At 44.2% G+C, this 275,277-nt stretch overlaps 28 protein-coding genes and 1 long non-coding RNA gene across 49 annotated transcripts in view; 13 read left to right on the forward strand and 16 right to left on the reverse strand.

Annotated features, from left to right (window-relative positions):
* Nucleotides 1–2,473, reverse strand: part of hspb7 (heat shock protein family, member 7 (cardiovascular)) — a 2,658-nt gene extending 185 nt beyond the window's left edge. The window contains exons 1-3 of one of the 2 annotated variants that reach the window (XM_067240198.1): nt 1,890–2,473; nt 636–769; nt 1–438 (exon numbers count right to left, since the gene is read on the reverse strand). The exon at nt 1–438 is cut by the window's left edge and continues 185 nt beyond it. In XM_067240198.1, coding sequence (XP_067096299.1) covers nt 259–438; nt 636–769; nt 1,890–2,079 — 504 coding nt within the window. In that variant the 5' untranslated portion in view covers nt 2,080–2,473 and the 3' untranslated portion in view covers nt 1–258. The remainder of the gene's footprint in view (nt 439–635; nt 770–1,889) is intronic. The other variant, XM_067240199.1, reaches the window with a different exon arrangement.
* A 3,832-nt stretch (nt 2,474–6,305) lies between these two features.
* On the forward strand, nt 6,306–13,254 carry clcnk (chloride channel K). Its single transcript, XM_067240538.1, has 19 exons — nt 6,306–6,459; nt 6,800–6,931; nt 7,095–7,223; nt 7,399–7,538; nt 7,697–7,774; nt 7,919–7,994; nt 8,414–8,539; nt 8,857–8,941; nt 9,400–9,501; nt 9,867–9,951; nt 10,053–10,217; nt 10,532–10,601; nt 10,771–10,866; nt 10,992–11,319; nt 11,775–11,908; nt 12,332–12,402; nt 12,504–12,581; nt 12,716–12,802; nt 13,216–13,254. Exons 1-19 carry the CDS (start codon nt 6,306–6,308, stop codon nt 13,252–13,254), a joined length of 2,175 nt encoding a protein of 724 aa, XP_067096639.1.
* Nucleotides 13,255–14,898: 1,644 nt separating this feature from the next.
* fam131c (family with sequence similarity 131 member C) lies at nt 14,899–26,487 on the reverse strand. The gene is made up of 6 exons (XM_067240613.1): nt 26,451–26,487; nt 17,708–17,772; nt 17,219–17,309; nt 16,219–16,446; nt 15,831–15,929; nt 14,899–15,672 (listed from the first exon to the last, which is right to left on the reverse strand). The coding sequence occupies exons 1-6, from the start codon at nt 26,464–26,466 to the stop codon at nt 15,407–15,409; spliced, it is 765 nt and encodes a 254-aa protein (XP_067096714.1). The 5' UTR covers nt 26,467–26,487; the 3' UTR covers nt 14,899–15,406.
* A 1,520-nt stretch (nt 26,488–28,007) lies between these two features.
* On the reverse strand, nt 28,008–49,065 carry epha2b (eph receptor A2 b). The gene is made up of 17 exons (XM_067239243.1): nt 48,936–49,065; nt 48,183–48,262; nt 45,935–46,583; nt 36,699–36,854; nt 36,112–36,474; nt 35,852–35,979; nt 35,543–35,708; nt 35,191–35,290; nt 34,416–34,471; nt 34,195–34,320; nt 33,311–33,496; nt 33,055–33,116; nt 32,715–32,924; nt 32,394–32,543; nt 31,994–32,187; nt 31,403–31,558; nt 28,008–29,957 (listed from the first exon to the last, which is right to left on the reverse strand). Exons 1-17 carry the CDS (start codon nt 49,015–49,017, stop codon nt 29,849–29,851), a joined length of 2,973 nt encoding a protein of 990 aa, XP_067095344.1. The 5' UTR covers nt 49,018–49,065; the 3' UTR covers nt 28,008–29,848.
* Nucleotides 49,066–59,674: 10,609 nt separating this feature from the next.
* On the reverse strand, nt 59,675–82,614 carry spen (spen family transcriptional repressor). The gene is made up of 15 exons (XM_067239710.1): nt 82,532–82,614; nt 79,729–80,049; nt 74,886–75,500; nt 72,742–72,899; nt 72,372–72,572; nt 72,111–72,262; nt 71,692–71,817; nt 71,400–71,513; nt 71,178–71,291; nt 70,911–71,011; nt 62,979–70,800; nt 62,512–62,850; nt 62,131–62,325; nt 61,850–62,008; nt 59,675–61,674 (listed from the first exon to the last, which is right to left on the reverse strand). The coding sequence occupies exons 1-15, from the start codon at nt 82,612–82,614 to the stop codon at nt 61,543–61,545; spliced, it is 10,632 nt and encodes a 3,543-aa protein (XP_067095811.1). The 3' UTR covers nt 59,675–61,542.
* A 2,446-nt stretch (nt 82,615–85,060) lies between these two features.
* On the reverse strand, nt 85,061–86,591 carry LOC136945720 (transmembrane protein 82-like). The gene is made up of 4 exons (XM_067239711.1): nt 86,471–86,591; nt 86,040–86,082; nt 85,615–85,799; nt 85,061–85,281 (listed from the first exon to the last, which is right to left on the reverse strand). The coding sequence occupies exons 1-4, from the start codon at nt 86,486–86,488 to the stop codon at nt 85,210–85,212; spliced, it is 318 nt and encodes a 105-aa protein (XP_067095812.1). The 5' UTR covers nt 86,489–86,591; the 3' UTR covers nt 85,061–85,209.
* A 1,194-nt stretch (nt 86,592–87,785) lies between these two features.
* Nucleotides 87,786–90,462, forward strand: LOC136945365 (C-type lectin domain family 4 member E-like). The gene is made up of 6 exons (XM_067239135.1): nt 87,786–87,930; nt 88,469–88,561; nt 88,724–88,771; nt 89,018–89,160; nt 89,554–89,657; nt 90,151–90,462. The coding sequence occupies exons 1-6, from the start codon at nt 87,786–87,788 to the stop codon at nt 90,305–90,307; spliced, it is 690 nt and encodes a 229-aa protein (XP_067095236.1). The 3' UTR covers nt 90,308–90,462.
* Nucleotides 90,463–91,947: 1,485 nt separating this feature from the next.
* LOC136946257 (transmembrane protein 82-like) lies at nt 91,948–94,717 on the reverse strand. The gene is made up of 6 exons (XM_067240544.1): nt 94,400–94,717; nt 94,209–94,281; nt 93,731–93,926; nt 93,231–93,645; nt 92,799–92,983; nt 91,948–92,221 (listed from the first exon to the last, which is right to left on the reverse strand). Exons 1-6 carry the CDS (start codon nt 94,482–94,484, stop codon nt 92,150–92,152), a joined length of 1,026 nt encoding a protein of 341 aa, XP_067096645.1. The 5' UTR covers nt 94,485–94,717; the 3' UTR covers nt 91,948–92,149.
* A 199-nt stretch (nt 94,718–94,916) lies between these two features.
* Nucleotides 94,917–97,535, reverse strand: sult1st5 (sulfotransferase family 1, cytosolic sulfotransferase 5). 2 transcript variants are annotated; one of them, XM_067240068.1, is made up of 8 exons: nt 97,228–97,535; nt 96,784–96,922; nt 96,572–96,700; nt 96,327–96,424; nt 96,092–96,218; nt 95,892–95,986; nt 95,580–95,760; nt 94,917–95,486 (listed from the first exon to the last, which is right to left on the reverse strand). In XM_067240068.1, exons 1-8 carry the CDS (start codon nt 97,249–97,251, stop codon nt 95,374–95,376), a joined length of 906 nt encoding a protein of 301 aa, XP_067096169.1. In that variant the 5' UTR covers nt 97,252–97,535; the 3' UTR covers nt 94,917–95,373. The 2 variants fall into 2 exon arrangements, with proteins under 2 accessions (XP_067096169.1, XP_067096171.1); XM_067240070.1 differs by having other exon boundaries at nt 94,953–95,486; nt 95,892–95,983.
* A 198-nt stretch (nt 97,536–97,733) lies between these two features.
* On the forward strand, nt 97,734–102,463 carry szrd1 (SUZ RNA binding domain containing 1). Its single transcript, XM_067240071.1, has 4 exons — nt 97,734–97,891; nt 99,247–99,296; nt 99,443–99,712; nt 100,118–102,463. The coding sequence occupies exons 1-4, from the start codon at nt 97,844–97,846 to the stop codon at nt 100,233–100,235; spliced, it is 486 nt and encodes a 161-aa protein (XP_067096172.1). The 5' UTR covers nt 97,734–97,843; the 3' UTR covers nt 100,236–102,463.
* A 152-nt stretch (nt 102,464–102,615) lies between these two features.
* Nucleotides 102,616–117,519, reverse strand: atp13a2 (ATPase cation transporting 13A2). 3 transcript variants are annotated; one of them, XM_067239502.1, is made up of 29 exons: nt 117,395–117,519; nt 113,802–113,878; nt 113,355–113,522; nt 113,162–113,220; nt 112,898–112,967; nt 112,716–112,795; nt 112,169–112,246; nt 112,008–112,077; nt 111,507–111,641; nt 111,264–111,330; nt 110,769–110,903; nt 109,557–109,718; nt 109,247–109,357; nt 109,016–109,062; nt 108,295–108,483; nt 107,983–108,189; nt 107,717–107,824; nt 107,327–107,483; nt 107,119–107,230; nt 106,892–107,016; nt 106,599–106,777; nt 105,924–106,016; nt 105,604–105,683; nt 104,936–105,088; nt 104,397–104,493; nt 104,052–104,275; nt 103,705–103,856; nt 103,227–103,399; nt 102,616–102,979 (listed from the first exon to the last, which is right to left on the reverse strand). In XM_067239502.1, exons 1-29 carry the CDS (start codon nt 117,405–117,407, stop codon nt 102,812–102,814), a joined length of 3,489 nt encoding a protein of 1,162 aa, XP_067095603.1. In that variant the 5' UTR covers nt 117,408–117,519; the 3' UTR covers nt 102,616–102,811. The 3 variants fall into 3 exon arrangements, with proteins under 3 accessions (XP_067095603.1, XP_067095604.1, XP_067095605.1); XM_067239503.1 differs by lacking the exon at nt 117,395–117,519 and adding an exon at nt 114,485–114,615; XM_067239504.1 differs by lacking the exon at nt 102,616–102,979 and having other exon boundaries at nt 103,339–103,462.
* A 399-nt stretch (nt 117,520–117,918) lies between these two features.
* LOC136945641 (succinate dehydrogenase [ubiquinone] iron-sulfur subunit, mitochondrial-like) lies at nt 117,919–122,162 on the reverse strand. Its single transcript, XM_067239591.1, has 8 exons — nt 122,019–122,162; nt 121,077–121,210; nt 120,870–120,955; nt 120,550–120,686; nt 120,093–120,209; nt 119,871–119,972; nt 119,197–119,319; nt 117,919–118,553 (listed from the first exon to the last, which is right to left on the reverse strand). Exons 1-8 carry the CDS (start codon nt 122,082–122,084, stop codon nt 118,473–118,475), a joined length of 846 nt encoding a protein of 281 aa, XP_067095692.1. The 5' UTR covers nt 122,085–122,162; the 3' UTR covers nt 117,919–118,472.
* Nucleotides 122,163–122,897: 735 nt separating this feature from the next.
* LOC136945642 (uncharacterized) lies at nt 122,898–130,413 on the forward strand. The gene is made up of 16 exons (XM_067239593.1): nt 122,898–123,207; nt 123,919–123,995; nt 124,211–124,312; nt 124,481–124,540; nt 124,689–124,758; nt 124,929–125,094; nt 125,520–125,589; nt 125,760–125,915; nt 126,074–126,130; nt 126,303–126,428; nt 126,630–126,754; nt 127,044–127,095; nt 127,254–127,324; nt 127,437–127,604; nt 127,890–127,998; nt 128,129–130,413. The coding sequence occupies exons 1-16, from the start codon at nt 123,021–123,023 to the stop codon at nt 130,301–130,303; spliced, it is 3,771 nt and encodes a 1,256-aa protein (XP_067095694.1). The 5' UTR covers nt 122,898–123,020; the 3' UTR covers nt 130,304–130,413.
* Nucleotides 130,414–131,246: 833 nt separating this feature from the next.
* On the reverse strand, nt 131,247–138,447 carry tmem240a (transmembrane protein 240a). Its single transcript, XM_067240567.1, has 4 exons — nt 138,391–138,447; nt 137,940–138,046; nt 135,118–135,326; nt 131,247–131,960 (listed from the first exon to the last, which is right to left on the reverse strand). The coding sequence occupies exons 1-4, from the start codon at nt 138,445–138,447 to the stop codon at nt 131,806–131,808; spliced, it is 528 nt and encodes a 175-aa protein (XP_067096668.1). The 3' UTR covers nt 131,247–131,805.
* A 2,845-nt stretch (nt 138,448–141,292) lies between these two features.
* otud3 (OTU deubiquitinase 3) lies at nt 141,293–145,364 on the forward strand. Its single transcript, XM_067239647.1, has 8 exons — nt 141,293–141,412; nt 141,975–142,293; nt 142,392–142,540; nt 142,804–142,916; nt 143,160–143,282; nt 143,701–143,833; nt 144,145–144,335; nt 144,697–145,364. The coding sequence occupies exons 2-8, from the start codon at nt 142,085–142,087 to the stop codon at nt 144,859–144,861; spliced, it is 1,083 nt and encodes a 360-aa protein (XP_067095748.1). The 5' UTR covers nt 141,293–141,412; nt 141,975–142,084; the 3' UTR covers nt 144,862–145,364.
* Nucleotides 145,365–146,138: 774 nt separating this feature from the next.
* Nucleotides 146,139–153,498, reverse strand: vwa1 (von Willebrand factor A domain containing 1). Of its 4 annotated transcripts, XR_010876853.1 has the most exons (7): nt 153,209–153,498; nt 150,284–150,841; nt 148,922–149,254; nt 148,213–148,488; nt 147,625–147,909; nt 146,849–147,497; nt 146,139–146,597 (listed from the first exon to the last, which is right to left on the reverse strand). XR_010876853.1 is itself a non-coding variant. In XM_067239644.1 (6 exons), exons 1-6 carry the CDS (start codon nt 153,291–153,293, stop codon nt 147,469–147,471), a joined length of 1,566 nt encoding a protein of 521 aa, XP_067095745.1. In that variant the 5' UTR covers nt 153,294–153,498; the 3' UTR covers nt 146,139–147,468. The 4 variants fall into 4 exon arrangements, 3 of the variants coding, with proteins under 3 accessions (XP_067095745.1, XP_067095746.1, XP_067095747.1); XM_067239644.1 differs by having other exon boundaries at nt 146,139–147,497; XM_067239645.1 differs by having other exon boundaries at nt 146,139–147,497; nt 153,347–153,491.
* Nucleotides 153,499–164,575: 11,077 nt separating this feature from the next.
* On the forward strand, nt 164,576–171,873 carry tmco4 (transmembrane and coiled-coil domains 4). Its single transcript, XM_067239935.1, has 14 exons — nt 164,576–164,688; nt 165,384–165,534; nt 165,810–165,984; nt 166,310–166,337; nt 166,715–166,844; nt 167,124–167,221; nt 167,575–167,718; nt 167,844–167,963; nt 168,167–168,331; nt 168,529–168,665; nt 169,039–169,123; nt 169,502–169,619; nt 169,943–170,060; nt 170,814–171,873. Exons 1-14 carry the CDS (start codon nt 164,646–164,648, stop codon nt 171,567–171,569), a joined length of 2,268 nt encoding a protein of 755 aa, XP_067096036.1. The 5' UTR covers nt 164,576–164,645; the 3' UTR covers nt 171,570–171,873.
* A 493-nt stretch (nt 171,874–172,366) lies between these two features.
* htr6 (5-hydroxytryptamine (serotonin) receptor 6) lies at nt 172,367–175,856 on the reverse strand. Its single transcript, XM_067239136.1, has 3 exons — nt 174,927–175,856; nt 173,853–173,987; nt 172,367–172,723 (listed from the first exon to the last, which is right to left on the reverse strand). The coding sequence occupies exons 1-3, from the start codon at nt 175,854–175,856 to the stop codon at nt 172,367–172,369; spliced, it is 1,422 nt and encodes a 473-aa protein (XP_067095237.1).
* A 1,796-nt stretch (nt 175,857–177,652) lies between these two features.
* On the reverse strand, nt 177,653–178,179 carry LOC136946243 (uncharacterized). The gene is made up of 3 exons (XR_010876876.1): nt 178,061–178,179; nt 177,831–177,878; nt 177,653–177,668 (listed from the first exon to the last, which is right to left on the reverse strand). It is a non-coding gene; the product is annotated as an uncharacterized lncRNA (long non-coding RNA).
* Nucleotides 178,180–178,612: 433 nt separating this feature from the next.
* sike1 (suppressor of IKBKE 1) lies at nt 178,613–181,587 on the reverse strand. Of its 2 annotated transcripts, XM_067239914.1 has the most exons (6): nt 181,138–181,587; nt 180,683–180,788; nt 180,395–180,537; nt 179,980–180,093; nt 179,801–179,881; nt 178,613–179,632 (listed from the first exon to the last, which is right to left on the reverse strand). In XM_067239914.1, the coding sequence occupies exons 1-6, from the start codon at nt 181,294–181,296 to the stop codon at nt 179,312–179,314; spliced, it is 924 nt and encodes a 307-aa protein (XP_067096015.1). In that variant the 5' UTR covers nt 181,297–181,587; the 3' UTR covers nt 178,613–179,311. The 2 variants fall into 2 exon arrangements, with proteins under 2 accessions (XP_067096015.1, XP_067096014.1); XM_067239913.1 differs by having other exon boundaries at nt 178,613–179,881.
* A 650-nt stretch (nt 181,588–182,237) lies between these two features.
* Nucleotides 182,238–196,892, forward strand: csde1 (cold shock domain containing E1, RNA-binding). 8 transcript variants are annotated; one of them, XM_067239208.1, is made up of 23 exons: nt 182,238–182,297; nt 184,586–185,291; nt 186,207–186,458; nt 187,357–187,539; nt 188,264–188,462; nt 188,705–188,814; nt 189,532–189,618; nt 189,713–189,810; nt 189,934–190,033; nt 190,140–190,268; nt 190,456–190,581; nt 190,752–190,967; nt 191,174–191,314; nt 191,581–191,748; nt 192,352–192,369; nt 192,912–193,019; nt 193,234–193,409; nt 193,526–193,638; nt 193,961–194,080; nt 194,186–194,364; nt 194,498–194,661; nt 194,970–195,102; nt 195,292–196,892. In XM_067239208.1, exons 3-23 carry the CDS (start codon nt 186,333–186,335, stop codon nt 195,337–195,339), a joined length of 2,742 nt encoding a protein of 913 aa, XP_067095309.1. In that variant the 5' UTR covers nt 182,238–182,297; nt 184,586–185,291; nt 186,207–186,332; the 3' UTR covers nt 195,340–196,892. The 8 variants fall into 8 exon arrangements, with proteins under 8 accessions (XP_067095309.1, XP_067095313.1, XP_067095312.1 ...); XM_067239212.1 differs by lacking the exon at nt 187,357–187,539 and having other exon boundaries at nt 188,705–188,871; nt 189,692–189,810; XM_067239211.1 differs by lacking the exon at nt 186,207–186,458 and having other exon boundaries at nt 188,705–188,871; nt 189,692–189,810.
* rassf11 (Ras association domain family member 11) lies at nt 196,773–199,446 on the reverse strand. Its single transcript, XM_067239214.1, has 3 exons — nt 199,401–199,446; nt 198,580–198,701; nt 196,773–198,490 (listed from the first exon to the last, which is right to left on the reverse strand). The coding sequence occupies exons 2-3, from the start codon at nt 198,680–198,682 to the stop codon at nt 197,082–197,084; spliced, it is 1,512 nt and encodes a 503-aa protein (XP_067095315.1). The 5' UTR covers nt 198,683–198,701; nt 199,401–199,446; the 3' UTR covers nt 196,773–197,081.
* Nucleotides 199,447–202,371: 2,925 nt separating this feature from the next.
* ampd1 (adenosine monophosphate deaminase 1 (isoform M)) lies at nt 202,372–212,786 on the forward strand. Of its 2 annotated transcripts, XM_067240618.1 has the most exons (16): nt 202,372–202,479; nt 205,947–205,958; nt 206,797–206,962; nt 207,316–207,469; nt 208,122–208,287; nt 208,724–208,943; nt 209,267–209,396; nt 209,571–209,765; nt 209,879–210,010; nt 210,142–210,305; nt 210,406–210,532; nt 210,740–210,903; nt 211,097–211,217; nt 211,309–211,482; nt 211,728–211,838; nt 212,190–212,786. In XM_067240618.1, exons 1-16 carry the CDS (start codon nt 202,458–202,460, stop codon nt 212,343–212,345), a joined length of 2,214 nt encoding a protein of 737 aa, XP_067096719.1. In that variant the 5' UTR covers nt 202,372–202,457; the 3' UTR covers nt 212,346–212,786. The 2 variants fall into 2 exon arrangements, with proteins under 2 accessions (XP_067096719.1, XP_067096720.1); XM_067240619.1 differs by lacking the exon at nt 205,947–205,958 and having other exon boundaries at nt 202,382–202,491.
* Nucleotides 212,787–212,843: 57 nt separating this feature from the next.
* Nucleotides 212,844–227,334, forward strand: dennd2c (DENN/MADD domain containing 2C). 3 transcript variants are annotated; one of them, XM_067240615.1, is made up of 19 exons: nt 212,844–213,524; nt 215,802–216,995; nt 218,113–218,237; nt 218,519–218,619; nt 218,950–219,108; nt 219,789–219,867; nt 220,141–220,185; nt 220,603–220,790; nt 220,977–221,086; nt 221,505–221,574; nt 221,932–222,009; nt 222,154–222,294; nt 222,639–222,787; nt 223,370–223,547; nt 223,819–223,869; nt 224,238–224,346; nt 224,525–224,776; nt 225,509–225,595; nt 226,125–227,334. In XM_067240615.1, exons 2-19 carry the CDS (start codon nt 216,007–216,009, stop codon nt 226,154–226,156), a joined length of 2,943 nt encoding a protein of 980 aa, XP_067096716.1. In that variant the 5' UTR covers nt 212,844–213,524; nt 215,802–216,006; the 3' UTR covers nt 226,157–227,334. The 3 variants fall into 3 exon arrangements, with proteins under 3 accessions (XP_067096716.1, XP_067096717.1, XP_067096718.1); XM_067240616.1 differs by lacking the exon at nt 212,844–213,524 and having other exon boundaries at nt 215,709–216,995; nt 220,606–220,790; XM_067240617.1 differs by lacking the exon at nt 212,844–213,524 and having other exon boundaries at nt 215,711–216,995; nt 223,828–223,869.
* Nucleotides 227,335–228,959: 1,625 nt separating this feature from the next.
* bcas2 (BCAS2 pre-mRNA processing factor) lies at nt 228,960–231,484 on the forward strand. Its single transcript, XM_067240359.1, has 7 exons — nt 228,960–229,136; nt 229,400–229,492; nt 229,665–229,735; nt 229,891–230,052; nt 230,532–230,582; nt 230,720–230,800; nt 230,884–231,484. The coding sequence occupies exons 1-7, from the start codon at nt 229,044–229,046 to the stop codon at nt 231,008–231,010; spliced, it is 678 nt and encodes a 225-aa protein (XP_067096460.1). The 5' UTR covers nt 228,960–229,043; the 3' UTR covers nt 231,011–231,484.
* A 518-nt stretch (nt 231,485–232,002) lies between these two features.
* Nucleotides 232,003–249,769, forward strand: trim33 (tripartite motif containing 33). Of its 2 annotated transcripts, XM_067240196.1 has the most exons (20): nt 232,003–232,549; nt 235,213–235,331; nt 235,494–235,641; nt 236,312–236,444; nt 236,797–236,913; nt 237,069–237,183; nt 238,544–238,690; nt 238,971–239,088; nt 239,415–239,737; nt 240,395–240,598; nt 241,250–241,450; nt 242,935–243,070; nt 244,037–244,100; nt 244,408–244,561; nt 244,885–245,282; nt 245,738–245,861; nt 247,125–247,199; nt 247,471–247,623; nt 248,839–248,889; nt 249,115–249,769. In XM_067240196.1, exons 1-20 carry the CDS (start codon nt 232,003–232,005, stop codon nt 249,328–249,330), a joined length of 3,543 nt encoding a protein of 1,180 aa, XP_067096297.1. In that variant the 3' UTR covers nt 249,331–249,769. The 2 variants fall into 2 exon arrangements, with proteins under 2 accessions (XP_067096297.1, XP_067096298.1); XM_067240197.1 differs by lacking the exon at nt 248,839–248,889.
* Nucleotides 249,770–251,230: 1,461 nt separating this feature from the next.
* Nucleotides 251,231–256,533, forward strand: slc66a1 (solute carrier family 66 member 1). 2 transcript variants are annotated; one of them, XM_067240039.1, is made up of 9 exons: nt 251,231–251,742; nt 252,161–252,222; nt 252,566–252,761; nt 253,070–253,199; nt 253,382–253,469; nt 254,189–254,349; nt 254,431–254,523; nt 254,739–254,924; nt 255,348–256,533. In XM_067240039.1, exons 3-9 carry the CDS (start codon nt 252,571–252,573, stop codon nt 255,432–255,434), a joined length of 936 nt encoding a protein of 311 aa, XP_067096140.1. In that variant the 5' UTR covers nt 251,231–251,742; nt 252,161–252,222; nt 252,566–252,570; the 3' UTR covers nt 255,435–256,533. The 2 variants fall into 2 exon arrangements, with proteins under 2 accessions (XP_067096140.1, XP_067096139.1); XM_067240038.1 differs by having other exon boundaries at nt 251,231–251,376.
* Nucleotides 256,534–261,238: 4,705 nt separating this feature from the next.
* Nucleotides 261,239–266,034, forward strand: nr1h5 (nuclear receptor subfamily 1, group H, member 5). The gene is made up of 10 exons (XM_067239688.1): nt 261,239–261,335; nt 263,309–263,683; nt 263,863–264,003; nt 264,206–264,333; nt 264,632–264,730; nt 264,844–264,943; nt 265,032–265,148; nt 265,280–265,369; nt 265,474–265,587; nt 265,706–266,034. Exons 1-10 carry the CDS (start codon nt 261,239–261,241, stop codon nt 265,942–265,944), a joined length of 1,500 nt encoding a protein of 499 aa, XP_067095789.1. The 3' UTR covers nt 265,945–266,034.
* A 137-nt stretch (nt 266,035–266,171) lies between these two features.
* Nucleotides 266,172–275,277, reverse strand: part of brpf3b (bromodomain and PHD finger containing, 3b) — an 11,780-nt gene continuing 2,674 nt past the window's right edge. The window contains exons 2-13 of the mRNA XM_067239687.1: nt 274,738–275,277; nt 274,333–274,489; nt 273,823–273,954; nt 273,497–273,625; nt 272,523–272,835; nt 271,829–272,101; nt 270,415–271,008; nt 270,178–270,259; nt 269,707–269,804; nt 268,670–268,764; nt 268,373–268,527; nt 266,172–267,627 (exon numbers count right to left, since the gene is read on the reverse strand). The exon at nt 274,738–275,277 is cut by the window's right edge and continues 1,018 nt beyond it. Of these exons, the coding sequence (XP_067095788.1) occupies nt 267,444–267,627; nt 268,373–268,527; nt 268,670–268,764; nt 269,707–269,804; nt 270,178–270,259; nt 270,415–271,008; nt 271,829–272,101; nt 272,523–272,835; nt 273,497–273,625; nt 273,823–273,954; nt 274,333–274,489; nt 274,738–275,277 (2,752 nt within the window). The 3' untranslated portion in view covers nt 266,172–267,443. The remainder of the gene's footprint in view (nt 267,628–268,372; nt 268,528–268,669; nt 268,765–269,706; nt 269,805–270,177; nt 270,260–270,414; nt 271,009–271,828; nt 272,102–272,522; nt 272,836–273,496; nt 273,626–273,822; nt 273,955–274,332; nt 274,490–274,737) is intronic.

The following is a 275,277-nucleotide window of genomic DNA, read 5'->3' on the forward strand; positions in this document are numbered from 1 at the left end:
ACTCTCTTAATATCGCAAACTAATTATTCAAACAGGAGGTGTGAGTGCATGTGTGGTGATATTGATGTGAAGTTGCACTAATGACAAATTCATTGTGAATATTAATTTAATTAATAGTAAGTGGTAGCCTATAATGCGAGGCTAGTCTTCGAACTGCAAGAAAGCCACATAATGTGTCGAAAGTTGGCATTATTTGTGAAGGAATCCAGGAAGTAGCTAACAACATACAGGGACAAAGGGAGTTAAACGAGAGCTGGGCTATATCTTGATCTCAGTGCGGAAGGTCTGAGCGAGCTCATGTTTGGAAGGGTTCCTGCGAGCCCTAACTGTCAGTGCTCCCTCTGCCTCCAGGGATGATGTCACTGAGGTGGGGTCAACATCCTCTGGCAGTTGACACTTGTGGGTGAACGTGTTCATCACTGTACCATCAGCTGCCAACTGTAAAAAAAAGAAAGCAAAATCAAATAAAGATGAAAAAGTCAGAAGAAATATTTCAAAATCACAGTGAATTTAACTTTGAGTCACAAACCGAAACTCTCAACCAGATGAGACTGGATCGAACTTTAAGCAATGTCAAAAGGTGTTATCAAGCCAGGTTTGATCAATAAAGTTTTGGGTGAATTCAACTTTTTCACCTTCTCTGCCCGGACTTCAATCTGGTTGTTGGAGGTGGTGACGATGACATCTTCGGGGGAGAAGTCTTGGACGTCCACTGTGAACTGGTATGTGTCACCAAGGGTCTTGATGTTCCCTGGTGCCCCTGGTCGACCTGGAAACAAAACAGGATACAAGTTTATTCACCATTGAATGAACTCTCCAGTTCTGCAGAGACACAAACACAGTATATCTACAAATAGGCTCTGACCCATATCCTTTCCCCTTGTAATAAAAGCCAATATTAAAATTAAAAAGACCTACGTCTTGTGAAAGCCATTCTGATCCATTCTCAGAGCTACACATAATACATAAATTCTATATGGACTGTATGAGCACATGGATGACTTCACACTGGAATGGAACAACCTGGGCTTCAGCTCAACACACTTTGGCTAAATGACGCCACAGATGTACCAGTATGTGTGTGTCTGCGTGTGTGTATCCTGTTGCCCGGCAACCGTCTGGCCCACCCTCTCCAAGGCGTCATCCCAGTCATTCTCTGTGCGTGAGCTCACAACACTGGCAGTGGCTGGAGCATTCCTCGGCGTGTGTGTACACCCTCCCCTCCTCCCTCCCAGTCTGTCCCCCAACCCAGCACCTTCTACACAACCCCCACCCCCATGCCATGGGCACACACAAGCATACCAGTAGCAGTACCAGAATACCCTGCTCTGCCTTAATGCTATCCACCCCTACCCTCTCTCTCCCTCTCTCTCACACACACACAGACACACTGCCCTACCCAGACCCTGCTGAGAAGTCACAGGGTCAGACACATGGGAGTAAATGTATTCAGTAGCTTGAAGGGAGTTCATAAGGCAAACTTATAGTCATGCACAACACGTAGACATGTAAACAGATAGGGCAGTGCACCCATGTATTCACACAGCATTCTCAACATACTGTATACTCTATTTATGCATCGACTGTATTGTCCTTTTTAGACCGGTTAGACCAGGGGTGTCAAATCCTGGTCCTCAGGGGCCGCTTTCCTGTATGTTTTAAATGTTTCCCTGCTCCATTACACCTGATTCAAATTAATGGGTTGTTATTAAGCTCTGTGGAAGCCTGATAACGACCATTCATTTGAATCAGGTGTTTTGGAGCAGGGAAACATCCAAAACATACAGTACAGCGGCCCTCGAGGACCAGGATTCGACACCCCTGGGTTAGACCATGAACATCACCATCATCACAAACAGTGGGATCTATACAGGTGGTCCATAATATACCAGTGTCTGTGAGAATCAACTCACTGGGAAATCCCAAGGCATCATTTCCAGGTCGCATGAAAGATCCAAAGTCCTCCGCAAAAAGTCCCCTGCTCTTCTCCATGTAGGGGTTGGTGGAGGAGGAAGAGGAGGAAGACGTTTGGTGGAAACTGCGCTCCGATCGGTAAGCAGAGCTGTTGGTCCCACTCATGGATGTCTTGGTGTGCCGTAGAGAGAGAGAGACAGAGAGGGAGAGAGAGAGACAGAGAGAGAGAAAGAGAGACAAAGAGAGAATGAGCGAGGGAGAGAGAGACAGAGAGAGAGAGCGAGGGAGAGAGAGAGACAGAGAGAGAGAGCGAGGGAGAGAGACAGAGACAGAGAGGGAGAGGGAGAAGAGGAACTCTTGTTTTGTCTTTCTCACCGGCCCAGTCCCACTCTGGTTGGTTGTAAACGGGAGACAGATCTGACGATGTGTTTCCCCCTTCTCTTCTTTTACTTCACCACACTGAGTTAAATGTGTGCCGCGTTATCCAGTAAGATGTTTTGTCTGTCTTGCATCTGTTTGTCTGTTTTCCCTCAGTGTGTGTGTGTCTGACAAATGAAAACCAGTGTCCAGAAGCAAAGCCACTGTCACAGAGCTCTTATAGTGTGTGTTTAAAGGCTGGGGGGAAGGAGGGGGGGGGGGGGGGGGGGGTCACCACTCAAAAGCATAACAGTGGGCTATATTTATAATTGTGTGTGGGGGGGGTTGTGGTTGGAAAAGTTTTGCGTGATGAGGGCTCAAAGTTAAGCGAGGAAGAGAGGAAAGAGAGAGAGCGAGACAGAGAGAGAGAGTTGTTAGCATTCCAGACTTCCCCTCTGAAAAAGATTTTCACCTTTTTTTCTTTCCTCGCTGTCTGTTTTTATCCTCCCTGTTTGCTATACAATATTTATAATTATTTTGTAAAAGTACAAATGGAAAATAATGATTTGTTGCCTTGAATAAATCAACATTACAACAGGATCTGTTTAATCTCTAAAAACACATCTTCAATAAGATCTTCAACATGGAAAGAATCTGACTTGAAACTAGGCTGTTGGTTAGACGACTATGGTTTGACCTGGCCGTCAATGACATTGGTTGTGAGGATCTCGTGTCTAATAATACCAATAGGCAGGACAGAGCATCCATGTAGAATGTTCTCCTGTCAGTCTTCCTGAGCTCATAGTCAAAGATAGTCATCTGGTGATGATGCCACACAATGAACCAACAATGTACCATGACACCACAATTTTTATTGTACGATTCACAGATAAACAGCTTTCTTTTTCACTTTTAAGGACAGAATAAGGGGTTTCCAATTACCCAGCACAGGGTGACACATCCTATCCCACCCTATCTGTACAATCAGAAAAGTCCTCTGCTAATCGTCTAAATCCAGCCCAGCAACTCACCAGCTTCCTGACAGACAGCAGAGCAGTCTCTGGGCTGTCAGCAGCCCAGAGAGCTGTCTGAGTAAACTTCTATTCTAGAAAGATAGAGTAAGAGAGAGAGGGGGGAGAGAGACATAAAGATAGAGTAAGAGAGAGAGGGGGGGAGTAAGAGAGAGAGGGGGGGGGGGAGAGAGACATAAAGATAGAGTAAGAGAGAGAGGGGGGGGAGACAGAGTGAGACATGAAAATAAAGAGCAGCGTGGGCCGATTTGGGAAAAGAAATGGGCAGATAAAGGTCAGCAGTGAGAAGAACTAAAGACTAAAGAAGTGTGTGTGTGTGTGTGTGTGTGTGTGTGTGTGTGTGTGTGTGTGAACTTGCTGTGTTCCATGCAAGTTCCCAACAGGGACTGTTCTGGGACACTGAGAGAGTACACATTAAAAATGAATCCGATACACAGTGTACCAGTAATCCCTGTCTCTATCAGTGACATTGAGTCACCTCTGCAAGGGTTACAGGCGCCATTTGCTCTGACCAGCACAAGTGCATGTAGCTTGGCTTAATATGGACAGTGGCACATTCCAGACAACAGGGGTTTAAGATAGTGGGATTGAACCATGATGCACACAGTACACACTATCATATGCACAAGGGCTCAAGCACACTTGCCGCTCACACAAACACACAGAACACACACACACTAATACCCCTCCTATTACTGGCCATGTGGCAATGTTTGCTACATCTGCCATGTTACATGATGTGCTCCATCTGTCTGTTCCACCGGGATGGGTTTCTGGGTGGAGGAAAGCAGGAAGACAACATCAAATCCTCACGAATATCATGTTGTCTCACGTATTCTGCAATGTTCTCTGAGCTCTGTACCTAATGATAATGGTTAGGGTTACCCCTGGGTTAACTGATAAAAGATTACATGAACAACATTTTCTACTGTAAGGTCAGAGTCAACTCTTATGTCACATTAATTGTGCATATTCTGTTTTTAACAAAGTAGAATTCGAAGATGTTTTCATCAAACCCTCCCTCCCTGTTTTCCTAACTAAGACTTATTGATAAAGGTCGGACCGTGATTCGCATCAGACGAAATCGATTGTTCATGATAGAACCCGATTTGTATTTACATTCACATCAGTGTGCTGTTTCCATGGAAACAAGTTTAAAGTTGAAACAGATTGGGTCTGTGTGAGATTCACAGCACAGAGTATTCATAGATATAAAATAACACAAACATACGTGTTAATTGAAACCAGAAGAGATTGTTAACCAAGGGAGAAAACAAAAGGATAAACATTAACTGTGTGTGTGTGTGTGTGAGATAGTGTTTGTGTGTGTGTGTGTGTGTGTGTGTGTGTGTGTGTGTGTGTGTGTGTGTGTGTATGAGATAGTGTTTGTGTGTGCACACCTGTGATTAGTTTCACCTTCAACAAAAAATGACAAGGAATTATAATTAGTATCCCATCACAATTTCAAAGCCGTCGACGGGAAACCAAACCTTTTTACAAAGGCTTTCGAGGTATTTATTGTGCATACTTTCATGTTGAAAGTGACTTTCGAGATCTAAGGGGCTTTTAAGCAACAGCTTTTAATGTCCACAGACAACCTTATTGAAGGTCATAGTTGTGGGATTCCATTTATATCTGTATTAAAAACACACAAACCTCATTGTATTCTACTGACCAATTTCACTATATCCTAACTAGCCGACAAGCCAAAATAATAAAAAAGCTGACAGTTGGGATATGAACATGACCACAGAATAACATAATAAACAAAAACATTGTTATTCTTCAATTTCCATGTTTATCATTATCGACAATACTGGAGCTTGCTACACCATCAGATACAATTTAAAATGAAAACATGAATACATAAAATGCATAAATTAATAAGAAACTAAAATGAATTTCAGCCCTGAATACAGATTTAAGAAGAAAGAAATAATATAAACATTTTCTAAAATGCGTTACCCATGATCAATTCTTAGCTAAAGACTGAAAGTGAGGTTGACTGTCATGTTGTCAAATGTATAGGTTTAAATGGTGGGGAGTCAGGTGGCTGAGCGGTAAGGGAGTCGGGCTAGTAATCTGAAGGTTACCGGTTAGATTCCCGGCTGTGCAGTATGACGTTGTGTCCTTGGGCAAGGCACTTCACCCTACTTGCCTCGGGGGGAATGTCCCTGTACTTACTGTAAATCGCTCTGGATAAGAGCGTCTGCTAAATGACTAAATGTAAAATGTAAATGTATAGGTTTAAATGGTAATTAATTCCACTGCCTTCAGATCCTGTGGGAGGTTTTCAAAGCCTGAGGCTGAAATCTGGTCCTGGTTCTAGGAACTACTAAATGAGTCACAGTCATCAAGACTCACCTACGTAAGAGTATATGATATTAGTTTGGATCTCAGGGTCAACCCATTTTAAAAGTCACAGGTTTTCAAAAATGAGGTGATACTGTTGGCTCTTTCTATCTGAAAACGCATTGCATTATATGTATTTGGTTGAGGCACAATTGTACTGTTATAAAATCTATCAAACTCACAGTGTACAAACGTAATACTTTTGGCTTTGTAGAAATGATATTTCAAACATATTGAATAGTACTTGACAGTTTACATTTAGTCATTTAGCAGACGCTCCTATCCAGAGAATAGTTCCAATTAAAAATGATAGTGACACCTCCAAATTGAAATGACCAATAAATGAAAACATCAAAAGCCTTCAGAGTTACAGGAAAAATGAACTAAATGAATCACCCTTGCAGCAAGAACAGATGAAGGGCATTCTCTTGAACAACTCTGTGATTTTCCAACTGTGACCACTGCACAACAGTTATGCAAAATCACCTTCGGTCTGCTTGGTGAGGAAAACACTTGGAGGCCAAACAGGCCAGTGAGGAAAGGTAAGCTTTTACAGCAGGTTAACTCAATCTTTGAATTGGCCATCTGAGTGGCTTATTATGAAAACTTTTGATTGGATCCTGTCTACATTTACTTTGTTGGAGTTCTAAAATGGCAAACCAACATCTAGACTTTACAAGCAAAGTCGAGGAGGGCTGCCTAAAGGACAAAGAGACAGAAAATCAAAGGGGAGAACAACACAATGAGGCTCTTCTCCTTGCAAATCCATGGAAACCATGGCAACGATCCCGCTCCTTGGTCAAAGGTCAGATAAAAGTCAAATGTCTTTACCGATGGTCGATGCTAACACATTGGTTATATCGGACAAGCTTTCAAAGAAATCTTTCCATCTTTTGTGTGGCATAAATGTACAGTCTGTAATATGTGCCTGGCCCATTGTGGCTTCGACAAAAGCAGGATTTGTCAGACACCTTTATGTATTCTCTCCGGACCGCGTGCCCAGCACATTCTGTCCTGCCATATTACATGTCTTTCCTCCGTCAAGTCTTTTCGCATGAATCGTATAAACAGAGACTGTCCTTACCAGCTCCAGGTTACAGGATTTAGGCAGGAGTGCCCATGTTGTTGTGTTGTGGGGTGTCCAGAGAGCCTGGTGTGGGTGAGGCGTGGGCTGGGCCTGCTGGGGGGAATGGAGTGGTACTGCTTCGCTGCTCTGGGAGTCCTGGCATCTTTCCTCAGTTTCCTCATGGATCTTAGTGTGACCAAGCTGTTGCGAGGTTAGACTGGCTCACACACACACACATATATACACACATACACACACAGAAGTGCCCCACACACATGCATACACGCACGTATATACATTCATATATAAGTTTACCTGATGAAATAAGGATGATTTTTTTACTTTTTTCACTGTTTCATTTTCCATCCCTCTAGCTCACCAGTGGCTGTATGTGAAACTAGAGGGGCACATGCTGCTTCAGTTTCTTTGCTGGACCCTGTATCCCGTCTCCCTGTGTGCTCTCTCCTCCTCATTCACGCACAACATCTGCCCATTTTCAGCAGGTAAGACGAAGCAGGACCTCTCTGACCACGTTTCACAGCGGGGACACACACACACACACATCTTCACAAACAACACGCAGTCCTCACAAGTCGAAAAAGCTTCTTGAAAAGCCACGTTGTCATTTTAGGGGAGTTATTTTCTTATTTTGTGTTTTTCTACCTATGTTTGTTACAGGTTCTGGGGTTCCTGAGGTGCGAACAATGCTGTCAGGTGTGGAGATGCCTCATTACTTGTCTGTGACCAACCTGTTTGTCAAGGTTGTGGGTCTCGTCTGCACCTTGGCAGCCGGTACTTCAGTGTTCCTGGGGAAAGTGGTAGGCTAATTGCCCTTCTCTAACACTTCTGAATCACTCTCTGTCTCACTGTTAATTTCTCTTTGTGCATCTCTCTCCTTATGTTTCAGTTTCTATGGTTTGAGATGAGTTCTTAGCATCATGAACAATAGAAGAATATTGGTCTGGTTTAATTTCAGGGCCCGTTTGTTCATATAGCCACCATGTTGGGAGCTTATCTGAACCGTCTAGCCACTCTCCTCAGTGGAAAAAAAGAGGTACGTAATACCACATTTCTTTCTCCCTTTATAATCCCTTTGTCCATTGTAAACAAAAGATCAGTTGGAATGGTGAGTTTTCCTGTTAAATACATAACTTATGAGCCCCCAAATTCAACCTTCGTCCTCTCCTCGTTGTTGTAGGAGAGACCAGAGAGGGCCATGCTGGCAGTAGCTTCAGCAGTTGGGGTAGCTAGCTGCTTTGGGACTCCCATTAGTGGTGTGTAAGCCTATACCTTCCTCTGACGCACATGCCCTGTCAATCAAAGAGCCCCATCATTTCAGTGTACCCCATTTCAATGCATATTGTCATTTTATCTGTCCGTCTCTCACTCGTGAAATTGATTTAGCACTTTCCCTCGCTTGCGTCTTCTCTCCTCGCTATGCCTTTCTTTCCCTTTCCCTCTCTCTATTCCTCACTACCCATCCAATACCCCCCCCCCCCCCCCCCCCGCTCTATTCTATTTTTTTATCTTTAAATACTCCACCCTATCTCATCTCTAACCCCTTGGCTTCCCGCAATCCCATCTTCGATTTCTTTTTCTCTTTTTCCCCTCCTCCCCGCCACTCCTCCATATCATCTTGCCCACATGTCGTCTCTCCCGTGCTCCTCTTCCCCCTCGCGTTCTTGTCTCCAAGGTGTGCTGTTCAGTGTGGAGGTGATGTCTTCTCACTTTCCCCTGAGGGACTACTGCCCGGGCTTCTTCGCCGCGGCGTGCGGAGCCGTGACCTTCCGTCTCCTCGCTGTGTGGAGCGGGGAAGGAGGTAACAGCTCTCTGTCGCCCCCCTTTGGGTGATCAGGGGAGGCCCTGTTTGCGGAACAGCTACTGGACAGGGGTTAACTACCCTTGAAACATGTTTATTCTAATAGAACAAGTGTTTCTAAAGATCTGTTTGTGCTGTTCCCAATGAAGACTTCCTGGACCACCGGGCTAGGACTAAGAGGGTCGAAGGATGATTGCATTTTCTCGGCATTCAATCTAGATGTAGAAAGGAAAATGCAGATTTGATTATGTAAGGCCAGCAGAGATACATGGTAAAGTGATTTGGGATCTGATTGTGTTTCATTCTTTTGCCTCCAGATACTGTTCAGCCCTTGTTTAAAACCAGCTTCTCCGATGACAAGCCGTTCTATCCACTTGAGATCCTGGCCTTTTCTACAGTGGGGTAAGACAGCTTATCTCAACATTGCAGAACCTTGGATGTGTTGGACAGGGTTCAAAATCATTTTGCCAAATAAATATACCATCCACCATCCCATAATCCAAATATCTGTGTTGTTTGTATGTGTGATTTTGGAGCGTGTAATATCTAAGTGTGTTGCTGCAGCAGCGTGTAGATATTGTGTTTTCTGCTTCTGTATGTGTTCTATTTTGATATTCTCTCAAATTGATCTCAAAGCTCCCATAGATCTACCAACCAAACTAATCCACCCCCCCACCCCCCCACCCCGTTCGTTTTCCCATTTTCACCCTGTTGCCACGTTGCTTTTTAAAAAGGCTTTTGTTTCCATTGTGACACTGTATGCTCTTCCAATAATGACTTCCGATGGCCCATGGCTGCCAGGTCTATAAATACGCTGCTTCTCAGTGTGTATCTTTGTGTCTGCTCTGTCCTGATCTAAGACTGCTGTGCGGAGCTGCCAGCTGTGTCTACCTCTTCTGCCACCGCTCCATCCTGCGCCTCGTCAAAACCAACAGAGTCCTCGCAAAGATGTTGACGACAGAGTGAGACCTGTTTCCCGACCAAGCATTGTTTTGTGACTGAGTGATTCAAGCCTGCCTCGTATTGTTTGATGCTAATAACTTGGATTGCTTACTGCTCTAGGTACATTGCAGACGGTTTGTCCTGTTAGACGTGCTTGTGATGACAAGCAGTACAGTCTGCAAGGGCACGCTAGAATTGGACTTGGCAAACTGTAATGCCTTCTGAGAGGCAATATGGGGCACAGCACAGAACATAAGACAATAGACACACATTAAAACAAACAAAAAACAAAACAAAACGACAGTCCCAGGTCTCTACGAAGAGGAGATGCCGTCATGTCATTGTGTGTTTGTGTCTCCTTCTACACGCACGACTCTGTCACCAGGAAAGCCCTCTACTCAACCATGACGGTGTTCCTCCTGGCCTCCATCACATTCCCTCACTCTGCAGGTCAATACATGGCTTCCAAGGTGACACGCTTTGAACACTTTTCCATTGAATATTTTGAAGGATTGCCTCTGTATCTTCTGAGCTGGGCCTTGAAGACGCGTTCTCTGTCTCTCTGTAACAGTACACCATGAAGGAGCTCCTCTCCTCTTTACTGGACAGCAGGCGATGGGACTCCAAATCCCACAATGCATCACTGGAGCTGGGGTCAGAGTTGAGTCCTTGGTCAGAGTGGAGCCCTACAGGGATTCCAGTCCACGCTACTCTGGTGTGCTTTCTGGTGATGAAGGTATTGAATGTTCATGCACCTAATTCTGTCCTACTAATTGGGTGATGAGAACACATAGCATTATCCGGGTTTGAACATGTGCTTCAGCAAAGTGGCAAATGCAATAGAAAGATCACAACATCACATATCACAATATTCCAGATCTAGGCACACAAATGCAAAATGTAAATTTATATGATTTTTATTGTTTCCTCTGTGGGAGGGGAATTGATTCCCAGAAATATCTTAATGCGAACAGCTTCACAATGATTACTCGCCACTCAAGTAACAATGCCGACCGCTGCTCTGGCAACATCTGTTTCATTCATATTCAGCTGTGGATGCTTGTCTTGGCTTGCACCTTACCCATCCCCGCTGGCTACTTCATGCCTGTATTTGTCTACGGTGAGTGGGAACACACCTAAAACATTACACATTTTTCACTTGTTTCGACCACTTCAAAATCACTTCCTATGCGAATAGTTTTTGCAATTATCATCAACCTCAATCGACTCTTCCACTGTGAACGGCACATGACCTGACACGCCTCCCTGCACCTGCCGCTGTGCCTCAGGTGCTGCGCTGGGCCGTCTGGTTGGAGAAACGCTAGCTCATGTCGTCCCAGAGCAGGGTGGGAGTCCCATCAACCCCGGCGGCTACGCACTCGCTGGTAAACCAACCGACTGTTGTGACATAACAGGCTTTCAAAATGCATCAAAAAGCAACAGTAATGGGGATGCCTAAGTTATAAGTATAAGTATAAGGTGTTTCTTGTCGTGATGCATGTGGATGCAGTAAAGTGCCTCTTTTGGCCTGTCATGGGGGAAGCAATGCATAAAAGATGCCTCATTTTCTGTGCTGTGAGGGACTCAACACACTCTAAAGTGCCTTTTTTCCCTGCCGCAGGTGCAGCAGCCATGTCAGGAGCGGTCACACACACTCTGTCGCCCGCTCTCGTGGCTCTGGAGATGACGGGCCAGTCCTCCCATGCCGCCCCCGTCATCCTTGCCACCCTCATATCCAACGCTCTGTCTCGCTCCGGGAAGAGGCCGTCTTTTTACGACGCCATTTCCCTCTCCAAGAAGCTCCCGCACCTCCCCTCCTTACTTAGAGCCTGCCCCAAGTGAGCCTGATTAAAACCGACACCCAATTAACCCTTGTGTTATCTTCGAGTGATTTGTGACCCACCGTCGTATTGCGACAACTTTACCGCATACAAAGACAAAGTGAAGCATTTTCTTTTAATCGTCGGGCTGTCTCAGACCCCCCATATTGCGAAGGTTAAAATAAAATAATTTGTATTTGTTTTTGTATTGGGTAAAATTGGGTAAACACAACGATGGTTCGTTATGAACCTTTGGGTCATGTGACCCGAAGGCAGCACAAGGGTTAAAATAAGCAAGGCAACTGTTCGCAAACACTTCACTGCTCGCTTTCGCCTTGGTTTCGAGAAAGGTGTTTTCTTTAGTGTGCCACCAGAAGGTCAGACTTGATGTCTGGGAGACTATGTCTGGCTTGCATCAGTTGTTTTCATGTTACGTGATGTGTTATGGCTGTACTCTGCTTCTTCCCCCTCAGGATTTCTTCTGTCTGCCTGGGACAGGTTCTAGGCCCTTTATGGGCCTTGCTTCAGAGGGGCGTTGGGCCCAGGGAGGTTCAGCAGGTCCTCGACACTTACACAGACCCGGAGATTGCCGTGGTGGAATCACTGGGTGAGAGCACTGCAAAGTTCTGCTGGATTGGACTCACCTTGTGAAGGGGCTCTTGCTGCCTTGCTAGTATTGTTCGCTCCTACCTCAGCAATAAACGACAAGCACTTCCTTAACCTCACAGCAAGCCCTGTCAAAGAAAAACAAAAAAGAAAACCTTGTAAGGTCTCAAAGCATTCAACATCCACAATGACCCTGTACTATTGAGAGACAAAATGTTCCCTGGAGTGAAAGAATCGGGTGAAGACTTGTCACAGCAGTATTACTGAATTGAATTAATTAGCATATCTTTTATTTGACAAAGTGGCATGTTTCCTATGGCAACATAATTCACTTGAGAGTTGATGACACGCTCGGCTTGTAGGTCTGCTTCAGTCAGTGAAATGAGGCTGTCGCTGTCTCACCTGTTCCTTGCTGTCTTTTCAGACTCGCCGATTCTCCTGGGTTCAGTGAAACGGTCAGACCTGCAGATGTTTCTCTCCCACACCAAAGATAATGTAAGACGAGACACTTCTTCTAAGGGAAGAACATTTAACGTGCTATCCTTTCTCACCCACATCCATCATCCTACCTGTGCCTCCGATTTACAATTCTCCAGGTTTTGAAATCACTGGAGGACGTCTGTTCCATCAAATCACCTTCTCTCCAGATCTCCAATGACACCACAATTGTGGAGGTAAACGAAATGGAGTGTGGCTTTCCTCACCTGACAGTTTATTTGACAAATGACTCCAGACATCCCAACCTGCAGACTCATTTCCGGGAGGTGGCTTCCGGTGTTGTGTGTTGTCTCCTTCTCCCCTGTGTCAGGCTCACGGCGTGATGAGTGTGATGTGTGCAGAGATCTTGTACGTGACTGAGAGAGGGAGGCTGGTTGGAGTCATCACATGGCTGGAGGTGTGGTAACATGTGACATGGGGAACACACAGCACATGAAACATCACATGCTCTAACTTCAACCCTGGCCGAAGAAGTAGTAATGTGTCATTTTGGATCGTCACCTGAATTTTGGTTTTTAAATACTCTGAGGACCTTTATGGATTTTGTGTGTGCGATTTGAGGTAACGACCTTGCTTCAGTATGTTAATCAGGGGTTTCTTGTAATGGAAAGGTGGTGAACCTCAAAATGATTTGAAAGGGTAATACAAAAGTATTCCCAGGAGACAGTACTGTCAATTCAAGAGTCAGAAGGGTATGCTTTTTTAATTAAGCTTAAAAAAGATTGCATGTTACAGTCTATTTGTTGTAATGTTGTTGTTTGAATGCATCGCTCTCTCTATCTTTTGATCTCTCTCCTCCTATTTTCACAGATGAAAAGAATAATGGAAAACTTGGCTAAAGACATCTAACGCATCTGTGAGCCCAGGAGCCCGCCTAATATCAACTGTAATAATGACACGTTGTTTCACTTCATCCTCATTCTGAGATAAGATTGTTTCCTCCAGGCAGCAGTCATTTGGCTTCGGGGCCATGTGATAAACATCTATTAGAGCTTCTTGATGAAGCACTTCTTGTAATTACGTAAACCTTTAGCCAGCCATGGGTGTTGGATTGGCTCATTAAACAGACATCTCTCACATCTATGCATTTCCTGAAGGGAAGATATCGTTTTATGAAATGTTTAATATTCATCACAGAAAGTCCTGATGTCATAAAAATATGTTAGATTAAAGGTCAGTGTTCTGAAAGCAGATCTAATACAAAGAAGATGTGTTATGCTGGGCCGTTGACCTTTCTCGGTTGTCTTTGGCGAGGCATGTGAGAGTGAAATAATTCACAGGGTTAGGGTTGATGCTCCTAGGAACACATACACATTACCTACGGTACATTGTCAACTTGCAAAATAAATTTCAATTGCAATTATACATCTACAATTGCTTGTGGTTTTCAACCATCAGGACCAATGCCCTGACCGTTTTTCCCAACCTTAGAAAGAACATGGCTATTGTTTGAAGCCACTGTCTAGCTTTCTTCCCTGCGTTAGTCTCGCTTCCATTGTGTGTGATTTTCCACAGTGAGCAGGACAGCTACCCCTATTTGTTGCTGTCGATCTCCTATTAAAATTCCAATCAGGAGATTGTTCTGTAGAACGCGTTTGTTTTCTGAATGAGATCATATTATCCCTGTCACTTCCTTTGTCCTCGTTATCTTATATCCTCCACTTTGTCTCCATTCAGTGCTGTAATATGGTAACAATAACAGGGGGCCATCATGTGAGACACAACAAATGGTTCACAATGTGTAAACTTCTATTAAAAGAACGTGGGGCAAGATAGCACTAATATTCGCCACCCTTCTCCTTTTATCTCACTCTCTCAGGACACCCTTTCTTTCTCTCTTTTCATCTCTCTCCCTCAAACACACAAGGCTACACATGCACAGACACATACACAGACACATACGCACACAATATCACTATTTTCTTCACTCTCACGTACAAAAAATCTGCACACACGTACCTACATCTCTCACTTTCCTGCATCTATACCCCTCTCCCTCTTCCCCCCTCTCCCTCTTCCCCCCTCTCCCTCTTCCCCCCTCTCCCTCTTCCCCCCTCTCCCTCTTCCCCCTCTCCCTCTGCCCCCCTCTCCCTCTGCCCCCCTCTCCCTCTGCCCCCCTCTCCCTCTGCCCCATCTCCTTCTGCCCCCCTCTCCCTCTGCCCCCCTCTCCCTCTTCCCCCCTCTCCCTCTGCCCCCTCTCCCTCTGCCCCCTCTCCCTCTGCCCCCCTCTCCCTCTGCCTCCCTCTCCCTCTGCCCCCCCTCTCCCTCTGCCCCCCCTCTCCCTCTACCCCTTCTCCCCCCCTCTCCCTCTGCCCCCCTCTCCCTCCCTGGCAGAGAAGTGTGAATAATGGCTAATCATAGCTGAGACTCAGAGAGATAATTGGGTGCGCACTTTCTCTCCTCTCCTCCGCTCCTCTTCCTCTCTTAACTATCTCAGTCAGGAAAAGGAGACTCCAAATAGAGACCCATTTAAAATATATATATTTTGGACATTTCAATGTAATTTTTTTGCTCTTTGAGCATGTATATTTTTAAGACTGTAATCCGATATGAAACGAAATAAAAAGAAAACCTAGAGTAGCATACAAATACAATCTGTATCACAACATACTCAATGCACAAAATGGAATGGTGACTTTCCATGTACTGTTCAGTCCTTCACACAGCTTAATGAGATGTCTGCGGCCGTACATTCAATACATTTTGTTCAAAGGCTACAGGTGGATCTAGATATAGTTTTGGCGATTTATAAAAACATAGATTTTAACAGTTAGTCATAAGGGTTCCATAGCTGTCAACCAATGACATTGTGGAACCTCCCTAGGAAACTCACTTTCAAAAATACTCTTCTGAGTGTTCATGTTTGGTACAACATGGCTTTTTGAACATCAGTCACTGGTCCAAAAGTAAAGGCCTCCCATTGTGTGTGCTTTCAAAGACTATGACATCATCAAGTTAGAATCTGCTCTACAAATACCTCCTCTTCTCAACTGACCAGAATCTAGTTGTAAAACACCTCGTCCTCAGATAAGGAGCTGCTGTCCACATGCCGAACTGTGGCCTCTGCCGCAGCAGTCCCCCCAGCCACCAGGGGGCGCTCACTGTCTTGCTGGGAGGCGGACATGGGGGAGATGGAGGAGGCTGGCTGAGGGGGCCCCAGAGTGCCATGGTAGTTGTTGGCCTGGGCATGGATGCTGTATAGATGCTGAGGGACTCCGACACTGCCACCGTCCAACAGGAAGTGAGACAGGAAGTGTCTGTTTGGGTCTGCGGACAACGAGTGGACAGCCAATTAACGGTGAGAGGAGGAAAGATAAAACAAGAAATTAGGCAAACATTTCTAAAAAAAGAAAAAATCCCTCGATGAATTGGATCACAACTTGATACATTCAGAGCGGTTCCGAATGCTTTGCATGCTAGCGTACCATGTAAAGGGTCCAAGCTCGTGGAGGGATGGTCTGAACCATCGTGGTTGGACCACATATTCATGGAAGCCTCCGCCAGAGCGAACTGCTGAGCCACTCCTGTGAATTTAGAGTAAACACTCATTTATTCTGGAGCTTCTTTATGTAGACAACCACCACCTGCCATCCTCTCAATTGCACCACCTCTGAGACAACAGGAAATAACTATCTAGGACACTGGGTTCTGTTTTCAGGACCAAGACCGCCCATTGCTTTCTTTGTATCACTCTGCAGAAAGCTTTTAAACACAGAGGACAAAACAACAGTCGAGTCATCATCAGAAAGTCCATTGAAGTCTAGAGGCAACCTCCCGCGATTCTTTCCTCGAGTCATCCCTCCCCTTCCTCACCTGCGGCGAAGCGGGCTTCCTTGATCTCGTCGGCCATTTCGGAGTAGAGCTGCTCATCCTCCTGCAGCCCCTGGCCCGCCCTCCCCCAGCCCCCCCCTCCTGTCCCCCACCCTCCGCCCCCTCCCTCCCCCCCTCCCCCCCAGCCCTTCCACTCGATGAGGTGAGCCACACGACCCTGGGCCATGGCTGTGGGCTTGGTGATGTGCTCCTTTATTGTGGCAACCAGACCTGAGTGAGAAGGAGGGATGTAGAAAGAGAGAAAGGCGATTTTGAGAATAAGGATAAATAAAGAGAGAAATAACATTTACAGGTCAGATTCAGCTCAATAAAATAAGAAAACTGCAGGGAACAAACACATGCTTGAAGGAAATGTCAATACTTATCTTTTACATTTCTGCATCACCACAACAAAAAGAGAGCAAATTTAAGTTGTTTTTGAAAGAGAATTACAAATATCAGAATGTCTTCACCAGTGAGGAAATCGGTCAACCTTTTCCTAGTTCTCCTGCACACACACTGTCACTAATATATTCATTGTTTTTTGATCAACTTTATAATTACTCTGTCGGGATTAAAGCTTCTTTCCTTGGACACTTTCATTCACACATTAGTCTAATAATTAATTTACATAAGAGAGGTTTGCTTGAGAATTAAAGGTTGAAGACCAAAGTTGGAAGTTCAGAACTAATCAGGCAGGAAAGGATAGATAAAGAAAATTGTGTGTGTGTGTTTAAAATATTAAAATGCAAGTTTTCTGATTGAGTACTGTGTGTGTCTGTAAACACGTGTGGGACAGATAGAGAGAGAGAGGGGGAGAGAGAGAGAGACAGACACAGAGAGAAAGGGAAAGAGAGAGAGAGATGATGACGACGACGATAAGATGCAGCACAACAAGGGAAATTACATTAGCCATCTCCTGTGGAGACAGCTTGTTTTATTCCCCCTCACATGAATGATTCATAAACAAAACAGAGCACAGATACAACAACATAGGCCTCACCCAGCAGTGATGAGGTGGCCAGTTCCCCGATGTCATAGCCACTGTTGCTCTTCTTCTCCGCCATGCTGCCATTGGACGGGTGGGGGTTATCCTAGAAGAACACAACCAATCAACGGGTCAGAGAGCTACTGTAAGATGATGAGTAAAAAAAAAAAAAGAAGTATGGTTGAGTTTTGCATCGCAAACACGAAAAGCACACGGATGCAAAAACACACACATTAGCACACATGAGTACAGTCATTACGCTCCGAGCCCAAAACCCACTAATTTACCCCAGCTCTTGCAGGTGTCCACTCACACAAGCTGAAGTGAATCTAACAACGAGCATGGAAGTGAATTTATAGACATTGTAATAATAATGAATCACTCGCACACACACACAAGCCAAAACAATCAGATACAGAATCTCAGTGGCTTTCTGAAGTATCTACCAACAGGACTTTAGATTTCTGCAAACGAAACATTGCGTTTTTCTGGCTGATAACAGACCTTGCCTGTTGGCTGCCCCTCAGACTGCAGTACCACCATGGGGTGCTGGGGGGCACTATGGAGCTCTGTAGAGAACCAAACACACACAGCGGTATTATTTACATTTACATTTAGTCATTTAGCAGACGCTCTTATCCAGAGAGACTTACAGTAAGTACAGGGACATTCCCCCGAGGCAAGTAGGGTGAAGTGCCTTGCCCAAGGACACAACGTCAACAAGGCCGGGAATCAAACCAGCGACCTTCTGATTACAAGCCCGAATCCCTCACTGCTCAGCCACCTGACTCCCCTTTATTATGTTTGGAAGCGTAGCTGGATTTTAGGAGGTTTGTGCATGTGTGTGTGTGTGTGTACTTATTGGCAGGGGCCAGGGCCTCTGAAGTCCAACATAGCTACTTTGAAAGGCCAGGGTCAAGGCTCATACATAATGGATGAAAAAGAGAATAAGAGGGAGGAATAGAGAGAAAGAGAGAGAATTAATGAAGATTAGAAGGAACAAAAGGCGTGTTTACAGCAATGAATTCAAATTCATTCATCTACAAGCTGTTCTGTACAACACAGCGTTCTCAGGGCCCTGTTCACTGGTTAATTGACTAAATCAACGATGACATAAAATATATTAATTAATGTGGTCCAAGACCTTTCTCTGAGGTGCTGGTGGAATCAGTTAAGCTAATGAAGAAACTGGACACACACACACACACACATACACTTTGGGTAACCCCTGGGAGATATTGTTAAGACTGTCGGCTGTCGCTATGGAAACATGAGAGAAACAGACAGGGAGTGATCCCCTTCCATTTACCTCAGTCACACTGACACACACACACTCAATTACACAAAAACACACACACACACACTCAATTACACAAGATAACACAGACAGACAGACACTCACACACAGAGACACACATTAATAAACAGCCCACGCCCCACACACACACACACACGCACACACAGACAGACACACGATAAGACAGCCCCCTCTGGATCAAGGATTTACAAATCGATATTACTGGACCAAGGGGCGATATCTCCGCCAGCATCAGCAGGCTTCATTATGAGGGAGTCACATTCTCCATCCAATCCTCCGTCCTTATGAGTTCCGAACAGAATCCCCACCTTGAGCAATAGGGAATAACACCCTGGAAGGTGGGGCATGTGATGGATAAAACTGCCCCCCCCCCTCCATTACACACATCCACACAGTAAGTAAGTAAGTAAGTAAGTAAGTAAGTAAGTAAGTAAGTAAGACTTTATTTATATAGCATATAAATTTCATACAAGAATTGCAGCTCAAAGTGCTTTCACACAGGCATGCACGCAAGCACGTACACATGCATGCGGGCATGTACACGTGCACACACACGTGTAGACATGTATACACACACATACAGTACCCTCATCCCCTCAGAAATGAGGAGCACCTGAGGCCAGGGGGACATGGATGGATGGAGACATGTATTGATGTCCCTTTGCTGTCACTGGACAGCCCTCCTCTGTCCCCATCTCCACACACACACACACACACACTCAAGCACAAATTAAAACAAAAAGATTACAAAAAATCTGTCTTTTTCTCTCTCTTGCTCCTGTCTGGAACAACTGAAGGTTCTGCTGTGTTTCTGGTTCTTCATACAACTCAATTTCCACACAGACGTCAACACTCATTCAGAGCAAATATAATATTTCACAAACTGGGAAAAGCAAGTAAAAAAAAAACTGAATTTTATTAAATGCACATTACTTATTTTTTCTGTCTGGTTGTGTTGAACTGGTGTAAACCTGACAATCACTGTGCTTGTCATCCAGTTTTGACAGCTATTCACACATACAGGTATCTGATGATCACTCCGATATGTAAAAAAAACTCCTTTAAACAACATCCTGATGAGAGGAATAAAATGTACACCTCGGTAGTAAGATCCCCCAAAATGATCCATGTTTTGAAAGGACAAACAGACAACTGGATGGTGGAATGAACAGAGAGACAGACAGAGCGATGAAGGGACAGACGGACAGAGACAACAGTGGTACAGACAGAAGGACGGACAGTACGACTGACCTTTGTGACCTCTGCAGAGGCATGCGCCCATGGTAACGAGACAGCCAGTCAGTTATCTGTTGACCATCGTGGTACAGGGAAAGAGAGATGGATTCAGGGATAAAAAATAAGTAAAAAGAGAAGCAAAGAGAGAAAGAGAGTTGAAAGTGAAGCACTGTAAGAAGGAATGTAAGAACTATGTCTCTTTCCCTTTGCTGAATTCTCTACCACTGCCTTCCATCTCCGGAACTGGAGGTGAGAAAGAGGGAGAGAGATAGAGTTTGAGAGAGGGAGGGAAAGACAGAAAGGGCGAGAGAGAGAGAGACTTTGAAGAAGAGAGGAGGCAAAGGAGAGTGAAGGAGAAAGAGAGAGATGGTGGGAAAAGGGGAAATGTAAGTGTGCCCGTTTGCTGACGCTTCAGTCTCCACCCCTCTGCAACTCTCCTCTCTGCTTTACTCTCTCTCTCTCTTCCCTACACTCTCCCTCTCTCTCTCTTCCCTACACTCTCCCTCTCTCTCTTCCCTACACTCTCCCTCTCTCTCTCTCTCTTCCCTACACTCTCCCTCTCTCTCTCTTCCCTATACTCTCCCTTTCTCTCTCTCTCTCCCTCCCTCGTTACTCTCTTTCTCGTTTTAGCTGTCTCTCTTTTTCTCTTTCTCGCTGGACAGGGACACCCAACTGTTGCTGAGGGGCATGGTGCTCAGAGCGTCCAGATATAATTATTGTGTCAACAAACTACCCCTGGAGGTTCTGAAGGAGAGTCAAATCAAATCAAATTTATTTGTATAGCCCTTTTTACACGCAAGCATGTCACAGAGGGCTTCACATACGCCCATAGAACTGCCCCTCAACCAACCTAAACCCTCAAGGAGATAGAGAGGAGATAGAACACGGTTCCTCCTCTCTGTTCTCCCACCACTGAGAGGATGTTAAACATCGTGGATCGTCCCAGTTACAGTCTGGGTTATGAGTTGGTTCACTCCTTCTGTAGACTGAAGAGTTTAGGACATCACTTCACACTGCACATCCATCCAGTAACAGACATTGGCCTGGAACATTGGTTCTTCACGACAGAGCGAGGGGTGCTGTGAGGAAGATTGTACCATGTCATCTTTAACGATGTAAAAATTAAAGTGTGGGCTGTCATTAATTGTTTGTCGGAAAATAAATGTACCAAAAGCCTATTAGGTATGAATTGTTTTAAGCAAAGGACTACCTAGCCTGATTTGAGTTCCAGGTGAATTTGGTCTTTGTGATTACATCTTTGCCATTTTAATCATGTGCTCCACTGATTTCCATTAACGGTTTGGTAAAGCTTAATACTGTACATATAGCTAATAAGGTGACATATATATATACACACACACGATGACTATAAAATATCCATCATTTGTTGTTTTTTTGCCTCTCTGTCTCAGTCCTCTCAAGACTAACACAATCTTAACAGTGATCCAGTGACATCATCCCCTGCAACGACCAAATCTTTGTCACCGGGAAAATACTGTTCCCATGGCAACCCCCTGTTCCACACTTTCAAGCTTTTCCTGTGCTAGGGAAGCTAATGTGATAACATGTATTTGAAAACTGAAGGGTGGGGGGGATTAGTTTAGATCATTTGAACAATTGCTGCAAAATATCCTTCTGTTGATGTATGTGCTTTCAACTAAGAAAAATCCTACTTAGTGGTGCTGTGATGAGAGAACTGAAGCTCTGGTGAAGAGTGTTGAGAGGTCGATCATAACAGGACAATCCATGCAGTTGGGTGCAGCCTGACCTCTTGTGGTATCACAGTTAAAGCACAACATTTGGACATCTCAGCAACTTAATTACTCAATAACTCAATTGTTGAAGGCCAAAAACACGAATGTTTATGGCTAACATGAAAGTTATGATGGACTGGAGTAAATTATGTACATTCAATGTTTCCCAGATCTAATGAAAAATAACAAATAACACATCTGCTGAAACAGATCCTTAAGTGATCAAAGCTGAGATTATAGAATGAAAACATGTAGTTAATTTCTCATGAAGAATAAGATAAAATAAGAAAGAAAAACCAGATACTGGAGTAGAATACAGACTCTCCTTTAATTCTGAGGGGACGTTAAGTGACATCCCTAGAGAGCGTTCCGCTTCTCTAGTCCTCAACGCTGCTCACGCTGCCTCCCTAAAATCCCATAACCTGCCTTGACCTCATTTCTTCACTAAACCCACTCCCAGGGAGTATAGATAAATAGCGATTCTCAATTCTGGTTCCTACATTCTATTGGAGCTTGTTATCGCTGAGGGACTTCCCTAGTTCCTCTCTTCTGTTTGTATTTACCTGGTTCTGTAGCCAAGGATGACACAAACAGATCTGTATTGTGCTTTAATTAATCCAAGATCTTATTTAACGGGAGTTTGTGTGTTTTGCTAGACGGACAGCTGTGAACACAGTGATGTGTTAAAGTAAAACATTTAATCTGTTTTCCTCATCGAGTCATCAAATGTACCAGTTTCTATTGCCACAAGGGGCACAATTTCCCTTCATAAACTATTTCTTTTGCAGATATACAAATTATTAAACAGCAGGACATTTAAGTTTCTAGTTTGAAAACAGTGGATGTGTGTAAAACACACAAACAAATGTATCTTGTCTATGTATCGATTGCTTGGTCAATTATTGAAAGTGCAACATTTGTACGTTTAATGCACTGAATAAACTGCAGGAGTTCAATCTGAGCAAACTAAAACTCAGATTCATAATGTTGTCCATTAAGGACCTGTGGAGCTTGTCCTAGGCATAGTTCACACACACAAGTGCCAAATACAACAACATGAGAACACCGGGAAAAGGTCCATAAAACAAAGACGGGTACAGAAAGTGATCCAGTCCAGCTAACCAGATGAGAACTTCCACAGAAGTGTGAGGGACACTCAGGGGTTTTGTGGACTGTTACTCAACTATTTCTTCCCGTTTGTTTCAGTGGCTCAGGATCAATGTTGCCTGCGCACACCATGTCTTAAAGCCCCATGAACTCCCATGCCTGGAGCAGTGAAACGATAATATTAACTCAAGAGTCGCATGACGGACCGAACGTTTCAAACCACCGTCGACAGAATGACCGCTCTCCTTTCCCCCCCTTCTCGCCACACTCTTCCCATCCCTCCGTCTCCTGAAGTCTGGCCTTCTGGGCTCCACACGACACATTTGGATGACACAAAGCTAAATGGCAGCCTTGTCCTGTGGGAGTTTAGGGGGGTGGGGAGAGGGTGGGGGAGAAGCGGAGGGAGTGCTCCTTCGCCTGCAGCTAAGTTGGCAAGGTCCATCCGAGGCGGCTCTGACAGGAAATTGCATTAATCCAAAACTGGGCTGAAGTAATTTCTGCCTCTGGTGGGTTAAAAGTGATGCCAGAGAGGAGCTTGAGGACCACCTTGACAGCGCCGGCCGTCCCGATCCTGGCTGAGGGGACTGGGAGGCCTCAGGGCCAGACCAGCCCTCCCCTCCATGCGCTCCCTAATTGGTTTAATGACTGTAATTATCTGCTGGGGTTCACGTTGAGCCGGGAACGATTAATGGCCTCCAAAACACATGTAGACAGGGGGGGGAATAAGGAGGGGGGCGATGGTGGGGGGTGGGCAAGAGACAAAGAATAGCAGGGTTAAAAAAAGAGAAAAAAAAGCCTATAAAGTTTGAAAAAGACAACATGCTGGGTGAAACTGTGGGGCCAGGAGAAATACAACAATGAGTTTGAGAAGTTTCTGTGTTTTAGTGTTTGGTGTTTTGCCCGTAACACTTTTTGTTGAGGTTTCATATTCCCAAAGGAGGTATAACTCAAGAGTCTATAGTAGGCTGTAGCAGCTTAATATTTATTTAAATTGAAAGGTAAAAAGAACGTATGGCACATACAGTATGAACATGCATTTAAGAATCCATCCCACCCACGCTGTATAGTTAAAAGCGAAAATTGGAAGCTAGAAGTTTTTATGGAACTAAATCCCCCTCTTAAGAGAAGTACATGTCAAACAAAACAACTGCCTACCCCATGATTACATTACATTCAACAAAATAGGCTAAATAAAATCTTGAGGCCAGATTTATTCTGTGAAATACAGACCCCCACAGAGAGCCCTGACACAGTGACTCGAGGGGAAATGTCAGTACACAGCCTGTCTCCATGGAAACACAGGGTAATATATTCTTTGTGTATCTGATCAGCCTGCACAAGTTTGACTTTCTTTAGTGACATATTACCCCGGTAATCCAGTGTAGTACAATCCACAGAGATTAGGAGAATATACATTTAAAAAATGTATGGCCTGAATTCGAAGTGAGTTCACAAAGATCAAAAACCTAGCCAGAAGGACTGTGTTACAGTTTTTAAAAGGAAACTGGAATTTTATCAATCTGATTTGAACTGTGTAAAAAATGTGTAATTTATCACTGAGATGTATCTTTCAAGAAGTTATGTTGTTAATGTTTCCCCCACATTTTCATCTTGAAAAAACTGTTTTTATTTACACCATAATGTTTGTTTATACATTTTGAACCCGGGAGCAAGAGCAATATCAACAACATCAACAAGATCTCCTTCAAAGGAGAAATATCTGGAGTGAGACTGCAATAAAACCTGGAAAATTCAATTAGGCGAGAGAATGATTTTAAAAGTGGGAGGCTGAGATAGATGGAGGTTGAGAGAAAGAGAATGAAACAGAGAAAAGGAGAGGGAAAGAATGAGAGAGAGAGAGAGAGAGAGAGAGAGAGAGAGAGAGGGAAGAGAAAGAAAGAAAGAATGAGAGAATGAGACAGAGAAAAAAGAGAGAATGAGACAGAGAAAAAAAGAGAGAATGAGAGAGAGAGGGAGAGAGAGAGAGACGGACGACCAATTTAGACAGAAATTGGAGGATGTGTTTTTGGTCAGGAACCCATCTCTAAAATTAGCAGGGATGTAAATTCCACAGAGATTCTGGTTTCAAATCCGCACATGAAAATGTGAGCTACCCAGAACAAAAAGAAGAGAAAAAGAGAAGTACACAACAGTGCATGAACTGCAGCATGGTCTTAGAAGCACGGTTAGTTACTCTTTCTACATGGACATTATCTTAAAGACCAGAGACATCTTAAAAGCCACTGCAAGGATGAAAGCTCAAAAAACGGAATCCGCAGCCCCCACACAGAATACTACACAGGGGAGGGCTCAAGTACCAGGCATCGACTCACAGCCTTCAACACAATCACCAAACATGCTATTGCGGCCTACAACTAAGCCCTGGATGGCGCAGATACACATATGCTTTGGGGCTCTCGCGCTCTCTAAGTATCTCTCTCTCCATGTCTTTCTCTGTCTCTCTCTTTATCTCGGTCTCTCTCCAGTCTGTCTTTTTTCCACTCTCTGTCTGTCTCTTCAACACAAGCTGAACGATAGTGCTTTCTGCATGACTTCGTTTACAATTGCTTACATCCTGATATGACTTCACTTGCATACAAACATGGATGCACACATTTAGCAATGCAATTGTTTTATGTGGTTCATTCTTGTTTTTCCTTCGGGGAAAGAAATGTTCCACCACATATGAGACACAGGCGGAAAAGGATGGAAAAAGTGCAGAACACTTTCTTGGTTTGTGCTTCACACAAAGCCATAACTATTTCTAGGCATCCTACTCACCTCAAAGACACATAAAACACACACATTTCAAAAGTCAAGGACAAAAAACTAACAACAAAAAAACATGTCTCCCAAGTTCCCATATTTCGTCCACCTGTACTGTAGGGAAGTAGCAAATTACAAATACTTTGTTACTGTGCTTAAGTAGACTTCTCTGGAATCTGTATATTACTTCACAAATTATTTTTCTGACAACTTTTGAATTTCACTCCTTAAATTTGTACAAAAATATCTATACTTTCTACTTCATACATTTTAAAAACAGGCTCGTAACTGTAGTTTTAATCTGTATAGTGGCATGATCAATATTATTTCTTGTCATTGCGCGCCTTTTTTCATTTCCATTTCCATCACGCACAACAACCAGTCCACAAGGCTATGGAGCAATGCAGAAAACAAGAAGAAGAATGTTATGGAGCAAGGCAGAAGACAAGAAGAAGAATGTTATGGATGAGACAGAAGGAGTTAACAATGTCGACATGACTCAGAATAGAGACATTCCTGATCAACCATGGCCATATGAGGGAGATGTTCGAAATTGTCGGCGTCAAAAATAATTCCTGGCGAGTGTCTATAGTGTCTTTTTGTATTAATGTACTAATATGATGTGAGGTCCAGTTACCAGTGTGACGAGCTAACTGTCTCGTATTTAGCCGGGACATATTGGGCCTAACAGGGTATGTAAACCCATAGATATTGCTCACTTAAACCTACACTCAGATTGTGCAGCTTCTCACTTTTTCATGGAAGGGAACAGCTCGATCTCACGGAGATCTCTCCCATTTCTAGATTTTTGTTAGACACTTAAAAATCCATATTACATCATCCACAGAGAACAAATACTGACCAATTATTTATAAGTTAACGTTAACGACTAGCAAGCAAGCTGACAATCATATAATTGAGTAAATTATATTGTAGCAAAAAATGTGTAGCTCTAACTAGCCTAGCTAACCCTAACTAGCCTAGCTAATGTTGCTGCTCAAATCCCTAGATAGGTAGCTAGTGATAGAGCTAGCTACTTTTACTGTGTGAGTTCGATAAACCTTACCTTCATAATTGTCCATGCAGCTCAAAACATACAATTTGAACCCCTTTTCCCTCTGAGGGGCAGCAACATATAATCCTATGCACATGTTAATTGTCATTTTGGGAAGATCATCCAAACTCCTTATAAAACGGCATGTTGTGTGAGACTGAGAACAAACGTAACTGCTAGCCACCAGAAGTTGTTGACCTGGCTGATGCAATATGCAGAAGTAATTTCCGCTTTTGAAAATTGGATTTTCTAGGCTTTCAGGGCTACCAACTTGAGATTTTGGAGAGAAATTATTTTGCTGCATGCAAACCAACCCTTCTCAGCGTGAGAACTACGTGAGAGCGTGTGAACTGATGTCTCACGGTCAATGTGTGAGAGTTGGCTGCCCTTCGGGAAATCATGTTTCAAAGATACACATCTTGCCTGCGCATGTGAAAATATGGTCGAAGATACAAATATATATACAAATTCAGTTTTACACTTGCAAATCTTTTTGACCCATAACGTAGGTCAACAACTTCCGGTAGCAAGCAGTTACGTAGATGGATAATGTAAAATAGTGCTTGTGCAAATAGCCAGACCCTATCATTATGACAAATGACTTGCAATACACTGTATATTCACACAAAACCATACCATGACACTAAAACAGTTGTTTTAATGGCTACTTTTTACTTAAATATATGTCAGAGCCAATACTTCTTTACTGTAACTTGAGAGAAAAAGTGTAGTCATTACTTAAACTTTTACCAGTCTTTTAAAAAAATCAGTATCTGTCCTTCTACTTGAATGGATGCGTGTACTTTTTCCCTCTTTGACTGTTTGTTCATTGTAGGTCAACCTTGCCTGACAGATTAATTCACTATCCAAATATTGACATTCCTATTCTTATACACTCCTATCAGTGGAATGCATTAAAGGCTTTGTTACAGGCATCAGTCAAACATGGCTGATAAATTCAAAATGGAGGGCGTCAGATTTATGGCTCTCCCAACACTAGGTAATCTAGTAAGAGATTAGAACAGGGTTTGGTCGACACTGAGTGCAAAATAATGGGCCTGGCAGGTCTGGACTTGCTGATGCATTGTAGCAGGCATTTCATAGACTCCCATCATGTTGACTTTGACCTTATTGCCTGACAGTGTATCTGTATGTCTCAAATATCCATTGATTTGACTTTGTTTCCAAACAGATTTATGAATTATAAAGTAGCGGGGTATCAGTAACGTGAAATGCAATGATGTGAAATTCTAAATCCCTCTTTCCTAAATCTAAGCAATATTTATTGTTGAATATATTTTAAAGTTGGTCGTTGTATCCCCTAGTAGTAGCTTAGCAACACTTTCTCAGAATATGAATGCCCATCCGTGACTCAGTGGGAGGAAACAAACAGAAACATCAAAAAGATATCAAGTCTTGATGTCATACTTGTTTCAAACCAAATTAAATTCTGCCTGCAGTTTTATCTCCTTAAATATAAAAGGGAGGATGCCAAAATAAATCAAATGTCAGGCTTTATTGGAAGACACAGACATGAAGATCAGACATAAATATAAACAAGATACAAACTGATGGATAAAAGAGATTTTTTTTATTGTGACTGAAAAACAACCTTCAATTATGCATAAATCCCAACTTAATGTTATGAAAATAAATACAAGTAAAAAATAAATAGGCTATTAAATAAAGTAAAAACAAAACAGTGGAGAAAAGAGAAAGAATGAAGCAACTGCTATTTGTCAGAAAGACAGATCTAGTAAGAATTGTAGGGGTCATGGGGTCAGATTCTCAAGTCAAAAACAATATAAGGTAAAAAGAAAGAAAATAATCCCTTTTTAACAATGAGGACTAGATATCTACCACACTAAATTAAAATGCTGTCAAACTTTTTACGGATGCATATATGAGGGAAATAAAACACAAAATTCAAGTAATGGGGAGGGATTCAGTAACAAAATGAGTTGCAGTCATTATTTAAGAGCATTGTGGTAAAATAAGCATGGGCAGGTGGAATATTTGAGGCATCCAAGGTATTTCCATAAACAGAGAATCTATCCACTCAGTGGAATGCATGAAGTGGATTCAGGATATGCAATGCAATTTCTTTTACTAAACTTCAAAATCAATGAAAATAGAATATCCAGTTTCCATGTAAAATGTAAAAATCTGGTCACATTGAAATTGGAAACCAAGCTAATATATACATTATATGAAGTCATCAGAGACATAACAAAAGTTATCTGTAGAAAGCATATGTTTTGTTTACTGATTGAAAAAAGATCTTGCACACAATGTATTCCTAACTTGCTGAAGTTCGACACAATGCATTTGAAAGGTAATCCAGATATATTTATTCAATTCAAGCATAGTATTTCATTTGTCTGTTTCCTCATTAACTTAAAACATGAATACAAATAATTACAAATTAATCAAATGTTATCAAACCCAACCAAGAACAATGGATTCTAACTGATATAAGTGCTACATAAGTGATGTTTTTGAACAAGCAGTGAGAGCAAAAACAAAACCTAAAAACTAAACATGAGTACCTCATTTCTTTTCTGTTTTTAACTCGTTATTAGATCATAGCTTAAAATCTAAAGTAAGCCAGTAGTTGGCATGGCAACAGCCAACAATATCCAACATTATGGAGATCTCAAATCAAACCTATGCAACTTGTTAACTTCTATGGCCAGCACGTGCATGTTTCAGTCTGTCCTCTGTATGGAGTGCATCGTTTAGCAGGAGACGATGTGGACTATGGTGTTATTACTCTACTCTCGTGAGACAATACCACCAACTGGCTTTCTTTCCCAGAATGCTACAGCAGACCACTTTTCCCCCACAGAGTCTCATCGATTGAGCAGATCAATGTCATTGTGTGTCCTTTTTGTCTTCGGCAATCATGGGGCCTGCAGCCACGAGAGACAACCGAAACGTTTTTTTTTTTTTTAACACACCAGCCTTAACAGGAAAGGTTTCGCTTGGTTGACTCGATTGCTTTCAAACACTTGATATTACGTGTGGGTTAAAGTTGGAATGCAAAGAAGAAAATATACAAAGCTTGAGAAATGGCTTGTATGTGTTCACAAGACATGGATAATAAAATATATATAACTCTCATCTACAAAGGCTAACTGGCCCATCTGTTACTGTGTATTTTTACCCAGTCTTTTTTTTTTGTATGGATAAATTGAACTGTTACAAATCTGTTATCTGATACAGAATCTGTAATCTGGTACAAATCTCCAAGTACAGCAAGTCAGTCTCTTTTGGCTGGTCATGATCGTCGGGCTTTGCCAGTCCAAAGCCGTCCCCGCAGCTTCATCCAGCTCAGCTTAGTTTAAAGTTCAGTCTGAGGGCTGCCCATTTCAGTGTCCGATTCAAATTCCTGTGACAGTAGGATCAGGTCACACTGCAAAAACACTCAGGGTGCTGGTTTGGTCTTTCAGTCCCAAGATGCTGTAGGCGATCCTTTTCAAATGGCCGGGCAGTCTCACGCCAATGTTCTTGATATCCCTGTGAAATAGAAGAGACAAGTGTGTCAGATCCAGGACTGGCAACCTTGGCTTTGTTCTAACGTTTCAAATATATTCTTTGATTTAACGGTTTTATTGTTTGTGAGTGGTTAAATCCCCATTCTAGTGTACTATATCACAAAATCATCTCTTAAATTTGATAAAAATATATCTTTCAGGAAATCCTTCAATCTCCTCTATGAGACTATGAGATAACAGAGTAACATCATTACAGTACGGCTTCAATTCACAAGGAGTAGAGCGGGGAGCCTCTCCCCCCCCCCCCTCCCCCCCATAACAGAAAACCTGCAGCAGAAGTACGACATCCCAGCCCCTCATTACAGCTTTAATTAAAGCCTTGATTACTTAACTAGGATTCTCCCTGCCAGCCATGAATCACATGTCTGGTGAGCAGAGAGAGTGTTGTAAATAGCTGATGGTTTTGTTAGAGTGCTACCAGATGACAGAAGCTGGAACATAGGGGATGTAAAAATCTCACCAAAGAATACAGCACTTCAAAGACATGTTTCAGCACAGCCCGCACTAAATCATGTCTAGGATTATGGCCTCAAATTAATTAAAATCTCCATGCACCTTTTTCTTCCCCTACACATAGTTTTTTCATCCTGACAAAAACTTCAAAAAAGTCCTGCACGCTAATTGAGAAATCTTTCCCTCTGAATTTCCACCATGTTACATGCACCTCTTCCATCTTTCAAGACAGAAGTGCAGAGGGCTTAGGGGGCAACTCCAACTACTCCATCCCCCTAATCGCCACATCACCCTTTCTGCTCTACTGGAGTTCTGCTCTCCTCCTCCACATCTCACTCCTCCCTTTTAATGCTGCAGAAACCACAAAGGCCTTTGCCCTGCACAGACAGAGGCAGTGGGATTTAGCTCAAGCAAAAGTGCTGCCCAGGGAAGCAAGTGTGGGGGAGGAGAGGGGGCAGAGGAAAAAAGAAAAAGGGAGGGAGGGAGGGAGGGAGGGAGGGAGGGAGGGAGGGAGGGAGGGAGGGAGGGAGGGAGGGAGGGAGGGAGGGAGGGAGGGAGGGAGGGAGGGAGGGAGGGAGGGAGGGAGGGAGGGAGGGAGGGAGGGAGGGAACCAAAAGCCGCCACCACCAGGCAACCACAAATGAGCCTAGTCTTTCTCTTTATCCAGCATATTTTCCATCTCACTCGTTTCTCATGTTGTAGTTGAGGCTGGAGTTTATATCGTGCATAAACTATTCTACTGGCTGTTAAAAGCAGTTATTTTTTAAACAAAAACAAGACAATAACGCTACTCCTGACCTCCTCCAAAACACTTCCAGAATATTTCCAGTATAACACAGCTCAGGAAACAGAAGCAACGAATGTGTTTTGTCACTTAAACTCTGTCAGGGTTAATCAAGATCTCCTTTTTAAAACATGCGTCATGCTTTTAATGTCAAATTAATCTCCACTTACTCATTTTTCATCTGCAGCACCTGATCCATGGTGACTACACCAGCACAGGAGAAGTTCTCGCTGTACTGGCTCATCTTAATTGACTCCAGCCATTCTGACACCAACCTGAAGGGGGAGCCGTCCGAACCACTGGTGCTAGGCAGGCGAATGGACACCCTAGAAGAAGCCAAACAGATCCCAGCGATAATCACCAACAGATCCTCCCACATCAGTCACAGCACAGCAAAGCAAAGCATGTAATTATAGTTTTCCGAGACGAGAGAGAGATAAAGAACCAGTTGGGGCAGTAGGGTAAACAGATAAGAGAGGTGATCGTGACAACTCTATTCTCTCCTCAGTTGTGACTCTCATTCAGGCGAATATGCATTGACACACACACAAATACAACCACACGCAATCACTAACGCTTTCCCATGTACTGTACTCTACTGTACTGACCCAGACCCGACAAGACTTAAAAACGACTTTTTCCACGTAGAATTTTGAATAAACAAAGCAATTCAATTCACTTTATCAGTCCCAAAAGGAAATTCGACATCATAAGTAAGCAGTAAAGCAGAGAGTAAACACGTCCAGTAATGCAAACGCTACCGTGGGTCAAAGTCAGCGATGGCTTTCAGGGAGTCGGGGCTCCGAAGCAGCTTGTCCAGCAGGCTGACGATGTCTGGGAAGCGCGGTCTCTTGGAACGGTCCTGTAGCCAACACTGGAGCATCAGCTGATACACTGTCGATGGACAGTCCATGGGTGCCGGCAGTCTGAACGCCTCGTTGATGGCCTTCATCACCTGCCACAAGAGGTCAAAGGTCACACGAAGATCTCAGACACCCCTAACACTGGTGACTGTTACTTCCTGGACATTGGCGCTGGTGTGAGTCTGATTTACAAATGAATACTGTTCAAATGTTGTATATGTTGGCATTTTCTACAGCAAATAACAAGGAAAAGAATGATAAGACTAGAACACCCTGAGCAGCAGGGTTTGCAGCCTACCTCGTGGTTACTCATGTCCCAGTAGGGCCTCTCCCCGAAGGCCATCACCTCCCACATAACGATGCCAAAACTCCACACATCACTGGCAGAGGTGAACTTCCTGTATGCGATGGCCTCTGGAGCTGTCCAGCGAATGGGGATCTTACCGCCCTGTTTGGAATGAGGAAACAACTCCTTCAGAACTGGAAGCATTTGGATTTGGCGACAGAACCATTCCGGTATTCTCAATAAAATCTATACCTAGCTAGAAAACCTCGTAATTAACTGATTAAGAGCTACTTTTGTATATCCAAGCTGACGAGTTGAGCAGCATCAACTCACACTGGTGGTGTAGGTGCCCTCGGGGTCATCCTCAAGCACTCGGGACAGCCCAAAGTCGGACACCTTGCACTCGAGGTTGTTGTTCACCAGGATGTTGCGAGCAGCCAGGTCTCTGTGGACATAGCTCATGTCTGACAGGTACTTCATGCCAGCCGCGATGCCACGCAGCATGCCCACCAGCTGGAAGGACGAAATCTCACCGTCGTGGTCCTGAGGGGCAAACACAGACAGACACAGACAGACAGATGTGAATGTTCAGCCACTTCCCATCAACACACTGTTTGGCTCTTATTCAACCACTGTTTTGGACTGCTGTGATGTACACGTTTAATGAACTCACCTTCAGGTACTTATCCAGAGCTCCATTCTCCATATACTCGGTGATGATCATGGCATGCTTGACTGTGGAAAACAAGAAAAGCAAGGTAATGTCAGTCAAATGGATGAGATGTACAATTTTTGTTTTGTTTTACTGGCCAAGTAGAGCATGTCATATTTGAATAATCATTGGTGAAACTGTTAGGATTTGAATAACAGTTTGTTGTTGAGGGTGTGGTCAAACACGGGTGGGGAACGTTAACCAAGTCCGTTCTTACATTTGGTGACAACCCCCTCCAGGTGGATGATGTTCTGGTGAGAGAACTGTCCCATGATGCTGGCCTCACTCAGGAAGTCCTGTCTTTGCTTCTCTGAGTAGCCGGGCTTCAGGGTCTTAATGGCCACCGCCACCTCCTTCCTGCTCGGAGCCTTCAGAATACCACGGTACACCTCTCCAAACTCCCCTGTAGAAACAAACATCATATATATACGTAAATGTATGTAAATAAATAAATAGCCCAAACAATTTAGCCAGAGTTGTCTTTTTTGGGGGATCGTTTTCTATGCTTTTGTCTGGGTTTTCTTAGTAATTGGATAAGCAAAGTGTAAACAAGGCTGCATCCAGAGTTGTTTTGCTTTGGGCGTGTGCTGAAGGATTGTGTCAAAGGCGGTGAGATCTGATTGTCGGAGGGCCGGCAGTGTGGGAGCATGAGAATCAGCTGTTATATGGGGGAGGGGGGGGGTTGAGAAGAAGGGGGGGGGGGTCAAGCAACATTGTCGTGGGAAATGAAGGGGTGGGTTCAAAGGTTAAAGGTGGTCACACCAAAATAAACTGATGTAGTATCGAGCTGAGGACTTCTCTCCTCTTTCAATACTTGCGTTCAGGTCCAACAACTTTTCTATACAGTGATTATTTGCTATGATTACAGGGTATTTAGAGTCTAAAACTGCGGTCCCTCCTGAGCCTTAAGGAGTTGCCACACATTGATATGTCCAAACTTGTAGAGTGGGAACGCAAAACACAATGTAACCACCGTTTCTCAAAAGGCTAGTCTGTAAAACTAACAAAGCTGACTTTACAGTGACTGGAGATGGAAAAACCCTTCAACACTTTCGTCTCAAACCCCCGATTCAGATTGTTTTTACAGCATTTCTCACTCACCAGCTCCAATGACTTTCTGCTTGGTTATATGGTTTGGATGAATCTCACTGGCAAACTTGAGCACGGCCGTGTTGGGGTCTTCGTAAGTGTGTGGGTCCACATAGGTCTTCAACGGCTTCAGTTGCTCTAGAAAGATTTTTTTTAAAAAGGTAATATATGTTAATATTTTGCCGAATATAACGAGGAAAAAGAGAGAATGGAGCTACTATTCTCTTGTGTACCTGAACTGGAAAAATATGTGTCTTCTGGTCCTTGTCTTGCATGAGAGTTCCTTCTCCTGAACAAGACAAATAAGCAACTGTCATCTCAATCCAAACACATTTTTCACTTTTCTCTTTCCATACTTGTTTTATTTGATTGCCTGGTTGATAAACCAGGCAACTCTACTCAGCAACAATCGTCTCTCTTTTCAAGGAGAGCTCAGGGACTAGCTTGTCTCAAAAGAAGCCTAGTCATTGGCACACCGCGTCTATTCACTCAAACAGTGCTTTGATAAAAGCCAAAGACAATCTGTGTTTGCCATTCCATTTACCAGACAGACAGGCAGGCAGCAGGCAGAAGCATTACTCTTGTACGGGAGCAGGGGGGTCACCTTTACAAAATGGCTACAGTCTGGCACAGAAAGAGGCAAGCAGCCCTTATCAGTCACAATGTCCCTCTCGGGCTCATTTCCTTTCAAAGCCCAACACTCACTAGAGTATACTCATTGAGCAATGACAAGCCGCATTCAACACCAATTCTTCCCCAGTGAGTGCAAGGACACAGATACAGATAAAAGAAAGTGAGAGTAGCAAAAAGGGAAAGGAGGAGGGAAGGTGGAGAGAGAGAGGTGGAGAGAGACTGAACGAAGGGGCAGTTGGAGCGCTAACAAAAGAAAAAAGGGAAGCATGAGAGAGGAAACCGCTAAAGGAGTGTGTATTATGACTGTTTAACAGAAGTGCGAGAAGGTGAGGAGAGAGAAGTGGCAGGGGGGGGTCGTTATGGCTTGGTGCTGACCGTTTCCGTACGAGCAGGACCACCACCACGACGAACAACACGGCTGCTACGATTGCAGCTGCGCCGAAGATCACCGCTGTGTTGTTCTGGGCTGAAGAGGCTGCGACACACAGACACACGTTAGACACAGACCGCTCTGCTCTGGAGAAGCAACACATCACAGCTAATAAACACGTAGGAGATGCAAGCAGTCTTCCAATAATTTTTCCGTTCCTCCCTTCCTTCCTATGATAAAAATGTATTAATTAGCAGAGGTTTTTATACAAAGCGATGGTGGGGGGGGGGGGGGGCTTGATCTGGGGTCAAATTGCTCCACTACTGAGTTCCACCCATCCCTGTTTTCCTGTCTTACGTTCAGACATCGTCTCAAACTCGTCCTCCATGCTGGAGACCCCGGGAACGCCCTCATTAGGGAAGGGCTGCACCTTGAAGAGGTAGGCCGTGCCTGGGGTAAGGTCAATGATCTGGGCTGAGCTCTTGTCCAGTACCAACACTGTGTACATGTTCACGTTGTCATCCTGGGAACAAAGGACAGGAGACAAAAAGGTGGGAGGAAAGAGGGGGGGAAAGGATTGGTCAACTAGGAGCTGGTGAGATCTGCTCGTCGAAGGCCTTGGTGTGGTATTTTTGGAGAGCTTTGGTGCTGGGCAGAGGGAGGTACCTTCTTGCGGTAGATGAGTTCGTATTGGATGGGCCGTGGCTGAGCCCTGCGGGGGGCCACCATCCAGGAGAGAGACAGGCTGGTGGAGGTCCGCTCGTCCAGACGCATGGAGGTCACCTTGGGGGGCTCTGAGGAGAAGAAGGGCGCAGGGAGGGAGTTAAGAAAACACAGATAGACCGGCACATATATAAAGGAGCATGTGTAGGTGCACCCCACAAGTTGTCTTGAAGTCGTTGCCGTTGAACTCTCTCGTCACCCACCTGTGTAGTCCAGGGCGGTGGTAAGGGTGCTGGTGTAAGGCGACCGGTTGCCCATGCGTGGCGTCGCCTGGCTGGCCATCTGAGACACGCCGCTGTAGGCCTCCACGGTGAAGGTGTAGTTGAGGTGGGGCTCCAGGTCGCTCAACGACACCTGGGTGTCCGTTAGGCCTCCGCTGGCCGGATCGAAGCGGACCTTCTCCCCGCAAGGCTGGCAGGCGGCGCCGTCGCACCGGCGACACTCCACGCTGTAGGTGATGTCACTGCGCCCGCCCGTGTCCAGAGGCGCGGTCCAGGTGAGAAGCAGCCGGCCCGCCGCTAGCTGAGTGGTCGTGGCAACCAGGTCACGAGGCTCCGAAGGCGGGCCTGAGGTAAGGTCAGAGGTCAGGTAGAAGGGTTAGGTCAGTCTCAATGTTTCTGGTCTTTCACTTTAACTTCTTTTTACTACAATTCTAATTGTCCATCCTTTTATTAAGTAACCACTTTTAGCCTGTCACAAAACTTGTGTAATAAACTTCAGTTGTTTTTTTGGGACGTCCCATAAAAAAAAAAAAAAAAAAGCAAATGACCCAGATTGGCCTCCTCCTCACCTGAGCAGGGACCTATAGGGGGGTCGTCCGGGGCTCGGTAGAAGCCCTCCATGCAGGCGCAGAGCAGTGCTCCGGAGCTAAGCAGCTGGGTGTTGGCAGGACACACCTCGCACTCCTTGCTGGACGCTAAGGCTTTGAAGAACCCTGGCCGACACTCTGAGAACACAAACAGAACAGAAACTGCATCAGGCGCCGATGATCCAAGGGGGGAAATATCACAGACTCTGGTCCCCGTCCAGAGGATAACCCTTCTGAGCCTTTCATCACAGACACGCGTGTAGATCTAAGAGGGTTGAGGTGAAAGGGGAATATTCCTGTTGCCTGTTCATGGTTAGGCTGAACGGCCTTCATGTTGCTGAGGGTGAGAGGTTGTGTCTGGTCAGGGCCATTGGGTTGAGATATTGGAAAGAAAACATGGCAGATCTTCTGTAAAGTGTTTACATTGGTGATTAATACGCCGCGCTCAGATCTGAGTTTCGGGTTCAGAAACACAGCCAGACTCCCTGCTCGCTCTGCACTGCAAGTCCTCTTTTTTTCTTCTTCTTCTTTCAAACCATCCCCCTCTGTCTCTCTCGGTCTCTCTGTCTTTCAACAAACATAACCAGTCATCCCACATTCCAGGACTGAAAGTCAGCCATCAATGCTTCAGTACCGGAGAAACTGAAGGGAAGGCTGAGGTGAAGAATCTGCAACATCCCAGAGTCTAATCTGCCATTTTGCGCATTCTTCAACTGCCTTTTTCAGACACCCTGCGCAGAAATGAAACAGTATCACTTAGCTAAGATGACTGCTAATTTCACACACGAGTTTTGAGAGAAATGCAGGTATAGGATCCAGCTGTGCGCCACAGTAGTGAAATCTGAACTTAATACGGTGTGAAATTTCTCTGTGAGTGCCATAAAGGAGAGTGAAAATGAGAAGGCGCCCCCCTTCTGCCCTACGAAAACATTCCAACGACTGCTGGTCATGTCCTTGGCTCTATCCCCTTTCAAGTGCACACACACAAACGCATGCAAACACCCACTGGCCCCTCAGAAAGCACATCTGACATCAGAGAAAGGATTATCGGCCTCTCCTTGACACCTGTTCTTACCATGAAACAAACACGCATGCATACACTCACTCACGCACACACAATCTAATCAGTATCCCCTGGAAATCTCATTAATCTTGAGTATTGTCTATTTCATAATGTAAATAGTATGAAAAAAATTGTATAAAAAATATATGTTCATGCTGCAAAACGTACTACAAGTATTACAAGTTTGTATGAGTGTTGGACAGAGTGTCATGACTGAAAGACTACCCACAAGAATAAGGAAAAAAAAAAAAAGATCTCAAGTAAAGGGCCAATTATAGTGACCTGCGAGGGAGGCAAAGTCATGTTTTAAGTGAGTCACTGATTGATAGTTTTAGTGTCTCTGAGCCAAATCTAGGACAAGATGAAAGAGAAACTGAGAGGAAAAAGACATATCATATTTCAAGTCCATGCAGCATTATCTGTGATCCAGTGGACTGCTTTGTGGTCAAGTTGACTTAAGTTCACTTGGAACCCACATGTGACCACACACACTACAGACAGAAACCACACCCGTCTCATTGACAGGATATCAAGGCCATTCGCTCAATTGAATATGAGAGTTTTCTCTGAAATCCATTCAGTCTTTGTCTCATTGTGGTTCCAAAGTTGTGGTTAGGGCAGTTGTTTCAAGGGAGACTTAAATATAGCTATACACATCACTCTGAATGAATGACAGCACACACATTCTTTGATATTGAGAGAAAATTCTTAGCATGAAAAGAATTTGGCGTTTCACACGCCATCCCAGAGCCTGGCATGTTGCTCATTCCTCCTTTCAACACAAACCCTCCTCTCTTTCTCTCTTTCTCTCTACCAGCTGTTTCAAAAAACATTCACGACTACTCATTAACACGACCTGTGCAGACGAGGGGTAGTCTGAAAAAAGAGAGGGATGAACAGAAGCAGAAGGGCTGAAAAAGAACAGAGATATTAAAAGAGGGATACTGAATCCTACTGGGGAGTTAGGAGGAAGAAAAGCAGAGAGTAAGGGAGGGTGGGAGGGAGGGAGGGAGGGAGGGAGGGAGGGAGGGAGGGAGGGAGGGAGGGAGGGAGGGAGGGAGGGAGGGAGGGAGGGTGGGAGGGAGGGAGGGAGGGAGGGAGGGAGGGAGGGAGGGAGCAAAATATATGAAGAGAATTAATCTATTGAGTGAGCCCAACAGCTGCCGCCCCGAACCCCAATTGCCATCTACCTCTCCTCTCCTAATCCTCAGATTCCTCCATCCCCACCCGACCCTCCCCACACTCCGAGCTACCCCATTAACATTACCATTCAGCCCTGACCAGCAGCCCGGCAGAATGCCACCCCATTCAGCTCAGAAGAAAAAACACTTGTTGCAAATGGGGAATAGCCCAGATGCCACATGGCAACTGAATAGAAGGGACTAGCCTCTTCTTTTTTTTGTTGTGCGTTCCGGGGGCCGCCCGAAGACCGACTGCAATGCATTGTGGTTAGTGCAGTGGGGAAGATGGCTTAACACTGGGAGCTTGACTCTATAATCAACATGCATTCCTGTACACACCACCCAACAGGAGGCACGGCCATGGCCATATTTGCAGGCCATTTCCTGAACAGCCATTCCCCATAAAGGTCAGCACGAGTGAGCATGTGCAGGCCGCGTGACTCGCACGGACAGTAAATGAAACCTACGAATGTGTTGATAGGTTGATGGGGTATTCACCAATGGATTCCTCGACAACAAAGTGAAGCACGGTTAAGGAATGTTCCTGGGCAGGAGAGAGGAGGCGGAGGGCTTTGTCTTTGCCTTGTTGCTGGACACAACAGGAAGCAGGAAGAGCCGGGCTGACGCGACACTTCCTTCCTCGAGCAGCCAATCAAAGTACAGGTAGGGAAAATGAGCAAGAGTCAAAGAGCCACAGATGGAACACGACTCTCTGAGATGTAGTCTAGTGGAAACGAATACCAGGGGATAACTCAACTGATTACCAAGGGGCGAGGAATCGGAGACTCACGGAGAGTAAAAACTCCTGTCATTTCTCACGTAAATAAAAACCTGTCAACCTCTTGAAAGTCTGTCTCGGCCGAGAAACTTAAGATCAGATGTCTCTGTTTTCCCTCCGCCGTCCCTGGAGTTGGAGGTTCTGTTTGTCATCTGAGAGGCCCCCGTCGCTAAGTACCTCTGCGTTTGTTTATTGTGAGCGAGCAGCGGGGACAGTTTCTCTCTGGAAGCTGAGTGGGGCCAGTCTGTCAGCAGGAGTCAAGATGGATGAGATGGAGACAGTGATGAATGTATGGTCGGATGGATGGATGAATGGGTAACATGGTGGCTGGACGACAGAAATCTCCCCCAGGACTTCATTTAAGTGGATGGTGTGGGGGAGGGACAGAGAGAGAGGGCGACAGAGAGAGAGAGCGACAGAGAGAGAGAAAGAGCGTTGATGGACCTGTGGAACAAAAAAACTAGTCTACCCTGGCTCTTAGGGTTTAAAAGCTAAAGGGTCATGTCTGCCCCAGGCTAGCAGTGAGTTAAACTGTCCTCGACAACAGTGAGTCGATGGCCAACTAAAACAAACACAGGGTGGAGGAATGAGGGAGCTAAGAAGAAGGGAAGAGGGGGAGGAGGAGAAGGGAGGAGGGGGAGGAAAGAACAGCCAGCACCTTATTTCACAGAGGGAGAGGTTCATTTCAGAAGGATGGCAGACTTTAAAAGACAAACCTTTAAAAGAAACTCTAGGGGGAAAAAACACGATGTCTAGATTCTTATCAAGACAAAGCCCTTCAAAGGGTAGATTTGCAGGGAAACGTCAGCATTTCAAGTCAACATATCTCACCAAGCCCGTAGGCCTATCCTCAATTTGAACCCCCCCCCCCCACCCTCCACCCCATTACATAGGTCGCCCAACCCACCCCTGCTTCCCCACCTTTACTATGTCATGTCACTATGTTTATAGGTGCATGACAACTTGTCATTTGTCAGATGGGTGGGGGCTGGGGGCTGAGTAGTTGAGGGTAAACAATGGAGGTCTCTGATGGGGGAGGTGTAATGGTAACATGAGTCAGGGGTCACCGAGACAGAGAGGTAGGGTTAAGGTGTGGGGGTGTTGATGATAGGAGGGGGGGGGATGCATTAGTCAAAAGGATTAAGGGAGCGATGGGGGAGCTGTAAGGGAATTACATCTGTTTTACAATTCCACTCTGGCTTTCATCTTGGGTTGTTAACAAACACAATAAAATCTCTAATCTCCTTTCTTTTCACCCTCTTCTGTCCCTCGTGCTCACAGGAGAAACAGAAGGGAATGGAAAGACTAGGAGTGACAGAGGGGACAGAAATGGGTTCAAAAGAGTGAAAACAGATGAGACTAGTAATGGCTGAAGTCAAGTGTAAAGAGTGAAGATCTGATTCGAACCTTTCTAAATCTAAGGCCCATGCCAAGTCTCACTGACCACAGACTGACCACAGTCCCAGTCATCTAGGACATATTTCCCCTACACCCCCCCCCCCCTTCCTAAAAGTCAAAGCCAGACATCCAGGTGGCAGCAACACATGTTGCATTCCAAACAAGTGTCTGCTTCCGGTACAAAACAAGAGGCCAAACTCACCAATAAACAAAATTAGTTATCAGGGAGGACAAAAAAATGCAGCAGTTTGACTGAAGCGAGCGACTGAGGGGCAACAATGGAAAGCCCTGAGCCAACGGGTAGGGGAGTCACAGAGGGGATTAGGGTGGCCTCCGGTTTCCGCTTTAGCTTGTCCTGTCCGACCTAGGGGGGAGGGGGGCTGGGGGGGGCTGGGGACGCCAGACTGACGTGAGGAAGGAAAATGCTGACCTCACAAACCAGCAGCACAATACAGTCCACATTGCTACATCTGCCCCACGGCCCCCAGCAAAGGAATGTCACAGAAAGGAAATATGTCCCTCCGCAAAAGCATACTGAGTAAAATGGCCCGGAAAATACTTACAAAATTGCCACGGCAAGCAGAATCCAGAGTAGAGTTCATGTCAGCTGGTCTCAACATAAAGACGCTTTTAACGTGACTTAAATATTTATTTTATCAGGTTGCTATACGGTCAAATCTAAACATCTACATCTTTAACCCTCCCTATGACAGAAGGAGAGAGAGACTCAACTTGCATCCTGAAGGTGATATCTATTTCCTTGATATGCATTTCATCTATCCGAAGTTCAGGCCGACACGAAACGAACGTCAGACCAACAGACCACATGAGTAGCGCACATTTTTTAAATCAATCTTTACGATATTGGAAGCCAACTCTCTCCCAACCACACTTCCTGTCATCCTCTCAAGAGTTCACAAAATAACCACGTTTTCTTAAATTCATTCCAAATGGAGCTAAACAAGACGGTGCACGACAGTGCTCAGAGGCACATCTCCAGAGCCCCCATCTCCCATTATCCAACCGTCTCCTCAGAAGCACAGTTAAAAGGTTGACATTCACTTGGCAGGAGATCAAAGATCCTTGCTCAAAGTAATCATGACCACTCCAGAAAACCTCCAATTCTACCAAGAGCCAACAAGAAAGAGACATTTACACAGTATTGGCATCTTTACAAAGTGTTACCAAGTCTGATAAGACGATGACTCAGACTTTTTTTTTCTCTCTGTGCTACGGAAAAATAAGTAATCATGGGCGCAAGAATAATCTACTAGGATGAGGATAATTCCATCATCTTAAATCCACTGACTCAGAGGTAAGACGAGTTAAAGTCAATACACACACCCAATCAGATAAGGAGACATAGGAGTGAATCCTCACTAGAGCACTATGGTCTTAGAGAGGTATCAGAATGACTGGGATCGCCAAGTTGACTCAAGTACCAGATACTTGTGACACTGGAAAAGAACAGTTGTTCTCAACTTCTTCATGTTAAACAACAGATAGACCTCTTATACTATAACACACTCTTTATCAGTTCTGGGTTTTTAGCTCCCAGATGTCTTCCAGCTCCCTAAAGACACATAACAAATACAACTATCTTGACTAAATGTTTGTGTTTCTTGGCTTACATGCAAACGCTGACAACTGTTTCCCCTGCGAGAACGTATCTGCACCAAAAATGTTTCACAGATTGGGAATACTGGTCAAATGTGTACTCTATTTATCTTTTGGAGACAGTTGTCCAGTTTGCAAGCTTGTTTATTTACTGGGGAACACAGAACAGTATGAAGCCTAAACAGTCTCATCTGGGCCGTGTGAAACGGGATGTTTAAATATGACTTGTGTCACATTCAGTACCTGCGGAGGCCAAAAATAACACAATCTTCATAATCCGCTAAACAGAACAACATTTTGCAGTTTGTTACACACAGGAAAACTTGTGATTCACGTCTGTCAGGAAACTCACAGGAAAACCGGAAGTAAGAAAGGGTAAAGGGACAAACTGAGAACATGAGATATGAAATAAATGTTAACAAAGGGCAAGAGAAACAGAAACTGATAATGTGTGCACACGTGAAGGGGATAAGGAGGACAGAGACAGAGAAGGAGCAAAAGAAATCAGACGACAGGAAGACAAAAACGCAAGCCGAACCAGTAGTTACTTAAAACACACACACACACACCCAAGTCAATTAGTACCCATACAAGTCATTCACCACACGGCACAGTCAATACAGCTTCAACTTAGTCACCAGCAGTTGTTATATCAGTTCAGGGGAAAAGGGGGGGGGTGACTAGATTACTGGAACCTTTCCTAAATGTAATGAGAAAAACAACTTTACCAGAATCTATTTTCTAGTTCCATGAAGACTCCCATTCTTCCCACAGAAACTATTGTAAAGAACCCCAAAATTCAACATTCAGACTTAATCTGTAAACAAGAACATTTGGAAACTCTATATTTGCCCTGCTTTGGGAAGTGTGTGTACAGAGCTTTACTATGGTACTCAAGGTGTGGGCAAGGACAGCTGCTCACAATTCAAGGAGCAGCCAAAAAAGCAAATGGGTCTTTGTGTGGTCACATAAGGTATGTGTTTCCATTGTGCCAGCTAAGATTATGTGTAAGGAAGGGCGTTTTAAGAGAAGGAAAACTGTGTCAATGTCAACAATGAGTCAACTGGAACATACATAGGAAAGGAGGAAGAGTGTGTGTACCCGCGCGTGTGCACGCGCACACTCACTTCATGTGAGCATATACGTAGAAATAACTTCATAGAGTGTGTGTGAGATGATGGCTAACCGCGACCTCCTTGTTCATTCATCTTGACCTTCCATTGTACTAAAGAGAACCATTTCCAACCGATTCATTTTCTCAAAACCATTGCCTCTATCCATTTCCCGGTAAGGGCTGGCCTGGGTCTCTCCCTTGGGAAAATCATCAGGTCTGGAGTAATCCGTGAGGCAGCTCAGTAAAGGGAACAAAAATGTACCAACCGCGAGCACTGGTAGGGGAGGAGAGCACCCTCCAGCAACGAACACAGCACTTCATTGTTCCTCTACCTTTGCATTCCATTCCTCACCTTTTTATCACACCACTCTCTCAAACACAAACACACACAAGCTCTCTTTAGCTCTGCTGTCTTCTCTCTTATCTGCTCCCTCTCCCTCTCCCTCTCCCTCTCCCTCTCCCTCTCCCTCTCCCTCTCCCTCTCCCTCTCCCTCTCCCTCTCCCTCTCCCTCTCCCTCTCCCCCCCCCCCCCCATCTATCTCTTTCGATGTGTTTCTCTTACACCAGAACCAGAACAACAGACTGACAGAAAGTTCCGTCCTGTGATAAGACAGTGTTGGGTAACAGGGAAGGGAAATTAAGTGTGAAAATCCATAAATCATATAAACGCATGCCTATTCAGGGTGTGTGTGTCTGTGTGTACTAAGCAATTCAGGTGATGGGAGTCTTGCGGTGCTCTGTCACGGAATACTTCCAAACAGGCCCTAGCACGCCGGCCCTCTCAAACATGCCACTGTAGTCAAACAATACACTCAAATGATGGAACCTCTGTCTTAGAAAGAATCTTGAAATATGTGGGGTGGGTAAGAGACAGAGAGAGACAGAGACAGAAAGAGAGAGTTGGGAAACACAGAGAGAGGCGGAGATGCAGAGACTGAGTCCGGTAGGGAACAAGCCCAGTCACAAGTATGGAGCCAGTAATGAACAAAGTAACAGGGAGCCAGGCAGGTCCTTCCTCCCCTCATACGCCTTGAAGAAGAACATCCATCACTGGCGCATTTGCTCAGTGACTCCTCAACCTCCTGTCTTTGATCAAGTCCTGTCATCTAGGCTACACCCCAGGACAGGGAGGTGACTGATGAGAACGTGATGAATGCATAATGGTTGCAGCATGACAACAAAGTTAAATTGTTGAATTACGGTGAGACTGTAGGACAGGCGTTTTTTTTCCTTCTTAAATGAGTGATCGAGTGATAATAAATGACCTGGAAACTACCTTACAACATTGCCAACAGCCCTGATCAATATTACTAGAGTACCATACAACAGTACCATTAACAGTAGGTGACTACAGAGATACCAGGGAGTAGAACAGATTTTAAAAGGATTTACTAGAGGCTGTGGTTCCTTGGATAAGTACGTGGTACCACATGTGTTGAGGTCTTACCGCAGCGGCCTGGGGTCCAATCCAGCCCAAGCCCTTTGCTGTGTGTATATCCCCTCTCTCTTCCCTGCCTTGTTCTGTATATACCTTCAAAAGGATATACTAAGTGAATGATGAAAGGATGTACCCTTTAGGGTTTAGGTTGGTTATAGGTGTCGATCTATGGGCATCTGTGAAACCCTCTGTGGTATGAAATTGGCTTTGATTTGCTACTGTCTGAAGAAATCGTGTGGTTCATCAATAACGCATGTTTCAGTCCTGTGCTGAAAATTCCAGGCAGTTTTTGGATAGGGTAATTTAAATAACCAAACCACTTTGTTGCGATTTCAATTATTTTGTTTAAGGTCAGAGATGATGCCTCTACATGTAGAACGTAGTCCGGGCATTCTTTCCGTCTCAGGAGAGTCAGCTTGCCCAGGGGAGAATTCCAACACAATAATGAGCATACCATAATAACTAACTGCCTTGCATATTTGTATGTTTTGCAACCAGCACAAACGGAAAAAAAGTCAAAACAGAAAGAAAATTTACCCGATAGACATCTTAAGAGGGTAAACATACTCTGACAATTCCCAATGTCATGGGGTTCAAGACAACATGATCAAGACAAAAACCTTCCTTACCTTGACATTCGCTGCCAACAGGTTCATAGCCTGGCTTGCACTGACAATGCCCCACAGGCACCACCCACTTCCCATCCAGAGTGCAATAGATGACGGGCGACTCCTCGCTCACGGCGTTCTCCACGCACACCCCCGCCACCTCCCTCACCGCCTGGTTGTCCACCCCGGCCACCGTCTCGGGGAACTTGGCCAGGCTCTCCACCGTTGCCGGGCAGGTTTTGTAGTAGACTCGAACGGAGAGGAGAGCAACGCAGGCCCCGATGTCCTGGAACGCCAAGTAAAAGCCCTTCCTGGACAGGTTCTCTACCACCCGGGTCTCCATGTTGATGCGAAGCTCGTTATTGCCGGTGATTTCGTCGGGCGCGATGGTGGTCACCTTCTTGAACTGGCTCTTGCGGAAGCTGGTGCCCACGTCAGCGTCCGCTTCGGAGGCGAAGAGGTTGAAGGTCTCCTTGCAGGTGAGCGAGGGACCGCCGAAGGAGTTGCAGTCGCGCACGATGAACTCCAGGTCCACGAAGACGCGCGAGGCAGACGGACGGCGCTGGATGAAGGTGGTGCGGAGCCAGTTGTCCTCCTCACGCTCCCCTACGTTACACACAGAGTAGGTGTACAACTGAGAACCGTTGATGGTCCTCTGGACGACCTCCCACTGAAACACGGCAAGGTAAACCAGCAAAGTTAGAAAAACACATTGCTCCAGAGGAACTTCTAAAAATATTGGTCTAAGTTACAGGGGCCCCCATGTTGATATTTTGCATGCTAATTGAGAAATATGATATCTATAGACTTTAAGCAGCAACCTGGAAATTTGAACCCTGAAACCACAGAGCGTATGTGTGTGCAGGAGGGGGGGCAGGCCTCAGGACTCTAGATTGTGTTTCCAGTACTTAATGCTTTCTGCTTTAATGTTTTCTCTCATGAACAATTAAAGATTATACTAAATTTTTTCCCCCAATACAGGTTTCCTTTCAAGAAATCTCAGGATACTTACAGTCAGATGAAATCTGATATCTGTAGAAACACTTGACGTTTATCAAGATGTAACACTTGAGAGATTAAAGACGAGCACTTGTATGGGCTCTATCTAAAAGATCAGGGTAACCGATACCTAAAAATACCATCCAAACGCCAATCTTTGATATACAAAACACTATCTAGTGGTTCTCAGTCTATCCAAAACAACTCTTTGTTGCTACAGACATCTGTGTGAAAAGCCTAACAGCGTCCTTTAACCTATGGTAGGGGTGGTTGAAATATATTTGGCCCCTACAGGGTGAGAGGCTGTGGTTTGCTCTCTGCATGTTGCCACCATGCTATTAATTAAAGGAATGTGCTTTGTTGGCTGACTCAGGGGCACTGCATATAAACTTGATGTGCAACTACTGCACCAACGCCTCCATAAAGCTACTACTGAATGTTTTAAAGGAGTATTTAACCGCAATAAAACTGATTTAAAAGATGATCATCATAAATGATGACTATAATGACGGTGAGTATTCCAGTAATCAAGTCTTAAAAGTTGAGTATTTCAGGACTACAAATGTAATATTGTAAGAAAAAATAAGAACAGCTGCCAGGACAATTGTCGAATAAAAAAAGATTGTGGCAGACCTTGAATATTGTGCTTGAAGGTGCAACACGTCCAAACATGTTATTGAGTCATCAGCACATCCAATAACTCCATGTGCAATGAATTTACATGAACCTGAAAGGTCACTTCATATGGCAATGTGACATTGGTCCCAAGTACGCATACACACACACACACAGACACACACACACACACAGAGAACAACACACCAGCTGAGAGAGTCACAGATATAGACCACTACTGTAATAAAAATGTCAAGCCTACATCATCTTGTAGGAGGATAACTCAACATAATAGCTGGATTTACATTTCCCCCCCAAAAAGGCACCATATGTTACAAACTTAAAAAGTTAATTGTAGCCTAACATCCCATTCTGGAGCTACTGCCCTTAAGCCACGAGAAACCACAACTATTCTGTACAAAACTACCAGCTCTTCTCTCTCCGGTCTTTGCAGCCGAGACACGCTCAAACCCAGTCTGCAACCCCTTCCCTTGCTCAACCATCCATTAGGCTTTCACTACTGACGACTGAAAAGCATCAACACTGATGAGAACCAATGGACACTAACCACAAAAGTCAGATGCATTCTGCATACACACACACACACACACACACACACACGCTAAACAATATAGTCTGTATCAGCAACACTTACCCCTTGCTTGTCCCCTTGTTCTGAATGCCATGTCAACCAGCCCAGTTCACTTCCAGATGCCTTCATGTCCAAAAGCACTTCTGAATAGATGGGAAAACACATTGAGCGCATATTTTGAAATTGTTCAGCGAAATGTGAGTCATGAGTTTTTAGATTCCAATTACCATCTGCATCAATGGAGTTTTTAAGTTATATGACAGAGGGCAAGGTGGGGCAAGAATGTGTCAATAGGTAAAGTGATAAGGACGAAAAGTTTGCCTTAATCAGATAGAATATCGGTATGCATCTAACTTGTTTAATAAGCTCCAGTAAGTTAAGTTAAATGTATGAATTGCAGCCTGGCACATGAGGGGTCCCATATCTCCCTGTCCGACTGAAAGTATACAATAATTATCGGATAATAATTCATTTTGATATATTAACTATCAAGACTAATGTTAAAGTCAACGTTGCTTAAACTCTTAAACTTAAATCGCTGAACCGTCTTTGGATCTAAAGTCGCAATGTTGTCCGTAACAGGTTACGCACTGAAAATTACGACAAATATAAATTATTGTCGAGAAAATTGTTAAAGCCTATCCAAGGGCCGATAAAAAAAAAAACTTCCAACACTGCTCTATTTAAACATATATGTCCTTGAGTCCTATATCTCTTACAAGACACGTGTGGAAGTTTAAAAACCTGTGCGGACAAGCAGAGCATTTACTTTCTTAAAGTTGCTAAATAAAATAAAATTAGTAAAATATCACTTACCTTCTTTACTTTGTAACGTAATAAATATGCCGTTTATAAATACATAGGAAAACAATACGCGTTTAATTCCCGGATAATCCATTTGGCAAACTGTTCCTTTTACTTCTTGGCTAAACTGGGACCCTTCTACTCAAACTTTAGTTGTTCTACTGAACGGTGTGGATATTTCGGAAGCCTCATTCACAAACGGGAACGTCACCGGCTCCGCCTGTTGGAATGTGCTGCACATTGGAAGGGGGTGTGGCACACGGGAAGTGGCTGTGGTTATACAACTCTACCTGTGCAACAGTCCCATGGAAAGCGTTTCAACGTACTTCCAAAACAAGTTTAGGTTGCAGTGGATTTTCAATGGTTTATTGTATGGCATTAACAAAGGGAGAAGAAGTGCGTTTTTTTGTTCATATACTTCACATAATCCAGTCACACATCTTTGGACATTGAGTGAATGTGACAAGCGCAGACAAATGTATTCACAAAGTAGAATACCAGGATTCAATAGCCTCAGACTACATTATTCTTCTTCAGCATTAAAAAGGAAATATCCCCCCAAAAATGTATCCAGCCCACCGCTTTATGAATATTAGCAAAGTTGGAGTTAGGGGGGCTGGTGGCTGAATCTAAGCTATTATCCGGGGAATGTAGTGGAGAGGGAGAAGGGAGTAGAAGAGCAAGCTGGTATGATTATCTGTAATGAAAGAATCCTTCACCTAGCAACTACCATGCAATGGAATCTGTCAAAGTCTGTCTAGTTTTATTATTTGTTGCACACCACCCTGTAACTATGGTAAAATATTAAGTAATGTGTTTGAGAATCGCCTTGAACAGTTCTTGTCCGCGGCTTGTTCTTTTTCAAACAATAACCTCACTGTAAAAATGCATGAAGGCAGTATCTCATCCACTCTTAAAAGCCTTGGTAAATGTTTACCTTTGAATGCTAGGCCTCAGAGTAGATCACTATTATACAGTGTGTCATTGATTGGGCATGGGTCACACCTGTGACACTAACTGCGAGAAAAGAGCTGGAGGCATCTTTCTTTTTCTCGTCACAAGCCCGAGCCATGTCCAGACTCCCAAACCCATCAACTACCCCCCCACAGCACCCCACTACCTCCTGATCCCCGCCCCTCTCTCCCTCCCCTCCCCTCTCTCTCCCCTCCCCTGCCCTCTCCCTCCCTCCCCTCTCTCTCCCTCCCCTCTCTCTCCCCTCCCCTCCCCTCTCCCTCCCCTCTCCCTCCCCTCTCCCCTCCCCTCCCCTCCCCTCCCCTCCCCTCCCCTCCCTCTCCCCTCTCCCCTCTCCCCTCTCCCCTCTCCCCTCTCCCCTCTCCCCTCCCCTCTCCCTCCCCTCTCTCTCCCCTCCCCTCCCCTCTCTCTCCTCTCCCCTCCCCTCTCCCTCCCCTCTCTCTCTCTCCCTCCCCTCTCTCTCCCCTCCCCTCCCCTCTCTCTCTCCCCTCCCCTCTCCCTCCCCACTCTCTACCCTCCCCTCTCCCTCCCCTCTCTCTCCCCTCCCCTCTCCCTCCCCTCCCCTCACCTCCCCTCCCCTCCCCTCTATCTACCCTCCCCTCCCCTCTATCTACCCTCCCCTCTCTCTTCCCTCCCTCCTTCCCTATGTTTCACATACCCCCAAGGCTCCAGTTTCACAAAGCCCCTCTCACACCGGGGTAAATGCCTTGGGTCTCAACAGGCTTTTGAACCACTCAAATCCCCTCATCTCTCTCCTCTCACTTCACACAAGTCTCCGCTCATTCTCTCACCTTGTCCTCTGTTCCAGATGTATAGAACAGGGAAGAAGGAATAATGAAGACAGACAGAAAGACAGAGAAAGACAGAAGGAGGCAACCTAGAGAACAAAGGGTAGAGAGGGTGTGTGTGTGTGTGTGTGTGTGTGTGTGTGTGTGTGTGTGTGTGTGTGTGTGTGTGTGTGTGTGTGTGTGTGCGTGTGTGTGTGTGAGTGAGTGTGCGATTGAAAGAGAGAGAGAGAGAGAGAGAGAGAGAGAGAGAGAGAGAGAGAGAGAGAGAGAGAGAGAGAAAGAAAGAAAGAAAGAAAAAGAGAAAGAGAGAGAGATGAGGGTAGATGCAAATCTGTACTCCCCTCTCATTGTATTTCCTTGTTATTTGGTTTGGAATTTGTATGAAACAAGCATGTTATTAAATTATGTTGAAACACTTTAAGGAAACACTTATTACGGCTGTGACATACTCCTTTAAATATGCATTGTTCTTTGTAGTGTACCACCAAAAGCAAATGCAGGATGTAAAATGAGAAGTAAAGTGGACGGGAGCACAGACTTGGGGTGGAGGGTTTAAGGCACAGGTGTAAGGCAACTACAGCAGTAGCAGACGGGCGAACAGCAGGCCCATTGTGACCGCCCCGTCGACACACACACACACTCACAAGCACACACACACACTCTCACAAGCACACACACACAAGCACATACACACCCAAATGCACGAAATAGCACACAGACACACATAACTGCATGCATGATTGTACATGCACTCACAGTGGAGAATGTGAGAAAGCAGGATGTTGCCTCATTTCTTAGTCTTACCACCATAGATGAGAGCCTCCATACCTTAAATAATTATGCTCCAAACTTGATACTGTTGAATTGTGGCTACTCTATGCCTTTAGTTTGGCATTGCTTGAATAAGACATTGTTCTGTGTTTCCTGTAAGATTTATCTATTCAATCCTGGGAAGGGTTTGATGTTTGACCAAACTACACGTGAGGTAGTAAGATTATAAGGTGTAACATTAACAGGGATTTTCTGAGAAACCTCACCGAGCTTGAAAGAGGATTGAATGTTTATAGGACATCTGAACCCAGGTGCTACACAGTACTCACTGTAAGTCTCTCTGGATAAGAGCATTTGATAAAATGACTAAATGTAAATTGCTTTGTCAACCAGATTATCATAAAATGACAACCGTTGGACAAATCAACATATAGTATAGTGTGGTTAGTTTGTATGTTTAAGATTCAGGGAGTCAGGTGGCTGAGCGGTGAGGGAGTCGGACTAGTAATCCGAAGGTTGCCAGTTCGATTCCCGGTCATGCCAACTGACGTTGTGTCCTTGGGCAAGGCACTTCACCCTACTTGCCTCGGGGGAATGTCCCTGTACTTACTGTAAGTCGCTCTGGATAAGAGCGTCTGCTAAATGACTAAATGTAATGTAAATGTAAGATGTGTACATGTATGCATAAGCAAATGTTGGTGGTCATGGGGCCCAGTGACAGTGTTGGTGGCTGGGGGGTTGGGGGTATGGGGGTGGGGGTATGGGGGTGGTGGGGGGGGGGCAGGCTTTTGGGGGCAGCTGTGACCTATGTGTTGACATGTAATGTAAACCTGCCATGTGTGGCTGGATTGAATGCAGCTATGCGGCCCCTATACAGAGGAATGAGTGAGTGAAGTAAAACAGCCTAAAACTGCTTTTCCTAGGCTGTACGGTGTGTCTTCCTAGCGGTAGACCGAGCTAAAGGACATCGCTCTCAGAACCTGCAACAAGGGCTTCCTCTTATCGAAAAACTTAAGGATCCTTGAACAAGGAACATGAAACGGCCTCGGAATTCCATGTCGAAACCTCATTCTTAATTCCGAACTTATCTTGGAAAATTACAAATCATCACCACCCGACCTGAATACCGATGGGAGATGCCTTGTATTCATATGGTCGTTATCACAACATTATCTCAACATTCCGATGCCATGAGCTGGAACACACTCACCCTCTTCTGCCTGCCTCCTTCTTTATTGGAGATACAGGTCACGCCACAGCGAACCAGTGAGAGCAGATGTTCAGTTTGCTCGCCCAAGCAGAATGCCCCGATCTTTGGGCCGTCTCCTTCCTTAAATATCAGATGACTACCAGCCCAAAGGGCATTGTGGACTGTGGGCGGAAGCGCGGAGCAGAGAGAGCTTTCAGAATGTGTGAGATGGATGTCCACAGGGCTTAGTGCTGCCTTGAGTCCCGAGGTCGTGAGAGTGTCCATTGATAGCCACCTGTTGATTCTGTTCCAAGTGACCTGAGAAGGTCAACCTATCGGATGTAATAGCGCAGGGCAAGATTGAGCTGTGTGCGTGTGTGGGTGTGTGTGTGTGTATCTTCCTATCTATGACAGATCAGCATGCCATTCCTTAACGTTCGCAGACCTTTCTGGACATTTCCAAGCAGTAAGCTGCTTCTCATGCAGTCTGTAGCTGTGCGAACCGTGATGTCACCAAAGAAGCACCTGTCCTGGAAGCTGTCCACTGCGGGCCTCTAGGTGTTTGTGGTCTGCTGAGGTACAGTAGGCATGCAAAGCATGTCGGATTCCACCCCATATGCCACCAGTCGCTGCTTCCTGGTAATCGAAAGTGTTGGAACAGCTGAGCAAAGTGGTCGTGTGTGTGTGTGTGTGTGTGTGTAAGGCTACCATGTTCCAAACTCATATCGAATGATATACCACATAAATACCAGGTAGGTGTGTGGGTAGGCCTGGCGTACCTGTGTGAGCTTGCATGTGGTTAGAACAGAAATAGCTGCATATGAGGTGATATCATTTCACTTCCTTGTTTATAGAACTTCACACAGGTGGTGCCATCCAGCTGTCATCCTTGCAAGAGAAGACCCATTTTCCCGAGTCTTAACCCTTTAGAATCCCCCAATTACTGTCCAGATGACAAAGCACTTTCTTACCCCCCCACGTCACCCCGACAAACACACACACACACACACAGGCAAACCACAATGATTGACTTACACATCGTCTTTGGGGAAAGTAGTGCATGAATTACAACGTTTAGACAACCAATTGCAGCTGTGACATCCATAGGGAACAAGTGTGGGAGAAAGGGGGGGGGGGGGGGGGGGGGCAAACAGGTGTTCCCATAGCAGTCTTAGACAGCCATGTGTCAGTGGTACCAAGGTAGTTAATTGCCCTCTTGCAACAAAGCAACACATGACAGCTGCTAGTGGAATGGCAATGCATATCAAGGCCTGTCTTTCACTCCCCTGGCCTGTTACTGAAGGCTTGCCCCTGCTTGTTTGTTCTCATTCAAAAGATCTACAGTAAAAAAAAAAGAAGGAAAGTAAAAAACATAAGAAAACCGGTCAAACAATTCTTCAAGATGGTGCAGAATGCACAGAAAGTCTGTGAGCGTGTTTGCGTGCAAGCGTGTCTGTGGGTGTGAGGCTTGAGTGAGAACACACACACACAAAACTTTTTTTTAAATGTAATGTACATTTCAAGATGGATATTTATGTGTGATTTTCTCAAGACCACACATGTTGCTGCCATGGAAACATGTCCAGTGCTGTGACAAGGATGTTTGACTGTAATCTAACATCGAGTTCAAATGTAATAACTCATTCAATGTGTCCCCATGTGACTCCACAAGCTGAAATACTTTTTACAAAGCATAAATCAATGTTTTATGTAAAACCAGACTTCGTTGATTGGTTGAAACCAGATTGGAACCGCAATGCCATGTAAATCATAATAAAAGGTTAAGAGATTTGGTTTGTGATATAACTGTAAACAAGTTAAGGTTTGGATGTGGACTGTCTCTATAGTGGCACTAGTCAACCAACACGCACACACGTTTCAAAACATTCCACACAAAGAAATTTTATTTTTTCTGGCTTTTTTCTGGACTTTAGTTTCCCTGCTTAACAATGACACATTCTTGTTCTTGTTCTTTAATGAATTTGGTGCCTCTGGCATCAGTTTCACCCTGCGAATGTTTGTTTTGAAATGTACTTGTAGAGAACATTGGTCCAATCATCTGTACGGGTTTAAATGTCTTAATTGTCTTCTTATTTACCCACTAAAGTTCTGCCTTCTCCTTCTGCTGTCGTATTACTCACTACTCATTGTGGTTCCCAACCCTGGTACTCAGGGCACCCTGTCCTGCATGTTTTAGATGTTTCCCTGCTCTAACACACCTGATTCAAATGAATGGGTTGTTATCCAGCTCTGCAGAAGCCTGCTTATGACCAGGTGTGAATCAGGTGTGTTGGAGCAGGGAAACATCTACAACAGGCAGGGCAGGGTGCCCTGAGGACCAGGGCTGGGAACCACTGCGTAGAACATACAGGTGATACACAACCTGAGGTGACCTCAATCAAGCTTCACCAACCAAAGTATCCAACACTCCTTTCACACTCCTCCTTTTGGGGGATAAGGTTTCAACGCTGAAAGTGGTTAGAACCAAAATGGGAGGTGCCCATGGACCAAACTGAAAACCCACAGAAGCCCTCTTATATATCTACTGGAAAAGTGAAGCGGCATCAATCTACACCACAACCCGTCAGAGCCTCATCCCACTCAAACCCTCTCTAACGACAGGGGAAAGTAAGACGGGAAAAATAGAGGAGAGAAAGAGTGGTCATGAGAAAAAAACATTTGAGGTGATTAGAGAGGTAAAAGAGATGAACTCCCTACCGGCCGACACATTTACGGGATCTGAATTTGACCATTCGAATTCAGCAGCCCCCCCCACCCCCCCCCCAACCACATGACACCCACCCCCACCCTCTCTCTGTCCAGTTGATCTCACAGCCGTCACAAACTGTTTCAATGCACAGGACATGATTTGAGCAAGGCCATATAGTTAGCGGTTGTCAGATCAGATCACAGCCTGGGAGAAGAGGAGATGATGTAAGAGGAAGGTAGTACATGAACAGTATATTGCCATGAGTCACCAGGGTGAGGGCCATACCTGTAGCTGTCTCTGTCCCCACCTTGGTGTACTATGACCCTGCGACTACTTGAGTTACTTCTCAGCCACTCCTGTTCTGTTTGTACGGAGGTATTGACAGTTAGAAAAACAGAACTTTCACATCACGTCATTTTTTCATTGGTCGTATCAGATTCACCATGACAGCATTGACCTTTCTTAACTTACGTTAAGATCAACTGTAGCCTACTGTCAACTTCATGCAGCATACACTGTCGCTAAAGCGCCACCACCAGTGAACAGGGCCAAACGCTGACTTAAAGCGATGTGTTTAAAAGAGATTTGTGAGATTGAGCAATTTAGACAAAGTTAGACTTTGAAGAACATGCCAAAGCTGCAAGGTTATATCTAATGAGGCATCATGTTTTCATTGCTTATTGGATAAATGGTGTGTATATTTATCCACATGACCTTTGCCCCCTTGTACTTCCTGGTCATGTTGTGCTGTTGAAGCAGCTTCTTATCTATGTATCTCTTTCTCTCTCTTTCTATGTTGTCTGTGTTTGAATCAAAGTTCTTGGATTAAAGAGTTTACATTCAGGCTCCAGTCAATGTTTTTCTCCAAAACATTCCACATGTGATTATTTGTGATTTGGACCTTTTGAAAACGTCAGTTCAAGTGTACAAGTACAACAAACTAATGCTATTTATTTTTGATGGGCACAGCATTGCCACAGCACTGCAGAGCACACACTAGCATAGAAGGAATGACAATTGTGGTCACTCAAACAATCCGCTTTAAAACATATTTACTACGGAAATGGTTGAGGGAATGTTTATGATCATTTGATCATAAACATTCCCACACACTGCACAGCCACAAACAGTGGTTTGAGTGATAAATCAAATGGAGGTCAGATGGCTGAGCGGTTAGGGAATCGGGCTATTAATCAGAAGGTTGTCGGTTCGATTCTGGCTGGGCCCCTGTACTTACTGTAAGTCGCTCTGGATAAGAGCGTCTGCTAAATGACTAAATGAAATGTAAATGTAAATCCTCTCACGCTATAAAGAATCTGCAGGACCTCAACTAAGGAGGGGATCTCTTAATCACTCCTCACTGCCCCCCCACCCCTGGAAATGAGAATGACCTGAACCACTCCACAACACCCTGTTATCATGTCTGCCTACACATTTGAAGGGAGGGGTGACTTAAGTGACATTCTGGGGGTGTCCCACAAACCAGGCATGCAACAACAAAAAAACGCAAACGTTTTTTTTCCCTTCACCCCTCAAAGGGAGAGGTTACTGAATATCCGTCCTCTCATTTGTCAGAAGAGACACAACTCCTCAACTCCCACAGGATACAACTACCGGTCCGAGTCATGAAAGGTCCTTGGATGGGGTTATGCTAAGGTTACTTCACTTTACTACACGCACTGTTTACTACTTATATGACTATCTATCAACCGAAATTCAACTCCATCTTGGTTTAAGTATACCTCCACCTCCAACTGTTCATTTTCTGCACCAGTGTTTCATTCTAACCGATGTAGTCTAAATAGGTCAACTCTCTGTTTTCTACCTTCGGCATTGAAATGGTTTTGTTTTCAAAGACACTTCAAAACTCAATTTAACTGAAACTCGGCTGTTACCAGAGCATGTCTGTGAGCACAGAGCATCTTAGGGCCCTCTTTAGTATTGTATTGAAGCCACCACATCCACGCCCTGTAAAGTTCACTGAGCAGCTATGAAACCACTCACCCAATGATCATTGCCTCTGCGCTCAATGGTGGCTTGAGATTCCAGCTAGATGCACACTTTTTTGTTGTACAATAGCTGCTCATCTACCCATGGAGATTGCTTGAGAGAGCAAACACACAGAATGTTCACCGCATGACACACGGGCTTCTAATGTACACCCTTTTAGAACCGCAAACACCATTTTAGAATCATTGTAAAGTTCTAAGCAACATGCTGTGTGTGAAATATTTGTGTTCATGCTATGGTTTCCTTTATCCTAAGTTGCAATTCAGCCTTGGATAGCAGGCCACATTTGTATGGAATGTTAGGGTATCAAGCCAAAAATAGACAAAACAAGAAAACAAGCACTTATCAGTGTTAGGGAAAAAAACAGACCCCAGAATTTTCTACATGCTTTTAACATTCTCTTCCTAAATTCTCTTCTCTGTTTGCGGGCGTAGAAATATAAATAATTTTGATGGGCCATGGTGCTCAAGAGAGGTGATGAGGTCTGCGTAAAAAACTGTCTCTTGTTTGCACTCTTGTCTCCTCTTCCCACTCATGTCCTTTTACTATTATTCTCCTTTGTCATATAGGCTGTCTGTAATTTTAGATGGCAGGGTTGGAGAGGGTAAATTGGGTAAATTGTGAGGGAACAACAGCATCTTGAGTTTCCCCTTCAGCCCCTGAGAGAGAGAGAGAGAGAGAGAGAGAGAGAGAGAGAGAGAGAGAGAGAGAGAGAGAGAGAGAGAGAGAGAGAGAGAGAGAGAGAGAGAGAGAGAGAGAAAGAGAGAGAGAGAGAGAGAGAGAGAGAGAGAGAGAGAGAGAGAGAGAGAGAGAGAGAGAGAGAGAGAGAAAGAGAGAGAGAGAGAGAGAGAGAGAGAGAGAGAGAGAGTGAGTGGATGTGTTGCTAGGAGCTCTGCTTCTTTTCACGCTGCAAGTTAGACATCAGTTAACATTCCTCGTCTTGGCCTGTCAAGGTACTATAAATCGCTTATGTTTCACCTCTTTTGCCAGGTCTCACTCTTCTCTTCCTGCTGTGATGACAAGACACGGGGGGGGGGGGGGGGGATGTGGGGCTGAGTGTTTTTCAGGGTTTTGAATGTGACCCTTCAAACCCTTTTCTGAATTCCCAGGACTACTGTCTGTCTGGATCTCACAACCCATCCGAATCATGTAGCTTCATCAACTATTTAGGCCACTTCTCTCTACGTAAACTTCTGCACGTTTTGTTTTAGGGGATTGGAAATCTTTGGGGCGAAAAAATAAAGAGAATATAGAAAAATAAAATATAGAAGAAAAAACATTTAACAAACAAAATAGAAACACTTTTACAATTCACTTCAAGAAAATCGTTAAATTTTGAAGATGGTCCTTTGATGTCTGAAATTGAGGGGTACATAAAACTGATGATATATAGTTGGGGTGTCCTCATAGCAGTTGGTCCACCTTGAACACATTCATTTTACCCAAAAGAGTAGCCCCACATGATGAGACACCCAACAGGCCTGACCACAGAACATTCCCAGAAGGAATTCTTTCACCATCTCCCCGTAGTCATCCCACTGAGGAATCTGGAGTGTGCTCTTGAATTTTATGTGAGCAGCCGGAAACCAAACTGTTTAAGGAGGAATCTTAAAATTCCCAAAACCATGAAACTCCTTGCCTTGGGGGACATGGGCAAAAACTGCAAATGAAATTTCCCTTGCACTGGTCCTCCTTTTAGGGGTCTTTCCACACGGTCATTATAGTCAACTAGTTTTCAGACCGGCTCTGAGAAACGCTATCCAATATTGATCGTCTTAAAAGCACAACATTGTATAGAGGAGACAAATGGAAAAACTCTTATATTTACAATATAACAAATCCCAAGGATTAAATAACTCCCTCGTCAAAAAAACTCAGTCAACACAGAAGTCAGTCCTGATTCAGGACTTACCTGAATAGAATGAGCACAGAAAAAACATTTGGCCAAAGTTATGGTTTCATACAAGCAGTTAAGTCTATGTACATATTTACATTGGCCAGGATCTCGTTTCAAAGAAGGATTTTACTCAAGTTGTTTGAGCAGCTCCACGTCCCTAACATGTTTTGTGTCTTTTGTAAACAGGCCTGTGAGGACATCTTGTGACCACAGGACATACTACAACTATTCATAGTCTGAATCACTGTTTCATTTAGCAAACGTTTTAATCATACTGTAAAAATATAACATCGAGGTAGTGCAGGAAATTTGCCTTGATTGGAAATGTAGCAATGCTGTTAAATTGACTCAGAAATATTACTCTGTCATAAGAGTTTAAAGTCTTGAGTGGGAGGATCAAAGAAAAACACAAACCAAGAAGGACCATTTAATGATCTGTAGAAGCATGTTAAACAACCATTTATTTTACAGTTTAAAATGTCCTCATGGAGGAACAGCAAAATACACTCAAAATGAAATTAAGATTGATCAAAAGACAAAGTTTAACATTAATCATTTTGTTTCTTTTTTTTCATTTTTCTTTTCATTTGTGTATCAAAATTATAAGTGCCTTCAACGTAACCATGACTGTAACTCAAGTCTGCGGTCAAAGAAATATGTACACCACAAAACTGAGTCGTAGTTTGCTTGCATCGGTTCACACCTAGCTTCTGTCTCTTTCAGACTGCTTTGTTTCGTCACACAAAACAAAATGAGGACCCTGGAAGGAGACAATAAGGAAAGGAAGGAAGTACAAGAGCACAAATTGAGAGCGTAAGTATATACAGCTTGGCTCAAGGACACACAAGTTCTGGGGAAGGAGACAGATTTACAAACCCATTTGCGGCATGATTTCAAGTCACATTCTTGCCTTATGGATTAACTTGACCCTTTCTGAAAGTTCAAAAGAAGCATGCTATTGTTGACATAAGCCATTGCCTTTTACACTAGGGTACTGTACAGATACTGATGTATAGCTAACTAAAACAGTAGAGGGCAGTGGAGGACACAAGGACAGAGAATGACAACTGGTAGTTTGACGAACAGCATCAGAAATTATTTTGATATTAAACATCAAATACAACTGTTCATAGCACTTCTTGGAAATGTAGACAATTTCACAATGTTGAGTAATTACAGAAAATTGACCAGATGAAAAGAAATACAAAGTAGTCAAAACAGAGGCTATTACATCTGCGTGGCAAATACAAAGTAGTCAAAACAGAGGCTATTACATCTGCGTGGCAAATACAAAGTCAAGTATGAAAATAGGTTCTGGTTATTTAGATACATTGGGTTCTTATCTGAAAAAAGACATTTTGGCACAGAATCTATTTCTGAAGAACCAAGATTTCAATGTCACTCCGGCGACAAAAGTTGAAAGTGATGAGCTTGTCAGAGTTAAGTAATCCACAGTATCCTTCCTTCTCTTCAGTCTTAATATTTATAATATTTACAGTTTTGCAATTGTTCACAACACCTATAGGCATAAAGAGGAGGCAAAACAAAATAAACAAATGATATCTTTTTACATACAGTCCCCTGTTGAGGCATTGAGTGTAAACTGTACAACTCCACAAAATCCCACTTTAGGTTCCTGGGGAAGGAACATTGAGGATAGATGAAGTTGACTCTGGAAATGAAGTAGAAGAACATTAACTCGGCTGATAATTTTATTTTTTTTTTTCAAGTGGGTTGATCAAGCTATCATGATTCTCAAAATGCTGATTTTTTTTTAATAACAACTTGCACTAGCAAAGCTTTTCATAACATTTTATTCTCGAATCTGTACAAAGTTTTCTTTAACATAGTGCAATGACTGATAAGATCAGTTTTTAATTAAAAAAATCACCAAAAAAATCACAATATATATATTTTTCCCAATGAGAGTAAAAACATCCCTTAATCATCCTTGTCTGTAAATTTCCTCATGCAATCCGGTTTACCTCCAATGATGGCAAAAAGTGACATGAATGATCATAGAATTGATCATCAAAAAAACCCTTTCCACCCTTCCATAAACTCTTGGAAAGGAAAAGAATTGTGGAACTAGAGGTGGAAGGATGACTTAAGGACTTGGTGACGCAAAATAAGTGTGAGTACATGGTTCATAAAAGACAAAAAGGTCAAAGCCTTTTAAGAAAGAAATTATGAGGCATTTCCAGTCTTCAAAACTGAATGAGTTCAACAACAACAACAACAAAAAAGGCTGGTGTTGGCTTCGCTCTGGAGAAAGGAGGTAATTAAACTGAGGCAATGACAATCATTAGGTGAGGGGAGATGCTGGAGATGCTGTTGAGAAGGTCCGGAGCAAGCCTTGACAAGTGGATCTCAGAGAACTCGCACGGTGGGAAAATCTGCACCACGTAAGCCGGCTGTGGAGGGGGCAGGGGGGGGGGGGGGATTTAGGGATAGAGCACATAGGTCAGAGGTCTAAGACTTGTACATACATCTATGCTAATGGATTCTATGCGAATGGAATTCACGTCAATAAAGAATGAAAGACATTTGATACGATGAGGTTATAATCAAGCTAGAATGCACACAGACCTGATTGGAGCCGGGGTTTGGTACGTTGATGATGCCAGCTGCCTGTTTGGCCTGCAGGTAGGTGATGAAGCCTCCCTTTAAGGCGTGGGTCTGACTAAGGACGTCATCTTGGTCTCTACCGCACGGCAGAGCCAGCAAAAGGCAATAGTCACTGTCCACCTAAAAAACAAAACAATGAAGAGCAAAACATCTATTTAATGATGTCCATAGTTTGTTAGATTACGGGTTCATCTTTTCAAAATAATGCAGACATTACAACAATGGAAGACAACTTAACTCACCATCATTCTGCGGGCCACACCCTCCAGTTGAACCCCCTCCAGTCTCATTCGCTGGGCGATGCGGAGCAGGGAACCTCCCTCTGGGGGCGGAAGGGAGCGGTGGGCCAGCACATTGTTCCCAGAGACAAAGTGAAGCTGGACAGCCGCCTGATCATTTTTCAGTGCCAACAGACCTTGCCACAAAATAGGGTATTTCTGCACAAAGATAGAAATGAGTGTAAAAAAAAAAAAAAAAAAAAAAAAAAAAAGGTAAGTTAGAGAAATGTTAAAACTGAGCCAAAAATCTTGACTGAGGCCAGATGAAACAAACCTTAGGTCAGTCCTGGCAGAAAAGGAATCAGCAAATGCATTTTTCGTGTTATTTAAATGAACCTCCCTTACCGTTAGAAGCTGTACTGTGTCAAGGGACTGGTGTCCTGAGTGCTCCATTTTACTCTCTGGTCGCAGCTTTGATGGGAGAGCCGTTGTTGGGGGGCTGGACAAGAAGGCTGCTTGGCTCTTTTGCAGAGTGAGCTCTTGCTTGTGGGAGAGAGCCATGGGTGATGGATACGAAGGTGAGACAGTGTCCCTCTGCATGCGAGACATGTTGGAGAGGTCCATGGTGGCTGTGTGACGCAGGTGAGCCGTGTCCGATTTTGCATTGCTTCCTCCACCTTGTGGCCCGGCAGACAGTGACTGAGACAGCTTGCTCCTGTGACCCAGATCACCCTCCTGATGAACCTAAACAAGAAACGTAAAGCACTTTAGTGGATTCTCTTTTTTTTTCATGAACATTAAAATAAACATGACATAATCATTGAAAAAGTTTGATTTTCACAACATTGGAAATAAAAAGCATATTCTCTGACCTGGGAAGGTGTTAATCCAGAGGGGCTGAGGTTCAATCCCATTGAAGGGTGGTTGGGGAACTGGGAAGGGAAACCTCTCATGTCACGGTAAACAGGAAAGGATCCTGCGCCGCCTGGATGCATCAGAGGAACCCCTTGAGGATGAGGAGACACCATGACAGGAGAAGATGTGTGCACTCCCATGATCCTACTTTCTGCATGAGGTGGGTGTGACATATTTCCCTCCAACGGCTTGGATGTTTCTTTGACAGGCTGCAACATACTTTTCCCCATCAAAGGACTCTTAGAAGGGGCAGATATGTTGCTGAACGAGTTTCCGCCAGCTTCCGGGGTGCGCGACTGCCTGGCCTCGGCGGCGCCATGCTCTCCTAGCTGATGGTGCATGAGTATGCGCATGTCCCGGTACTGGTCCAGACGCAGGCCTGGATGGAGCCCTCTGTGTTCTGCCTGCAGCATCATCACATCCGACTGCAACTGTGGTGCAGAAGGGCGGCGTAGTGCCTGGTGGAAGTGCCTGGGGTCCTCATCTGTGTTGTTGCTGGGAGGTGGCCCGGCTGTGCCAGTGTGTGAATGCAGCACCATGTCTCTGATTATGACCGGCTGAGGGGTATTGGACCTCTGTGGAGGTCCACGGGGCAATGGCAGGGAATCGGCTCGCCTGCCGTAGTTCATCCCAGAGAGCTGCGGGGTGTTCATCCTGACCTCACCGTGTGAGATATGACCTATGGACGCTGACTGGGTGACACTGTGAGGTGGCATTATGACTGACTGCTCTGGGTGAGGGTGATGAACACTGGGGGCATAAGGAGACATTGTAGGCATGCCGGAACTCATGACCACGGAGCCAATGGGGGAACTGTTGGGAGGGCAAGCTTTGGCAAAGGGGGACGGTGAGTGTCCCATCGTTCGAGGGGAGATGGGTTCTTGCTTTAAGTGTGGAACTGTCCGATCAGTTGGGGTGATGGGGCTGGGGCTCATTCGGTTCCCAGCCAAAGATGGGTGGTGTGGGCTCATGACTGGGCTGAGGTTAGACGGTTTGACCAGGTCCTTCATTGCTGTCGAGTCTGCTCCAAGACTTTTCTTGGCATGCTGCTGCATCACAGCTTGATTGTAAATTAATACTTGTGAATTAGTGACTGGTTGTTGGAACATCTTTACTGGACCAACTGGGGGTCCGTGGTGATACGAAGCTTCAAGTTTATCTGAACACTGATTTTCTTGCTTAACAGAGGATATAACAGGCTGGGAATTGTACAACTGGCCAGTAAGGAGCACACCAGTATGTCCATACCCAGTGGGAGTTGGCTGTCCTTTTGGTGTTGTAGGTTGGGATGGGGTAAGAGGTTCTTGTTTAATCTGAGACTTGGAGACTGACTGCTGAAACTCTATGTCACCTGCACTGGCTTGTGGGATCAGGCTAATTTTGGCACTTATCCGCTGAGGTCCCTCCATTTTCTGACCAGAGTAACTTAGTACCACCACACCCTCAGAAGTGTTGACCCTCAAACCAGGACTGGAGCCTGTGTTGTAGGGTGTGTTCTCCACTACAGAACGCCCTCTACCACTTCCATCATCTGATGCCTCTATGCCATGATACCTGTGATTTTCATTCATGCTTGATTTGAATTTCTGCTTGGGCAGAGACAGACCAGAACTGCGGTTGCTAAGGGATATCCGTGGGGCTTCGTCAGTGTCGAAAGGCATCGGTATCCTGCTTATGACAGAGGTGGTAGGGGATGAAATGACTGAGTGCATCTTTTCTCCAAAGTTCTGCTGGGTCTCAGTGAGTGGGGATGGCTTTTGTGGAGTGTGCTGTGGTGTCATAGATAACGGTCTGTCTTCTGAATGTGGGTGCCTTGTGTCAGAAGAATTTTCGTTCTCTGACATGCGAGGGTCCGCTAGCGTAGTCGTCAACATGGTTGTGGCAATCGAGTTGCTGTTAGATACCGTCATGTATTTTGGTTCCATCAGTATTTTTCTCAGTGTACTTGAACTTGGATCAATGTCTGATGCCTTAGTATCAGGGGGTAATGGAGGATTCCCTATAGGGGTCCCAAGAGTGGTTACTGTAGGTGCCGAGGAAGTGACTATAGTCACCTGAGATGCAGGTGTAACATGGATTCTACTATCTTCAGCTCTTGGATGCCAGTCTGGGGACAACGGCATCTTACCATGGCGAGACGGAGGGATGTTAAAATGGGTTGAAGGTGGTGTGAGGGCTGGAGATGGAGATAGAGCAGAGGCTGATGTTTGTGTTGATGGTTTTTTACAGACAGAGATGCTCGTTGTGCCAGAGTGAAAGGCTGATTCTTGGGGTACTGGTTGCTCCACAGCAGGCTGTTCCGCCTCCTTGGGGGTGTCAACGGTCATGGTGCACATAATATCCCGTTTGCAGGTAGCAGCTGCGGTGACAACCGATGCTGCTGTTGTTGCTGCGGCTGTGACTGTAGCTGCTTTGGAGTTGGTCTCCAGATCTTCAGGGATGGAGCCTGGTAGCTTCAGAAGGGAGGGTGTGGGTTCTGACACCTCTTCAACAGTCTCACCCTTTCTGTTGATGGCACCTTTCCGATTCCTGGATTTCTTTGGAGTCTTGGACCTGATTTTGCTGGCCTTCTTGGGGGTTTCTGGTAAAGGGCGGTCCTCTGGCACAGATGATGCTTTCTTTGAATCAGGCATTTCTGGTTTGGCACGAGGCATTATGACACTAACATCAGAGACTGTTTCATTTATATTGGTGATGACCATGTGTGTTTCAGGTTCCATTACCTCACTGGAAGGAGGTGAGACCAGTGGTTCAGGCGTTGGAATTAGTGCAGTGTAAGTAGGAGGAGCTGTAAATCCATCTGTATCAGCAGATATGTCTTCAGCAGTTATGGAATCGATGGCAGCGGCAAGTTCGGTTTCACTTGCCGGGTTTGCCGGCTTTTCCTCCTCAACCTCTGTTTGAACTTCTGGCTCCACTTTGACAGGAGGACGTAAGACCGGTGGTTCTGTAGGTGGTTCCTTAAAGGGTTGAGGAGGTTGCTCTTGTGTAAGTTTGGCTATGTTTTCAACTGCTCTTTCAAGTTCCATCTGCCGTGCCAAAAGAGCTGCTGCTGGATCTACAGGGGGCTCCGAGTCAGGTGTCATTTCTTCTTCTTTTCCCTCTGTGCAAAGCTCATCTGCCCCTTTAAGATGAGAGGTAGTCTTTTCTTCTGCTGTTCCTGGTTTTGTCTTTTTTGGAGGAGCCTCTAAGGACTCAGGTTCATCCTCATCTGGGGGTAGCAACCCCTTGACATCATCTACACTTACTCGAATCTCAAGGTTTCTTAAGCTGTGGGACTTATCTTCGGTCACTTGTTTAGTGTTTTGAGTCAACCTTGGGGCTTTACCTTTGATACTCTTTTCAGATTGTTGTCTCTTATCCGCACTAGTTGATTCCACCTTCTTGGCCTTTTCGGTTGATTTCTTCTCAATTTGATCTGTTGAGTCTTTTTCATTTTTCAGCACTGCGCTTCTCTTACTTTCCTCAACTAAAATATGTTCCACCTGCTCAGACTCGTCATTAGCATCAAGCTCAGGATCTTCAATAATTGTGTCAACGGTCTTATCTGTTGATGATATCATTTCGGATTGTTTATCTACCCTGCTTGCCTTCCTGCCAGCTGAGATTCCAGAGGGGGAAGTATTTTGAGCTGATTGCACTTTCAGGGTTCGCGGTGAACGCCAACCCTCAGAAACTCTTGAGACATCCCCTGTGCTTGCAGGCTCTTTGATATCAGTGTCATCCTCTGAAGTTTTCTGATGGTCCCCTTTTACTGGCGATACATCTTCACCCCGCTTGCGTGCCTTGGGAGGGCGACCTCGCCTTGTGTTAGTAGCTGGATTCTGTCCATCTTGCTGAACAAGCTCTTTGTCAGCTCCACGCTTACGAGTGGAGCGAGATGACTCCACTACATCTTTGCCAGTTTGTTGAGCCTCTCCATCCTGCTGTGTTGCATACACTGATTTAACATTTCTGCGCCTAGCCCTTCCGTGGATTGAGTTGCCATCAATGTTTTGCTCGGAGTCGGGGGCATAAATAGGTGACTTGTTAGTGGTTTTGGGGTCAGTCAGTGCTTTTGAGACATCCCCTCGTGGAGATGAGGCCCTCTTGAGCTTTTCTTTGTCAATTCGTTCACTCTTCCGTGTTGCTGGTTTTTCAAGGGCTGCAGTTTGAGAGGAATGTGGCTTTTGAGTTACTGACACATTTGACTTGGCCCTTTTACTCTTGGGCTGTTTGCGGGTTGGTTGTGTTGCTTTAACTTCAGCATCCAAGACTGGCATCTGAACCTCATGACAAGTTTCTGATTTCTGTAGCAGCTCAAAGTCTACAGAATCAATTCTCTCTGCTTGAGGCTCCGTTTTGATCACTTCCATATTGTCTTTGTGCTCGGGAGAAGCGGAACTGTGTAATTCCATGGGTTCTACCTCAAAACTACTTAAAGAACTGCCAGGAGTGAGAGGCTTGTCTTCAAAGAACATACCATGTTCCCTCAAATTATTTTCTTTTGGGGGTTTGTGCTCGCATAATTCTTCTTTTGTTTCCACTTTAATCTCCGGCTCGGTCAGGACCGAAGGAGAGGATATAGTTAAAATGGGGACAGACGGTTCCTTTACCTCTGGAGGGGATTGTGGAGGAGACACCTCGTGAATAGGTTCAACTTTTTCTTCTTTAATAAGTGAATAGGTTTGCTCTGGAGATGAAGTTTCATTAGCTTCTTTCTCGTGCTGTGGGGACATCTCTCTGGGTGAAACAACAACTGGTGAAACTGGAAGAATAAGTGAGGGACTCACAGGTTTAATGTCTGAATGCATTTCAGGTTCAGTCGTCATGAAGAACTCCTCTTTATTGCCAATTTGCCCTTCCGTTTCAGCCGCCATATCGACATACTCAACCTGCTCTCCTTTCTTTTGCTGAAGTTCCAAAAAGCGACTTTGGAAAAGGACTATGGGCTCTTGAGGAAGGTCCCCTCCTTCTGCCACAGATTGTCCTTCAACAGCACCTTGTTTGACGTGATGCTTGTCAACCCCCGATTCAAAATGCTGATGATCTTTGCCTTTAAGATGTTGCAGTCGCCTTGAATCCTGTTCAAAGATTGAGCTGTGAAGAAAACGAGAAGCAAACAGCTCCTGTCGTTCTTGATCCTGTGGCTTAAGCTCCTCTTTTTTAGCACACATTTTTCCTTCAGAGTCAGTACGAATCTTCTTCTTCTTCATGTACCAAGAGGGAATAGGTCGAGGTGCCAGTTCTACTTTCTCTTTGTCTGAACAACTGTGGGAACTTGGAAAGCGAGAGGGAAGAAAGGACCAATTATCTTCCCTTGAGGATGACAGTGACCTGGCCCGCTCTAGAAGTGCCTTTGTGTCAGGAGTTATGGTCTTGTCCAGTGCAAAAGAATAAAACTTGTTCTTCTCCAAAGAGCCTGAAAGCTTTAGGTCCGTCAACCTTTCTTCACGTTCACCGAGTATGTAGGAAAGTGAGGTGCTTGACTTGGGGGAATGGTGTTTATTCTCTCCGTCATCGTCCGAATCTGACTGCACCTCTCCTGGTTCCAGTACACGGACAAGACGCTTACGGATGCCCTCGCTCTTCACGATGCTACTGGGGAAGGTCATGTCCAGGTTGACAGAATCAGATTTGATCCGTCTCTCCCACCGTTGCAGCAACTCTTCATCACAACCAAGCAACGTCGTCCTGAGTTTTGGACATTCAGAATCAGGAGACGGAAATTGTTTGGCTGTCATGTCAAAGTCGTATTTCAATGACTCAATCCGTGAGAAGACTTTTTCCTCTGCTTTTAGAGAGTCTTTAGGTTCTGTACTTGTGACTGACTGTGATAACTGGGAAGCCTCCTCTTCCTCATTTGAGGGACACTCATCCTTGACTATTGATGATGTGATACGTTGGTCAATATCTTCATGTAATAGCTGGGAACTCCCGTAGTTCAGTTCTTTCTTATTGAGAATTTCAAAATCTAAACTCTCCGATTTTTTCCATTTATAGGATAGAGAATTTTCAAGGGCTTCATGAGGTGGGTTTCCTGTCTCATGCACAACACTGCACCTTTCGATGTCATCCATGTCAGAACCCTGAGGGCTTTCAGATTTGCCAGAATAACCCGACTCTTCTTTTTTCTGTTTAAGTGTATGGCTGTGATCTATTGGTTTCACACAGCTCTGAGGAAGGTAAATGTCAGAGTCAAGATGTTCTTCACCCTCTTCTATGCTTTTGACCTGTCCTTCTACACGATCTTCACTTTCTATTGATCTCCCTGTCTGATTCTCTGCGACTGCATCCAAGGAAAGACTGCCATTGTCAGAGATATTAAGGAGACTCTGGCTTTTCAATCCTTCATATTCCATTGTAAGACATGGGGGCTCTAAATAGTCGACAGCCTCCTCTGTCGGTTCCCCTAGTCGAGACTGCAGTTCCAAACTGAGACCCATTCCCATAGAGATACTTTCCAACTCTTGTGGTTCATCATTTGGACTATGAACCATTACCAGTCTATCCGATTTAGACTTCCGGTATTCCTTCTTATGTATCCCTTTCAGCACAAGATTCTTGTCTCCTTCTGTCTCTTTAGCCAAAGTATTTTCAACTAGTTTCCTAAGCCCTAGTTTACCATCCTCATCATCTTGACTAGGTCTCTTAAGTCTTTCAGTCTTCCCCATAGACTCCTCAAAACGCCTCTTCCGTGCGGCTAAACGGTCATATTCCATTGAATTGGATCCATCGAGGTCAGACTTTCCACGTTTCTTGGCTTTAATTTTCACATCAAGTCCAACAACTTCCACCAGACTTGCCATGTTTTTGTCTTTTGGCACCTTTCCTTGCTTGGAGACCTCTGGTTTTTGAGGTTCCAAGCGGAAGAGAGGACTCCTCGGATCAGTCGTAGGCGATGCAAGCCCAGGACTTTCAGTCTCTGCTTTTGGTCTCAGTTTTTCCTGGACAGTCTGGCCGATAAGTTTGCCTTCCTTTTCTTTCACTCTTGTTAACTGCACAACACAAGGTGGAAGGTCCAGCTGTCCTTTGCCAGCACCATCTTTTTCCTTTGCCAGAAACTTGATAGCTTTGCTTCGGAGAACTGAATCCGGGCTGACATCACGTTCAAGTTCAGGGTCGGTCTCAGATGATGGAATGCTGGGTGACATCACCTTCAGCTTCTTCAGCCTCTGTTTCTCGCTTTTTTCCTTTTCGCTCTTCTCCTTGCGTCCAGTCCGCTTCTCCTTTTCACTCCCATTCCCACGTTCAGCTTCAACAAAGAGTCTCTCCTTCTCCGGCTTGTCACTTTTGTTATAGCGATCAGTTCGTGCCTTGTCAGGCTTTTCAAATCTAGGCGGGGAAAGGGAACTACAACTTTCACTTTGTTCCGAAGACCGACCGCAAACCCTTCGGTCTGAATCACTTGGTGGACGCTCGGAGAGGGAGGGAGATGCAGTGGGGCTGGCCGGACGTCGTGGATGAGAGGGGCTCTGACTCCGCTCGATTGTCCTCCGTCCATGATCGCGTTCACGGTCGGTTTCAAAGCGCTCCCTCTCCCTTTCTCTCTCTCGCTGTAGGTAGCTGTATTTGCGGATATCCTGCTCATAGGGGTCCCTGTACTCTCTGTATTCACGGGGGTCGTCGAAGTATCGCGGGTCATAGAAATCTCCTTGATATGGGTCCCATTCGGTATAGAATTCCCGGCCTCTGGCTGGGTACTTGCGCCGTGGATCTTCAGTGTAGGTTCCAGGGGTTCTCACATTCTCATAGAACGCTCGTTCTGCTGGAAACTCGTATTGAGGTCTGCGCTCATCCCTATTCAAATAGAAACAAAAACAGTAATGTTTTTATTCCCATGTCATTGGAGATTTGAATTGATGATACGCATGTATGGTTAAAAAATGACTCTTAGAAACTATGCAAACCTTCGTTCAGATAGGATCTCATAAAAGTCTCGAATATCCTGTCCAGAAGCCTGCATTGAACGATAGAAAGCCATCTGACTTTCTTGATTTGCAAAGTCCACCTGTAAACAAAACAAAGAAACTTGAGTCAGAAAATATGCAAATCTAGAGATGACAAATACTAACTACAGTACAGTGTGATATCCTTCATTCTATTGATGATTTGAGGTACTTATGTAGTTACATAAAAAAATTTAAAGAAAAAAATCTGTATTAATTCCAGTTCACCTTGATTTTATTGCCCCCAATCTTCCAACCCTTGGTCTCCTTGACGGCTGCCTGTGCATATTCTATGTTATTGTACAGAATTAGGGCCATTCCTTTCATTCTGTCAAAGACAACCTGTGGAGGATGGAATAATAAATACAAAAGTATTGATGAATATTAGAAGAAAAAATTACAGAAAAAAAAAATCTGTATTTATATGGGTGAAAAGAAAGGAACATTTACCTTCACAACGTGTCCATAGCGACAGAAGTGACGGGTTAAATACTGATCCGTGGTGTTTGAGGCTAAACCATCCAACCAAACACAAGTTGTGGGCATACTCTTTCCAAAACCAAGCTGGACAAGAGACAGACATAACACAACAAAAAAAAAAGAACAAAAAAAGAGATACATTTTCACCTTGATTTCACACAACACAGCCTTCCTCTGTGATACAATACAGGTATTCACTACCTCAGGTAACTGAGGTGAATTAGAGAATTAAAATGAAAAGTACAAATTTTTTATTTCTTACCTTTAACCTATTGTTGCCAAGATATTCCCCATCCATCTTCTTTATGGCCTTGCAAACACTGGCGATATCGCAGTATTGCAGAAAGGCATATTGAGGGGCACCATTAACTTTCTTGATGTCAATATCCTATGTGAACGGAAAGAAAAGAAAGTGCAATGAATCAAGAGGTGCAGAAAAATGACATTACTAGGGGTCAGATGGCTGAGCGGTTAGGGAGTCGGGCTATTAAATCAGAAGGTTGCCGGTTCGATTCCCGTCCGTGCAAAATGACGTTGTGTCCTTGGGCAAGGCACTTCACCCTACTTGCCTCGGGGGAATGTCCCTGTACTTACTGTAAGTCTCTCTGGATAAGAGCGTGTGCTAAATGTAAATGTACTACTAATTAGCAAACACTCCCCCCCCAACCCTGTAGAACATACCACAATTTCCCCAAAGCGTTGAAAGATGTTGAGGAGGTCATGGTAGCTTGTGGTCTTCTCCAGATTGCCAATAAAGAGTGTCCGTGTGGCTTTGGGGTGAAATTCATCTATCCTCTCATCCAAAGGCCGGAACTCGTTCTCACTTTCTGTCTCTGAAAAGTGCAGTAGCTTCTCGTTAATGCCTCCATTGACCTTAGCTGTTTCTCTCTTCTTTCTTCTCAAATATTATTTTATCTTTTATGGGCAAGTAGTAGAACTTACCAGGGCCATTCCAGGCAGTGACATCAATTTGCATGCCAAAAAACAGCTTCCCCTTCGATGCACTGAAGGCCTTCTCCTGGTCCTCTTGCTGGCGAAAGAAAACAAGGCCATACCGGTCCTCTGACGCTCCGTGGATTTGCACCGATGTTACCTTTCCATACTTCTTAAACTCATGGAACAGGCCATCTTTCAGACTCGTATCTGAAAAGCAAAGAGGGAGAGAGAGACACACACACAACAATTTAAAAATTACAGCTTGAGAAGAATCATGAAAACCATAAATTTACTACATCAAAGAAAAAAGTTTGTTTGAAAAACAAAAAAACATTTCATACATTTTGGACGTGCCAGGTGCGAGTTGGCCACTAACCTGTAGAACGCACAGGAAGATTCTGGACTTTGATGCCAAAACTTTTGCGAGGCTCATCCTTGTCAAGAGCAGGTAGAGGAATTGCTGATGGTGCAGGGACAGCGGCTGATTGGACAGACCGAGCTGGGGAATCATCACTCGAACTACTGCTAGAATCACTGTTGCCAGAAAAGAACCGTTTTGGTGAGCTTCATCATTTAATAATAGGTCACCTTTAGATGTGGTTAATTTAGACTGACTATCACAAACAACATTTAGCCTTATCTAGACAGGTTAAAGTGATATTTTTGTAAAACAAAGGAGAATATGTAATGTCTGTGTCTGGCAGTGGCCAAACATACTCCAAAACAAGTATTTCCGGTGTTCCCTAGGAACACTATTTTACATAATTTATTGTAATTATGTGCATAACTATATCAACCACAAAACCTAATCAACAATGACGGTATTAACAGAGCTGTTCAGCTTAGAGTATTTTAACATGCAGAGGAAGTTTCGAAAAATAAAAATGTACAAAAAAATACGGTATTTCCACAAATGTCCGGCACAAATGTAAATGTACCCCACTTTCATGACGTCAGTATAACTGAGGTTAACAGAGGACAACAAACAATGATTTACAAGCAGTGGACAAAGCCTGCCTTTTGAGTGGACATAGAGCAACACTGATGGAGGAGGTTGCCGTCTACTATTTTAACGATGGCAAAATAGCTCCTACGTTCACATACAAAAAAGGAACCCATTTTCAAGACAATGGTGATTTATTTCTTAAGATTTTGGCTTGCAGTAGCCAATTGTAAATTCAAATGATCATAAATCCCAGTATTCCCATGCCCGTCTCTGTATCCTAGCTTCCCTCTGCTATTTCCTCCTATGATCCTTCTCCCAGACACTCCCGGAAGTGCTGCTGATAGAGGCTGGCCTGTGGGAGTGGGCAAGGAGCCAGCAGTGGCCAGAAATTTCCAGTTCCAACTGGATCTCACGGAGGGGGGGAACCCTCACCCATACATAGAGGTAGGCAGTGAGAAAACACACCAACCATCTCCTAAAATTTCCCAGTAGTATTTTTTTTCTTCCTGAAACCTGAAATGTGCTGCTGGGTGAATTTAGATCTCTGAGGTCTGTTGTGTCTGATTGAATACTGAGATTTTTTTCTTTTTCTTGAATAGCGGAGACATTTCTTTTGTGCTGTAGAATTATCCTTGTGAGGTTACATTACAATACCTGTACTCGGTAATTAGCTGAATTGCATACACACACTACATCTAGCTTTTACTTTACCTATTTTAATCTAACATTTTCAACCACAACAGTATTTCAACATCAAATACAATCATACTATGCTTATTTTAACATAACAATCATTCATGATGGACTCATGTTATACTTGAATTAACATTGTTGGGATGTATGAATTCATAAAAAGAAACTCGATTTGTCATTTGGGTTTTGGAGAGACTCAATTCTTTGTGCCGTTTTTTGCCATAATTGCAGGAATACCAAGAACAGCAAATTAAAATTAAAAGCAATTTCATGCTAAATTATGTAGAATAAGGATCAGGATTTGTCTTAACGGTTCATTTAAATGTTTGCATCCTGTCTACATTGTATTGAGTACAAGCCTGGCTTGCTTCTATGAAGTTGAACAATTTGTTATCGAACTGAAGGTCTTAAGCTTGGTTTACAGCTTAAGCTATAACACTATACCAGGGGTGTCCAATCCTGGTCCTCAGAGGCCACTGTCCTGAAAGTGTGGGTCAGATGGCTGAGCGGTTAGGGAATCAGGCTACCAATCAGAAGGTTGCCGGTTCGATTCGGGCCGTGCGAAATTCATTGCATCCCTGGGCAAGGCACTTCACCCTACTTGCCTCGGGGGAATTTCCCTGTACTTACTGTAAAGTCGCTCTGGATACGTGACTAAATGTACGTTTTAGATGTTTCCCTGCTCCAGCACACCTGATTCTAATGAATGGTCGTTATCAGGCTTCCACAGAGCTTGATAACAACCCATTCATTTGAATCAGGTGTGCTGGAGCAGAGAAACATCTCAAACATTCAGGAAAGTGGCCCCTGAGGACCAGGATTGGACAGCCTTGCACTTTACACACTGTGGCTGTTAACCTGTTCTGTGCCGGAGTGCCCACCTGTCGCTGGTGCTGCTGCTGGTGCTGCTGACGGAGTCAGAACTAGAGGACCGGCTTCGGGATCTGGAGCTGCTGTGGGAGCGAGGCGGGCAGGTGGCCTGGCTGGCCAGCCTCTGCGGAGAGGGGTTCCGCGAGTGCGACGAGTGCGGAGACCGGCTTCGACTGTGGTGGTAAGTCCGTTCCCCGCGACGTCCCCTCTGTTCTCTGTAAAGATCCCTGTGGACCGTGCTGGCCAGGGTGAAGGGTTCTCTTGCACGGGGGTCATACCGAGGGTCTGTGGCTTCAAAGCGACAAGGGCTCCGGCTAAGCGAACGATAGTAGCCCACTCCGGAGGACACGGATGCTCCGCTCCCTCCCACGACAGTACCACTGATCCCAGGCGCCCCGCTGCCGTTGGCACCAGCACCCACAATACTCGCGCCAACTCCAGCCGGGACAGATCCACCAGCTCCACTGACAACGCTGGAGACACTCCCACCAGCACTAAGAGTCCTCTCCCTGCCATCGCGGTAGTAATCCGTTTCGTAGTGGCGTTGGCGGTCAAAGCTGCTACCGGCACGGTCATGATGTCCATAGGCACTGTGATCGTATGCACGTTCCCGACTCTCAGCGGTCCTGAGTGAAAATGAGAAGGATGAAGAGGAAATGGAGAAAGAGATCGCTGTTACTTTTTCTTTTTTATGAGAAATAACGTAGCTAAACAGGATATAAGGTTAAAGACTGTAGCTGAAACAAACCGCTCTGAACATTTGGGGTTTAAGTACTAAAATAAAATGTTATTTGATTTTGAACTAAGACTTATCTGCTTTACAGATACAATTTGAGACACAATAACGATTAAATTGTCATCATTAAATGTAATCAAATATACCTATTTCTTTCAGCAAAACAGTGATGGGCCATCTGATGTCCCCAAAGGAAGTAACAATAATCTATAGTCTTGTTAACAAAATAAAAAAGATTGATATTATGGCTAAACCTTCATCTGCGGAAGCAAAACTATGGATGTGAGCATTCTCCACAAAAGGAGAACTAAAGGATAATCCAAACTTTACATAATGACCCACATTCCACAAAATATCATGATGGGATCTTTTTTTTATGCTGAGTATCATGTTACATATACCGTCCAAATGACTGACACCACTATTCTCTTGACCAGTAGCTGTTTAAAATGTTGGGACAATCTGTTCATTTATATCTGTACTTTTTCATGAGACAATTTAATAGTAATATTTAATATAGACAGGATTCTTTTGCAATGTCATATGTTTTCTTGTTTTAATAATTGTCTTTAAGATTAAACAAACCAGTACCAGATGGAGCAAGAACATTAAATCAGATAAGACTGACAAGAACTGCAGAGGCTAGCACAAATAGGCTTGCATGCCTGTATCTAAATAATCATGCTTTTGATATTATCTTTAATCTTCAAGAAAAATTCATGCAAACATTAAAAAAAGAGCTCAGTACAAGAGTCAGATCCAAATTAACCTGAGTGTAACGTGTAAGATCTAAAAGCTTTTCAAAGATCTAAAAAGGGACAAAATTATAATGACTGGCAAAATGTATGCAGGACTTAAATTATCATTTTGACCTCAATTTATAGTTTTGAAAAACTGTTTTGATGACCTGACTTATTTACTTGATAATTGGCGTTTAGTCAACACATGCCGCTTTATCATTCATTTCGGACCAAACTTAGGTTTTGCTGTGGTGATCTGTTAATTTATTTGCCAAAAAATCCATTAATATTCAAATGCAAAGGATCTGTGGTCTTAATACCTTTTATAATAGACAAGGATCTTTTATATAAACTGGAATCAAACCTCCCGGTGTTTGTGAAGCTAAATATGCATTGACATTAAATGGGGTGATAACAGCCATTGGAATAATGACCCAGGTAAATCTAGAATGCTTTTTGCCCCACATTTTAACAGCAGGCTTGGGGCCGGCAGTGGGATTCAGAATACGTTAGGAGCATGTGTGTTGTGAACCTGACATATTACCTTGACCTCCATGTGCCCTTAAATGTGCTAATGAAGCAATGAATCATGCCTGTCCAATAGAAGTCCTTATATTTCAACGTCACAAACACACAAAGAGCACACATGCTTACATTTTTCCTCACGCCCTCTCTCATACGCACATTGAAAACACCCCATTTTCAAGCTATTTATATTATTCATGAAGCCTGAAAATAATTCAATCGCACACTATGCATGACCACTTTCAAACAGTGATGGATTAGCGGTATGGTCCTAGATTATAATTATCAACACATTCCTTACTTTGGTCTTCAGTTACATTTTGTGTGATAAAAGTAACATGACTACTATTTGAGACAGTCTGGCTCCAAATCACTTAACTACTCTTCTTTTTGACAACGTAGCAGTATTGTAACCATCTTTAATACATGAATTGTATGGGCTGCATCTAATTCTCTCATAAACCATGGCTCTGGCATATTTGATTTGTATTCGAAATCAGATCCTAGAGAAAGCCCTGCGTTAGCACACTACTGGAAAGAGGTGTACAATGCCCTAGTTTCCAAGGTTACCACCTAAGACGAAACAGTCATGAAATCAACTGAAGAATGTGCAGGATCCTACTTTGAGTGTAAACTCTGGGGCAGTACAAATGTACAGTTGTAGTAAAAGTGAAACGGCTACGTTTTAGGTAATTTAGTTTTAGTTCAAGAGTAAAGAGGTGCATTGCAGCAACAGTCTTTCCAAGCTACGCCCCCTTCGTGTTTACATTCAGCCAGTCTCAATCAAATTGCATTTTTTCATTCTCATCTCATGAAAAAATGCTTCAGCAATGAGCAACTACAGGCTAAAGGGAGCAGATGTTAGGAGCTGGGGTGTGGGGTAGGGTAAGAGCACGGAGGGAAACAGGTAAAGGGGTACGGAGTCTGGAGCAGTTATGACTATGTCTAAATTACCAGCTACTTCTGTTAGTGGGGGAGATGAAGAGAGACAAGGGATCAAACTAGGGGTTAGAGAGAACAGCTAGAATACACAGGGCAGGGCATACCAACCTTTTGAGAGAGCGGTAACTCGACCTACAATCCCAAATACAATCTAGGGAGACAGAATTTGTGAGCAAGAAAAATAAAATAGAAAAAACAAATATGAGAAGTTGCGCGGGCATGAAAAAAGGGAACAAAAATGTAGGTAGATCATTTTTCCAAAAAGGTAATCCTCATTGCCACATCGGGATGCCTTCCTTGTCTGGCAGGGGTGCAACGCAACATTTTATTCCCCACAAATAGGCCAACGTCAACATGATTGTGCTCGGTTGGATAGAAGTCCATTTCAGCTGTCCTTACACAAAAAAGAAAAAAAGAATGGCATAAAACAAATCGATTGAATTATGTAACTAATTTCATGGAAGAAGCCAGTAAAGTCCCGTCATATAAAAAAATAATATCCACAAGGCCATCTTCAGTGCTATTGATCACCCACCAGCAATAAGTCTCAAGGGGAAAGAAGGAGTATTTCCTTCTTCTATAATTGTCCAGCTCATCCTACTTCCTTCTCAATCTGAATATTTGGTAGTTGTTACAACAGTCACAAAAAATTTTTTAACATCTCTGGGTGATAATCCAGGTGTATTCAGTCCATTTTCATTTCATTGCAACCTTTAAGACAGCCTTTTATCCATGATTCTCCAAAGCAGGTTAGTAAAGTGGCAAGCAGCTGGAATCTTGTCAGGCAGGAAATGATACATAACTGATTGTATCCATGGTCAGGTGTGGTTCCAGATTCAGGAATAAATCCAAAATGCAAGTATCTCCGTTTGCATCGTGCCATTTTCTTCAGGCTCGGATTTCCATTGCATTTCTTTGATTTGTACAATCCCAAACGTACATCCAGTACGTGTCTCATGTGTGAACTCTTCTCTCCGCTGCAACCACCAAATAAGTCTTTCAAAAAAAACAAAAAATAAAGGGGAGAAAAATTCCCAACGGAAAAAAAGGTTTGGAAAAAATGCTCACTGTTTCTGTCATCTCTACGAAGTTGATCACCAGTAGAGGTCTCCCCGCAATTAATTGTGAAGCCCTATTACCAGACATAATCCAAAACAAAAACCAACCCATACCTTTATTGCACAATAGAACATCCTTTTGAAGTTTGGCCGGGATTAATCCAACAGGGGAATACATGTCCTGGTTAGGTTATCCACATGATTCCAGGCAACGAGGTAAGCACATAACACCGAAGGAGATGCAAAATGATCGAGAGCTTAATTTCTACTCATCCAAATACTAGTTAATGTGTCTTAAATGTGTAAATATGTAATCTTGGTTGTATTGTTACATGACAATAAAAAGGGTGATACATTAATCCACCAAGAAGGGCACTGTACTCCAGATTAGGGCGTTCCCAGGAAAGGCCGCTGGACCAATCTCTCTCCAGCATCCAATAATCCTGGGGAATTTTTACGATATCCAATATATTGCCCCGCACTTTCCGCAACTGTGATATCCACCACACAGAATAGGTATAGCTCACAGATCAAGATCATCGCCAAAAGCCATAACGCTATTCGCAACACACATGGAAATACATTTGTGTGCGTAGTGTATAACATGCTCATGTACAGTGCATCTTGGTGTCTAGCATAAGTATCAATCCATGAGCGATGGCAACGCTCAGAGGACTTTTGAGGGGATCGCTAAAAGATTAATTCTTGAGTACGAACTTCTTTCATAATCTCTCTTTTTTTTCAGTTTAACCCCCAAACAAGTAAATGAATAGATGGTGGAAAGATGCTTGGGGGTAAGGCGTTACAAGAAACCAAGGTCCCCCCTGCCTTCAGAGAAACTTTGTCCACTTACCCGTCTAGTCTGCGTTCAAAGCGTCCATCTCTGGTGTGGAGCGACGCAAGGGGCCCATACACTGGGCCCCCTGCTACTCTCGTGAACCCGGAAACATCCCGGGCACGAGAGCCTAAACTCAGACTATCGTCCAGCCCTCGCGCGGCACTAGGGATAGTGCCCGGCTCATTGTAATCAGTGCGAAGGTCTCTGTCCCCCATCTTATTGATAGAATTGTGAGCCTTCTGAGCACTTTTAATGTCCACGAAATCCACAAAGGCTGCAACTCCGCCTTCTGATCCTCGCTTTGGTAGCACCTTGACACTCTCAACACGTCCATATCTAGAGAATAAAAAAGGGGGACAAAAATTGATTAGCATCATTTTTTACTGTATTTAAACTTGTCCCATTAACAAAAACTGGATTCTCAGTTGCATTAACACCTACTTCTGCAAATTAATTATTCACATAACTGTTGATTGATGAAACTAATCAAGCAACAAAGTTTGAAAGACTGGCATATTCAATAAAGGTGAAAATATATGTATGTAGATGTATTGCAAGACTACTAGCATTGCTCCAAAAGACCTCATCAGGAAGGTGCTTTATTGAGCCACCTGAACAAGGTTTTCTTAAGGTCTGGGCAGATGCCTGAAGACACGTGACATTCCTTGTAAGCTTCTTGTGTGTTTTCCGATTCTTATTATGCAATTCAAAAGATCTATCAGTTAGGTATGCCCCAAACCTCGTCAGTTTTTCAACGTATATGCGCAAAACAATACGTTTCCAGTGTAGCCTGCATGTCCGTGGGAGGTTTGAACACGTGGGCTATTTCAAAAATAGACTTTTTACAAATTTGTAGGCGTTAATGTCCGCTTCAACAATCGTGAACATATGCCTAAATAGACGCACATATGGATGGATAAATAGGCTAGTTTACAATTCTAATGACAACTGCGACACAATAAAACAATAGGCTACATTGTTTTCGGTAAATAAACAATCAGGGCACGCTTACACGTGAAAAAAACACCAATATTCACATTTTGTTATGAACACAATGTGTATCTATAAACGAAATATCACTAGGTCCACATTTTTATTTCAGTTGTAAACATAAGAAAATTGCTGAAAATAAATCGTTTCGTTGCCCGGGACTCCGGAGGATAACACCTGGAAAACTGCCCATAAATATATTGGTATGCCAGTTCCCACATTGAATAGCTTCTGACGCCATTTTAGAAAGCCGTTCACACTGCTTACTCATTCTGCCGTCCCCCATCTTCAGTGACTCCTATCAGACATTGGGTTGTCATGCACCTGCATACTGACTCTTGTTACAATACAGCTTGAGGGTCCGCTATACGCACTCCAAAATGTTCTCCTGCACATTCACTGCTCTACTACTTTGTGTAGACATGGTGCAGCATCAGCGCAACAGTTTTTAGAGAATATTTAGACTATGCAGATTTAGGCTATATAAAAACACGTTTGTGGACCGATTGCAAGTAAATAGTAACACGTACACACATTATGAATGACAGGCTTAAACCTATTAAACATGAATGTCATCGAGTATCTCAATGCAACAAAAAAAAACAATTTAAAGGTGGGACCCCCTAATTTAGATGCATTGGTCAGTATGTGATACACATGCAATATGTTAACCCGTATTGACAAAGCACATGTCAAAGCGTCATACTTCAGATTGATGACCAAGCTCTTGAAATTGTCCCACTTTCTATTCCTGGATCAATTAGAAATTGCAAAACGTAATACGGAAATTGTCTTTCAATTAGCCTTGCATTTGTGTATAGATTGACAGATTGGTGGGTTGTTATTTCATTGACAGCCACGAGGAGCAAGACAAGCGCTCCACATCAGTCAAATCCAGGTGTAGATTAAACCAATGTTCCTATGTTTTGACGTTTAATAATGTACGATGACACTATCCACATGTGTGTCACATTTATTGATTTGAAATCCTGTGGATCGCATCTAAGAGCGATTTAGACAAACATGTGCAGCAGGCGCAGTGTCCACAGCACAATTCGAATTAGTTGAATTCTGAATGGACATACTGTAGTGGAGAACATTGAATCACAATCACCGTCCTAAAACTTAGCGTTCATACAAAGTTGCAAAAATGATCAGTTCTGCTCCCCATGTCCAGCTAGTACAACCTCAATTTTGCAACAATGTTGCATAGTGACCAACATGAAGACTAGCGTGCGACACAGCTGTTGGTAGGTGACTAGCAACTGCCTGGGAAGCGAATTGTATTTAAAGTTGGTGTTGGTCAGCCTACCGGAAGGCGTATTATTGTTTCGCAAGCGTACATTCATTGCACGTGGATAAGAGTTACGCATTAAATGGTAGATTGCGTGCATTCTAAACTCTCGATCTGGTGAAGCGCTAACAACAAGGCACAACTGGACTAGAGTCCACTTTGTCAGGCACTGGCAAGCAAATCCATTAAGTTCAAAGCTTGCTTTGCTCTGATGCAGCTTCAGCCAGCGTGTTATAAAGTAATTAACTGCAATGTTTGACTGGTCCTTTCCACAGCACGAGAAACACTATAAAACGGCAAGGAAAGAGACAGGTAAACGGTTAAGTTGAGTTATTGGGGGGTGTATACCTTGCCACCTCGCTTCCTCATGGTCACAATTTTGTGAACAGTCGGAGCTGGTAAGCGCGAGCTGACACGACTGTCACTGGGTAACGGCAATTTACCACAGTGGGATTCTTTGACTTTATTAGCGCGATGCTGAACAGTAACTCTTTGTTACACTAAATAGGCTATGCAGCTGCAACGTTTACTCACCGTTTGAAGTGCTCAATGATTTTCTCTTCTCGAACATTTTCGGGTAAATTTCCCACCCATAGATGTCTGGTTTCCCGGACCATACTGTGCGCTCCTGTCCCCCGATCATACAGATGAGTTTGTATAGTCAATCCCTTCCAAAACGAAATAAATGGAATTGTGCGCAGTAAAATACTGCATGTAAAGCATCGACGTATTGTTCTGACCTAATGTAACCATTAGGTTGAATCTTCGCACGCTGTTTTTGATTCTCTTTGCTATTCAAGCGCGATCTTGGTTTACGAGAACGCGCTCTATTACTGTTCCCGTGACAAGGCGCGTCCCTGACACCATGCGACCTTTGGCTGTCGAAAGAATGCTTGTAGCTACCTAAAAAGATGCAGCAACCTCGCTCGTAATGAGGCGCATACGGCGCACGCGTGGCATTGTGTGTGAACTATTTTTTTTCTCGATTCGATGAGATCGTTTTTCATCTTGCGCATGCGTCAGTAAATGTGTGAGCTTCGAATTTATGACACAGTAGACTTTATGGCATGGGGCCCATAGCAACATTGTAAGTGAGGTAGTATTATGCATGACAAAATAACATGAAAACATGAAAAGGCCTTGGGTTCTATGAATCTGCTATCAGCCTATGTGGCTAGTCTATAGGTCTAGCCTGTATATTAATCATTCATAGCCTATGTATTTTTCTATGGACGTATAGTTTTTTATGACAGTAGCCTAAGTGACGTGCCTAATTGTTCAAATCTATTGATTAGTCCTACCAACAATGAATAGCATTGAGGAAAGAAGGAATTAGACCCGAGATCTTTGTGGATAGTAGACTACTGTGAACGCAACACGGTCAATGTCAATAACAGTGAACTCTTTCACAAACAAAACAACATGTCATATGTGTCATATTTCATCATAATTGTTTCGATTTAACGTAGGTCTACGATGGAGGGCCTGCGCGATGGCCTGAGCAGGTTGGTAAGAATTTCCCAGGTAATATTAAGTATTGTACTTTGCCCTCTGTTTAATAATTAACTGCACATAACAGGCAAAGTTCAAAAGTCCAAGATGGACATCTTCAGTCAAAGGTAGATAAGACAAAAAACGGATTACTACTGATCAAAATCAACCCATCACCACTAAATCTTTGAATATTTTCTCAGCAATGTAGATATTGGCTGTTAATCCAATGTAAAGAACACCGATTAAGGGTTAACAAAGCGGTTTGAATAATGGCATTCAGAGGGAGCATTGCCCACAATCAATGTACGCATGCGCTACAATGCGGTAAAAGGAACCCAACAAACAAGCTAGAAAGCGCATGCGATTGAAACCCCTATGACTGGCCACTGAGCAACAGACAATTCTGGAAAAAAGAAACAAAGAAACTGGTCTTTTTTTCAGGAGAAGTAATGTAGACGCATTAAAATCTATATCGTAGTTTCATGATTGATGGAACCTCTTGGAAATGGTCTCGTTTCATCGAATCGAAATCTTTCTTCTGATTTAAAAGGAACTACTCAATAAAGTCTGCCATTACCCTTTGGATAGTACAATCTTCTACTAAAGCAAACACTTTGGAATTACTTGATAACTAAATTCGTTTCTTGGTAATGCTCTTCTGGATTATTATGGATGTCTTTGTAGACCCCACTACTATTTCTTGCCGTGGAAGGAATAAACGGGGAAGTAGTCTACACAAGTGGGATAATGAAAACATAGCTTAATTCACAGTTACTTAAAATATACCACAGTATGAATCTTTCTTGGCTGGTAAAAAAAAAAAAAACGTGTGCCAGGAGACGAATGAGGTAGAAATTGCTAGACTACTTAAAGCCTTAGGGCGTTCCGTGAATTATATATATTTTTGGTATAAAGTTACCCTATTATGCATTTTGTCGGTAGACTACACGACATATTTCATGGTTACTGTTCCAGCAAACTATATTACTTCGCATAGGCTACAGAACATTTTTGATAGAGCACATTATGCCAATCATTTGTAAATCCATGTGTCTATCAAGTAGACTATTCAATCAATAGATTGTATTCGCATTGATATCGACTTATTGTTCTTTGTATAACGCCATTTTGTGATTTTGCAAGCATTAACATTTGTTGTCAGCCATTTTGCCCACTTCAATTCAAGCAGTCTTGCTCTCTAGAACACTCAAGGCGGTTATAAAATGAGACTAGAGGCTACGTAGTAGTTTTAGGCCCCCGCCCCCCCCCCCCCCCCTAAAACGGATGGACTACAAACAATGATGTTCATTACATAGCTAATTTCTGTCAATAATTGCAAGTCTTTATTTTATAAAGATCTGTGTTGCAAAGCTCTTGAAGTAGCTTACATTGTCACACACTCATCAGAGAAGAACAATAAACCAAAGCCTATAGGTGTGCCAGGGAGTACAGACAGCATCAGAACCAATGTGAGGACAGCTTGCAGGGAATTGAGCTGGTAGCTCCAACTCATTTCTTTAATGTTTGTGTGTTTGGCTAGTAGAATTGCTGTATTATTAAGGTTTGCAGATGTACTTTGGTTTTAGGTTTCAACAAATGTATAAAATTGTTTTCATTTATATTCACATATGACAAACGTGTAGCCCACTGTACAGTTAATAGGATATGTGCCTCACTTTGAATAAAAAATAAACTAATAGTAGGCTGAGCTCCGATAGTTATCTCTTGTGGCTTGTGGTCTTTTGGATCCTCCAGTTCTCAGTGTCCGGTCTCGAAAGCTGCTCATCTTCCTACACACACACAGAAAATTAAAAAACAATAGAATTATACCACTTAACCCTCGTGCTGCCTTCGGGTCACATGACCCAAAGGTTCATAACCAACCATCGTTGTGTTTACCCAATTTTACCCAATACAAAAACAAATAAAAATAATTTTCTTTTAACCATTCCAATGTGGGGGGTCTGAGACAGCCCAACAGTTAAAAGAAAATGCTTCACTTTGTTTTTGTATGAGGTAAATTTGTCGCAATACGAAGGTGGGTCACAATGACTGATGGGTCAGAATGACCCGAAGATAACAGCAGGCAGTGATTTGTGACAGAATGGGCCCTTCATGCTCACCTGTGGTGTATCATCAAGGAGATCTGTGGTGGGAATCAGACAGCCTGCTTCGCCCAGGAAGCACATGAATATGTGGAAAACATCTGCCCAGCGCCCGATAGTCAGCATCAGCACCATTAACCCCCCAAGACGCACCCCCACTGTATTGAGAACAGCCTGCCCACTGGACTGGCGGTGCTGTTCCTCTGAGAGAAGCAGGGTTGGCATTAGTTTTGATGGTCCCCTATGAAGTCTTTATCTCTAAATACTAGGCTGTCTAAAAGAGGTACGTGTTAAACATCACAGGATCTACTTCAGTCAAGAACTGCTACCTATATAGGCCTACCTCCAATTTTCTGTCCCCTAACAGCCTGACTTTCCCACAGCACTGCTTTTATCATTTGGGCTAAAGTTTGAAATGTTTTGCGCAGTTATCAGTCTCTCACCTTGCATGTACACTACCAGCAATGTGTAGCAGATGTCCAGAACCTGAGTGCAGAGAGGAAGTGTTCATTGATAACCGATATGGCAGCCACTGCAGCAACTGTGAACGTGATCACAAGGGTCTTGTTTAGAGATGGTAGAACAGAGCTGCCCGATGACAAGAGCGAAATGCACACTCCGCAGTAGCGCTGAGAGCTGTGGAGTCTGTACAGTCTCATGACATGGAGATGCAGGCGCACCGCTTGCTTGGCCATGTAAGAACTCAATGCTGCAGCTCGAAGCAAGCAGAGCCAGCGTTGCGCCGCCCCCTCGTGGAGAAAGTGGAGACTGCAGCTAAGCACACTGCCGAGAGAGAATTGTTTAAACAGCTGTTTATTTATTTGTAAATTGATTTTGATGTATGAGTGTCCATCAGTCTTATGATCTGCCCTACTCCTAAAAACAAATTCATTGCTTCAGAATACTGAATCTTGCATATTAACAGAGAAGGGACTCCTTCTGTCAGTTCATCGGTGTGGCCACCAGATGGCGCCGTACTCCACCACTTCCCCTCTTCTTCTGGGGAGTGAGATGAGTCATCCTGCACCGTGGAAGAAGAAGAACGTTGAGTACTTTGGGTAAACCTGATTCTTATGTAACAGCACATCCTGAGATTACCTGTAGTTCCTCAAGATTGAGAGAGAGAGCGAGTAAGAGTGAAAGAGAAAGAGAGAGAGAGGCAGATGGTCAGAGGAGACAGACTGTACCCATCTGATTTTGTAACAGTTGATTACACAAAGGAAAACAGATGTAAATGATTCTAAATCAACACACACAAACATGTGCGTGTTGATTGTCCCTGTACTTACTGTAAGTCGCTCTGGATAAGAGCGTCTGCTAAATGACTAAATGTAAATGTAATGTGTGTGTTTGGAAGACGAAGCCTGTCTCTTCTAGAGCACATAAGGACTCCTGCCAGCTGTTTGCAACATTGATATTCCTCCTCGTCCAGGACAGTCCTGGTTCACCCTGCAGCATCCCCAGCCTTCAAACACACCCAAGTTAATATCGCTGTCTCTGTTGCTCTCTCTCTCCCCCTTCCTCTCTCCCCCTTCCTCTCTCCCTCCCTCTCTCATGTTGAACAATAACAAACGGCTACTGTGGAGAGAGACCAGCTACAGACCAGTTAGTCCTGTTGCCCAACAGTATATATCACCTAATTTGGCTATTTTAATGTTTCATTTGCTTACCTATAATAAATTAAATGTTTGTCTCCAAATAAAATCAAGTTTACAAACTCTGAATAAAGCTAATGTCATTGTATGTTTTACATTAATTAAATGACTGAAAAGCTAACTTATTTTCAAAAACGTACTTCATAACGTACTAATACCTCAAAAGCAATGTTACATATACTGCATCACACATTCTTACACACACTACACATTCTCTCACTCACACACACACTCAACACTTCACTGGATGAAGAAAAGACATGCAAATTATGGCTAAGCAAAACTGGTCTTAAAGGCCTTTAAACAGAACACTTGAAATAACTTTCAGGAAATACTGTTGATCATTGATCATTTCCATAATGACATTCCCTCTTGTGTAGCTTCCTGATATGATATGTAAAATAACACACTGTACAATATTCTGGGATTTTCACATATTAATCCACCAGCCACACAAAGACTCTCAGATCAAGACACGGCAGAGAGAGAGACAGACAGACAGACAGACAGAGAGGTCACCTTGACTCAGTCAACATGGAGATGTCTGGAGACCGTGTCTACGACAATATTACCTTTAAACCAAGTGCTGAGGAAGAGGGTGTCGACAAACATGTAAATTGTGGCAATCCTGATATCAGAGACACGGCTACGGTGATCCCAAGTACTGGACAAGGAGCAGGTACAGTACACAAACACACACACACACACACCAGACAAGAAGCAGGTAGAGTTAAATACACACACAGTCCAGATCAGGAGCAGGTACTGTACACACACACACACACACACACACACACACCAGACAAGAAGCAGGTACAGTACACACACGCACACACACCAGACAAGAAGTAGGTAATTTACTTTTTAAGTTTCAGAGGCCTCTATGTTGATGTCTAGGTTAGGGTTGATCCACTATAAAAGTGAATAAACAGGTGCCATGTGTAAACAACTCTATTGTTGTAAATTATTGATAATGAACACATCTTTTTATATTTTTAGGGTTTAAACACTATCATTTGAAAATACAATATACTGTCATTAAATGTTAGGCAGCAATTGAACAGAAACTACACTCAAACATAAAACATTTGTGTTTGCATGTGTGTGTGTGTTTGCATGTGTGTGTGTTTGCATGTATGTGTGTTTGCATGTGTATGTGCATATGTGTGCATGTACACTCACACTAACACACACGTCTTGACTGTGTGTGTCCACAGTTTCAGAGAGGAGTCTCTATAAACCTGCAGCAGCGTGTCTAGGGGTGCTGTGTGTTCTCCTGCTGGCTTGGATCACAGCACTGGGAGTCTTCTGTGAGTCTCTCTAACATCATGACACAATCTCTGTTATCAGATGTCATCTCTGGTGTACAATGTCTTTCATATGGTTTTCATATTCAAAAATAATACCTTGGAGACGTTTGTTTATGACGGTAACATGTTGTGTGTAAAGTTAAGAGTCTCTCTCTTGAACAGATGCAAACACTACTGTGGAGAGAGATGACCTTAAGAGGAGGCTAAGTGGTGAGTTTAAGGACTGTTTTAATATGTTGGTGTTGGTTGTATACCTTTTGAAAATATGTCTATAATAAATATGGAGTTTGAACTGAGATATTTTATGTAAAGACTTGAGGAAGTTTGGCATTTGCAATTAATCATCTGTTCAGTGTTGCAGCGAGTAACAATGGATGGAGGAGGTTTGGCTGCAGCTGTTCTGTTACTAGGTCTGAAATAAGCCAATAGGAAACATGTTCTCTGTCGTGTTTTCAGAGGTCACTTGTCCTGATGGCTGGGTGAAGTTTGGTTGTAGATGTTACTATGTCTCTACTGAGAAGAAGAACTGGGCTGCCAGCAGACAGGACTGTAGAGGGAGAGGAGCAGACCTGGTGATCATAAACAGCCTAGAGGAACAGGTGAGTGAGTGAGAGAGAGAGAGAGAGAGAGAGAGAGAGAGAGAGAGAGAGAGAGAGAGAGAGAGAGAGAGAGAGAGAGACAGAGAGAGAGAGAGAGAGAGAGAGAGAGAGAGAGAGAGAGAGAGATCATGTGGTTGACCACATGATCTCTCTGATGAGGGTAGATGCAAATCTGTACTCCCGTCATTGCATTTCCTTGTAATTTGTATTAAATTCTGTATAAAATCTCTCTTGGAAGTCGCTTTGGATAAAAGCATCTGCTAAATGAATAAATGTAAATTAAACAAGAATGTGATGATGAGAGAAAGATGGAAAGTAAGAAAGTCATACCAGAAATGTTTGATCAGGGTTTATCAGGATAATAAAACTGCTCTGAACCCTTCTCCATGACAGTTATTCCTGAATAACCTCACCAAGGGTGCGTGGATTGGTATGACTGACACAGTAACAGAAGGGACCTGGATCTGGGTGGATGGAACACCACTGACTTCACCACTGTAAGAAAACCACTCTTTCTGTAGTCTGTAGACTCATAACAAAACATTTCTTCAATGTTTTAAGATTGTTCCGTTTTTCATAACTGATTTTGCATGGTGTGTTAGAACCAATAGGGTAATAAGAACCAATTGCCTTATAAGTTAGGCAAGATAAGTTAGTGAGGGAGTAAGGTGGCTGAGCGGTGAGGGAATCGGGCTAGTAATCCGAAGGTTGCCAATTCGATTCCCGGTCATGCCAACTGACGTTGTGTCCTTGGGCAAGGCACTTCACCCTACTTGCCTCGGGGGAATGTCCCTGTACTTACTGTAAGTCGCTCTGGATAAGAGCGTCTGCTAAATGACTAAATGTAAATGTAAGTTCACCAATGCCAATCATATCTAGTATTTATATACAGATCTAACTCGACATGTTCAGGAAGACTTCTCATACTGTATGACCTGAAGTGGACCTCAGTGTGTGACTGTCTGGGTGTGTTGTTATTTAACCCTGTAGGTTCTGGCTGCCCGGTATTCCTGACAATTACTGGAGAAAGTTTAGTTCGGACTGTGGTATATTCTCCACATTGCCATGGGCCACTCCTCCCCTGACATGGAACGACATCTCATGTAATTATACCACCTCCTGGGTCTGTGAGAGAGCTGATGGTTAACTAGTAGTTGCAAAAATGATAGTTGCAAACCAAATGTATATAATGATTTGAAAGTTAAATTTCTTTTTCCCAGCAATCATGTTGCCCTACAGTAGTATATATCACCTAATTTGGTTATTTTAATGTTTCATTTGCTTACCTATAATAAATGAAATGCTTGTCTCCAAATAAAATCTATTTAACAAACTCTGAATAAAGCTAATGTCATTGTATGTGTTGTCAGAGCGAGTCGTACAGCGATACTACGTCTAGGAGGGGGGGGGGGGCAGCCATACACACAGAGAGGGAGCTGTTTAAGGGGAGGAGCCATACACACAGAGAGGGAGCTGTTTAGGGGGAGGAGCCATACACACTGAGGGAGGGAGCTGTTTAGGGGGAGGAGCCATACACACTGAGAGGGAGCTGTTTAGGGGGAGGAGCCATACACACTGAGGGAGGGAGCTGTTTAGGGGGAGGAGCCATACACACTGAGGGAGCTGTTTAAGGGGAGGAGCCATACACACAGAGAGGGAGCTGTTTAGGGGGAGGAGCCATACACACTGAGGGGGCTGTTTAAGGGGAGGAGCCATACACACTGAGGGAGGGAGCTGTTTAAGGGGAGGAGCCATACACACTGAGGGAGGGAGCTGTTTAGGGGGAGGAGCCATACACACTGAGGGAGCTGTTTAAGGGGAGGAGCCATACACACTGAGGGAGGGAGCTGTTTAGGGGGAGGAGCCATACACACTGAGGGAGCTGTTTAAGGGGAGGAGCCATACACACTGAGGGAGCTGTTTAAGGGGAGGAGCCATACACACTGAGGGAGCTGTTTAGACAAGGGTCATTAGTAACTGACCTTTCTGACTCCAACAGGTGAATTCTCAACAGATTGCATAGTATTGATATTACACATGCGCCCGAACTCCTGAACTTTGCACTTTACTCCTAGATGTTGTTTTTATCGTATATGTTGTTTAACCTTTTGATGTCTGTTTGCACGAGTTTGTCAAATGTTAAAATGTTGTATTACTGCACATTTGGAGTATGGAGAAACGCAATTTCGATCGTCTGTATAACTACTTGTTGCATGGTCTGATTGACAATAAAGTTCACTTTGACTTTGAATAAGAAAACAAAATTGGTTTGACATCACCTGTGACCCTTACAGTTGCTGACAGATTGTTAACAGTTGTTAGAACAGCAGGAGCATCATATTACAACAAAATTCAGATCTCTGAAGGCTGTTGTGTCTGAACATTTAGTCATTTAGCAGACGCTCTTATCCAGAGCGAACACAGATTTTTTTTTTTTCCATGAATAGCAAAGCCATTTCTTTTGTGCTGTAGAATTATCCTTGTGAGGTTATATAACAATACCTGTACTGGGTAATTAGCTGAATTGTATACACACAGGACATCTAGCTTTTACTTTATCTATTTAAATCTACAATTTTACACGCAAAACGTCTTATTGCTAAACACTGGAAAAGTGTTTGTTGTCCATCTTTAACTCTGTGGGTTAAATAACTATCTGCCTGTATAGTGATTGAAAGGCTTCCATATGCCATTAAACACAAAAGCCATATTTTCCATAAAATATGGGATTCATTCATTACTTTTTTGGAATCAAGACCTAGTAACAATTTCAGCCATTTTGCTCCAACTCAGTTCTTTAATGTTTGGCTAGTAAAATTGCCATATTATTAAGGTTTGCAGATGTACTTTGTTTTCAGGTTTCAACACATGTATTAAATGTTTTTCCTTTATATTCACATACGACAAACGTGTAGCCCACTGTGTACAGTTAATAGGATATGTGCCTCACATTGGATGAAAAATAAACCAATAGGCTGAGCTCATATAGTTATCTCTTGTCGCTTGTGGTCTTTTGAATCCTCCAGTTCTCAGTGTCCGGTCTCGAAAACTGCTCGTCTTCCTACACACACACGCACACGCGCACACACACGCGCACACACACACGCACGCACACACGCACACACGCACACACGCACACACGCACACACGCACACACGCACACACGCACACACGCACACACACACACACACACACACACAAAATGAAAAAACAATAGAATTATACCACTTAATTAGCAGGCAGTGATTTACATGTATGCATTTAGCAGACGCTTTTATCCAAAGCAACTTCCAAGAGAGTTTTACAAAAGTGCATAGGTCACTGATCATTCCGAACGAGATAGCCCCAAACATTGCGGGTAGCCAAACATGAATCATACATTGTGAAAACCAAATAAATCCCAAAGGGAAGAACAATAAGAGCATGTAGTTAGACAAGTTACAATTAAACAGCAAGAACCACAAAAGTGCAAGAGTGTACCTGTGGAATAAAGCAAGCAACAATAATATATTTCACGGTGAGTACAATAATTTTAAGACAGTTTTAAACCAACAAAAGCAACAAGTCTCTCAATAAGAGACATTTTGATCCTGGAGGAAACTAACTGATTTGTGACAGAATGGGCCTTTCATGCTCACCTGTGGTGTATCATCAAGGAGATCTGTGGTGGGAATCAGACAGCCTGCTTCGCCCAGGAAGCACATGAATATGTGGAAAACATCCGCCCAGCGCCCGATAGTCAGCATCAGCACCATTAACCCCCCAAGACGCACCCCCACTGTATTGAGAACAGCCTGCCCACTGGACTGGCGGTGCTGTTCCTCTGAGAGAAGCAGGGTTGGCATTAGTTTTGATGGTCCCCTATGAAGTCTTTATCTCTAAATACTAGGCTGTCTAAAAGAGGTACGTGTTAAACATCACAGGAACTACTTCAGTCAAGAACTGCTACCTAAATATGTCTACCTCCAATTTTCTGTCCTTTAAGCCTGACTTCAAGCCTACACAGCACTGATTTTATCATTTGGGCTACAGTTTGATTTTTATTTTTTGTGCAGTTATCAGTCTCTCACCTTGCATGTACACTACCAGCAGTGTGTAGCAGATAGTCAGTGGTGTCCAGAACCTGAGTGCTTCTGTAGCAGAGAGGAAGTGTTTATTGATAACCGATATGGCAGCCACTGCAGCAACTGTGAACGTGATCACAAGGGCCTTGTTTAGAGATGGTAGAACAGAGCTGCCCGATGACAAGAGCGAAATGCACACTCCGCAGTAGCGCTGAGAGCTGTGGAGTCTGTACAGTCTCCTGACATGGAGATGCAGGCGCACCGCTTGCTTGGCCATGTAAGAGCTCAATGCTGCAGCCAGAAGCAAGCAGAGCCAGCGTTGTGCCGCCCCCTCGTGGAGAAAGTGGAGACTGCAGCTGAGCGCACAGCCAAGAGAGAATTGGCACTGAACGAGCTGCTTCTGCAGAAACGTACTTGACTCCTGCAGCGGGAAATTAAAAGTTTGTTGAAAGATGACTGACATTTTAAAACGTGATATTCCAATTATAAACATACAACGTACTCACAAACCCAGCAGTGAACCATGCAGAGACTGCTCTGAGGGTAAATTCCAAAACCACAAGGGAGGTTACTCGAGAGCCCACAACAGAGATTATTCCTGTCAGGAACCAAAACTGAAGTGTTCCACCTATCCCACATGTAACATTGCCTTGATGGCACGATTTCTTCTGGCTTGATGTGTCTTTACTGCTGTCCTCGTTCCTAAGGAAAGCGTGAAAGACGAGTGCTTGATTATTTTATACGAGGCCATTGCCATGCAAAGCTAATAGGCCTAATTATATCGTTGATAATAAAGTATGCTGATAATGACGTGGCTGTCATCAAGCACATGAATGTAAAACGCGTCTGGTACACTTGGCAGGGGATTTTAGTAGGGCATGTATCCCATCATTGTTTATACCTAACCAGGGTAACATAATACAGACCAACTTTATAGGCTAAATTGAAAGTGTCTCAGTATTTGTGTGAACATTAGTAACTGACCTTTCTGACTCCAAGAACAAGTGAACTCTCAACAGGTTGCATAGTATTGATATTCCACATGCGCCCACAACTCCTGAATAAGAAAACAAAATTGGATTGACATCACCTGTGACACACGGCGCTTACAGTTGCTGACAGTTTGTTAACAATTGTTAGCACACCTGGAGCATCGTATTACAACAAAATCTCACCTTGCAGTAAACTCTCCAGAGGATTTGCGTCCAGCGTAAGCCATTCCGGTAAATTCGGGAGAAACGATGTTATAAATGAAAACATTGTTACTGCCTGTCCAAGTTTCAAAGAAATGGTTGACCATTTGACGTAGGCTATTATTGGATGTGCGTGAGTTTCGTTTTAAATTCGACACAAAACGAACGATTTAAACTATAGGCTAATCAAAACTACAAGTAGCTAACAACAGGCTGGCTTGTCGGGAACACCTGGTTTACTTTCTTGAATCCTTTAATGATAGAACTTTGGGTTTGCTTGTGTCCATATACTTCATTAAATCAGCGTTCAATCCTTGATCTGTGCTCTGTTTCAAAGGTCATTTGACAGCGTCAACCCAGTGAGGCCATGGTCATGCCGACTCTATAAACTGCTAAATTTCACATAGCCTACCTGTGCTGGAGTACATTTAGTCATTTTTAGCAGACGCTCTTAGTAATACAAAGCATCCACGCATACATTTTACATTACATAAAATTCACATATTTTTTTTTATTACGTCAACATGTAGCCTAAATTAGTATCATTATTGAAATAGTTAATCCATAAGTATTTCCTTGTACCATTTTCAAGTATAGAAATCAATAAATAGAAAAATGTTAATATTATAGACATTCATTTCCATTAAACTGTCTTGACATGAAACATTTTTTGATAAAATGCAGCAAGTGGGTAGAATACATAGAGCTGTGACTGACTATTCTTTAGTGTCAAAATGGTGCTCTCGTAAGTGCAATGTAGATAGCCTACTTTATATTAATAGAATTATAGTTTTAGTTTTCACTTAAAGAAAATACTTGACAATGCCCTCTTCACACAGATTATCACATTTAGTTGCTCATTGAGTATGCTTGTGCAATTTGTGAGGTAGACCGTATAACTGATTCATCATGATTGTTGAGGATTTCATAATAAAGTATGCACATCTAAAATGTTCTTAAACTGAGAAACAAAATGGAATGTCAACATCAGCCATCATTGTGTTGTAATGTTCTTCAAACACTTTGTTTTCCTGTGAACTAAAATGGTTCTTCCAGTCTCCGACTTCTCCTGTGAACACACAACAGCGCACAGAATGAAATGTGGTCAATTAAATATGTGTAACCCTTGAGCTTCACAATCCCACAAAAACAACACACTCACCTTTCCTTAAGAACTCTGATGCCTGACGATCGAAGATGGTCTCTGGTATTGTAGAGTAGTTGGCCATGGGGTTTTCTCGCATGGCTGCAAAGGTCGTCATTTGCATGATGTTGTCAATCAGCTGATCTGATGTGTTCTGTCCCAGGAATTCAGATATGCGACGTATCTCCTTAGCAGGGTCCTAATTAGCAAACAGAAGAGAGCAGAACTATTTAAATCGCTGACTATTTAGTTGTTTACATGGTCATGTTCTTCTTTAAAGAGAGGTTTGTTTTGAATTCTCCATAAAAATTCTAATAAATACTACTTTACCTTCTTCATGTCCTCAAAGAAAAGGTAGAGGATTGGCTTGTTTTCTCTTTCCCTCCAGTAGCCTTTCACATGCTCGTACCAGGAGCCCCACCCTACTGCACCAAAATAACATAATTTATAAACATCTGAAGAAATAAATATAACAAAGAGACATAACCAGTTATGCCACTGTCAAGTTATCAAGTGTTTGGAAAACTCACACTGTCCTTTCATGAACTTGTGCAGATACTGTGGCCATGGCCCGGGCTCTGGCTGAACTAGATTCATCCGATCAAAATGAAAATATGACACCACGTTGTCCTTAGCATTGCGTGCCACGTAGATGATCTTAACAGATACATAAACATGTTGTTTAAGTTGATGTATATGCTGTTGTCTGCATCGTTATGTCATTCCTGAAGGAGTACTGCGTATGTCGAATATATCGTCTCTCACCTTGCATCCTGCGTCCCAGAATGTTTTAGGAACAAGCTGGATGGGAAGATGAGTCTTGATAACACGAGGTGGCCCCATCTTCTCTAACTGTGTAATCCCTACAGGTGAGAAATAAGATCATGCATGATTGGACTATGAGGGAGGGGCGGGAGAGCCCTTTTTATCAAACCATGTTTATTTTCTAGCATCATAACCATGCTACACCTAAGCTAACGTAGGCATTGCAGATATAACACACCACTGACCAGACAGAGTTGGATTTGGGGCAGTCATCTCTAGAAAAGGCATTCGAACATGTGTCGGTGCACGTCTGGCCTGGTCTGCATCCCCATGATTGAGGATCAGATCCACAATCTCCTGGGTCCATGTGGTTCCTGGTGTAAAGTTGATCACACAAACTGTAACTTATACTCATGGCATATGTTTCATCTCCTTTTAGTTTGTTACATTTCCTTACCCGCTTTTGGATATGTGGCAATTAGCAAGTCCTCTGGGAATGCTTTGAATTTCTCAACTCTGTCCCAGTTTGTCACGATTGGCTCTAACAATGGTATTCCTTGAATCTCTTTCAGAGAGGAACGGGTCCTTAACTCCGGCTGAGCAGTGGCAAAACAGATTTTAGTCAATTATTTTAATTCTGTTAACAATAATTTTGGTCAATTAGCTTAAATCTCGTCCCAAGTAAGGTATGATGATTGACTGTGATTTGTATGAATAAGATTGGTTGAGAAAATTACTGGTAGCTAGGACAACAAGTTTATAAACAGAGGTTACCCATTTAAGGTTATCATATTGAATAGTGTCTTATTCGCTAATTTACGCCTCCCACATGACCACCATGTGGACTTGATCAGACATGTCCTCTTGGTAGTATCACATAGTAGGCTACTTGTCTGCTTACCTTTGTTTGATCATTGTTTGCCATTTGATCTATTTTGTGGGTCGTTGCCAATTGCCGTATTTTTTGCTATAAAGCAGACGTATGCGGGTTTCGTGTTTAGATAGACGTTTGTTTCCGTTTCCGCTGTTTTTGCTTCATGAGACATTACAAACTTACTCACACATACGTTGTCTCACATGACACCTTATCGAGTTTATGGCCGAGTAGTTGCCAAAACTTTCCACTTAGTAAAACATGGGTTTCAGACATTTTATATTAGTTTGAGTTGCAACTTTGCTGGAAAGTTCAGTCATGTGAAACTCCGTATTATTGACCAAGTCAAACTACTTCACTCTAGCTAGACTAGCTCTAATAATAATGTTGATCGGTTAACCTGTAGTTTGTGTAGACATGAGCATGTATGGCCATTTAATTGTCATTGTATGTGTTATTTAATTAACCAGTAGCCACATAAATAAGATAATAAAGAGTTGGAGCTATTTATAGTTAAGGATAAGCTAGCCAACGCTCGTCTACTTACATTGCCGTCTCATAATGATGTCAGTGAAGCAAGGGGCGGATTTGCACGGAGCCCACGAGAGCAAACTCACTAGCAGCGTGTCTGAAAGAATGAAACATGGATGATGAGGTTGCCGAAAGTTGGGAGGAAGCCGCAGACAGTGGGGTAAGAATTAAGCTGTGTACAGGGGAATAGTATAGTCTAGTTTTCCAAACTTAAAAAAAACAAACGTTTGGACAGCTTTGACCAACGTCACCACATTTAGTCGTCTCATGCCATGGTTGAAATCATTGTAGCCAGTTAGCGGTCGGTTCAGACTATTTCCTGAAAAGGAAACGTTTCAATGTAAATTTCACTTTCGTCCCATCGGTCTTTTTTTAATCAGAATTGTTAAATTGGAAAGTCTCTCAAGTACCATGTATCTTGGAAACAAGTCACTGAGATGTTTTACCGTACAAATGTCAGTTCACATGATGTGAATAGTGGCTAGCTAGTAGATATCTTGCTAGCTAAAAAACGTTACTTGATCGTCTCGTGGGACTAGCTGTAGACTAGTTCTATTTCAGGATGTAGACTGGGCCTACTAGGTAGCTAACTTGTACTTATGTAGCAGACACATTTCAGTAGCTTACATAGACTAGCTAGCTAACGAGGTTGGTGAGCGGGGCCAGAAATGGAAGGCAAGTGAGACGATGTTATTTTTAGACATAGCTAGAGGTGCGTATTAGCGTCTAAATTCACTTGTATTGGCGGTTTGCTCAAATGTACAGCAGGCTAACTAGCTAGCTTTCGGTTCACGCTAAGATCCAAGTTTTAGCGCTAGCTTTGCTATCGAGCAGTAGTAGTTAATCCTGTATGTGAAACACCTTGTAATCGATGGCCAGTTCGGTAGCATAGCTCGTTTGTCTGGCGTGGGGGACTCTGATCTGGCAACAGGCAGGTAGAGCTAGCTTATCTACTGTATCTAGCCAACTACCTAACCAGCCAACTTGGTATGAAAGCGTCAGACAGAGCTATGAAGTTAGCTAGCGAGCAACACACGAGCAATTTAACAGTACTGTAGTCCAGATCAACTTGAACTAAAGAGAACGAGTTGACATTCAACTACGCAGTATGGTACGCTTTAGCTTGCCAATAAGGTTGTATTAGCTCTCCAAAAAGATGAATACAGCGAATATTTTTCAGCAACATCGAGTTTTTCTACAGATGGCCAAGGGTTCTACATGTGATTTGGGAATAATCTCTCTGTATCATTCTTTTAGCTAACGTCGATAAGCCATCATACATTTGGATAGATGATCTATTGTTTATGTCCCCAGTTATTCAGTGGTGCAAGTGTCCCCCATCCCAACGTTGAGCTCTGCCACGGCTTGGCACTATCATCCTGATGTATAAATAACTTGAAATTGAATCCAACTCACCATAGTTCCCAGTCTTTTACACCTGACCACCAGCCCATCTCTAACAGATTACATTTGTTCTGATCAGACATTCATAATTCTTTTTTGTATGAAACGCAGGAAATGGAAAGAAGATTAGAAGAAAAGCTTAGGATCAGCCAGAAAGAAAGGTAAGCAGTGAAAAAAGTTGAAACTATTAATCAGAGAGAACTCTTAACCGACCAACAGACATATACAACCCCTTAGTAAACTTTTACAACATTGTGTCCGAAGTTCCATTTGTCTCAAACACTCTCTGACCCCCTCCGCATCACAGGGTGTCCAGCAGCAACACTTCACATTCGCCGTTGAAGACAGCCATTGTGATCCAGGACGACTCCCTCCCCGCGGCCCCCCCGCCCCAGATCCGCATCCTGAAGAGGCCCTCCAGTAACGGGTCGTTAGGGTCCCCCTCATCCCAGAACAGGCCCACGCCGCAGGTGAAGTCCTTGGCTCAGCGTGAGGCAGAGTACGCAGAGGCCAGAAAGAGAATATTGGGGAGTGCCTCTCCCGAAGAGTCGCCTCAAGAGAAGCCTAACACAGAAAGGTAAATCGGTCTGTTTCACCAGATGTCGTTGGGAGTCAGGTGGCTGAGCGGTTAGGGAGTCGGACTAGTAATCCGAAGGTCGCCAGTTCGATTCCCGGTCATGCCAACTGACGTTGTGTCCTTGGGCAAGGCACTTCACCCTACTTGCCTCGGGGGAATGTCCCTGTACTTACTGTAAGTCGCTCTGGATAAGAGCGTCTGCTAAATGACTAAATGGTAAATGTAAATGTCGTCAGCAGAGCTAGGGCTGTAAATCTTGACGTGTAATCCACAGTTAGTGCTGTTACGATGCAGAGAACAAGCACGTTTGTGTGTGTTAAAACCATTTGTCTGTGAAGGAAAATTTAATGATTGGAGAATGGAAAGCATGTCAGTTCACACATACGTGTTGTTTTTCTACCACAGCTGCAGACAAGGGCGCACAAACTCTGCTCATCCTTTAGAGGAGTCACGATCAAACAATCAGGCAGTCCGCCAACCAGCAGGGCCTGATGGCACACAAGGTTTCCGCCAGCACAGATAAGAGGGCGTGAGGCCATATAGCCATGGGAGAGCGAGAGGGCTGGACAGGAATATCAAATGACCCCTAGGAAAGGGGCATTTATATAAAGAAAAAGGACTTCCTTCAGTGAGTACAAATGCATATCCCCTTACTCCCAAATCCCACTTTTTAATGTGGGTGGGATGGGAGGTGGCGTCAAATGCATGGAGGTACTTTGTGTACATTTACAAAACGCATTCTCTCTCCGCCCCGCCCACCCCTGACACTGTGATAAAGGACATTTTTCTGGAAATCGGCTCACTGTGATGATCCCTTTAAGAAACCCCACCGATATCCACACCTTAACCCCAGGTAGTTCTCTACTTCTCTTTTCTCATCTGGCAACCACATTGCTGCGGAAAACCCAAGGGAATGACGGGTGTTTTTGTCATGGATACCTTCGCAAAAAGACTACCTGTGGCAGAGAAGGAAGAGAAACAGAAGAGAGGAGTAGTGATTGGTCCTCAGCAAAGGGATGAATGGATGGATGGCAAATGGCATCGTCTTGTCCTAGCAATAATACAGAAATATCACTAAATCCCCTCGCTATACAGCCTGGTCAATTTTTTTTATTTGTCAAATGTTGTCCCACTTAGTTTTTTTCTTTTGATTTACATTATTGGAAATATTATCTACTTTGCCATTTGTTTTTAAATTGAGGGTGGTGTGTGTTTTTTGGAAGTTTAGTTTTCTGATCAGTTCTGTTTACGATTTGTCTTTCTTTTTTTAATTTAGCTTTTCTGGCGTCTTCCTTGGACTGTCCTGAGTTCTATCTAAAAGAGAAAAAGAATAAAAAAAGTGAACAAAATTATGAATTGACACGAGATTGCGGATTTCAATCCATTTTAAGCAGTTTTCTGCCTTTTTGTATGATATAGGTAGTAATGTCGGAGCAGTATTTTAATCCAAATAAACTACAACCCTTCAACTTTTAAATCATGCTGTAAATATTGGTTGATTTGAACGTGATCTTTTCAGATTGTACTGGCAGGAAATGGCAGGTTAGGCCAAATAGGGAATGAGTTAACTGCTGTACCTTTTCGGATGCTTGTAAACCATCATTCACTGTCAGCTGTGTTAATTTCTTAATGTTCTTCACTGAAGTAGGAACTCAGGTGCTTGTGGAAGAGACCGAATGAGGTGTTCTATGATTGTAAAGTCGTAGGGATTGATTAAGTGTGTAGAGCCCATTGGCGCATGCCAACTACTGCACAAACTACAATCGAGTGAGTTTGTGTTTGTAAAAAGTCAAGGTTTACCAAAATTCCTCCCTGTGAAAAGTAGAGATTTAATTTACAAATGATTTGGAATTGGTATTTCACTGGAAGTAATAGCATTTTGTACCTTTTTAAATCAAACCATGTTTCCCGTAAACATGCTCTGACTCTGGAGGGTATTGGGCAAGGGAAGACATCCCCATGTCAGTATCTGAAACAGATACTGTAATGCTGTTCAATGTGTGAACGTGTGTGTGGGGGGGGGGGTCACATGCCCCTTGAGTTTGTACACAGATGTTCCAAGAATGCATGATGATTGGTATGAAAGAAAGCAATGGATGCCAGTCCAAGTCTATCAGGTGGTTAGATTCTCTGCTTGTAATCTCACCACTATACCCATGGTATACTATTGTGAAGAGGTTGGAACACCACTCCCTTGGGTCTTGTTTAGTCTGAAGTCTCTGGGTCATTCAGCTGGGATATTACTTGACACTCAAAATACTAAAGCAATGTGTTTAACACGGTCCAGAATAGGTTTCTTAATCTGACCTAGGGTAATGTTAATCAAGCATCTATTTTTCATTTGGAGTGTTCAATAACATTTTACCCTGAATATTCATAGTTTTTCTCAGTGTGATGTCACAATAAGCCTCGATGTGGTCATGGGTTAGCCATAACTGACCTGTTAAGGCATGCACAGTGTATCAAAATGCTTTGAAATAGAAACTGAAAGTCTTGTTTTAAATTGGCTCAATTCAGGTAGTGCCTCCTTTTTCGTGCCTATGGATGACCTGTTTTCTATGAGTGAAAAAACTATGAATACTTCATGGGGAGCCCTCAAATACTGTAAAGAGACTTCTTGTAGTCCTCTCAGTAATGAAAAACACAGCCAGCTGGGAGGCAGGGAAAAGATCTACAGGGTTTGATGTGCCCTGAGCGAGAACCTAAAACTGCCTGTAAATACTGATTTAATAAAATGATTTGTAAAACACATTTTTTGCCTCTACTGAATAGGTAACTGTTGAAGCTATTCAACTCTGGTACTCACAATTAGAAGTTTCTGTAGAAACATTTGTTCCAGAATATTGACTTGCCCTTTCATTTGTGGCAGCACTGCACCAAATCTCAACAATATATATATATATATAAAAAAAAAGGCTTTATTAATAAGATTTCAACACATGATTGCACTGTTACAGCGAGTGGTACAATACTGCACATTGTCCATAAATATACATACAGTTCAGTTTTGGTTTGGTCCACAATTAAGCCTTGTGGGCGTGGCTCAAAGACCCGTGGCACTATGGCTGGTAAGACAATTGTCCAATTAGAGGCAAGGTGCTAGCTCAGGCCAATCACTGTGCACTGGGGTGAGGATAGAGATTGGTTCAGTGGGGGCCAGGACGGAGAGTCTGAAAGCACAACGTCCAGACGTTTATACAGTTTTTTGGACGCGCGGTTCCTTCTGACCATGCGCAGACATCCGACCAGCCCTGTGTCTATCAGCACCTGCGAGAGAAAAGCCAGTGGAACACTGATTTTATTTGAAATTAAGCATTTCACATAATTGGATCTACTAGGCTGTGTTTCCCAGACATGGATTAAGCCTAGTCCTAAAGTAAGAGAAATTCAATGAAGATCTCCATTGAAAACATTTTTTTGTCTAGGACAAGGATGAATCCATGCCTGGGCCTCAGAGCCCAAATCGATGTCTTAAATATACAATTGGTCAGAGTGATTTGTTTGGCATAGATACCTCCAGGACGAAGCAGGTGAAGAAGTTAAGTGCAGCCACGGCAACCAGTAGAAGTTTGAAATTTATGTCCCGGAAATCATACAGCTGAAGTATATTTTGAATAGCCAGAGGGGGGTACAAGACTAGCCAGTTCATCAGGGCGAACAAAATGAGGATTAGAAAGAAGAAGACCACTGAAAAAAAAACACCCCCACAATGCATCAGTTGTCAGCAGGTTGTACCTTTATCCAGATTCTCTGCACAAATGTGTCCAAAACGGATACATTCAAGTTAAATATAATAATATTCATAGTTAAATACAAGCGGCAACGTAACGTTTATAAAAACGATTTAGCGCTCAAATTAATGCAAAGAAATTTCTCGTGACGAGCTCTCATTACTTGTTGAAGTCACTATACACTCATATCTGACAGATACTAGAACAATGAAACAATGAATAGATTTTAGACCATTTAAACAAGTTTGTAGAGACTCTCACCATTGTAATACAAAGGTTTCTTGTATGGGTAGCCTTTGGTCACCACCACAGCCATGATGATGTACTGGTAGCCTGACAAGGCAAACACACTTGTATCCTCCATGTTGGGTAAATTATCTGCCCCTGCTTTTGTTGAATTGAGAGGAACAAACCTAAAAAGATAAGAAAGAGTGCATGCAATTGTTACATTAACAGGATCAATCAGATGCGCTGTCTCTCAATCTTTGTACGAGAGCCATTGGGAAAAGAATTATGAGTCAAAAAGTTCAAACGCTAATTCAAGTGCCAGAGTAGGAAATCTTAACAGGAATGTTCCTGCTAAAACAAGTAGGCACTTCAGATCGTACCAGTCCTGGGAAGTGGTGATGAACAGAGCCCCCAGCTGACCCAGGATGAGCAGACAGGTGTGCAGAAACAGGCTCGCCAGGACAGGCATTGCTAGCAGGCGAGCTGGGGGCCTCTGGGAATGCAGCTCAGAGCTGGGCCCGCCCTGACCCATCACGATCGCGAGCAGAGTCACCAGGAACATGTCGACAAAAAGGAACTGCAACTCGCCCAGGTTGGTTTTCACCTGAATGGACACAATGGTGGAGGGAATCACACACACACACACACACACACACACACAGCATTCCAACAGTGCATGTCGACAATTTGAATAACGAGGAATTACGGACAACACAGCTACTCACAGTGTAGAGGATAAGCACAGAACTGAACTGAATCAGACTGTACAAGGCCATGTATTTGAAGAGACTGAAGGAAGTCACCAGAGAGCACCTGCCCTCCCTGTCCGGAGCAGGAAGGGGGACGTTAATGGGACGTTTATCCAAATAAGCACACAATGTTAGGACAGTGTTTCCCCTACCATTATATTATGGGGGCGCCCCTCCCCCCCAACGGCACCCCCCGCCCCCCCTGGAAGGTCAAGTAAATGTTATTTTATTTAATACAAATAAAAATAATAATAATAATAATATAGCGCCAAATATGACTTATCACAAAATAAGTCATTTACGGTTACCTTTCCTATAAAACAGGTCAATAGCTTGCTCTTTTATTAAACAAACTAAATGGCCTTATGTTATTTATCTTATTTACACGACGGCATGTCATTTCTGTCTCTACATGGTCGGGCGACCATGTCTCTACATGTCCCCCCCCCAAAGCTGTAAACCTACGGGGAAACACTGTAGGAAGATGAGTGTGTAGCAACCTGCCGATTCATTACCTGATGAGCAGTGGCACACAGCTGATGTTGTCAGACTTGGAGGTGAAGGGCGAGGCCACGGATGCCTCCGCCTCAGACAGAGACACGCCCACGTCCGCCGCCCTCAGAGCCCCGCAGTCATTGGCTCCATCTCCGCACATGCCCACGCGGTAGCTGCAACCAGGAAATGGAGGAGGGGCGGAGGATGGGGAGAAGAGAGGGATTTGAACTCTTCTATGCCTTTTCTCTGTACGATCGCTGCCTTCGATAAGGAAAAACGTTGACTCTCTCGTCTTTTGTTGACTTATGTTCCCATTTTTACTGTGATGACATGTACCGAGATTTACATTTAGTCATTAAGCAGACGCTCTTATCCAGAGCGACTTACAGTAAGTACAGGGACATTCCCCCCGAGGCAAGTAGGGTGAAGTGCCTTGCCCAAGGACACAACGTCATTTTGCTACCGGGAATCGAACCGGCAACCTTCTGATTCATAGCCCGATTCCCTAACCGCTAAGCCACCTGACTCCCAGATAAAGCAGGTAGGTGTAACCTATAACTGTAGACCAATGGTGCTCTACTTTGAGTGCCTAAAGTACGTGCTGTGTGAATGTGATGTTTGACGTTGATGTGGTACGCAAGTCATTCCTGATTACATACCACTAGACATCACTCTCTTGTTCTCTTACTTTAGTTTCTGCAGCTCTTGCACCAGCTGTGTTTTCTGTTCAGGGGCCATCCGGGCAAAGATTGTGCCCCTCATCAACACCTGCAGTCATGACACATAACACAACATCTTTATGAATCACTGTCTATGTCTGTTCTTCAGCAACACAATGCGTGTGTTGGATGTAATCACCCATTACAATGTGAATAAATGAATATTATAGTAATATAATAGTAAATAGAAAGTAGTAGTCTGGTGCAACATTAAGAATACAGTGTAAAGCTAAAAAAAACAACAGTTCAGACTTAAGATATGGATGATGCATTATTATAATTTGTTTACCTTTGGCAAGTATTCAGGGAAATGGTCACACAGGGCAGAGAAAGACTTGCCATTGACGGCCATGTGATAGTTCATGCCACTCTGGTACAAGCCCTGAGTAAGAGACGATTGAAAGAAACAAACACGTACAAATCAGACCATAATTCTTCCTCTTTCCGGTGACCATGCCTGCTTATAACCTGTGCCGAAGAAAGCAGCCAGTAAAATATGAGGTCTCCTAGGGGGCAACGTTCCAGCTCAGAAGCTTCATGGAAAATGACTGTAAAATGGAAGTTCCCACCATTGCTTCATGTCATCAGAGCTAAATAACTGAGGTTCTGAGAGGAGATATTACATTTACATTTAGTCATTTAGCAGACGCTCTTATCCAGAGCGACTTACAGTAAGTACAGGGACATTCCCCCGAGGCAAGTAGGTTGAAGTGCCTTGCCCAAGGACACAACGTCAGTTGGCTTGACCGGGCAACCTTCGGATTACTAGCCCGATTCCCTCACCGCTCAGTCACCTGACTCCGAGATCATCACAGAGGCTGGCGGTGCCTCCCATACAGTCAATCCCATCGAACTAAAAAGCTTAAGCTAAGTCAAAACTCCCCTAAATCTCTCAACACACTCCTCTTAATTACCACTGAATTAAAATCAATGATTTCTAGTCTGACAAACCATGATGACAAACCTGTGATAAGACTTCTGCTGAGTTCTGGCTAGAAGTGGCCCCTCCCTCTCCAAGATGGAATCGTAGAGTGGGTCTTGACTCGGCGGTGTGGGGGGTGGCGTGGACGAAGATGACCCTCTCGTCTGAGCCCACCATCTCACAGCTCCCCGCCACGTTCACCGCTGTCAGAATGTTGTCACCTGCAGGGCCAACGAACGCACCGCTCCTGAAGCTGTTTGACTACACTCAGATATGCACTCATATCTACAGGTGAGCCGTGTGTGCCTTTGGATGCCAAGAGCTCACTTGCATACCTGTGACCATGACAGTGCGAAGGTTCGCTTGTCTCAGAGTTTTGATGACCTCTGCACTCTCGGGCTTCACCAGGTTTTTCATCACCAGTAAACCCAGGAACTGCATGTCTCTCTCTACCTCCTCTCTGTGGACAACCACATAACAGCATTAATGACGGTTGAAAGTCAACAGTCCCGGAAACAAAACGCAGAGCTGAAATCAATAAACACATCCTGGCTTTGCTCACCGTTCAATAGTCTTCAGATTAGTCTCCCGATCTAGGATTTTATATCCGAGGGCGAGCACCCTGAAGCCATTGCTGGCAAACTTACGCAGCGTGTTTGAAAACTCTGCGGGCACTGAAACACACAGGAAACAGGAAGGGTTACACATTAAGCGGTAGGCTACGTGTCGGTAAACTCAGAACAAGACAGGGTTCCTCTAGTCTCCCGTACCACTTTCTCTCAGGCACAGACTGGCCACCATCTCAGGTGCTCCTTTGATGAAGGCCAGCCCAGTTTGTCCCCCTGGGGCCACCGTCACCACACTCATCCTCTGGAGGGAGGATGAAAACGGGTAGCGCCGCACAATAGCGGTGGTCTTGCGGAGGGGCTGACGGAGGAAAGAACAGAGGAGATACAAGTCGTTGATGACCCAAGGAGAATCTAAAGGATGTGCACTGTGGGTATAGAAAGTCACCACCGCCATAGACATATATATACAGTATATGTCTATGACCACCGCCCCCTTTTAAAATGTTCACCTTTTGCCATCCTACAGTCTGAAGGGGGGGGGGGAGTATCTAAAAGTCATCATTGATAATGCCTCTTTAAGATGTTTCTCACCATGGCTTCAGCCTGGAGTTGCTGGGAAGGCGGTCTCATCACCGCCAACACCATGTGACCTCCCAACTCCTCCAACATCTTCTCATCTCCTTCTGGCTCCTCCAACTCCTGGAACAGAGGCAGGCTTTAGTTATGTGGGCTAACACTGCCCACAAGCAAACATATTTGCCACAGACGACAAGCAACACCGTTGTTCAGTATCAACTCGGTTATATGACTAACGCTGCCCCACAGCTGTGCAGCTTAACATCTCGAACTTGTCTCACCCATCCAGTCGACTCAATCATCTTGAGCTCCAAAGGGTCTCCCAGGGGCTGGCCCCCAAGCAGAACCACACTGTGGCAGCAGGCCAGGGCAGACAGTAAGGGCCCCGGGGGAAGGAGCTGGGGGTCTGGAACCAGGTCAGAGAACCCGGCCCCTCCGCCCTCCATCACCCCCCACACGTCCAGACCCTCCTCCGTCAGGGTGCCAGTCTGGAGACGTGGAACAGCGGTGGAGAGAGGTAGAACGTTGAAACACAAAATGCAAAAAATTAACTGTTACATCCACATTAGTCATGCCAATCCGTTTCAGCTTACCTTGTCGAAGCAGAAGAGGGAGACCTTCCCGCAAATGTTGATGCGTGGGGGGCTGATGCAGAACACCCCCTGTTTCTTCAGCCGCCTCTGGGCATAGATGGTTCCCGTGGTGATGGCGGCAGGCAGGGCGGGGGGAACAACTATGGTCACGATATCCAAGACTCGGATCAGACGCTCCCACCACTTAGCCTACGCAAAATGCATTTTATGTTTAGCTCAATATTTATACTAAGTAATGTTTTGGTGTGTAATTAAGATAATAATAATAATAATATAAAAAAGGAAATGCGCCTTTCTTGCACTCAAAGCGCTACAGTACAGCAAAAATTACAGTTATAAAACACAATATACAATAACAATAAGGGCAGACAATTAAATGAACAATTGAAAACTTGATAAAAAAATTACCGTTTAAAGCAAATTATCAAAATAGCGAAACAAAAGTGCATTTCTGATGGAAACAAGTAGTGAATTCCACAGTTTAGGAGTGGTGCATGAGAAAGCCCTGCCACCCATGGTTTTACATTTGCAGAGAGGCCGGTACAGAGTGATAGAATATATATATATCAGGGAGTATGAGGTGTTACCAAGTCACAAATGTAATCTGTGACCAGCCCCATGCACTGCTTTCAAGGCTAACAACTTTTTTTATCAAGCATATACAAATAATAAAAGCTGTCAGACCATTTCATCAAACATAACTTTGGCAAATTAGACTCACATTGGTTCTGCTAAGGACCACAGAGCTGTATATTGTGCCCATCAGTGCTGAAACAGAAAAATAGTAAAGTTTACTTTAAACCCATGGAATTCAAGTTTGTGAGTCATCAAAGATGGCCATGCTCATCAGCAGTTTATAAAAAAAATTGCCTTATTTCTAAGACAGACTTCAGATCACATTCCTAAACGAATAACCCTCATCTTCCCCTTGTCCTTCCATATCAGTTCTTACCCACAATCCCCAGGATGAGCAAGAACTTGGAGGCATCTTTGTAGAAGTGAAAGTTGATTGGCTGGGGGTAGAGGATGGAGCTTATTAGGTCACCCTTCGCTGTGAAGAACCCTAAAGTACAAACACAATCAAGATGAACAGAGAACAAACAGTAGGCAGAAACTCACACTTAACAGTCAACCACAATTATTTAAAAAATTGTTACCAAAACGTTCCCTTCGTAACTCAAATGTTAACTTGTGTCTGTACACCATTTCTCATATACAGTATGAGTAATCTAGGTACAGTCCACCTAAATAAGACACCTTACCTGTGTTTGTAACGACAGCGATGACCCCTCCCCCGCCTGACCCCGCCCCCTTGGCCTGGATGAGCTGCGTGCCGCAGTAGAGGGTGTGTCTCCGCTGGGCCTCTGGGTTGTACTGCCCCCCTCCAGGTGGCAGCGCAGTCTTCATCACAGGAACGCCCTCACCTGGACACATAGAAATGGATAAAAAATAACCAAACCTGCAACCATAATTAGGCCACTGCATTATTCACATTTACATTTAGTCATTTAGCAGACGCTCTTATCCAGAGCGACTTACAGTAAGTACAGGGACATTCCCCCAAGGCAAGTAGGGTGAAGTGCCTTCCCCAAGGACACAACGTCAGTTGGCATGACCGGGAATCGAACTGGCAACCTTCGGATTATTAGCCCGACTCCCTCACCGCTCAGCCAACTGACTCTTATTCACACCGTAACTTATTTTTATGTCTAACACCTTGTATGTCTGTCTGTTTTTATTATTTTCTTTTACAATTGGTTATCTTAACTGCACTGTTTTGTCACACTGTTGTTTACCTTGTATGTCTGTCTGGTTTTTATTATTTATTTTAATTGCCCTGCCAAGGGACAACAGATGAAAACGAGCTAATCTAGATAATTCTGGTGCATTTAAATTTTTACATGTTTATTAATGTACACTGTCCCTTTTCAAATAAACGCATATTATTATTACACAGGGGGGAGGGGGAGGAGGCCTGTTCAACCCCCTCCACAGAGGGAAGTGGACGAACAGTTGTGAGTAAAGACTGGGCTGGGAATATCATGTCAGAATTTTGTGTTTAAATTGTAGACATCAGGTCTCAGTTAACTTGTGATGTGATTGGACACACGAGTCAGTCGAGATGTTTCCCCTTATCCTACTGTGTCAGGTCAAACTGTCTCCACTATAACCAATGATTACTGTGCATGACCGAAGATATCCTGCATGACAAACATACTGTGAATGATCATATTCTGCATGACCAACATACTGCGTATGATCATATTCTGCATGACCAACATACTGTGAATGATCATATTCTGCATGACCAACATACTGTGAATGATCATATCCTGCATGACCAACATACTGTGAATGATCATATCCTGCATGACCAACATACTGTGAATGATCATATTCTGCATGACCAACATACTGCGTATGATCATATTCTGCATGACCAATCATACTCTGCATGCCTTGGTCTGCATCACCTGTAAGCATGCTCTCGTTGACCAGGCACTCTCCTGTCAGCAGGGCGGCATCACAGGGCAGCACCAGTCCCTCCCGAGGGATCACCAGACAGTCCCCTGGGACCAGCTCCAGCGAACTCACGCTCTCCTCCTCCGCTGGAAGCAAAATAATTACACTCATCAGGCTCCGTCTCGTGTCTCTGGAAACCCACATCCCACATCCGCCCCCGTGTGGGAGAGCAGGTGGCTGAGCGGTTAGGGAATCGGGCTAGTAATCGGAAGGTTGCTGGTTCAATTCCCGGCAGTGGAAAATTATGTTGTGTCCTTGGGCAAGGCACTTCACCCTACTTGCCTCAGGGGGAACATCCCTGTACTTACTTAGTCGCTCTGGATAAGAGCGTCTGCGTAATGACTAAATGTAAATGTGTGTGCATCTGCCCTGACTGACTGTGTGGACTCTACGGGTGGAGAAGGGAGAGTGTAAACAAAAGGTTGAGTGAGAAGAGCGTGACTCACCTCCGAGGCCTCTGCGCACCGTGACGTTGCTTATAAGGCGGGCCATACTGCGGAGAGTGCTGCTTTGCTGAGGGAGAAACAAAAACAGACTTGAAACCGATCACGCACCGGATTGTGTCACGTCTATCATAAAATAGGGAATGGAGAATACACTTCTTTTTTTTTTTCCTTTTAAGCAGTCACACAGCAGTCAAACAAATGAATTAGGTGGTTGTAGGAAATACATGGTTCACTGTCTCTTACCCTGCGGATCTCGTAGAGAGAGATACTGATTGACGCTAACGAGATGACTAGTATGCAGATGGCATAGTAGTAGTAATGGTCTATCATCCATAGGGTTACACTGAACACTTGGAACATGTAGAATGGGTTGAGGACCTGGACAGATCAAGAGAGGGAGACAATAAAAGAAAAGCATGTAGCCTGCCCAAGCACACAGGAAGTGATTGATCCAGGGTTAGAAGGGCTTGTAAGGGGGGGGGGGGGGGGGGGGGGGGTGGTACCAGAGCCCATCTATATCATCTGGGGGGCAATCAGACACCAAGGAAACTCTCGGGTGGGATGTGTGAGGGGTAGGTGTGAGGGGGGTGAAGAAGGTGTCTCTACTTCTGTCGATTTACAAAAGCATGTAGATTTACAAAATAAATATAAAAGGGGACAAAAACATGATTATATAAAAAAAGAAACACGTCACCACTACACCTCTTCCACATGTTAATAGTACATCTGACAAATTCCCCTCACCTCCTCAAGCAGCAGTTGCAGATAAGACTTCACAGGTACATCTATTAAGTTGGAGCCATAGACCTTCCGCCTGTAAGAAGAGGCTGTAGGGGTTAAACAAGCGATGATAACAGGGGGAGACGAAAAATGAGGAGGAGTAGGGTAGGGTGGGTCAACCATACCTAGAGCTCTGCTCCAGGCGACTTAGTCCCTCCTGGTAACGGTGAAGGTCACCGCACGACCAGTCCTCATTGAGGACACTGAAAAGGAGGACAACCTCAGAAACTTCCCAGCATCCTTTCAAACCATGCCGTCATTATAAATAAGAGGCAGCAAGCCACATGAGGTTAACTGGGCGTCAGGGCTCGAAATTAACAGCGTCCCATAATCCCGATGAAAAATATGTCTGGGACAGCTCAGAACAGATTTTGGGATGACTGCGGGACAATGGACCATAAAATATTAAAAGATATTTTTGAAACTTTAAAAACGTATTTTTCAAAACATTTTGAATACCTTGTGACAGTCAATTTAGCACTTTGAGACGATACTGGGACAGTGAGGAAAAAAGTATGTTGCGAGCCCTGCTGGGCGCATGACTAGATTTGCTTGGTTATATAGTTAACATCAGAACATACATATAAACCTTGGGTAGTCTGTAGCACATATTACATTCATACAAGTATCATCAGGCAACTTCCAGTTTAAGTCCATCCATCATCAACCCACCTAACCCGGCAAAAAGCTCCTTTCCTGGCCATCCAGATGTACCGTAGACCCTCAAACAGGTAGTATCGCAGCAGCACTTTCTAAAAGACAGCAAGCAAACAGCCAAAGAGCAAAGGACACCTTCATATTAGATCTGAGCAGATCCCTGCTCCTTCCTGAACTGATACGGCCCATTCTCTTACCTCTTCTTTGTGTAACTGCACGTTATCTCTCCATTCATTCTCCTCCATCTCTCTCCTGGCTTGCTCCATACTGCAACGCGAAAAATGAATAAAGTGAAGAACACGATACAATTGTGTGTTCTAGGAAAACAGAACAAGAGCCACAAAGAAGTGTGGTGTTCCTGGTTGATGTTTTTTTACAATTCTTTGCAATTCTGACTCTTATTGTAGGGTTAAAAGTGTGTGAAAGTGCTACAATGCTACACATTAAGATACACTGCCAACCTGCCCTCCTCCATCTCTTCTGTGAGAACTTTCACCACATATTGTTGGCCAAAACTGTCCTGAGAAAAAGAAACACAAGAATACAAAATGAACGATTGCCTAGCCTCCTCACACAGTAACTGCAAAAGCTACATAAGCTTATGTACACACATTGAATCATACCCAACTCCTCTTTCTTTGGCTATCTGCTTACCTTTAAAAGAAGAATGTCTGCCATTGCTAGTGGGCAGGACTGGCAACGGAAGCGGACACTTAAGCGCGGGCGCCATCGAAACACAAGCAGCAGCAGGCCGAGCGACAACACAGCCCCGAAGCGGCACAGCCAGACACGCCAGCGCACCCACCTGTAGCCCTGAACATCCTGGGAAAGAGATCCATAACCAGTTTGTGATTTCATGAAATACAGTTTTATAAAGTGTATTATTACCATGCAGTACATTGGCTACAATAACTTAGTAGGCTTAGTAGCCTACTGAATTAAAAAATACTCCAAGGCACTCTCTTTAGAAAATAATTTATATGCCTTATCATGGCTGGGTCAAAATAAACCATTCCTTCAGAGCCAAAAAATAAACCTAAAAAAATAAAGTTTTCATCAGGGAATCAAAACTTATTGTTGATGTTTCTACTTCATACCCACCATGTGTGACTCGGGGCGGTGGTGTGGGTCTCTAGGACACGGAGTGGGAAGCCCGCTCCGAGGCTCCTCCACAAAACCTTTTGAACATCATAGTGATTAGAAATACTTCTAAGCCCAAAACTGAACGTGCAATCGAGCATGTATACAACTGCTCTGGTCTGCATACAGACTGTTGCAGATAGCCTGTTGTAAACTTTGTGGATTGAGGAAGGTAATTTGAAACTATTAGCCTACTTTTATTGTATTGTTATTTGTCTGAAAGTCAAACTGGAGAAACAGAGAGCTGTGCTTTTCACGCAGGCCACATTTGCATTTAAAAGTTAAATTGTCAACAAAAATCTATTCCTGACCCCTTTAAGGTTAATTATTCTAAACAGTTGTAGTTCAGCATCTTTAATATTAAAATTGTTTGATATGTAGGTAGCTAAATCTACGGTAGACCTACCCGTAAGGAAAGCATTAAATAATTAGTACATCGTTTTAGTAGGCCTATCGCAAACACATAAAACAAGAGAATTTAGAAATGTGGGAAGTGCAACGTGTAGTAGACGGGCTCTGGTGTAGCCTATCAATCCCTGAAGAACAATCAAACTTCCGGGTGATGCACATCAGACAAACATAAACGCTGTTCTAGAGATAGACAGAAATTGTTCAATAATATCTCATTAGTTCCACTTTCTTACCGTCAATGCGAATTCATTGATTTATATCCGAAACTGGGATTAAACGACGTTCACTTCGCTTGTGGTATATAGCCGCCTGTCTTAAAAAGGGTACGCCTGTGTTTACCTTCCTGTAAACCTCTCCACCTGACCGAATCCCAATGTGGACCTATGCAGGTGGGGCTAAAATGTGTGGCTCATTTAAAATATTTCGGTTGGCTCACAAACGAGTCAATGTAATTTAAATATGCCTAACTATATTTGACGTTGGCATCCACTTAACATTTAAAAAAAATCAGACACAATTATTTATGTGAGTTTACATTAACGACAAGCAAGCAAGCTGACAGATAATGGAGTACTTTATAATGTCGCTAAAAATTGTTAGTGTAGGGGGTTAAATATTGGCCAAACAACCAAAACGAATTCCCCTATGGTTTAAAGGAAGATGGGAAACTGAATAGTGTATTAGCATGAACCAAATAATGCCAATACAAATATAATTCGAGGTATTTGACTCTGGGTTAAATCAGAGCAAGAATGGTCAAAGTACGGTTAAATGAAATACGCATTTAATAACATTGCAAATGAATGAAATCAATTACAAGGCAAACATGTTACAATATGAAAGCTTTAAATCTTACCTACTCTACCATGATCATTGTAAATCAGAGAGAAAGCAAAAGGTGAGCAAGGAGTAGGACAAGGGAGAACTGAGGTAGAAGGTCTCAGGAGATGAAGAATCCACAGAACAATGCATTACAATTCCCTTTATACACAAGACCAACCAATCAGACCAAATCTTGAATGGGGTGTGAGGGCCATCAAGTTGAGACTGTCCAGTAACTCCAGACTTTAGCATATGACAGGTGGGGGCAGGTTTGACACCCAGCCTTACATTAGCCAAAGTTACTGCTCAAATCATATAGGCAAGGTCCCTCTCCACATGTTGGGAATCGCTGATCTACTGTTCTACTGTTGGCCTACTGTATTCTCACTCAAGTCTTAATCAGCTGCTTAACATGGGGTTATGAAAATCCCAAGGATTCAAAGAATTGAGAAAATTCACCATGCATACTGCCTTTAAACATTCCAGCAAAAGGTCACCACACCATTAAAGTATGAAATCCCTGCAATATGGGACTAATCTGTTTTCCAACTGGAACAAGGGGTCAGATGGCTGAGCAGTTAGGGAGTCGGGCTATTAATCAGAAGGTTGCCGGTTCGATTCCCGGACGTGGAAAATGATGTTGTGTCCTTGGGCAAGGCTTTTCACCCTACTTGCCTCAGGGAGAATGTCCCTGTACTTACTGTAAGTCGCTCTGGATAAGAGCGTCTGCTAAATGACTAAATGTAAACTATAAACAAACATGTTTCACTGATGATTAGAGCATCCTGATCAACTCCTGTTGTCATTACCCCGTGGTTTAATCTAAAACAGTTCATTTTAGGCCCAGTGTCCCAAACATGGATTAAGCCTAGTCCAAAAACAAGAGAAACATTCAACGAAGATCTCCATTGAAAACTTTATTAGGCTTGGACTATCTTAACCCATGTCTGGGGGGGGGGGGGGGGGGAAAGCACTTGCCTATAATTTTCCTAGTCTTTGTTTGGTATGAAAGGGAACTTCCAACTGTCTATGGAGTTGAAGTTAGATGGGTGAGCGGTTAGGGAGTCGGGCTATTAATCAGAAGGTTGTTGGTTCGATTCCCGGCCGTGCCAAATGACGTTGTGTCCTTGGGCAAGGGACTTCACCCTACTTGCCTCGGGGGGAATGTCCCTGTACTTACTGTAAGTCGCTTTGGATAAGAGCGTCTGCTAAATGACTAAATGTAAATGTAAGTCAGGAACTTCCAACTCCATAGACACAAAGTAGCCTACCAATGCCACACCAATATACCATCAATACATCATTCAGAAGGGAAATACAGGCAGTTTAATGTCATAGTGATGAAGATGGCCTCAACATTTTCAAAAGCTATTTAGGATCTACATCAATGGCCCTTGGCATGTTCAATAACAAGATGATCTGCATTCACTGACTGCCTAAATCTGAAAAGTATATTTTGTGAATGTGTGTATTATACAACAGTTTACCAGTACATTTCTTTTTTTGTGTGTCATTCTTGTCTGGATAACTTTCCATTGATTTGTAACTTAAGGAAATGGAAACGCTGAAACTCTAAGTGCATGACAGTCATCTGAGCTGAAAATTCCGTCCTTTAAATATTGACCTCAGCAAAATATCCGATGCAACTCCATCTGACACAATCTCGCTCTCTGCTCTCTATTTCTCTTCCTCTTTGATGTTTCCAACAGGGAGCTATTTCTCCTCCTCACACACATGACCCACTATGGCCAGTTCTGAGAAATAATGCCATCCCAGCTAACACAGTTACGTTTCCCTTACGTTGCCAGCCACAATTAGCAGGCTAGACGTGAAAAACTTGGCAGAGGAGCTTTCAAAAGTCAGATTGGTCTTTTGGTTTTGATAAATTGCATGACAAAAACATGAAACAACAGCTGCCTTTGTCAGCTAAAGATGACAGATATGCAAACAGCACTCTGCCAAATCTGGAAGACCTAGAGTTAGGACTAGAGGACCAGTACTTTGACAAAAGGACATCTATAGCTCAGACTAGATTCAAAAAATATTGAATTCAAGGACAACCATGCAAGAAATGCTGAACCAGCAAGCAGATATTTTATGAATTGTAGCCATCAACATAAAAAATATATATAATTTAGCTCCATGTGATATTGTAAATGTAGATACACACCGCAATTTTACACACACCGACAGTATTTGCAAGATTCAGATCAGACAGAAAACAGTTCGCTAACAACAATAATATAGCCTACCGATTGACAAAATTATGGCTAGTCATATTTGAAAGGGTATTTTTCCATTACCGTACTCCTCAAACTCACCATTTATGTCCATAGTTTAGTAAGACTGGTTTATATTTCAGACCAAAAGTGGCCAGTCTCACTGCTAAAGACACAGCTTGGCCATGGCCATGACAGTTACCCGCTACCTCTCGCTCTGATTTATCTTGATGTGACACTAGCGCCAGCATTTCTACGGAAAGCCATAAGCATCACATGGCTCCGTTTGACCTCTTTGCTGGGATTCCCATACAGATGACTGTGGTATTATAGTGACAGATACTGAGGTGGACATATATGAATCTATGCGTAAGTTCATCATAACATTCTCTTCAAGACCCATTAAGTGAATTTCGAATACAAAGTTGGTCAGTTTGTTGGTTCTTTAATTGAAAAACATTGAGTCAATAAAGCTAATTTTGTGGCATTTTTTGTTCATCTAAAAACTTTGTTAGTAAAATGTGTAATATCCAGATGCGTTTGAAGGTTTAATATAAGAGCATTCTTAAGAATATGTTCTCTTTTTTACAATACATTTGGCAAGACACAGAAAATGTTACACAGTTCACGTCATTTTTTTTATTGACATTGAGTTGTTTAAATTAAACAAAAACAATGATGCATTTGTTATTTCACATAATTAATTGATATACACTTAAATAATATTTACAAGTTAAATAATATTTTGTCAGTAGTCCTTCAGCATTACCAATGCCACACAGGGCATCCACTGAGCAAACAAACATTTAATTGTGGTCCAAGAGCTTACCATCATGTAACCGTAAGGATGTGGTACTTAATTTAGTAATCAAACATCATCAAACACTGTCATTTCTTATGAGGACAGACCCTTTCCTTTCCTTCTCTTCTACTCCCTTCATACCATTGTTAGATTTCTGTGCTGTACACATCCACTCCCACATGCATAAATGTTCCTGTACAGCTGGGTTGGGCCCATTCCCACGACAGGCATGATGTTTGTGACACTACAACTCATTTATTTTTGATAATTTTGTTATGTACTTGACTTGAAAGTCAAGTGTGCAATGGAAGTTTCAGTATGGCCTAAAATATAATTTAGGAGTTAAGTTAGAAAATTTGAGGTGGATGTTGAACGCGTTCACAAGGTAGCCGACTTCTTCTCCTTGTAGGTCGCCATCATTTTCTTGATCTCTGCAATAGCCTTTCCTGGGTTAAGTCCCTTTAGAAAGAATGAATCAAACGCCAGGTTAAATAATGATTGACAATGATGCAACCAGTGATACCTGACAATATTGTATTTACCCAGTTTGCAGGTTTAGAAATCGCTCAAATGTTTACAGTGGCATATCTGAGTGTGTGTGTGTGTACCTTAGGGCAGGTCTTATAGTGTGTGTGTGTGTGTGTGTGTGTGTGTGTGTGTACCTTAGGGCAGGTCTTATAGTGTGTGTGTGTGTACCTTAGGGCAGGTCTTATAGTGTGTGTGTGTGTGTGTGTGTGTGTGTGTGTGTGTACCTTAGGGCAGGTCTTATAGTGTGTGTGTGTGTGTGTGTGTGTGTACCTTAGGGCAGGTCTTATAGTGTGTGTGTGTGTGTACCTTAGGGCAGGTCTGGGTGTGTGTGTGTACCTTAGGGCAGGTCTGTGTGTGTGTGTGTGTGTGTGTGTGTGTGTGTGTACCTTAGGGCAGGTCTTATAGTGTGTGTGTGTGTGTGTGTGTGTGTACCTTAGGGCAGGTCTGGGTGTGTGTGTGTGTGTGTGTGTGTGCACCTTATGGCAGGTCTGGGTGTGTGTGTGTGTGTGTGTGTGTGTGTGTGTGTGTACCTTAGGGCAGGTCTGTGTGTGTGTGTGTGTGTGTGTGTGTGTACCTTAGGGCAGGTCTTAGTGCAGTTCATAATGGTGTGACAGCGGTAGAGGGAGAAGGGGTCCTGCAGCTTGGACAGACGCTCCTCCGTGAACTCATCACGAGAGTCGATCATCCAACGATACGCCTGTTACGAACAGATTAGGAAACGCCGCTTTAAAAAAAACCCTCATCATAATCACCAGTCAAACTGTTTTTTTTAAATTAAACGTACGTTCATTTATTATATTGTCAACCATTTATATAACACTTAATAATAGGTTTTGAGAATGATTGTGAAGGTTAACGGACAAATACATGTAGTCATTTAGCAGACGCGGGGAGTCAGGTGGCTGAGCGGTGAGGGAATCGGGCTAGTAATCCGAAGGTTGCCATTTCGATTCCCGGTCATGCCAACTGACGTTGTGTCCTTGGGCAAGGCACTTCACCCTACTTGCCTCGGGGGAATGTCCCTGTACTTACTGTAAGTCGCTCTGGATAAGAGCGTCTGCTAAATGACTAAATGTACAGTAAGTACAGGGACATTCCCCTTGAGGCAAGTAGGGTGAAGTGCCTTGCCCAAGGACACAACGTCATTTGGCACAGCCGGGAATAAAACCAACAACCTTCTGATTAATAGCCCGACTCCCTAACCGCTCAGCCATCTGACCCCTTTACAAACCCCTTACAAATACACACCTGCATGAGTACAGCAGGTCCCAGGTATTTGTCACCGTTCCACCAGTAGCTGGGGCAGCTGGTGCTGCAGCAGGCACATAGAATACACTCATACAGGCCGTCCTGTTTCATAAAGGATAGAAGAACAGACATGTAGAGATCCTTTTAGCTTTGTATCATATTGAGCCTTTCATTGTGTGTGTTCCTGTTGTCAGACGCAAAGAGGGGGTTATTTAAACTGACCAGTTTTTGCCTGTCTTCTACTGTTTGGTGATACTGTTCCTTGCCCTCCTGTGATTCGTCCTTCTTCTTCAGGTAGGGCTCGATGGATTTGTACTGCGCATAGAAGTTACTCATGTCCTGAGGTAAATCACACACACACAAGGTCCAGGAGGTATTATATCATATGACTGAACATAACAGATCATTTTACATTTTGTTTCTTAACACATTTACATTTAGTCATCTAGCAGACGCTCTTATCCAGAGCGACTTACAGTAAGTACAGGGACATTCCTCCCGAGGCAAGTAGGGGGAAGTCCCTTGCCCAATGACACAACGTAATTTGTCACGGCCGGGAATCAAACCAGCAACCTTCGGATTACTAGCCCAATTCCCTAACCGCTCAGCCACCTGACTCCCTGACATAATAGAATATAATGATTTACTTTATTCATCTAATATCAACATCGGCACTTACCGGCACCAGATCTTTGACGACATACATGTGTGGAAGGGGGTAGATTTTGGTTGCTTTGCTTGTGTTGGAGTCTATTTTGTTCAGGCAAGCCAGTGTGTTGCCTCCATTGATGTTCATGGCACATGAGCCACAGATACCTAAACATAAAATATGCAGCATAATTAAAACTGGTAATACCACCGTATAGCCAGATTAATTTGCATATTTTTGTGCCACAATTGCTTCAATAACATCACAGTAATATGTGACGGATTATTTGATATGATAAAAAATGATTAAGCCTGAGGATATTACATGGGACTATCTCTCTGTATTAATACCTTCTCGGCAGGAACGCCTGAAAGTGAGAGTGGGGTCCATCTCATTCTTGATTTTAATTAGGGCATCCAGCACCATAGGTCCACAGCTAGAGAGAGAAAACAACCAGAACTTAAACACTGGATTCGACTGACAGGACCTTCTGCCAACAGGTAACCTTTGACCTCTTGGCTTTTTTTAGCCCCTTCCCCTCTGTGGATATCACTCACTTGTTGAGGTCGATCTCATAGGTCTGCATGCGTGGTTTATCACCAGTTGTGTCAGGATCCCAGCGGTAGATCTGAAATTTCTTTATCCTGGGCTGAGGAACAGAGGCAGCAGCTGTCTGGGCCAAGCGCACCATCTGGAAGAGACACATAAATATCAATCAATGACATTGGACAGGTATTAGAGTAAACCTACAGTGTATTGATTTTCTCATATTGACTGAGAAATAACCATAAACAATCAGAAATGTTCTTTAATTGTTATTGAATGTCTTTTTTTCTGCTGTCTATGGATATATTCAATTACAAGGACTTGTAATTTTTGTATTATGTTTTGCTCACTTAGCTGAACAACTACATATTTACAGTTTATTTATGTAATTTGTTGGCACTGAGGGTAGGGCTCCTCTTTAGTTTTGTAATCCTACGCCTGCACGAGTACGATTCTGCCTTTCATAACAAGGTTCAGTCGCCCTCTAGTTGTAAGTAGGTGATACTACCCTTCGAAATTACATCACAGCACAATTTGAAGTTACCTAACTAACATTGTAGACACATTTAGGTTATGACATTTTACTCTTCATCAAGTTAATTGATTTCAATTCAGTATTTATATTAGAGAACAGTTACATAGCATACATTTTATTAAAAAGCAACTTGATACGTTGTACATTTCCAAAGTGCCGTATAGTTGTGCAACATTCTGACAAAGGACAACTCAAACATGCTGTGTTGAGGTCTGAAGTTGAGTTGTTAGCATAACCGAATGTCTAAATATCCTATTTTATGCCACACAATTTAGTAATTTAAAGTTCATTGAACATACTACGCTATAAGAAGCCAATATCATGTCACATAATGGAAACACAGGCACGAATCAAGCAAGTGATACATGCTATACAATTTTATAGTAATAATACTTTATATAAATTCTAATTTACTTACCACCATTGCACCTGCGTTCTTAAACGCAACTGCTTTTCTTCCAACAGAGATGCAGACTACCGACATCTTTCTGATACCACGTCAATATTTTACTGACTACAAGACCGAGAAACTCCAGTCTTTTTACCTACCCGCCTGCTTGACGTGATGTTGACGTCAGTAATCACGCTGCCTTCACCAACGGGTTACCAAACCTATGGAGTAGGATATTATATAATGACCTCTTGTACAACGCTCATTGCCTGGGTTGGCGGTTATTGTGTAAAAGATTTAACTTTGACTTTGTAAAACAGATTTCAAATTACCACAGACAATAGGCTACTAATGACAAAGTTGTCCGCATATGACCTGATGATAGGCTATATCCAATCCCAACAAATTCAGTTTAATCCTACTAGTTGACTATTTTGGTGACAATTATCTATCTAGTATATGTCCGTTCTTAAAGACACTGTGGTAGACTCCGAAATTACGAGAGACCAATTTACTGATGGGTGTTTTGCGTATATTGAATTGCCTACCAGGATGCTCTAATTATGAGATTTGTAATGTGTTGTGAGTCTATTGTATAGAAAAAGGGGCTGTTACAGTAGAAATTTGTGGATTGTTTGGCATCGGGTTTTGAAGAAGCCAGAGTATTAGTAGTAAGTGCTTGTCCTTGTTTTCAGTCATGTCATGATGCACCTTATGAAGGTTACAGATTATTATAGTACAGTGTTAATAGTTATTACACTTTTATACAGAATTAGATTCAATAATAACTAACAATAAAAGCGTAGCCTACAGTGGCGTTGTATGAGTATGCCTAAGTAAATTACAGTTTAATTCCAAACCCCGCCCCACAATGCCTTGCGCTTGCGTGGTGAGTCGCTCCCAACGCGTGGCTGAATGTAGGTGTGTGTAGCTATAGTGTGCAGAGGGAGAAGAGGAATTTCCTAAGAAACTCTGGACCCTCCGACCACCGAAGCAGCACGAGGGGCGAAAAGACTCCATTGAGCAAGCATGTCGTGGCTCTTTGGCTGGAGAAAAGGATCCGGTACTCCCCCGGCGGACGACCAAACGACGTCCACCCCGGCCGAAGGGGGTTCGGGGGGTTCGGGAGTAGATAAGCCCAAGGACAAATGGAGTAACTTCGACCCAACTGGACTTGAACGAGCAGCGAAGGCAGCAAGAGACCTTGATAAATCACGTAGGTATTGTTTTGATAGTGGTGTAGTAAGGAAATCGATCTGAAGGCCAATAATACTTTGTTGCCAGGATTTTTGCACGGCTTAGTTTAGGATCAGATGTTGCAACAGTTGCATATAATTCGATCAGACATTGTCTAAAAAGCATATTTAGGCTATTAATCACGCGCTTCGCAACAATGCATCCGTAGCTTGTATACGTTTTATTATTACACACTATCCGTGTATAATGAGGTTGACAGTACAAAGACAGGTGTCATTTGCAACAGGCTCTTTTTGGGGGGCGTGTCGATGAAGAAAGGAACAAAGTGTCCCTGGTGGTAGTGAGAGCCGGCTGTAGTTGTGGTTCAGGGATCAGATCACAAGGCCTTGTGTGTTGAAATGTTCATGTGTGTCTCTGTTTGTGTTGCCCACACGGGGCAGTATATATTTAGCCAATGAACGTGTGTGGTGCTCTCATGGCACATAATGTCCTATATGTGTGCATGTGTATAGTATCATTACGCATAGGCCTACTGTCAAAGAACAAGGTTCAAAGCTCAACAACGAGAAATTATCCAAAAGGGTTTCTGAAAGTAATATACCCCATAGAGTGTGTATTCAGTTATTAATTTATGTGTATAGTGTGTTAATAATGTTATCAATTGTTGGAAATATGTAGAATATTTGTAGTTAAGTACGGTCTTAACTGTGTTTCTACCTCAACTTGGTAGGTCATGCAAAAGAAGCACTGGATCTTGCTCGTATGCAGGAGCAGTCGGTACAGTTGGAACATCAGAGTAAAGTGAAGGTTGGTGGGATTCTTCCAAACCTGTTTAAATCCTATGAACACCTTCAAATGAGTGTAAATCCCCAGCCACACTCTTTATCGCAAGACTCTAGAGTTTTCAGTGCCCATACTGATTCCGACCGGAAGGTTCCGTGTTAGAGTTGTCGTCTTTGGATAATCAGAATTCTCAGTGAAAGTTCTACACATGCCCACAGCCTCTGCTCTCCCTTGTGTAGGAGTATGAGGCTGCCTTGGAGCAACTGAAGGGGGAGCAGATACGCCTGCAGGGAGAAGAGAGACGGAAAACCCTCAATGAAGAGACGAAACAAAATCAAGCGGTATGGAAGTTCTTGTGTTAACAGTCTGAACACCAGGTATCCTCTCTCTTTGTCTCTCTCTCGCTCTCTCTCTCTCTCTGTATGTGTTTGTAGACCAGTTATTAAAATGTTATTCATTGGGTTAAATGTCCTTCTGAAATTTGTCAAATGCTCTACTGTTACCTCTAGAGGGCACAATACCAAGACAAACTTGCCAGACAGAGATATGATGATCAACTCAGGCAACAGGTAAGCACTCTCATTGTGGTAAAATCCCTTTTTTAATCCGCTTCCTGACGAAATTTGAACTTTGACCCAATGACCTGCAATTGTATGCTGGTAATGCTCTAGTCTGTCAATCCGTATTGGATGTGTAAAAGCCTACTTTTATCTGCAGCAAATCCTCAATGAGGAGAACTTGCGCAAACAAGAGGAGTCTGTCATGAAGCAGGAGGCCATGAGGAAAGGTGAGGTGAACAAAGATGCGCGATGCCGATGACATCAGTCATTTTTCCTCACAACGTTGTTATAGCTCCCATCCAGACGCTTCGTAACTATGTACTGTGCTAATACTGCTGTCACCCTACACATACCTATTCAGGAGTGCATGCTCGCTTAATCTATTTTTTCCGACTAGCCACAATTGAGCATGAGATGGACCTGCGGCACAAGAACGAGCTGCTCCGTGTGGAGGCCGAGGCCAAAGCTCGCGCCAAGGTCGAGCGAGAGAACGCAGATCTGATCCGAGAACAGATCCGTCTGAAAGCAGCAGAACACAGACAGACGGTTCTGGAGTCCATAAAGTGAGCTTAATCATAAACAGGACCCTGGCTGTAAGATTCAGTCATTAGCTGGATATCACTAGAATCGTAAGGCTAATCTTTTGCTATTTCATTGGTCATATGGCAACTTATTTTCATAGTCTGTTTGGGGCGAGTACTCAATAATACAATCTTAGAATTCTTGGAGGAATCCAAAATGGAAGCACTCATTGTTTGATAAAACAGCGGTCCATGCATTATGGCGTTGACAAGATCTGAGATGGGTTTTGCACTAGCCTCTTCTTGGTGGGCATTTAAATAAAGTTAGAAAACTAAGTGTCCTTGGTTGTGCTGGTGGCTGTCTGTAGTTTTTTTGTGGTTCAAGCATCTGATCACATGGCTGTCCTTGTCCATTTGGGATCATAATGGAAGCAGTGAGTGTGATAATTATGTTTTGTTCGTGGCAGGACTGCAGGAGCAGTGTTTGGGGAAGGATTCATGGCTTTCGTATCTGACTGGGACAAACTCACCGCCACGGTAATAAGTTCATGTCTGCTCACACCTCACCTTCAAACATTTATTGGGACTCCCAAACGTGTCAATAAAGTTAATACAAAGACTTGAAAAGGGAATATTCTTTTCTCTATTTTTCCTCACCAAGTACTCACTCATCAAGTTATACACGTGTTTTCGGAATCTCTGTGCAGGTGGCTGGCTTTACCCTGCTGGCAGTTGGCGTCTACTCTGCCAGGAACGCCACCGGAGTAGCTGGACGCTACATCGAGGCCCGTCTGGGAAAGCCTTCCCTGGTCAGAGAGACCTCCAGGATCACTGTTGGAGAGGCCATCAAGCACCCTATAAAGGTTTACTGTTTTACATTTTATTGTTGGAATGCACTTTCTAGTTCATTTAGCTGACACTTTTATCCAAAGTTTTTAACTTCAAAACGAATACTCAAACACCTTTATGTTGTCCACTGGACAAAGATTAAAAGCCTAACCTTTGACCTGTCCAACATCAGACGACAAAGCGTCTAAGGAGCAGACCACAGGACGCCCTGGAGGGAGTGGTTCTCAGTGTGAGTACTGTTCCACATACAACCCATCTAAAAGCTGCAACGCAAAACAATAAGTCTGCTTAGAAACGCTAGATCATAATCTTTTTTTATAACTGTTGAGAAATCCTTTTGCTGTTTTCGTCCCCTTATCCACCATCTCTTCTTGTCTGCTGTCTCTCCTGCCCTTGCGTAGCCTTCTCTGGAGGAGCGTGTGAGAGACATTGCCATCGCCACTCGTAACACCAGGCAGAACAAGGGCCTGTACAGGAACATCCTGATGTATGGACCACCTGGGACAGGCAAGACACTCTTTGCCAAGGTATACCAAGCCATTCTCAGTAACACGAGGGAGAACACAGTGCATGACCTACAGTGGAATTGGCCATTAAAGTAGAGTTGGAATGACAGTTAGGGAAGATGATGAGGGCCGCTGATAGATTTGCTGTATCATTATCATCTGGAAAAGTACCTTTTTAAAAGGAAGACATTGTCCCTGACTTGATGATTTGTCACCCTGCAGAAACTGGCTCTCCATTCTGGGATGGACTACGCCATCATGACAGGAGGAGATGTGGCTCCCATGGGCCGTGACGGGGTGACGGCCATGCACAAGGTCTTTGACTGGGCTGGAACAAGCAGGCGTGGGTAAGGATTCCTCTTCTTTACTCAGCACTGCCCTTTGTCGCAGGGTTCATCGGTGAAGGTTTAAGACACAGATGGTTAATCTTAGATGTTGGTGTCTTCTGGGGCTACTTGGTAAGATACAGGTGAATATTTTTTTTTTTTTTAAGTAGATCATTGGTATGACTCCCATCTCTCAACGGGATAACATGTGCCTCATTATTAGACTTTGTTCTTTAATGTCTCGTAGCAACTGCTGTGACGTTTACAACAAATAACTCTTTCTCTCCTTCGTCCTCTTTATCATCGTTAGTGTCCTGCTGTTCGTAGATGAAGCCGATGCATTCCTGCGTAAACGATCCACTGTGAGTTCAACGACAGTTGGCAGTTTGTGTTTACAGCTAACAGTTAGCTAATTTGCTCATACATTATTTATTTGCTGTTTTATATTTCTGCTGCTTTAGGCTCAGCCTCCGTTGCTATCTACATCATTATAATTGTTTTTTGGGGGGGGGTTTTCCAGGAGAAAATCAGCGAGGACCTCAGAGCCACCTTGAACGCATTCCTTTACCGCACTGGAGAACAGAGTAACAAGTTAGTAACAGCCCTCGTCTCTGTATTATTCAATATGCGCCGTCAAGCGTGAAAAGCTTTGACTGAGAAGGTCATTGACTTCCTTTTAAATAATCCTATTTTACCTCTCCAGGTTTATGCTGGTGTTGGCGAGTAACCAGCCGGAGCAGTTTGACTGGGCAATAAACGACCGTATTGATGAGATTGTAAACTTCGCCCTCCCTGGACTGGAGGAGAGGGAGAGACTGGTCCGTCTGTACTTTGACAGATTTGTACTGGGCCCAGCCACTGTAGGCAGACAGTGAGTATACTCCTGTGTTCTGAGGTCTGGAGTTCCTCTTTGTGATTCCCTCTTTTCGCGTGATTGTTAGGAGCCAAAATCTGAATTCCACAGAGGCTACTTTGATAATACAAGCTCCATTAATGTGACTTGTTCAAAGTTGTGACTTGAAAGGCAAGAAATATCCCCGTTATACAGGTGTTAAGCGAGACTTGTCAACAGTGGGTTGCAGTAAACAAACAGGGTGTGGATTGTCTTTGAACGCCAGTCTGATGCAGAGCTTGCCGTGTTTGATCTGCTCAACAGGAGGTTGAAGTTGGCCCAGTTTGATTACGGACAGAAGTGTTCTGACATTGCGGCGCGTGCCGTGGGCATGTCTGGACGTGAGATTTCCAAGCTGGGCGTGGCCTGGCAGGTGAGCGCACGAGACCTATGACTTTTTCTTACCATTGACCCTTAATAAAACACGTTCTGAAAGAAAATCTGTGTATATAAAAAAATCTAAATACCACAAGGTAACTTCTCTTCCCCCTCTCCTCTGTAAGGCTGCTGCATACTCTTCAGAAGACGGTGTCTTGACCGAAGCCATGATTGATTCTAGAGTCGAAGATGCCATCAAGCAGCACGCCCAGAAAATGGACTGGCTGCATATGGAAGGCGGTGGCGAAAGTAGCAAAACCGGCATCGTGATCCCCAAGGGAGAGGGCGCCATTGGTTTCACGGCTGTTCAGGAAGCCGCTCCGCTGGCCCAAGCTGCCGTCCCATTGGCCCAGGCTTCAGCCCCGCTCATCCAGGAAGTGCTCCCAGTCGTGGAGGCGATGATCTCCAGCGCCCAGGCAGCAGCGGCAGCTGAGCCGGCACAGGAGGTCCAGGCAGCAGCCATCATTGAAGAGGCAGCCGCACTGGTTAGAGAAGCTGCTGCTCCTGCTGTGGCCGAGGCCGCGGCACAGGCTGAGGTGGTCGAGACCTTCGTGGAGACGGCGTCTGCCGCCCCGTTGGTCCAGGAGTTGGAGGCCGTAAAGGTAGTGCCAGAGGAGCCTGCGGCTGAATCTGCTGTCCAGGAGGCCGTGGTGCCTGAAGTGAAGCTGGTAGAGGTGGATGTGACGGCCGAGGTCAGGGAGGCTGAAACACTGGTAGATGCAGCCCCCATCATCAAAGATGAGACAACTGTCACTCCAGCTGCCCAGGAGATGGAGGCCACAGCAGTAACCAAGGAGGCTGATGCCATTGTCGCTGAAGCAGAGGCCACAGCTCCTGCTGCTGCTCAGGAGGTCGCCACAGAGTCGGAAACCACCGTCACCGAAGCAACCGAGGTTGCCAAGGAGGCTGAGGTCATAATTGCCGATGTTGCTAAGGAAGCTGAAGCTGTGACAGCAGGAGTTACAAAAGAGGCTGAGCCAATAGTAGCTGAGGTTGTAAAGGAGGCTGAGCCAATAGCAACTGAGGTTGCAAAGGAGGCTGAGCCAATAGTAGCTGACGTTGCAAAGGAGGCTGAGACAGTAGCAGCTGAGGTTGTAAAAGAGGCTGAGCCAATAGCAGCTGAGGTTGTAAAAGAGGCTGAGCCAATAGCAGCTGAGGTTGTAAAAGAGGCTGAGCCAATAGTAGCTGAGGTTGCAAAGGAGGCTGAGCCAATAGCAACTGAGGTTGTAAAAGACGCTGAGCCAATAGAAGCTGAGGCCGCAAAGGAGGCTGAGCCAATAGCATCTGAGGTTGCAAAGGAGGCTGAGCCAATAGCAACTGAGGTTGTAAAGGAGACTGAGCCAATAGCAACTGAGGTTGTAAAAGAGGCTGAGCCAATAGTAGCTGAGGTTGCAAAGGAGGCTGAGCCAATAGCAGCTGAGGTTGTAAAGGAGGCTGAGCCAATAGCAGCTGAGGTTGCAAAGGAGGCTGAGCCAATAGTAGCTGAGGTTGCAAAGGAGGCTGAGCCAATAGCAGCTGAGGTTGCAAAGGAGGCTGAGCCAATAGTAGCTGAGGTTGCAAAGGAGGCTGAGCCAATAGCAGCTGAGGTTGCAAAGGAGGCTGAGCCAATAGCAGCTGAGGCAGCAAAGGAGGCTGAGCCAATAGTGGCTGAGGTTGTAAAAGAGGCTGAGCCAACAGCAGCTGAGGTTGCAAAGGAGGCTGAGCCAATAGTAGCTGAGGTTGTAAAAGAGGCTGAGCCAATAGCAACTGAGGTTGCAAAGGAGGCTGAGCCAATAGCAGCTGAGGCAGCAAAGGAGGCTGAGCCAATAGTGGCTGAGGTTGTAAAAGAGGCTGAGCCAATAGCAACTGAGGTTGCAAAGGAGGCTGAGCCAATAGCAACTGAGGTTGCAAAGGAGGCTGAGCCAATAGCAACTGAGGTTGCAAAGGAGGCTGAGCCAATAACAGCTGAGGTTGCTAAAGAGTCAGAAGCCCTCGTAACCCCGGAGACAGAGGCCACAGCAGCCCCCGTAACCCCGGAGACAGAGACAACAGCAGCCCCCGTAACCCCGGAGACAGAGGCCACAGCAGCCCCCGTAACCCCGGAGACAGAGGCCGCTGCTTCTAAGGTTGACACAGAAACTGTCGTTGCCAAGGACTCTGAGGCTACTGAAACTACAGCCACCAAGGACTCTGTTGCCACAGCAACTCCTGCCTCTCAGGAGGCAGACAGCAGCAAAGCTGACAAATCTGCTGCTAAAGATGAGGGTGGGGATGACCCAGACAAACCAAAAGATCCCCCGAAGAAATGGTTTAAATGGTGAAACCGATGAAGCTATGGGTCAGGGAGAAAGAAAATGAATTAAGAATGGAGAAGATGTACTGTTTTGATGGATTGTCTGTCATTGTGATTAAAGGGCTTTTGATGTTGGTATCAGCTTGTGCCTTATTGCACTTTTAAGACCTTGTATTGAAGTTGGGCAAAAAAATATATGCTAATGGATTTGGAGGCATCAAGGAAAAGAGGAGAGATTGACCTTCAGGGCTGCTCAAGTGCATATAGCTCTCTCATGTCAAACGATTGTGGCTATCTTTACATACCAACATATAATTTGACCCATTATATTACATGGCTTGCCTCTAAAATGGACAATTTCCCTGCCAGTTGAAGATGAATACCATACCATGAGTCCTGTTCTGAGATAACCCTCTCACAATGTCTAACAAGCACTGCATTTCTACGGAGAGCCTACACACACTGATGTTGAGGGAATGACACATTCAAACGTTAGGGGTCACTGTTGTGCTTCAATGGCACTTTTAATAAAACAGACATTTCATCCTCACAACAGCAATGTCTGGACACAGAGGGGGAGGGGGGACCGAGCGAGGGTTCCCTCTACTGATAGGCTGGTTGCTTCTGATAAGGATGAGGGAATTGGATCTAGCAAATCGGGAAGTGCTATTGGACATGATATTGGGAAGACGAGGGAAGCACTGAATGGTCTCTGTCTTATCTTGGCTGGCATCAATTTCTCCTCTCATTTCTCATAAAACTATATTATAACACAGCACAGAGAACCCAGACCACAAGCATAGGCTCCCCTCCCCCTCATATATATATACAAGTAAAATTAATACATTCATTTAATTCACTAAGTAACAAAGCTAATTAATCTGTGTTTTTTTTGTCGCAGAAATCACACGGTTCATTTCCAGTCATCTGCCTTATCTTAACGTTCTGTTCTCCATACAGTCCATCAGGTTTACTCTTGACACACAATCCCTCCCCCCCCTTCCTCACACCCTTTTAAATCCCACACCCATATATTTATAACTATTTACAGAAGCAGCAACCTATTCATCCAATCACAAAAAGCCCCCTTTCTAACAAGTCAAATACACTCCAACCCAAACAGAAAAAAAGATATAATCATGGCACCCGATTCTCTCCACCCATTTCATACACTGTTACCCTGTTCTAAAAGAGCATGCCAAGTTTCAACAATGAACACATAAAATGTCTATACAGAAAACACCCTTAAAAACTTTTTTTCCCCTCCGTCAATAGTGGACATACAACAATATTTCAGTGGCAACTATCATGTTCTTCTTTCTCTGCTTGAGTTGTGGGTTGGTTGTTTTCTGACTTTCGTCAGTCAGGTCGTCGTAAGAAAGTTCCATCTTGGGGTGGGGGTGGTGGAGGGGGTGTGTTATGAACAGTGACAGGGCAGTTTTCAAGGGTCTCTGAGGCAGCAGTTGGCCATGGGGCAGTTTGGGGTAAGGAGTGGGGGAGGAGGAGGTGGTTGTGGGTCTTGTTTAAAAGTCAGAGGTGGCGGGGGCTGGGGTGGCCGTTGTGGTAGAGCTTCTGCTTGATGTGGACCATGTTACCGCTGGAGTCTTCCAACTGTCTGAGCTGGGCACGGCGACGAAGGTCTCGAAGGTTGCAGAACTGGGGCAGCCACGACCAGGAAGGGGTGTCTGGGAGAGTGGAGAGAGGAGGGAGAGTAAAGAGAGGGGGGAGAGTAGACGGGGGAGAGTGGAGAGAGTAGACAGAGAAGGGGGAGACAGAGGGGAGAGTGGGGGGGGGGACATATGAGATCAGTGAGGCAAAGTTATCAAAACATAAACAATATTTATTGCCTGAATCTCTATCGACTAGTTATAAATTAGATGACAGTAGAAAAAAACACAATGCTGTATTTACAACTATTATGCCTAATACATACATTTTGGGTGTGTAATACAGAGTTTTGTAATTTAATATGTTTTTTTTCTGTATCACAAAATTCCTGCCAAATCTGTGAAGTGAGAAAAGTGAGTAAAACACGTCAGTAAATGGAGAGTGGAAGCTTCTGGATAGGGGCATTACGCTATTGGATGAGCTGAGAATCAATTTATTAGAGTGCATTCAATGCCCAAGTAAACTTCAGACCTATACTACTCTGTAATAAATGTCCTTTGTTGATGCTCTTATCTTTGTATTGATCATGTTTGTTGTACACTATACGGTAATTTACCTGTGCATGCAGTCGTTATGTAAATCAGGTTTTTAATTAAAATAGGCTCATCTCAATTGGACTAACCTGGTGAAATAAAGGTTGGATCTATATAAAATATATAATCATAAACATATAATAATAATAATAAAACCATATGCATGTGTGACACAGTGAATAACACAGTGAACAACCTTTATCATTCCAACCACTCATGCCATACCAGCCTGTGTAGTGCTTCTTCCAAACTGTAATTTCCATCGAAATCTTAAAAACAGGAACTGAAACTAAATGATCCAGATTTTCTCCCTGGAGGCGGCATGTGTGTGCGACGCAGTGAGTGTTTGAATAGAAGTGCAGGGATTTGTCTGTGTCAGACTGGAACGTAGCTGGCAAAGCAAGGCCCACTGAGACAGCAAGGGAAGGAGGGAGGGTCCCAGACTGCAAACCCAATAGCAAATGGCCCCGCTAGAGGTTGGAGGGGGAGGGAGGACTGGGGGAGGAGGCAGGTGGCGGGGAGGGGGGGAGTCAGGGGGAGGGAGGGGGGAATTATTTATAGCTGTGAATGGGTATGCAATCCACAAGGACTGTTCTGAAGGGTATCCAAAGGAAAAGAGAAAACGAGACAGGTTCCTCTTCTCATTTGAATAAAAGGATGGAAAGATGGAGATGGAGTCAGGAGAAAAATTAAAATGGTAATGTAATGCGGAAAGTGGGGTGAGGGCATAAATGTAAAGGTCTTTTGTGGAGGCAGGAAGGGAGAAATGGTTATGCCAAGTCATCATTTTACCCCTTTTTTGTTATCTCTTTGTTTTTCTATTTTGTTATACTAAATGTATTTCCAAAAGAAGACATGGGTGCCAGAGGACAAATGCATCAGATATTCATGGCAATATACAAAAAGAAAAACGACCACATCTTCACCACTGAGAGGCTGTGTAAAGAAAATAGATTTGGGAGTAGATTCAATAACTGAATGGAGGGGAAGAGGCTGGGGCTATAGATGGAATTACAAAAAGAAAAAAAGACACATATACACACATCCATGATGTGTGTATATGTGTGTGTGTGTGTGTATATGTGTGTATGTAAGCGAACATGTTTCTCCCCTCGCCCGCCATTCCAGCTGCTCCCTCTCATTCTATTTATAGCTCAGAGGAGAGAGAACGTGTGTGTGTGTGTGTGTGAGAGAGAGAGAGAGAGAGAGAGAGCGTAGGTGGGGGTGGGGATGTGACAGTATCTCCAACACCACCCCCACCCACGTCTCGCTCCGTCAGCCTCACCTTCACTCCCCATCTCAGGCAGGCTAAACGACTCTGACCCACCATCAACGTCACAGCCAAACACACCATCAGAGGGGCATTCCCTGCATTCTCTAGGATTCCAGTGCTTAGAAACAGCTATAACCATCACTCAACAGCTAGAGGTAATGCATATGGATGTAGGCTTTCAACCGGTAATTTTGTTTTCTGGATGTGTGGTACGTAATGTGCTGACGCCTCACCAGAGATGGTGTATTGACTCACTGCTGCACTGCTATACTGTATATTTGCGTCTACATACTGTCAATACAAGGGCTGACATCAGAGATTTTTTTGTGTGGTTGAAATTTAAGCTCCATGCTCTCTATTCAATGCCGACTTAGAAACAAGATAAATGGAACACATGTCCAAAATATATAGCATCAATCTTTTTCACTGTAAAGTAAAAGGAGCTTCACTCTCCAAATCACCCCACCCTAGCATTGTGGTGATTTTAATGGAAGTAATTGGTTATTAATATAACTTGACACCTACTAGAGAGATGCACTTAGCTGTGGGGAACATTTTAAGGAGCTCCTCTGGGCTGCCAGAACATAGACTCTATATGACATAGAGCCTACGTTAGCACCGACAACTAAAGGTACTATACGGAATCCTTGTCAGGCCTGAAAGATCTGGAACTCTTCACAATTCAGGAATTCGTCTAGTGTTCTAAATTCTAAAATGGTTTAAGAAACAGCAGCTTTTTTTTTTTTTGGAGTGTGTTAATAGCTCCAGGCAAAATCCAAATGTATAGGTCTTATTTTAGACAGAAAGGTACACAAGAGAAAACTGATGTTTATGGAATATTCAAACACATACATAAGGGTAAAATACTGGAGAAGATGAATAGGATGATTCTCAGTGGCACGATCATGGTCATCGATGCGTATCTTTCCAATGTACAGAAATATATAGCTGTCCTGGCGAATGTTTTACAGAAACCATTTCTGAGTTTCTTAATATTCTATATTTCGCCTACGTGGTTGCACAGTTATCGATGTGTCCTGCACTATGTCTCTCACTGGTTCAGTAATTCCAATCTGAAACCTTAGCACAACTGCCAAGTATACTACACAATACAGCGGGCATCCTCTGCATTGAAACATTTCTCTTTGTAATATAAACAGGAGCCCAACCGCTTTATCAATACAACATTTTCTTTGGCGTGGGTGGCAGGGGGAGGGGAGGGGGGGGGGGGGGCGTGGCGGTTTCTTGCACCTTTCCATAAATGTGACTTGGTAGTGGACTTATCACTGCACTGTACCACACATAGTACAGCCATTTTGCTGTTTATCGAACCAGAGCACCACCATGCTAGTTAGCTGGTTGACTCACCATAGTAACGGCTGGCCCGCCAGGCCCTGACGGCACAGTGCAGCACCCCGTCCAGCCACAGCAGGAGCCAGCTGATGCAGAACCCCAGCAGCAGGCCCAGCATCAAGTCCATCTCCTGCTTGGTCACGCTGTCACTGACAAAGTAGTTCTCTGACGAGTCCACCAGAGAGTGGTCGCCATCGTATGGGATCACGTAGTGGACGTGGTGCCTGTGGAAATATGGAGGAAGGGTTAGCTTGCTGTTACTGGGAAATTTAAAAGAATAATAATAATGAATAATAGATGGAAAATAATGTGTATTTCTGTTGTTGTATTTACAGAGGTGATAGTGAGAGGGGAGAGAGACAGATGAGAAGATGACAAGTACAAAGATGAAAAAGGAATATGTAGTTGTGTATTGGAGAAAGGATGTGGAGTTATGAACTATCAAGTGACCTTCCAAGTGACAGTGACTTCAACAGAACACAATGTGCGTGTGGGAACTGTGGATGTTACAGTGCTGGTGTCGACTAGTGTAAACTGCCATTTTTTGGCTTCTCCACATTGAACCCAGAGACTTTCTCAAACAGAAGTTTCAAGCAATATTACTACCAAAACTGGAACCAGGATCTGCCGGAATCCCCTTCACACACTGATAATCCTCATCCAATTACTGAAATTCCGTCATTCTGTCATTGATACGTACTGACCACCATTCACAATCAATCGGATGCCAGGGACACTTGTTCCTCTGAACAGCGAACGACAGGACCGTACCCATCCGGCGATTGGAAGGCCGAGCCCCCGTCATACATTTACATTTATTCATTTAGCAGACGCTCTTATCCAGAGCGACTTACAGTAAGTACAGGGACATTCCCCCGAGGCAAGTAGGGTGAAGTGCCTTGCCCAAGGACACAACGTCATTTGGCACGGCCGGGAATCGAACTGGCAACCTTCAGATTACTAGTCCGATTCCCTAACCGCTCAGCCACCTGACTCGTCATAGAGCAGTAGAGAGCCTCCTGGCTTCAATGCAGTCTCTGCTGCCAAATGAAATGACAGTGAACGTGTCCTCAAGCCTGATTAGGTGTGCACCCGCCAACGCGATGACGCCTCAAAACCTCACGTACAAAAGGTAGACTCAGCATTCAAGCTCAGGTGCTCTCTCCCTTTTCATCTTGTCTATTCCGCTTAACGTTCACCCTCAGAGTGTAAACATCTTACGTAAAACTCTTACTCAGGAGCATTTCCAGGTCAGTGAAAGACATCCATTTGACAGTGAATACCCTGGACTACAAGTGTAGTTTGTAGTAAACAGACAGTTACAATATCAGTATGACTCAGAAAATAATATTTTCTATGCCCATAGATATAAATGAAACGTGTTTGTGTTTCCCAAAAATATTGTATTAAATGTGAGGAAGGGAATAAGATGACCATATACATGAATGGTTATCTAACTTCAGATGGTGGCAAGAATACCAGCCCTGACAGACAAATATACAGTCACACACAATGCAGGCACAGAGGCATTGAAAAGAGGCATTGAAAAAAGTATTACTCCACAAATCACATCTACAACCTTGGCCTGTCCATAGTACATAATAGCCAAGATACATACCCTGCAAAAAGCCTCTGAAAGTGTTGGAGTGTTTGAGAGCTGCCTCCCAAAAAGCTTTTCCTAGATTATCCCTCTATGACAATGCTAATCTCACAAATACCTGATGACCCATATCTGCTTGTCAGACTGAACCTAGCCACAACACAAAATGGCATTACTCTAACACCATGACAGCTAGGTAAATGCCAGTTTGCAGATAATTTAGTGAATCGATAAGCCAAATGCTATGTACATTGACCACAGACCGACCTTTGCATATATCCTTATATGGGATATGATATATAGGCAACTTGGACCTTCAACTGCTGGCCTGAGCAGACAATTCATACCTTAATACCCTAATAACAGTTAAAGCTGTGTGCGTATTCACTACATCACAAGGCTCTTCCCAAACCTGGCAGAATACTGTTGCCATACCCTTAATCAAGATTAGGACACTTCACTTAAAAACACAAACAAGATGAAAGACACAAAGGCCCCCACTCTATGACTAAGATCTCTGTCCTGATTTGAAGCTTAAAATCAATCTCTGGATTTAGTATAAATACTGCTTTCTTTGTTTATTGTTTATACTACTGTTTATAGTAGGCTTAAATAATTGGTGGTTTTGATAAACACCAGATAATTACAACTTGATGTATGCTTGGGCTGTCCAAACCCTCACATTAGAGAAGTCAATTTTTCAAGCATGTATCAGGTTGAATTTCCCGTCCTCATAATCAGTTGGTAATTGGCTAATCACTATTGGCTTAATATTACAGTTCTGTCAGATAAGAAAAACTAAAAACGCACTTGATGCTCAGAAGCCTACCAACTGTGTGAGCTACAAGCGTTCAAAAGGATCCCTTATTTATCATAATTCATTACATATTTATGGCTCCAGTACACCTTCGTATGCAGTAAAAACGGAATCACTGCTAGCCTACATTGAGACCGTCAAACACTGCATCGTAAACAAGCCTTATAACGTGAGACACAACCCACGGATAAAATCACATTCGACATCAATTAGTGAGTATTTCACGGGATTACGCATTGAGTAGGCTATGTTACATTTAAGAGTTTGTGAGAATGGCTCATCGACAGAAATCATTCTAGAGGCCTATTGAGCAATTATAATTTGACAGAGAAAATCCCAGCGTTTTTCACGCTGCCCCTTCGTGTGATATGTGTCACACATTATTTTCTAACCAATTATTGTGTGCTGTTGGGTTTTTACCTTCCACAGTTGCAATGACAGACGCGGTCTTCTCCTCGTAGATGCGGTAAGATGTAGTTGTGAAAGCGATCCAGTAGTGCGTTCATGTCCATTAAACAGGCTATTGCCTGCAAAGAACCATTCGAGTCAACTGGGACATGACAAGCACTATTTCCAACATAGCATCATTATGACCTGGCATGGCAGTCAGTTTCAAAGGAAACAGAAGAGGCTACTGAAAGTCCAGTAGAATTATTTGGAAAACACTCTTCCTCCAAAATGGACTGGAGATTACTTATTTATGATAGTCCTGGTTAATTATAGGTAGGCTAGCCCACTTTCAAAAGGCCAACGATCTGTTTCTCATACAGAAATGTGTTTATTTATCCGAGGCCTAAGTACTAAGTTTTAAACCGATGTGGTGCTCAGTGAGACAATTAATGATGTTGTTGAAATAAAATAAACATCTTACCATAACAACTGAAGCACCAAGAATCATAAAAATCATGGTGGTTGTGATCATATGCATCAAAACTTCCAAACTCTCCGCTGTGCTCGAGCCTCTTCTACCCGCGGCACTGCAAACGCTCCGGTTGGGCTCTAGGCACTCTGTCCCGGGAGGAGACGCTCATTGAGGCGCCCTGACTACACCTGACTCTCCGTCCCTTGAAACTCGCCAGATTGGTGTGCAATGAAACGGCGTAGCTGCAGGAGCTGAACCGGCCCGGTGTCCTCCTTCCCACCCCCCACCCCCCCCGTTTGACACAAGCACTCGCTAGCCTTCACTCTATTCTCCTCATACAGCAACGTGTCGATTCAATGTTGCGGACCGGATCGTGAATAGTTGCGCGTTGCGCTGCGCCGGGTTTGGCTGAGCGAAGGTGCTGGTATAGGGGCTTTCCAGGCACCCTGATAACCAATACAACAGCGCCCTTTTCCGAAACGCTACGATCCCATTCAAAAAATTCAGCAAACATGAAAAGGGGTTAGCTGGTCGTTGAATAGGGATATCCTCCAGGATTCTGGCCCCCTCAAGACAGCACGTTATTCCCGCCGTACAATTAGTTAATTGACGAGTTATCGATAAATAGGAGCCTCCATCGATGAACACTCAATTGCTCTTGCCTATAGCCTAGATATTTCAAATAATTGCAATAGTACGTTTCATAGTAGTCCTTGTCCTCTTGGTACACAGAAATAGCTTGGTAACATCGATCAAACTGAATCGAGACATAAAACCAGTCGGAACTGGACCCACCCTACCCTCAGTCCAGTTGAGATCAGGCAACGGCAACTGCATCAACGCCCGGAGACAGACATGCATGATTATCCCATCTTGTCTTATCGCAACCAGAAGCATCCACCGCCACCATCCCTTTGCGCGCGCGCGTGTGTGTGTGTGTGTGCGTATTTGTGGGCGGGAGATATCCTACGGAGAGAAGATGAAAACGGAAAATATGTTCATCTCTTGCATTTCTCTGATGCAAACATTCAGATCCAGTCGACCAGATAATTCCAATTACGTTTGCAGCGGTTTACTTTCTGTACTTTTTTCTCCAGGCGTTACACGTTTAAATCACCATCGCCACATACCCCTTCTCTCTCTCTCTCTCTCTCTCTCTCTCTCTCTCTCTCTCTCTCTCTCTCTCTCTCTCTCTCTCTCTCTCTCTCTCTCTCTCTCTCTCTTTCTCTGTGTCTCTCTCTCTCTAGACGTTGCAGTTAATTTTCTGATTCTGCGCCATTTCGCCGGGCTGTGTTCATATACACACAAGCTTGCCAATTTAGCTTTATAATTCCTAGCGTTTGTCAGTCGTGATCATATAAAAGTCAAAACAATTCTTACATGTTCTGACACGTAGCCTACTTCATTCTCAAGCTCGGTCACTTATCTCCAGGAGCTCTGTCCATCTAGAACAAACTGAGATGTTCATCTTGAACATTACCCCAGGGTAAATGTAAAAAAGTAGGCTATATCCCAAATGTCTCAATCCTTCAAAACACTTTGGCGTGATCCAAAATCAACACACTGCAAGAAAACGTGTTAAAGGAACGATGTATTAACATATGTATGTTTTTTCCCTATAGGGCCCCAATGTATTGTACATTGAGAGGTTAGGCTCGTGGTTGGCATCCAGACACGCGGGGCCACTGACAGTTCAGGACCTTGGATAGTACCCACCCGGGCGATAGTCGATTGGCCAAAGCTGATCTACAGAAACCAATGGATATATTCCTCCTCGTGGATTGGAACAAATTGGTTAAAAGAGCGAGCAACTTTGCATCTTTGGAATTGCACACAGTTCGGTCTGTCTGAAAAGATTCATATGAGAAAAAAAAACGTGTTTTCTTGATTGTTTTTATTTATTTAGCACTCTGCAATATTTCCATGTGCCAGAAAAATATAGCCTATACAGACTCAGGTCAACAAAATCATGTTGACCTGATTTTGTTCAGTTTGTAGCCAATGAAACTGGAATGACATTTCACTTAGATTCTGTCTTCCTGTAGTTTTTTATTCTCATCCTGCTACTGTTGTATTTTTAAGTCCCGGGGCTGTTTCTTTACTCACTGTGGTGCTGGTGTGCAACACTGTTCTCTCTCTCTCTCTCTCTCTCTCTCTCTCTCTCTCTCTCTCTCTCTCTCTCTCTCTCTCTCTCTCTCTCTCTCTTCTACCCACTCCTCCCCCACACACATTCTCTCCAACGACATGTTGTCATAAGGAGGATTGGTGAAAAGGATGGAACAGATTTTTGGAGAAGAGAGGAGAGTGAAGGAAAAGAGAAAAGAGAGTGATGATGGGGGCCTGTTTTCCTTCAAAATACATAACTCACCTCCCACCTTATCCTGAGTCATACACTGAAACACACAGCTTTGCAACATGAACATGACTCAAAGCTTGATTTTTGACTGCCAGGCATCAGCTAATACTTCACTTTTTTATTGAGTTGATATTGCAAACCCAGACCACCTTTTTACAGCACGCTTTATGTTAACTTACTAGCTTTGTCTTAACTTGAATAGAACATATTTAGAAGAGGCTTCTGGCCTCCTACTTTAGCTCTTTTTATTCATGTAGTCTTTAAGAGCAGGGCTAGGCACATACAGCCAAAGAGATATTGGATTGTAAAATTTAAAATCTTGTCCAAAATTGTCTGACAAAACCTACATCTACAGCCTATTCAATTTTTCAATCATAATCATAATCAATTCAATCATAATAATTATTGTATCATAATTTATATTTCGGATATCAGTTATCTCTAGCTTCTCCATTAATATTAACTTAGCTATTGTGGACAGATATTCATCAGCAAACAAACTGGATGATGACACAAGATTTGGTCCACTCAACGTACCGTACTTTCATTACGAATCCGGAAGAATTTTGGGGGAAAGGATTGTAAACAAAACTCACGAGTCCGTATTTGATTAGCATTAAGTAAGATATTCCTAGGTCGTTGTCGATTCTCGACATATCCAACAAACTGTGGAATGTGAGTAATTTGATGAACTGGCTAGCTATATAATTTTTTTATTAGAATAAAGAATAACTTGGTGTGTTGTGTTACGGTTATAACAGTGGTTTCGCTGTAGGTAGTCTGCCAGCTAGCTAGCTGTTAACTTTAGAGCTAGCTTAGCCGCCATAGCACGGCCACTAACAAACCGCATTAATCAACGAAATATGTAAAATGGCACCGTGCCGGTCACATTTCCTTCTTTGTTCGCTAGCTATGTTGCAGTTCTGTTGGTTGATCTGATGTAATTTGACTTGCTTTTTTAGCTAAATCTATAGCTAACCAGTTAATGCAGCGCTCGCTAGACTACGTCGTTACTACTGCCGTACTAGAGTCTAGATCAATACAGTATGTAAAATAACACAGCAGCTGCATGCTAACAAAAAACATGCATAATGACATATACTGTAGTTTGCTGCATAAGTCATAAACATAGTTGTACTCTGTGCTGAACTACTTCTTGTCTGGCTGTGTGGTAGTACAGTGGCATGATTTTGTTCAAACAAATGTCTAATTTTTATCAAATCTATCTTCCAACCAGGTTTTGATCTTTAAGGAACTCAGTGATCTCCATGCATCAGTGATTAGGAGATCTGTATTTGTAGCACTGTGCCAGCATAGGTATTCACATATGTGGAGACAGCAGTAAGCATGTCCAGGAAGCAAACAGGAAAGCCTGTGCGCGGCAACAGGAAGGGCGACGCGGAACGGAAGCGGGATGAGCGCGCCGCCCGGCGTGCCATAGCCAAGGACCGCAAGAACCGCCCTCAGGACGGTGGGGACGACGCCGAGGAGTTTGTCAGCTTCTCCAATCAGCTCCAAGCTCTGGGGCTCAAGCTGAGAGAGGTCCCTGGAGATGGGTAAGATGACACGACAGCCTCTTCAACATGTGGTTTATTCCTCAGTCAGGTATTGTACGTGTAGCCAACTACAAGTCTCTCTGCTCTGCTCTCTGTAGGAACTGCCTGTTCAGAGCCCTTGGGGACCAGCTGGAGGGACACTCTCGAGGACATCTCCGTCTGCGCCAGGAGACTGTGCAGTACATGATGTCACACCGTCACGACTTTGAACCCTTCGTAGAGGATGACATGCCGTTTGCTCAGCATCGTAAGGAAAATGACCTCAGCTAAACCAATTTGTTCCTGGAAAAAACACATTCAATAATTTCCTGTAATGCATGGGAAAGAAAGTAAGGTCAGATTGTAGTTTGTGCGTGTGTGTGTGTGTAATTGTAATCATGACAGAGTAAAAACCTAGTGGATTCAATATGGCAGGATAAAAAGACAACAACAATAACAATGTCATATAGAAAGTCTTAAGTCACTCAAAACCGTTCTATTCATTATTCTGTCACTTTCATTTTCACCCAGTATCCAATCTCTCCCAGCCCGGTACTTTTGCTGGCAATGATGCCATTGTGGCTTTTGCCCGCAGCCAACAGCTGAAAGTAGTCATCCATCAGCTGAACACTCCATTGTGGGAGGTAGGAAACGATAGCTGTATCCACCCTATAAGATTTATTCTATGGCCAGAGGCATATATTCATTGTCCAAAGACATAAAGACAAGTGTTGGTAACCTTGAAACACACATTGAATCTCATAATGATGCTTTGAAACAAGGTAATGTTTAACTTCAACATTTTTACAGATGCTGTATGGTTCAGATTTTACTTGTAGTGCAATACAGATGCCTCTAGTGATACTTCTGATCTCATACCAATTCAGATAAATGGTGTGGAGAAGCAAGTTTGTAGAGAGCTTCACATTGCCTATCGTTATGGCGACCATTACGACAGCGTGCGACCCACTGGTGACAACTCTGAGAGCCCTGCTCTACTGCGCATTGAGGTAGGCCCTCCAACTAACGTCAGCTAACCCTCTATAGAGTAAGAAAGTCCTGCCTTGTGTTGTGGCCCGGAAGTACATATATGAGCAATGGTAATTAAATATAGTTATGAATAATAAAACTAATATATAAATACTAAATAAAAACTGCCATTGTGACAACAAACTTGTACTGAGGCACCATTAGTATCATTATGCTGATAGTTTGGTTTAAGAAATCAAACTACATTTCCCAGGTGTACTTTGTAGTTAATTCTCGGATTGTAGTTCTTTTTAAGACTTAAAACTAGATAGGCCTTTGATATACTAGTAATTCCCTTTTTGTCAAGTAAAAGGCTTTGTGAAGGGGGATTTCAGCACATGTTCATTGAATGAAAAAACCCCAATCCTTAAGTTAACATATTTTATCTTTCACTTTCAGAACCTCCAGAAAGCCATAGGGCATCAGCGTGAGTTTGGGGGGGGTCAGACAGATGTGGGGAAGTCCCCCTCGCCCAGCCCCTCTGAAGAGGACAGCGTTATCCTGAGCTCCCTAAAGAACAGGGGGATGTATTGTGAGGAACCTTCCTATGAGATAGATCCAGGGAGTCAGGTGGCTGAGCGGTTAGGGAATCGGGCTAGTAATCTGAAGGTTGCCAGTTCGATTCCTGGCCGTGCCAAAGGACGTTGTGTCCTTGGGCAAGGCACTTCACCCTATTTGCCTCAGGGGGAATGTCCCTGTACTTACTGTAAGTCGCTCTGGATAAGAGCGTCTGCTAAATGACTAAATGTAAATCTTACTGTCAGAGACCACTCCCCTCGCAATTGAGAAATTGCAGTCAATCCGGTGTGTAAATTATTTATTTCTCTGCCCTGTATCATTCAGGTGAGGAGGAGAATCTGTTCCAGCTGAGTGCTGCCACCATTAATGCAGAGTGGCTGATGGAAGCTGAGCTACCAGCCCCGTCCTGCCAAGGCCAGTGTGCTTCAGGATTTTGCTCTGCCTGTCAGGGTGAACCAACAGAGTGCAGTGACCACAAAAGACCACCAGAGGGAAGCAAATCCCACAAACCCAAGGTATGGCTCGTCCACATACTGCATTCCCTCCCAGCACTACCAAACAGTGACAGGAAGAGTTTTGTCAACACCTTGTTTGGTCTTCTGTAGTCCGGCCCTCCTTACTTAACCCTTGTGTTATCTTCGGGTCATTCTGACCCACCGTCGTATTGCGACTACTTTACCACATACAAAAAAAAAAAAGTGAAGCATTTTCTTTTAACCGTCGGGCTGTCTCAGACCCCCCCACATCACGAAGGTTTAAAGAACATGCTTTTTATTTGTTTTTGTATTTGGTAAAATTGACAACAATGGTTTGTTGTGAACCTTTGGGTCATGTGACCCGAAGGCAGCACAAGGGTTAAGTGTTCAATGCTCTCAGGTGTCCAACAAGCAACGTAAGGAACAGCAGCGTGTGGAGAAGAAGAAGAGACAGGAGGAACGACATCGTCAGAAGGTTCTCCAGAGCAAAGGAGCACCAGACCAGAATCAGAACCTGCCAGAACCGGTTACTCTAGTTCCTGCTCTCAACACACTCAGTATATAAAATAAAACAGAATGGCCTAACACAACTAGAAGTGTGAGGATGATGGCAATGTTTTGCACATTCAATCAACTTCAATCATATTGGATGACGTTTAAAAAAAAGAAAAGAAAATGCAAATGAATTTTTTGCAAATGTACAGTGCCTGAGATACGTGTGTGTGTGTGTGTGTGTGTGTGTGTGTGGGCGGGCGCGCGTGCATGTGCAAGTAGAAGTTGACATGTGTTTGTTTTCGTCAGCAATCGTGTGCTTAGGGTTTGTTTGCTACTTGGTTGGGCTCTTCATAGACACACTGTCTAGACTCTTCTGATGCTGGTGAATGAGGAAAGATTTTCACAAATTACCATACAGTGTATCATGGGCTTCTCTGTCTTCTTTTGAATTGAGTTTTTCTCTGTTTCTAGCCAAAGAGAAAGCAAAAAAAAAGATGTTAATTAATGATTGTTATGCATACTGTCTGATATGGTGTGGAATGCTGCAATAAATCTCAATCCTTACTTATTAGAGTTGATGTTTTGTTATTAATGGTTTTAATGTATTTTTTATATTCAACTTTTTAATTAAATGATTAAGGGTAGGGGGTTTAATGCAAACACACATCAGCCTATTGTGAGGACATAAACACTTATCAGTTTACATGCTCGTCATACAGGTTGACAAGTTTAGTGTTTACTATAGAGAGATTTAGTCAAAACAGTTTGGTAGTATATTGGTCCATTAAAACACCATTGTTTGGAAGTTTCAATGTGCTGTATTTCTGTACTTTCCTCCTTCTCATGCACAACTGTAACGCAAACTATTATAGATTTGTACCGCAATCTAAACAGACACTTCTACAATCAGGATACTATTCTGAATCTGTAAGTATCATTTTTATGTGCTCTTGTTATTTACATGTTTATTTATATTGAGCTTGATTATTGAAACACATTTTTTATCCTTGACCGTCGATTTCTGTCTACACATTGTCGTGTTTCTCAATTACTGGAAAATACAAGCACAATATTTAAATTGTAATTTTTTTAAATGTTCATTGACATGCTATTACGAAAAACATGTAGGGAAGACGTGGAGAGGTGGCCCTTAGTTAGGGATATCTTAACCTACATTTCGGTTTCACAGCTATCTAGCGCCATCTCTTGTTACAATTTGTGTGTGCTGACCCTTCCAAACAAGAAGGTGAAACATCTACACCATTGTTTATCAGCCAATTGGATGACTGGCACACTTAACAACTTTTAAAAAGTACTCCTCCTACATGAAAAAAGACCACCAAAATATATTTTTAAATGGGTTGATGATTTTCACCAATTCTCACATGAAACATAAGAAAAAGAAAGACAAAATAAAGTTGGATGTATAGTACATTGCTTTCTTAGGCATATCCAACTGACTAAATTGTGTGAACATCATTTTAATTTGTAAACCCATCATAATCCAATAGTGGATTATTACCAAAACATACATGTCAACTAATTTGCATAGAATATCAAGAAATCTATAGTTAGATCAAATCTAGTTCAGAATACTAAATTCAGTGCAACCTTTAAATGACTGAAGAGGGCAGTAGAGACTACTTAAAAATTAAATCTTTGCTTCCAGACCCCATATTGTTAAGACAGCACCAACATCACAAAAAATATATAATTAACTGTGTCTGTTAACCTGTCTGTTTAATGTTTCTTTATATCAGAAAACATAGACTGTACAAATAATCAGAAAATAGCACTTTTTTTTATCTTAACCCTTGTGTTATCTTCGGGTCATTCTGACCCATCAGTCATTGTGACCCACCGTCGTATTGCGACAACTTTACTGCATACAAAAACAAAGTGAAGCCTTTTCTTTTAACCGTTGGGCTGTCTCAGACCCCCCACATTGCGAAGGTTAAAAGAAAATTATTTTTATTTGTTTTTGTATTGGGTAAAATTGGGTAAACACAACGATGGTTCGTTATGAACCTTTGGGTCATGTGACCCGAAGGCAGCACAAGGGTTAAGACCTCTCAAACGCGGTCTGTGTGCAAGCACGTGAAGGCATGTGGAAGGTCTGTTTGTAATTTTTCATCGGTTCCAAGTGCTCTGAAGTCCTCTCTTATTAGAGATCCTGTGTTCACATGCCCTTCAATTATACTTGAAGATCACAGACATGCACTCACACACACACAAAACCAACGATACAGGATATGTAGTAAGATAGAAATCCTCGGTGCATTGAATAAATAGGATGTTTTTCACATCTTTCCTCACGTTAGACCCTTCTTGAACTGGAAAAGCTAAATTATTCTCTATGCTAGCCTTCTCTACATTGTAAGCCTACATAAAACAAATACACAGTGAGATTACAGGTTTAGACCACGTACAACATTGACTACAATGGGAAATTAAAAAGCAAGAAGCCTTCGGTTTTTGCAGGTGTTTTCTTACACTCCAAAGTGTCTATTGCACACAAGTGCTCTGCAGGCCACAACATCTTACACATGGTGTCCAGGAAGGAGTGTGCAAAAGCGGACTGTATGAAAGAGCATGTTGAAAGCAAAGTGGTTGGCTTCTATTCCACCCCTCCTCACCGTCCTTCGATCGCTGTCCTTGTCAGCCAAGAGAAGTTGTGCTAGGATCTGTAGCGGTATGAAAAGACGTCTAGAGTGGTAGAGAAACAAAGAGGGGAAAGATGGGTTTAGAGAAACAATGGCAAAGGTCATTCCATGGAATACGGTGTTGTGTTCGGTAGTTTCCATGGAAACAGTCTTCCTCCTCCTTTCCTCACCCGACTGAAACCGTGTAGAGCAGCAGATCCCCTCCCCACGGGCCGTCCGGTAGACGGGCGACACACACACCCGGGCGGCGGGGGGCAGGTGTGTGAGGCGGGTGGACAGGGAGCTGGAGGGCAGGTAGAGGGAGGAGTGCTGGGGCCCGGCTGGAGAGCCTCTCTGGTCCTGGTCCTCCCAGGTCAGCCAGTAGCCCCTCAGACCCTGGGCACTGGGCTTCCAGTCCACCTGGACAGAGTCGCTGCCCACCTTGGTCAACTGCAGGTCTGCTAGGGCTGGCGTCACTGGGGAAGGATGTACAAGGGGAGATGTGAGGTTTGAGTGTGACAGGGAAAGAGAAAGGGAGAGAATAAATAAGAGATTTAACTTAATACATTTAATCATTTAATTTAGCTTTAGTTCGAAACCAACCCCAGGGTTCGCAAGGCGGTCTTTCTCCATTCAAGTGTCGACCGAGAGTAGAAATACAAGCCAAAAAGCAGTTAAGCTGTGAACCCCTCCCTCTATTTAGAAAAGAAGGATTAAAGGATTGTAAAATGATCCCTAACCCAGTTTCCAAGGTCCCTATTTCCCACCAGGCTCCTCACCTTCCTGGGTGCACATCTTCACCGATATGGCCCTCTCCTTCCCAGAGGAGTAGCGGGCGCTCACGGTGACCAGGTACTGAGTGTCTGGCTGCAGGTTAGTCAGAACCGTAGAGTTCTGCCATCGGCCCGTGGTGACGATGTGAAGCTTCCCTCTGGGCAGAGCAGAGTACTCCACCTTGTAGCTCTGCACAGCCTCAGGCTGCACAGGACCCCAACTCACCCTCACAGAGTTCACGCCCAACTCAGAGATGGTCACTGTGGCTGGGCTCATCACCTCTGACATGGGACAGGGGGACAGGGAGAGACAATTTAGAAGGGAAGTAGAGAGGAGAGTTTCTTCGTTGGTGAACATACGACAACAAAAGTCCACTTGAATGTTTCCAAAAGCTGATTAAAACAATAATCATCTAACACTCAGCAGAACTGAGTTAATTATTGCATAATTAAACGTGTTCTGTAATAGAAATTATAAACTACTTGAAAGCACTTGAACTAAGTACCTAAGTGGGGGTTCATTTGATTCGTCTGTCCCAATGGCATCAAAGCGCTACATACGATAAATCAAGTGCATCCAAGTGTTCTACAGGAGTTTCAAATTTGCTACTCAAATAGACTGATGACATACAGTACCAGTCAAAAGTTTGTAGTGTACATTCTAAACTATAGCTGGTACGCCCGCTTGTTGTCTAGATAATGAAGGCAGACGTACCTGGCTTTGTAGTGAAGTTGACGGAGAGTGAGTTTGACAAATGTTCGTTGGACTCGGGGGTCAGTGTGGCTGAATAGGTTGTGTCCGGCCTCAGACCAGTCAGCTTGACGTCGCTGGCGTCCCCCGGCCGGGTCAGTCTCTGGTACTGACCGCCGCTGGTACTAGGACTGGTACCACTACTGCCACCACCTCCTCCACCCACAGTACCGGTAGGAACTGGTCCATACCGGATCTCGTAGTAACCGGTCAGACCGGTTAATACCGGCCTCCACTGCAGCACAGCGCTGTCGGTGGACACATCTCGGACCTGGAGCCGCTCGGCTTGGATGATCTCTGGATGAGAAACAGGATGAGAAAGCATGGGGGTCTACGGGTCTAAACTGGACCACGCTGCCGACAGGAACGCACCCGGTGTTAACAGTATCACATGGGGATGCTCTCATCTAATCAACTACAGCTATAATTATAATTACACTTAACACCTGCAGGAAGATGCATCTAATGCACACCAAGGGTCCAGCCAGACAGACATTACAGAAGAGAGACAGGCTTAAGCCCTTCAGACAGACAGACAGACAGACAGACAGACGATCCCAAACACATTCAAAGCCTGTGCGATAAAACCATTCAAAATAGACAACCCAGTTTGGATGGTTCCCCTGCTACACAACAGCCAGCCCCCCAGGAGAGGTCCCAGTGTAAAAGATACCCACAGAAGTACGGGAAGAGGACGCATTTACTCCATGCATCATGTCTTACTGCTACATAGACTGACTTTACTGTCCATGGGTGCATTATGGTTGTTACCCTATCTATCCAGAGAAATACTCTCCTGTCTATTTATATCTACGTCTGGCACTTCAGGGGACACAGGAGAGAAGGAGGGTGGATGGTGGTGAGGGAAATAGGACTGGGGTTAAATAATTTCTATATTAATAGCCCCAACTCTCTCCTTACAGTCTGTCACACACACACACACACACACAGTGTCATCTTTCCCTTTCGCCCCACTGTCTCTGGGAGTGTGTGGTATTATAGTGTGAGTGTGGTAAGCTGCAGTGGAACGACGGCAAGGCAGAAGAGGGAAGTCTGACTCAGGTGCAGGCAATTTAGGAAATGACATGCAGGGTAATCAAAGATTTAAATTGCAACATGGATTATGCAAATAAGGACATTTTCCAATTGAAATCGTGTCGCCTTCAATTACGGTGACATCCCCCCGGCTTCAGAAACCAGAAGCTAAGCTCCTTTACTGAAATTCTTAAAATTAACAAGTATTCCATTCAGAAGACGCACTGAAGTTTACGGTAGGCCTAAATATTACCTCCACAACACACATACACACCAACGCCACCAACTCACCAATGATGGCGTCCCTCAGGTCGTCTGTGATGATACTCATGTCATCGATGTCAATAAAGTACAGATGTGACTCCACGGGCGGGCTCACAACCTGACGCAGCACCTGGTAGTTCCCGTGGCCCGTGGACACCACCAACACCGCCACGCCTTCCTCTCGCAGCTCCGCCATTGGTCCAATCACATCGCCCGGTTTCACTCCATCCGTCAGCCATACCAACACCCTGGGGAGCCCCGGCCTTGCCCCTCCTACCCCTCCAGGCCTCAGCACCGAATCCTGGGCCATCCGTAAGGCCTCCTCCGTGTTGGTGTCGCCCCCAAGAGGCCTGGTGCTCTTGAGCGCCCGCTGAAGACCAGCTTGGGTATTAAAGAAGTTGAAGCCAAACTCAAGGTGGGGTTGAGTACCCACCTGCAGCAGTCCTACTCTGACCTGGTCCTCGCCCAATGAGAACGGGAGGAGGAGTTCGGAGAGGAAGCTGAGCATTCGGGTGTGCTCATAGGACGAAACACTGCCCGAGGAGTCCAATAGAAAGAGAACATCACCCTCGCAACAGTTGAGCACTGGGAGAAAGAGAGAGAACAATATTTAACAAGAAGAAAATAGGTTTATCTGCCAATAACAATGGGCTCCATTGCCTCAGTGTAACTGTTCCATTATGAAGTCCTCAGTGTAACTGTTGTTTACAGGTAGGTTGTGTTTACAGTGATAAGACAATCATGAGGAAACAGTGTGGTCTTGCTCGCCAAGTACCACAAACACACAGGTGGAATGTTAAAAACATTACCACACATTTATAGGCTTAAGTATAATCCCAGTACCTAGCTATCCAACCATAGAAAGAGAATATTCAACAAGCACTCTCAAAATCCTCCTTCCTCCCTCAACTTTTTCCATTGGTCTCCTCCCTACGCACACACACACACACACACACACACACAATTTCCCTCTCTCGCCATCCACCTCCTTGGAATAACACAGTCACACAGTCATTAAAATCTTTTACAGCGAAGCCTTAAGCCTGAAAGCAGGAGACAACTAAAACCGAGAAGGGAGGCTTGAGCAGGCATAGGAGGGGAAGTGAGAAACAAGTCATTACGGAGATAAGAACAGATCAAAGCAAACAACGGAAACTATAAATAGGGATAAAGAAGCCGAGACAACTGGTGAAGGAGTTAGGCGGATAGGTGTAATTCCTCACAATGCCCTCAAACACACGCAGTGAACACAGAGGAAGACTACTTTGCAGATTTCATAAAAGAAGCAAGCGAGTCCATATTAAGACAGAAAGGGAATGATATGACTGTATTAAGAGAGTAGAGTGGGAGTGAAGAGGGAGTGGCAGAACAGTGGGGCTACTGGGTATTGGAGTGAGGGAGGGAAAGAGAGAAAGAAAGGGTTAGGGGGAGGTATGCATTGGCTGTTCCATCCGAGAGAAAAGAAGGAATGTACCGTAGGGAAGTGGAGGGAGAGAAAGTAGGAGAGACAGAGACTGTGTATGTGTGTGATTGAACTGATTCCAGTACATCGTACCCACAAAGGAAATATTGGTGAAATCACCTACCCAACGTTTGACCTCAGCTAGTTAGACATTTCCTTATTTTCTTTAGACACCTCTCAGAGAATTTCTTAACGCTTCACATTAAGGTTGAGAGATTGTACTGATAAGAGCTGTGTTGAGAGAGGACCACTGAGGCATGTATGAACAAACACACTTGCATATTCTCTCTTACCTCCTTAAAATGCCCTACATCTGTCTTATTGTTTGGACTTTGCACTGCAGTACCCTATGAGGGAGGGGCCAGAGCTACCAAGCACATATGGCCTTTTGGTTCGAGGTCCTTCCCTGTCCTCAGCCTCTATGGGCATGTGTGTTTATCTAATACCAAATGTTTGGACCTAACATTCAGTAGCAGAGTTCAACTCTGAGAGAATCTTGGAGAGGGCTTCCGGAATGGAACCCATCGTTGTAATCATGATTAGCTTCTATTGCAAGTGCTGAACTCACGAATCATGAAATTTATAAATCATGGAAGTGAACAGCATTGGTGGGCTAGAAAGCAGAGTGATGAACTCCCGCCTTTGAAATGGAAGCGTGAATAAAGTGCACACACATGCTTTCTTGGTAGGAGATGCTAGTTTGGTGGACATGGCTTGCATTGTGTTAATACATACACACACATGCACACATGTATACACACATTTACATTTATTCATTTAGCAGACGCTTTTATCCAAAGCGACTTCCAAGAGAGAGCTTTACAAAAGACACATATATACACACAGGTCAGGTGCGCTACAGATGTACATTCACACAGGCTAAATGGGCCTGAGGAACTTGGCACTTTCTTTCCTGGAGCTAAAACACTCCAAAGCTGTATGATGCTCACATCACATGACCAGTGAATGAGGATATGCTTACATCTCCAGTCCAGAGGGAAGAGGTGGACCCAAGGTGTATCCACAAGCCTTCAAAGTTAGCATGGTCTTTATCAAAAGCTTAGGGCATAAGTAATTTGCGTGTTAATTTAGTCAAATCCCTTCTGGTCTCTATAAATGGAATAGGCTTTGAGTAGACTGCTGATCTGTACACACTGAGTCACACTGTTAAACCCACACCGACAGACTTGAGTTGAGTCACGACCAAGTTTAACTTTTAAGCGCTGTGATAGGTTATATTCCACATTCAACTGCAAGGGTGGGACCTTGCTCCTTTTATATTGTTAATCAATTACATATTTAAATACTATCAAAATAACCCACAAGATAATTGTGACTAGCACTAAACGATCATTTTTTCCAGGTTATTTATCATTGTCGCGTGTTTCAAATGACTGTGACCGTTGTGATTCGACAATTAACTACTATCATGTTTCCCTTTGTTACCTAACCCCCCAGGTAGCCCACCGCCAACCACCTTAAAAACTCACCTGCTTCAGGTAGTGGGTTCTGTGCAATGGACGACCAAAGGAACACGCAGGACAGCATGCATGTCAACAAAACTCGACTCTCCATTGTAGGTAAACTTTTGGATCAAAATCAACTACACGAATAATAACTCAGGTTACCTTAGATTGAACAATTCATATCACAAAATGTTACATTATTCCGACGTTTCCCCTTGGTGACTATATATCTTGAGCATTTTGTTCCAATCAACGATGTCGGTTGATTATACTCCTTTGAGCGCGTCAGGTGCCTTGAACGAAACGAACTAACTTGCGTCCGAGTGTACAGATCCCAGCCCAGCCCATTGAGAAGTCCTTCCGATTCCCTATTATCCCCTCCCTCCCTATCCTACTTGCTTCTCCCTCCTCTTTTTCCCGTCTTACAAGTAACTCAGAATAGCAGTGTCCTGTCCTAGAGACATCTTTTGGGCTCGAGTCCATTTTTCCAAACAGCATTCCAGTTCTCATTATTTTTGACCATGAGGAAAATAGCACCTGTTTCTTTTAAATAGGGTAACAAATTGGCTTAGTTCCATACGCTGAATAAACAAATGCAAAATTTAGGACAGCTCTTAACCAACTTAATTAACTATTAAGTAAAAGCAGGGCCATCTTGTCATGTGTGCTACTTATGACTGTCCTTGGCTGACCAGAGACACAACCACATTCAGCCTTTACATCACTGGTAATGAGAAAATGGTATCCTGGGTAAAAGTAGGCAGAGTGCCTATTAAATAATGGGCCACATTCAAGCATGTACTATCATGCTATGTCTTAGATGTTAACAGTTAGGACAAAAAAAAACGTATCAATAAAAAAAGAAAGAAAGAGAAAACTCAATGAAAGAAAACTATTCAAAGAAAGAAATCAAAGAAAGAAAGAGAATGGGTAGGAGGGAGCGACAGAGGAAGTGGGATTGAACAAAGGTCAGGATTCCTCCTAGACTCAACATGCTGTCCAATATTTCTATTGTGCCTTTGAGACATTGACTACACCCCAATGCACACACACACACACACCTAAAAACTAAACACTGTCACACAATATAAGGTTTTCATTAAAGTTCTGGAACAACATCTCATTCACAAAAGTTTTTATGAACTGTACACTTTATTTTTATAATTATATTTATAGTTATATTTATAACTGTCTTTTGTTGCTATTGACGGATGCTTGAACCCAGACTGATATCCCACATCAGAAAGAGCACACAGCATCACATTTGCTTGTATGGAGTGACTGGTTAGGGATTGCATCCTGTTTCAAAGAGGTTTACGTTGCTCCAACATGAAGTCCTGTGGCCTTCTGGCCTCTTGACCGGCTGTTGACCCTTTACACTCTGTTCACATGGGAGTCCTGCTCTTTGAATTGTCCTGTGAGCTGTAAATCAGTTAGGAATCCCCACCTGGAATAACTTCGGATGGTATGTGTGTATGTGTGTGTGTGTGTGTGTGTTTATATGTATGAATACAGGCCTGTAAAAGTGTGTGTGTTTGTGTGTCTGCATATTCAGGTGTGAGATGTGTGCCAACGTAAGTGTGCATCATGTGACCTTTACAACTGATGTAAAGTAATGCATTTACTGCTGATGATCTACGAGTAGTCAAGGTTAACATCTGTGTAACCGTTCTGTAAATTAATTTTAAATCCAATAATGTATATATAACCTCTTGAGTTACTGAGAGAAAATTTAAAATAGTTCTCATTCTGCACTACTTAATAAGTCAACACATTTCTTCTCTGTCATCCATGTGTTAGATTAGGCAACCTAAAGGGATGGTCTGTTTTTAGTTATTTGCACATTCCACTGCAATCCCCGTGGAGCGATAGTAAAGCTTTCATGGGATGCGCATTTCGCTCCGCGTCAATTTCACCGAAGTGTAACACACAAGGATGAAGTAAGGAGCCAGAGTTAACTCTTTCTGCAGTAAGCAAGGCGACAAGGCCAGGGGAGAGATGACAGGCAGGAGGACAGAGAGGGTGGAATGGAACAGGCCGCCACAACGTATTATGAGCCTGTTCATGGTGTGACAACATGGAAATATAGAGAATTTCTTTTTTTGTTTTGTTATGAGACAGGAGGGACGTTTTAAGCAAAAAATCTGAAACACTTGAGGTTTATACAAGTGAGTAGCCAGAGTAATAGGGATTCATACACTCCCTTGATACTTTGACACATGGTAGTGTTCATGCTGCACTTTACCATAGAGACCAGAGCTGAAGCTAATCTGGCACCAAGGTGGAAAACCCATTTCAGTAGTTAAGTGAATTCTCCACTTCTCCCTATGCCAGGTTCCCCGCCCCCCCCAAGTCTTTGGCATGTTTGTGGCATTTGAGGTTTATAGCGTGCCATGTTTGGTGGAGTTGTGTGAATTAAGAGGTGAAGTGTTGACTTTTTCCCTTACTTTTTTGGATGAAACCCAAACCAGTGTGAGGAGGGAGAAACGTAGGGGAGCGATGAAGGATAACATCAAAACGTGGAATTTTGAAAGTTGAGGACTGTGGAGATGTCGGGTGCAGTGGTGATTAAAGACGAGATACCATAAAAATTTAGATAGGGTTTCTGATTACAATGGAGGTATAGTCAAAACACCAGTAAATCTCTGCTGGACCTCATAGGCAAATGAAAAATCTCAAACTCCCAAGAGAAGCCAAGAATCCTCCTGCGCTGGAGCGCTCTGGATTCTGACACCAGGCATAAATAAAAGCCATTAAAGTAAACTTTAAGTACAGTGGAGGGAAGTCAGATGGGTTTCCCATCCCTGTGCTTTGTTGAGGTTCGTAATTGCCAAAATGCCCACTGTCTTCCTGACCAGCCTTGAACCCTCCGTTCCTGCGTCAACTGTAACTTCCTGCTCCTCATGTGTCACATCCTGTGTATTTCTTCCTTCTGCAAAAACATTGTTAGCAAGGTTGTTTGTGAGGTGATGGCTTTTTAAATATTTTTCGGTGTGCTCACAATGCTGTTAATTTATTGGTTCAAAGGATGACCAAGGGTTACACACAAAAATCTATAGATCGTGTTCATTGCATAGTACAAATTAAAGGAAACTTTCAGGGAAAAAGGCCTGATGCAGAACAGGATATCCCACCATGCTTTAAAGCCAAAGTGAACAAATAGCAGGGAACTTATCCATCTTCAGGTTTCTTAAACAAAGTTGACAGGTTACACTAACCATCTACAGTGAATAGTACTCTGAACATAGTTACTTGAAGAATCAAACCTAAAGTATTTATTTGAGCTAAGGGGATAAAAAACATAAGTATGTGTGCACTGTGTAGTGTGACTAAATGACAGACAGATTCATTGAACATATTGAAACATCTGCTTTGCTATATGCAATGAGTATTCCCAACAGCCAAACAGCCAACACCCTCAATGTAATATTGCCGTTTTCCATAGTGAAGTATTACAGTCTTGCATTTTGCCAAGGTTGTCTCATGGAAGTTTTCTCTAAAGCTGTTGGCCTCTCCAGAAAGGACACCTCAGACAATGGTGTTATTGTGACCGGATTCATATTACAATGGCTATCTTTAGAATTTGGGTCTAAAACCACAAACACATTAGGAAACATTTTCATATATTATAACTAAAAGAACATGTAACAGCTATATGTGTCTTTGCAAACAATTTATTTACCCCGTTGCTATTTAAATTGGGCCCACACAATGCAAAAAAGTAATGAGAATATCCAAAGATTTGCAGACTTTGTTAAACATCGACAAGGCTGATTGAATCAGTGACCCAAAGGCAACCACATGTCAATTTTCCTTGCTCAATATATTGAGCTTGAATCCCAACCAATGTTAAACCATGTGTGCCTTGCAAACAAATACTATTAAAATACTAAAGCCAATTTTTTCAGAGTAAAGGTCAGTGGTGTGATTCATCACTGTAACAGTCCAGCAATATCTGACTCCTGTCTGACAATCCCTAGGAGAGGGACTGGCATAGCAAGTGTAACCGAACAAGCTAGAACACTTGCAAACACACACACAGCCCACACACACTTGAACAGAGCTTAGCTCTGTGAAGATGGTTTATATCAATGTTCACATTGCAAGGATTCCTACAAGGCTCCACAAACTCTCTCTCTCTCTCTCGCTCTATCTCTATCTGTCTGTCTCTGTTTCTCACTCTCTTTGCTCTCCTCTGTCTAGGCCCACATTTTCTTTCTTTTCTCCTCATAATGAAACAGCATTGAACCTTTTTCCCCTTCATTCTTTCATTCTATAAATTTTTCTTTCCTTTTATTTTTGTCCTGCGTGTCTCCTTTGACTGGTTCGACCAGTACAATCTCTCAGCATGTCTTGGCCATTGTACATTGCAGCTGCATGTTCAATTCTCTCCGCAGTCTGTAATATCATGACCCTTATTGCTCACACACTCCCTTTGGTGTCCCAGCTGCCTTCCACCCTTAGTTACGCTTATGTATACTGTACACACACACACACAAACACACACTTCTTTTTATACCCAATAGCTAGACACGCTTTCTCACTAGTCCTCTAAGTAAGTATCTCCAGAAGTTTTATGAAGTAAATGTCTGAATCAGTATTTTTCTACATTGTTTTTTGCTTTAGTTTCTTTACTTTAGTGAACTGAGCGGATGCAAGGCACGGAATGTTTTCTTTGTGATAGGTGAGCTTTGATGGGCTGCCAAGGCACTCCCACCCTGAATCTGTCCTAACAGATACCTCAGCGGATGTATATGCCCCTAAAATTTGTGTGGCACATCTACATTTTAGTAGTTTAGAAGAAAAAAAAAAATTCTAACTAAGTGTATGTGTGTGTGAGGGAAGGATAGAAAGAGAAACAGAGAAAGAGACAGAGGGAAAAAAGTAAAATAGAGGATAAAAAAAAAACGAGAGGAAAAAAAGAGAATGAGATAGTCTATAAGTGCATGTGTGCATCTGTGATTTTGTGTGGATGCGTGTGTTGTAGCCAGTCTTAGGCCTCTCACCAGATGGGAAGAGTAGCGTCACTCCACCTTAATGACAGGGAGTTAACAGTCAGTGTATGCAGGCCATCCTGACTGCTAACAACCACCTATGATTAATTGGCTACTCTCGTTCCAGTTGTCTATCTGTCACTTCCCTTTTTGTCTTTCATTCTGTATCCCTCTTGTTCAACCCCCCCCCCCCCTCTTTTTGTCTTTCTCTCTCTTTCTCTCCCCCTGCCTTCCATCTCTCCCTTCCTTCCTTATGGCCCAAGGGGTGATACAGTGAATCTGTGACTTGTTTTAACTTCATTCCTCTTGTCAAGGTGACAGAAATGTGCGGGAGGTGAAAAGGGGCATAGCATTGTCTGTCAGTGATATGGTACGAGGGGTTGTGTTTGAACTTGTCTTCCATGACTGCCTCTGTCTACCTGTCTGCAGCTGATGAGTAATCCATCTCCGTGGTGAGCACATAGCATGAGGGGAAATGGCTGTTTTAACCCCAGGGTGAAAGGGTGATAAGAGACATGGAAGCTTCGAGGGGAAAGGGTTTGTCCTGCCACTCACAAAGGAAGTAAAGACAAGTAATCTACCGAATATTTGTTTGTTTGTTTTATTTGATTATGTTTTATATTGCCAAGGTATCTCACAACATTTAGGAATCCATCTTCAACAGTCGTGGCCGAAGGGGGTGGTGAATTTGAAGAATTTAAACGTGACACAAATGTGTCTATTAACTCAGGGCCTCATGTACAAACACTTTGACGCCCACTTCAAGCGTATTTGTTTCGCAACGTGCGTGTAAAAGCATGGCGAGGTATGTACAAACATGTCGCACTGAGGTAAAAGCGCAGACTGCCTTTCACGGCAACTGAAAAAGGCAAATTGCGCTTTTCCCTGTCATGCATATGCATTCACGGGAAAGTGGGAGTTTCCCATAAAGAGATGGGAGGGAATGCGTAAAGTGTGCCTAATTATGTATTCCGCGGTATGTACAAAACCCGCCCGTGAAAGCGCACCTCCATTTTGTCGTGAAAATTATGCGCCTCTTAAAAGCAGGTGTAAACCAGGATGCGGGTTACCTCTCATATGCCTCCTGGTGAAATGGCAGCAGTAATTCGAGCAAGACGAAAACATAGGCCAAGGAGATGAGCTGAAATGATTTTTGCCACAAGGATCACACTTTTTCAGTGGAGTGAACACAACACAATTACAAGTTACAGATTAAGCAGCCATGCAATATCACAGTTATTGTGTAGGTCTGGAATTCCGGCCTTGTATAATATTTAAATTTTCTGTCACGTCATGAACAAACACATCAACTTCGTTATCACTAAATCTTTGTTTTCGCTGTTTTGACTTTGGTGGCTGATCCGTGATAGAAAGAGAGGAGGCCCATTCAATTTAGCCTGGCTCTGCCCTCCTACGTACTTCCGCTCAATTTTCATTTAGCTTCTGTACTGCGTCTGGGGTTCCCATTTATTAGTCAGATGTCTCCGGTAAACTTTTTATCGGTCCAATCAGCAAACAGACGTAGTGGCTGAGAACGTTCTGTAATGGCGGTGGAGAAAGATGCGAGCGAAGCCATTCAGTCCGTTGTGGCAACGCTGCCGAGTATCCAGAAGTTAAAGCCGGTGTTGTATCACCCGATGCATGACTCTGGATTGGCACCCCCTCGCGGGAGCGAGCGCGCGCAAATCAAAAAGTGAAGGATTTTGTCTTGATATCGCAACCAAACGAAGGGGAGACAGAAGTCTCACACCAGTGGCGATTTTAAACTATTTTTAGGGGTGCTCAAGCACCCCTAAAAATAGTTCACATGCCTAAATGCAACTTAGTACTAAAAACGATGTATGAACTAAGTATCAACATCAAAAGAAATGTTCTCACCATCAAATCGTTTTTTAAGATAGGAAATATTACTCTTATTGTTTAAGTCAATGAAATAAATGAAAAAATAAAACATAATAATCCCACAACTACCATGGACTATTCTGATTTCAGACCTGTCCACCCTATACATACACATGTATTGGTATTACATTTATGCTATTAAATGTACATAATGCTGGAGTAGAAGGGAAGAAACGTATGCAGGGGGAGAGCATTTCATGGCAGGACTTGTTTTCCATTCGATGTAAGTGCAATGCACTCCCTGCTAACACTGACTAGGAACGTGTTACATGCCTGAAACTTACTGTGGTTACTCATACTAGTGCCCTCAGTGTACAGTAAGAATCATTTGATGCTGGGATATACAGAACAGACAATACAAGGGGGTGCATTTCACGACAGGCTTGTTGTATTCCTTCTTGCCATGAAATGCACCCCCTGCTAACTCTGACTAGGAAAGTGTCACATGCCTGAAACTTACTGTGGTTACTCATACTAGTGCCCTCAGTGTACAGTAAGAATCATTTGATGCTGGGATATACAGAACAGACAATAGAGGGAGGTGCATTTCACGACACGCTTAATGCACCCCCTGCTAACTCTGTCTAGGAAAGTGTTACATGCCTGAAACTTACTGTGCTTACTCATACTAGTGCCCTCAGTGTACAGTAAGATTCATTTGATGCTGGGATATACAGAACAGACAATACAGGGGGGTGCATTTCACGACAGGCTTGTTGTATTCCTTTTTGCCATGAAATGCACCCCCTGCTAACTTTGACTAGGACAGTGTCACATGCCTGAAACTTACTGTGGTTACTCATACTAGTGCCCTCAGTGTACAGTAAGAATCATTTGATGCTGGGATATACAGAACAGACAATACAGGGGGGTGCATTTCACGACAGGCTTAATGCACCCCTGCTAACCCTCACTAGGAAAGTGTTACATGCCTGAAACTTACTGTGCTTACTCATACTAGTGCCCTCAGTGTACAGTAAGAATCATTTGATTCTGGGATATACAGAACAGACAATAGAGGGGGGTGCATTTCACGACAGGCTTGTTGTATTCCTTCTTGCCATGAAATGCACCCCCTGCTAACTCTGACTAGGAAAGTGTCACATGCCTGAAACTTACTGTGGTTACTCATACTAGTGCCCTCAGTGTACAGTAAGAATCATTTGAAGATCATTTGATCAGTTTTAAGCTTCAACAGAGTACCCGCCTTCAAGGAAATTAACGCTTGTCAATGGAGCGAGCCCAGACTCTCTGTACAAATGAAATGTACTAGAGTCTGGTTAGGACCAGGCTACATTCAATTGCACGTTTAAATGCTTGCAATTTACAGTATAGTGGGCGGAGAAAAAGGAACTGATTGCCCTATGAACTGCAGGTTTGGTAAATACGACGTAAACTGAAGTATCACAGCATGCGCTTTCTGAGGGTTGGCCATGGCGCTGATAACGCTACGTTTGCAAATGTTGGGAGGGACACATCCCCCCCCAATATTCAAATCTGGTCAAAATGTCCCCCCTGTAATGATAGTTGTTGCTTGCGTAAGTAACTTTACACCCCCCAATATAGTGATATAAAAATATAAATGTGCTACGCTATGACAGGCAACCACGCACGCTGTCCGAAATTATCATAAACAAATTTAATTCGTCCCCCCCAATGTTGACTCCATGGCTACGGCCTTTTGCCTCAGTGTATTACAATATTCAGGTCACAGTGCAAAGCAAGGCCTATGCTTTATTGAACAGACTACTGATTACTCAGCACAAAAGCATTAGGTCTATTCAAGTTTCTTAGACTTTATTATAGTCTTCTCCACTCAGTAAACATTAGCTTTATTTGAAGGTCATGGTCAACATTGGATACCAGGTGTGCCATACCTAACAGAACTGACCTTGATTGCTGGTGCATAGCATGTTCATGCTCCAAAGCACCCAAAAGACTGACTACTGGAACAGTATTGAACATGAATGCAGACATTGACAAACAGAATGAAAAGACAACATTTCTCTTTAACCACCCACAGGCATTTTTAATGGGTCTACTTGAAAGCAGTTCAATGATTAGCTACTGCTGTGAACTGAGACCACAGAACAAGGCTCTGCTGAGTTTCCCCTCGTCAGTTCACACAGAGCAAAGAAAATAAGAAATATATATAAATACGCTACATATAGGCATACTCCACATTTCAAAGCAATATATATATAACTTTTCCACTAAATTAAGAATGAATAAATGATACAAAACTCAAGACAACATAAACAGGATGCTTAGCAAAGAGAGACAAAATAAACTGCATGTAGGCTGGAAGATTCCACACTGACACAGCAGGATATTATTTTGACAAAGTACCTAGATTGTACTAACAGTTTCCTCCTCACATGAAGACCTTGAATGCTTAATCCACCCCCACACTTTCCTGTGTTTCCATATAGGCCTACTCTTGCATTAGTCTTAACAGTACTGAAAGATGTAATGAACCTGTAAAACTTGAGAGAGTGAGAAAGAACAGACACACAAACACACAGAAAATCGGTTTGAAAATCAGAAGTGAATCTCCATCCAGAAAACACCGAAAAACGGCCACGATGTAAAGCAATACGTACAAAACGAATTTTCACTCAGTGTTTTCCAATCACATCAACTGTGCTACTTGAATGTTACTTTCAGACATTCCATGTTCCAACACACTTTTATGCTGAATTTGTGTTAACCATATTCTATCAGTGACCTTGTTTTATTGTATGTTTCTCATCTGACTATTACGTAGGCCTATGAGACCCACGAGAGCCTTCCTGCTCCTGCCTTACCGCCCCTCGACTTGCATTCAATGTAGAACGCTTACATGTATGGCCATATCCATACAAACCGACGTTTGCCGTAGAATTTTTTTTATAGTTGTCCTTGGTAAAGAATGAAATCGTGATGCTTTATTTTAAATGGTTGGAGGCGACTTATCAGTCCCACTAATGTAGAAGGTGAACAAACTAGCCTATTTATTTACGACAAATAGGCTACATAGCACCAGTAGCCTACCAGGCATACCATAGATTATACATCATACAAAGAATGTTTCATATAAATAAAGGATTAACTTGAGTGAAAATCAACATATCAGGGACAAACTTATGGTGGTAGGTAACGTAAACATTCGCATCAAAATTAATGTATGTAACACTTACATCTACCGGTCAATAATGGTACTTCGCTGCGCTGTCCAGCAGAAACGGTTGACTTTCAACAAAAAAGTTTAATCAACAAACCAAAATGGATTTGTAGGCCTATGAGTGCTTTTCTGTATAATAAAGAATGTATCTTTATTTATAAATTTTTACTGCTGTTATGGATAATTCTGTTTATTTGTAATGCAACATGATACCAAAATAGTTGGCAAGATCTATTTGTCATGAGTTACAAGTTAACACTTGTCTTAGGGTAATTAAGTTATTGTATAGTAACAATTAATGAATCTGGGTAGATTATTCTTTTTAAAACCTGATTTATTGCAAAATAGTTAACAACATAGGATTGTGAATACTGCATTCATAAAAAAAATTGTGTTAAAAATCCAACCAGATCATCCAACATTTAGGCATGTTTTGCTAATATGCAAGGCCAACTATACAGCACAAGGTTCCAAATGCCCGACAAGCAAACTGGTGAAAATTTGATATCCTAGTAGTCTTTAGCGCTTATGAAATACAGATATGGGAAGTAACCAATAGGATACTGTAGCCTACTTAAGTCGATTTTTCTGGTATCAGTACTTTACGTCACAAGTTTTACTTTCACTCCTTAAATTTTCTGTATTTTCTACTTCTTACATTTAAAGCCAGGCTCTACTTTAGTTTGAATCTGTATTTGGTACCATGATCAATATTAGTTATACATTGCTTTTTTCATTTCCTGGCTATCACGCAGAGCAAACGTAAGCTACCAGGCAGAAGGAAACAAGAATAATCTTTTTATTTAAAAAAAACAAGTCTGCATCATTGAGTATTTTTTTTGTTGCAAAATGTTTTCGGAAAAAGTTTCTAAAGGTTGAAAATAATATTTTCGAAAAAAGGGTTTGATTTTTTTTGCAAAAATATTTGTGAACTTTTTGTGTCGTGTTGTGTGTGGAAAAAAGGTTATTATGGATGAGAGAGAAATGAGGGTCCAATTACCAGCGTGACACTATAGGTGGTAGTTGTAATGGATAGTTTTTACTTATATGTCAGAGCCCACACTTCTTTACTTCAACTTGAGCGAAAAAGTGTAGTCAGTACTTCAACTTTTACGAAAGTCTTTTATCTGTACTTCTACTTGAGTGAAGGATGTGTGTACTTTTGCCATCTCTAATGAAATACAATATACAAAATATACATGAACAACAATTGTTTTGAGATTGTTGGAAAAAAACGTTGCTCAGTTTTGCAATCTTGAACACGATACTAGTACCTTGAGTCTCATCATGTGAAAGGCTAGCTTACTTGTAGTGGACGTGGACGTCAAAAGTTGAAAACAAAGTTCAGTTAGCTTCAATGATCACCATGCTATCCCGCGAAGTGACAGCATAACTGGTGGCTATGGAGGCAGATAAGAAGAATTTGGGATCAGTCTTGGCCCCAGGTTACTATAAATAACAAGTTTTGTTTGATATACTTTAATCTTGACCCGTTAAGCGTGAGTAGCGAAAGCATGTCGTTATGTGTCAGAGAATGGGGCTTGTTTCTGTGTTAGTAGCTAAATTAGCTTAGCTTAGAAAGTTAACAGCTGTTATTGTTGTTGGCTTACACATGCCTTTAGCAGCTTCCTTTGTCGATTATAGGAATTGATTGTTGGTAACCTAAATATTCTGCAGGTCTGTGACATGTTATCTCCTGATCCGTATTTGAGACAGATGAACATGACGTTGACAAATCCAGACTCGTACGAGTTGGCATCGTTCAGTAATTTGCTGGGTGTGTTTTGAACAATTGGGACCAGCAATTTTTTAACCAGTTGGAATGATTTGAACTATTTGGAAATTCTAGTAAATAAGTGACTCTTAAATGATAAAATATTAACCACTTCTCATTAAAATATTACCCCATTCATGAATGTGCACGCATGATCTGCAAGGGTTATGCAATTCTAGGGTGCAATTCCAATGCAATCAGCGTTGTGCGCAAGCACTCGTAGTTTCAGTTGTCTCTTCACTTCTCTGACCTGCTTTTAAAATGTTATCTGTTTACCGTCCTTGTTCAAGGCAAACACAATGTATGTTTTGTAGTCGTTCACAGCCAACTTTTATTGCAAACTTTACTTTCATAATGTCTATTCAGATCTAGGAGGAGAGGAGCCAGCTCTAGATAGACCAGAGAATTTGGGCCCAGAAGCAGTGATTGGCCGGCAGCTCAGCGAACCAGGGCGCTTTGCTTATGCTGGGCTCTGTGGGGTGTCTCTGGGCCAGTTGTTCCCAGGTGCCGAGAACAGGTGGGTCTACTGTCAATGCCTCAACCAACACACTTTACCATTCCTGTTTGTCTAACTCTGTGGATCATAGGCTGGTCTAGACCATGTGGAAGGCCATTGGACGTGTCTGTGAGCTAAATCTAGCTAGCCAGTCATGGAGAGAGTGCTGTGTGTGTGTGTGTGTGTGTGTGTGTGTGTGTGTGTGTGTGTGTGTGTGTGTGTGTGTGTGTGTGTGTGTGTGTGTGTGTGTGTGTGTGTGTGTGTGTGTGTGTGTGTGTGTGTGTGTGTGTGTGTAGGTGCTTCCGAGAGCAGTATCTGCAGGGTCTCGTGGCCTGGCTGGGCCTAGATGAGTCCGTCATGCCTGTAATGGGGGCCTTCTTGGCAGGGCTGGGCTTCGAGGGTAGCGACACCTTCCTCTCCATCCTACAGGCGGAACCACTCTTGTCTGCTGGAGCGACCCCCATCACACAGGTGGGTTACCATAAGTGACGATGTTAACGATACCTGGCTGACCTTTTAGGTGCTAAAGTACACGGCGGGTTGATGTGAAAACCAGCTTCTAAACACCACTAAACCACCTTCCACACGGGAACCCGATCAACTCGTGCTGGAATACATTTAATTACATTTGGGCTTTTTCATTCACTGTTATGGCTTATCTCACAAAGTTTGTTTCTAATAACCACTCTTCCTTACTTTCTCTTTCCTCTTTCTATTTTCTCTCTCTCGCTCTCTTTGCCTCTCTCCCTCTCTGTCTCCCTCTCTCTCTCTCCCTCTCTCCTTCTCTTTGTGACAGGACCTGGTTTCTTTCTCTGTCAAAGACGGTAAGAGTCTTTTGTCGAACTGTCTTCTGTTTTAGTTTCCGTGGCCTGTCAGTCATTAACCAGTCGTCAGGCCTGGACTCGTAATCTGGCCCACCGGGCAAATGCCATACAATATGATATTTAATATATAAATATATATTTTTTTTTTTATAAACTTAAAATTGGCCAACAACCGGCCCATAAAGCAGGGACAGGCCCATTGGTTCATTTTCCATACTGACACTGGGCTGGCCCAATCACATCTCTTAACTCTTTTTGTGTACTGGTGGGTGGTGTCCGATCGAGAGTGGTGGGCCGGTCTGAGCGAAAAATGCCAGGGCCATTTTTTCTGTCCAAGTCCAGCCCTACCGGTCGTGACCTCCTCTCTGCTTCTCCAGCCCAGTACGACGCCAGGTCTCGGGTCCTCATCCGCCATGTCAGCTGTCTGCTCCGAGTCTCCCCTCAGCATCTGGAGGAGTTTGAGGAGTCTCTGGGCGAGAGACTGAGGGAGGGAGTTGAGGAGAGCGAGTAAGTGAGGGAGGGAAGTATGGCGGAGATGGATGGATGGAGGTTTTCCTAACTTGATGCAGTGTATTATGTTTGTAGGTAGCAGAGTGGTTTGTAATTACTGTAAATATTCAGTGCACTCTTCCCTTTGTGTCACTGCTTTCAGTCTGGACAACCATAGTAAGTCGTTGGATTTATAGATGCAGTGGTGCATGGGATAGGTGTTGTGGTTTTGTATAGTTACTTAAAATACAGCGATGCATGTACGTATATTGTTTTTTTGTTTTGTTGCTCTGGCAGAGAGGAGTCATCTCGACGACAGAGGAAGGAGAGAGGGCGCAAACTACGTCGCTACCTCCTCATTGGCTTAGCCACTGTGGGCGGAGGAACTGTGATAGGTCAGTGCTGATGAGCATTGCCAGAGAGTGGTTTCACACCAATAACAACATTCCTCGTACAAATATCTAATTCTCCAGTGATATAATTGATGTGCAATCTTTGTGGTTTAGTTAAGGTTAGTACCTCATACCATACCCCAGTGTAGGGGGTCAGATGGCTGAGCGGTTAGAGAGTCGGGCTATTAATCAGAAGGTTGTTGGTTCGATTCCCGGATGTACAAAAATGACGTTGTGTCCTTGGGCAAGGCACTTCACCCTACTTGCCTCTGGGAGAATGTCCCTGTACTTTACTGTAAGTCGCTCTGGATAAGAGCGTCTGCTAAATGTAAATGTGTTCCGTCCACACTTTTCAGGGGTGACTGGTGGACTGGCAGCGCCGCTGATGGCTGCGGGCGCGGGGGCAGTGCTGGGAGCAGGGGGGGCGGCAGCTCTGGGTTCAGCTACTGGCATCGCCATCATTGCGTCCCTGTTCGGAGCAGCTGGGGCCGGTCTGACTGGTGAGTCAGGACGGCTGGGGGAGATGAGAAGGTGTCGTCAGAGTACATTCATATTGTGTGTGATTTAAAAGGGTAGTCTCTCTCATTCAACGTCTCTCAATTTCTCCTCCTGTCTCTCTCTTTAGGCTACAAGATGAATAAGCGAGTGGGAGCGATAGAAGAGTTTGAGTTTCTTCCTCTGAGCTCAGGGAAGCATATGCATCTGACTGTTGCTGTGACTGGTTGGCTGTGCAGTGGCAAATACAGTAAGCTGACACCATGTCCTAGTCATTTAAGAACTTGAGTCAGAATTGTCTGTGTGGAATAGGAAAACACAGATGAAGGCTATCAAGACATTTTAAAAACAGACAAACCTTCTTTACCCAAGTCTCTCGTCAATAAAAAAGAAACCGAACTCACTTCAGTTACAGTAGGGACTTGGCAACGCTGAACCCACGACTCTCCACAGATTCGTTCCAGGCGCCGTGGGGCAGTCTGGGCACGTGCGGGGAGCAGTACTGCCTGGTGTGGGAGTCTCGCTTCCTCAGGGACCTGGGCTCAGCCATGGCCTCGCTACTGGACGGCCTGGTCAGCATGGTGGCCCAGGAAGCCCTCAAATACACCATCCTCTCAGGTATACCCCCTACCAAGCCCCGTGGTTCCCTTTCAGAAGAAAGAAAGGCTTTTTTATTATGTCTCCATTCAGTGGCTGAGAGTTTCTCTGGTCTCAGCGTGTGGTTGATACTCGACTCCGAAGGTCTGTCTGTGACTCAAGTGTTGCAAGTTTCGCCCTCGTATGCTGAATGTTTTGTACGTGTCGCTTATTGGCAGGTATCGTGACAGCCCTGACATGGCCCGCCTCTCTCCTGGCGGTGGCCAGCGTTATAGACAACCCCTGGTGTGTCTGTCTCAGTCGTTCAGCGGAGGTGGGTAAACACCTGGCCCAGGTTCTGAGGAGCAGGCAGCAGGTAGGCCAGCCTCCCCCTTTGTGAACCGAAACTGACCAGCTAACTGTTGGAGGGTGCTTTACTGCATGTCTGCCGCATAAGTCGGGTATAGATATTAGGTATTGTTTACCCCTAAAGGTCGGTGTGATTTAGAGTTACTCAAATTAAAGTATGACAAATATTTAGGAAAATGTGAAGCTGTCAAGTCAGTTACTGATATCTTTTAGTGTAATTGGATTGTACAATTTTTTGGCAGTTATCAACATGAAATATTGCCCCCCAGATAACACTGAGATAAACATATTTAGCCTGTGCATGAGTGATCAGTAGGGGGTGAAATGTAGGTTGCTCCTAATGCTCCATCCCCCCCCCCCCTCCCACTTCCTCCTTAAAGGGAAGGCGTCCCGTTAGTCTCATCGGTTTCAGTCTAGGAGCCAGAGTTATCTACTTCTGTCTACAGGAGCTGGCCAATGACCAAGGTAGGATAGATAAACAAAACACAAGTTGTTAAACATCTCAGTGGATGATTCACTGCATTCGCTAAGCTAACATACTTGCTAATATACAAATTATTCTTGCTACGCTTTGCGATTAGGCTGTAAGTATTGTCGTTTTACATTAAATGTCAGTGTACATTGTTTTCGCAAATGGCTTAAAAAAACGGACTCGGACTAGTAATCCAAAGGTTGCCAGTTCGATTCCCGGTCATGCCAACTGACGTTGTGTCCTTGGGCAAGGCACTTCACCCTACTTGCCTCGGGGGAATGTCCCTGTACTTACTGTAAGTCGCTCTGGATAAGAGCGTCTGCTAAATGACTAAATGTAAAAAAAAAAGTATTTCCTTTATTTCCCTTGAGGTTGTGAGGGAATGGTGGAGGATGTTATCCTGCTGGGAGCGCCGGTGGAGGGCTGTCAGAAAGCCTGGGAGAGGATGGCCAAGGTGGTTGCTGGAAGGATAGTTAATGGCTACTGCAGGTACACAAACAAACAAAAAATATATAGTATATGCGCATACACGTACACACAGTATTTGAGAGATTGTATGTATGTGGACCGTTTGTTGAAAATTTTTATGTTGTCTAATGCCCCTTTGGAATAAATGGGTATTTTGAGCATCGTTAGATATCCTGTTTGTCAAGTGGCAGCGTGTAAGTCTAGTAATCTGTGGATGAGAGAATAAAATTCGCTGGACTATCGTCACACCAAATGGTTAATGGTCTTTTAGGAAAGAAACTGTAAAATCATGCACAGGCATTCTTTAAAGGTGCATTTTAATCACTGGTCTATCTCCCTATCAGAGGGGACTGGCTCCTGGGTTTCCTGTACAGGGGTTCGTCTGCACAGATGTCCGTCGCAGGGCTGCAGCCAATCAGCTTGAACGATCGGCGCATAACTAACGTCGACCTGTCATCTGTGGTGAGTGGAGGACTTGGAACACATTTGCATTTTCTCAAAGGCTTGCAAATCAGTCAGGGATGTCGTTCGTTACCATCGCAACTCAAAGGGTGTGCTTTCATTGTACTTTGGTAATCTATGTTCGAAGGTCAATCACAGACAGGTGTTACAAGAGGGACAATCCATTCTCTACATTGGTATGCTAAAAGTGTGAAATGTCATGTGAAATGTTTTAACCGCGCACTCAGAAAGATGTTTTTATTATTTACACCATTTATTAAAAGGAACTACTTGATACTTACTGACAGCTTGTATCAACGCTAAACCATTCAGTTACTGTGTTTCACCCTGTATGAAAAGTCAATGTCACAGATGAAAGAAGAAAAAGTAAACATGATGTGAAGTGATGCTCTAGAGTCTACCGCAACACACACACACACACACACACAGTTCCACAGTGGCAAAATTGCAGCTACACAAGTTAAAACCCACTTTTAGTGTACAAAAAATAGTGTAATTTCCATACCTGAATGTCCAGGCCTAAAAGCCTTGAAAAAGTTTGAAAATTGAAATTGTACAGAGAAATATTTTAGCATTACTTTAAAAATGTAAATGCAGAAAAGGTTTGTCATGTTCATGTCCTGGAAAATCTATTGGTGGAAAAAGTGTTGGTGCAGTGAACAAAATTAAACGTGAAATTTACATAACGAACTTTGTACATAATGCGCCTTTTCCATCCTGTGGTACACATCCTGTCCTGTTTCTCCTTCCTAGGTAAAAGGTCACCTGGACTACATGCGTCAGATGGACACCATCTTGGTGGCGGTGGGCGTGCCCACCAGAGAAACTCCCGGAGCATCGGCAGGTCCTCTTCAACCAATCACAATATCAAACGGGAAAGTGGACTTCCTTGACCAATCACTGCAGAAAGAGGGGATGAACGAGCAGGATGTTGAAAGTGGCTCGGTTAGTGTAGAGATGGTGGGGAGAGGAGAGGAGAGGGGAGTGAAGGAGATGGAGGATACGGATGACGGTTGGGACGTCCCCGATATTTCAGATCTGCTTGACTCCCTGAATGATACAGGTGTTGAAGATGGAACAGTAGGCAGGGATAATTCACCACACAGTCATGAGGAGACTCGTTCGCAAACAGAAATCGTTACCCCTCTTGACCGTGAAGAGGTGGAGTCAGGTGGAGCAGAAGGGGAGGAGTCAGGTGCAATAGGAGAGGCGGAGTCAGATGGAGCAGAAGGGGAGGAGTCAGGTGGAGCAGAAGGGGAGGGGTCAGGTGGAGCAGAAGGGGAGGGGTCAGACAATGAACACCTGTCCTGGAGTTGGGACACACACTGGACCACTGAAAACACGCAACAACATTCACGCACAGGACACAAGTTGCAGGACCAACTGTCTGATTGCGATCCCACTTCTCAAATTCCAAAATCACACTTGAGTGATGGTAGACGGCCTTTGCATTCTCAACAGAATAAGATTTCGGAACACACAAAGGACTCAAATGGCAAATTAAAATGATGAACTCAGACTACAGGAACTAACCATAAATTCAATTGGAACCTTTTTAGATTTATTTAACAATGTGACCTTAACATGTATTGTCTGTAATATTTTACGGATGATTCTACTGTGAAAAAAATGTGTTGCATAATTTATCAGTATTGAGTTTAAAAGTATTCTCGGCATGTGTATATACAATGTAAATTACAAAACTACATTTCAAATACAAGACTGTAAACCTAACTGTTTTTTGGTGGGGTATAAAATTATGTAACAGGATGAGAACAACAGCCTCTCTCTTCCACATTTACATTTAGTCATTTAGCAGACGCTCTTATACAGAGCGACTTACAGTAAGTACAGGGACATTCCCCCGAGGCAAGTAGGGTGAAGTGCCTTGCCCAAGGACACAACGTCATTTGGCAGAGCCAGGGATCGAACCAGCAACCTTCTGATTACTAGCCCGATTCCTTAACCGCTCAGCCACCTGACTCCCACCTTCCTCTATGGTTTTGTTTTATTTCTCATAGCCTAGTTGCCATGCTTATTGTCACAGCAATGTGATGTCCATAAGGCTATGATCAATATAGTCACCTAGTTATTCTCAGGTCAAAGCCATCTCTTGTTCTCTCGAGTCCAGCACCTCACTCAGTGACAGATTAAAAAGGATTTCTGTCTCACTCGCTGTAGAGCACCTTTGTGCTGTGACAAGAGTGAGGTCTGCCCTCATAAAACCAGCTTTTTCCGTTGTTTACATTTAAGCATGTGTGGCCTGCTCATTTCCTCTCTGTGCGACCTCCCCATGTTCCCCCTTGTCAGTCCAGCGTGTCCACCTGATTGGGCAAAAGCAACGGCAGTTCCATCCCAGCGTGCTCGGCGTCGAAGAGGTTGACAGCGTCCGTGGCGGTGGCGGGGGGCTGGGGCGGATCGGACGCCAGGGAGGGCGGCTCGGTCGCCAGGTTGGGTTCCCCGGAGTTGCGGAGGGAGAGCGAGAGGGCCGGCGAGGGCCTCCGAGGGGAGTGGGAGGGGCAGCAAGGCAGGAGCCTCCCGAAGGCTCGTTTGAAGTCTCGCATGAAGAGTGGGTAGATGATGGGGTTCATGGTGCTGTTGCAGTAGCCAAGCCAAGTCATGGCCTCAAAGAGGGCAGGGGGCACACACTTGGGACACACCACCTGTGGAGAGAGATGAGGATGTGAGCGTTATGCTTTTGTCACCCTCTGCCTCTCATCAAAAGGTCATTGCCGTATGCGGTTCATCAGATATCACACGTGTTTTGCACTTATGATGTGTTTGACCTTGTTCTAGGTTCACTGCGTCTGAGCGTACTTGCACGCGCTGATGTATGAACTAGAATAAGCTCATTTGCAGAGTGGAATGCAGGGTAAACGAGCATATTTTAAATTGCTATTTGTTTAAATCATGAAGCAAGTGTCTTCGTATGGCCTGAAGAGAAGCCTATTTTGGATAGGCACGCATGACATGATAATTAGTTACATGACCTCCATTTGGGAAATGGAGTGAGAGCAAACAGCTGTTGGAGGAGGACTCCAATACTATCAAGACAAGGAGAGGAAGGAGGCTGTGGGAAGGTGGAGAAAGGGAGGGGTGCGTTCACACACCATATTGAGTGCGAAGAGGGAGTAGAAGGCGTATCGCTCAAGTCTTATGTCTGCTACGTTTTTGTGAGGGACGCAGATGGGGATTCAAAATGACTGGATCATTGAAAGCCTGTAAGCTGGACAAGCGTAATTACCAATTTAGATTAAACCCTTCTATGTCTCTTTCGTGTGAGTTGTGTCTCTTCCATTTTTAGCTAATGAACCAGTTGAGAGTGAGGTAAACGGATGGGATGCTGAAAACAATTCAAGTTAGATCCGTCCAAAACCTAAAGAGTTCATGTGTGTGACTGCACAGGCTTCCTGTTTCGTTGTTGATGCGAGTCATTTAAAATGTTGCCTATTCCCTTATTGGGTAGCTTGGCAGAGCGACAGCCTGAGAACTGCCCAATGCTAAAATAGATTGGTATCCAAGCACTTTTTCTTCTTTTTTTTCACACTTTGATTTCATGCTCGATGCAATGGCAACACTCCAGAAGCGATCCTGGGGTGTTAAAACAGTCAAAACTCCCCTCTGAATCACCCAGCAACATAGAAAATGGAGTTCTATCAAAGTCAACTACTGAGAATAGTGGGTTGTTGATGACTTAATCTTAAAGAACATCCTCATCCGTAGCACTCATCCATTCTCCCAGATCTTTCTTGGTTCAGAGGCCCACGCTTGGCCAGTCTGGACCACACTGACCTGGGCCATGTTGGTGATGAAGAAAGGCAGCCAGGCACCGAAGAAGAGGCCCAGGAGGACTCCCAGGGTCAGACTGGCCTTTAGTGCCCTGCGACCCTGCCTGTGAGCCAGCCGACGCTCGCTGTTCACCGACAACTGAGCAGAGAAGGGCAGAGAGGTCGGTCAGACAGATTATCTCAGATCTGGTGCTGTCATCCAGTTAAAACCAACAGCTAAAACCTTTACCACAGACATATCATTTAGGTTATACTGTATGTCGAGAAAGAGTGTTAAGGAAATCGATGGTTCACAGACGAGAGCTGCATTTAAATCCCACAGATTTTTATTTTATTGTATGCAATAAACTATACACAATACAATTTTTTCATCAACCGCTGGTAAAAGCTTTGAACTTTAAAACTTAACTGAAAAGAAGCGGGATGAAAAGATATTGAAAGTACCTATTTGCCCACTTTCAATCTGACATTCACATTCAGATGCATGCTATCAATTGTCAAACTTACCTTGAAAACTGTGTGTGTTGGGGGGGCATTCATATTCAAACACACTTGTGGTGCAATTACAATTTACTAACCTTGTGTGAACCTTATATTTTAGCACGATCAACAGCTGATTGTAGACCTTGAATGTAGATCTTGGCTGTTGACTGTTGATCCCCAATCCTCAAATGTATTTTCAAGCCTTTTATTTTGTAGCTATGCTTCCACCTTATTGTCTTAAATTAATTTAATAAAGCCTCTTGCCCTTCCATTAGCTTTGTCTAAAATGTCACATCTTATTCACTAGGCCAAGGAGGGAATATTTTGCATTCATGTCTGTTAGTCTACAAGCTCATTTTAACAGAAGAAAGTAAGTGTTGGAAAGGCAAGGCCAAATGAAAATATGTAGAATCTTTTCTAATCACACTAATCTTTCTTTTTTTGGGGGTAGAGTTGGCTTTAAATTTAAATATTACTTTCTGTTATGGCTCTTTCCTTGCTCCTCTTATCCTCCTCCTCCTCTCTTTATCCTTCTATCCCCCCCCCCCATCTCTCTCTCACTTTCACGCTCTCTTTCTCTCCTTCTCTTTCTTACCGGCACATTGCGTGACACAGGAGGTTCTGGATGGCTGTAGTCCTCCCCGTGCAGTGCCATGCCCCCTGGGGTCGGAGGTCGTGAGGGCTCCCGGGGGGAGTGATACGGGTACGGCGGGTGACTTAGAGCAGCTACCCTCCTCGCCTGCCTCCTCGCCACCAGCAGGATGCGACAGTAGGTGAAGCAGATTGCGCTAGAGGGCAGAAGGAAAGTGAGGACGGATGCCACCACGGCGAAGGGCAGCGTGACTTTCGGGCGACACTGGAAGGACAAGCGCCCGGAAGTAGACACCAATTCCCTGAAGTAGGATTCCGGGTAGAGAGCCCTCAGCTCCAGAGGGGTACTGATGTTGGTGCTGGTAGCAGACTGCCCCAAGCTGTGCCAGTTCATCTTGATGGAGAGGAAGGAGGCCAGGGCTGCCAGGCCCCAGGCCCCTCCCACCAGCAGCAGAGCTCTTGGAGGGGTCATCCTCTGCTTGTAGCGTAGAGGTGAGATGATGAGCAGGTAGCGGTCCAGGCTAATCACGCACAGGTTGAGAATGGAGGCGCTGCAGCACATGACATCGAAGCTTTGCCACACCGGACAGAAGCCCGGCCAGAGCACCCAGGCGCCGCACAACACGTTCAGCATGGCAGGGGGCATGACCACTAGCGCCACCATCAGGTCGGAAAGGAAGAGCGACACCAGGAAGCAGTTAGAGGTGCAGCGCAAGGAACGCTGGGTGAAGACCAGGGTGATAAGGAGCGTGTTTCCACAGGCAGTCATCAGTATGATGAGGGACAGTACGCTCGCTAGTAGCCAGGGACCGCTTCCACTGATGCACCATGCACTACTGCTGGAGGAGCTACCATTGTAGCTCCCTGAAGACAAGACATCCACACCTGTCACGGCTCCAGCTCCCTCTAATCCAGATGAGGTTGAGTTGCCCATAGTGATGGCTGACATCAGTTGAATTGGGATCAAGGTCCTGGGTGCTTCTGGTGGTGGAAGAACGGCTTGAACTGACGTGACCACACACAGGGAGGCAAGTCAGCGGTGAAGCCTTCCAAAGCTATGCTCCTACTTTTCTTGAGAGTGGATAAAAAATAAGCGGAGACGAAAGGATCTTGTCTAGAGATGTTGTTCACTACTCAACACCGTGTCCCACCCAGGGTGGCTTGTGACTCATGGCTCTCCTGACTGTAAAACTCCAGGTGTCCTGCCGCCACCGTAATCAGAAGTGCCAGCCGTGTTTCCATCTCTCCATCCTGTCATCCAGTACTGCCTCTCCCCAGCTTGGAACCGGAGTGAGCAATTCTGTGACTGTCAGTGAATTTCATAGCTGCGTGTCATGATGTCACTCACTGGGGGAGGGTAAATGGGGAGTTGGGCAAATGGGCTCTAAGCTTTTGAGAAGAAAGGCAGTTGGAAGACATAATAGGTGAAATCGTACATTTATCTATATGTATTCATTGGCAAGGTCATTCTTTATACACAACACATGTATGTGTATAACTTAATAATGAATAGATCTAGGATTTCTTTTAACGCTGGGTTTAATGGGTTTTAAAACAAACAACATTGTACGGATGTGAATTCCAAGCAAGACTCTGGTTTCAAGTGTGTACAGGTATACTGGTTGGTATAGTGCTGCCTTTAACTCCCCCGCTCCAGCTAATCCGTGTGTCTGCCACTTCAGCGTGCCTCCCCAGCCAGAGCGCTCGTTTCCTAGAGAAGGCGCGTGTCTGAGCATTGAGCCGCTAATACATGCCGGTGCACAATCACAGCCTGGCAACGCAAATTTATTGTCAATTCTTTGTCAAAACAAAATCGGTGGTGTTGGTGCTTTACTTCCACACTGCTGTGTGGTTTTAGATGTTGGGCATTTAAAATATATATTTTATGAAAGGTACTTTTGGAGTCCAGATTTCTTTGTTATGGATATTTTATTTAAATTTTCATTTATTTTTGATATGGCCGTTTTTTGGGGGGAGTGTCAAACTGTTATTAGACTGATTTGCTGTATTGTAATTTTGATTAATTGAACTGCATCATACAATTACTCTCTATATTTAATAATAACCTCCACAACAGACATGAGCAACAATCAAGACTGAGAACATTGTGTATTAGATAAGTATGTAGATTATGTGACACTGTTTTAATTGGCTTCATAGTCAAGGCAAATTTGAGTGCTCAGTTGGAGGGCACTTGATTGCCAATAAGCACTTACGACATGAAGCTGTGGAGTGAATTGTCTTTCATTCTAGGTGTTTGTCTGCACAAATTACCCATTTTATTAGAAATCAATGTATGAATGACACCAAGGATTTGATAATAAATATAATAGCATTTTACCATGTAGAAAAACAGACCCAATATTCATGATTTTATGTTTTATTAAATAAAAACAGATTCAGTTTGATTAGGGCATATACACATCATAATTGAGTTCAAATGAAAGTTCAGTTAACAGACACAGGCTAAATAAAGAAGAGTGCAAGAGATGGCCACCACAGAATTTGAGAGAATAGACGACAGTGCTTGATGACATGCCGTTACTGCTCCTGTGGATGAAGTAAAGAGAATCACACTCACAAACATGTACATTAAGAGCTAGCCGTTCTCGTGTGTCATTGAGTTCTTATAATGAACCAACCTTGGTTCTGTGTTGTAGATATTGGGATCTCAAATCATTTTGGCAGTTTGAATAGGCCATCCCAAGGCCCCCACCTAATCCAAATGCAATTGGCCATGTGTGTCCTGTTGGAAGAAAAAATGATTTCTAGACATTTAATAAGGTTAGAAAATGAACCACACCCACTAATAACGCCACTAACACTTTTAACTCAACTGTGTTTAGCGCCCATTTAATTATCGTCTTGAAGTTTGCCAATGATTCATTACTTATTGATACACACTCACGTTTGAAGAATACGACTGAAAATACGATTCCAAGGCCCAGACCAGCACCTATGAGGAACAGAGTTCTGCATTATACTTGAGAATGAGCCATAATAATTGCATCACTTGTAGCTAACTGCTTAACACTGCTAACTTTGAGACACATTTCAAATAACATTGTTCACAGAGCCAACAGTATCGCAAAGCAGTTGATCTCTGAACATTTAGCTAGCAAGCTACAAAATAGATACCATATTGTAACCAGCAATAATGCCAGGCGGCAAGTATTGCCAGTTTTTTGTATAGGTCTAGCTGTCCTGGATCAATTTAGCGAGCTAGGATTCCAAAGAACGCCAAAGCGCGCAGTGGTTTCGCTAGCTAAATATCTGGACAGCAGAAGTCGTGTCCTTAAGTAGACCTCTGGCATACGACATACAGCCTAGCCAAAGTAGCGTCACACATGTGACAGTAGCAACGAGTGGCTAAAAACAGCATATATATTTCCTGTACAATGCCTTTATTCATATAACATTCATAAACATTAGAATTTACCAAGTTTGACCACGCTATCTGCAATGCATAGGTCCAACTTCTTTCCAAGCTCCTTTTCAGACATGACTAGCTTGTTCTAGCTAGACTAAAAACGTCAAGTCTGGCCAAGACTACCGGTCAACGAATTTGCCGTCCTCTGTAAAGCCTCGCGATAAGTCGTATAGAGGTGAGAAAAGTCGCCTCCCAGCGACTTAACTGGGAATAAACCGTCTACATACTGTAAAAAAGACACTGGACATACCATGGAATGCAACTTCAATGAAAAGCGTTTATTTGACACGTTAAACCAATACATTTGCTCACGATCTTTCAAGCCAATATAAGACAGTTTACCTGAGATGACATTACATGCCTTGATAAAAATGTGCTTCTATATGGGATTGTAAAAAGAGGAATTACTGTTGGAGATTGAACATGAAGATTACAGCTGTTAGGAGAACCTTTAGGATATAAAAGCATAGACACTTGACTATGAACACTAGAAACAGCAAGCTCATAGCAAAGAAATAACTACAAACTAATCCAGGTAATGTATCCTCAAATTCATAACTACATTGAAAACAATTAACACAACAAGCAACTGACACCTCATTTGGTAGACCTTTGATTGGGGACTTGGAATTGTATTTGTTAAAGATAAGTAATTTCAACAGAAGACTGAAACCAAAGGTATCCTGTTTCAATAACCAAATGTGATTTCCTTATCCCAAATCGGACATTCACACACCTATCTGTTGGCTTGTTCTTCCTTCTGTGTCTGTGAAGTGCTTTGGCCTTTTATGGATTTATCTTTGACAATGTGACAAATAAATCACAGTACACATTAAGGACTAACTTCTTTAAAACAATGGGACAGACAACAGACAGAGGTGAAAATGAAATGAATCTTGCCTCATGACCCTGATGGACAGTGTATTTCCACTAAACATTCTGATGATTCTCTATGGACTCTACATTTGATCGTTTGTCTGGTTTGCCTGAGGTTTGGGTTCATCCTCTGTGGCCTGCTCGCTAGGATTTTCACTGTGGCTCTTCACCACTGTGGCCTGCTGGCTAGGATTTTCACTGTGGCTCTTCACCACTGTGGCCCGCTGGCTACTGTGGCTCTTCACCACTGTGGCCTGCTGGCTACTGTGGCTCTTCACCACTGTGGCCTGCTGGCTAGGATCTTCACTGTGGCTCTTCACCACTGTGGCCTGCTGGCTAGGATCTTCACTGTGGCTCTTCACCACTGTGACCTGCTGGCTACTGTGGCTCTTCACCACTGTGGCCTGCTGGCTAGGATCTTCACTGTGGCTCTTCACCACTGTGGCCTGCTGGCTAAGATCTTCACTGTGGCTCTTCACCACTGTGGTCTGCTGGCTAGGATCTTCACTGTGGCTCTTCACCACTGTGGCCTGCTGGCTAGGATCTTCACTGTGGCTCTTCACCACTGTGGCCTGCTGGCTAGGATCTTCACTGTGGCTCTTCACTGAGATCTTGCTGATGCTCAGAAGGTCACGCAGCTCTTTGTTTTCAATCTACAATTGATGAAAAAGGATTTAGAATAATTTCGGTTTTGACAGCAGTAGGTAGTAATATACATTACCTTATTCCCTGACAATAATGTTGTGTTTACCTCCAGTTGGGCCAGTCTTTCTCGGACAGAGCAGTAGTGCTGATCATCCACTTGAACAGCTCTTCTCATCACCTGACCCATCTCACATATTCGCTCCAGTTGGCTTTGCACTTCCTGAAAAATAATAAAATATGTTCCTCACATTTATAATTGTATTGTATAATTTTATTTTACAAAATTAATGTTACAGGTGTCATTTTAGGTGCCTCTTAGACTTGCCCTCTCCATGGTTTAATCTTTGGTCCTCTGAATCAAAATCACAACTAAACACAACTTGCGTATAATAAGCATCAATTTAGCCATCTATACCAACGTTAAGCATGTAACATGGTATAACTGGGTCTTATTTACACTGAGGAAAGATTCTAACCAATAATCAAATCACCAAACAAATTCAAATTAACAATCAGTATACCTTGGCATGGTCCTCGTGAAGATTAAGGACAGGCTTTGTGTCAAGCTCCTTCTTTCCCATCATTAGCTGAAGCATCTGCTTGCGGTATCGGCCCATTATCAACTCCAACGCATACTGATGCTCCTCCAAAGACACCCAAAGTTCTGCAGAAAAAATAAATTAACTGAATTCATATTATTTTGCACACTGACTGACAAGCAAATCTGCAGTACTTTTAAGAATTTATATTTGTTGTCTTGAACAGCAATGGGACCAGAGAGACAAATAATAAAACTTAAATGTTCTTGCCTTTATTCTCTTGCTGTAGCTCCTTTATTTGAGTATTTTCCTGACTTAGAAGGACGTGGGGCTTGTACTTTGACAAGTCCTGTATTTCAGAACATTCCTCCGGGTACTAAGGAAACCGAGAATACATAAAAATTACTGTACATTCAGTGGTAACCAAGGTAGGTAGCCAAGGTAGGTAAGATGGTTTCTTTCAGGTGTTGTTCCAAAATCGGTAACTGTAACAGGTGTTGTATCGAAACCGGTGACCTATCGAAAACTGTGACCAGTGGTCGCTGTTCTAATGGCCATACTGTTCTACAAATGTTAAGGTTAGGTTTAGGACATTGACAACATTGACTAATGTGGCAAGCCATTAGAACAGCAACCCCTGGTCACAGTTTTCGATGGGTCACTGGTTTCGGTACAACACCTGTTTGAGTCTGGATAGCTGCAAAGCAGAATAGACGAAATCTTACCTTATCTGGAAGTGCGTTTCCCACTTCTCTCATACCCTGGACCCTTTGGCTGAGCGCTCCTGACTGCTCGATTAGTCCCTCTGCTGCCGTGTCGTGCTCTTTTAGTCTTTCCAGAAGGGTGCGGGCATCTCCAAGAACCTTTTCCAACGTACACGCCATTGATACAGCTCCAAAACTTCCGAGTAGGCTATTGCAAACTGAACAGATAACTATCTAGCCAGATGGCTAGCTTGCAGCTATGCTAAATCTAAACCCGTGGTGAATAGCTACCTATATCTCTCACTAACATATATCTAACAGCAACATAAGATGTATTTTATTGACTATCTTTCCAGTTAACTTGTCAAGCTGTATACATTGCATCTGTTGTGAATTTATGACAGTATATAGTCAACCCCACACAGCCAGAATCCCGGAACGTATCGTGACGGATACGTAGCCTCTTACATCACTACCGGTTTTAGCAACAACAACAAAAACGTTTTCAGATTGAACCATTAACCAACCTAAACCCTATTCACCACAGAACTGCTCCTCCCAAGGTCTCTTCCATTTTTCCGAGTTTTTCAGCTAGTTTTTCCTTGTCTTTTTTGATAGTTTTGGGTCGGTTTAGGTGCAGTTCAGTTCTATCATGGACTTATGTGAAACCTCTGTGACATTACTTTATTTTATCTTTATTAATTATAATGTTCTTCAGATTTCAGAGGCAATGTGAAATGTTTCTGTTTCTTTTGAAACCGACTCAGTTATCAATCTTGTTTGATAATGGACTGTGTGATTTGGATATTTGGATAAACAATGTAGGAGATATTCAACCTAGCATGAACCAAGGAACTATTCAACTTATATGTAGTTGATTTTGGAGAAGATAACTACTAAAACAGGGTTCATCTAAATAAGAAAAGTCGAATGTGACTAAATACATACAACACAACTTTCATCAACCACATACCTCCTCTCACATCTCTCTGTAATCGGACCCAAATATGACCCTAACGTTTTGCTCTTGAACACAGCCCTAAATTCCAACTCGTCGTCCTGCCTCCGGGTTTATGTGAGCACTGTCACTGGAAATATCGCGGTAGTACTCCATTCCACTCACTACGTAATGTGCCGTGCTGCTTCTGGCGGCGCTGGTGACAGTGCTGAAAGCTGTTGGGGTAAGTTTGTAAAAAATTCAGATTTAAAAGTATATTTTAAATATTTTAGGACACGTATATGGCCTTATATGACATATCAAAGTTTACAGGCGTTTGTAAGTGATTCTGTGAGGCAATTATGTCCTTCTCAAGATTAGGCCAGGGCGGGGGCAGTGGTAGGCTACAGTATTCTTTCCTCGGCTTCATCTAAAATCCTAGCAAAGCTAGCTTCCGAGCTAACCATGTAGCTAACGCACCGACCGGTTTGCTAATATTGTCCGGAACGACAACTAAGTGTATTTTTGTTTTAATGTCAATTTGTCCAAACGTATGTGTGCACGGGCTCTGCCTTGTAAGAGCAAATTACATTCCCGTTAAATGTAAAAGGATTAACACAACTCAGGTTATTAATGACCCACCACCAAACCACGTCAACTGCATGCACGAGCTCAAATAGTAGCTTGCTAACAAGCTAGCTGTGCTAGCGGGCTTAGCTAGACTAGCCATCAGTCGCAGTTTTTCTTTGTTGTTCCCTTCTCAACTAGCCGGCCTGGCTAGCTACGGACATAAGGTCTGCTGGCGTCTTTCTTGTCATTATTTTAGCGACGTTTGTAGCTGCTATTTTTGTATACAGCGTATATGTCTTGTCTGGTTGTAATGAAAATTCAGACTTCAATCTCTTAAACTAACCTAAAAATCCCTTGACACCTAATATGACATTTGAGATTAGCTAATCTTCTCAAAGTTGAGTTTCACTGGCTGCTCATGATATGTTTTAACGTTGGATGGCTAAATCTGCGTTTGCAGGCACTGAGCGGCGGTGCTTGTTACAGACAACTAGGAGTAGGAAATAAGATAGGCCACGTCGTGTACTAGCGTTTGTTGTATTGAGCATGGTGGCCAGAATCTGAAATCACATGGTAGCCCATCGCAATCCTAGGGCATGGTATGGTCCTAGACATGATTGCGTACTGTAGCAGTTAGACGACCCAATTTAAACATGTAGCTACATTAAAACAACATTCGAAATGCACGTAATAGAATATTTATTTTGGACAATGTCACTTCTTTATATTGGTTTGTAGTTATCACGGAGAGTTGAACCTAGCCTGCGGTATAATAAGGCCTTCAGTCCAAGGAGTCGTGTGTGTGTGTGTATCAATTCACCATCAACGAGTAAAATCGCTTCCATCAGCATTGTACCAGCTGATGTGAATTCCAGTTATTCAGAGCTGAAACGGCCAATCACTGTCAGTGGTTCAGTGGGTGGACAAGGGTGTAATGTGGCTGCGTCACTTGCGTTTGAAGACCACTATCACGTGTATAGGTTTCTTCACCGCCGCTTCTAACAAAGGTTGGTTCATTTGTGTAGTTTGTCACATTTGGTACATATCGTTTCCCAGAAATGCCGTGATTTGTTAAAGGTTTGACAGTTTACAACAACACAATGTGTATGCATTCTACCCATAAACAACTCGAGCCTCAGTGCCAAGTTGCTTTAAAGGTCCCTTCCACTCCCAGAAATGAGATAGGATCTGTGTTATTCTGAACACTTTCACCTTATTTTAAACACTGAAACCATTTTGGAATGCTGGTGGCGACACAGCCATACCAGATTAGGTTACATGTCTTAGGTTACATTTCACCCTTGTCTGCCAGCTTGTTTTCATACTGCAACATTGAGGTCAGTACTCACCACCAACAGCATTTAGATCATAACTTTGTGGAACAATTTTTTGGAACAAACATCGATTGCCTGTTGCTCTTACTATATTATTTATACTCTAGAATTTGTGTGTTAGGTTAGTGCAACATTATATTCCATAGTTTCTGATTTAAAGGAACATCCCTGGCCAGACACAGTGACATAAATATCAGCCCATCCAAAGGAATGCAAGGGGTTGTTGATCTACTAGACTGAGGTTCATGTAGTCAGCTGGCATCATAGACTCTAAACAGACAACTGAGAAAATACTATTTTTAGGTCCATGAGGTTGAGGAAGAAGAATCTCTTGTCAGATTCACCTAAATTAAATGGCTCAGGGTCTGGTGCACTGGCCTCACCTACTGGTCATTTATGTAGAAAATGTCTAGGTATTTTTATTAACATGCTAGTGAATCCTTAAAAGTTTTTTTTTAAATGTGTGAGCACATACTTGGACTGTCAGTTCAAGCAAATGTAGTTCAGTATTGGCTCTAAACAAACTTGAACTGGCTAATGGTTATCCCACTTCCCTAGTAGAATATGATCAATGTATTAAACACCGATGTTCAAATAGTTTTTGACTAACGTAATTTCTCTTCAACAGTATGAAGTGAAACAGAACAGAATTTTTGTACCATCCGCAACTGCTTCTTCAAGTTCAGATCACAACAACGAAACAAATCAGAGAAACATCCCAAAACAAGCGAAGTTGCAACTTTGAACAAGACAAAAGGAAAAAAACATCACTTCTAGGGAAAAAAAAATCACTGAAGCAACCAACTGAAACAACCGAAGACGAGACACGGCTACCCAATTGAAACGCGCGCAAGAGAAGCAATCCTATGCCAACGTTGTAAAACTGAGAAGATAATATCTGATCTGAAACCAGAAGTTTGTGCCTACTCAACAGCTTTGACAAAGCACCACGTCCCAACGTTGCTTCCAGCCCTCTTCATCCTCACTGCACCACCGACTCACCCCGGGGTGCGGAGAGGGCTGCTATCTGCTAGTTTTCCCCCCCTTCAGTTCCCCAACTGTCTCCCCATCTCTCTACTCTCCCCTCTCGCTCTGCTCATTTTGTTGCAGTGTTTTTGCACCTGCATTTTGCCTTTTTGCTCTAGTTCTTTTTTTTTTTTTTTTTTCTTTACTCCTCACTGTTTTTTTTTGTTGCTTTTATGCAACTCTATTATACATCTGTAGTACTTGTGCCAGAAACGTATAACACATAAGTGTGTGTGAAGAGGCTACCTGCCACATCAGCATTATCATCACGTCCCTGACAACTGCAAGTTTCAAGACATAAAATCAAGGTAGGCCCCTGTTCTTTTGTTTGTTTGTTTTATAACTATTTTCAGGGTACAACTTTGTCTTCATTCCAGCTGGAACAAACTGCTTAACTTAAATAATTGATTTTCTGTCAGACAGATGTATTTACAGTAGTTACTTAATATAATGGAAAAATACATTTGTCCAATTCAAGGGCATTCAAAATGATGAATAGACATTGATTGTAACCAATGGTATGCGTTTTTAATGTGATTTTTAAGGTGAAATGGAAATTTCTTTGAACAGGCTTCATTTTCTGGGAATCCAAGATCAGATGTTTAGAATTGGGAAAGGGTCTCACTCATTGGCTCTGATTCCCTGCTGTGCGGTCATAGAAAACCCAGCACACTCTGGACACTTTGTCCTTGTTTATTTACACGAATAACTCACTGAAGTTCAAAAAGCTTTTTGCTTGACTAAAAAACCCTGCTCACGCCAATATACACTATTTTTAACAAGCGCCTCATCAGTTTTGAGTAATATGGCAAAAAGAGGGTTTCTTGTTCGGTTAGTGATATTGGCATAGCGGCATTGATGACAAAATTACTTGCGTAAAGGTAAATATAGATAGCCTAGTTGTTTTTAGGTCTAAGACTTCATTGGATTTCCGGAATGTTCTTTGATTGATAAACCTGAATTTACTTGTATCTAGATTAATTGGCTTTTTTCCAACCGCGTCAGAGATGCTACAATTTTTTTGGGGAATGATCATCGGTTTAAGGGAATTGTCTTTAGTGCCCTTCCTTTTGTCTTTATCCTGCACCACATTTTCCCTATAGTCTCCTACCTGTTGTTCCCTAGAGATTCCCACAGCCTATCCCCTGTAAGTGTGATGCTTTTCTCACTGGCTGTTTATGCCTCTCCCTTTGATCTCATCCCTTTCCTCTCACCCTTTGCAGACGTCCAGTGGTTTGTATCATTGGGTGGTAGAACCACACAAAAAAAAAAGATAAACAAAAAGATTGAGACGTACCAGTTATCAGGTACAACCAGAGTTGGAGTCGGGTCTGAGTTTATGGAAAAATATGGGCAGCCCTTGGAAAGGCTTTGTCGAGTTTACCTTGCCTGCGTCTCCACCCACCGCGTTCGTTAGTGCTGACCTGAGCAGCCCCCCACCAGTCGGGCTCACCCTGTCACCGTACGGCCGTTCCGTAAGTTCCAACCCCTTCCACTTCCTTCCCCCATCGAACACCCATCCTCCCACCACCTTGCCCTGAATCTCTCTGCTCTGACTGGCCTAAACTCTCCATTCCCCTATGGGCTCAGAGACTAGCCTCTGCGTAGGTGCAGTGTTGCAGGTGTAGGGTGTTTTTGAGATTGTTGGGGATGCGGGAGTTAAAGTTTTAAGTTTTTCATTTGGCTTTCCAAAGATTCACCCAAAAATTTCGGTCGTCACTTTTTTATAAATGAAAATTTACCTTTTGATGAAAATGTAATCTGACTGGAGTCTATTACCGAGAACGTAATTCAGATTCGTTTCGAACATTTGATAGCTATCCAGTCTAGAAGGATAATGGATCTTGAGCCACCTGGTGTATCAAGAGGTCAACAAAGGACCTAACAGCTGAGGCTGCTCTGGAACCCTTCATATAACCTTCATTTTATTACTGAAGTCCTTCAATCTAACCTCCCATCTCCATCAGCATGGTTTGACCTCTATGCTAATTTATTCTCTATGATTTAACTGCACCTCAGGTATCAATGGTCAAGGAACATCTTTCCCTTGCGGTGAAGTGTTCAGTTGTCTTCCACTTTTTGATCCAACTGACTTTCTTCAATCAGGTCTGCTTTAGATTTGTCAAATGCAAACCAATGTCAGGTCTTGGAAGTATAAAAAAAAAATCATGGCAATTGTTTTTCTTTCAAGGACACTTGAAAGCACAGGATGCTTTCCACTTTTTTTGTATTTTTATTTATTTTCGTAACAATGTCATGTTGCTCTTGTAGTTGTGCTTGGAAACATATATTTCATGATATATAAGTGGGGGCAAAAAACAACTTGTGGGTGTCAAGCTGTTTGAAAATGGTGGTGCGGACCTATTCCTACAGTGCCTCCCAGTCCAAACTCCAATGTCTAAAATGGAGAGAGGCCACTCGGAACCTCCGCAGGGGCGCAACACGGCCCCTGCCCCCTCTACCTCCACCATGCCCATACCTCGCTGCTCCTCCTTGTCCAGCCGCCCAAACCCAGCCGGTAAAAAACACAAACGGACCCCCTTGTATCAGAGATCAGTAAGTTGGCATGCGGTGTGTGCCTATAGTAACTAGAGCAACTGGAGAGCTGTAACTGTCACGGTTGCAGTCTCTGTGTACCTGGAGCTAACTGCATGACTTAATAGTTTGCGGTTCCTTTTTTCTTACAAACCCCAACCGAAGATGTACATTTTCAGTTGTGAATGGTCAGCGGACCATGTTGGTGCCGGATTGGCTTTGGTGAAAGTCAAATCCAGACTGCATGTTTTTGTCTAACTTTCTGGATTTTTGGAGTATTGTGGACTAAAATGTACTGATTGTAACATTGTGAATGGAATGGGATAATTCTCTTGAGCCCACTAGAAATGACTGTGCCATGTGGCCTTTTATTGGTACTGAATGGTCTGAATCCACAGGAAAACCCTATTTAGGGTGGCCCAATTATGTTCCCCTCTATTCACCCAACAGATAATGCCAGAAAGACTTGTTGGTTAGTCCCCTCCTAAACTTGATGCTCATTTGACTTTTTTTTAGAGACGTTTGGATTTGTCGTGTGATTCAGATTGCACGTGTGTGTGTGATTTTGTAAGGTGTATGGGTACTTGGTAACAAGGTTTTATTGCAGAGAAACGTCAGAACGTGCACATTAACACCCATACCCATACTTTTTTTCTGGTTTCTCGCCGACATCAGATATCAAGGACCGCTTTTGACGCTTAGCTCACGTTAGCTAAGACTAACTGTTAACGTTCTCCCCCTACAGATGAGTTTTGACCCGGGCATGCTCCATAGCAACGGGCATACTGCGTATGCCAACGGTACGAGCGCGGGCATCAGGGAGACGGGTGTGGTGGAGAAGCTGCTTACTTCCTACGGCTTCATCCAGTGCTCTGAACGCCAGGCGCGCCTGTTCTTCCACTGTTCCCAGTACAACGGGAACCTGTTGGAGCTCAAGATAGGAGGTGAGAGCAGAACACACACACACACACACACACCATCCACAACCTTGAGTCAGTTGTGAATCGGCTGCCTTGCCCCACCTTTGGAATGTGAAGCCCGTAGGGGACATATCAAGAACCGCCCCTTCCCGCAGAACTCACTGCGAAAAAAATTAAAAGAAAATGGAGATCTTACCTGGATCAAACTCCCTCATGTGTAATTTCCTTCCTGTCTCCTCTATGCTGTCATTCCCCCCCCCCTCCAGATGATGTGGAGTTTGAGGTGTCCTCTGACAGGCGCACTGGTAAACCCATAGCAGTGAAGCTGCTTAAGATCAAACCAGAAGTGCTGTCAGAAGAACGCATCTCGGGCCAGGTGGGGCGAGACTCGCACGCCTCTCCCTTTACTGTGCTGCATGGTTATATTCATCCAGTTAAGGAACACCATTTTACTTTTGGTTCTGTTCTTGTCTCGTGTCACCTCAGTGTCTGTCTCTTTTGTCGTTTTGAATGTGGGTTTTTTTTTTTTTTCTTCTAGCTCATTGTAAATCTGTCCACCCATTTCATTTTTTCTTTTTATGAGTCTGATCACGGTCGTAACTACGTTGCATACTTGATGCAGTATTAAGGACAGACCTCTTCATGTTCCTAGCCACATCTTTTTTTTTTCTGTGACAGTTTTGATCCGCACTTGCTTCTAAGCGCTGATGGTATGTTCTGAGATTTACAATGGGCTGGATTGTCCTTGACATAAATGTTTTGTGTTGGTGTTCAGGGGTGGAGGGGTGTGTGTTTAAGCAGCAAATAGAACATTTGGAGTGTCAAATTCCCCAAAGGCTGATTTTCAAGGGATTTTTAGTGGGGGGTTAAAAATTTTTTTTTTATACAAACGTTGTCTTATTTAATGTATAGATCCCAATGACTTCTTCCCTATGAAAATCAACTGTTCTGTTTCCTCATGGTATAGTGAAATTGGGACTTTATAAATCCAAGAATCGGATAAGTACTTTGGCAGGTTACGTAGTTTGTGTATTGACGACATCCAATGCCAATCTTAACCATTTGCACCACCTGGGTTAACCCTGTTCTTCAGGTTGTTTCTGCAATTCCCACTCACCTGGAGGGCAAGTCCGCTCCAGGACAGGTGCCTACCGGCAGCGTCTGCTACGAGAGAAATGGGGTAAGAGCCTGAAATGGCACAGCGAGTAAGGGACATTCTTTGCCAAAAGAGTGTTAGTCAATGTAATGTAAAGTATGGATTCCACCCGTGGCAGGAGGTCTTCTACCTGACCTACACCCCAGAAGACGTGGAGGGAAACATCCACCTGGACACTGGAGACACAGTCAGCTTCCACATGGAGACTAACAAACAGTGAGTTAGATTTTTATTTTGGGGGGGGGGGGGGGGGGGGTTAAATCTCTTCCTGCACCCCGACTATGTCGGGTTTCACAGTTCCATTGACATCTTCATACATCGTACTACTGCATGTTCCAGCGACTCTGTTTGTTTCAGTACCGGTGCGGTCAGCGCTCACAACATCCACCTGGTGAAGAAGAAACAAATGAGCTGCCAGGGGGTGGTGTGTGCCACCAAGGTAAGACCTACCTCACTTCCTGTACCTGAGAGGGCCTGGGTGGGACCATGCCAGCGGGTCACCTGCACGGCCGGAGTCTCACCCTCCTGCGTCCTGTGTTTGACAGGAGGCGTTTGGATTCATCGAGAGGGCAGACGTGGTCAAGGAGATCTTCTTCCACTACAGCGAGTTCAAGGGTGACCTGGAGGCATTGCAGGCTGGGGATGATGTTGAGTTCACCATCAAAGAGAGAAATGTAGGTGCCTGATTATTTGGTGCTTGATTGATATCAAAGTAAAAATATTAAAGTAGAATTAAAGGAAAATATTGAAGTGTTGAAATAAAAATCTGTGGCATTCTGAAATGTTAGCTTTTCTCTATAACTTGTAGCCATCCCAAATACACCAATGTTCCTGTTAAGACTCCATGTTGTCCGTTGTCAGGGTAAGGAGGTTGCCACGGAGGTGAGGCTCCTGCCACAGGGAACTGTCATCTTTGAGGACATCAGCATTGAACAGTTTGAAGGGACAGTCACCAAGGTCATCCCCAAAGTCCCAAACAAGAACCAGGTAAACAAGCCACAAATGTTGAGACATGGACCAACTGTCAAATTCATATTGAGTGATGAAGAGTTGAAGTCTGATGGTCCTATTGACGATGGATTGACGTCATCAACCAAGTCACCGCATTCCACGTTGATGAGTAACTGCAGTTAACGTTTAGTTTTTCTACCTTGCAGAACGATCCCTTACCAGGCCGCATATCTGCCAGGATCAGTTTTCAGGACAAAGAGCTTCTGTTTGGGGAGAAAGACACCAAGTCTAAGGTGACCCTGCTGGAGGGAGACCACGTGCAGTTCAACATCTCCACCGACCGTCGCGACAAGTTGGAGCGGGCCACCAACATCGACATCCTGTACGACACCTTCAACTTCACCAAGGAGACCCGTGAGATGGTGAGTCCTTCCCACAGTAAGAGTTGTCAGTCGTGCTTTCTTTCCGATGCCTGGATGGTAGTCTCCCCCCCCCCCCCCCCCAGTTTAAATAAAAGTGCAAAACCAAGCTAAACTTGAGGCCAAAGCACTGCATCTGGAGTGCTTTTTCAACTGATGTCTCTCCTGGCGTCGGTGAGGATTCATCCTTAGCTCTCCCTCTCTCCCAGGGTGTGATCGCTGCCATGCGTGACGGTTTTGGCTTCATCAAGTGTGTGGACCGGGATGCCAGAATGTTCTTCCACTTCAGTGAGGTTCTGGAAGAGAGCCAACTGCACATCTCTGATGAAGTAGAGTTCACCGTTGTGCCGGTAAGTCTGTGAAAAGTGCTTGAACCTGCAGCTGCCCTTTTCCTTAATTACCTTCCTCGCTTATCTTACTTTTTATAAAGTCCATTTTCCAGAGCTACTGAAGCACATATTGAATTTCCGATGTATTAATGTCCTTGGATACACAGGATGACAACAGCGTTTTATTTATTAAATTGTTTGGGGGGGAGGTAAAGAACTATTGGATCTAAAAATAAATATTGAATAAGTCTCTTATGACCACCTCCTCCTCCCTCTTCTGGGCTCAGGACATGCTGTCTGCTCAGAGGAACCACGCAGTGCGCATCAAGAAGCTGCCCAAGGGCACGGTCTCCTTCCATACTCAGTCCGAGCAGCGCTTTGCGGGTGTGGTGGAGAAAGAGGCCGTGGCAGCCGTCACCAACAAGACTGGCAGTCCCAGCAAGATCAAGGAAAAGGTAAGGCGGCAGCCCAACGAAGCACCAGTTTGATCACAGCGCCACATGCCCACATACTCCCTCCTTCTCACATCCATTCCCCTGTCCGTTAACTGAGAATGGATCTCGCCCTGCCTCTCTCACGCCCTGCGTCTCACTCACATTCTCACACTCGCATTCAGGTTATTTTATTTTCTATTTTTTACCATATAATTTTTTTAGTTCTAATCTTACTCTTTCCTTTCTCCTTCAACCCTTTCCCCTTATGCTCCTTCTCTTCATTAGAAAAAAGACAAGGTAGGCTTTTCTGGCTTGCATGATGCCATACCCCCCCTGGTTAATGTTTAAGAGATGTACATCACTTCTACTGGGAGATGTTTTCTCAGGGTTGGAGGATTTAAGACTGATGTGGAACATGCTACTATTTATATTAGCATTTCAGGGCAACTCTCAAATTCAAAACCTTTTGTAGCCACTGATTTTATTATTTTCATATCTTCCCATTAGCGATTCTTGAGTCTTACCAATTCTAAAACTATATATAAATAAAACTGTTAGAACTTCAGTGTTCAAGCAGACCCTCAGATATTATTTTCCTAATTGCGTGTTCTCTTGTCTCTAAAGGGTAAAGTTGTAGAGAAGGTCAGTGGTGTGGTCTGAAGGAGCTCCTCGCCCCAGGGTTGAGCGCATGGGTTCAGTTTTACAAATTAACGAACAGAATGTTGACTATGGATCAAACTCTTGTAAAATGCACTCCTTTCGACAGTCTTTGACCTGTCAGGACTGGTTCACATATGCAGATATTAACTTGGAAAGTTGTTTATTAACACTAGTTAATAAGATAAGAGTTGCTGGCTGACCCATCACTACAAGCTATTGCTAACGGAGAGGTACTAATAGGATTTGAAATGTGTGGTGTTGCACATACTGATGACTTACTAAGGCAACTTCTTATCTTGTACACAACACTACGATGTCCTTTTCACTGATATGGCAAGCAGCTCCTTTTCATATTGTGACACTTTCAGAATAAGTTCATCTCTGTGTCCTTGAGATTTAAATAATAGGCCCCAACTGATCAAGACAACGTGTAGTTTGTGTTATGTAGATCAGCCCTAACACATCTTATAGTCATGTCTTTAACTCTATCATCGTGTTCTGATGTCTTGTGTCTTGGCCTGCAGGAAGCCGAGGAGGGCGTGATTGGATATGAGGACTGTGGAGTGAAGCTGACGGTGTCCTATCACGTCAAGGACCTGGAGGGGGCCAGCCAACCACAGGCAGGAGACAAGGTACTCGTCTCACCCAAGATTCCCCTGCTGCTGTTAGGCAGAGTATTTACATGCTGTCTCCTTGATCTCTATCGGCAAAGTAAGATTTAACTTTGAGTAAGAAAGTGTACAAATTGGGGTGTGAAATGCATAAACCTGTGCCAAATCTAAAATGTTTGACTTCAGTTGCTTAAATGGAGCAACTCCCTCGTGTTAATCCGACTTTGTCCACTAGGTGGAGTTTTCCATCAACGAGGTGAAGAGAACGGGCCAGCAGAGTGCGGTGTCGATCAAGATTCTCAACCGTTCAGCCAACACCAAGAGGCTGCTAGGATTTGTTGCAACTCTGAAAGACAACTTCGGCTTCATCGAGACCGCAAATCATGATCAAGAGATCTTCTTTCACTATAGGTAATGCTTTTGAAGTACTTTTTTTGACTTTGTAGCTTGCCTGGCAATGACGGCAGTAGCTAGGATACGGTTATGGGATGTGTCAGGTGGTTGATCTTTTTGTTTGTCTGTTCCAGTGAGATGTGTGGAGACTTGGACAGCCTGGAGCTGGGAGATACTGTTGAATACACCTTGTCTAAAGGCAAAGGAAACAAAGTCAGTGCAGAGAAGGTTACCAAGGTGGCCGCAGGTATGAATCTGTTTTGCCGTTGGCCTTTTATCTACCATACCTGCTAGGGGTTGGGGAAAAATCAATTCACAAATGTGTAAAAAAAAGAAAAAGAAAAAAAAAAGTGATTTATTTTATAAAGATTTTTTGGGATTTAAAAATCGCTAATCGATTTTTAATTGATTCCCACCCTTAATACCTGCCGATCTTTGGCTTCTGTTGTCAAACTGATTTTTGTGCACCACCACAAGCAATTCTTTTTAGCCATGTATCACCTTCCCTATGACCTGTCATCTGATCTTCCACTGACTGGTGGAGCTAATACTGATGCCTCTTATTACAGTTAATGGCGTAGGGGAGGATGTTGGTGCAACAGTGATGCTGGGTAAGGTGGTTCGTCCCCTCCGCAGTGTGGACCCCTCCCAGACAGAGTACCAGGGACTTATAGAGGTTACTGAAGAAGGTGAGAATAAACAGAAACTTTTCTAACCTTAACCTGGTGAATCCATTGATATCCTTCAGTTTTTCTCTGAACTTGACATTCTTCTCCTCTCTATACCCCACCCAGGTGGCACTAAGGGCCAGAATTATCCCTTTGGCATTGTCGGCATGGCGAACAAGGCTGATTGTCTGCAGAAAGGAGAGATGGTGAAGTTCCAGTTGTGCACCGTGACCCCCACAGGGCAAAAAATGGCCTGCAGCGTAGTTCCCCAGCGTAGAGCCTTGGTGGAGTGCGTCAAGGACCAGGTAAACAAGTTTGCCTTTGTGTAAACTAGGGCCAGACTGACAATGAAGTTCAAAACAAGTTTTGAACCCCCTTAAAGTACTGTAAATCACTTCTATAAATATATAATCTAATGCGCTTTCCTATTTGCCCCAGTTTGGTTTTATCACGTATGAGGTGGGTGAGAGTAAGAAGCTGTTCTTCCACGTGAAGGAGGTGCAGGACGGCCTGGAACTCCAGACCGGGGACGAGGTGGAGTTCTCTGTCATCCTCAACCAGCGCACAGGGAAGTGTAGTGCCTGCAACGTACGCAGAGTCAGGTAAGAACCTCAGGAGGCGTCTACGCAGGAACACCCAAGACGCCATCTTTGTATTGTCACCCAGGCAGTGACAAGGCAGCACAAGGGTTAAAGCAACCGTGTTGTTTGGGAGTCAGATGGCTGAGCGGTTAGGGAATCGGGCTAGTAATCAGAAGGTTGTTGGTTCGATTCCCAGCTGTGCCAATGACGTTGTGTCCTTGGGCAAGGCACTTCACCCTACTTGCCTCGGGGGGAATGTCCCTGTACTTACTGTAAGTCGCTCTGGATAAGAGCGTCTGCTAAATGTACATGTTTCTCTACCCGTGCAGTGAGGGGCCGAAACAGGTGGCCACACCTCGTCCGGACAGGCTGGTGAACCGGCTGAAGAGCATCACCCTGGACGACGCCAGTGCTCCCCGCCTGGTCATCGTGAGACAGCCCCGCGGCCCCGACAACTCCAAGGTAGGTCCGACGACGCTACGAGGACCAAGGGTCTTTGCGCTTAACATGAAGCCATTCAGCTGGACCTGCTGCTGTTTTAAGTGCTCAGTCATTTCGTCAAGAATTACTTATCTATCTTATATCTACGTTTAGGTCATTTTTGAAGCGCTCAGATCTGTGATTGTAATGGTGGTTGTGTTTTGTTCTTAGGGCTTTAATGTGGAGAGGAAGACGAGGCAACCTGGAGTGATTGACTGAGCAGGCCTACCCCCACCTGCTGAAGGTTGCCATGATTTATTAACGTAATCCCATAATGGACAACATCATGGGAAAGGAATTTTTGCTATCACATGCTCGTACTCTGACACAGGCCCATATTTGCATACAGAACTACACACACTGACATACACACACACACACACACACATATATACACACACACACACAGGCATGTGTAACCCCTATCCCTGTCCCCCTCACCTGCAAGGGAACTTTCTCATTCCATTAGTTCCCTGCTGCCCGTGTATGATGTACTTGATGCAGAGCTCCGTACTGCAAGTATACATGGGGATTTCTCCTCTGTGTGTGTGTGTGTGTGCGTGTGATTGTTGTGCACAAGGTGTTTTAGCAACGGTAGAGGTAATGGTGCATCAAAGAGGGGTTTGATTTTGAGGAGCCCTGCCTCTCAATATCAGAGGTGACTTATTTTATTATTTTTTGTCCCAATCTTTGTTTTTGTTTTTTTGTTTTTTCAGATTTTTGCTTTTTCTTATGTCTGGAATTCTGCACCTGAAACCTGTCATCTATTTGTGTGTGTGTGCGAGTGCTGGCATGTACTGGAGTCCATCTGCTTTGTTCTCTCTCTCTCTCTCTCTTTGTGGAAACGACATGAAACGTATTTGTTAGTGGTTTCCTCTACTGTATGCTTTCCTTCAAATCACATAAAGCAAAGCAAAAGTTCCCTCCATAAGGAGGATCCTATTTCTCATATGTGCTTAAACAGGCTATCTCTCTGCTCGGTTTTTTTGAGCAGTTTTAAAATGCTTTATTCAAGAGCTGAGCGTGAAAGCATGGTGTTGTGTGTTGTGCAGTATGTGAATGTTAAGTGATTATTTTGATTGGGATTTATTTTCTCATATTGGAGCCTTTAGATACCTTTTTGGTATTCACATGCTTCTATTAAGCAATTTCCCCAGGTGCAGAATTTCTAATGTCATCTTACATCCTGCGGTTCTTTTATACATATTTTTTTTTTCTCTTGCACATCTGCTTTTGTTCTGTTGAAACTCGAATTCTGCTAATGACTGATAACTGAAATAAAAAATAAGGTGCCTAAAAATGACAGACAAAAAAAATTAGATGTATCCTCTGTCCCAAGCCAACCGCCAAAATATAAAGAACAATCTTAGGGTGGCTTTTTTTTCTAGTAGAAATAATACTGGTCTGCATCCCAAATACCTGTGGGTTGAAATATACTGTATGTAATGTGTGCTTTTTTTTTTTTTTTTTTTTTCTTAGTGAAAGATTCAAACATCAAGATATAACAATAAAAACAAATTTAACTTAAAGTGGGGGGAAGAGTAACAAAGTATTAGAAATAATTAAGTTAAAAGGATCAGGATATCTATTATTGTACGCTGGAGATGGGTGGATGAACTGTTGTGCCTCTATGCACTCATGGAGTTGGTCTGAATAAATTTCAACTCTGGAGAGATCACTGGGTTTCTGATGAGCTGCTTACAGGGGCTCTCCAATGTACTTTTGTTAATGGTCTTGAATGAAACAATTGAATTAAAGTTTTATGAAAATCATGATTTGCTTTTGTCTTTATTTGGTAGGGCTTAAAGATTCTGGATTTATATTGCAAGAATGTGTGTGTATATATACATTTTTTTTAATCCTCATTCGTACACAGTGGTTATGACAATAACATGCCACTGGGCCGGATGCACCTAACTATAACAAAGCTTCTACGTTGTAACATCTGAACACTTCTTCTGTCAGACCCTAGTGCTGCCCAGATGTATGGTGATCTCTGAGCGATGTACGACTTTGTGTTTAGCTTCTGGTTTAGGGCTCTGTGCTTCAGACCAATGTGTCCACCATTCTCTCAGCTGATTGGCCCTGGAGGCATTTGGGTCCTTGATCTGATTTGTAGAAATAAGAGCAGTGGGAACATTACAGTCCTCTCTGGGCGGTAACTTCCTGTCTGTATTTACCTCACAGGCTGCGCTTGATCTTTGCTGATTGACTTCCTTATTTGGAATATCCATGCTCTCTACAGAGCCGGTTGTGAGGTCTGCGGTTGGAGCCATCTCTTTTCCCTCTGGCCTTGTTCTTTGAACCCTACCGAGATCAAGGCCGGCCATCTTGCATTTGTACTCCTCCAACCTCGCCTTGCACTCCACAGCTTTCTCCCTCATCTCCAGGAACTGTGCCTGCAAGTCTTTCTCAAAGCCCTCTTCTGCCTTCAGCTCGTTCTCCCAGAATTGCAGCTGTTCTGTTTCTTCCTCTATCGTTTTCAGTTGAGCCTCCTGTCCAGCTTTCTTGGCTCTCTGATGCGCTTCCAGCTCACATATCTGTCTTTCCGTTGACGTTATCTGGGCCTGCAAGCCTTGCAGACTAACCTGTTGCAGTGTAATGATATGTTTTAGCTTTCTTTTGTCCTCTTCAATCTTGCTGGCACCGCTTGGGTTAATCAGATCCACGACTTTTGTTCTGCCAGTGTTGCTGTCTGTGTGTGCGGGAGAAACGTTGCCATCTTTGCCCTCTTTGTTTTCGTCACAACTGCCTGTAGTACTATTTGGTCTGTTTTTGCCTTGATCTCTCATGCAGCAGGAGATTTGCTGTTTCTCAACTGATTTCCCGCTCTTTACGCTTTTTGTTTTGCTGCGCAGACCTCTCGGGACAGACACGTCCTTGGCAACGGTAACGGACACGTCCAGAGAGCTATCATTCCTAACGCCTTCCTGCTTGTTGCTCCCCTTATCACGGCTAGACTGCTGGCTGCTACCCCTGCCCAAGTTCTCCAGCCACCCCCAGGCCTCCTCCATCAGTGTCAGCGACTTCCTTTTGGGACGTTTCATTTCCTCCGGCGGCTGGTCTGCTTGTTGCCGCAAGCGGGATATTGGCGGTAGACTTTGACGGTGTAAACTGGGGGCCGTGCTGTCCCTTCGTACCCGACCCCCAGCATCGACACTCCTAAGCGGGGTCGGGCCAGCTAGGTACCTTCCTCCTCTTGCCCTGGCCGCTCCTTCCCAGAGAGAAGGTCCGTTATGTAGCAGGGTGAGCTGGACATCCCTGGCCTGCTGACCGTACTTCTCCAGGGACTCCAAGAGTCGTTCACTGGGTGTCACACTGCGCTCAAAGTCTTTGAATTTCTCCTTCAGTGTGTAACGGCCAGGGCGACCTGCACACACATCATGATCACTGATCAGTATGTTTGAATGGCGTTCATAATGAAGCGGTAAAATGAGAGGTGGTTGGTAATGTACTCACCAAGGGATTGAGCCAAGGCTACCACCACTTCTTGGTAGGTTGTTTTCTCTGTGACTCCACAGACCACACGAGGGATGCCATCCACTGATACCTTAACCTCCATTGCTTTGGTCAATCTATCACTAGAATGAAAGTAGGTGATCGCACTATGAACACATGACTGAATTTAGCCCCATAATAATCATGATATATGATAATTACAGATAAATACTTAATGAATGCAGCTTTCAAACATTAGATGCATCTGGGTAAGCATGTAGACAGACAAATTACCCTCATTATCTGTCTCCACAATCAGGCATGCCTTCCTATGACTATGTTGGACTTTGGGCCATTCAACCCACAGTGTTGTGGATAATAATACAATCGAATTGAAGTAGAATCCAAACAGATTCATCATTACGTATTTAACCAATCATGGATGAAAGATATAATTTCAGTGTCTGGCAAAAAAAAATCAATTTAGGAATACAACGCATCAATCACAAAATGTGATTAGTAGTTTTACAAGGACTATGACTGTCAAAGACAATTTCTATATAATTTGTTATTAAATGTCAACTAACATTTGGAAATCAAATGTAAATAATAAGTACATTACTATATATTAATATGTGGATATGTACACAATCTTAGCATGGAATCTAAATCTCATTTGAATAATACACCGAATTACTATCAGACCAGATTTATGGGTTTCAATCCAACATGAGCTTCATACTTCTATTATTTGTCTACAATTAATGTAAAGTTATATACCTGTTTATACATGTTAATTAAGTGTACCTTTTTATAGAAAACAGAAAAGTTAGTCAACTAACCTTTTAGAGCTGAAGTGAACCAGATGTGTGGAACTGTCCCATCCTACTACATTAATGCACAGTTCTGTTTGGGATGGTGGCAGTTTCTTAGAACATAATTGGAATTCCCAAAGGCGTCCACTACCGGAGGATCGTTTAGAAACCCACCCCTCTTACAAGGAAGATAAACTGATAAGAGAAGTTTCCACACGTAGACCAAATCCTTTTTTTAGTTAAGTACTTCCACATCAAATTTATTTTGATGTCTTGATCAGTTAAAGGGAAAAAACGTTATTTGTGTCAACAAACAATGCAAACAGTACACAAAGCTGCCATCTAAATAAAACACTTATGTGAGGGAATCATGACTAGAGGAATGTAGTTGGAATCTTCCTCCCATTCCTGCTTCAGGGGGATGCAACATGTTTACTTTGTTGGTGATATTACCCAACTTAAAAAACGATTGAACAAAAATATTCAAGAATGGGAATGTGCGTTATGGAATATTGATATCAATTTGACAACATTTCATAACATGAAAATATAGCATTCAAATTCAGATGATCAGTGAATTAAAATATATGTGACCGTGACACTTCAGTGATCCTACCTCATTGGATTGAGAAAGGTAATACATGAATGTAATATACTGTGGTTTCTGTGCTAGCCTTCAAGAGCACCTGTTGTGGAGCTTTGGTACCGTCTGCCAATGATGCGGGGTGACATAAGTATTGAAACTTGACTGCCCTACCCACATGTACAGCTGTCTTACTGGATGTCTCATAGCTTCATGCCCGGCAGAGATAGCTGAGCAAAGATAGAAGAGATCGCTCTTGTCAGTGTGTTCTGTATTGCTACATATGATGTGTGTTTTGTCTTAATTACATTTGTCAAAAACATGCAAAACTGAAATATAATTTGATTGTCACAAATTACGAGGAAAAGGTTAGATCATTTAGAAAATACTTTCATTGCTTTATACAAGTATTGAGTGCACTAACTCAAACTGGTGTTACCAGTTTGTAAATACTGCTGCAAGCAATATAGCTCTAGCCACCGCTTTGTAAACTGCTGCCAGTTAAAACAGAGAAACAAACTAATGTCATCAAACGGTTGATGGGGGATAATATGCGAAATACCCAGAGAGAGTGCTGGACTGCGATACCACAGGGTTGGCCAACTTCCTAAATAATACAATATTTTGACTCACAATATTGATTTAAAAAATGTATGGTTGGAACTGCATCCATAAACGTAAACTCTAATTGACCAATAAAAATTGAGTATTCAACAAAACCAATTAATCAATTAAGCTGCTGTTTTTGCTCTATTATCATTACAGAATTTTGACAAGTCAAAGTACATTTCTAGTGTCAAAAAGCGTTTATTCCCCTAGTAGGAGTTCGCAAGCAAGAGAGCTGCAACATTTACATTACATTTAGTCATTTAGCAGACGCTCTTATCCAGAGCGACTTACAGTAAGTACAGGGACATTCCCCCCGAGGCAAGTAGGGTGAAGTGCCTTGCCGAAGGACACAACGTCATTTGGCATGACCAGGAATCGAACTGGCAACCTTCGGATTACTAGCCCGATTCCCTCACCGCTCAGCCACCTGACTCACTCTGCGGTTGCATTCAACTCAACCTCAGTTTGGAAATTGATCGGTCAACCATTAACTGATACATTTTAATGGTTGAAATGTCTAACAAAACCGTTTCTGAGTCAGTGCCAGTTGGCGGTGCCCGTTGGCGGCGCCCGCGCATTCAGTGCACTGCACTCAAGAACTTGCATACATATAACTTTTGAGTGCAGTGCCCGTTTTGCCGAGATCCATCAAATAGATTCATAGCTCCATGTCTACGATCAGAACTGCGTCTAAAGCAACGGGCTGTTAATATTTTTTAAATCATAGCAGCGGTTTGCTATTACCTATTTGAAATAACAGACCGTAAAATGACCAATCAATATCGAGTAGGTATTCAACAAAGCCGTGAAATAATTGCAGGACCGGAGGTGCACGTTTTACATCGACAACAGTCGTAAAATATGTAACAGATGATATCTATGCAAGAGTTAAGGAATCATGTGTCTTGCAACAGAGTGTTCATATATGACCACATATTAGTTTTCCTTGACTTGGGTAAACTGCTGTGCCACTGCTCTCTCTGCTATCCTACCTTTACTGACCAATGTACCCATCCATCACCTGATCCCTCTCACTGGCTGCACACTAGAGCTTTGACATTTAGAAGAGCATTCCCTAAATAGAAGACTTGAGAACATCTTCAGGCCTGCTCTGAGTAAGTGTCTAAAAGGCTAGGACATTCGTTCAATTAGACACTGTGAACTTGACAGTTCAAAACACACCTAGTGTTCTTTGCTCCAAAAATAGGCTTTGAAGTGAAGCTTTGTTATGTTTGTACTGTACTATACCGCACCCCACAGATCAGCTGTTTAGCCTCATACCTGAGCTACTTTTGATTCCCCAGAAGCCTGTGACACCTGACACCTTTACAAGTTGGCTCTGTATGAGTTGAGTCTATATGATCCTGCAGATATTATTGCAGGAAGGGGTACACTTACAGTAAATGTCGGTGAATGATTATTATAATAATGTATTTATTGAAAATCATCTCAAACATCCACATGCATGTTAGAGTAGGCTATGTAGTAAACCATTCAGAAGAAACTGCATTTCAATTGATCCATTTTCGAAGCCTTTCCACATCAATTACGTTTACCTTCTAGAAACTGAGTGCATGCCCATGAACTTGACCAGCTACCCAGCTTATGTAATACCAGACCCTCACCCTCAACACCTCTGTCTGTGTGTGTGTGTGTTTGTCAGAGAGACCCACCCGCATGTTAAAACTTAAAATAGAGTGTGCACACAAGATCCTGTCCTTGCAAATCCAGTGTGGGCCGAACAGGCTCTGGTTACAGGGGGGGGCAAAGCGGCCTTAATATTGGACTGGAGAAGTGGAGGGCTCCACACATCCTCACGACATCGACCAGGTAGCTGACCTGCATAGTCCACTCCTCAGGAAGCGTGTTTGTGCAAGGGAACAACCGTCACCATGCCGAAAGTTGCAGTACCAGGTGAGTAGGTCTGTGTGCCCACTGTTGACCCTCTCCCTCTCTTACAGACAGCCTCCTGGCAGGATTTTCTTTCAGATGGACTTGCAAGACTGGGATACTCCCCAGGGGAAAACTAGCTACAAATTTTTTTTGTAGCTTTTTTTTTTCGCCACACATTTTTATGTATTTCAGCCCCAGTAGCTCATGACAAACAATGTATGCATGTTCTGTAGAAAGGAACATTTGTATCTTCTCATGTGAACTTTTTAACTTCTTTTAAGACATCATAATACCTTTTTACCTTTTGGCACGTTTTCAACTGAGGTTGTGTCAACATTATCTCATAAACTGTATCTCATTGGATAAAAGTTAAACCACATTTAACACACCTTGAAAATGTTGGGTTTAGTAGTGTTAACCTCTCTAATATGTGATAATCCCTTTGAATTTCACTTTAATATTTTGATTTACTGAGAGTCACATCAGGTCCTGTGGCTGTCTCCAACTGTTCAGGTGATAAATTCCCAATACTGCACTCGCAACAGCGGCCAAATCCAAGATGATTTATGGACATAGAAACTGGACTGACATCTTAATTGCTTGATCACTCTGGGGACAACATGCATGAAGTTCCAATGTAAAGAAATACATTTCCTAATGAAAAGGTGGTCATATTTGCACTTCTCATAGAAAGTTCACTACGCCATCACATTTTTGGACAAAAAATACCGGAAGGCTTAGACCCCACGCATACACACCATGTGTGACACCTTGCAGAGTGTAACATTGAACTTGAGCTGGACTGAAGTATACATTATGTCCTGTTTGGCTGTCGGTGTCATAGGTCTTGACATTATGTCAGGGTGGCTCCTTCTAGGAAATATGTGGCAGACATTTGATAGGGGTGGTGGGTCTTCTGAGTGGTTGGGTAAAACATGTGCAATGGGGAGAGTGAAGTTTGAATGCTGTGGTGAGTCAGCAAATACTTATGGGTCACATGTCGTCAATGCAGGACATCTTGTGACTTCCTGTATTATGTGGAATGTTAATTTTGTAGTGAAGCTGAAAGAAATGATAACGTCCGTAATACACTATCTGGTGTTTATAGCTCAATTAAAATGTCCTGTAAATATTGAAATATAATATGTAATTGTGACTAATGGATGACCATTGGATAATCTTGTAACAGGTCACCAAAAATATTCATATATATATATTTATGTTTTTTTCATATATATTTCTTGGCATTTTCAGCTTTTTGTTGTTGTTGATAGTTACTGTTTGAGAGAGACAGAGACAGGACCATGTGGTATGTATTCTACCCAGTAATCCCCCTCAGGCCCCACTGACTATCATGTCAGTGACACACACATGGCCTACTTGCTGAAGTACAGATGGGAGGGCAGGGCACAGGGCTGTAACTTGCTACTGAGGTTGTTTTTTTTCCAAGTGGTAGAAAATAGAAGCGCTATCACTCATACGGCCGCTGTCTAAGGAGCTTGGCTCCATGTCAGGCTAAGGGGTGTAAGAAGAGTCTGGATATGGCTGGGTATGGGTGGTGTGTAGACTGGGTACAGATCGCACGAGACCCAGTGTAAACACAGGGACATTCTTAGATGACAACAATGGCATTGGAATCCTGATCTGTAGAGACAGTGATTTGATCTATGCCACCGTTGTCAAGGCTTATGTCTGGATGCCTTAGAATAAATCTACAATCCAGGTCAACATTACACATGTGTAGAAAGTAACATGACCAAGACATTGACTTTGTTGATGACTGGACGTAACACAAACTTATACTGGTTTGTATACAGTTAGGTTTCAGGTGGTACTGGAACGCCAACTAATGAACAGTTCATTTGTTATTTTTCTTACTGTACTGTAAAGAATCAACAGAAACTGAAGAGTAAACATTCGAGATTCAAGATCACTTTAGTTGTCTCTGTAGGGAAATTTTTCCTGGACATAAAGGCTGCCACACAAATATACATACATAGTACAGTAACAGGCACAAACAAGAGCAGACATAAGTGCAATCAAGTACATGCAACACAGCCCCTAATTTCACACCCGTCCTTACATCCTGAGTTTAGGAGAATCTCTTATAGAGGGATGAAACAGTTGTTATACCTACTCAGGTATCTTTTTCTGTATTTATTTGTAAGCCTGTCCACCTGGTGGGAGCAGTTCGTATTCTGAACACAGGACATGGGAGGGATTAATAATAATAATAAACATTGATGCAGCCAACCTTTTCTTTTTTGCAGTACCTTCTCTAAACGAGATAACAACCCTTGTTTTGTTTTCCTTCCCTTTACCATGACTGTGCTGTTTGATGGGACATTTTGCTAATCTACAGAGGAAGAGAGTAAGTAGAAGGATTTGAGGAAGGGGTCTGGGTGTCAGCTAGAGATCACTTCCAATGCATGGATCAAATGAACCTTCGGACTAGGATTGGTTCGAATCCTTTTACACCTTCCTCCAATCATGTTCACAAAGGTTCCTCGGGGGAGAAAACGTGCACTTGAGTGTTACATACGGTTGAGAATGTTAAAGAATGAAAATGAAAAATGATTCTTAGAGCTTGACGAGTCAGACGCCATTTATCCAACAATTGCTCACTCTGCGCCGGGAAACTACTGTCTGGTTTTAAACAGCTCCCTGAGAGAAAATGTTTTCTCTCAGTAGAGCATGTAAAGAGGGAACACATTGTTGAATAAATGCCCTGCAGATGGCTCAGTGACAGAACATTGAAGTGACAGAACATTGAAGTGCATGATCATTATGGTTTCGGGTCAGGAGCTGTACAAACAAGCCCTCTTTGTCTTCCAGACTTGTTTGAACTTCAAAGGGAGGGTTCATGTTTTTATTTTCCATCTTGACTCTTGGGTAAACATCTACAGTATGCTGCATGGGTCTTTGAGATGCAAGTATAATGATTCCGTCATCCAAGTATTCCCTTTCAACTTTAATCATAAATTCCACTGCTACTAACTCCCACTTGTATTTTAAAATTAAAAACCATTCACAATGTTAATTCAATTTTAATCCATTGATAATTCATACCTACATTATTCTATCGTCCATTGCTTGTGAACAGTGAAATGTTTAACCTTGTTGAACATCTATCATTGCTTGTACTGATTTTGTCTTCTTGTTCAATCATGCCAGTAATCCATGCCAAAACTAATTTGTATTGTTTAAATTACAGTATTCATCTGATGTTAATGTTTGATAATGATAACAATGTTAATAACTGGTAACTAATTATTCCTAAAATGCTATTTTAATTACTGTTACTATGAATAATTTCTGTGTTGCATCTCTGAAAGGGAACAGTGATTACCATAAATCTCCTCTGACTCATACTAGGCTGCTTACATATGTAACACCTCTCGCCTTTCCCTTCCTAACTTAACTTTCTTTTCCATTGGTTCCAAATGGGGTCTGTCCTCTGCTCTCTTGCTGGATGATTTCTTAATCAGGCGGTGCTCAGAGTAAGTACACTCTGGTGTGAACAGACACCCACTGTGGTCTGAATGGACCACAGATCTCCCTGAACGCCCGACTGTAGAAAAGCTTTACTCTCTGCCGCATATTTATAAATTCATCTGTTTGCCGTAGAATAGAATAATCTGTTGTGTGGACGGTTATGGCAAATAAATGAATCGATAAATGCTTGAGTCGGGTTGTCCACCATCCGGTGTGGGGGCCCTTTCTCTCTGTGCTTGTCAATGTGTAGAGAGCATGGGATGTCTGACGGAGGCCTATCCAGGTACGCTGTTACTCCAGAAACAAGACACGTTGGGTGGGGCTGCTCCTGTGCAGCATCCAAGTCCCTCGTCTTGTTTAGCACCATCACCAGTGCCAACGTTTCTATAGATCCTGTGTTTGTGCCCGAATGTAAATGTGAGTTGAGTTCACTGTTTGTCTGCGCTGGATTACTGTAGTTCTCTTCTGTGTGCATGACACTTCACAGCCGAAAGTAGTGATCGAGTTAGTGCTGGAGTGCTGGAGGTTCTGATCTTGTCATACACTACAAAGCATGTGCTACTGGAGTCTTTGTTTGTCTGTTTAGTAAAGTATTTGTCGTTTGTTTCTCATACTACACATTTAAAAACAATCACTTTATTCATGACAAACCATCCAACCACCTTCATGTAGGCTACTTGAGATTTGTTTGCTTCATTTGACTGTCTTGTTTTGTAGTTCTCACATCTGTTTTTGGGAGATACAAGTTTACGTAAACAATGATCACACGAGAAAAGTAAATACATATGATTGGTTGCTGTATAAACAGATGGCTGACTGACACGTTTTGTATTTCTCTGGCAGAGACCGATGATCGCATGCGGGCCTTCGCGGAGAAAGTCTTTGCGTCCGATGCCAAAGACGAGAATGTCCGTGATGAGATCGACTTGTTTGACGTGGCTGATGACTGTCCCATCTTGCACGAGGAGATGGCACTCCACCTGCAAACTGACGAGGATCAAGAGAAACGGTGAGAGAAGCAGTGAGAGAAGGAGGTCAGATGGCTGAGCGGTTAGGGAATCGGGCTATTAATCAGAAGGTTGTTGGTTTGATTCCGGGCTGTGATTTTTTTTTTTGTGTCAAGGCGTTTCACCCTACTTGCCTCGGGGGAATGTCGCTGTACTTACTCTAAGTCTCTCTGGATAAGAGCATCTGCTAAATGACTAAAATGTAAATGTAGAAGCCTTGAGCTGGAGTCCTACTGTGCTGCCATAACCTGTGCAAAACTCATCTCTCAGGAAGGGTCCTTTGTGACACACCCACTTAGATCAAAGGTTCTTTTTTATTCAAGCCCAGCACCAACAGACATGATTCCCTCCACAGGAAGAAGAGACTCCAGCACTGTCGTAACATTACTGTACCTGTTGCCGGGAGTAAGGGGACACCGGCTTTGATGGAGGTGCAGGTGGATACCCCTCTATACCTGGAAGTACCAGATTTCCAGAGGGTGGCCATCATCGGAGACTATGCCTCTGGGGTTCGTGCTCATGCGCTCATTTGTTTTCATGGAGAGAAAAACTTCCTCTAGTATGGGTCAACATGTGTTCAAGTTTCAAATGTGAAATATGCCAAGCACCCACACACACAAACAATACTCCTTGTATTTGGTTACTTGTCCGTTGCACTCAATGTGCTGGTTGGTGGTAGGATTACACTGGTGTCTGTGGGTCTCACAGGCATAGCTGTACTGTAATTTGTGGTTCTGGTTATTGGGGGTCACTGAACTGTCGTATGGTCTTACAGCTTACATAGGAATAGAAACTGAATTCATTGAACTCTTGTACCGTATGGCTGTGAATGTTTATATTTCAGGAATGAGGACAGGTTATTTAGAGAGAGATAAATCATACGTTACTCCTCCACTTTCAATGTTTGCAACCGTATTTTTCAAAATTCAGCCGCACAAAGACAGTTTGGTCGGTTAGATACAGTAAATACATCAAGTATTCCATATATATTAAGCTTGTGTTCAATTTAATAATTGTGTAAGAATGCATAAAACATTCTCAAATAGGCATAAACAACATGTTTTGGTCAATCTTAAGTGATGAAATAGTGATACAGCATTATCACCGTAACCCTTCACGTCCATCCTAACCTTTTCACACCATTATTATCTTGACTATCAGGTGACCATGGATGACTTTGAGCTGTCCTGCAAAGGCCTGTACCGTGCTCTGACCATCAGGGAGAAGTACATGAGACTGGCCTACCAGCGCTACCCTCTAACCACCTCCCAGTACCTGCGTGAGATTGAGAGCGAGCCATTCAAGCCTGAAGACCAGGTGCAACCAGGTAAGCAGACCAGATGGACAGTGTTCACTTTTTTGGGGAATACGTTTTACTGTGAACCAGCAATATTTCCAGTCACGTTAAAACCTAATGTATTATTGTTTATATTGGGAAACCACAAAGACTGTGGCTTAAGATACCGCAAAGACTGCAGCTTGTGTGTTTTGGATTCCTGCAAACACTGTGGCTTGTATTTTGTTGAGTTACATTTTTATTTATATTGGGAAACCACAAAGACTGTGGCTCGACATACTGCAAAGACTGCAGCCTGTGTTCAGAAGGGTTTTATTACTTTTATTACTTGTATTATTGTTTCTATTGATTTTATGTAAAGCACATTGAGCTGCAATTTTCTTGTATGAAATGTGCTATATATAAATAAAGTCGTATTATGTATCTAACATTGTGTCTAACCTACGACCGTGTGTTTGTTTGCCAGTGTTTACATCTCCCCCGAAGGAAGGAGAGGATCCCTTCGACACAAAGTGCCTCCCTGAGAACCTGGGCTATGTAGCACGCATGAAGGACGGTGTCATCCATGTCTACAACGATGCAGCGGCCGCCGACAACCACCAGCCCAAGGACCTGCCCGAGCCCGACTATGAGACCTTCATCGACGACATGAACTTCCTCATTGCTCTGATTGCACAAGGCCCAACGTAAGTCTCTCCACTTACCGATGGCTCACGTGACGTCACATGGGAGTCAGATGGGAGTCAGATGGCTGAGCGGTTAGGGAGTCGGGCTATTAATCAGAAGGTTGTTGGTTCGATTCCCGGCCGTGCGAAATTACGTTGTGTCCTTGGGCAAGGCGCTTCACCCTACTTGCCTCGGGGAGAATGTCCCTGTACTTACTGTAAGTCGCTCTGGATAAGAGCGTCTGCAAAATGACTAAATGTAAATGTAAATGTAATGTGACGTCACATGTCTGTAGACTGAGGGTCAATCACGGTGTTTCGTGACTCTTCTTCCTCCCTGGCAGGAAGACGTACACTCACCGTCGGCTGAAGTTCCTCATGTCCAAGTTCAACGTCCATGAGATGCTGAATGAGATGGAGGAGATGAAGGAGCTCAAGCTGAACCCCCACAGGGATTTCTATAACTGCAGGAAGGTATGTGTGTGTGTTCCCCACGCACAAACACTCACACACACACCCAACACAAACACGCACAATTTTGTGCAGTCTGTGCACTTAGCTCCATCTTTTGGTCAAATGTGATGATTACACCACAAAACACTACAAACAAAAATAAAATCGTATTTACGCTTATGTGCGCCCTTGCAGGTCGACACTCACATCCACGCAGCGGCCTGCATGAACCAGAAGCATCTCCTTCGCTTCATCAAGAGGTCCTACCGTGTGGATGCCGACCGCGTGGTGCACAAGCTCCAGGGCAAGGAAGTGACGATGAAGGAACTCTTCAGTTTCCTCAAGTTGCATCCCTACGACCTCACAGTCGACTCCCTGGATGTGCACGCTGTGAGACAAACTCTCAGCTTACAGTTTGAATAAGTTATCTTACGTATAATCTCATGGTCAATTCTGTGAGGGTCTATTGAACTGAAATGTGTGTCCCACTCTCGTCTCTTAAGGGCAGACAAACCTTCCAGCGTTTTGACAAGTTCAATGCCAAGTACAATCCTGTGGGAGCCAGTGAGCTGCGTGACCTGTACATGAAGACAGAGAACCACATCCACGGCGAATACTTTGCCACCATCATCAAGGTTAGACTCACAATTACTTAATTATTATTGCACGTTCAGTCTAGAATGAACCCCAAAAAGAAAAAGGAGGTTACAGACAGAAATCTGACAAAAACCATCATCTACTGTAATTTGGCCCTTGACCTAATCAGGAAGTGGCTTCTGACCTGGAGGATGCCAAATACCAGTATGCAGAGCCTCGTCTGTCCATTTACGGCTGCAAGAACGACGAGTGGGCCAAGCTATCCGGCTGGTTCAACAAGCACAGAGTATACTCTCCCAACCTCAAGTGGATGATCCAAATTCCCAGAATCTAGTATGTTTAATACTGGAAAGCTCATTTCGTGAAACATCCATCTCATTACCCTTGCTTAGTGGTTCTAATCTTTGCGTGACAATCTTTTCTCCCATCACAGTGATATCTTCAGAGGCAGAGACTTTGTGCCTCACTTTGGAAAGATGCTGGAGAATATCTTCCTGCCAGTGTTCCAGGCCACCATCAACCCACAGGACAACCCTGAGCTCAGCATTTTCCTCAAGCATGTGAGTGAGACAGGAAGGGGGAGCCTGATTGGGGGACGGTTCTAATTGTAGTCTTAAAGGGATATCTCACAAGATATTCACGTGATGTTTTTCTCATATGAAAATACCATCGGGGAGATCGATGTTTATGCAGGAGATTCATGGAAGGTTTACCAGTCTGTTGTTTCCTCCTCCTTCTGTACCTTCTTCCTGTCATGAACTGTACAGGTGACAGGTTTTGACAGTGTGGATGATGAGTCTAAGCACAGCGGTCACATGTTCTGCACCAAGAGCCCCAAGCCACAGGAGTGGGACATTGCTAAGAACCCCTCTTACACTTACTACATCTACTACATGTATGCCAACATCGCAGTGCTTAACCAGCTGCGCAAGTGAGTATCGCCACTCGACCAGGATAGAAGTGACGATTCATTCAAATAGCGCCCTTAAAATAGCGTCCTGTGTTAATAATAACAACAACCGCGTCCTTTCATTTGAAAAGGATTCTTATGGGGAGAATGGGCATATTTTTTTGTAAATATGATTGACAGAGTTTGAGACAGTGTTTGTCTTTCCACGCTCCAGGCAGAGGGGAATGAACACCTTCCAGTTCAGGCCCCACTGTGGTGAGGCTGGGGCTGTGACCCACCTGCTCGCTGCCTTCATGACTGCTGACAACATCTCCCATGGTCTCAACCTCAAGAAGGTCAATACCCCTGTTTAAAAAAACAAAAATGGACGCACACAGCTCCCTACGTTGCTTATGCAGATGTTTTTGTTTTACTCCGTCCCAACAGAGCCCAGTGCTGCAGTACCTGTACTTCCTGACCCAGATTCCCATTGCCATGTCCCCACTCAGTAACAACAGTCTCTTCCTGGAGTACGCCAAGAATCCTCTGCTTGAGTACCACAAGAAGGGCCTGGTGGTGTCTCTGTCTACAGATGACCCCATGCAGTTCCACTACACGAAGGTAAGTCTAAACTTTCATTGTAAATTGTTGTTCATTGTTAAGTCCTTATATAGTAAGTATGGACTTGTAGGTAAATGATTGAGTCATATGTTTTCTATGAGAAAATGTTAACCAGATTTTTACAGAACACATTCATGACATAGCAAACATGGTTAGTTTTGAGGGTGTATAATTAGCTTTTGGGCTCATTTTAGCATATGAATCGCTCAGTAACACACATTGCTGCTCTGCTTGTGTGTCTTAAGGAGCCCCTGATGGAAGAGTACGCCATTGCAGCGCAGGTGTTCAAGCTGAGCACCTGTGACATGTGTGAAATATCCAAGAACAGCGTCCTGCAGAGCAGCCTCTCTGCTGAGGTTAGCAACCTTTTATTAATTCCTTGTAGGTAATGCATCAAATCATATTAAGCGCCAAAACAAAACAAAACAAAACAAACAAAAAAAAAGTTTTTTGGGAGTTTTTCCTTGTCTTCCTTGAGGGTTTAGGTTGGTTGAGGGGCAGTTCTATGGGCATATGTGAAGCCCTCTGTGACATGCTTGCATGTAAAAAGGGCTATACAAATAAATTTGATTTGATTTGAAAACACTTACCTAACAACAAACTAGCATATTGTTACACAAAACAACATGGTTTGAATAGCTATAATGCAGTCTTACCCTTATTGCCTATGTATCACTTAAACATCTTCCCTGTGTTCATCCTTGCAGGAGAAGACTCGTTTCTTGGGTGCTAATTACCTGAAGGAAGGACCTGAAGGAAATGATATCCGCAAAACCAACGTGGCACAGATTCGTATGGCCTATCGCTACGAGACACTGTGCTATGAGCTTAACCTCATCAAGGAGGGTCTGAAGTCTGACTAGACACACTTATGCACACAAACAAACACACTCTCACACACACTCACATAGATCTGAACACTAACACATTTTCAAGGGCTGGGACATTGTCTTCTTTAAAAAAGACTGTAATGCAATGTTTACATAAATGTTTACTCAATGGTTTTGAGTACAATGTATGTAAAAAGCTTGATTGAAAGCAAAAGCCGCTGCAATGATGATGCCCCACCCTTAATGGCAAAGCCTTCTTAACTTGTGTTCTCTCCATTGAAAGTAATAAATGTGTTTTAGCACAGTGCCATTTAGTTATCAACTTAAAACAAATCATATTATTATTTATCTTTTTGCTACATAGTTTTATTGTCCTGTGCTCATTTCGTTGAATGTATACGTAAATGTAGCCTACCATGGAGGGACACGATGTACAAGAATGATCTGAAACGATTAAAAGTATTTAAAATCAAATGTATCGATTTAAATTATTTATCTTCTACTGTTTAGTGTCATTGTGAGGCTCATGTCATCGTACTTTGTTCACATATTTGTGCATTGTTGGGATTTATTATTGAAAGGCACGTCAGCGTTAACGGCAGATGGTGACGTCCGCTATTCGAAACCCAAGATCTCTGTGGAGGAGTTATCAACACTTTTTTTGAAGGCGGTCGTTTAAGTGTATATCTCATTTCCCTCTGTTAGAATGTCAGTTGACGGATTAAACTGTTTTGATTTTTAACACGCAAATGTGACCAGTTCGCTTAAATACTGTAGTCAGCCTGGCGAATTATATTAGGCTACTTTACCAGCTAGCTGTTAAACCAGAAAATCTGATATAGTCATCCAATTACAAATCGCTAAAACGGGTTTGTCCTCTGCTAGTATATTGGCTAATCAGCTTGCTCGCTAGCTAGCTTGCTAACAACAAATACCGAGTTATTCAAGAGCTCGATGACTGGGAGAATATTCAAGCCAGCACAGAGGAGCAAATGTCAAGGGATACAGTCGGGACATCTTACTTTATAACCGTACTCCCGACCACATTGTTGCTTTAACTAAGCACTAGATATATTTGAATATAATAGCACTATATACTATTTGTACAGACAAAAACTTTAGTCCATCAGTTCGTCTCCTGGTTTATACGTTCCTCCTGTGAAAAGAAAAGTTTATCCCAACATCCAGGACTGGCCGACCAACTTCGAAAAGGTGGGTAGCGAGCTATCTAATCTACGCTTGGCACACGTTACCCACGATATTTAGAGCTAACTAGCTGCAGAAAGGTGTTCAATAAACTAGAGCTGGTTGTAAGGTACTTTCGTCCTTTCAACGAAACAACTTGACTTATTGTAGCTTTGTGAGAGATACTGCACTTGTCTTAAAATATGTTGTCACTCTTTAGTTAATCTTGTGTTATCTATTCAGAATGGTAGCAAAGTGTAATACATTGTATGTATCTAACTTACATTATTGCATTCTCTATCATGTGACCAAAGGACGACTTTGTATACATTACAACACTAATCACACAGTGACACTAACGTTGTGTCGGATCAGTCAGTGTCCATTCAGTTACTGTACCATTAGCTTTAATGATGATGACTCATTTTCTGTATTGCTAATATTAGTGTGTATAGTTCATCATGGGCAACGAGAATGAGAACAAAATGAGAGCATTTTAAAGTATAGTAGTTCCAGTGCGTTTGGCAGTTTGTTTAAGGGAATCCTTCCCCTTTCAGTGGTACCCCACCTAGGACATGTTCTGTCTTGCATCAATTCTTGGAGAGGGCGGTTTATGGGTGTTTTGAACGTGTAATTAGGTTTAATTCATCACTGCTATGTGATGACAGGGTATGTCGCTCTCATACTCGTGTCTGGTTTCTTCTGGGATGAAGGTGGTGAGTCAGTAAGTTTCACTCAGTTCACAAAGTATCCAGGCAGACGGTTTAACTGCCTTGAGTGTGGTAGGTAGGACCTCAGCTACGGCTTGTCAGTGGAGCATGGTGTCAATGGAGGCCCAAATATTCCCAGGAAATTTCATAAAACACTGTTGTGTTTGTTACCAATGGATACACTGGAATGCTGTTTTCCAGTGGTTTTATTTCAATTGCTATGGATTAAATAAAGGAACAGTTTATTGAGTTAAACATTGCTGAAATCAAATGCTCCGGTTACGTGAGTGCAAATCTTCTATCACCATCATTTAAGGACGGTTTGCTTATCCTTCCTTTCTGTCCCGCAGGAAACACAAGCTAGGCCATCCTGTGCACTCACACACTCCTGTGGCAACAAGTGGGTCAGTGTAGAAGTGACGGTTTCAGTGTAGGATGTGCCCTAGCTGTGATGTAGTGAGATTCCAGTGCATGCGTTAGATTTAGGTCAAACCAAACAAAGGCGTCATTTGCTGGCCTGACTGATGGACTGTCTATGGTCAAATTTATTCCCCTTCCCCTCCCCCCCCCCTCTTTGCTGGCCTGGCTGGAATGCAGCACATAGAATTATTATAATCGTGAGCAGCACCGGAATTTTACCATGTCTCCCCTCTCTAAACGCTTGCAGCTTTTGACGTAGTGTGCAACGTGTCCCGGTGGTTCGGTTCCAGCAAGCAGCTTTCGTAAGGGTACAGTAATAACCCCTATGACACGGAGAGATCAAACATACTGTATGTCGGAATAGACATGAGCATTTTCCATTAGGCTATTCCACTCTTTTTCTGATAATGTGCACGCCAGTCAAGGGTATGAATCTTGGTAATGCATACAAGGCTGCAAACGAAAATGTTGTATCTTAAATATTGAAACAGGGTGGAATGCACAACTCCAACTGTTCTGTATTAACATACAGTGTTTCCACTGATGGCAGATTCTCATGCCTCTTATTATTTCTCACTTGTGCGTGCAAACAACAAAAATGCTCCTATCTTTAGTTGTGTTTTGACGACTCCCCAAGCCTTTTAACTCAGTGTAAAATACTTGGAATACTCATCCTTCCTGACCCAATGAAAGAAACCTTTCAGACAAAAATAAATTAGATTTCATGTTTTAATGTGTGGAGTTGTTTCGTAATGGGCCAGCTGTGTGGTTGGGAGGAGAGATGGGGCTCAGCAGTGGGCTAGCAGGAACAGGGTCGTCGTGGAAACCAGACAGACACCTCTGCACAATGCTGTAGTCGGGATCTTGTTCCTGTCGTTGTCTCCTCCGCTCCTCCGGGTTTTTATTTTTGGACACTGACCTCGAGCAGGAGTCTATTCTTCCTGGCTTCCTCCAGCCACACACATCCCACACTGCCGCTGGTGCGGGCGCAGTGACACAGCTAGACTGTCGTGCTCTTGGTTTGGCTGTTCTGGAGTGCTGTTTGGACTTGTTGTGAAGTGTTGAGCAATCGTTGAATGATAACCTTTGTGTACCATCCTTTCAGGTCCCTCTCTGTAAACGGACAACGTGGAAAATAGTTACTACCCCTCCCCTCCCCCCTTTTTATTTTTAGCTCGTAGAAAGAAAACAGATATAACGAAAGAGGTGCAGACACAAACCTGCGGAGCCCATTAAGGAGACTTCATTCTGGATCACACAAAGACGAGGACAGACTCACTGGGATGTGCAGTGTCTCTGTCTGCCCACCATGAGGTCCCTCACGCCTCCGCCGATGCCCACCCAGTGAGGGTGAGCTGGCAGTCTGCCTCCCTCTGACCATGCTGGCTCTGGGGCAGGAGCAGGACAGCCTGGCTGGAAGAAGAGCTGGCGAAGGGGGGCAGGGCCGGGCGACTGTGGCCTGGCACAGTCCTTCTCCGGGAAGGCCCCTCGCCCAGGACCCAGGCATCAACATCAGGCAGAAGATATCCCAGTGGGAAGGCCGGAGCCAGGAGAGCAACGAGAGGGTGAAGTCCCACACGTCTGTGGTGACCAGGACTCTGTCCGGAGATGTCTTGGGAAATGGAGTGTGTGGCGAGCGCTGGAAAGGAGGTGGATCTCAAGGAAAAGCTAACGTCTCCAAAGCTAAAAGCCTGGGTTTGGATTTCAGGGAAACGCAGGCGCAGGCTGGACACACGGGGCCGGGCAGGAAGTCTGAGCCCTCACCCAGCCCTTGCGGCAGGATCACGACCCAGAGTCCCGCTGTTCGGGTTTCGACCCCGGGTCATTCCAACAAGGTTTCCACCCCACTCGTGGATTCCAAGCCCTTCACAGTTTCCCTACAAACTCGTACAGTCAGAGACTCACTTGCAGACTCGAACACGACCAGCAGTCCGGTGAAGCGAATCATCACGACGAACGGAGATCTCAAGGTCGGCTGCGTCCTGGAGGTCGAGGTAGACGAGCTGTTGCCTCCGTCGGTGGAGGACCACGAGGAGAACATGCCCCCCGGGAACTTCTACACCTGCCGGGGCTTCTGGCGGAGGATGGAGGGAGACAGGTTGTTCTGGGAAAAGGGCAGAACTGCCTCGTCCGAATCGCCTCTACCGCCTCTACCGCCTCTACCGCCTCCTAAACCACAGCGGACCTATAAGTATCAGGGAAAGGACAACACTACTGGTGCCAACTGGGTCCAATGGGATTCCAAGACCTCGCCTCCTATGGACCAATCAGACACCAGGAACGTTGCCCTAGCCCAACCTCCTAGTTTCCCACCCCCTTCATGCCCGGTCACCAATGGCAACGGATTCTCCAGACACAAGAAGAACAGGTAAAGTGGTTGGGGGGCTAAGACTGAGGGTATAGAATGACAGCATCCTTTTGTTTGTGGCATTAAGGTGTCGTTCAAACTCAACTAATGACTGTCGTGCAGAGGAAACAGCATCCAATAATACAGGATTAGGCCACATTGATCTGGATTATAGTTTTTCATATGAAAATAAAATGGTCTTCAGACTGGCCTCAGTTTTTTGGGGTCTTCACAGTTAAAAGTGTTTCTTTTTCCTAATGTATTGTTGTCCCTGTCTAAAAATAAGCTTTGCTTGGTTTAAAAATGGGGTTGTTTATTGAAAAAACTGGAAAGTTAGTGTTCAAGAGGGAGTAGGGGTTTAGACTTTGGCCCGGCTCCAGGTGTAATGTCACATGATCTTTGGCAGCATTATCACTATTGTCTGGACATGGCCTACTTCCAGTCGCCAAAGGTCCAGGGGTCACATTTAGTTGTTTTCGCAGACATGCACACGAGCACGCACCCACGCACCCACATGCATTTAAGCTCCCACGTGTAGCTACAGTCCAGCCTCTCACACGATGACACACAAGACTCACAGCTCGGATTCTGTCTAGTACCACTCTCCTTGTTAAATGTTCTTTCTCATTTTTCCAACTTTTTCCTTCTCTCTCTCTCTTTTTCACATCCATTTGATTCAGCAGCTTGTTTTACCTATATTTTCCTCTTCTCTTTGTTTCTCTCTGTTCTGCAACCTCGTTCTCTCTCCCCCAACTCTCCCTTTTGCGGTCTTATCAACTTCAGTATCTTGTTGGGATGCACACAATGTAGAGGCTGTTTGTCTGAATGTAAGGAGACAATACAGTGAACAATAGCTTGCTTACTGTGTATGGAGCAACAGCAAGGCCCCTGTCTCAATACCCCTCCCTCCCTCCCCCCGCCCCTCCCTCTTTCTCCCCTCCCCCCTCCCTCCCTCCCCTCCCCTCCCTCCCTCCCTCCCTCCCTCCCTCCCTCCCTCCCTCCCTCCCTCCCTCCCTCCCTCCCTCCCTCCCTCCCTCCCTCCCTCCCTCCCTCCCTCCCTCCCTCCCTCCCTCCCTCCCTCCCTCCCTCCCTCCCTCCCTCCCTCCCTCCCTCCCTCCCTCTCCCTTCTTCTCCACAGGAAGTCTTTTGAGTACGAGGATGTGGTGCGGTTGGTATCGCAGCCAGGCACACTAGGGAGCGAAGCCCGGCGATCTGAACTCTACCACGCCTACTCTGACGACAACATTTACGAGGACATAATCTGTGAGTGTCCTCCATTACACTGACAATGACTGATACGAACGTTTACGACGGGCCAAACTCCCCGTGCCCTTCCAGGATGTACGTTTTCTCAGTGCCACTAATGTGGGTGAGAAGACTGGGCGTTGCTCACATATTTGTATCTAGTTCATGTAAACCCACACTGACACTGAGGGAAGGCATCCAAGGAAAGCCAGCTGTTGCAAGACTATTGTGAAACAGTGAACGCACACTTGACTCACACGTGTGTGCTGCTGTCCCTCTGACCTTTGACCCCCCCTCAGGTGACCCCTACGAGGACGTGAAGCTGACGCCCACGTGTCTGCCCCTCGGACGAGCCCGACCCTGGACGGTGTCTCAGAGACAGAGCCCTCACATCCCCAAGGTAGCGACAAGGTCAACCGCAGTTCGCTCTGCTGAGGTAGTCTCCCCCAGTCTCAGGTGTGGCCCCCCTGCTAGTCTCCCCCAGTCTCAGGTGTTGACCCCTGCTAGTCTCCCCCAGGCTCAGGTGTTGACCCCTGCTAGTCTCCCCCAGTCTCAGGTGTTGACCCCTGCTAGTCTCCCCCAGGCTCAGGTGTTGACCCCTGCTAGTCTCCCCCAGTCTCAGATGTTGACCCCTGCTAGTCTCCCCCAGTCTCAGGTGTTGACCCCTGCTAGTCTCCCCCAGTCTCAGGTGTTGACCCAGGCTCAGGTTGTGTCCTCTCCTGTGCTGCAGCTTCCTCCTAAGCCCAAGACTCTGCGGGGCTACACAGACAAGGTGGAGAGGAGAGCTTCACACTCGGTGATGTCACCCAGCCCTACGTGCCAGACAGACGTCTCCAGACCAGTCCCAGCCAAGCGCCCCACCGCCCACAAAACATACAGACTGCCTCAGGTGATTCACACGCAAACTAGTTTGATTCCGTGGAAGTAGAGCTTCAAACATGCGCGACTGCAAGGTTTTTTATGATAATTTGCGTCCGATTTAACTAGTAAAATAATATATGCGTATACAGTATATATCTAAATATAATGATATAGTATTCGTAGTTAGTATATAAAATGTTGAGGACAAGACCAATATCGTTATATCGTAAGAGCTGAGGAAGGTGGAGTCTTGAAGCAGGATGGAGAGACAGACTGGAAGAGACAGATAGCGGTGTAGAGATGTTTAAGTAAGTGCTCCATGGTTCAGACAGTGATACCAGGAACACGCTCTTGTGAACAACCCATGGAGGAGGGTTGGGTATGGCAAAATGGAAGCCTGGATAATGAGGTACAGAAACAATAGAAAGGCCATTTGAAACATTTAGTAGACAATGGATATTTCAGACTGTACATATTAAGAGACAACTTGTTTTTGGCAGTGGACTGTATTTTGTGTGCTCTTTGAGATAAGTCAAAACTTCCTGTTTTCATTTCCGTGGTTTTTACAGATAGATGCACAACATGGGTTCCTATTCAACAGAACCCGTGACCAGTACAAATTTCTCTGACTGCACTGTAATTATTGGATTGATGGCTGTTAATTCATACAGTTGTGTGTGTGTGTTTGTCTGGTTTTCCGTGACGCAGTACGTCAACAAGATTCATATGATCTTCGATGCCAAGAGAGGGAGGAAGAGGGTTAAGAGTCAGGGAGGAATTGCCCGAGGTAGGAACCTCCTCCAAATACCCTCCACATCCACACATCATCCACACATCATCCAGGAGATTAAGATGAACAGTTTTCTGGAAAAACCCAGCGGTTTGATCATGCTCAAGGCAGACGTCCAGACCATGACAAGCACACAAAGACAGCCTGTCTGACCTAGTACTTTTATCCACCCTCATACACACACTCTTTCTTTATGTCTTTCCCCCTCTCTCTCTTTCTCTCTCTCTCTCTCTCTCTCTCTCGATATGTCTCAATAACTTTGGAGAACAGATGACAACAGTGGAACAGAGAGCGACCCAGAGGACAGCAGCAAAGGTACCCAAGCAGAGCTCACGTTCTTCTCCCTCGGCCCATTATAGTTTCCGTTCAGGATTATGACAGAACGGGGATGGGTTAGGGAGGTTGCATCAGATACAGGGTCTGTGTTTCCAAATGGCTCCGTTTTGTGTCAGATGTACATTTACATTTAGTCATTTAGCAGACGCTCTTATCCAGAGCGACTTACAGTAAGTACAGGGACATTCCCCCCGAAGCAAGTAGGGTGAAGTGCCTTTCCCAAGGACACAACGTCATTTGGCACAGCCGGGAATCAAACTGGCAACCTTCAGATTACTAGCCCGACTCCTTCACCGCTCAGCCATCTGACTCCCCAGCCCAGATGTAGCGTCTGTGATTCCACATGGCTCAGTGTTGTTTCAGATGAAGCTAAGGGGTTGGTTCTGTGTTCTCCAGCAGGGTCCAGGCGCTCGGTCTACGTCCAGTCCACCCTGAAGCGGCAGCCGGGCTACCGCACCCTGGAGAGAGACCTGATCCAGCTTCAGCAGCAGCAGCTCTTCCAGCACTTTGTGGTCGTCTCTCTCCGGAAGAGTCCGCCAGGAAACACATACTCTCCTGAGATTACTCAGCAGTTTCCCAACAAGGTAAGAGGAAGGCCAACATATTAGCCCTCTCCGTAGACTAAGCACAGTTAGCGGCTTAGAACATGGCCTCATTGAGTAAAAACACAGCATTTTGTACTTGGGTCGTCATTTTAACACTTGAAGTTGATCTCGGACGGCGTGATGGACAGTGAATAAGTGTCCCTCTGTCATCATCCTCATCTGCAGTTTGAGAAGTCATCTCGTCACTCGAGGCAGGCGGAGGACAGGCTAAAGGCCATCCCCAAGTTCTGCTTCCCAGACGCCCGAGACTGGTGTCCTTCTGCAGACATGCCCAGGTGAGCAGCTGTCACACACACGCACATACACACACATTCATATACACACACGCGTTCATATATATATACACACACACACATTCATATACACACACACGCGCATTCATATATACACACACACATATTCATATACACACACACACGTTCTCGTACACACACACATTGATAAACACACTCACACATTCATATACACACTCACAGACATAACAGGGAAGGAGTAGTGGACAGAGAGACAGATGCAGGGAAAAAAGGATCTTAAATGTCTGGCTTTAAACGTCCAATGAAACCCTAAACGGCTACAACAGTAACCACCAAACATGCCTGCAGCCTCAGAATGTCACTGATCTCTTCTCGTGTGGATTCTAGAAGGATCCCGGCACGCCACGTAACCACTGCATCTTTCATCCTATAATTGCAGTGAAACCTTCTCTTTTGTCCTGACTGGAGAAGACGGCAGCCGGTGGTTTTGTTATTGTCGTAAGATTCTGGTAAGTGTGCGTGTGTCTGCGCGTGTGTGTGTGCGCGTGTGGTTCAGTCCTAGTTTTGAGTGACTCATAACTTGGCAGTATATCGCCTGCATAGCATCTGTTGGGAATACTCGTTCTGAGTCACAAACCTCTGAACAAATGACCCAGACTAGAAAAAAATGTCAGCATTTCCCATTCGTCAAAACCCTCCCAGGTTGTAAGCCTGTTTGTGACATGGTCGTTTTCCAATGTTGGCTCGGCATTAGATGTTATGGAAAGGAGATTGAATTTTCAAGCTAGTTTTATCCTGTTTGTCTGTGTGTGTGTGTGTGTGTGTGTGTGTGTGTGTGTGTGTGTGTCTGTGTGTGTGTCCACCAGCCCAGTGGAAAGGGGAAGAGGCTGCCTGAGGTTCACTGTATCGTCAGCAGACTTGGCTGTTTCAACCTGTTTGCAAAGGTAGGACCAACTGTCTCAGAGCACTTTGCATATTGGTAGCATGTTATAGTCTTTCTGTTTGTGTGTGTGTATATATATATATATATATATATATATATATATATATATGTGTGTGTTCACATGTCTCTGTGTGTGTGTGTTCAGATCCTGGAGGAGGTGGAGAGGAGGAGGGAGATTTCTCCCCCGCTCGTGTGCTCCTTCATGAGGAGCGTCATGGAGGCTCCTTTCCCTGCCCCCGGACGCACCATCACAGTCAAGAGCTTCCTGCCCGGCTCTGGGAATGAGGTAAGAGAAAGCTCTCTGTCACTCTGTGACACGGGGGTCAGATGGCTGAGCGGTTAGGGAGTCGGGCTAGTAATCAGAAGGTTGCCGGTTCGATTCCTGGCCGTACAAATGACGTTGTGTCCTTGGGCAAGGCACTTCACCCCACTTGCCTCAGGGGGGAATGTCCCTGTACTTACTGTCAGTCGCTCTGGATAAGAGCGTCTGCTAAATGACTAAATGTAAACGCAGATTATGAAATTTGATGTGTAAACTTTTGCTGAATTTGCCAAATGTGGGGTCACAGATGTTTGCGTCACAAATTATTTTGTGATTTAAAAAAAAAGTGTGTACGTGTCTAAATCCAGGTTCTGACACTGTGCCGCCCAGTGGACTCGCGGCTGGAGCATGTGGACTTTGACACCCTGCTGCAGTGCCTGAGTGTGGGTCGACTGCTGCAGGTGTTTGCCTCTCTGCTGCTGGAGAGAAGGGTCATCTTGATCGCAGACAAGCTCAGGTGAGACTTCCTCCTCACGCCACGCTTTGTAAGGACCTCCTGCAACGCTAACAGTAGTGCGTCATTCATGTGTCATATGCATTATTCAGGCAGTGTATCGTGTGTATATAGACTGATTCTTTTGACCAAGTGTTTCTTTCAAAGCCTAGTAACCACACTCGTACCCTCACCTGCCTCTCTTTCTCTCTCCCCCCCATCTCTCTCTATCCCCCCCTCTCCCTCTCTCCCCGTCTCCCCCCCCTCTCTCTCCCCCTCCCCCCTCTCTCTCTCTCTCTCCCCGTCTCCCCCCTCTCTCTCTCTCCCCCTCGCCCCTCTCTCTCTCCCCGTCTCCCCCCCTCTCTCTCCCCCTCCCCCCTCTCTCTCTCTCTCTCCCCGTCTCCCCCCTCTCTCTCTCTCTCTCTCTCTCTCCGTCTCCCCCCCTCTCTCTCCCCCTCCCCCCACTCTCTCTATCCCCGTCTCCCCCCTCTCTCTCTTTCCCCCCTCTCTCTCTCCCCCTCCCCCCTCTCTCTCTCTCTCTCTCTCCCCCTCCTCCCTCTCTCTCTCTCTCTCCCCGTCTCCCCTCCCCCCTCTCTCTCTCTCCAGCGTGCTGTCTCGCTGCAGCCATGCCATCCTGGCTCTGCTCTACCCCTTCACCTGGCAGCACACCTTCGTGCCCGTGCTGCCCGCCAGCATGCTGGACATCAGCTGCTCTCCCACTCCCTTCCTCATGGGGGCGCTGGCGCCCTGCCTGCCCCAGCTGCTGGAGCTGCCCATTGAGGAGGTCAGTTAAGAGCAACCTGGGAAGACTTCTGCAGGGATATTTGATTTATATGAGGTTTTGTATGACGCTGAGGCTGAGGCTAAATCACCCAGAGGCGTTTTCACTATTTCAGTCATGGAGGTTTTAGCTGATGGTGGACTTCCCAGACTTACTAGTGAACTTAACAGTGAACAGCCCTGTAGCCATCCTGGTATGTTTGTACTGTTTGGGGTTAGTGCATTCTTCAAGTTGAATTGCTCTTGTCAGTGATGGATCTCTGTTTTTTGTCCAGGTGCTTATTGTGCTTATTGTGGATTTGTGCGCGGACAAGTTTGTCATTCAGGTGTGTACCCATTGTGTCAAGTGTCAATGGCAGGTGTGGTGCTATAACAAGTGAACAAGAAACTGTGATGGATTTGCCTGTACATGTATGTTTCTACTGAAATGTGTTTGGTAATGACTGTAACTGAAGCAGTACTGCCCTGCTAACAGTAACACCCTGGAGCTTGAAACTCCCTTGTGCTTGAGCCAAACACTTAGGTACTGGACTGGGAGTAGGAAGAAGTAATTGCCATAGTGTTTTGCCTCTGTTTCACATCTGCGGAATTTTACTGGGCTGGAAGTTGCCTCATCTCCATGGCAACCAGTTGGAATACTATACTGATGAAATCCTCCCTCCTCCACCCCCATCTCCCCCCTCCCCTTCCTCAGCTGAACGACGAGGACTGCATCCTGCCCAGCAAGCTCCAGGCTGCCCTGCAGCAGATCCTGGAGGAGAGAGAGCACATACTGAGGCAGGAGGAGGGAGACCGGCCTGGAGGTCTGTACTGCACCATGATGGCTTAGGCACCCGTACACTTCCAGTCCTTTATTATCAGCCACTCTGACTATGTGCATTGTTGGATATAAGGTGTCTGCTAAATAGAAAACGTTAGTGTGTGAGGAGTGTAATCAGCAAACTCCTCGATGGTCGTCCCTGTCCATCTGTGCCCCTGCAGGCCAGCGGTGCCATCTGAGCTCTCTCATGTCAGAAGCCTTCGTGCGCTTCTTCGTGGAGCTGGTTGGGCACTACTCCCTCCACATGAGCAAGCCCAGCGCCCCCGGTGGCAGCCCCAGGGAACTGCAGCGGGAGAGCTTCCGAAAGTCCCACCCGTCCCGAGGCGTCCGGCAGTTCCTGCAACTCTTCATGGACACTCAGATGTTCGCTGGGTTCATTCACGACAGGGAGCTGCGCAAGGAAGAGGGCAAAGGTCAGAGTTCGCTTTCCCCCCCATTGATTCTCACTTCTCTCCACTATACTACTAGCCTGGTTCTGCCCTCCTACGTGCTTCCGCTCAATTTCCATTTTCCAGATGTCTCCGGTAAACTTTTTACCGGTCCAATCAGCGAACAGAGGGAGTGGCTGAGAACGATGACGTTGATGTCGTGCGCTAGTTTGTGTTGTAGTTCCGTAATGGCGGCGGAGAAAGATGCGAGCGAAGCCATTCGGTCCGTTGTGGCAACGCTGCCGAATATCCAGAAGTTAAAGCCGGAGCAAGAACAATCTTTGATCCCCACGGGGTTCGTTTGATTTTCCAGATAGCTCCGTTAGTGGTGAAGGAGTTGGCTAAGGCGAACGCTAGAGATTGGTTATGGCAGATCCAGAGTGGCTCTGGGCAGATCCAATAGTTTTAAACTTCAACAGAGTACCCGCCTTCGAGGAAGTTAACGCTTGTCAATGGAGCGAGACCAGACTCTCTGTACAAATGAAATGTACGAAAGTCCGATTAGGACCAGGCTACTATACTACTACTATACTACTCTAATTATGGATAAAAGTACTTCTGTTCTCTGTATCAGAATCAGAATTTGGTTTATTCGCCATGTATCCATCCATCTCTCTCTTTCTCCCGTGTGTGTGTGTGTTTTACAGTTGAGACACACGCTGTGTAGTTTGCTGGTAGGTTCTGCAGTTGCCTGAATGTTGTGTTTTTTCTCCACAGGGCTCTTTGAAGTGAGAGCTGCTGAATATCTGGGATCAAACCCTGAACCAGAACCCAGCGGGGTGAACAAATTCCTCAAAGGACTTGGTCAGTCACCCTTCAATCCTCATATCTGACTTTCAACCATAGGTGGAAATCCCGGGGGGGGGGGGTACACGACCTCCCCATCCTCAATAAATCACTGAAAACATGAGGAAATTTACATTACATTTTACATTTAGTCATTTAGCAGACGCTCTTATCCAGAGCGACTTACAGTAATTACAGGGACATTCCCCTGAGGCAAGTAGGGTGAAGTGCCTTCAAAGGACACACCGTCATTTGGCACGGCCGGGAATCGAACCAGCGACCATCTGATTACTAGCCCGATTCTTTAACTGCTCAGCTGATAATATTATTTAATATTATTAAATAATATTAATAATATACATTTAACATATTACAATGTAGGTTATGTGTTACAGCAGTCATTTTGGTGTCCCCCTCAGGAATTGGTCTTCAGAAAATGTCATATAATTGTCCCCTACAAAATTGATAGCAGATTTTTGCCACTGCTTTCAACTGTTTAAGTTTTGTTTTGTCGGCATGTCTAATCATTGTGCCTAACCCTTTTCAGGGAGCAAGATAAAGTTCTTGCAGATAAAGTGAGAGGCGGCTTCAGTGTGGCTGACGTCACATACGTATGAAAAGATTACGCAAGACTGGATGAGGAACACGATGACACAGTGTCCTGGACTTACTTCTGCATCTCTTGCCTGAATGTAGTTGTATGGCTGTGAACCGCCGTGAAAGTTGTCCTATCAGGTTTCAGTTGAAAGAGGATTGGTCTCTTCCAGCCTGCCTAGAAACACCTCAAACTGGAGGCCAGTGCAATTGGAACTGGATGAATACTGGAAATGGGTGTTTTTGTTTTAAACACGGTTGGAACTGAAGAGACACAAGGGGGTTCCCAAGGAGTGTGGGGGGATTAGCACTATGTCCTTGTGTAAATTTACAAAGAAACGGACGTTTCAGCTAGAAATCTTCGAATTAACTTCACAAGATGTTATGCTGTCGTAACTAACCATGGCTCTAACCGTTTTTTTTTTATTTTTATAAAAAGTATTAGGTGTTTGTGCAAAAGTGTTATTTCTCATTTTTTGTTGTGTTTATTTTTTACTTTTATTTTTTAAATTGCTTATTTTATTCCATGCAGCGACTCAGCACTCTGATACAGATCTGATGTAGTCTATACTTTTTGATGTGTCTGAATGTCACTTTAACTATTGTTAATATTAAATATTTAAAGTCTCTAGAGAAATGAAAATGTTATACTGTCCCCGGCAAAGGCATGTTTATATAATATCCAACTAACCATGTCATTTTATATACTTGGATATTTTCTTGTTTTCCTGTAAGGATTTGTTTACAAAGCCTATTTTTGCTTGTGTGCTTGAATGCAAAGCTACTTTTGCATACGTTTGTCTTGATGTCAGTGTATTTTGATCTAGGAAGACTAAGTACTCTAGAGGTGCTAGAAGAGCAGATGGATGTATTTGATCAGCACGGCTAAACCTCAAATATTACAGATCTATAATATTTCAATGCTATTAAGAACATTCTTCTTTTTGCTCTAAAAATCCGTTCTCAGTCATGTGAAATATGAAATGGGAGCAAGAATCTGATCACATCTCCTTTCTTAGTAACTACAATTGTAAATACCTTCTTTTTTTACCTTGTATCAACTGGCAAAGTTACAGACTTTTGTACAGCATTCTGTATATATATTTTTTTTAAGCATGAAATGTCTACTTTGCCCTCTAAATAAATGCCTTCTGAATGTGTCATGTTTGCATTGATAACGGACTATCAACACCATGATATGTTAGGGTATATTTCATTTAGACATTTAGCAGACGCTCTTATCCAGAGCGATTAACAGTAAGTACAGGGACATTCTCCCTGGGGCAAGTAGGGTGAAGTGCCTTGCCCAAGGACACAACTTTGAAAAAAAAACGAGTTTGCAAAACTGTGCCTGGATCAGCTGCTTACTGAATTACCAATTGTACGTTCTGGGGATGCACGGAAAAGGTAGGGCCTATCTAGCAGAAGACGGACCCTCCTGATTGGACAGACGGACTGTCGGTCTTTTAACAGGAAGGAGAGGTGAAAAACACGAACAGCACCTGTTTGAATGGTTTTCGACGGGACAGACAGCAGCACCATCTCGTTTACTGACATTTTCGGTATACTAACACATAATATCAATTGGTTACTGGTGTGTTGCATCATGTCTCATACTTTATTAATATTCATGTATTAGATGATTAACCTATAACAATAGACATATTGTGAAGCAGAGCTAGAAATGACTGCGTACTGTAGCCTAATAATTGAGGACTATTGTTCTACTGAACATTTATCAACTTTCGACAGTTGAAGTAAATGGGACTTGTTAAACACGTTTTTTTATTTATCAGCCCACTTACAATTTACCACGTTAACAACATGTGTTATGTTCTGTGTATGTTATGCCAGGTTGCTTTGCTTCTTGTCCTAAGAATGTCCGTGCCCAGTCGGACCCTGTGTTGTTCTGTGCACCTGACAATAAAAGACTTGAACTTGAACATTTATATTTGTAGTAGCCTACTTGATGCAAGTTGAATCTAATTTAGATAGCAATCACACCAGCAACTGCTCAATTTAAGACAAGAAAGGAGTTTGGTAAATAGAACAGAATATACAAGGCAACCAATTACATTCATTAAAACATTTTATTATACAATATGTCCAGTGAGAGGGTCATTGTTTTTAGTGAGTGGACCTGAAATTTCTGACGAGCGTTAAAGCTAGCTGGACGATAGGAACACTTAATCTGCAATTCATTGTTGCTATAGCTCTAATAACTACGCTAATAAGAGAAGACTAACTTTGTATGCCAACGAACACCAATAACTAGAACTAATTTGACAAAGTGACTTCAAGTGCTTATACTCATACTGATGTTGTGATTGGTTGACAACATATTAACTATCACGTCGTATGTATGCCTTGCATCAAAATCATTCTTAAAAATAGCGAAAGTATCTTCGAGGGATTCATGTTTTCAAAATAGGCGTTCTCCTTCCAATTAAAAGACAGACAGTCCGTCTGTCCAATCAGGAGGGTCCGTCCTCTGCTAGATAGGCCCTACCTTTTCCGTCAGAAGTTAATGTCGTTGTGTTTTCCTATTTGCCGTTGTGTTTTACTGTTTTCCTATTTGCCGTTGTGTTTTCCTATTCGCCGTTGTGTTTTGCACTTCAGGGCCACCGTATTATATTAGACATTCTTTGCAGTAATTCATCAAAAACTGTAAATGCCAACCTCCAAGCACCACCGACAAATCTGATTATTCCTGACCGTTCCAAAGCGCTAGGTGGCGATGTACAGACAGTGCTCACCCATTTAACATTTAGCCGCGGAAGTAGTGAGGACAACAGAAAGCTGGAGGAGGCGTCACGTTCAGGAAAGCTACACTTAACTAAAATATAACTACAAGCGTTCATATTTGTAAAACATGTCTGGGACTTCATCGGTGGCTGGCGAAGTATTTGTAGATGCTTTACCATATTTTGATCAAGGTTATGATGCTGCTGGTGTCAGAGAAGCTGTAAGTAAAGCCCGACTTTTGCTAGCTGGCAGTAAGTCACAACGTGTTGGATACTACTCTGGCTCCCCATAACTGAACAATTCTTATTTAATACATTACATGTATTTGGGTCATTTGTTATAGCTCTACAGTTCGATTCGAGCAGGTGTACCATGGTGTACTTCTAGTATTGCATCTACTAACTCGCACGTTAGCAATAAGGGCCTACTACTGTTGAAGACAACTTGATCAGAGTGGGTGCGTTATAACTTATTCCTTCACAGGCTGCCGCGTTAGTAGAGGAGGAAACAAGGAGATACAGACCCACCAAGAACTACCTAAGTTATTTACCCACACCTGACTTTTCTACGTTTGAGGTAAATGCTCAGTTAATAGTATCTACAGCTAAATATTGTATTATCCAGGTGCAAAAAGTCTGAAGTTCAGGTATTTTCACCTATAAATAGATTTGTATGCAGCCTAATGTATTTGCAATAAATCAGCACCTTGAAGTGAATTAAATAGACCAATTATTTTACCTTACCGCAGACTGAAATCATGAGAAATGAGTTTGAAAGACTAGCAGCTCGACAGCCTCTGGAACTTCTCAGCATGAAGAGGTAAACACACACACGCACACACACAGTACTTCTCTAGACTACAATAACTCTACATTCAGACCTATTAAATTCGTTAAATACCCCCGCATGCTACACTGTGTCTGCCGCACGGTCTGCCGCCGTGTCTAACCTTTTCTTCTGTGGACCTTGTGCAGATACGAGCTCCCAGCACCCTCGTCAGGGCAAAAGAATGACATCACAGCGTGGCAGGAGTGTGTTAACAACTCTATGGCCCAGCTTGAGCATCAGGCTGTACGCATTGAGAACCTGGAGCTGATGTCACAATACGGCACCAATGCATGGAAGGTCTACAACGAGTAAGTAGCAGCAGCTCTAATTATTTGGTTTTCAAAATAAAAGTCCAACACTGTGTGATTTTACTCTACATTGATAAAGCATACAATGTTCCTGTGTATTTACATTGTGTCATTTAGCAGACGCTCTTATCCAGAGCGATTTACAGTAAGTACAGGGACATTCCCCCCGAAGCAAGTAGGGTGAAGTGCCTAAGACACAACGTCATGTGGCACGGCTGGGAATCAAACCGGCAACATTATGATTGATAGCCCGATTCCCTAACCACTCACCCATCTGACCCCATATTCTGTATACTGTATGAATTGCTGGTCCTTGAAGATTTGAGCCCAGGCCTCTGTGGTAAGGCCTCAGCCTGTGTCGCTCTGGATAAGAGCGTCTGCTAAATGACTAAATGTGTGGCGAGCCCCTTCAGACTGTCCTTTGTTCTGATGTATTTGTCGTCATTGTTCAAGCCATTGTTTTTGTCTCGTTCTTACAGTAACCTTGCCTTTATGATTGAGATGGCTCAAAAGGAACTACAGAAATTCAGGTAAGATTCACATGATGGAATTAATATGGCGTGATGATTTATGAATTGCAATTAAACAGTGAAATGGTCATGACATTGCATGCATTTCCGTACAAACGTGTAAACTTTTTATTCTTTGATAATTGTGTGTTTTGCAGAAAGCAGATTCAGGACATAAATTGGCAGCGAAAGAATGATCAGCTTGCAGGAGGTGGCAAACTCAGAGAGCTGGAGTCCAAGTAAGTTATGAGAATGTAGTTGTGTTTGTAGCACTCTCTTCTGCATGAGATGAAATCTTGACTCTTGTTGTTTCCATCTACAGCTGGGTATCTCTGGTCAGTAAGAACTATGAGATTGAGCGTGCCATCATTCACTTGGAGAACGAAGTTTCACAGCTCAAAAACCAGCAGGGAGACGAAAACAAAGAGAACATTCGGCAAGACTTCTAGAACACTGGAGCGGGTATTCTGGGGTTGGAACTCGAGCATCACAAACCAGCAACAAAAGAACTTGAAAATGTTTGTAGTTTCCTTAGTTTGGCATGTCAAGAATCTAAAAAGAGACAGCGATTTTGTTTTGACAAATCTATCATTGTCAATGTTCCTTTTGAATGATCTTTTCTGAGTCATGGCTCTGGGGAGTCTTCATTTTGGGCAATTTCAAAGGCATGTCATGTCATCAAGTTAACAGCATTCTCTATCACAAAACAGCAGTCTACTAGTTCAATACAGTCATGTCAACAAATACAGATACAAGCTAGTTTAAATAGTTTCATTTGTATTAAAATTCTATACTGTGTTGTCATTTTCATTTAGATTGGAAGGAGACGATAGCTGTCCCCCACCATTATTTGTTAATTTTTATACAAATATAACTCTTTTCAAATAAATGTTTTTTACACAAGTATTAAAATGTCAAAATTAGTGATTTGTTTGTATTGGTTACTCTGTCTTTAGTCTAACTTTAATTTTGGCACCACGATAACTGACACCGATCCTGTGCATAGAACTACTAGATAATAACATGCAGTGTCTAACCTGCAAAGTATGTAAAGCCGAATAATGATAGACGGTATATCAGACCACACGACAGTGATGACGTTACCCCACTGACCCTTACGCAACCCTACACCATTTCGTTGACACAACATCTGAAATGAGACTTGGATTACAAATTCCCATGTGATCATGACTCCGAGCATATGCGACGAGTTTCTGATTCACACATGATGGACATGGAATAATTATTCATCCAATTGTTCTGTTTCGAAGAACTGAAATAATTGATTAAACATAATTGCATTCTACAACGATTCTTGACAACAACAACAAAAACTAAGCCTATCTACTTTTTTCCCTGAGAAAAAAAGCGTGATGACGTAGCAGCGCGTTTTTTTCACAGACAGTACGTAGAACGTTCAGCGGTTCAAAGAGGAAGGAAGATGGCGGACAACAAAGACGAGGGGGATATGGAAAGCTCTGCCAAATTGGATGCAGCACCTCAGGAACAGGAAAATGGGGAACCAGAATCTAAAGATTCAAATGCGGTTATTGTTATTGAGCCAAATTTGACGGAAGAAGAATCTTCGCAGTCTCAAGAAAATGCTTCTCAGGCGCCGACACCCACCAGTGGAGGAGGGGACGCCAGCGGCAGCTCTGGCGCAGGGGAGGAAGCCAGCACGAGCACCAGCCCGGTTGAAAACACTAACGTCGAAACTACCGAGTCCTCGGCGTCTGGGGAGACTGCAGGAACTGCTGTCACAACCGACATGTCTCCCCCTCCTACAGTTCCAGCTGCAAATCCAGCGCCTGTCCCAATAAACCTTTTGGATACATGCGCCGTGTGTAAACAAAGTCTTCAGAACAGAGACTGTGAACCTAAACTCTTACCTTGCCTCCACTCATTCTGCTTGAAATGTATACCCGAGCCAGATCGGCAAATAACTGTGCAGGTGCCTGGGCCACATGGACAGCCTGATACCCATATAGGTGAGTGAGGACAGTTAGCTATTGGCTAGTTATCTATTTATTCATCCCCTACCCGTGCACATGGTTCGTGTTGTGGTCTGACTTGTCGAGGCAGATAGTATCAGCGATCCTGTATGTTCACACGTCATTCCAAACCCTTAAACTAAACGATACCTAGTATTTCATGATTACAATCTAAAGTTATTTACCTTCCTGCATTTTAAATACCACCCTTAGCTTTTGTTCTGCCTCTTAGTATTAGCAAGATATCTTTATTGTCAAATAATCTAACAAACTTAAAGGATTCCAGGATATTTGCATGAGCCAAATGGCTGCCATTAGAAGTGTAATAATATGTTCTTGTTGGCCAGTTGCAAGATTGAACATCTGTCAAAGCTGTTTGAAGTACCCCCTAATCTTTCACTGATCATCTGCTTGACCCTTTAAAAGAGGTTTGCTGTCAATGGTTTGCCAGCCAGAAAAGCTATTTACAGGTGACATGTGATAAGCAGTCACACTTGAAAAGCACGAGAAATATGCTGTGGCTATATCCAATATCCAACATTTTAAGGATATGTTTGTCTAATATGTAGATCTTATATGTATTGTCTGTGGTACCTTGCAATTGCAGAGCAGTCTTTAGGATGTTTCTTTCAGTTGGGATCTGATGTGTTTCTTAGTTTGCTGCCTTGAAAACATAGCATACATCAAGTTGATTCCTTGAAAGCTTCTCATGATTATCATATGTGGTTTGATGACCTGGTTGAACCAGGTTGGCTACAGTTAAGGTTGGAAACAGCAGAGTAGCTTTTAAGGATTACAGGCCTACAAGTGTTAATTGTTAATGATCAGTTTCACCTAGGGTGAAGGGTAGGTCCATTTTTCTTTTTACTGTAATATAACTGCAGGCTCAAGGCAAGCTTCAGTGGACTGGTTTATTTATTCCTGAGGTTAGGATTTATGGTTACTTTCAAGTTTACTGGTAAATCAGTTATTCATGCATTAGCTTAATAGTAAGTTGTTAATTTACAAGTAGTTATATTTAAGATTAGTAAAAAAGACATAGACTTAATGTGCAACCACATAGAGACTTCTGATATTGTTTAATGGCCTATTTCGTCAGTGGTTTATGCTTGAAGGCTGATTTTTATGAGAAAAGACATGGAGCCTTGTTCATTCCTAAGATGGAATGTTTAACTGTTTTAAGGCAGATTATGATTTAATCAGGAAACTCAGGTGTTCAAACTGAAATTTGGAATGGGCATTGGATTCCAGCGTGCTTCTGCACAGAGATACAATCTAAGAGATCTGTTGATCCAGTCTGTTAAAAGAAGGAAGTGCATAATTTTGTCACAACCTTTTTAATATTTGTTTTTTTTAAACCCAATTTGACTGCATCCCCACACTTGCTCTAATGAGGAACTACATTTTTAAATCCTCCTTTGAGTCTCTCATTTTAGAAAACAGTTATTGAAATTAATTATCTACATTGATTTGCCAAAACTGTAGACTTTTAGATGGGCGTCTCTGCTCTACTGTAGCTATCCTCCCATGCAACCAGGGCGTAATGGTTGTAATTGGCAATTTGTGTACGCAGAATATTACCATACACCATGAGAGGATGTTGAACCAATCAGTTTGCACACGGAGCTTGGGTTTTATGCACACGTTTCATCAGAATAAATGAGCCTGGAACAGCTCCCACAGTCTTGCCTGTGTTTTGGAACCTTGAGCAGCAGCGTTAACAGTACCTCAGTTCAAGGAGACAGCTTTTCTTTTTTTTTTACATTTCTTGGAGCTGAAGTGAGGGGTTTTAAAAGCAATGCAATAGCATTACAAGTCAAATCTATCTGCTACGAAAGCAACAACCTACTGTTAGGTTACTTACCTACGGCAGGCTCTCTTGAATTCAGGCATATAAGACCTGCTTTTTATGTAACACATGTTTTTTGTGTTTGGGGGGGGGGGGGGTCTACATCTGTGTGTGTGTATGAGCTTGCCCGCTTCAGTTGAAAGTGTCACAGCTGCAGAGGCAGATCTGCCTGCGTGTTGTGGTCTCAACCCAAGCCCACTCCAGCTGCACTCACAGCTAATCAGTCAAAGTCCCATGCAGCTGGAGCTTATACAAACCGGCTTTGTGCAGTCCAAGCCGGTATAAACTGGTTCAAACTGGATTGGGCTGGCTAGTGCAGCAGCCAGTGGGGGATTAGATTGATGGATTAATGGGAGGTAGGAGGAGTTTGTGGTTCAGGTTGGGGGAGGGGAAATCTAACATGCTGTAAATCTAATCTTTTAAAGTTGATTTTATCCTTTATCTGTCATTATTCCCTGAATAATGTAATGGATTGTATTGCAAATGCAAAATCTGTAATAAAGCTATTCCAGAATAATGAAATGAATAATGAAACTGGGACATAATAACTGGGACATAGGAAATAATATTTTAATTAAAAGGCAGATTCTTATTTACAAATAACCTAATTAAAATCCTGTTACACTGGTACACAATCATTTATTTGTAGGAATTTTAGTTAATTCCCTTTAGTAATCAAGTACTTCTAATGGTATGTGGGCATGTACTTTCTTTGTTTAATATGACCAATTATTGCTAGTCACCGCTGTTTTTCCTTGCTTTAATGATTAAATGTCTTATGACCTGTTTTCTCCCTCCCCTTTCACTCCAGTGAATGTGATGCGATGTGCAGTGTGTCACCAAGACTACAAACAAAGTGACATAATCGACAACTACTTTGTCAAGGATACCACTGAGGCTTCCAGCACATCAGATGAAAAATCAGCGCAGGTATTTTCTCTACGGTTACCTGTATGGGCACATGCAGCGATCGAGGCCACGTGCCCTTGCCATAGTCCAAATGGAAAGTTACAGAATGCCAGTGGACGATATGACCTTTTGTTTTGTAAGTGTAGGTCTGAGTAAGTGACCTCGTGCTTTCGTCTCTCCAAGGTCTGCACCAGCTGCGAAGACAACGCCGGAACTATTGGATTCTGCGTGGAATGTGGCGAGTGGCTATGCAAGACCTGTGTGGAGGCGCATCAGAGAGTCAAAATCACAAAGGATCACAAAATCCGTACTAAAGAGGACGCGAGCGATGGTAAAACGAAGACCAAAGTTAGCGTACTGAAACAGAACTCTACTGGTTGCTTTTTTTTTTTTTTTTACACGGTAGAAAGATCCAGGCTGGACACAGAGCTGTGCTGAGGTGCTTTGGTGTCTAGGGGCATGGTGGGAGGTACTCCAGCCCTGCCGGCTCCATGGCTGATAGGCTGTTGCCATAGTGACGGAGCTGCAGGGTCCTTCAGCAGATTGGCCCTGCTGTTTCTCTCTCTCTCTCTCTCTCCCCCCCCCCCCCCCCCCCCCCAGTGTTGCTGACATGCAGTTGCCACTGGCATTCTGGCAGGGATTGCTTTTCTGCAATATGCACCTCTTTCTGTCTTCGTAAGACACTCAAATGAAAAATTATTTCGTATTTTCTAAGATCTTATTTTACAATAATGTCGTTCTCTACCCCTCCCCCTCTCTTTGTCTCTCTCTCACTCTCACACTCCCCTCGATCACACCCCCTATATCTCACACCCCCTCTTAACACTATCTCACCTTCTCTTTTTCTCACCTTCTCACCCCCTGTCACTCTCTCTCTAACTCTCTGTCCCTCTGTCTGTCTCACACTCTCTCTCTCTCTCTCTCTCTCTCTCTCTCTCTCTCTCTCTCTCTCTCTCTCTCTCTCTCTCTGTGTCTCTGTCTCTCTCTCTCTCTCTCTGTAGAGACTATGGGCTCGTCAGGAACGAGGCGTGTGTTCTGTCCGGTGCACAAACAAGAGCCTCTTAAGCTGTTCTGTGAGACCTGTGACACGCTCACCTGCCGGGACTGTCAGCTGCTGGAGCACAAGGAGCACAGGTAGGCAGGCCAGGACAGGACAGGGCACCACCATGACCCAGTAGTGAAGGGCTGTGAGGATGGGGGGGACATTATGGAGCTGCTCTCTTCTGTAGTCTGTTTCCACACTGGTCTCTAAAGATCTCTTATGAAACCCTTTTAGAAATAAAATAAAGTGTGTGTGTGGGGGAGGGGGGGGGAGATTATGTTTGTGTTGCTGAAAAATGTGATATACAGGCTGAAGTTTGAATATGGCAGCTACCCTGTAAAGGGCTTTGACAGTTATGTTATGTAACTCGAGACAAACAATATTTAAACTGGTGTGTAGTGGTCTGTTGTTGGTAGTGTGGTGATCTCTCTCTGTCCCTCCCAGGTATCAGTTCCTGGAGGAGGCCTTTCAGAACCAGAAAGGAGTCATTGAGACCCACATGGCCAAACTGCAGGAGAAGAAGAACTACGTCCATTTCTCGGTGTCTCAGGTGCAGAGCAGGTATGACAGACTCCTGCTTTGTGCACTGGTAACGGTGTTGCCACAGAAAATGGTGGTTCACCAAAACCCACCTCAACTTTGGAACGATGCATCCATGCAGTATTTATTTGATCATCTGCTAGTTTTAAGCATGTTATTCACTAATTCTAATCCAGGATAAAGGAAATGAATGACACTCATAAGAAGGTGGAGCATGAAATCAAGATAGCAGTGTTTACCCTTATCAACGAAATCAACAAGAAGGGCAAGTCTTTACTGCAGCAGCTGGAGGTAAAGATTACAACCCTACCTACAAAATGTATATTTAAATGTTTTTCCCCCAAAAAATAAGGTTTTAATGCTGAATTTGCCAGCTCCACCGTGATTGGTTGCTTGAGGTAATTGAGTGTGGTAGAATCAAATGTTCTGTTTTCCTTGTGGTTTTTCTACACATAATTGTAGTGCATCATCAGCAGGTCACCCCTAATGGCAACACCCACGCTGCAGGGCTGAGCCTCCCAAACATCCCATACAGTTACTTGTAACATGAGAATATAATTACATTTACATTTAGTCATTTAGCAGACGCTCTTATCCAGAGCGACTTACAGTAAGTACAGGGATATTTCCCTGTGGCAAGTAGGGTGAAGTGCCTTGCCCAAGGACACAACGTCATTTTGCATTTCGAACCGGTAACCTTCCGATTTAATAGCCCGATTCTATAACCGCTCAGCCATCTGACCCCCGTAATTATATGATTTAAACGTGGCTTAGCCGTTGGTGTGGATGGGTCAGCGTGTGCTCGCGGACCCCTGTAGGTGATGTGGGTCAAGAGGTGGAGGAACCCCTCTGTTGGTCAGACACTGGCCAGCTTCTTAACAGGAACATGTGACACGCCACAGGTCTTGTTTATGCAGCTAGCAGCTACCTCCATTCATCCAGAAACTTCCTTTTAATGGTTGGGTTGGCAACGGCATGTGTAATTTTAAAGAACTGTTCAGTGTTTGCCAGTGATAAGTTTGAAAAAGGAGAATTGGCATGACAGGAAGTTGGATTTGGCATAAAAAAGGAAGAACTACTCACCTTTTAATATGGTAAATCAGGTTAATCATAAACCTGTCTGACACCCGTCAAACCAGAAACACTGCCAAGCAGCCGCTATTAATCTTGATCCTTGGTGTGGAAGAGGCATTTATAACACACTGCTAATTTTTGGTGCAGCGTTTATTCGAGGGCGGCGTTTATTCGAGGGCAGCGTTTAATTAGTAAGAGAGATTTTGTGAATTGTAGCAGCAGTGCGGCCATTGACAAAACAAAGAATAGACAAGGAGGTCAAACACAAAGCCTAGTGTAAAATTGAAGCCGCGCATTTAGCCAGGAGTACAAGTGTGAACCATGCACAACGCTTTTACAAAACCCCCACTTACAATGCTTCGTTGCTAGCATTGTGACAAATGAATCACACAGCCAATTTTTTGGCGCGGTGTTAAATCGAGGACGGCGTTTGTTGCACAATGTTCATTTTTGGTGCAGCGTTTATTCGAGGGCGGCCTTTATTTGAAAGCGGTGTTTAATCGAAGAAATACGGTATATGTGTATTCTGGAATGAAAGCTGGATGTGGTTGGTAAAGTGTGTTGGTCTGGTTTCCAGGGAGTGACCAAGGAGCGCAGCATCAAGCTGCTGTCGCAGCAGAGAGACACCACCCTCCTGGCCCAGCAGATCCTCCATGTTCTCAACTTCAGCCACTGGGCCATTAACAACGGCAGCAGCACGGCCCTGCTCTACAGCAAGAGGCTGGTAAGTACCACACGCTACAAGTGTGAAAACACTCTTGACCCGATGACCAGTAACTATAACACGTGAGTGTGTGTGTCGATCATGTTCCAGCCGTGCTAGACTTGACCTTGACGACTAGCGATGCGCCGAAATGAAATTCTGGGCAGAAACCGAAAATTGCACTTGGCAGAAGCACTGCAGATTGCAAATTTGATCATACACTTTGAAGTGTATCCACATTCCACTTTCACTCCCACTGAGGGGCGGGGATTGTAATTTGTGTGTGTGCGTGTGTGTGTAGATTATGTTCCAGCTGCGCTACATCCTGAAGGCCAGACTGGACCCGGTTCCTCAGGCCAACGGGGCTGTGCGCTTCTTCTGTGATCCCACCTTCTGGGCCAAGAACGTGGTCAACCTAGGTGAGAGGAAGCTCTCTGGCTGGGGCGCTGCTCTGGGATCATTTATCCCCGTCGTGAGGGAACCCGGCTGCCCTTCTACTTCGAAAAACAGAACGAGGGGCTGGAGGCTCACCCGGTAGAGCTCGTACTGATCGGGCTAAGGCCATAACGCAGGGACCTGGGTTCGATTCCGGTCCAGACCATTTCTTGCATGTCTTCCCTGCCTTCCTGTCAGTCTTTCACAAAAAAAAAGAATCCGGAAAAGCCCCCCAAAGAATATATTTATATAAAGAGAAAGCTAAAGATAAACAAAAAAGACTTATCTCTCCTGTCTATCCCAACTGTAGGTAACCTGGTGTATGAGAAGACTCCCCAGGCTGTCCACCCGCCCAACGTGATGGTGGGAGGACCGGTGTCTCCAGGGCACGGCCACCCCGGCAAGCACCCCGGCCAGATCAACCTGGCCCAGCTCAGGCTGCAGCACATGCAGCAGCAGGCTTTCGCCCAGCAACAGCAGAAACAACACCAACAGCAGCAGCAACAGCAGCAGCAACACCAACAGCAACAGCAACACCAACAACAGCAGCAGCAGATCCAACAGCAGATGCGCATTGCCTCCCAGTTGCAGCACCCCAGACAGGCTGGCCCTTCGCAGATGATGCAACAGCAGGTGCGATGGTGGTCAGGGTGGAGTGGGTGATGGTGGGGAACAGGACAGCATCACAATGGGGAGGTCTTGAGTTCAACGGGGGCCGGCAGGGGATCCGGTGGAATGCACAGAGCTCGTCACCTATGACAACAGAACCCACTGAGTTGGCTATGGCTGTTGTTCTATAACACAAAGGAAATGTGCAAACGATCATTGCTATAAAGAGGTCTTTAATCTCGTGAAAGTTTTTACAGACAAAAACAAAATTACATTTGTTCAGTTAACCAAAGCTGGTGCCAAGTGGGTGTCCAGTCCGTGAGCAGTTCACTTCCATAAAATACACATTGGCTCATGGCTAATCCAAACCTTCATATATATTATCCTAGACCTGTAGAAGGGGGCCATGTTCTAATAGTCCTGCTGACCCTCCATTTAGAATGTCTGTTCTGGAAACGTATTGGTTTCTCAGACATATGATAGTGTAGATGTTGAAGATTCAAGCAGGACGCTAAAATCAGATGGCAAAAAGCTGTCAAACAATATATAAGTAATCTCCCACCTTCCCACAGGTTTAATAATAGGCTTACTGTCTTTGATGAACACTAAGTATCTCTCATACCCCCCACCTCTCCTCTTCCCTCCTGTGTCCCCCTCCCTCCTTCCTCTCCCCCCCTCCAGCCTCCCAGACTCATCAGTATGCAGAGCCACCAGAGGGGAGCGCCGGGGGGGATGAACGGCTCCCCTCACATGTACCCCTCCTCCCACCACATGCGCCTGCCCCAACCCCAGCCTCAGGGCCGCATGCCCACGGCCCCCCCCCAGCCCCGGCTCCACAACGGCCAGCAGTACTCCCCCATGATGCAGCCCCAGCTGCAGAGACAGGTCGGTCTGCTGCCCTGAGCCACAGCTGCTACAGGGGGTTCATGGAAATGTACTGACACCTACATTTGCAAATGTATTTTCGACGGCAGCTACAATATGTCTGGCCGTTTATTTTTTTACTAACCTCGTAAAAGGAAATATTTTGTGTCTCAGTGAGGAGCTGCTCTGGCGAGTGGTGCTTAACGACGTGGATGTAAATATTGGATGTTGAAAGTTATTTTTATTTATTTTTTGCTTAGTTCAAGTTGATATATACTAAACAAATACTCACACAGGCAATAACGGCTACAAATGAACGAAAGTAGCTCAAAATGTAGTTTTATTTTTGAGGGGGGCAAATGTGCATGTACATTATGATTACGGTAAGAGCTTTGTGAGCTATGGATGCTCTCTTTTTGTGTCTAGATGTCTGTAGATTCTGAGATGAACCACCAAAGGTTCCGTTTCTTACTTCAATCAGGGGTTTGGCATCTTTTCCACTTGGACTTACAGTGTCTTGTGCAGCATGCATTAGCCTGCATGTCCTAGCAACCCTTTCCCTAAGCTTTTGCAATATAACCTTCCAGCGTCTTTCCAAAGAGTAACTTTTCGATCCTCTTGTCCTATTCTCTTTACGTCCTACCTCTCCTCCTTCCCCATCTCCCTGTGTAGCATTCCAACCCGGGTCATGCGGGGCCCTTCCCGGTGGCGTCCCTCCACAATGCCAACCCCACCAGTCCCACCAGTGCCAGCATGGCGAGCGCCCACGCCCACAGGGGCCCCGCCAGCCCCATTGTGGGGGCCATCGAGCTCATCCCCTCGGTTACCAACCCAGAGAATTTGCCCTGTCTACCGGACATCCCACCCATTCAGGTAAACACGCACACACACACACAGGTCTGGACTGGGACTGAAAAAGACTTTGAAACGCAGACCAGCCCACGACTATTATATTGTATTATTATTAGTGGTGGGCCGTTATCGGCGTTAACGCGCTGCGACTCTTATCGGCGATAAAATATTGCCGTTAATCTTTTCTCAAAGTAGGGTTGGGAGCTGGGTCTATACTACGCAAGCTATGATGACTTTCACCTTGATATTTTAGCGCGGATGTATACCTTGCCGAATTGCACTGTAGGGGGCGAGAACGAGTCTTCGAACCTGTGTGTATGCCTTGTGTATGAAATTATCACATCAAACGTGACGTGCTAACATGGATGCAGCTATGAAGCCGCGTGGTTTGCTTCAGGGAAAATGTATTTTTAAGAAGCTTCCCAATGGAAACCTCGACAAGACTAAGGTTGTTTGCACCTTGTGCTATGCCGAATTAGTTTACTGTAGGAGTTTTTCCAGTCTCAAATACCACCTAAACGCAAAGCATCCCTTAGCTAATGCGGAAGATGCCGGGCCAAGCACTGATGTAGCGCAGGGGAAGAGTCGTCGTCAAACTACGATGTTTGAGTGCAACCGAGGCAAGCCCGTCAGCACAGCTCTATCAGCCAAGCTAACTAATCTAATAAACAGTTAATAAACACAAGTACATCTTATTGAACATAATTTATTTTCATCACCAATTATCATAGTAGAAAAGCTTTCTCAAGCAGTTTGATGCATTTTGGAAACAGGAGATGAGCTCCTGGTCTAATGCGCCACCTGGCTTGAGAAACCCGTTCTCAAAGACTTACTTTTAGTCATTATTTGGGTAGCACACATATTCTGAATGCCTTCGGCGGAATTCAAATGAGCCATTTTAATCTAGATTAACGCCAAGATTACAGTGAGATTAATCTAGATTTAAAAAAAAATCTATGCCCACCACTAATTATTATTATTTATTATTATTTTTTGCATTATGCCGCAGCCGTTTGACTGGCCGTTTGGGAAATCTCCCGACAACCAGTCTGATCCTGCACACACCCCTCGTCAGTGATCGACTGGTCGATTTTTCATTTCCTGTGTGACTCATTTCCCCTCCTATGGGGGTTTGTAGTGTTAACCACTGCTGATAAGTCAGTGGCATGGTCAATTGAGTGCAGATAAAATCACACTGTTTACAAACAAGTGGTGAGTAACAGACGCCTGACTTAAAATGGTCCAATTAAACCATAGAGATTTGTTTGTGTAGAACTACATTTGAATGTGTAGAAATAGATGTATCTTTAAAAAACAAACGTAGAAAATAGTCCACATTGCACATCCTTGGGGCCTTAGCCATAAAACCGCCACATCTAAACGTCATACAGTGCTCAGTTCTCGAGAGATAATCAAGCCGCAGATACACAATCCTGGAATTATAGTTGGATATCAAACATTATTTCTCTCCTTCTGGTTTCTTTTCTTCCCTGTGGCGCCCTCAGCTGGAGGATGCTGGTTCCAGCAGCCTAGACCACCTCCTGACCAGATATCTCTCTGCCAGCAAAAACCCTCTGTATGGAGCTCCCATGGAGATGAACCCCTCTCCTGTGCCCACCACCCACTCACCTGGCTCCTCAGGTACTGTGGACGGGGGAGGTTTCACTCCACTCAGAATACACTCCACTCTACTCCTCTCTTCTAGTGTGGTGTGTGTCTCCACTCTACTCCCTCCTCTCTTCTTCTGTGGTGTGTCTCTACTCACTCCTCTCTTCTTCTGTGGTGTGTCTCCACTCTACTCCCTCCTCTCTTCTTCTGTGGTGTGTCTCCACTCTACGCCCTCCTCTCTTCTAGTGTGGTGTGTCTCCACTCTACTCCCTCCTCTCTTCTAGTGTGGTGTGTCTCCACTCTACGCCTTCCTCTCTTCTTCTGTGGTGTGTCTCCACTCTACGCCCTCCTCTCTTCTTCTGTGGTGTGTCTCCACTCTACTCCCTCCTCTCTTCTTCTGTGGTGTCTCCACTCTACTCCCTCCTCTCTTCTTCTGTGGTGTGTCTCCACTCTACTCCCTCCTCTCTTCTTCTGTGGTGTGTCTCCACTCTACGCCCTCCTCTCTTCTAGTGTGGTGTGTCTCCACTCTACTCCCTCCTCTCTTCTAGTGTGGTGTGTCTCCACTCTACGCCTTCCTCTCTTCTTCTGTGGTGTGTCTCCACTCTACGCCCTCCTCTCTTCTTCTGTGGTGTGTCTCCACTCTACTCCCTCCTCTCTTCTTCTGTGGTGTCTCCACTCTACTCCCTCCTCTCTTCTTCTGTGGTGTGTCTCCACTCTACTCCCTCCTCTCTTCTTCTGTGGTGTCTCCCCTCTACTCCCTCCTCTCTACTAGTGTGGTGTGTCTCCACTCTACTCCCTCCTCTCTACTAGTGTGGTGTGTCTCCACTCTACCAAAGAGTATAGAAGCACTATAAGTTCTTTGACTCTACTCTCTCCTCTCTTCTTCTGTGGCGTATCTGCAGTCTGTGCGACTTGCCATGGCATATTGCCATGATTATGAAACATACAGTTTCTGTTACTTTTACCTATTGGTTTTCTCTCCCTCTCCTACACATGCAGGGTTATCAAACTCCCACACGCCAGTTCGACCCTCCAGTTCGTCCAGCACAGGCAGCAGAGGGAGGTAATGATGAACACCCCCCCCCCCCCCCCCCCACGAACACACACACACACGGGCACACACACATATGCAAACCCCCACACACGCACACACATCATCCCCCACACACATACAAACGCACACATACTACATCATAGGGTATTTCTGTCAGTGCTCATTACTTAAGCCTCTGAATATTGAAATGTGTGTGTTCGCGTGTGTGTGTGTGCCCGTGTGTGTGCCCGTGTGTGTGTGTGCCCGTGTGTGTGTGTGCCCGTGTGTGTGTGTGTGTGTGTTCGTGTTTGTGTGTGCCCGTGTGTGTGTGCCCCAGCTGTAGCTCAGCAGGGAGGGCTGGGCCCATGAGCGTGCCGGTGGAGCAGGTGAGAGTGAAACTAGAGCCGGGATTAGAGGACGAGTGCAGCCTCACGGGAGCCGCTTCTAATGTCAAGACGGAACGAGGAAAGGAAGGGAGGAGCGCGTGCATGGTAGGACCCCCCCCTCTGCACCTGACTGTGTGTGTGTGTGTGCAATACACATACGTATCCTATAGACATGCATCCTATAGACATGCACTGCCTGTATTGCTGTATTCATATAATGTGGACAATGGTTAGGAATGCTATCCCCTGTTAGTTAAAGCAAGATAGCTGTAATGTGACATTACTATAAAAATGTAAATTCATGCCGTGTCTTGAGAACCCCACGACCATCTTTCTTTTTTCTTTTTTTTAAAGCCTTAATGACGTTTTATTATCCTTAAGGCATTAAGGCTTAATGTGTTTTTCTTTTCCCCCCTGCGCCTCCGTAGATGAGTAGCCCGGAGAGCAGCCCTCTCCCAGCGCAGAGCTCCATGTCCACCGGAAATTCATCCAGCGGCTCCGTCCAGACCATGGTCAAGATCGAGCCCAAGGAACCCTCTGACAGCCCCAGCACCGCCCCCTCGGCGCCCGCTCAGAAAGACGACAGCACGACAGCAGAGCCGCCTCTCACCAACGGCACCGCCGCCCCCGCCACCTCCAAAGGCGGCGAGGGCGGAGCCACGGAGATGGAGACCAATCAGAGTGGGGCGGCGGAAGGGAAGGAGGACGACCCCAACGAGGACTGGTGCGCGGTGTGCAACAACGGAGGTGACCTGCTGTGCTGTGACAACTGTCCAAAAGTGTTCCACACCACCTGCCACATCCCCACGCTCAAGTCCCTCCCCAGGTGAGCCCAACGTCACCACCCACGCTCTCCGTTTCCATCACACCTGTCTGGATCTCTGGAGTTCTTTAGGCTCGTTTTACCAAGGTGTTAATCCTTAAAGATGCGTGAGTTCTAAATATTTCCGACGGCCCCCACAGCGTGAGTTATCTTTCCGAAACGGAAGCTAGCTAGCTTTAGTTAGCTTCCGTTACCTAGCAACCTAGCATAATACTCGTAGCAATGCTACTACCTGCTAGTGTTACTTGTTAGTCTCCTCATTGTACATTTTGAAGCCATACTATAGCGTTTGTCATATAGTTTTTGTCTATCGGAAAATATTCAGTTGGAATGTTCGAAATCGCACATGTGCGACGTTACACTGTGAGACCCGCATTCGAACGATCACATATGTGTGACGCTACTCCTTAACGGGTTAAAACTGTTTTTTCTCCCTCCCTCTGGTTCTGCCCTTTCAGTGGAGACTGGATGTGTACGTTCTGCCGGAACCTGTCCAGCCCGGAAATGGAGTACAACTGTGACGATGAGAAGCAGAGCAAGAAGGGCAAGACTGAGCCGGGGATGAGTCCAGAGGACCAGCGGGTCAGTGGTCCAACACAGGGGATACCCTGCTCTCAAACACAATGTTTATATCATGTTTACGGCCAGAATAGTGATATATTTTTATATCCTTAACGTTAGAAGATTTAAATGTCAGCTAAAGATGGGATTGTTAGTATTTTTGTCGACAGGTTGACTTTCCAGTCCTGTATGTGCTGCTCCCCCACTCATTCATCTCTCACTTCTCCTCCACCTCCACTCATTCATCTCTCTCACTTCTCCTCCACCTTCATTCATTCATCTCTCTCACTTCTCCTCCACCTTCATTCATTCATCTCTCTCACTTCTCCTCCACCTTCATTCATTCATCTCTCTCACTTCTCCTCCACCTTCATTCATTCATCTCTCTCACTTCTCCTCCACCTCCACTCATTCATCTCTCTCACTTCTCCTCCACCTTCACTCATTCATCTCTCTCACTTCTCCTCCACCTTCATTCATTCATCTCTCTCACTTCTCCTCCACCTTCACTCATTCATCTCTCTCACTTCTCCTCCACCTTCATTCATTCATCTCTCTCACTTCTCCTCCACCTCCACTCATTCATCTCTCTCACTTCTCCTCCACCTCCACTCATTCATCTCTCTCACTTCTCCTCCACCTTCACTCATTCATCTCTCTCACTTCTCCTCCACCTCCACTCATTCATCTCTCTCACTTCTCCTCCACCTTCACTCATTCATCTCTCTCACTTCTCCTCCACCTCCACTCATTCATGTCTCTCACTTCTCCTCCACCTTCATTCATTCATCTCTCTCACTTCTCCTCCACCTCCACTCATTCATCTCTCTCACTTCTCCTCCACCTTCACTCATTCATCTCTCTCACTTCTCCTCCACCTTCATTCATTCATCTCTCTCACTTCTCCTCCACCTTCACTCATTCATCTCTCTCACTTCTCCTCCACCTTCACTCATTCATCTCTCTCACTTCTCCTCCACCTTCATTCATTCATCTCTCTCACTTCTCCTCCACCTCCACTCATTCATCTCTCTCACTTCTCCTCCACCTCCACTCATTCATCTCTCTCACTTCTCCTCCACCTTCACTCATTCATCTCTCTCACTTCTCCTCCACCTTCACTCATTCATCTCTCTCACTTCTCCTCCACCTTCATTCATTCATCTCTCTCACTTCTCCTCCACCTTCACTCATTCATCTCTCTCACTTCTCCACCTTCACTTAGTTATCTCTCTCACTTCTCCTCCACCTTCACTCATTCATCTCTCTCACTTCTCCCCGTAGAAATGTGAGCGCCTCCTGCTTCATGTCTTCTGCAATCAGCTGAGCTTGGAGTTTCAGGAGCCCGTGGCGTCAGCTGTAAGTACATTTACATTTAGTCATTTATCAGACGCTCTTATCCAGAGCGACTTACAGTAAGTATTCCCCCCGAGGCAAGTAGGGTGAAGTGCCTTGCCCAAGGACACAACGTCATTTTTCACGGCCGGGAATCGAACTGGCAACCTTCAGATTACTAGCCCGCTTCCCTAACCGCTCAGCCACCTGACTCCCTGGTACCTGCCAGGACCCCCACCATCCCCTCCAGCCTGTGAGTCATCATGCCTCTCAACACGGCCTCTGCATCTTACAGGTCCCCAACTACTACAAGATCATCAAGAGACCCATGGACCTGAAACTGGTGAAGAAGAAGCTTCAGATGAAGCACTCCCAGCACTACCAGAGCCCCCGGGAGCTGGTGGCGGACGTGCGTCTGGTCTTCAGCAACTGTGCCAAGTACAACGAGGTGAGTGGCATGAGTCCTAGCCTGGTATGAGAGCCTGACAGAGTTGTCGGCGGGCACATGGAACCACACATATGTATACCAGAGCCTGCGGGTATTAACAGCAGATGGGGTTTCTCTTTCTGCATGGCTTTGCATGCACGCTCTGGGTTATTATTTTTTTAAGGGCCTTTCACACTGATAGGAAGGGTACTCCATTTATCAGCTACGATCGTTGATGCCAGCAGACCGTTATGGACTGTGATAGACACCCCGCCCCCCCCGGAGGAGAAGCCTGTTGCTGGCTGATCCAAACTTCTAACAATTGCATGGTTTCATCACCACTATTGAGGAAGAAGTGTTTTGGTTGCACTGCTTTTGTAAGCTGCTGATGCATGGACAATATAGACATGGTCTGCATTAAACAACAGGCGGCCTTGTGATAAGGAGGGGCGGCAGTCTTTTGATGCAGATCACTGCAGGTCCAGTCTGGATCGTGCTCGTCTATTGTGGAAATCCCTTTACATAGTGGATAGCTATAAGCAGTAAACACTTGCTTTGGAATGGCTACCAGATTTGTTATGTTAATTTTGTGACTAAGGTGCCATATTTGGAACCTGAACACATCTGTGGTTTCACTGTGTTTATTTTATTATACTACAGTACCAAATATTCCCTGTAAAATGTCGTAGTGTGGATAAATGGCATCTGTTTGTGTAGGTCAACTTTTTTTAACATAGCTTTTACTCTACAGACAATAAAAAAACTTGAAACTACAGTATTTACCTATAATATCACAACTTCCCAGATAAATATAAATACAGAATGTAGGAAATGTTTATATATATATTTTAATATATATATAAAATTGAAATAGTTCTGTCATGATGATGCTAAATTGACCATCTAAAATCTCCAATGGGTCAACAGTCAGCACAACCAGCAGCATGGTCAGCTAGTCTGATGGTTTCACTGAGGGGGGGGGGGGGGTCCATTCATAGTCAACTATGAATACCATATTAATCCAGTCTTTAGCAACTTGAGTGAGTTGGGCATAAACCGGAATTTAGAAAAAACAAATCGAGTATTTCAGCAAGGGGTGTAGGCCTGTACTCTTAGAGAGAGCGCTTACAGTACACATGGGGTTGTTACCTGACCAGCCTGTGCTGTAAAACATTTCTCTCTTCCCCCCCTCTGCTGCCTTTTTGTCTTTATTGTACTGTTATTACCCCTCTTTAGATGTCTCGAATAATCCAAGTTTATGATGAGGAGAAACAGATTAATGTGCAGGTAAGCAGTTTCCAATACAAGCAAGGTTTAGCCAGGACTCAACCTACGACTGGGATTGTTAACCCACTCAAATGTTCTCCTCCTCCTCCACATACCCCCCCCCCCACCTCCTCTTCCTCCTCTTCATCATCTCCACCTTCTCCCATTCGTTCTTTCTCCATTCAATGGTGTCTTTTCTTCCCCTCCTTCTTTCATTCTATCCCCCCCCTCCTCGTCCCATGACAGGCAGACTCGGAGATTGCGGAGGTCGGCAAAACCATGAGCGTGTATTTCGAGGAGAAGCTGCAGGAGCTCTACCCCGACCAGACGTTCCCGGCGGAGGCAGAGGAGGAAGTCAAGGCCGCGGAGGAGGACGACCTCACGGAAGACTCCGAAGACGAGTTTGTGGAGCCGCGACGCAAGCGGTTAAAAACGCACGAGAAGGCTCTGCACATCAAGTGAGATCAGACCGCGTTCCACGAGGAACAAAGTGTCTTCCCTCACCTCCTACGCTTGACTTTTTCCCCTTCCCTCTGTGTGTGAGGTTCAAAAGGTCAAAGGGTGATCTATTGTACAGACTGGTATATTTTATGTTTTGCTTTTGGAAGAGTTATATTGTAAAATAGATTTGATGCGTGTCTTCGTCGTCCGGTAAATTGGACTTTGAAGACATGCTTGTGCTTTTCTCTCTGTGGCGATGTGGATGCTTAGAAAAACGCTTGTACAGATTTCAAAGTTTGTTTTGTTTTGCTGTAGTTAAATTAATGACTGGTTATTTCTTTTTCTATTATTTTCCATCTATGATCATGTTTGTAAATCTATTGTGAAACATTCTTTATAAAACATCTTAAACTCCCCTTTCAAATCTTAATTAATGTACTATAAAGTTTGAAATGAAATACCTACCAAGTATTTGTATGACTGCTTTTGTTTAAACAACGAATGTAAAGAAGAGAAATCAAATTACTAAAGCAGATTGCAGATTAGATTGATATTTGGGGTAGGCTCATAGTCAAAATATTTTTCATCGACATTAATTGCAAATGGTATCAGTTGTAGAACTATGTGATTGATTCATCAGAAAATTTGCAGTAAGTTCTATCGGTTATAACAAAATAAGCCCCTTTTTTCCTTAATACTGTTATGATCGCATTACCAAATTAAACAAAGTTGAAACCTGAAGTAAGAAGCATCAATAACCTAGCTAACACATGACGTTGCGGCAACATTGCCAGTAAGTGCTCAGTTGGTAACCCGCGACGTTACCTTCTAACAACGTCGTGGCAACGTCGTAGCAACGTTATAAAGGGAATGTTGCCAGTTGGTCCCATGGACAACGTTGCCACGACGTCGTACCTTGGTCGGCTGGTTACGTTATTTTTTGGTCCCATGGACAACGTTGCCGCGACGTTGTACCTTGGTCGGCTGGCTACCTTATTTTTAGACCCGTGGACAACGTTGCCGCGACGTCGTACCTTGGTCGGCTGGTTACGTTATTTTTTGGTCCCGTGGACAACGTTGCCGTGACGTTGTACCTTGGTCGGCTGGATACATTTTGGTACCATGGGTTAAGTTGCGGTTAAGTCGCTCTTTGGTCGCAGGACAACGGATCTCGGGTGCAATATAGTGGTTTATCCAGAGACATCACACTGGACTGCTCTCAGTTCTGACACTTTTGCAATGTAGCCATAGTTTACATGAATTTCAATCACACACAATATTAAATGTTGCACCCAGCACGTATAAATGTAGACAATGCATGTAATTCATGTGCAGCTCAGCCCCAGCATGTCATTGTTCATCAATTTTCTCATATGCAGAAACATAGCTTTAATAAATAAAAGACTAAATTATATTCCAAATTCAGTCTTTCATTCTTTACTATAAACATGTACAAAAGCAATCAGTGTGTGATGTGTGATGTGCTCCAATAATTTTTGTGATACAAAATTGTTAAATGTGACCAAAAGGTAAGCGACTCTTAAGAGTTTCATTTCCAAAGACAAGTCATCACAGAATATTACAATTCTTCCTTAGCAAACCTGCCCCTCAGTCTGCCCCTGAGCAACAACTTTGCGCATGCCCATTTCAACGCATCGCTGAAACTGGGGTTTCGGAAGAGATTTTGCAGTGGCTCAACACTGTCTTGTACGCATTGGATTTCAACTTGAAATTGGGTTAGGGTTACAATTCATACAATTCTAACCTAAAAATACAGCCTATTTTTAGGTTAGAATTGTATGAACATCAATATTGTTTTTTTGTTTCTTGCCAAGGAAAAGGCAACTAAACTATCATTGTGCGACTGTTTGGGTGGCTTCGGTGCGTGAAAATTATAAGATCACTTAGATCAGCTACTTTCGTTTGCTCACTCAGGTGAAACCGGTCAGCTGACTGACTGTCACCTGTGTCAGTTTTTTGGGGTCCTTCAGTCGCGAGATCGGTGGATGATAAATTCGCTGGAGTTTACCTCTGTGATTAGGAACTTTTCCGTCCGAAGGATATCTGGTTTGTTGAATAAATATAGGCCTAAGTCAGAGTCAGGTGTTATTTAATCAGTTTGACATATTGCGTCGGTATGATGGCACAGAACTAGCAGTTTGTCAGCATGCAACCAATGTATTTGGCAAGATGACACGTGACGTAGGCTATATGTGAAGAAATTCGTGGATTGCTGGAATTTTCGTGGAATATACTGTAGACATAGACCGTGATCTTCGGTTTCTCAGGGTCGTGAGAAGAATCTATGGGCCGTTGCAATGAGGGAGGCTAATTACTGAATAAATTACCATGCCGATAAGGCAGGTTAACATGAGCTGTTGATATGTGATGCAAACATGTGAAAATGTGGACATATTAGCCATGTCACACGGGGTGAGCATTGTTTAGTACATTTGTTATGTACTGAACTCTTAATGTTGCAATTAAAGTTGGACCGGCGAATAAATAGCTAGCTGCGAAAGAGAAAGTTCAGCCTCAACCATGCCACATTGAGCTTGATTTCAGCTACTTTATAGTGCCGGCTGAACTGCCTAATTAAAACTTAGGCAACTATATTTGTTTTTGTCTAAAGTCCATGGTGAATGGGAATTGGAGTTTACCAATAATGTCAACTTCGGAAAGCTGTCATTTCTTAACTAAATTGATTGCAGTTTCTCTATTGTAACTTGCTCACTCCAAAATGACTCCGCCTTCTCCCGGTGACGCGTAGACTCATGAACCAATCATAACTTCCCCCTTGGTCCGGCTAAAACTGTTTACAGGCTCTGTTGATGTTTTTTTCTTATCTTAGGCAGACGTCTATCAAGATTTCTTGCGTCCCGGGCAAGCTGCAATAGCTATACCAAACCCCAGGTGAGACTTAGAGCTATATAATATTCAATCTTTGTCTAATCGGGCTTGTTCTATTTTAGGTATAGATGTATGGTTTTAAGCACCTAGACAAAGGGCCATATCAAGGCAAGCTGACTTTGCTATGTTACAACCAACATACCAAGACACAAAGCTCTACCTAGCTTGGTATCTTGTTTTTTTTCACCCTGTCTTGTTTTGTGTTTGTGTACGTAACGTTAGCAAATTAGCAACTAACCTCAGTCTTACCTTTGACATTTCAGTTTGTGCAGTTGGGTCAGATAGGTAGATGGCTTTTTTATTGACACACAGCTAGGTTTGACCATTAACCATCTGCGTTATTTAGTGAATATGTGGACGGAAGGAGTCCTCACTAGGGGAACCTTTGCGGGGAGCAATGACGGAAACTTCAGTTCTGTATGTCCCAACGGAACGGAATGGATCTGGTTTGGGCTTGGGGAATGCGCACAGGATTCCAGGGATATGGCCAGCGTCATGCTAGGCCTTTTGTCCATACTGTGCTTCATGGTGTCTTCAATCCCGTAAGCCTTGCATTTTTATAGTTTACATTTGTATATCAAGTTTATATCTGTTTAACTACATGCTCTTATGGTTCTTCCCTTTGGCACTTACTTTGGTTGTTCACAATGTGTGCTTCATGTTTTGGCTACTCGCAATGTTTTTGTGGCTATCTTGTTGTTATGATCAGTGACCTATGCACTTTGTAAAGCTCTCTCTTGGAAGTCGCTTTGGATAAAAGCGTCTGCTAAATGAATAAATGTAAATGTAAATCAAGGACTAATTTTGTGAACACGTCCATTTTGTAATTTTTCTGTTGTCATGTCCTCAGACAATACTATAGCTCCTGTAAGACTGGAAACATGGACAGTGCTCTGTCCATTTGGTTTCTATTGCTGTGGCTGGCTGGTGACACCTGCAATCTAGTGGGCTCCTTCCTAGCCGACCAGCTTCCACTCCAGGTGAGTCATTCATACCTGCCAGGGTTTGGTGCTTATTGCTGAGATTTCTTGGATGTATATTGTTGTAGGTATCTGTGTGTTACCAAGGGGATAGTCTGACGTTCTCAGTACCAACATTGTACCAAGATGGACTTAAACTAATATGAAACCACCTATGTCTCTCCTCCTCTTCTCTCAAACAGACGTACACAGCAGTGTATTATGTCCTGGCTGATTTGGCAATGCTGGCATTGTACTGTTACTACATGGCTAAGAACAAGATGTCTGACAGTGAGTTGAGCCCTTGTTTCTTTGTCTGCTGTGACATCTATGTGGTTAATGGCTTGCGCTCAGTCCTTACACCTATTTAACTAGGGGACCTGGGAAAATGTGTCCAAAATTTTGACTGGTACTGTAAGTTTTGTTACGTGACACTGGAAAAACACTGGATCAGGTTCAGTCTCTGCCTTCCGTGCAGTTCTCATACTCAGTCATGCGTACTCAATCACATGACAAAAAACTGTGGCGCTTAGCAACTAAATGAACCACACCAAAGATATGTTTTGAAACAACAACAAAAAAAGTGTTTTCAGGCTAGTCTACATGTGGAGTGTTTTTTGGAGCCAAGCGTCTATCAATATATGGATCCAAGCCTACAGGAATTTGCTGAGCCGGGTTTACATACAACAACTGAGACCTTTTTGTAAACAGTTTAGCAGTTTTTTGATAACTTTTTTTGATAACTTGTAGATGTTGTAAAACTAGGATCTAATGGCTGTTCAATGTGAATCCATCTCAGACATCATGTCATCAGGGAGTCAGGTGGCTGAGCGGTTAGAGAATCGGGCTAGTAATCAGAAGGTCGCTGGTTTGATTCTCGGCCGTGCCAAATGACGTTGTGTCCTTGGGCAAGGCACTACTTGCCTCGGGGGAATGTCCCTGTACTTACTGTAAGTCGCTCTGGATAAGAGCGTCTGCTAAATGACTAAATGTAAATGTCCTTGACTCAGGCAGGTCATCTCTCAACGCGTTGGCTTTGATATACCTCCTTGGCTTCACCGCCAGCTTCCTCACCCTACCTGCGTCAGGACCTCAACAGGAAGTGATGACCTCTGGGTTCAAAGGTCGGGCTTTGTTGTCAACCTCGGAGGATGGTGTTTCTAGTATTCAGGTGAGAAGTGTTCCTCGGTCTCGTAACAAAACAAGATTGACAATGGTGGAGTGGAAGGTTGATGTATATCCATCTGTCCAGGCTTTCACCACCAAGGAGATAATAGGGTTCACCATTGGCTCGGTGTCCTCTGTGCTCTACCTCTGCTCCAGACTGCCACAGATGCACACTAATGTGAGTATGATAGGATGGGATGGTTTAAAGAACAGTACATTTCCATTTATTCAGCTTTTATCCAAATCGATGCTCTAGTGATGTAAATAAAAGAAATGCTGTGAGAACAAGCTAAATTCAGAAAACACAAAACATCTTCACATGCAAAATTGAATTCAGGATTCCTTCCATCAATCAAATCCCATTTTAAAATCCTGATTCCTCTCCTTTTGCAGTACAAAAGGAAGTCGACCGAAGGCGTGTCCTACTTCCTGTTTGCGCTCGTCATCCTGGGGAACACCACTTACGGCCTCAGCGTGCTGCTAAAAAATCCGGAGCGAGGCCAGGGCGAGGAGAGCTACATCCTCCATCACTTGCCCTGGCTCATTGGCAGCCTCGGAACCCTCTCGCTTGACATCCTCGTATCCTAAAAATGTCCACCCGGCCTCCAGAATGTTCTTTACCCATGTACTTGTGACATTCCAGGCCTGTCTAGAAACTGCCTTGTAGTATTTAGACCTTGCACTTGAGTCAAACGGAAAACATGTTTACATGAATAGGCAAGAAGGTGATTATTGCATGTGTAATATTAGTTTTATCAGTGATAGTTAATCACTTAAGGATTATTTTGGAATTGCTCAGATGCTTTAAGAAAAGGCGCTCTGGGTATGGTTTTTTGATTGGTTAAGATTATTTGAGTACATCACTATATTGAATACTTTTGAGGCATTTGTGCTGGTACGATATAGCATTTTTTGCTACAGTGACTGTAAGTATTTCTCAGTCCAGAGAGATTTGACCAGATGTCAATGTTTTTTTGCTGATTTCCTTCACTCATTCATCAGATCTCCTTCCAGTTCCTCATATACCGAAATGCTCCTGTCGCGACGGACAAGCATAGTGATGAGACTGCTGCTCTGCTAGGAAACTGAAAGAACCTCGAGTCTGTTGGATCAACTGGTTTAAGATGAAGCAACAGTCGTTTACAACCAACGAACTCTCCAACTCACATTCCTGACACACTAGACAGAAACATAGATTTTCTTTTCTTGCAATACTTTTTTTTCTTTTTATTTATTATGTAAAAAAACAATTGTATAGTAATTCTTTTTTGTTGTCGTCTCTGTATGGATTGTGAAAAATACGCAACAGTGGTCATTAAGATGCCTGAAGTATATTTTCTTGATTGCTTTTAATTTGGGGTTTTTAAAGGGACCTTGACATTTAATGTCTTAATCAAGGATGGGGAACTCTAGTCATTGAATTGTGTCAGAATGCTGATCTGTTCTCCCGCTAAGATATGTTACTTTTCCGTTTCTTCTCCTACTGAAACAAGGTGTAAAAACTACAATTTCTGTCCAGAATTTGAGATGCTTCCAACATGCGTTCAATCTAAATACCTCCAGTTTTTACCTCCAGTCAAACTTGCTAAACACATTTTGACAATCTTGACACTAATCACTGCAATGAGCCTCAACGTTCACCTACGAGAACTCCTGTCTGGTTTGAGACAGGTTTACAAGGCACAACAATTATCCTGTGGATTTAAATACTGGAATTTGTACATGTGAACTTATTGTAACTTTTACTTATTTATGTGTAAATGTTTGCAGTAAAGTACAGTTTTTCATGTTATTTAACCATGCACGATGATGGCCTTATGTTGAAACTTTAAATATGAATGCATTTTGTGCAGTTATCTTTACAGTCATGTTTTGTTTCAATAATTGCCTTTTATTTTATTTTATTTTTAACTTGGAGACTAGACATCTTATCTTTGCTTAGTGTCAACGTACATTTATCACAGATTTTATCCAGTGATGGAATGGTTTAGTTCTTTGTAAATGGTTTTAAGTAAACTTAAATAGTTTCTTTTTTCCTAAACCCATGTGGTGCTTTATCACAAAACTACATGTTTGCACAGTAGTGATTTATGTTTGTCACAAATAATCACATCATACTTCTTTGATCAACTCATGTCACTTTAAATGTTCCAGTGAGTTAGGTGTAATAAAGTGAGCTTTTAATTGAAATGGGAAAACTGACAAGAACTGAAGTCATTTCTACAATTATCTGCATGTGTCTAATCATAGAAAACTGTTCAGATTATACTTCACCAGTGTACGCTGAACATCAATCATGTGAAGGGAGAGGTTAAAACCCAGTCGCAACCCTGAACCCTGCCCTTCTCTCCCTGCTGAGGGACCTTGTTAAACCTTTCACTGACACTCATGTTCCTGGAACACACACTGACAGCCATGTTGTTTTTCTTCATTAGTGGAGTTACTGTTATTACTGTCCTGTTAGTGAGGAAGACGGGGGGGGGGGGGGGGGGGGAATTCTGACCCTGGGAATCCTATCTCTCACACACACGCTCACACATTCTCTTTTTACACACATGCACACATACACATTCATGCTTTGTCTATTCACACACACACAAAACACAGTGTCTTTTACAAACGTGCACACACACACATTCTCACTTTCTCTTTATTCACTCACTCACACACACACACACACACACAGACAGTGACATTGAGGGCCCACCCAGTGAGGAGGAGAGGTCAGAACCACAACGGGGTCAATGAGGAGTGGGAACTGCACGGGGGATCTTGCGAGGGAGTGTGAGTGTGTGCATGTGTGAGTGTGTGTGTGTGTGTGTGAGGTTGTGAAACCGTGGCGATTTTGTGTTACTCAGCCTAATGTAGGGGTGTAGCAGGAAGAACGAGCGATAGCAAGACTCCATCCATCACAGAGATGACCAAGAGGCTGTTTATAAACACACAATACAGGGAATGTCTTAATGAGCCTTCTCTCTCACTGGGCTGCTCTCACCGTGCTCATGCAGAACACTGGGTAGCTCCGCCACCTCTCCTCTGGGACCAGGGCCTACTGACGCCACTCAATTGCCAAAGGAGGTTGGCTTGAAAATATAATATTTTTTTCCTGAGTACATTTTAACTGTTTTATTTTCAGGGTTAGAATTTGACCATTTGAAAGCAGGATTGAGTGAAACGAGCCGTGGCCACGTAGAGAGAGTTTAAACTGAACAGGGACAGGACAACTGAACAGGGTTGAACGGGGCAGCTTGAATCTCTAAACTGCTCTATTATCCCCTGTTAGTGTGTTAGGGAGTCAGGTGGCTGAGCGGTTAGGGAATCGGGCTGGTAATCCGAAGGTTGCCAGTTCGATTCCTGGTCGTGCCAACTGACGTTGTGTCCTTGGGCAAGGCACTTCACCCTACTTGCCTCGGGGGAATGTCCCTGTACTTACTGTAAGTCGCTCTGGATAAGAGCGTCTGCTAAATGACTAACTGTAAATGTTTGCTTTGATTTGAGCCTTGTACATTTAATTTAAGGGGTACCTCATTAGATTCATGTTGTTTCATGCTGCTGTGCCCAAAATAGAGTAAACACAGAAATGTTTGCATTGTCAAACGATCAGTGACTCATGATAAAAATGGAAAGTACTCTTTTCTGAGTGCGTGGGTGTGTGCTTGTGTTTGTGGGTATGTATCAGAGAGTGTATGTATGTGACTGTGTCAGACTGCACGTGCGTGTTTGGTGAGTGTAGAATGTCAGAGGCTGGACTGGAGTCGACACCAAAAACGTAAGAGGAAGAAAACCCAGGAGGATGTCAGAAGAGTCGACACACAGGCAGGAAGAAGACCACCAGCAGTGAGTTGATCTTTCTCTTTGGCTTTGGACTGTCGTGTTTGAAACGTTTGAAAAGAATCAGGCATGTGCTGTCTAATGACGAATGATCTTTAAGGTGGATGTGGTTATTTTGAGGACTCATTTTGAAGTTTGAAGTTGATGATGGATATGTTTCGGTTGAAACAGTGTTTGGCCTCTCCTGTTCTCCGTGCTTATTAGGGTGCTGGACTAAATAAGCGACCAATGAATCCTCTTCAACCATCGCGTTGATACAGAAATGACAGATGTTTCGACTGTAGAGCAGAGACATCTTCTTGGTTTAGTGCTGGTCAAGTTAATGATGCGTCTCTGAACGTGCTGTTGTTGAAATGCATGTCCTAGCAGACACATTGGTACTTGGTGTTCTTGATTTTGTTTGTGTTGAGCACTGATTTGTCGACCACACTAACTGAGATTGTAAATATTAGTGGTAGGACTACGTGCATGTGGTCATTCAGATCTATTTTGCGTGTGTTTTGAGTTGAATTAAGTTGAAATGAACAAGGGTTTTAGAGAACGTTGTTTCAAAAGCAAGTACAGGACAGTACCAAGCCTTTCAGATCAGTTCCTCTCCCTTTTTATTGAAACAGATACTGCTTCACAAATCTTTCTGCAATTATCCTTTGGCAACATCAACATCACTATCAAAGAGCTTTACTTTAGTAACTTTTGTAAGTATTTACATACCTTGTGTCATTAATGATAGCTTTGCCTCCCCCCCCTCCCCTGAATTTGCAGTGGACTTTACCCACACAATCCTTCCCTGCAAGGCCACACTAATCTAAGCGTCTGTTTCCTGCAAGAATCAGTAAACAGCCCACAATCTGACTGGCTACCAGCAAACATCACACATTGATAAAGAGAGCAAGAGGAACAGAGCCAGGGAGAAAGAGAGAGATTTATATTGAGCATACTGCCTTCAGCCCAAACGCTGAGTGAATCAAAGCTAATGAGTTTAAGCTCACCCTCCACTCCTCTCTCCCTTTTATCCTCCACCTCCTCCTCATCTCCCTTTTCGACTATGTTCCCACTGAGCTGTGCAGCAGTCGGGCTCTTGTCCAACTAAGTGACATTTCAACCACCCTGGAAGATCCACAGCCACATTTACTCACTCTGAGAAATTGTCACCATAACTCAGTGTTATGTGAGAATGAATGAACATCCTACACGCTCTCTCTCTCTCTTTCTCCCCCTCTCTGTCTCTCTCTCCCTCCTTCTCTCACTTCTTTTTTCTCTCCTAGTGTCAGGACAGCTTTGAGGGATGCGAGTGTTTGTTGTCCACCTCTGATCACCTCTCCTGCGATTCACAAACTTTGCGTAAAGTAGATCATCGGTAGAATCACATTGGTTCTGTCTGTTTGTCCATGATTGTCCACACAAAAGCTGATTACAAGTTACAGAACCAGTCAACCATCAAATGAGACACGGCGTGAGGTCTCTTGTAGTCCTGACCAGAGAACATCAACCGGAGGGTGGTGTGGCAAACCACCTGAATCCTTCCTCCACACAGACAGGAAGAGGAACCAGACTCAATTACCTACACTTGTTGATGTCATGGTTGAAACTGCTATACTTTTATTCCGCCTCTGAATGTAGGTAACCTCAGATTGTTTGTTCACAGGCAGCTCAGCACACCGTATTTACTGTATTTAAGCAGGAGTTCAGAACTGGGAGAGGAGTCATCATGGCTCATCCAGCGTGATGGTTCACTGCTGGTGGTGGTACTGCTGGCTCGCTCCACGCTGCGTAAAGAGGCAGCTGAGGGAGGGCTCCTGGGTGGGAGGCTAGCACAAGCTCTCTGTCAGCATGCTGCATGTCAGACACCATTAGAGACAGATAAGGGCCTCAGCCAGGTCGTGTTCCCCTGACTGCTCTGGGCAGGCCTCGACCCAGTTCACTGTGTGTGTGTGTGTGTGTGTGGGTGTGTGTGTGGGGGGGGGGATTTAGGGTTTCTCAAAACCCTAAATCTGCCCAGCGTCAAATATTAACTGCAGCACAAACAGAGCAGTGGCAAACATGAGTCCAAGTAAACATACGCACACACACACAGACACAAACTCACACGCATACACACAGGCACACACACACTCACACGCATGCACACACACATGCATGCACACACACACACACACACACACACACATTCATACCAGTAGTTGTGGCTAGGTCCAATGATAAAGACTCAGAGTCTCAGAACGTCCTTAAAAACAAGCAAACTCCGAATTCTTCACTTTGTAGACAATTTCTCTACAACGTGTGCTAGGACGTTTTATTCCCTGCATTACTTCACAATGCTCCTTTCCCACAAAAACCCAGACTCAGGTGGGTGATTATTAAGCTCAGATCCGGTGGAAGCTGGCTGAGCGGTGAGGGAGTCGGGCTAGTAATCCGAAGGTTGCCAGTTCGATTCCCGGTCATGCCAACTGACGTTGTGTCCTTGGGCAAGGCACTTCACCCTACTTGCCTCAGGGGGAATGTCCCTGTACTTACTGTAAGTCGCTCTGGATAAGAGCGTCTGCTAAATGACTAAATGTAAATGTAGATCCCCCCAGCTGCTCCATGGCGGGAGCCACCTGACCAGGCCAAACCTGGAAGCCCAGACCTCCAGGGACAGACCTCCAGGGACAGGCCCCCATCAAAGAGACATCCCACTGTCCCCCACCCCTCCCCTACACGCCTCATCTTCCCTCTGAACTCCAGGCCAGGACCATCTGTTTGGACGCGAGTCACCATCTCTCTCTCCTTCTCACACTCTCATGGCTGTCCCTGGTCTCCGCCGCTGTTTCCCCCCGGACCAGCAAGGCATCACAGAGCTCAGCTGCACTGCTCCGTTCAGACAGCGCTAACCTCGGAGACACGAGGCCAGCATAAAAATAACCAGTGACATCACAGCTAGGAGACCTGCGAGCGCTGCTATAAAGGAATGTTGTGGAAAGTTTGAGATATGTTCCGTCCGTGGATCCATGGTGTTTTGTGAGTGAGGGTGTGTGTGTGTGTGGATTCAATGAGAGTTAAGGGAGCATGTGTTTTCTGTTTAGATGAGAGAGTGGAGCGAGGCAGAGATGTCCATGACTGCTGGGGGCTACCTCACCAGCTCTGAGGGGTACGGCACCACGGAACCTCTGCAGTACTACGGTAAGTCTCCCCTAGTCTGACTGACGCCGCAAAGGTACTTTGTGTCTACTGGGGGTCAGATGGCTGAGCGGTTAGGGAATCAGGCTATTAATCAGAAGGTTGCCGGTTAGATTCCCGGCTGTGCGAAATGACGTTGTGTCCTTGGGCAAGGCACTTCATCCTACTTGCCTCGGGGGGAATGTCCCTGTACTTACTGTAAGTCCCTCTGGATAAGAGTGTCTGCTAAATGACTAAATGTAAATTTAGAACAGAACGCTGGCCCTCTTTCTTCATTCACACTATGCATTGTGTTGCCTTGTTTGTCTTGAGAAGGATGTGCAAGTTTTGTACTCTTAGATGCTTTCCTTGTCTCCAGTCTCCTTCGACAGTTATTTGAGTTCAGATGAGGTTTTGACTTAGTTCTACAGTAGGGAGTAGGTCTCAGCGGTTAGAGCATTTGACTGTAGAGAGCATTTCAAATGTACAGGTATGTCGCTTTGGGGAAAAGTGTCTGCTAAACAAATATATTATTATTGCAATAGTTTAGCAGATGTTACCAGGGTTAAATCTCTTACAAGTTGATTTCACAGTTTGTTCTCTGGTCACAATGCTCAATTGAAAACGAGTTTACAATGTCCAAAACACAGGATGCTAACCAAGAATCTTTTGAGTGGGGGAAAAAGTGACTATTTATAAAGAAGAGCTGGGACCTGGCCCAATCTCTCTGAGACGTTGTGTTGTCTCCACTCCAAGCAGGGATGAACATCAGGACATGATGGGGGGTAACGTTCACTAGCGTGTGAGGGACGAAGAGGAGGCAGGAAAGTGTTTACACAGCGCTAAAATGGTTTACAAACAGACCTCACCACAGCTTTGTCGACCAGCGAGGAGTCAACCCAGCCCCCCTAGTCTCACCATGACAGGAAACATCTGGGAGAGGAGAGAGAGAAGACGTGATGGGGGAGGATGTGGGAGGTGGGAGGGGGGGGGTGGGGGTTTGGGGAGGTGGGGGGTGGGGTGCAGGCTGTATTTCGATAGTTGAAGTGGCATCCTCACTTTGACAGGTTGTGCCGACCTCTGGTGTAAAAGAAGGAAGGAGTGTGAAGATGTTGAAGGAGACGATAGGCAGGATGAATGGAGAGCTCTGGAGAGGGAAACAAGAGGAAGGAGTGAGAGGATTGGAGAGGGAAAAAAAGGGAAAAAATGTTGAAGTGAGGAGGTGAACACTCAGCACTCGTTTATCCCAGGTCAAGGAGAGGTTCTGGGGGCCGTTGTGATGCCGGTTGTCAGGCCGTCATGGCTGTCCCGTGAATAAAGACGACACAATTCGAGCTTGACGTCGTCGAGCCACAACACCAGGGAGGTAGGAGAGAACAGCATGTTCCTGTGGCCTCACGTGTCGAAGAATATCGAAGAAAATATCAACGCTTTCATTTCACGCGCTTATTTCGGTGAAGGGGATTGAAGCAGATGTACTATCAGACGCACAGCCAGAGGTGACACATGTTCCCTCTGTGGAGACAAGCCTCCATAGCTCTTCCAGTCACCCCAACATGCTCAAACAGACACTGTGCTGAACTGCCATAAAACACAATAAAACACAATAAAAATAATAACAGGGAATCATAAAAATCCTAAACAGCACTGTAACCTTTCAGCTGCATCCTGTTTCCACAGTCCATACTGGGTCACAAAGTCTCGCTCCAAGGTTTATTTATTACATCCCACAGGAGCCGTAAAAGACATTAGGTCACACATGAATTACATTAGATGGTGATCAAGGATCAAATTCTTCAGATGCACTTTGACTGGAAACCAGTGTGACTGAAATCGTGACCTTGGGTGACATGTTGCAATCGTTTCCTTGTTGTGCGGAACCCCTTAAGCAAGATAATTCCATTTAACCGAGGCTGGAGCTTCTCTGGAAACGTGTTTCTTACTTTTGTTCTTAAACGTATGTTGCGATTGTGTGTGTGTCTTCCCATCCCATGCAGATGTGCTGGGGGACCCGCTGGGTTATCCTTACCAGGATCTAGACCTCCAGGGCTTCCCGTACAGCCAGCAGCAGTACAGCCCAGTCAACGCCCCTCCCTTCTCCCTCTACGGAGCCCCGTCCTCCTCCTCTCCCCATCCCTGCCATTCCCCCTACCCCTACAACTCCCACTGCCTGGAGCCTCCCTGCGAGCCCAGCCTGGATCCCCAGTGCGGGGGCCAGGGGAAGGGAGGAAGCGCGGGGGTGGTGCCCCTGGTTCGGAGGACCAGGCTGGGCCACAGTGGTAGGGTGAGAGGTCAGGATGAGCTGTGTGTGGTGTGTGGGGACAAAGCCTCCGGGTATCACTACAACGCTCTCACCTGCGAAGGCTGCAAAGGTACAGAACTCACGAATGACAGTCATCCATCCGTGTCTGACCAACTGTACTCCTCCCCTCTCCAGGGAACTGTGCTGACCTCTGTGTGCTGACCTCTGTGTGCTGACCTCTGTGTGCTGACCTCTGTGTGCTGACCTCTGTGTGCTGACCTCTGACCCATCCACCCTCCTGCGTTCCAGGCTTCTTCCGGAGGAGCGTGACCAAGAAGGCGGTGTACCGCTGCAAGAGTGGCGGAAGCTGTGAGATGGACATGTACATGAGGAGGAAGTGTCAGGACTGCCGTCTGAGGAAGTGTCGTGCCGTGGGCATGCTGGCTGAATGTGAGCGAGAACGCCATCTTGAATTACCCTTCTAGATCGAAAAAGGAGAATGAATGTGTAAAACGTACCACAGAAAAACAGAATCCATAACCTGAAAAACAAAATCAATCAATTTAAGAACAATGCCCACGATGGTCTCAGCTAGTGGTTGTCAAGGGCTGCGGCGGTCTCGGTAACGCATCTTTTCCCCCGTTCGCCTCAGGTCTGCTGACGGAGGTGCAGTGCCAGTCCAAGAGGTTGAGGAAGGGAGCGAAGCTCAGGGGAGGGCAGGAGGAGGAGGAGTGTGTGGAGAGCAGGAGCGTCACCTCCACCAGCAGGCTGCATGGACAGGTGTTCTCCTCTTCCCCAGAAAGGAAAAAGAGTTCACTAACATCTCATTTGAATGTTTTTTTAAATGGACAGCTTAACACATTTGCATTATTTTCATGTTTTTCTACGCAACTGGAAGGGTGCTTAAAATGCACCGATTTATTCACATGCTTACTTGACACCTTCAGTATAGATGTATGTTTGTACTCCATAATATTTTTTCACTTGGGCTCCTCTCCGCGTTCTCCTTCGTCTTGGTTAGTTTCGGCTCAGTCTGAAATGTCCACGGATTGACGTTGAGTGTCTGTTCCATTGGCAGGCGTTGTCCACCAGTCTATCAAGAGAACAGCAGCATGTGCTGGATAACATGGTGGAGGCCCATCGGCAGTACAGGGTCCAGGACTACACACACAGCAGGGTGGGTAACACCCCCCCCCCTTCCAGTTACCGCTAACGACAGTTACCGTGTCCGTTGGGAGTTTAGGCAGCGATCGAGTTGCTGATCCCTTCCTTGGTATGTCGGTTCTGTAGGTGTTTGACTGGTCCTGTGCAGACGGGAGTGGAGACAGACTAGCTGAGCCGGTTTCTCTTCCCTCTCAGAGACTGCTGCACTTTGCCAAAAGTGTACCTGGTCAGTCCCCCGTCTTGCTTTCACTTCTCGAGTTTTGCTTGTGGAGACGCTCTCTGCTGCTCGCTGACTGAATCTGATGTTCTCGTAGGGTTCGATCTTCTTGACTGTTCGGACCAGAACACTCTGCTCTCCAGTTGCTCTGTAGAGGTCATGTTCCTAATGTCAGCTCAGCAGTTCTCCCAGAACCCATCAGGACCCAGCCCAGGTAGGTCTATTGGTTTTTAAGGAACATGTTGTCCAGATTAATGTTGGGTCAATGATGCAAGATGGAGATAGGGGGTCACGTGGAAAGAGAGCATTTGTGCCCAAAGGTAAATTGTGAATTCCTCTCAGCAGCACTACAACCTTTCAACATCTCAACTCATCACTGGCTGAAAACTTTAGAATCAAAGGAAAACATACACAGTGGTACCTCAATGAACTGTGGTAAGGCAAAGGACCCAAACATCCTTGAAAAAAAGGACTTACAACTAATCTTTAGAGCTACACACACTGGTCTGAGAGAGGTGTTTGTGTGTGTATGCGTGCAGGAGTCAGTGAGGACCTGCTAGGACCAGTCCTCAACTTCTTCCACAGTATGACAGCTCTGGGGGTGACGGAGGCTGAATACTCTTTACTCACCGCGACAGCACTGCTCTGCTCAGGTGAGACCAGATCTCCAAAACCATCACACCTTCACACAGCAACCCACAAACCCTCAAGCGTGTCATGCTCTGAACCCCCGTCGGGTCTCTCCACCCCCCCCCCCCCCCCCCCCCCCAGACCGCGCCTCGCTGCGGGCCGTGGCCTGTGTGGAGAGCCTGCAGGAGCTGATCCTGGAGCTGCTGTCTAGGGTGTGTGCGGCCCACGGCGGAGCTCCAGTGTGTGGGGCCCACGGCGGAGCTCCATCCAGGGGCCCGGGCCCTGCAGGGCAGCAGCGGTTCGCCCGGCTGCTGGGGAGGTTGACGGAGCTGCGGACCCTACGACACAACCACCTCACCCTGCTCCGACCGCAGCCCTGACGTTGCCGGGCAGGGGGCACATCTCCGCTTTGATTTTGTATGTGCTATATAGTGAGTACCAAAGATTTTTGAAGAAATATTATTGGCCTGTTTATTACTGACATACTTAGCATTTCTTTAGCATTTTTACTTTGTCACATGGTTATAGTTATCGTAATGAAGAATACTGGTCAATAAAAAGTTTTTTTGTCAGACGACTACTACTTTGCGTATCTTTTACTACATAAGAAGCACATGTACAACATACAACTCTCTCTTCAAAAGAACATTTATTTTCCCACATGAGAAAATACTGATTCAGACAAGGTATTTGGCAGGTAAGTAAAATCTGCAGTTTGTACAAGCATAGAAATATTCTATTCTCATTTCTTGACAGGGTTTGGGATTCCAGAATCAATCAACAATAAATATCTCTTTCTGTGCTTTGTGGTGCGCTAAAAGGTCAGTCTGGACTAAAACTGCTGACAGTACAGGCTAACCCCTGAATCAAACGTCTGGAAACCCCAACAGTCTTGGTTGTACGTCTTAAAAACCTCATTCAATAGCTTAAATAACAGATTTAATTCTCACCTTCAACCAATATATAACTGTATTTCTATATTTCTGTCTTCCATAAATAAATTACATTTTCTCTGTATCAAAAAATGAGAATTTATATATAAAGAACCATAAGCCATTGTATTGTGTTATACAGATGCACATACAATGAGCTGACTTTAAGGACAAGCTGAATACACTCTGTTGCAAGTCAATAATATATTTTTTTACAAGTATATACAGCTTATTAACCCATGGGTGATTGAATTCGCATTTAAAAAATAGCGACTTTAAATTAGATCAAGTGTGATATACACAGACATATATACACAAGTGTCTTTACAATTTACAAGTGGTTTTGAAAAAACTTTAAAATGTAAAAAGATATTGTAAAAAAAGATGGCAGTAATCCATTCATACGTCTTCCTTGTTTCATATAAATATGATAAATCTCTTTTACAACCTTTTGATTTCTTGGCAGTAACGTCATACAAAAAGGTTTGTAGAATTCTTTCAACTTTGATCGAACCACCACAGCTTAACCCATCTCCTCACATCCAGACAGCATTTGCAGACCTCTAAAATCTCTTAGGGGGCAGTAATGCAATCTCAGGGGGGGAGAGGGGGTTTACACATTGGATACCTCAAAATATTTCATCTTCACCTCCAAGGCATAAGCCCACCATTCTCTTTGGGGGAGTAGTGGTTAGGTATTGTGGTACTATAAGACACCCAGCCTGAAGCCTGGGTAGTGAGCCAGACTCCTCGACACAACTCATCAGATCTCAGAGCGCTGGGATTGGTGCATCCGGGTGCACCAAGCGGGCCAATTACACCCATCTGGTCGTATGAGATCTAGGGGGAGTATTCTGTTCTGCTGGGTGGGGGCTGAGGGGGTCTAGAGGAGAGGCATAGGAAGCCGTAGATCTCCAAGTTGAGGCGCGGTCAAGATGGCCGCCACTCTACAGGTAGTTGGAGGCGACAAAACCGTGCTGGTGGCTGACGCGGCTCTGGTGGATCATGGCGCGGTCGTACGCCACCTGGACTGACTTGCGGATGCTGGTCTTCCTGCCCTCCATCACGCGGAGTTTGTCTGCCGTCTCGTCCACGCCCAGGGGTGTCACCTTGTCCCTGGGTAACCACTGCCTGTGGAGCGGGGGGGGCGGGGGTCAGGTGGCATCGACACCCTCTGCATCGCACAGCACTACCACACACACACACAGCACTACCACACACACCACATCACTACCACACACACGCATCACTACCACCCACACACACAGCACTACCACACACACACAGCACTACCACACACACACAGCACTACCACACAGCACTACCACACACACACAGCACTACCACACACACACACACATCACTACCACACACACGCAGCACTTCCACACACACGCAGCTCTACCACACACAGCACTACCATACACGCAGCACTACCACACACACATCACTACCACACACACACACACACAGCACTACCACACACACAGCTCTACCACACACACAGCTCTACCACACACACAGCACTACCACACACACAGCACTACCACACACACACAGCACTACCACACACGCAGCTCTACCACACACGCAGCACTACCACACACACACACAGCTCTACCACACACGCAGCACTAGTACACACACAGCACTACATACTTCACGAGGCTGCTAATCACATCCGTTCAGCTACAACTACGGGAGTGGCAGGAACGCCGGTGGGACGTGCATATACCCGAGTGACTAAAACAACTTTTATTAAAGATGGGTGAACACCAGGGACTCACCACGTCCTCGTTGTAATAATTTAAAAAAAGGACGGATGCTTATCGAGCTGAGAGACAGCTCCTAACACGGTGGGACTAGAGAGGCTCACCATGTCCTCTTGTTGTCGAAGAAGAGCACCAAGAAGAGGGGCTCCCCGGCCTCCTCCTGCCTCTGCTCCCCCAGCTGGAGAACCTCCTTGGGGGGAACGGGGATGGGCACCCCGTTGTGAAACATGCCATCCTGGGGCATCTCTGGGTCTATGATCTGGACCGAAGGAGAGGGGACGGGGGGAGACACCTCGGAACGGTTAGGTCTGCTCTAGTGTGATGTGAGCATTTAAAGTATTTATCCAAATGCCTAATACTACCCTGAATGAACACACTGATGTGTGTGTGTATGGACTCACCAGAGCAGGGTAGGAGGGGTAACCACGACACTTAGCCCAGACCAGGTCCAGAGGCTCCAGCTCAGTGTCCTCCTCGTACGGCAGGATGCTGTTCACTGCGCGCGCGCACACACACACACACACACACACAAGGAGGAGCGTGAGTAGTCTTCGTCTCATTTCATGTTATTTTTTTTTACTGGGGGAAAGATCGTTTCGCTGGTATGTTCCCCCTCCCCCATTTCAGGACAAGTCTTGACATGTTAGAAAACTAGAAATAACTCGTTTTTTTGGGGGGTAACAAATATGAAACGATATTTTTTTTTACAAGCTGCTACTTGGTTTTCTTGCCATGTTATATACTCCTCTGTAGTGTTATATACTCCTCTGTAGTGTTATATACTCCTCTGTAGTGTTATATACTCCTCTGTGGCGTTATATACTCCTCTGTGGCGTTATATACTCCTCTGTGGCGTTATATACTCCTCTGTGGCGTTATATACTCCTCTGTGGCGTTATATACTCCTCTGTGGCGTTACATACTCCTCTGTGGCGTTACATACTCCTCTGTGGCGTTATATACTCCTCTGTGGCGTTATATACTCCTCTGTGGTGTTATATACTCCTCTGTGGTGTTGTATACTCCTCTGTGGTGTTATATACTCCTCTGTGGCGTTATATACTCCTCTGTGGTGTTGTATACTCCTCTGTGGTGTTATATACTCCTCTGTGGTGTTATATACTCCTCTGTGGTGTTATATACTCCTCTGTGGTGTTGTATACTCCTCTGTGGTGTTATATACTCCTCTGTGGTGTTATATACTCCTCTGTGGTGTTATATACTCCTCTGTGGTGTTATATACTCCTCTGTGGTGTTGTATACTCCTCTGTGGTGTTATATACTCCTCTGTGGCGTTATATACTCCTCTGTGGTGTTGTATACTCCTCTGTGGTGTTATATACTCCTCTGTGGTGTTATATACTCCTCTGTGGTGTTATATACTCCTCTGTGGTGTTATATACTCCTCTGTGGTGTTATATACTCCTCTGTGGCGTACCTGCACCAGTGTAGTCAGAATCCCCGTTCACCGTCTCCAGGATGGGGACTTTGGACAGCGCTGGTTTCCCCAGACTCTTTTTGGGTGGCGAGCTTATACTGGAGAACAGGACAATCAGCACTTCATATAACATCATCACTACCATTAAACTATACCAGGGTTTCCCGCAGCACTTTTCAGTTCAGGAGGCCACCTAAGCAACACACGCCTGCCGCCTTAACTACGTAGTTTTTTTAAATTTATAGCGTTATCCGGCATTGTCCTGTTTTCTCCCTTCCATTCCAAACCCCACCCTACCACCTTAACTAACAAACTTTCTGCAGGAAACCCTGTATACTCTACATTTACTAGGATTTAGATTTATACGCATTTTTAAAAAGAGCATCTTGATTCATCAAGACAGTAGATTATGTGCACGTACAGTTTATGTCAAAAAGAAAAAGTGTGAAAGTGTGGTAAAGAAGGTGTTACATTTGTTTGTGGAGGATTGGACAGGGGCTGCAGTCTGGGTCTGAGTCGCCATCTTTGTGCTTTCTGAACCCGTTGGTGAGTCCTGACAGAGACACAGAGAACCACTCAGACGACTCGAAAGAAATCCAAAGCCAACATTTGTTTTAATTTAGACATCCTGTTAAAACTCTCTTTGAGGGAGAAGAAATGACCCCAAGCAACGATCAAGAAAAGTTAACGATCCATGACAAAACTCACCACTCTCCAGTGCATGGTTGGGCGTCTTCTCCAGCTCGCCGTCAGAGTCCAGCCCCGGGCTGAGGCGATCCGGCGAGCACAGCGAGGGCGGGGCGGGGCTCTTCTGGGGGGTCTTGGTGGGTGTGGACAGAGGGGTGCTGACAGCAGAGTTGGGGGTAGGGGGAGCACTGCTGGCATTCCCATTTACCAAACCTCCATCTTTCTCCCTGAACAGCTTGGCTCCGTTCTTGGCCTTCTTGAAGAGCACGGATGTCCTGCGTCCGACTCCTCCCGTGGCGGGCCGCGGGGGGGTGGGGCGAGGGGGCGTGTGCTCCGCCAGCCCGTTGGCCACCGGCGGCCCTCCGATGTGCAAACCCGGCGACGGCGGGTCCTCCGCTTTCTTAGTGCAATTTTTGTTCCCTGAATCGGCGGGCATCGAACCTCCGTTGGAGCTCTCGCTGTCCAGCTTCAGGCGTTTGCACGGACGGCTCGGGGTCCTCGGCTCTCCCGTGATTGGCCGCAGGGTGGGCGGTTCCAGGGGCGGGTCGCCATGCCGGGGAGGCGGTGCCAAGGCGGTGGGCTCGAGCGTCGGGGGAGGGGTGGACTTGAGGTCCTCTGAAACGGGAACAGAACACGTCAAACTCTTTTGCTTCTTGAACGCTCACCGTTAGCATGAATATTCATTTAGTATGCAGTGTGTAATGTCAAATGTTCTAGAGTATTTGCACTGGAAAATGATGTGAAATTTTCAATGTTTTTATTTTTCGGGGGCATATCTATTTTAATAAAGACAAAAAAATACAAAATAAATAATACTTCACAGTTGTCTAATATAATTTCAGGCTGTGACTAAAAGTCTGAAAATTAAGTAGAATGATGAGCTTGCACTCAAAACTCTCACAGTAGATACACACAAGGACACCAAGGAACCAAGAATTCATACCATCAGTGACGGTATGAATAATAGTCTTTATTTTTACACCGAGATTTTTCAGCAGTTCTCAACAAAAGCAACCGTGATTTCCACTTCCTGTCCGTGGTGAGTATCCCTGATTAAACTGTTAAACCCCTTAAGAGCGACTACACCGGTGTCAGTGGTGGGATGGTCATGACATGTGTGGCCAATGGAGTGGTAGAGTCTATGAAGGGATGCAGAGAGACGAGAAGGAAGTGTCAGTGCACTTGGAGAAGGGTTGTGAGGCAACCATGGCTAACAAGACTCTATGGGACCCAACTTACTAGACTGGAGACAGTGGTGTGGTTTGGGTTGGTGCGTGGGGGGGACCCTGGCTCAATTACCTGAGGACAATGTTCGGTTAGCTCATGTATGCAACTGTTCTCCGTCCATCAGTTCACAACAGCCTGTTTGTTTTGGTTTTTTTCTTTAGCTGTAATGTAACACATCATCGGATACGGGTTGATTTTATCCCCCCACCTTTATCAGAAGACGACGACTTCTCGACGTCGGCCTTGTCATCCTCGTCCTCCTCCTCCTCCTCCTTGACGTCCCCGTTGAGCAGCGAGTGGCGGTGGTGCTGGCCCTGCCGGTAGCGCACGTTGTTGATCTCCCGGCGGAGCAGGCGTATGCGTCGCGTGCGGGCGCCGCTGCCCCTCATGGAGGTCACCACGTCCAGCTTGTCCAGCAGCCCCTTCAGCTGCTCATCCACTGACATGTGCAGGCGGTTGGCCGGGTCCAGCAGGCTGTCCACTGCGGAGGGAGATAACAAAGTCAGCTCCTGACTCACGAGTGTTACTTGCTCGGAACGGTTACATCCCGACAGCTCTGAAAATAGCCTTCGCTGAAGAGAGTGTTCGCAAACTCGAGCCTCAAAAAGAAAAATCACAACAAAGTGATGAATTGTCAGGATTAACGGCACACGTATCGCTAAATCTTCTGACCGGAGTTTAATTTTAGAGGAGTCTCGTGTCTGTCACAGATGCTGTACTGCAAACTCCTCATCCTCTCTCTCCTGCCTCCTCTCTTGCCTCCTCTCTTGCCTCCTCTCTTGCCTCCTCTCTTGCCTCCTCTCTTGCCTCCTCTCTTGCCTCCTCTCTTGCCTCCTCTCTTGCCTCCTCTCCTGCCTCCTCTCTTGCCTCCTCTCCTGCCTCCTCCTGTCCCACTAACTCACCGTCCTCCCAGGTGCAGCTGTAGAAGTCGTGTTTCTGGGGAGACTCCGGCAGGTGCATGCCTGAGTCCAGGTCCAGGCCCGTGTTCTGGGCCTGGCGCTGGGCGTGGCGCAGGATGGCCCCTCCCAGGTCTCGGAGCCGCTGGCCGGCGCGGTGGAACACGGTGTCCTTGCCGTTGTACAGCAGGCAGTTGGACACCATGAGGTTGAAGTCAGTCTCCAGGTCGGCCAGCGAGCGGTAGCCGTGGTCCTCCAGCTTGAAGCGCATGGTGGAGAAGTCCATGGGCTGACTGACGAACTCCAGGTAGTCCGGCACCTGGAGACACACAGGAGAGAGAGCTTGTTAAGGCCAGTTCACACTGCCTCAACAATGTCCAACAAACACCAAACAATCTACTGTTGGCTGTAGAATGTTTGGCAAAATAACTGCCATTTTTGACACTCGCCCAGCAAACACCAACGGGCATATTACATCAAACCAACACAACAACTTTTGACCGTTGGTGTGAGCTGACCTTTAGTGAGAGATTTACAAACGTGGTTGGCAAGGAACTAAGCTAGGGTCGTTGGAAACACTAGTCATTCCTAGATGCATGTAAAAGGATATTTTATAATTTATTCAAATACCCAGTGTCAAATAAGAGCTATTATACACACTTCCCGAATGTCCAGTGTCAAATTAAGATCACGCTTTAAAGCAACAAAGCAAAAACTGTGTGACAAGTCATTGAGATGAATGGCAAACATTGCTGAACACTTCAGAAAACCCAACATCAGAATCAGAATCAGAAAGGGATTTATTCGCCATGAAAGTTTGCACAGACAAGGAATTTGCTTTGGCAGGAAGGTGCATACAATAAACATATACCTAAAATTTAAATATGTGGACTAACTATACTAAGGGTACATAAACTAGCAGTACTAAGTGGGATAAACATTGTTCCATCTACTCGACGCCTCGCTAACTGTCCCCTCACCTCTTTGACGTCCACGGGTTCTGAGAAGATCTGGGCGTTGTCTTTCTCCTGCAGCTGGTCCAGCGTGGAGCGCAAGAGAACCAGCACAGGGGTCAGCTGCAGCTCCAGGGATGCCTGCTGGAGCTTGAGCTGGGGCGGGGAGCAGAGGAACCCACATGAGACCACAAAAGAGAAGCTGGGTTGCATACATGTGCTAAACAGGGTTTTTTTTTTTTAAGGCAAACTGATCGCATTACAGACTAGGAAGTGTGGTAACGATTTACCCTTTATTGAAAGTCCTTCCCCTCCACCCCTTCCCTTTTCTCCTCCTCATATCGTCATTGTACCTGTTCTCTCTTCAGTTTCTCCCTCTTGCGGATGAGTTCCACCAGCAGCCGGGCTCGTTCTAGATCGTGTCGCAGCTTCTGCCAGTACCTCAGCTCCTCTCTCACAGCCGACACCTTCTCATCCACCTCAGGCTGTCCACACAACACACAGGCCACAGCTGAAGATTAACTACACACCTACAGCACTGGGGGGGGGGGGGGGGGGCAGCATGTCTTCAAATCAGATATGTTTTATTGGTGTAGCCCTATTTAAATTTGAGTAGCCTCTGTTTAAAAGCATTGTGACACATGGTTTTACAGACGCCCATCGATCACAGCACTCCAGAACCAGGCAAAGACCTTGCTGGGGGAAATTGTTTTATGCTACTTTGTAGTTACAACAACGTGCATGTCATGTCATTGTCGTGCACGTCATGTCATAGCACACAGTCTTCTCAGTGATAAAGAAGCTCAGCTCTGCACTTTTAGACTACTGACCCACGTGACTCTGGGGAAAGCGTGACCTCTGACCTGTTCGGTGTTCCTTGGAGGTTGGACGTGCGCATGCACCCGTCTGATGAGAGGCACCCCGCTCCTCGACTGCCGTTTCAGCAGCCAGTAGTTGTGCAACCGCTGCATGAACTGACTCTTCCTCTGGAACAGTATGCCTTTGCAGATGATGTTCAACCTTTGTGAAGAGAGAGACAATCTTATCCTACAGCCATCCAGCACACGCTCTCTCATACATCAATGGTTGTAAACGTTGGAAGGTTTCTATAATTCGCCGACCACTCGTTGACAATTTGTACCCAAGTATTGGATATGATAAGTTTATATTGAGCTGCTGTAACTTGTTTTGTGAGATTGTAGCTCGTTTGTAACAGTCGTTGTTAAAAAAGAACACAGACACCAGATCTCTCGCTCAGACAAACATACCTGTGTGTGGGGATCTGGGGTACGGTAACCATGGGAGACGTTGCCCTGCGGCCCGCCGCCTCAGCAGCCTTCTTCCCTTTCCTCTTCCCCTCCAGAGCCTCCTTCTTCTTGCTCCTCTTCTGCACCGCAGGGGCCACGGGGGTGTAGGCGCTGCGCCCGCGACTGGCCCTACCCCTGCCGCCCACCACCCTCCCCTCGCTGTCCTCCTCGTCCGACGCCGGCTCCTGCCCCGGGGGCGAGTGCGCCTCGCAGAACGCCGTCTTCTTCACCGAGAAGGTGGTCCCGTTGACGTTGGTCTCGCGCACGGGGTCGATCTTCATGAAGAGCCCGGCACGCTGGGCGCAGGTGACGTGGAACGCTGTGTAACAGTTGGCCTTGTGGCACTGGATGGAGGCGCCCCGGCCCTTCTGCTTGCACAGGTAGCAGGTGAGCTTCCAGCGGGCCGAGGGGATGTTGTCCACCCCCTCCACGGGCTCCAGGAACACCGTGTTGGCGAAGCAGACCTCAGGGATCCAGATGGCACACACCACGTGAGCCCAG

The sequence above is a fragment of the Osmerus mordax genome, chromosome 7, assembly GCF_038355195.1.
Source record: "Osmerus mordax isolate fOsmMor3 chromosome 7, fOsmMor3.pri, whole genome shotgun sequence".
Taxonomy (NCBI): Eukaryota; Metazoa; Chordata; class Actinopteri; order Osmeriformes; family Osmeridae; genus Osmerus; species Osmerus mordax.

Coding starts and splice junctions, on each gene's coding strand:
- clcnk (XM_067240538.1), top strand. CDS start 6,306: ATGGCAAACCAACATCTAGACTTTACAAGCAAAGTCGAGGAGGGCTGC. Junction 10,867..10,991: donor CGGCGGCTACGCACTCGCTG/GTAAACCAACCG, acceptor ATGTGGATGCAG/TAAAGTGCCTCTTTTGGCCT. Junction 12,803..13,215: donor GAGTCATCACATGGCTGGAG/GTGTGGTAACAT, acceptor CTATTTTCACAG/ATGAAAAGAATAATGGAAAA.
- fam131c (XM_067240613.1), bottom strand. Junction 17,310..17,707: donor AGGGGCAGCCAACAGGCAAG/GTCTGTTATCAG, acceptor GTGTTCTTCTAG/GATAACCCCCACCCGTCCAA. Junction 15,673..15,830: donor GAGCTTGGACCCTTTACATG/GTACGCTAGCAT, acceptor CGTTGTCCGCAG/ACCCAAACAGACACTTCCTG.
- epha2b (XM_067239243.1), bottom strand. CDS start 49,017: ATGGATTATCCGGGAATTAAACGCGTATTGTTTTCCTATGTATTTATA. Junction 36,855..45,934: donor TGTTGGCAGCGAATGTCAAG/GTAAGGAAGGTT, acceptor TTGTGTTCTCAG/AGTGTCGGCCAGGGTTCTTC. Junction 35,980..36,111: donor CACCGCCCTGGACTACACAG/GTGGGTGACGAG, acceptor TCTTCTCCTCAG/AGCCCCCCAAGGTGACCTCC.
- spen (XM_067239710.1), bottom strand. CDS start 82,614: ATGGTCCGGGAAACCAGACATCTATGGGTGGGAAATTTACCCGAAAAT. Junction 71,292..71,399: donor GCTATGGACACGTTGTGAAG/GTAAATGTTCCT, acceptor CATCCTCCACAG/GTTGTCTTTGACAGAATGAA. Junction 71,012..71,177: donor TTGGGGGCAATAAAATCAAG/GTGAACTGGAAT, acceptor TTTTGTTTACAG/GTGGACTTTGCAAATCAAGA.
- LOC136945720 (XM_067239711.1), bottom strand. Junction 85,800..86,039: donor GCTGGTAGTGTACATGCAAG/GTGAGAGACTGA, acceptor TGCTTCTCTCAG/AGGAACAGCACCGCCAGTCC. Junction 85,282..85,614: donor TCCTTGATGATACACCACAG/GTGAGCATGAAG, acceptor GTGTGTGTGTAG/GAAGATGAGCAGCTTTCGAG.
- LOC136945365 (XM_067239135.1), top strand. CDS start 87,786: ATGGAGATGTCTGGAGACCGTGTCTACGACAATATTACCTTTAAACCA. Junction 87,931..88,468: donor AAGTACTGGACAAGGAGCAG/GTACAGTACACA, acceptor GTGTGTCCACAG/TTTCAGAGAGGAGTCTCTAT. Junction 89,161..89,553: donor TAAACAGCCTAGAGGAACAG/GTGAGTGAGTGA, acceptor TCTCCATGACAG/TTATTCCTGAATAACCTCAC.
- LOC136946257 (XM_067240544.1), bottom strand. CDS start 94,484: ATGTTTTCATTTATAACATCGTTTCTCCCGAATTTACCGGAATGGCTT. Junction 93,646..93,730: donor CATGGTTCACTGCTGGGTTT/GTGAGTACGTTG, acceptor TTCCCGCTGCAG/GAGTCAAGTACGTTTCTGCA. Junction 92,222..92,798: donor TCCTTGATGATACACCACAG/GTGAGCATGAAA, acceptor GTGTGTGTGTAG/GAAGACGAGCAGTTTTCGAG.
- sult1st5 (XM_067240068.1), bottom strand. CDS start 97,251: ATGGCAAACAATGATCAAACAAAG. Junction 95,987..96,091: donor CAAGTTCATGAAAGGACAGT/GTGAGTTTTCCA, acceptor ATTTTGGTGCAG/TAGGGTGGGGCTCCTGGTAC. Junction 95,487..95,579: donor ATCAGAGTTCTTAAGGAAAG/GTGAGTGTGTTG, acceptor GTGTGTTCACAG/GAGAAGTCGGAGACTGGAAG.
- szrd1 (XM_067240071.1), top strand. CDS start 97,844: ATGGATGATGAGGTTGCCGAAAGTTGGGAGGAAGCCGCAGACAGTGGG. Junction 99,297..99,442: donor AGGATCAGCCAGAAAGAAAG/GTAAGCAGTGAA, acceptor TCCGCATCACAG/GGTGTCCAGCAGCAACACTT. Junction 99,713..100,117: donor GAGAAGCCTAACACAGAAAG/GTAAATCGGTCT, acceptor TTTCTACCACAG/CTGCAGACAAGGGCGCACAA.
- atp13a2 (XM_067239502.1), bottom strand. Junction 107,484..107,716: donor AACTCCAGGCTGAAGCCATG/GTGAGAAACATC, acceptor TTCCTCCGTCAG/CCCCTCCGCAAGACCACCGC. Junction 105,089..105,603: donor CAAGAGCTGCAGAAACTAAA/GTAAGAGAACAA, acceptor TCCTGGTTGCAG/CTACCGCGTGGGCATGTGCG.
- LOC136945641 (XM_067239591.1), bottom strand. CDS start 122,084: ATGTCGGTAGTCTGCATCTCTGTTGGAAGAAAAGCAGTTGCGTTTAAG. Junction 119,973..120,092: donor TAGAAGACAGGCAAAAACTG/GTCAGTTTAAAT, acceptor TTTATGAAACAG/GACGGCCTGTATGAGTGTAT. Junction 119,320..119,870: donor GACCTGCTGTACTCATGCAG/GTGTGTATTTGT, acceptor TGTTCGTAACAG/GCGTATCGTTGGATGATCGA.
- LOC136945642 (XM_067239593.1), top strand. CDS start 123,021: ATGTCGTGGCTCTTTGGCTGGAGAAAAGGATCCGGTACTCCCCCGGCG. Junction 125,590..125,759: donor GGGACAAACTCACCGCCACG/GTAATAAGTTCA, acceptor ATCTCTGTGCAG/GTGGCTGGCTTTACCCTGCT. Junction 126,131..126,302: donor TGGAGGGAGTGGTTCTCAGT/GTGAGTACTGTT, acceptor GCCCTTGCGTAG/CCTTCTCTGGAGGAGCGTGT.
- tmem240a (XM_067240567.1), bottom strand. CDS start 138,447: ATGCATATGATCACAACCACCATGATTTTTATGATTCTTGGTGCTTCA. Junction 135,327..137,939: donor TGTCATTGCAACTGTGGAAG/GTAAAAACCCAA, acceptor ATATTTCCACAG/GCACCACGTCCACTACGTGA. Junction 131,961..135,117: donor GCGGGCCAGCCGTTACTATG/GTGAGTCAACCA, acceptor CCACTCTCCCAG/ACACCCCTTCCTGGTCGTGG.
- otud3 (XM_067239647.1), top strand. CDS start 142,085: ATGTCCAGGAAGCAAACAGGAAAGCCTGTGCGCGGCAACAGGAAGGGC. Junction 142,917..143,159: donor TGAACACTCCATTGTGGGAG/GTAGGAAACGAT, acceptor ATACCAATTCAG/ATAAATGGTGTGGAGAAGCA. Junction 143,283..143,700: donor CTGCTCTACTGCGCATTGAG/GTAGGCCCTCCA, acceptor TTTCACTTTCAG/AACCTCCAGAAAGCCATAGG.
- vwa1 (XM_067239644.1), bottom strand. CDS start 153,293: ATGGAGAGTCGAGTTTTGTTGACATGCATGCTGTCCTGCGTGTTCCTT. Junction 148,489..148,921: donor CAACTTCACTACAAAGCCAG/GTACGTCTGCCT, acceptor GTCCCATGTCAG/AGGTGATGAGCCCAGCCACA. Junction 147,498..147,624: donor CTCTACACGGTTTCAGTCGG/GTGAGGAAAGGA, acceptor CTACCACTCTAG/ACGTCTTTTCATACCGCTAC.
- tmco4 (XM_067239935.1), top strand. CDS start 164,646: ATGGAGGCAGATAAGAAGAATTTGGGATCAGTCTTGGCCCCAG. Junction 165,535..165,809: donor TTCCCAGGTGCCGAGAACAG/GTGGGTCTACTG, acceptor GTGTGTGTGTAG/GTGCTTCCGAGAGCAGTATC. Junction 166,845..167,123: donor GAGGGAGTTGAGGAGAGCGA/GTAAGTGAGGGA, acceptor TTGCTCTGGCAG/AGAGGAGTCATCTCGACGAC.
- htr6 (XM_067239136.1), bottom strand. CDS start 175,856: ATGGGCAACTCAACCTCATCTGGATTAGAGGGAGCTGGAGCCGTGACA. Junction 173,988..174,926: donor CTGTGTCACGCAATGTGCCG/GTAAGAAAGAGA, acceptor TTCTCTGCTCAG/TTGTCGGTGAACAGCGAGCG. Junction 172,724..173,852: donor TCATCACCAACATGGCCCAG/GTCAGTGTGGTC, acceptor CTCTCTCCACAG/GTGGTGTGTCCCAAGTGTGT.
- sike1 (XM_067239913.1), bottom strand. CDS start 181,296: ATGGCGTGTACGTTGGAAAAGGTTCTTGGAGATGCCCGCACCCTTCTG. Junction 180,094..180,394: donor TTCACGAGGACCATGCCAAG/GTATACTGATTG, acceptor ATTATTTTTCAG/GAAGTGCAAAGCCAACTGGA. Junction 179,882..179,979: donor AAAGACTGGCCCAACTGGAG/GTAAACACAACA, acceptor CATCAATTGTAG/ATTGAAAACAAAGAGCTGCG.
- csde1 (XM_067239208.1), top strand. CDS start 186,333: ATGGGCAGCCCTTGGAAAGGCTTTGTCGAGTTTACCTTGCCTGCGTCT. Junction 186,459..187,356: donor TGTCACCGTACGGCCGTTCC/GTAAGTTCCAAC, acceptor CTATTCCTACAG/TGCCTCCCAGTCCAAACTCC. Junction 189,619..189,712: donor TCTGCTACGAGAGAAATGGG/GTAAGAGCCTGA, acceptor CACCCGTGGCAG/GAGGTCTTCTACCTGACCTA.
- rassf11 (XM_067239214.1), bottom strand. CDS start 198,682: ATGGAGGTTAAGGTATCAGTGGATGGCATCCCTCGTGTGGTCTGTGGA. Junction 198,491..198,579: donor AGCCTTGGCTCAATCCCTTG/GTGAGTACATTA, acceptor ATGTGTGTGCAG/GTCGCCCTGGCCGTTACACA.
- ampd1 (XM_067240618.1), top strand. CDS start 202,458: ATGCCGAAAGTTGCAGTACCAG. Junction 208,288..208,723: donor TGAAGACCAGGTGCAACCAG/GTAAGCAGACCA, acceptor TTTGTTTGCCAG/TGTTTACATCTCCCCCGAAG. Junction 211,483..211,727: donor TGCAGTTCCACTACACGAAG/GTAAGTCTAAAC, acceptor GTGTGTCTTAAG/GAGCCCCTGATGGAAGAGTA.
- dennd2c (XM_067240615.1), top strand. CDS start 216,007: ATGCTGGCTCTGGGGCAGGAGCAGGACAGCCTGGCTGGAAGAAGAGCT. Junction 216,996..218,112: donor TCCAGACACAAGAAGAACAG/GTAAAGTGGTTG, acceptor TCTTCTCCACAG/GAAGTCTTTTGAGTACGAGG. Junction 219,868..220,140: donor TCAGGGAGGAATTGCCCGAG/GTAGGAACCTCC, acceptor TTTGGAGAACAG/ATGACAACAGTGGAACAGAG.
- bcas2 (XM_067240359.1), top strand. CDS start 229,044: ATGTCTGGGACTTCATCGGTGGCTGGCGAAGTATTTGTAGATGCTTTA. Junction 229,736..229,890: donor GAACTTCTCAGCATGAAGAG/GTAAACACACAC, acceptor GACCTTGTGCAG/ATACGAGCTCCCAGCACCCT. Junction 230,583..230,719: donor AAGGAACTACAGAAATTCAG/GTAAGATTCACA, acceptor TGTGTTTTGCAG/AAAGCAGATTCAGGACATAA.
- trim33 (XM_067240196.1), top strand. CDS start 232,003: ATGGCGGACAACAAAGACGAGGGGGATATGGAAAGCTCTGCCAAATTG. Junction 245,862..247,124: donor TGAGTCCAGAGGACCAGCGG/GTCAGTGGTCCA, acceptor TTCTCCCCGTAG/AAATGTGAGCGCCTCCTGCT. Junction 248,890..249,114: donor AGAAACAGATTAATGTGCAG/GTAAGCAGTTTC, acceptor GTCCCATGACAG/GCAGACTCGGAGATTGCGGA.
- slc66a1 (XM_067240039.1), top strand. CDS start 252,571: ATGTGGACGGAAGGAGTCCTCACTAGGGGAACCTTTGCGGGGAGCAAT. Junction 252,762..253,069: donor TTCATGGTGTCTTCAATCCC/GTAAGCCTTGCA, acceptor TCATGTCCTCAG/ACAATACTATAGCTCCTGTA. Junction 254,350..254,430: donor ATGGTGTTTCTAGTATTCAG/GTGAGAAGTGTT, acceptor CCATCTGTCCAG/GCTTTCACCACCAAGGAGAT.
- nr1h5 (XM_067239688.1), top strand. CDS start 261,239: ATGAGAGAGTGGAGCGAGGCAGAGATGTCCATGACTGCTGGGGGCTAC. Junction 263,684..263,862: donor CACCTGCGAAGGCTGCAAAG/GTACAGAACTCA, acceptor CCTGCGTTCCAG/GCTTCTTCCGGAGGAGCGTG. Junction 265,149..265,279: donor CCCATCAGGACCCAGCCCAG/GTAGGTCTATTG, acceptor TCCTCTCAGCAG/CACTACAACCTTTCAACATC.